Source organism: Amphiura filiformis, chromosome 19 (genome assembly GCF_039555335.1).
Source record: "Amphiura filiformis chromosome 19, Afil_fr2py, whole genome shotgun sequence".
NCBI lineage: Eukaryota > Metazoa > Echinodermata > Ophiuroidea > Amphilepidida > Amphiuridae > Amphiura > Amphiura filiformis.
In genome coordinates, this window is record NC_092646.1 from 39,457,747 (window position 1) to 39,719,614 (window position 261,868).

At 35.9% G+C, this 261,868-nt stretch overlaps 11 protein-coding genes across 25 annotated transcripts in view; 7 read left to right on the forward strand and 4 right to left on the reverse strand.

Moving 5' to 3' along the window:
- LOC140141281 (uncharacterized) overlaps positions 1–24,578 on the forward strand; it is a 106,979-nt gene extending 82,401 nt beyond the window's left edge. The window contains exons 2-17 of one of the 2 annotated variants that reach the window (XM_072163095.1): positions 6,059–6,211; positions 6,685–7,059; positions 7,260–7,370; positions 8,206–8,454; positions 8,772–8,888; positions 11,569–11,808; positions 12,099–12,206; positions 13,188–13,424; positions 13,936–14,037; positions 19,405–19,653; positions 19,921–20,022; positions 20,774–20,968; positions 21,309–21,422; positions 21,822–22,025; positions 22,455–22,675; positions 24,387–24,578. In XM_072163095.1, coding sequence (XP_072019196.1) covers positions 6,059–6,211; positions 6,685–7,059; positions 7,260–7,370; positions 8,206–8,454; positions 8,772–8,888; positions 11,569–11,808; positions 12,099–12,206; positions 13,188–13,424; positions 13,936–14,037; positions 19,405–19,653; positions 19,921–20,022; positions 20,774–20,968; positions 21,309–21,422; positions 21,822–22,025; positions 22,455–22,675; positions 24,387–24,410 — 2,801 coding nt within the window. In that variant the 3' untranslated portion in view covers positions 24,411–24,578. Of the gene's footprint in view, positions 1–6,058; positions 6,212–6,684; positions 7,060–7,259; positions 7,371–8,205; positions 8,455–8,771; positions 8,889–11,568; positions 11,809–12,098; positions 12,207–13,187; positions 13,425–13,935; positions 14,038–19,404; positions 19,654–19,920; positions 20,023–20,773; positions 20,969–21,305; positions 21,423–21,821; positions 22,026–22,454; positions 22,676–24,386 lie in introns of both variants that reach the window. The other variant, XM_072163094.1, reaches the window with a different exon arrangement.
- Positions 24,579–35,204: 10,626 nt separating this feature from the next.
- On the forward strand, positions 35,205–54,462 carry LOC140141282 (uncharacterized). Its single transcript, XM_072163096.1, has 8 exons — positions 35,205–35,588; positions 36,320–36,389; positions 40,463–40,515; positions 48,948–49,076; positions 50,733–50,929; positions 51,948–52,025; positions 52,480–52,693; positions 53,603–54,462. The coding sequence occupies exons 1-8, from the start codon at positions 35,402–35,404 to the stop codon at positions 53,647–53,649; spliced, it is 975 nt and encodes a 324-aa protein (XP_072019197.1). The 5' UTR covers positions 35,205–35,401; the 3' UTR covers positions 53,650–54,462.
- Positions 54,463–58,569: 4,107 nt separating this feature from the next.
- Positions 58,570–125,705, forward strand: LOC140141284 (uncharacterized). 12 transcript variants are annotated; one of them, XM_072163105.1, is made up of 8 exons: positions 58,570–58,975; positions 59,971–60,040; positions 61,234–61,286; positions 64,175–64,303; positions 91,721–91,917; positions 93,310–93,387; positions 94,795–95,008; positions 95,950–96,160. In XM_072163105.1, the coding sequence occupies exons 1-8, from the start codon at positions 58,789–58,791 to the stop codon at positions 95,994–95,996; spliced, it is 975 nt and encodes a 324-aa protein (XP_072019206.1). In that variant the 5' UTR covers positions 58,570–58,788; the 3' UTR covers positions 95,997–96,160. The 12 variants fall into 12 exon arrangements, with proteins under 12 accessions (XP_072019206.1, XP_072019209.1, XP_072019205.1 ...); XM_072163104.1 differs by lacking the exon at positions 91,721–91,917 and adding an exon at positions 64,621–64,817 and having other exon boundaries at positions 58,582–58,975; positions 95,950–96,149; XM_072163103.1 differs by lacking the exons at positions 64,175–64,303; positions 91,721–91,917; positions 93,310–93,387 and adding exons at positions 74,650–74,778; positions 75,017–75,213; positions 76,560–76,637 and having other exon boundaries at positions 58,588–58,975; positions 95,950–96,148.
- LOC140141624 (uncharacterized) lies at positions 114,816–123,833 on the forward strand. The gene is made up of 7 exons (XM_072163535.1): positions 114,816–115,072; positions 115,308–115,377; positions 116,286–116,338; positions 119,210–119,338; positions 120,986–121,182; positions 122,892–122,974; positions 123,584–123,833. The coding sequence occupies exons 1-7, from the start codon at positions 114,889–114,891 to the stop codon at positions 123,831–123,833; spliced, it is 966 nt and encodes a 321-aa protein (XP_072019636.1). The 5' UTR covers positions 114,816–114,888.
- Positions 125,706–129,138: 3,433 nt separating the features above from the next.
- Positions 129,139–134,407, forward strand: LOC140140577 (uncharacterized). The gene is made up of 7 exons (XM_072162334.1): positions 129,139–129,392; positions 130,118–130,187; positions 130,840–130,892; positions 132,175–132,303; positions 132,899–133,095; positions 133,386–133,463; positions 134,288–134,407. The coding sequence occupies exons 1-7, from the start codon at positions 129,191–129,193 to the stop codon at positions 134,405–134,407; spliced, it is 849 nt and encodes a 282-aa protein (XP_072018435.1). The 5' UTR covers positions 129,139–129,190.
- A 12,743-nt stretch (positions 134,408–147,150) lies between these two features.
- LOC140140578 (uncharacterized) lies at positions 147,151–156,106 on the forward strand. The gene is made up of 8 exons (XM_072162335.1): positions 147,151–147,343; positions 147,579–147,648; positions 148,251–148,303; positions 148,742–148,870; positions 149,124–149,320; positions 153,782–153,859; positions 154,330–154,549; positions 155,988–156,106. The coding sequence occupies exons 1-8, from the start codon at positions 147,151–147,153 to the stop codon at positions 156,032–156,034; spliced, it is 987 nt and encodes a 328-aa protein (XP_072018436.1). The 3' UTR covers positions 156,035–156,106.
- A 4,289-nt stretch (positions 156,107–160,395) lies between these two features.
- LOC140141283 (uncharacterized) lies at positions 160,396–186,810 on the forward strand. 3 transcript variants are annotated; one of them, XR_011857391.1, is made up of 8 exons: positions 160,396–160,717; positions 161,351–161,420; positions 162,555–162,607; positions 179,692–179,820; positions 181,137–181,333; positions 182,345–182,422; positions 183,424–183,638; positions 185,491–186,810. XR_011857391.1 is itself a non-coding variant. In XM_072163097.1 (8 exons), the coding sequence occupies exons 1-8, from the start codon at positions 160,522–160,524 to the stop codon at positions 168,925–168,927; spliced, it is 984 nt and encodes a 327-aa protein (XP_072019198.1). In that variant the 5' UTR covers positions 160,398–160,521; the 3' UTR covers positions 168,928–170,180. The 3 variants fall into 3 exon arrangements, 1 of the variants encoding a protein (XP_072019198.1); XR_011857390.1 differs by lacking the exons at positions 179,692–179,820; positions 181,137–181,333; positions 182,345–182,422 and adding exons at positions 163,403–163,531; positions 164,049–164,245; positions 166,769–166,846 and having other exon boundaries at positions 160,397–160,717; XM_072163097.1 differs by lacking the exons at positions 179,692–179,820; positions 181,137–181,333; positions 182,345–182,422; positions 183,424–183,638; positions 185,491–186,810 and adding exons at positions 163,403–163,531; positions 164,049–164,245; positions 166,769–166,846; positions 167,676–167,889; positions 168,881–170,180 and having other exon boundaries at positions 160,398–160,717.
- On the reverse strand, positions 186,809–191,585 carry LOC140140579 (uncharacterized). The gene is made up of 4 exons (XM_072162336.1): positions 191,506–191,585; positions 190,674–191,458; positions 188,835–189,050; positions 186,809–187,899 (listed from the first exon to the last, which is right to left on the reverse strand). Exons 1-4 carry the CDS (start codon positions 191,583–191,585, stop codon positions 187,493–187,495), a joined length of 1,488 nt encoding a protein of 495 aa, XP_072018437.1. The 3' UTR covers positions 186,809–187,492.
- Positions 191,441–204,298, reverse strand: LOC140140580 (monocarboxylate transporter 13-like). Its single transcript, XM_072162337.1, has 4 exons — positions 203,842–204,298; positions 194,914–195,057; positions 192,981–193,222; positions 191,441–191,675 (listed from the first exon to the last, which is right to left on the reverse strand). Exons 1-4 carry the CDS (start codon positions 204,296–204,298, stop codon positions 191,631–191,633), a joined length of 888 nt encoding a protein of 295 aa, XP_072018438.1. The 3' UTR covers positions 191,441–191,630.
- A 6,489-nt stretch (positions 204,299–210,787) lies between these two features.
- On the reverse strand, positions 210,788–219,855 carry LOC140140582 (histamine N-methyltransferase-like). Its single transcript, XM_072162338.1, has 3 exons — positions 219,741–219,855; positions 214,082–214,411; positions 210,788–212,402 (listed from the first exon to the last, which is right to left on the reverse strand). The coding sequence occupies exons 1-3, from the start codon at positions 219,853–219,855 to the stop codon at positions 212,038–212,040; spliced, it is 810 nt and encodes a 269-aa protein (XP_072018439.1). The 3' UTR covers positions 210,788–212,037.
- Positions 219,856–252,914: 33,059 nt separating this feature from the next.
- Positions 252,915–257,710, reverse strand: LOC140140583 (uncharacterized). Its single transcript, XM_072162339.1, has 4 exons — positions 257,692–257,710; positions 254,770–255,873; positions 253,703–254,394; positions 252,915–252,932 (listed from the first exon to the last, which is right to left on the reverse strand). Exons 1-4 carry the CDS (start codon positions 257,708–257,710, stop codon positions 252,915–252,917), a joined length of 1,833 nt encoding a protein of 610 aa, XP_072018440.1.
- Between the last annotated feature and the right edge of the window lie 4,158 nt (positions 257,711–261,868).

Genomic DNA, 261,868 nt, shown 5'->3' on the forward strand with positions numbered 1-261,868 from the left:
AATTATAAGTGTTCAATTATATGGCCTATTAGTGAAATCTTAAGTCTACCCCCCCATAAGCTTACCTGATCCATGTACACATTTTATAAGCTCCAACCAGTGCCCTAGCCCATGTGCCACCATATACTGATGTCTTCTACATCTGGCACTGAGTCATTGCATACCATCATGATTGTAAACATTACCTGGGTTACCAGTAGTGAAATCATAAGCTTAGCCTACCCCCCCACCAACACACAAACCGTAAGCTTACCTGATCCAGGCGCCTATTTCATGAGTTCCGACCAGTACCCTAGCACCATACTGCAATGTCTTCTCTATCTGGCACTGAGTCATTGCATGCCATTGATGATGTAAGCTTACAAAATATTATGGTTACATTGCATGGGCCTAAGTCACTCTACGAAATGGAATCTTTCACTCAAACACACATTTTGGGTCATAAACTCACCTTAGCACTGGTATTAGTAGCAAATGTTGCAGTTCTCTTCAATTTTAGCTTTTAATTACATAAATTCAGTCAATGCACTTCTTCGGTGAATCCAAACACGAATTAGGAACAGGGCTAACTTGCTCAATCAAAAGTTGAGACTCACACACACAGCTCCATGAATGATGCAACATGTTTCTGATTATCCTTAATTTCAGACTATTTTAATCTAATTAACTTATTTTTAGCATAATTTGAGCAAGAAGCTGGTTAAAAATTTTTTCAAGCAGAATCATTGTGTCTGTGACATCTGCTATCTACTGAAGATAGCATTGTGATTACCATGTTAAAAATTCACCAAGGCTTAGGCTTTCAGCAATTTACAGTCAAGAGGGACAAGTGACCAGGCAGACACACAAAAACAAAGAAGAACATGACCACAATGTCTGAATTATAAGTGTTCAATTATATGGCCTATTAGTGAAATCTTAAGTCTACCCCCCCCATAAGCTTACCTGATCCATGTACACATTTTATAAGCTCCAACCAGTGCCCTAGCCCATGTGCCACCATATACTGATGTCTTCTACATCTGGCACTGAGTCATTGCATACCATCATGATTGTAAACATTACCTGGGTTACCAGTAGTGAAATCATAAGCTTAGCCTACCCCCCCCCCCACCAACACACAAACCGTAAGCTTACCTGATCCAGGCGCCTATTTCATGAGTTCCGACCAGTACCCTAGCACCATACTGCAATGTCTTCTCTATCTGGCACTGAGTCATTGCATGCCATTGATGATGTAAGCTTACAAAATATTATGGTTACATTGCATGGGCCTAAGTCACTCTACGAAATGGAATCTTTCACTCAAACACACATTTTGGGTCATAAACTCACCTTAGCACTGGTATTAGTAGCAAATGTTGCAGTTCTCTTCAATTTTAGCTTTTAATTACATAAATTCAGTCAATGCACTTCTTCGGTGAATCCAAACACGAATTAGGAACAGGGCTAACTTGCTCAATCAAAAGTTGAGACTCACACACACAGCTCCATGAATGATGCAACATGTTTCTGATTATCCTTAATTTCAGACTATTTTAATCTAATTAACTTATTTTTAGCATAATTTGAGCAAGAAGCTGGTTAAAAATTTTTTCAAGCAGAATCATTGTGTTCTGTGACATCTGCTATCTACTGAAGATAGCATTGTGATTACCATGTTAAAAATTCACCAAGGCTTAGGCTTTCAGCAATTTACAGTCAAGAGGGACAAGTGACCAGGCAGACACACAAAAACAAAGAAGAACATGACCACAATGTCTGAATTATAAGTGTTCAATTATATGGCCTATTAGTGAAATCTTAAGTCTACCCCCCCCATAAGCTTACCTGATCCATGTACACATTTTATAAGCTCCAACCAGTGCCCTAGCCCATGTGCCACCATATACTGATGTCTTCTACATCTGGCACTGAGTCATTGCATACCATCATGATTGTAAACATTACCTGGGTTACCAGTAGTGAAATCATAAGCTTAGCCTACCCCCCCCACCAACACACAAAACGTAAGCTTACCTGATCCAGGCGCCTATTTCATGAGTTCCGACCAGTACCCTAGCACCATACTGCAATGTCTTCTCTATCTGGCACTGAGTCATTGCATGCCATTGATGATGTAAGCTTACAAAATATTATGGTTACATTGCATGGGCCTAAGTCACTCTACGAAATGGAATCTTTCACTCAAACACACATTTTGGGTCATAAACTCACCTTAGCACTGGTATTAGTAGCAAATGTTGCAGTTCTCTTCAATTTTAGCTTTTAATTACATAAATTCAGTCAATGCACTTCTTCGGTGAATCCAAACACGAATTAGGAACAGGGCTAACTTGCTCAATCAAAAGTTGAGACTCACACACACAGCTCCATGAATGATGCAACATGTTTCTGATTATCCTTAATTTCAGACTATTTTAATCTAATTAACTTATTTTTAGCATAATTTGAGCAAGAAGCTGGTTAAAAATTTTTTCAAGCAGAATCATTGTGTTCTGTGACATCTGCTATCTACTGAAGATAGCATTGTGATTACCATGTTAAAAATTCACCAAGGCTTAGGCTTTCAGCAATTTACAGTCAAGAGGGACAAGTGACCAGGCAGACACACAAAAACAAAGAAGAACATGACCACAATGTCTGAATTATAAGTGTTCAATTATATGGCCTATTAGTGAAATCTTAAGTCTACCCCCCCCCATAAGCTTACCTGATCCATGTACACATTTTATAAGCTCCAACCAGTGCCCTAGCCCATGTGCCACCATATACTGATGTCTTCTACATCTGGCACTGAGTCATTGCATACCATCATGATTGTAAACATTACCTGGGTTACCAGTAGTGAAATCATAAGCTTAGCCTACCCCCCCACCAACACACAAACCGTAAGCTTACCTGATCCAGGCGCCTATTTCATGAGTTCCGACCAGTACCCTAGCACCATACTGCAATGTCTTCTCTATCTGGCACTGAGTCATTGCATGCCATTGATGATGTAAGCTTACAAAATATTATGGTTACATTGCATGGGCCTAAGTCACTCTACGAAATGGAATCTTTCACTCAAACACACATTTTGGGTCATAAACTCACCTTAGCACTGGTATTAGTAGCAAATGTTGCAGTTCTCTTCAATTTTAGCTTTTAATTACATAAATTCAGTCAATGCACTTCTTCGGTGAATCCAAACACGAATTAGGAACAGGGCTAACTTGCTCAATCAAAAGTTGAGACTCACACACACAGCTCCATTCAGATCTCACACCACCAAATCAGAGTCCCATAGAGATATGTGCTAAATTTGCCTTAAGAAAACGTCATTTTTTTCTTCACAGGAGCGACTCAGTTTTAAGCGACAGCTATGATGGTTGAAATCAGCCCTTGCCTGATCCCTCTGGCTGGGAAAAAATATAGGTTGACCGTCATTATTTTTTACGACTGGCCCTCAAAGTCTACGATGTCTGGGAATTTCCTATTTTTCAGGCAAAACCATGCCGGTGTTTCTGTAAAGAAAAGGCTGCTTAAAATCATTAAAAGTTATTCGATCTCTCCCATCTGTGGTACACTTGCAGGAATTAATATTACTAATCATGACCAATCCAAATTTGGCTAAAATTATGCAAATTTCTGCTCATTTTAATGCTTAAATTCAGAATCAATGGGTTTTTCTGAGAAGTGAAATTCAAGGGCGCACAACCATATATACTATTTGGTGGTGTGAAATCTGAACACTAGAATTTGAAAAAAAAATACAGTATCAAGCACTACAATTTTTCCTGACATTTACTGAAAAAATGAAAATGATTGCTTTTCATTTGGCCGAGAAAATTAATTTTACATCGAAAAGGTGTAACTAAAAATTTAGCTCATTTCAACACCAAATTCGATCGTTTGTATTGCCTCATTAAATGACTGAGTGAGCCTTGCCAAACAAAAGAATCGGTTGTGCAGGCTGCTAACTGCTAAAGCAATGATCGGGCAACAGAACACAACAGTACTTTGTCGCACTTTCCAGTCTGATGGAATTTAAAAATATTTCAATAGATTTCAATGGGTATTAACACTTGTTAGTGACGCCATTGAGCTCTAACTTGTTTTCTTTACCAATACAATGAAATAGGGTCATGATCGTCCATCCATGCATGATGGAAATTTAAAAGAAGCAATCAAGCTCTATAAACATGTTTTCGTTAGCACTTGCCAGTGACGCCATTGAGCTCTAAGAGACCGTTCACAAACACTTGTTAAGGGGGGCCTGATGCAAAAAGGGTTTTTTTACCATCCTGAGTGGGGCCTTGAAAAAAATACCACAAATTTTTCTGGGAAAATTAAGTTTATATGATTTTCTATGGGGTTGGCCCATGATTTTTATGGCAAATGGGGGGGTCTGAAAGTTCTGAGATCTGAAAAGGGGGATCATCAGCCCTCCCTAACAAGTGTTTGTGAACGATCCCTAACTTGTTTTCTTTACCAATACAATGATATAGGGTCATGATAGTCGAATTATACATGATGGAAATTAAAGAGAATCAATATATCCTGACAGGTAAAAACGTAATATATATTTTGATATTTACTTGTAGATATATATTTATTTTTGCTCTTTAATAGGGCAATATTAAATATAAATTCCTACTTCTGATATCATGAAGGACATAACACATCATGAACATCTATTAGATTCACATTTCAGCAAATTGGAGGTGCTGTAATTTTTTTTATTTACACGGTCATTAATGTCATTAAGGGTATACGATGTATTGTTGGTCGAAGTAGCCCAAACAAAAAGTAGTTCGCAGCATCTTGTGAATGGAAGTGAGCTTTAGCAAAAATTACATTGCTCAATTCGTAGCGAGTGTGTAGAAGAATTTAAATATCACAGATATACTTTTGTAGGTCCTGAGGTTCTTGAGTTATGTTGTAAAGAGGGCTGAAACAACAACACTTTTGTAAAACGTACGTAACTCATTAAGAACAATAAATTAAACAAGTTTTCAAAGTATATGATTTGTAGAATGAACTTTTGCAAAACACCAAAGTGTTATTTTTTCAATAATATATTGATTCAGATAATGAAAATCTATTTTTTGGCTGCTTCGACCAACAAAGCACTTGTTTACTTTTATACTGACTAATATACTTGATTTATCGCTTATAGACAATCATGCTTCGTCCAAATGAAACATTTTTTGGACACTTTGAAATATAACCAGAATTTATATATAGTTCCAAAAACTAATTATTTCGACATTGGGTGCACAAATACTGTTTCAAGAGTTCTTTAAGGGATCTGGAATGAGCGTTTTGAGCGTTTCGACAGTATTTTTGTGGGACATGAGAGCACATCAGACATATCGAATTGCATATCTTTCTGTTATCAAATAATATTCATTTTTTTAAATTCACGATATAATACAAATTTTATGACTAATTATTATGTGACATTTTTCACATTTTTAATAACAGTCCTCGAAGTAAATCTAATTTTGACCTTTCATATTGAAGATGAAAAAAATCCATATCTTTAATACGAATGGCCAAAATTTTCAATTGATCGTCGGCTTTTCATCCCACCTACATACACTCTAAGTACATATTATCAGATTCATAAAGTTTACTTCGAGTACTGTTAAATATTAAAAATATCAATTTTTAATCATTTGCCACAAAATGTGTATTACATTGCGAATTTCAAAAAATCAAAATTATTTGATATCAGAAGGACATTCTTCGTATCCAGAATGCAATTCGACACGTCTGATGTGCTCTAATGTCCCATAATAAATACTATCCAAAGGTTAATACCCCACCCCTTAACATCAAAGAAAGTAGCAGGTAATCCTCAAATGTGGCATGGTATCTTTATTTTGTCCCCTGACAAAGAAGGTTGATCACACCCCTACTATACCGCTAGTTCCAAATCTCATCTTCCAAATGAGCAAATAGCATAATCATAATTTTGATGTTTTAAGAAACACTTTATAATTACGTTCTATTATTTTGTTTTAAAATTCTAATCATATACACGTTTACCAATTTCTCACCTCTATAGCTCAGTTGACATGTGATGGTGCAGCCCCATTTACTGGAGTTTACCAACCAGCTTGTTCTTATACTGAAGGGGAGACGGTATGGATTCATGCGACAACTGATACCGTGGATTTCGTTGTCTATTCTTCTATTTTTCTTGATGCGTCCACTGGATGTAAGAATTTAACAAATGCTTGCCACAAGTAAATTATTTTCTGGGTTGTGTTCTGTGTGGAGTGGGTTGGTGTGTGTTGTTTATCGAGTGCTGAATTATGTTTATAGATGTTAAATTCCATGAAGAAAAATGTCGATGTACAATAAGAGGGAATCTGAGAGTGCTAGTGTCAATAAGCAGATGTTCGAAGGGGTCATGTATGAGCAGGGTAGTGGGTATGAAAGTATGTTTAAAATGCATGTGTAGGGTCTATGGGGGTTATTATATTGAATACGTAAAATCTCATTCCCAAAATAATATCTATTGCGGGCTAGTGATCTCTTCATACATTTTGGTTGGTGTCATATTTGGTCGCATCATAGGTGTGGAGGCCTACCGGTAATTTGAATATAAAATAATATAATTATTCCCATTATACGCAAACTGTATACATTATTATTATTGTTGTTACTAATAATACAAATTTTCTGCAGTGTTCTACACCAAGGATGGTTGTCTGATAGATGAAGGGCTATTGTTTGGAGACCCAAATCTTGTCTGCTCCGAAAAAGCAACCTCTAGTAAAGATTACGGTCAATTTGTGATAGAACACGATGGCCAAAGACTGCCTTCGGCTCTGCAGGACGCAGGGCACCATTACCTTGATATTTATCAAGAGGTTTATTCCGCCAGCCGTCAAGGCGATTTAGATTACATCCCGATTGACACCGTTGATGACTGTGACGTGGAAGGCGGGGTGGACGGTTACGAGGTATTTTCAGTCTTATCAAGGCCTCAAAATAACCTGGGTTTCCTGGATACTCCAGACCCGCAAGATGGTTTTGAAGTTCGCATCGTGGATAATGATGGTAAGTTAATTAATGTTGTAATAATTATGTATATAATGCAAGCTGCATGAATTATGGAACCACGTGGAGAATATATGCCAAATTATACATGCATATTTCATGTATGTAAGTTGTACGTACAGTACTTGTGTGGGTTTGGTGTTGATGTGCTTACCATGTTTGCAAAAATGTTTAGCTTATTATGCTCAATTACCTTTCAGATGAATTTTGCTTTGAATCTGAAAATATTGAAGTCGTAGAGGGCGCTGACGCTGACATATTGCTGTCATTGACTGTTAAACGAACTGGTGTTCTTGCAGCTAAAACCATAGGTAAGACAACTAGCAAATTGTATAAGTATATCGAGGGCTTTTGTATTGGATAACAGTACTGTAAAACTGTTTTTATATTATACCAAATTGGTTTTTTTGGGTGGTTGCTCCAGTTGAGCCGGGCAGTTGACTAGCCAGGGATTTTATGTGGGCAAGTTTTCCTGCCATTTAATGTTATTTAAACGTTGTGATCAAATATTATGCCGGGTGGCACACATTCTCGACGGGGAGAGTAACCTGTGATTAAAAAGGACGAGTTAAGAAAAGGCGGCGAGTTATCCCGCCGCCTTTTAGGTGTTACCCCGCGGAGATTGGTGTCATGTACCAGAGACGAGTTAAAAACGAGTCAGAAAGTGCGGTTTTTGCAGACCGCTTCCAAACCAGTCTTGGCATTTTGCGAAAAAACAAATCAACCTAAATGTCAAGTCTGTATAACGCTTACGGGGCACTGACGTTGTAAACGTGCTTTTTCCAACTGAATCATCCAAATAACTTTTGGTTAGATTTTGTACCCTGATAACGAAAACAAGCTGTTAAATGAGACGATCATATTGGATGTTTTGGGTAATTTTTTTTGTTCAACTCTGTAGACTCGTTTAATTCAGTATTGAATCGCAAATAATCACTTGGCTATTTGCATTAATAAAAGAAAACAGCACAATTGTCTTTAGCAAAATAGCTTTAATAACCAGTTTAACTACAAACCTTTTGATTTTGTAGACTCTGTCACCTTAATTTACCCTGTCACACTATTAAGATGAATTTGATTTATGTATTTCTAAAACTTTTGATAAATAAATTTGCATCTTTTTCACAACATCATTTTAACTTTCAGAATATTCAACAACTTCGTTAACGGCAAATTTGGATGATTTCGATTCCGTAACTCTCGGTAACATCGTCTTTGGTCTGGGATCCACAGAGGAAACTGTGGACATTACCATCAAGTGTGACGGTGAAGTAGAAGGACCGGAGATGTTTGCTGTCGATCTCTACCATCCTACTGATCCTGATCCATCTGTATGCACTGGAAAAATTTGTCGTCCTGGAAGAGCCTTTGTAACAATACACGATCATCAAAAGTGTGAGTTGAGTACTTGCTATGGTGATAATTATGTTTTAATTAACAGTGTCGTAATAAGATGACATGTATCCTCTATCAACTACTATTTCGACTCATTAATTCCTGATGCAAAAACTAAGACCATTACAGTAAAAGAATATAATGATGGCAAAATGCTTTTATAAAATGACGCTTTGCATAGAGATGATAATAAATAAACGAATGGATGAACACAAAGCAATTCTGGTGTTAACATGGCTATGGCACTGTTTATTATTGCTCCAGTTACATAACCTACCTTCTAACTTTCGGTTGATAATGGTTTCGATTTTTTAAAGCTCTGTTCTCTTTCGAATATCACGATTATGCTGTATGTGAGCCGCTTCAAGGGGATTCGGAAAAGTTTACTTTAAATGTTGTGAGACGTGGAAACATTGATGGAGAATCAACAATCGGTAATTATCAAACTTTTTAGCTTTAATGAGCTTTTAAAAACATTAAGGGGGTAATACACCCATTGATTTTTTTTTGCATTTTTTTGCATTTTGTGAAGAAATTACAAAAAAAAATTGGACAAAGTGGTATGCAAAATGAAGGGCAAATCTTCTCGTTTTATTGGTGGCATCGGTATCAACGTAGCTTACATGCTTTTAAAAGTAGAAGCCAAAAGGTGGTACATCACTGATGATTTAAATTCACTTCATTTTGGAAAGCTTAATATCAACGGATTTCGTTAAAATTTTGGATATGTGTTGCTAACACGTTAGGGAAATAAAGTTGATATGTAAAATGGGAATAAGTGGTTCCTGATTTCTTTTATGACTTCATGAACTTGGTGCTCCACAACTATCAAAAAAGGAACTGGTTAAAATGCTTCTATTTTCAATGTTGAGCTATATTTTGTATTTTTAACTTGCGACATTATTTCACTGAAACTTAATTAAGCCATAGGTAACAGGTTACCACAACCATACTACAGCAATGTTGAAAAAAATTGTATTTCTTGTCACCTATACCACCATATTTGGTAGTTTTCCGTAAGCTTAGCTTTTGTGATTTTGGTAACTATTTTATATTTATTTGTGAAATCCATCTCAACTAGGCATTCTAAATTGTACTCACCATTTACATCCCAAGGTATATTAGTATATCCACCTTGCACTTCTCGATATATATCTAGTTAAAGACAGAATATCAAAATTATTCCTCATTATGATACATTTTGTATCACAGACTCTCACATGTGTATTCAAAATTGATGCTTAAATTTGACCTGAACCAATTGACCTATAACCTGACATAATAGCCTTTTCTTCTCCTAACAACACATCAATAACAACATCAATATCAAATTGACTAATGACTATGCATCTATTGTGTAAGTGTTTATTTAATTTATTCAGTGTTATATATTTTGCAAGCACCACTAGATTTTCTATAGAGAGTATAACAAAGGATTTAATGTATTCTATACATGTACCCTACTTGAACATGTTGAAAAGAATAAATTATGGTTTGTTATGAAACACGCATCTGAGTTACCAGGATACGGTAAACAAAAAATATATAGGGCTAAAATGACTTACTATACAATGGTTTAAAAACACCTTTTTTATTTATTAAAAAAAAAAATTTATTTCACATGATCCGTGCATATATCGCCTCGCTATAAATGAAAAAATATTTTTTTAGACCAATCAAACCAATATATGGGTGTAGTACGCCCTTAAGCCACCTGTAAATGTACCCCAATGGGGGTACCAAGATAGTAAACTGAGTTTCGATTTCCACTTTGCCATTGTTTCTATACCGTATATAAAGGCATATAAATGTACATTTGCGTGTATTCACGAATATGTAGGTGACGAGAGTCAATTTTTGTGTCCCCTTATCGCGGGTGGATTTCGTTAATGACCCTTCTATATCAGGTTGATAACTTTTATGAACCCTTTTAAAAAATATTCGAAAATGGTCACAGAAATGTTGCAATTACAAAGAATGCGCGAAAAGTTTGAAAGTCACATGCCCTTGATAATTGTATGACCTCTTCTATTTTGGTGTAAAAATATGACTCCCCGTTTTTTGGTGTGACCCTTCCCCTTCCTTGGAAATACATGTAGGCTGTATAATACATATAGGCTTATCTATCGCTAAATATATGACGGGAAATTGGAAAGTAGGCCAAATGCCCGCAAAAGCACCACGGGTCCGACAAAACGCTATCGTACGTTCACGTAGTTTAATTGGAAGTTTGTTAAAAAAACATTGCTGATGCTTTTAGATTTCACACCACCAAATAGTATTATATGCTTGTGCGCCCTGAATGCATTTCTAAGAAAAACTCATAGATGGCCTAAAGTAAACATAAAAATGAGCAGAAATGTGCATAACTTTGGCTAAATTTGGATTGGTCATGATTAGTAATATCAAATCCGGCAAGTGTATCACAGATGGAAGAGATCGGGTATTTTTTAATGATTTTAAGCAGCCTTTTCTATACAGAAACACTGGCACGATTTTGCATGTAAATTAGGTAATTCCCAGACATCCTAGACTTTGAAGGCCAGTCGTAAAAAATAATGACGGTCAACCTATATTTGTTCCCGGTCAGAGGGATCAGTCTAGGGCTAATTTCATCCATCATAGCTGTGGCTATTAAAGAACTGAGTCGCTCCTGCGAAGAAAAAATGACGTTTTCTTGAGGAAGATTTAGTATATATCTTTATGGGGATTTATGTGCTGGTGTGAGATCTGCAACTTACAATGATTCTGAAGCGATGTGAAACTAATTTCTGACTTTGTTACATAATTTCTGACTTTGTTACATTGTCAGAGCTTCACTAAATATATGATTGTATTGCACCCTTCATAGCCCTCGTCTCCCCATGTGTGTAATGTTGGAACTATTGGCCCAGTTTCGCTGAGATTCATAAAGATGTTTATGAATTTATAATGATTGAAATGAAAAGAGATATATTTCCAAATTACTCATTTTACTTGATAAGGCCAGCCTCAAATTGACTAACCCAGGCAACTTGCTAATCAACATTTTAATAGAATGTCCTTCTTTTCAGCAGTTTGCCCTTACACTATCCGCTTTTTCTTTGAATTATTTACATCTGTTCTTTCCTTTAGAACTTCGCTTACGAGACATTAGTGCTGAAGGTGGTCTTGATTATACATCTCCAGCATCGTTGTCGATCACTTTTGAAATGGACGAAACCAGTAAAGAAGTTTGTATTGATATCAACTCTGATGCTTCCAAAGAAGACCCTGAAACGTTTGAATTATTTATTAAAGACGTATCTGGCAAGAACGACGTTATCAGTAAACCCTGCACGACTGTTGTCACCATACACGATAGTAGTACGAAAAGTGAGTTGTCAATATTTTTGTGAATAGCCTTGTGGCATTTGAGCAAATATTAAATGACGTCACTTTAAATCCACTACATGTAACACCAGATGTATATAGAAATGGGGGTCTCAGACACCATTATTTATGTACGGCGAACACCGATGTCAATTAGTGGTCTTTTAAGACACATAAATAAATATTGTGTAATCATGTTATTTTTTATTTATGTGACTACACGACCTAAAGGCAGAATATATATATATAGCTGGTGTGAAACAACAATGTTTATGTCCTTTGACTGCTATTAGGAAGTTGTGTCGAGTTTGCAGCACCAGCCGCATCTGTCCTCGAGTCATCATCAGTAGTGAGGGTCACACTATTGCGATCGGGAAATGTAGAAGAAGCTGTTCAGATTGGTAAACGTGTTTTGTTTCTATTTATTTATTTTCCTTGCTTATTTGACCAAACTGACAGGATATATGAGGTTAAAAAGTCACTTTTAAGAAAATAAAAACACATTGATATTATTATCAAACACCGTTAAGGGATCTGCAATGAGCGTTTTGAGCGTTTCGACAGTATTTTTTGTGAGACATGAGAGCACATCAGACATATCGAATTGCATTCTGAATACGAAGAATGTCTTTCTGATATCAAATAATTTTAATTTTTGAAATTCACGATATAATAAAAAATTTATGACAAATTATTAAAATTTGATATTTTTCACATTTTTGATATATAACAGTCCTCGAAGTAAATTTAATAAATTAAAGCCGGCGATTAGTTGAAAATTTTGACCTTTCGTATTGAAGATATGGATTTTCCCCCAAAAAGACCTAATTTGTTTTGGTGTTTTGGGGTTAAATATTAAAATATCAATCCTTAAGCATTTGCCATAAAATGTGTATTACATTGCGAATTTCAACAAATCAAAATTATTTGATATCAGAAGGACATTCTTCGTATTCAGAATGCAATTCAATATGTTTGATGTGCTCTAATGTCCCACAATAAATATACTGTCTAAACGTTCATATCCCATCCCTTAAGGAGTTGTGCAATTATGAGCTGGGGTATTTGCCAAACGGCGTATCAAAACATATTCGTCCCCCCTGCCTTGTCCATGTCAAATATTTAGGATCCCAATTTCCAAACATTAAATGTTCTAGATATATATTGCGAGCGCAGCGAGTAGGACAATTTGCATGCTAAAGAGTTTCCGCACTGTTTGCCTTTTAAAGCGTTTTATGTAAAAGGTGCCCCATAAATGTATGCCAAAAGTCACTTCCCCCTCTCATCTCGCCAACAAATTGTTGCCAGACCCCACATCAACTCTACCCTCCCGGGGTTTGTAATAATTACACGAGATTTTATAAATAACTTTATTTGCACAGGTCTTACCACAGCTGATATAGATGCTAAATCAGTGCAGGATTACAATGGGTTACAAAGCTCGCCAATTTCATTTGGACCAGGTCAGACCTCTGTCACAGAAACCATTACGATTGTCAACGACCAAATAAAAGAGACCGACGAATGCTTCCAATTGAGTCTTCACAAGCTTACGAATGCTGTTGATAATGTGGATATCTGTTCAACGGATGCAACTGTGGTTATTAAAGATGATGACGGTAAGAGATGGTTTAAATTACTAAAATGTATAATAACAAACCGCTCTTGCAACGCCTATACACGATCAATACAAACGTGTGAACAGCGTAATGCATACTTTTTGTAACAACACAGGGTTTAGTCATAACATTTGAAAAATCAAAACTTAGTGTATTGCTAACAAGATTTAGTTAAGATGACGTCATAAAAATCATGCGGACCTCATGAATAATTTATGGCAGAAAAATGACGAAGCCGCCAGCGTCGACACATAGTCAACTATGAATGATTCACTTTTTAAGGTCTTGTGAATCATTTTATTATCATTAATCATTATTATTCACAATGGAGACGCCCACTGTACAAAATGCGCGGTCTCGACTTACTATATATGAATCAGCACTAGGAGTGCGAGCATACAATACGCACCTAGTATAAGCAATACAAGGAAACATTTGATGTTTTGCGTTAAAATTGCTTTATAAATTATTATTTATTGTTTGTTTTGTTTTTGTTTTGCATTACTTACAGATCAGTTCTATTTTGAAGGAATATTTGCCATGGTGGAAGAGGGTCAATGCACTGAAGTAAAAATCCTGAGATCGGGTTATCTAGATCAAATGTCATCAGTTCGTAAGTAATCACTATATTCACGAGGGACTTTGGTCGCGCGCAATATTCCGACATATTTACAGTCGACCTTTGAACACGAGGAGATGTCCTGGAAGGCCATATTACTACTTTGATGTGTATGATAGCATGATTGATATGATTCTCGAATTCTGTATGGAAGTATTCGCAACGCTGACACCGCCACGTCAATGGGTTACGAATGTAATTATTCCTCTACCAAAGAAAGGTGACCTCTCTCATGACAAACTACCATGGTATTTCGCTTATGTCCATTGCCGCAAAAGTGTACAACAATATCCTTCTGAACAGGATCCGACCCCTACATTGATCCTTTGCTGAGAAGCAACCAGACTGGCTTTAGATCGGGTCGCAGCTGTGCTCAGCAAATACACATTTTGAGGAGGATCATGGAAGGCTTCAAGGAGTACCAACTTCCCTTAACAGTCACTTTTGTGGACTTGAAGTCTATGGTAGTACCATCAACCATGTCACAGACTTCAAGTATTTGGGTTCTAGTGTTGGAGACCTAAAAAGAAGAAAAGCACTAGCCTGGGCAGCTTTCTGGAAACTGGAACGCCTTTGGAGAAGCCCGTCCCTGCCAATCGAAACAAAAATCAAGCTGTTTCAGACAACGTGTGTTACTGTCTTTCTGTACGGGTGCGAGTCATGGCCCAGCTAGCCAAAATACGTTTTTAAAACGTTAAAAAATCGTTTCACTTTGGTTTAAGAAACGTTTCAATATTGCGTTTTAAAAACGTAAATGTGTGGAGTTTTGAATACGTTTCAATAACGTTTGCATGAAACGTTTTGATTACGTTTTTTTCACGTTAATATTACGTTTCACTTTTGTTTAAAAACCGTTTCAATATTGCGTTTTTAAAACGTAGTTCTAAATACGTTTCAATAACGTTTGCATGACACGTTTTGAAAACGTTATCAGACCGTTTTCCAAATGCTAATAAACCGCATCACTTTGGTAGTCCAAGTTATCATGGTTATGACGTTAACACTTCGATCTCTTGTGTAGTATATAAGACATGAAACCATGAAGAAATACATTAACCATGAAAGTAAAAGATGTACACCATGAGATAATGTATAACTCCATGTCACCAATGTCTTCGACATCAAGACATGTTCAGCGTCCCAGTCCAGTCCTGTTGCATCGATTATTCTTGCCGGCAGCTGGCAGCATGATTCGGATAACCAAAACAACCTTAGCTAGGATATTAAATGTGATATTAAAATACATTAATGTAAATGTATTCTGCGCTAAAATTATAAAAGTATCCTTACACTTGGAAAAATCAATTCTACAACTCACTGAACTGAACTGAACATGTGAATTAAAACTAAACCATATTTGGGTAAATTTATTTATTTAATAGATGCGCTATCTATTTTTCTTCCAAGTGTAAGGATACTTTTTGGAGCAGTATATAAACCAACAAGAGACTTGCAATGGGCAACTAGCGTGAATATTATATATGATTATAATCAGAAACAAATGGCACATTTATACCATGTCATGCTATTAAAATTTACAGAATTAAGAAATAAAAGGGCCTCAATTAAAACTGAAAATGAAAACTTACCTAAATGAGTAGACCTAATGCTGTTATACTTTACTCTTGGAGCCGGAACACTTATCATTAAATACAACAAAAATACATGTAGAATTGTATCGCTTTCTCCACACCAGAATCAAATTTGAACAGCTAATATACATGTATAGTAGTTGAGCAGTAACCACGTATAGGCTAGTCAAGTATAAGGTCACTGAGATCAAGGATACTAGTACTATAGTACTGTGTAGTAGTCACCATTGCTCGCCATCAGTGCAGACTAAAATCATATGTCAGTAATTCCATTAAAAACGCAAATGTTTCGCCCAAAACATAGCTGCAACTTGTCTACAAAATCAAAGGCCTATACACGTTTATCTTTTGATCTATAAACATGATTAAAGGTTAGCTAGGCCTATTAAATTCCACCGTAAACAGTTAGCAATCAGCAATTGAGATTCACAGATATATCCGTTGATGCATGGTCAAAACGGTTACAATTTGTTACTAGTATTTCGAAACACACAAACCGCACTAACCGGTGGGTAGTCTTAGTCCCAGCCGGCTTGTGCTCCTTGAGTAACGAGGAGCACAAGCCGTCTGGGGACTTCGAGACTAACTGCCGGTTCATTATTTTACGAAATCGAGACCGTGCGTTACCATGGTTACATCTTTTGAAAGTTGATATATAAAATAAAGCAATGTAAATTTACCGGTACTTTTTACTTTAATTTGCTTACGTTTTTTATTCATATCTGTCATCATTCATGCAAATAACGTACAGTAGGCCTAAATAAATTACAGAAAAATAAAATGCAAGTCTCTTGTTGATTCGATAGCCTACTTATTATAATAAATATTAAATAATTATTTAAGGGCTGGGGTATGAACGTTTGGACAGTATTTATTTTGGGACATTAGAGCACATCAGACATATCGAATTGCATTCTGAATACGAAGAATGTCATTCTGATATCAAATAATTTTGATTTTTTAAATTCGCAATTTAACACACATTTTATGGCAAATCATTAAAAATTGATATTTTTGATATTTAACAGTACTTGAAGTAAACTTTAGAAATCTGATGATTTATACTTAAAGTGTATGTAGGTGGGATGAAAAGCCGACGATCAATTGAAAATTTTGACCTTTCGTATTGAAGATATGGATTTTTTTCCCAAAACACTAAAAAAAATTAGGTCTGTTTGGGAAAAAAATCCATATCTTCAATATGGAAGGTCAAAATTTTCAATTGACCGTCGGCTTTTCCTCCCTGCTACATACACTTTAAGAATATAACATTAGATTTATATAATTTACTTTGAGGACTGTTATATATCAAAATTTGAAAAATATCAAATTTTTATAATTTGTCATAAAATTTGTATTATATTGTGATTTTCAAAAATGAAAATTATTTGATATCAGAAAGACATGCTTCGTATTCAGAATGCAATTCGATAGGTCTGAGGTGCTCTCATGTCCGACAAAAAATACTGTCGAAACGCAATAAACGCTCATTTTAGATCCCTTAATATCCAGCTAATTGGTTATATAGTGGAACCCCAGTCGAATGGAATGATCTATGAACATTGTGATTTGAATTGCTTTTTTCGTGAGTATTTTGTCTACAATGGGTCTACGTTATTAGAACGTTTTTATAACGTTTTGGTCGAACTATTCTGCCATCAGATAACTCGATGTTTATCAAAACGTTTTGGAAACGTGTATTTAACGTTTTAAAAACCAAAACCAAATAAAACCAATTCAAAACGTTTTGGAAACGTTTTGTGTTTGCTGGGGGGTAATTACCAAGGACATGGAAAACAAGATCAATGCATTTCGTCGGGTGTATTACATAGTGACGGATGTTAAACTTCGCCAGAAAAAAAAGTTTTTGAGTTAGACGCGATCAAAGAGTACGCCGATTTGTGATCAACCATAGCAGAACACTATCAAGTAAAATCCTCCAAAAGTTGCTGTATTTTAAAAAACTAGTATCTTAAAACATCTATCACATGAAGAATTATTCGCTATTAAATCAGTAAAATGATTACAAAATTATACGTCAGTATGTAAAAACGTGAAAACGTTGCACCCTAACATCAGTCACACATCCGTCACTATGTCTTGTGCCAATATCGCGCACGCTAATCTGGTCTCTCGTGTTGATCTATGGACATCCGTCACATATCCGTCACTATGTCTTGCGCATAAAAGTCGGATCAAGGAAGGACTTCGAAGCATCCGTCGGTTCTTTACGCTTATTATTAAACGCTTTTTTCACGATAAAACCGACTCGTCACGAGTGCCCACGACATACATGGCATTATTGTATTTGAGTATTTACTCCTGATCTTACTAGTACTCACTCTCATGATATAGCTAATCACACAAGCTGTAACTTCTTTTTACAAAACACCAATGATTGTATTCAGTTTTTACCAATTTACACTGTATTATCTGTAAATTTGGAGCCGCCTCTAAACGCCTCTGAACATATTTTGATCATCTTTCAATAACCTACTCATTAAAAAAGGATCATAATATTTTCATTTTTTATTACTTAATCATCCCTTTTATATTGTAAAGCTTTGAAATAATGTCTCTAAATAATTGTCGAATCAACTCGAACCATTAAAAATTTATTAAAAGTGATATTTTAATAAAATAATGATCCATTGAATATCTGCTCTACGTAAAGTTTTTGGTTTATACCCAGTTATCAACATCCGTCAAGAAATCATGTAGGTTTCAATGAACAATATTGAATTACGTACGTTCAAATTGAAAAATAATGTTTTTACATAGTGACGGATGTGACAGATACGCCATACAATTTAGTTGTTTTTCCGAGTAAACGGCGTTTTACATAGTGACGTATGTTTAGATACGCCACTATGTAAAACGTCGGGTAATGTAATATATCAACATCCGTCATTTGCATAATTAATTAACTAATTAATTATGCAAACTTGAGCTTCAAATCTTGGTAATATTATACTACTCACTATTTAAAATACATTGGCCAATTTTCATAAAAATGACAAAAATCAACATACGTCACTATGTAATACACCCGACGATTTGCAACATCTTGCTACAGAGTCATGTTAAACATCAAGCATGTGGATCGGATTCCAAATGAAACCATCTATACAACCTGACCAACACCACTCCACTGGTTGCCAGAGTCAATATTCCACCGCATGGGAAGAGGAAACCGGGACGGCCGCGCGCACTGTACTTACAGTATGTCCAGCACCTCCTGGGAGATACTGAAGGGATGCTGCAGCCAAACAAAATTGTTTCGCTTGCCCAAGATCGCATTAGTTGGAGAAAGCTTGTAGTCGCCTGCTCCGCAGCCGACTGATGATGATAATGATGTGTAAATTGTATTTTGTAAATCCGTCCTATGATAACTGCCGGGTATTTGCATACTGTGAATAAACAAATGAATGAATAAATAAATAATATAGCGTAGCCAGGACTTTCAGAGTGGGAAGGGATGAGCAATACAACTATCAAGGAGGTAAACGTTTACGGAAATGGTCGAAAATGTGCTGAATAGTACAAACAGGTATAATTAATAATGAAATATCAAACATCAAGCGGCCAGAATCCCTGTCTAAATCACCCTCGCATTACAGAAAATCTTTCTTCTGAAAATTCAATTACGCATTTCATGTGTACGCGTGTACGTATTTGGAGATGGAAAATGTATTTGCTCCCACTAGAGCCATCCTTTTATCATATTCACAAAAGCAAACTAGAACTTGTTTTGTCTTGATTTTCACAGGTGTCACTGCTGTTAGTGCTGTACCATTAAGTGCCGAAACCAGCGACTATGAGATTCAGGACATTTCTTCCGCCATACAGTTTGGAAACAATCAAGATTCACACACACTTCGAGTCTGTGCAACCGATGACAGCTTGTATGAAAAGGATGAGAAATTCTTACTGGTTCTGCAACCGAATGACGGAATCAACAATAATGGCCAAATTCAATTTCCTGATCGAGTAACTGTTGTTATTGTATCTAATGATCGTAAGTCATTATATATATTACATTCTAATAATATGATCCGTGATGACAATAAATAAAGACACTTGTTAAGTCTTTCTTGTCAACCAGAGGGACGTGCTAAAATACAGAAAACTGTCTGTTTTAGTGTATCTGACGATCTCGTTTGAATTATATTGTATTATTGTAATTATGAGGAAAAAAATTGATTTTAAAAACGATATATGTTGTATATAGTATGTAATAATATTTAAAATATAACCTACTTAATTATGATATCAATTCAAACAGAGGAACCTATATCGTGCGATCCGGTTTGTGTTAATGGTGAATGCGTTGAAGGCAACAATTGTGATTGTGATAGAGAATATGCTGGAGAACGTTGTGAAATTCGTAAGTATAGCTTTATTTCATTATTTGCGTGTTTGTTTTTTATTCAAATCTTTCTCACTTTGAAATCTACAATTGTGTAGTGATGTAAATCGTAAGGGGTACTACACCCTCGATAAAATGTTTGTCTATTTTTGCATTTTTCTCAAAAACTAATAACACAGTGGTAACAAAAGTTACGTATATCATAGGGGCAAGGAATCCAATTTCTACACTGGAATTTCAGTGACTCAAGACAGCGGTTCGTGATTTATGATAAGAAAAGAGGTACCGCTAGAATGTACCTCATTTTCTATCATATAAACTGAACCGCTTGTCTTTAGTCACTGAAATTTCAGTGTAGTAATTGGATTCCTTGCCCCAATAATATACATAACTTTTGTTACCAGTGTGTTATTATTTTTGAGAAAATGCAAAAATAGTCACGAATTACCACAGGGGTGTAGTACCCCCTTAATGCTCATATGTGCTGGTAATAAGATATGCATAACATTTAAAATAAATTATGAAAAAATATGCGTCCTTTTCAGAAGGGATCATTTAATGTTTAATGTTGGGTTTCGATTCCATTTTCACGTTTGGGACAAATACGACTATGTTTATGATCTATCATATGATGCCAAAATGTCATCAACAATGAGGTAAATCTGGGGTTGAGGTTGTCGACTGGATTACTTGTCTTTAAATATAAGAAATCTGACAATGTAAAATGATTAGAAAATGAGATGTCAGGATCGGGTTTTTTTTAAAATAGAAATCACGTGTTCCCTGGAATTACCCAACGGCAGCGTGGAACCACTCCAAGACGCCTACGACGTGGGTTCAGAGGTAACCTGCAGCTGTGATACTGGCTATCGATTAGTTGCTGGGATATCAACATTGACATGCATCCTTGTCCCTCCGAATGCTGCTAAATGGTCTCCTCAAACACCGATTTGCACAGAAGAAGGTTCGTTGTCCTATTATTTATTTCGCCAGTATGTTACTTTTTATGAATATTATTTTATTTTATTATATGTTCTGTTTGTTGATGTGAAGGCATATTATTTTATATGCCTAAAAATCATACATCATTATTTGATGTGCATAGGGTGTCTCATAAAAAGCAGGTTCCAACAAAGGTGGTAGTCATTTAAAGTGTTTTAGCTATAATTTGCAGAAAACCAGAGGGAGTCTGTGCTACAGAGTCAAATATCAATCAATGACAATAGACACCTCATGAGCAGTATTGAATACATATTATTGATTAATATTTGAATTAATATATATAAATGATTTCGTTCCAGTAGAGGGAAGACCACCTATAATATCCTGTGATCCGGATTGTGGTGATAATGGTGAATGTGCTGAAGGTAACAATTGTGTTTGTGAAACAGGATATACTGGTTACCGTTGTCAAACTCGTAAGTAACGTTATTTTGTTATCATCTTTTGTTTTTAAATTCAAAACTTTTTCACTTTGAAATGAACAATAGTGTACTGATGTATCACAAATGTAAGTTTAGACGTGCTGATGTGATTTAAACAAACCGAGCAGATCACTCCTTTCAACTCGCATTGAGATTTTGACCTTAAACACACACCGTCTTCAACAGGAGTATTTTGATGTTGTTTTCCTATCCATTGTCATCTGAGAGACAAATAGCCTGAAGAGCAAAAATGCAAATTCAGTTACCTTTTTGAGAGCATAATGGCATTTGAAATTAAAATAAATAGTTTTTACAGTCCCATAATTATACATGGTAAATTTTTTAAAAGATTATGTTAATATGTGAAGATCCGTTTGTTTTTTGTTTTTGCAGAAGTCACGTGTTCCCCGCTGCTATTAGCCAACGGTAAATTGGAATCACTCCAAAACGACTATGACGTGGGTACACAGGTAACCTGCAGATGCGATACTGGCTATCAATTAGCTGGAACATCAACATTGACGTGCAGCCATATCGCTGCAAATGTTGCTATCTGGTCTCCCCAACCTCCGATTTGCATAGAAGAACGTGAAGAAGGTACGTGGGCCTGTTGTATGATTTCAAAATGATCAAATGTTACTTTTTATTAATACTTGTAGTACTTGAAGACTTGTAGTCGTGTCACCAAAGTGACTCGACAAGAATCTTAAATCTCAGATGAAATGGACTCGAGTCTCATATCTCAAAAGACTCGCCTCAACACTTCAATGACTCGACTCGGTTTGAGTCACAAATCTTAAAATGCCAAGTCTAGTTCGAGTCAATAATTTGAGTGGAGTCGTCACAGTCGAAATAAGCATAATTATAAAATCCATCCAATTCAAAAAATTAATCATCTACCTTTATATGTATATTATTTTGCTTACCATTCACATATCGGAGAAGAGTCTTAAGATTAAAAGGTGTCCATACGTTTAAAAAGATGCCCATATGATTCACTAAGACATTGTCTACTTTTTACAATAGATATCATCTCAGGACTTATCGGAGCCATTCTTGGAGGAATTGCCCTACTGGGTGTGCTCGTGGGGTTGCCCCTCGTTGCATTCCTCTGTTGTCGCAATGTTATAAATCCCCTGAAGGGCCCACTACAGCAACAGCCACTACAGCAACAGCCACAACCACTGCTCCAACTCATGCCCTACGAAGGTGTCAATCAGTATCCGTTCACTGGCAATGCGCAGACGGTAATTGATATTACATAATAACATAAATAGACAAATGTAATACATGAAGATGAATAAATTAATAGGCAGTTAGATACATTGGAAGAATAAATAAATACATAAATAAATAAATAAATAAATAAGTAAGTAAGTAAGTAAGTAAGTAAGTAAGTAAGTAAGTAAGTAAGTAAGTAAGTAAGTAAGTAAGTAAGTAAATAAATAAATAAATAAATAAATAAATAAATAAATAAATAAATAAATAAATGAATAAAACTTGAAATGACTTCCATTTTGTTTTGAATCATATCAATTATATACCAATTTTCATTTAAATTGGACAAACTTAAGAATTTGCCCTTTGGTTGACCCCTGGTGACCTTGAAATGACCACCATCACATATTGATTCATATTTGGGTTACATATTCTACTTTTCATTCAAATTGGACACACATTAGAATTTTACCCCTTTTGACCCCAAAACAGCATTTTCGGGATTATTCTGATGGTCACAACACTTAATACCCAGCAAATAGTTAATTTTAAGGTGATATTTAGTAATCAACCCCATTTGACTCCTACATGACCTTGAACTCAAAATCTGTGTACACCCCTCTACTGTCAATGCATATGTGTCAGTCGCATCTCTATACCATGTAATCTGCAGGAAAACAAGCACTTTGAAAGTATTTAATTATGTACCGGAAATACCCCCATAATGACATTTGCCCTCAAATCTGTGTACACCATATAGGCCCCGGCTGTAGCCAAGGTCAATGTCATTGCTGTACCATGTAATCTGTAGGAGAAGAAGCATTCTTGGTAAAAAACACATTTTAGCCGAAGTACCCATCCGTGACGTTTGGCCCCAAATGGATCATACCATAAGTAAAGGCTGGCGTAGTGGAGCTATTGCCCTATTTTGGTTATAATCGGTAAACTGAAGAGAGCTAGAGCAAATTGTGACAAGGTTGAAGAAAGAAGAAACTACTGAAATACAAGAGTCCAGCCGTAGATCGGCTTGACTAAATAAATAAATATGTTTACAGGCTACATTAACCCTAGAACTACTGAGCCATATTTTGTAACACGAACTTGTTGCGACCCCCCCCCTTAATTTTCAATTATAAACGTCATATATCATTATATTTGGTACTGATATATAGCTATGGGTCACTTTTATTCAGTGATACCAAAATATAAGTGCAAACATTCCCCATAATTAATGTCACTTTGACGTCGTAATGTGAGGGCGCCCATGCAAATTGGGGAAATTCTGGCTATGTACAAAGGTATAGGCCAAAATGATTTCCGGCTAACAATTCTACCAAAATGCGATTTTCACAGAATTTTCTCCTAAAATATAAAGGGGAATAACTATTTTCACCTAACTAACAAGTAAAAAGTTAGTAGGTCTTGGAATAATTTCACAAGAGCGAAATGAAAATCATTGGGGCCTCAAAAGAGTCACTCCCCCTCCCCCCTCCCCCCTATGGTAATCGTTGATGGCCGATCCTACCTTGGTGTTATGTGCTGGGGTAAAAATGTTATCACTAAAATGAGCGCAAAAGATGGATCTACGACTAGCAGCTTACGTCGTTTGGGCGTAACAAATCTTAGGGGGTGATATAACCCCCTCCTCTTCGTATTTCTAGGGTTACGTAAATAAACAGAGAACATCATCAGCATGTATATGCTTTAATCAATCAATTGATCCTTTTTAATACCTTACAGGTAGCACAGCCACTTATGTTCTGAATGCGAACACACCACCAGTCCACCATCGATGAATATTATACATTATCATTTATTTGGTGGAGGATTGTAGAAAATAAAGAGGGAGAGAGAAAGATAGAAAGATTGAGAGAGTTAAGAATGAATATTAGGACCTGAGCTATAGAAAGTAATAGGAAGGTTAGTTTTGATGTACATATTAGTTATCCTAGGAATAACTTAAAGGGTAGGTCTATTGCAAAAACAAGTTTATCTCTATTCGAAGAGAATAATTATTACATTACAAGTTAACACTCGTTGCAATTTTTTATGCGTATTTCTCCTGAAAAAGATAAATTGTGTGGGTAAAGTTACCCCGTTTGAACCGAAATTAATTTTTCTGATGACGTAAGTAAATGAAGCGGACACTATAAATTATCATGCTCTCATTTACTTGTGTGTTACAATCACAATCACTTTGACAAGTTTGACATTAGCAACAAAGAGTTGTACTGTTATTTACCATAACAATGCTGCATAACAATATGCAGACTATTATTCTCATTTGGGAAACAACAAAGTATTGCTACTATTCGTTTGCTTTGTAATATTTCATCCAACTGAAACTGTAATAACTATAGCATTGCAACATCGCACAGGGAAATCAGATACATGAGTGTGAGTTAACTCAGATTGATCACGCTGAAATTCTAAGCTCAAAGTATTTTTTTTTTTTCATTTTTTAGTCCAAATATTTCTCATGATATTGATATACATATGAATTGTAATATCACAATTTACTAATATATAAAAAAGAATTTTTAAAGTCCCTTCTCGCAAAGCAGGCACAGTCATTTCATGACGTCAACTTTTTTCTAGGTCAAATCTGTCTCGTTCGAAGGAACTCATCGCTTAAGTTGGTTTTTGCGGAATATCAATTTTAAACGTCTTATTTTCTCAAAGAAGAGTCATTTTCATTGTCCTTATAATATTAGCTTGCCAATGATATGATGTTGTCCGAGCAATAGACCTGCACTTTAACACAATAAGGGTATAAAAACCCAAACAAACAAAACAAAGCAAATGAATATTTGCTGTAGTGCGCCCGCATTTCGTTTTTCCAAGCAATTTTACCCTATTTACATAACTGCTTGAGAAATTGAGGGGAAAAGCTGTATAAATTGGCTAAGAATGATATCTTTAATAAAATATGTTTTTCTCATGGGGTTTCCTTATAAGTGAGATGGAATTAATAACGCTTTTTGAACGTCATATCACAATTAATAAATAATTTTATTCTGACTAATGAAAGAAACAAATAATATTGCATCATGGGTTTTAGAGCAGGAGAAACTTTTGCAATATTTTAGCCCAATAACTGTTGCAAAAAAATATACAGTATGTCCAGGAAAACCTGCAACATTTTAAAATTTTAATTAGAATCATATGTTACAAAACGTTTCTTGAAAATCTTGGAATTGTATATCTTACTAGTATCTACACTCTAAATTTTGCAACGGTTAATGTAGTTGTGAACAAATGGTTGAACCGTTTGTTGTATTCTATTGATGCTACGTACTTTGAATAAACATGTGTACATTATGATATAATTACCATTAAATGGCCATATGTGTCAAAATCAGTCTTTTGGTAAAGGGCTCGTGATTGTTAGAAAACAATTTCTTTGCTCTTTATACAAATTATACCATGTATTTTACACTAACACATAGTTGTCCCGAAAGTATGTGTTTGTATTTTCGGGACAATTATGTGTTAGTGTATATATAAATAGCCAAGAAATTACTTTTACCAATTACGAGCCCTTTTCCGAAAGACAATAGACACATATGGCTGTTTTATTGGATTTATATTTTCATATGCACTGCATGTACACAGGTTTATTCGAGGTACGTAGCATCAAGACTGTGCAACAAACGATTCAACCATTTGTTCACAAATACATTATCCGTTGCAAATTTAGAGTGTACTGAATATCCTTTTTAAATTAGCGGATGTTTTGAAATTATTGTGATTAGACAAATGACGGAAACCAATTCAACTCATTTTTGGTGAATAAGACAAATGATTCACTGCAGATTAAGCTTAACGCTATTTGGCCCTGTTGCATTCTGAAATGAAAGTATGCTTGTTATGTTACTAAAGTATCTTTTTCTCCCTCTCGTCTATGCAACATTGTTTTCACCAATTCAAATGAAAATTGTGACATGATCAAGGGGAATGAGTCACGTGTTGGCAATTAGAAGTTTTTTACATCATTTTCTGGTAGTTTATGAATGCTACATTTTGATGCAAACCCAATCAAAATCGAATCGGACATCTGGTTACCAAGTTATGAACAATTTATCAATGGCTGAAAACAATATTGAATATAAAACAAAACAAAATTGAAGAAGTTGCCAATATCTCAAAAACAATAATATTAGCGACATCCGACTCATTCCCGTTGATCATGTCACAATTAGCTTTGAGTGAATAACAGCGACAGCGTTTGAAATTGCATTATTTTGATTGGTACTTATTTGAATTTCAAGTGAAAGCATTCATTCGCTTCAAAAGCGCGACAAGGTCAATCCAGTAGTGTTAAGAATGATTATGAGTCATTGTTTTATCGAATTAGGTCCCTTTCTCTAATCACAAATAATTTCAGAACTACTCAACATTGTAAATACATATCAGATAGTTTAACAAGATTCCAAGCAAATTTAATTCGAAGCTCTGCCAAAATTGGTGCGGAGTTTCTGTGACGCACTCATGTGGGGCCATTTGAGCTACATAGGCGACTTACATACCGTAAAACCTTGTCTACAAGCATATAGAGTGCTTCTGATGAAAGCTAAATTATTCCAGGCACCATTATGGAGTTTGAGCAAATAACTTACAGATCCAAGCATATACAAACAAGTATTATTGTAAGACCAATCTATTGTATTGGTATATTTACGCTTGTTTCTTATTAATTAAGCTTTCATCAAAAACACTATATATGCTTGTAGACGAGGTTCTGCGGTATATACCTGTTTAAATTTAAAATATATCTAGCTAAAAATATTAGAGCAATACTCAGAAAATACTTTTATTTTAATTATAGTTAGCTAGTGTGGAGTGTGTGTGAGTGATGTGGGTATATTTGCATGTGGTTAAGGTATACTATTTAGCAGGTGTTGATTCATATACTATGTTTAAAGTCTTCACAAAAGGTAACGCAGCCGTTATAAATACGCCTCCCTATAACCTCATAACTATTTATTGTATTCACAACATATGAACATAGAAAGAACGAAGGTTTATTCACGCGACACCCCAAACATGCTATGTCGTGCAGTATTAACAACACAGTAGTGTTTTTAAAGAAAAGAAAAACGCCGCCGTTTACAGCGATCAATGGATATTACCAGGGATAATTGATTTGAGCGAAAAAAATTGCGCGGAAAAATAACAAATTGCGCGGAAATGCGCGGAAAACAGCCAATTATACATAAACATACCTATCAAAATAAAAACATGTCAAAATATGAAATTATTCACCGTGTCATGTAGGGTATACGTATTTTTAGTATTATGATATCTCAATCACACAATTTGTGTCCATTTTAGGCATTTGGGCGGCCATTTTGAAAGGCGCCCTCTATCTGGAGTTTCCCACCATTTGACCATTTCATTCTTTTGACATGCTTCAAAGTACAAAATGTGATCCCACAGAACTAGAGAAGTACCCCAAATACGCGAAAGTAAGCAACACTGGTACAAGACAAATTAGCAAATGGTTACAGTAATGTGTTTATTTATCTATGGTTGAATTACTGTGACGCTTCAAACAAGGCTGATATTTCAATACAGACAAACAAAAGACCAATTTTGTTCACATTTCATAGTGAATTGCGCGCAAAATATAAATTTCGCGGAGCAAATGAAGTTGCGCGGAGAAAGGAAAATTTCGCTGCGCGTCGCGCGATTTCGCGCCGCGAAAATTGCTTGACCCTGGTTATTACGCTAGCACTGTGGCATATAAAACGTGCCATTGCGTTGAATTCAAATCAATACAAATAGCTGCGCCTTTTAAATTCGCTAAAAAATTACTGTGTTGTTAATATTGAACAACCTTGGACTAATGGGGGCATCAAAATACGCGTAAATATACCATCATTCTTTCTTTGTTAAAATATTGTGAATATGATTAATTCCAAGCTGAATTCCAACGAAAAACCAAATGACCTGTCGGCCGCCGAACAAAACCAACGTGGCTGGCGCAAATCCAGAAAGAAGTAGACGAACAAACTCTGACACAGACCAAAGACAGAATGGCCTGCAGAGCAGTAGTAGCGGGCACAATGGCAAACATAGCCGGAAAGCGAAGACGATGATATGAAGCTATAGCGTATTTATAAAGGCTGCAGTACCTTTTGTAAAGTTTTTAGAAATTATGTTAATATCCAGAAAACCTTGTAGGGGGGTACAGGGGTGCGTGTGTAAGGGGGATGAATGTGAAGGGGTGTTTGTGTAGGGGTGCGTATGATGACGGTATGCATGTTTGTGGAGGGGTTGGGTGTTTATGTATGGGATGTACAGGTGTGGGATGTACAGGTATATTTCGCTGCGCGTCGCGCGATTTCGCGCCGCGAAAATTGCTTGACCCTGGTTATTACGCTAGCACTGTGGCATATAAAACGGGCCATTGCGTTGAATTCAAATCAATACAAATAGCTGCGCCTTTTAAATTCGCTAAAAAATTACTGTGTTGTTAATATTGAACAACCTTGGACTAATGGGGGCATCAAAATACGCGTAAATATACCATCATTCTTTCTTTGTTAAAATATTGTGAATATGATTAATTCCAAGCTGAATTCCAACGAAAACCAAATGACCTGTCGGCCGCCGAACAAAACCAACGTGGCTGGCGCAAATCCAGAAAGAAGTAGACGAACAAACTCTGACACAGACCAAAGACAGAATGGCCTGCAGAGCAGTAGTAGCGGGCACAATGGCAAACATAGCCGGAAAGCGAAGACGATGATATGAAGCTATAGCGTATTTATAAAGGCTGCAGTACCTTTTGTAAAGTTTTTAGAAATTATGTTAATATCCAGAAAACCTTGTAGGGGGGTACAGGGGTGCGTGTGTAAGGGGGATGAATGTGAAGGGGTGTTTGTGTAGGGGTGCGTATGATGACGGTATGCATGTTTGTGGAGGGGTTGGGTGTTTATGTATGGGATGTACAGGTGTGGGATGTACAGGTATGTGGAGTGTGAGTATGTGTCCTATTTTTTTAGAATAATTATCATAGCAAATAAAAAAATAAAAAAATAAAACAAAATTATATATTCATTTATTTTATTTCCTTTTTATTTATTTATTTTATTATTTTATTTCCAAGGCAATTTTGTATTATTTTATTTTAAAAATATATATACTTGTATTAAATAGTTGATTAAATAAAAGTTGTTAAGGGCTAAACGGGAAAATCTGAAAGCTTCATAATTGATTTTTATTTATGCAAAATTGTGTGTGTTATTGCTGTGCAGATATTGAATATTTCATATATTTACATAAAAGAATTACTGTGTGCCTTTTTGGAACAAAAGTACAAGAACAAAACCAAACAAAAGAAGCAAACCAAAACAGGTGCACCAATACAATACCATAAAAAGCAGAACACAGATACAACTAGAGCTACTGTGGCTCAAAAGCCAATTCAATTCAATTCAATTTTATTTTTTTCCATCTCATATAACAGGTTATATTATAAAGCAAGATAATACATATAAGGATAAATAAATACAGTTTATCAAATACAAGAAATTGTAAATATCTTAAGTTTAGCAAAAACATATTAAATACATGAGATGTGGATGCCATCAAGAACGCTAGGCGTGTGGCTGATGGCACCCAAAGTTGCAACGAATATAATAACACTAGAAAAAAAAAACTATTAATGAATAAATAATTTAACTAGAATAAGTGAACTAGTGTATCAATGAAACAATAATAACATGAAGAGGATGTCATATTAGGTACATACGTGTATCTCATGAATAATATGAAACAAATATTGATTTGAATAAAACTAGAACATCCAGAAAAACGAGGGTGCAGGGGGATAAGGGAATTTACATGATTGATGCGTACTCGTTATTGATTTGTTCAGAGTGATATTGATCTAAAATGTGATTTGTCATTCTTTTTTTAAAGGAAGAGAGGGAATGCGAGTTTTTTATTTCGTCTTTCAGTGAATTCCAAATTGTAGGTCCCTGGGTTTTGATTGTATTTTTTGCAAGTTGGGTATTTGTTGTCGCGATGTAAAGGTCAAGGGCCTGTCTGGTCGCGTAATTATGGACATCAGAATTGGTTATAAACTGATTATTTGGTAAGTCGTGTGGGAGGAGGTCATGGTGGTAACGATACATATGAGTTGCAAGCTGAAAAGTGTAGATATCACGGATTTTTAATTTTTTTAAGGAAATGAAAAGAGGAGTTGTATGATCCAGCCAAAGTGAATAAGTACAAGTTCTGATGATTTTTTTTTGCATGATGAAGAGGGTTTCTAGATTACTATTATTTTTGTCACCCCATACCAGTGTACAGTAGGATAAGTATGGTAGGACCAAAGTGTTATACAATGTTTGGAGGGAATCCTGGTTTAAGAAGGGCCTGACTTTTCTAATTATACCATTATACTTTGAGACTATTTTAGAAATATGGGAGGTATGGGTCTTCCATGAAAGGTTGTTGTCAATTAAGATTCCTAGAAATTTAGTTACTTCAACTTTTTCAATGTGTTTATTGTCAATATCAATGTTAAAATTTTGGTCAGGTTTATTGCTATATTTATTTTTAAAGATCATGAAGTTAGTTTTATCTATATTTAATGAAAGTTTATTTAGTTTAAACCAGTTCGAAATTTTCTTAAGCTCTATATTAATTATTTTTTCTAATTGTTCAGGGTCTTTGTGGGAAAAAAGAATATTAGTGTCGTCAGCAAAAATAATAAAATGGGATGAAGGTGATGAGAGTGGGAGGTCGTTAATATATAAAAGGAATAAAAGTGGTCCAAGGATTGATCCCTGGGGGACACCGCAAATTATATCACCTTCAGCAGATTTTTGATGGTTATAAACTACATATTGTTTTCTTTCTGAAAGATAGTTTTTTATCCAGAGATTGGCAAGACCTCTGATACCGTAACTATTTAGTTTGTGGAGAAGGATATCATGGTTGAGGGTATCAAATGCCTTGCTTAGGTCTAGGAATATTCCAAGACTATGGAGTTTTTCATCTAGTACACTGGTAATTTTGCAATAAAGATCATTGATTGCCATATACGTGGACCTGTTTGGTCTGAAACCATATTGGTGGGAGCTCAAAATATTATTTTTATCAATGAAGTCAAAAAGCCGGGTGTAAATTATTTTTTCAAGTATTTTCGAGACAGCGGGTAATATTGAAATTGGCCTATAGTTACTACAAATCTGATTATCACCCGATTTAAAAATTGGAATTACTTTGGCGATTTTAAGTAGGGATGGGACAATGCCCGTTATTAGGGATCCATTAAATATATGTGTGATAACGGGGGCTATTTCATTGATTATTATTTTGAGTAATTTAGTACTTATATTATCAAAGCCACTGCTGTTGCTATCCTTAAGTTTTTTAGTAATATTAATTATTTCCTCGGGAGATGTTGGGTTTAAGAAAATACTGTTATGTTGATTTTTTGAATTTAGTGGAGAAATGTAGTCATCGTCGGGAGTAGTTATTTTATGAGCTAATTTGGTGCCTATGTTGGTAAAAAAGGTATTGAAGTTATCGGCTATTTCAGTTGAATCGGTAATTTTCTTGCCATCTTTATCTTTAAAGAAATCAGGTAATTTGGAACGCTTGTTTCTACCTAAAAGATTATTTAATGTTTTCCAAGTTTCCTTCATGTTAAATTTATTTGATTCAATTTGGGCGGTAATGTGGGATTTTTTGGCTGTACGAAGTAAGTTATTTAGTATATTTCTATATTTAGTATATTTTAGTTTATTTTCATCTGTAGGTTTAGTGATGTACTTTTTATATAATTTATCTTTGGTTCTAATTGATTTAACAAGGCCTATGGTGATCCAGGGCTTACGTGGTGATTTACGTTTAGACATTTTAGTTGTTTTTATTGGGCAGTGGATATCTAATAAGCTAGTGGTTTTATTAATGAATTTCGTGTAAGAGTTTTCGGGATTATCATCGTGGAGTACAAAATCCCAATTCACGAGTGATAAGGAGTTTTTAAAGCCTTTAATATTATTAGGTCTTAATTGCCTGGTTTGTTTTGTGGTGGGTTGAGAACTAGTATCAAAACGAGGGCCTTTAACAGAAACAAAATTTGGGAAATGGTCGGAGAGGTCAGTAACCAAGTTACCAGAAGTTATTTTGTTATCGCCATCATTTGTGAAAATGTTATCGATTAGCGATATTGTGGTACCGTTCTTGGTTGTGTAAACTCGGGTGGGTCGATCAATGCAGGGAAAAAACGAATATCAGGCAGTGACTTCTGACCTCATTTCATCTTTAACCTCATGTTAATGTTCCCCTGATATTAAGGATGCTTTGCACCAAGTTTCAGCCCAATCGAGCACATTTTAACATGTGACCTCATTTGACATTTGACCATGAGTAAGCTCAGGTTGATTTGTTCATGCTTGAAGGTTGATTTGCACCAAATTGAAGCCCGTTATGGTCCATTTCAACATTTGACCTCATTTGACCTTTGACCAAGGATGACCTCAGGTTAACATTTTCATGATCATATATATCAAGGATTCTTTACACAAAGTTAAAGCCCAGTTTAACATTTTTCCTCGTTTGACCTTTGACCTCGGGTGACATTAGGTTGACACCAATGTTCTCCCCTCATATCATAGATGCTTTGCACCAAGTTTAAGCCCAATCTGATAAAGTTATCATGTGACCTCATTTGACCTTTGACCTTGGGTTAATCCCAAGCTGAGGTATAATTTACATTAAGCTTAGGCCAGTGGTTCTTCTGACCAAGTTTGGTAGTCGTAACATGCAATTTAAAGGAGGAGTAGCATTTAAAGATTTTCAAATAATGACCAACACAGTGTATCTTCATTTTGGAATAATTAAGTCCATTTTGTTTTAAAACTAGAAAGTAAATTCACATTGTGTGGCAAATACGATTTTGAATGTCCAAACCATTATCCATTCAAAAGGAGCACCCCCTTAGGATATATGATTAGGGTTTGGACTAAGGTTAGGAATTGATTTAGGATTAGGGTTTGTCTGTAAAGGGTATGTTAGGGTTAGGGTTGGGATTAGGGTTAGGTTAGGGTTAGGATTTAAGTTAGGATTAGGGTAAGAATTACGGTTAGTGGTATGGCCCAGGTCTAGGGTTTAGAATTATAGGGTACCGTATGGGAGGAATGGGGTCTGCAATTACCTCGAATAAAATACAGTTGTTTTTTAACAAAAATTGTTATCATTGGGGTGTGTGTGGGGGGGTGTGTCTGTACAGGTACATGTTCGTATGTAAATATAAGCCTGTGATGAAGAATGTGGTCTTTATAGTACAAGAACAAATTAGCTTAATGCCACAGGCTTATATGCATACCAATATATTATAAATCTACATTATGGTACTTCAAAGCTAACAATGAAGTCAGATTACAGTACCCTTACTTAATCCCTTGCGTCTTCGTATCTGAATAATATACTTACGAAAACTGAAAAGATAAAACGACCCTAAGTTTACCTTTTTGTTTTCTACTTTTCTTTCCTCCGAAGAAAAAAAACCGGAATAAGCATATCCGCGGCTTTATTTGTAGATGTGGATTATCATCCAGAATTGCCGCATGATAACGAAAATGCACGGCGCTTATAACAAAATTCCACGTTAGTGACGTAGCCCGTAAAATAGTTTATTTATTGAATGACATGTGACCAACAATCAACCAATCAAATGACAAGGATCTACGTAAGGGTGCAAGCATTCTATATAGCTGTATCACTCAAATCTAAAGTTTTCATATTCATTATCGTAATATTGACCAGTCAAGTCCCGAGGATCAAGTCCTGGGCTTGATCTGAATGTGCTAGTAGCAACATGGATGGGTGGTTTTGAAGCAGTGCAAACTTATAAAATACAATTGAGTACTTTTTTTCGTTTCAGCTTCGTATTAAAATACACAATTTGATAAATGTTTAGATATTTACATAAATACATAAATACATAAATACATAAATACATAAATACATAAATACATAAATACATAAATACATAAATACATAAATACATAAAATAATACATAAATACATAAATACACAAAATATAACAAAAGACATAACAAGTTGAAAGTACTATACTTATTTCAGCGAATGGCGACTCGATCTAAACATAAGGCAAATCGAGACAGACTTTATCATGTCATTATCAGTCAGTTGTAATAACAGTATTCATTTACTTTGTGAATAATTTTGTGAATAAATACTTGTTTATAAATCTGTGTATAAGGAATGGAAATAGTTGTCTTGAGTATATAGGGAATGTAAACTAGACTTTCAAAATAGAAATTATAAAAGCGAACCTGAGTAGACAATGGTGCTGTACTTTCCGCAGGCTTCTGTGGTTTAAAGCCTTACAATAGTTATCTCCCCTAGGGCAAAAAGAGGGCGAATGGCAATTTGTGGCAGGTCGACAGGTTTTTTTTTGAGATTTTTGGCTTTATATATTATTTGGCAAAACCACCAATTCATGCATTAATGCAAGTATGTATCAACAACTCGATTACTATACCACATTCAGAGAAGCACATGACTTGATCCCCGGGACTTGACTGGTCAATTACGATACCAGTAGGGCCTAGTTATAATATCTTTTGCAGTTATGCTGAAACTCACAAGCGTCCACGAATAACTATAGGCCTATCTCAGACATAATACGTACAATGTAGGTATAATATTATGCAAAGCCGTAAACAGTATATTATTTCTACAACTAGTCTCTCTACAAACTAAATATGGAATCTCTAGATTCGAGTGATAGTGGTAGAATTCTCGCACAGAAGCGCGATGCTGGTGTAAATAAGCTCCTTCTAATGTTGGTGGTTGTTGGAGTACTATTGTCGTCAGTTGCTTTGGTTGTGGCGTTAATAAGCTTCACGCAGAATGGGGGTACATCTTTGGTTACCATTACTGGACAAGAAGGTGTGTTTGTTTTCTGTGGACTATTATTTAGACAATAATAACTGCGCACCATCTATTTTGAGGTCATTGTGTGAAATCGGAGGGTTTTGTTTTGGGCTGAGGTATTTTTCCGAGGGAGCGGTAGCTCCCGAGGAAAAATACCGAGGCCCAAAACAAAACCCGACAATTTCACATAATGAACTCAAAATAGATGGTGCAAAGTTATTATTGTCATTCATTACCGTCGTATTTAATAATTTGATCAAATCAAAATAGCATTTTATGTTATTTTATGCCATAAAGCGTTGTTAAAATATATTAACCAGTTTTAATTATTGTTGTAACCTACCCTACAAAATATCGACCAGGCGAATTTAATATTTGCGCCGATAACAAGAGCTACCAATCACAGAAACGCGGCGGCATCGCGTAGGCGCGTGCGTTGCAATAACGCTTAGCTTACGCACGCGCGGGCAGAAGTCATTGTAGCGCGTCAGGAGTCATTGTGAGTTACTAATGACCTCGCAATTAGTGCGCGGTCAGGCAATCAATTTCTTTTGATTGGATCACAGGTTTCGCGTATATTAATGAGGTTATGAATATTATTTATAAACGCATAATTCGGAACAACATACACCAAACATGAATCTTAACGCTAACTGCGCTTGTATTAGTGTAACACACTTACCAAATGGATTAATTCATTGCGTAATATTACGTAGGATAAAAATTGTTTTCTTTTCATTCTGCAGGTTCCAATGCGAAGAATGACAGAATATGGAATATTGCAATAGGACATGGAACATCTAATACCCTTTACACGTAAGAAAATACTACATACATTGAAACAAAGTGCGTTTTTTTTTACTCAGCGTGAAGATGTTGTGTCAAGGAATAATATATTCGTCATCAATCACATCAAATTTCTTTCCCAAATGGGAGTAATGGTTCTGCCCCACTGCTGTTATATATTAAGCACAATAATGTGCCAGTTATGTTCACCCCTGTATATCCTAAAGAAAGACAGATATGTCATAAAGTCAAGGAATAAAGACACGACGATCCAAAAACCCAAGGAAGATGCTAATTAAAAAGTTGCAATTTGCTCCATTGCATGTCCTATTGATGTGTACACAAGGTTCTCGAATAAAGATAACTAGCGCCGTGCTTCCATTGATGAGCACGTTAAAACTAGCATCGTGCTTCCATGATTGATTAGACAGGAGGATGACACTGTACTGGGTTAAATGTTGTGACCCAGGTCACAGTTAAGAAGAGATGATATACCGCCAACCGCCATTTGCAGAAGTAAAAGCCTCGCTGGTGACCGGTACCACGGTCTGGCTATTCAGGAATGTGATTAATATCCCTGCCATTATGCCTCATCAGTTACTTGGTATAACCGATTTACAATAGAATAGTTCTTATATCAATGTTTACGGTATTAATGTTTTATCATATTGATAGAATGTGACCAAATGTTTATTAAATATCTTCCAGTGTCTATGGTGAAACGGATGTGCCTACTAAGCACGCCGGGAAATATACTGACCTATTTCAATTCAGGCCATAACTATGATATACCACTTGTGACCTCGTGACCTTTTCAGTCGCCCATCCCTTTATCATGTTTATATAGATCCCTGACTAGAGCACAAATGTGCAACGTTCTTTAATTCTCAACAAATTTCAACAAATGAGGTCTAAAATAACAGGTATCGGGTGCATGTTTTAATTTTGACATATCTGCCTTTGATTAGGATAGAAATAGGGGTGAACATACCAGGTACCTTCCCAGATAACAATACAACATTGGCCAAACGTTGGAAACATCGCGGTTGGCACGCCAACATTGGCCCCATATTGGTTTGCCACTCCTTTGACTGACAGTTGGCATTCCAACATTGGCCCAAGGTGTTTTTGTTGCCATCTTTTCAGCAGCCTTTGGGATTCCATTATTGGCCTAATGTTGAAATGCCAATATTGTATCAACAGTTGGCATTGCAACATTGGGCCATTATTGATATGCCATTCATGAGTCAATATAGTTGGCATTGCAACATTGACCCAATATTGGAATGCCATTCCTGTTTCGATAGTTGGCAATGCAACATTTGGGCCAATGTTAGAATGCCATTCCTGTTTCGATAGTTGGCATTTCAACATTGGGCCAATGTTGGCATATCATTCCTGTTTCAATAGTTGGCATTGCAACATTGGGGCCAATGTTGGAATGCCATTCCTGTTTCGATAGTTTGTATTGCAACATTGGCTTAATATTGGAATGTCATTCCTGTTTTGATAGTTGGCATTGCATCATTGAGCCAATGTTGGAATACCATTCCTGTTTCGATAGTTGGCATTGTACAACATTGGGCCAATGTTGGAATGCTATTCCTGTTTTGATAGTTTGCAGTGCAACATTGGGCCAATGTTAGAATGTCATTCCTGTATGTTCTCGATAGTTGACATTGCAACATTGGGCCAATGTTGCAATTCCATTCCTGTTTCGATAGTAGGCATTGCATCATTGCCCCAATGTTGAAATGCAATTCCTGTTTCGATAGTTGGCATTGCAACTTTGGTCCAATGTTGGTATGCCATTTCCTGTTTCGATAGTTGGCATTGAAACATTGGGTCCATGTTGTAATGTCATTCCTGTTTCGATAGTTGATATCATTGGGCCGATGTTGGAATGCCATTTCTGTTTCCATAGTTTGTATTGCAACATTGGCCCAATATTGGAATGTCATTCCTGTTTTGATAGTTTGCAGTACAACATTGGGCCAATGTTGGAATGCCATTCCTGTTCTCGATAGTTGACATTGCAACACTGGGCCAATGTTGCATTTCCATTCCTGTTTCGATAGTAGGCATTGCATCATTGGCCCAATGTTGGAATGAAATTCCTGTTTCGATAGTTGGCATTGCATCATTAAGTGAATGTTGGTATGCCATACATGAATCAACAGTTGGCACTGCAAAATATTCAAAACAAAATTCAACATTTATAGTAAATGTTATCAATATTTACAGTAAATTTGATCAATATTCATAAAACGATGCACTTTGGCCAATTTAGTCATCAAAATATTGCTTATATTAACTTAAAACACTTCATCAAATGTGTACATCCCTGTTAGCTTAATTGGTAAGGCATCAGACTCCCATGCAGAAGGTCCTCTGTTCAAAATCAGGTAGGTAAAAGTAAGGTAAGTGACTTGTATGAATTTAAGCTAGGCAATTTTGATTCGTTGTAAAACAGATAGCCAGGTAATTTTCATTGTTTTGCAATGGGCTTATTTGCCTTGGTTGGCATCTAGACATTGGCCCAATGTTGCAAGCCAATGTTGGTCCAATGTTTGGATTTAACATTGGACCAATGTTGGACTTTTGTTGGCATATGGACATTGAGGCAACCTAGGCATGATGGCAAAAAAGACATTGGCCCAATGTTGCAAGCCAATGTTGGTCCAATGTTTGAACTTACATTGGGCCAACGTTGGGCCAATGTTGTATTGCTATCTGGGTTAATTATTTGGCTTACTGTATCTTCTTACTTAACGATGATTACCAAATATTGTAAGATCACACTCACACTACCGTGTGCAATCATTGAGTGATATTGCTCCAGTATCACTGAATAATAGAGGGAGAAGTTGAGTATGGAACTTTTACTTTGGAATTTATCCCATATAGTAGTGTGTGTTATCAATACATATCTCAGTGGATAGATTTGTTATTTGACAGGGTGTTCTAAAACAATGGGTCCGGACAAATTAGTCTTTGTCAAAGACGACTCACGGTCCTTGCCAACGAAGCGGCAACCGGCCCATGCTATACTCCTACACATGTTGATTGCTCGCGGTTAGTAATCAGTTTCGTAGTCTGTAACACAGACTAGGACAAATATAATGCTCTCTTAAAATCTGTTTTAAACAGACATTCATTGTTTGCTTATGTATGCCACATCGTTTAACTATCGTTTGCAAAAACTGGAGATCATGAATATTTACCAGTTCAACACTAGATCTCGATATAAAAATGGGTGCAGCATCGAGTTTGAAACTTTCATTTTGTGGGTACATGCTACAGCTGACATAATGTGGCCTTCACATAATGGACCGTACAGCACGAATGAGCCGTAAATTCCCTAAATTGTATTCTGAGTTACAGTGTAAAATGTGCATGAAGGTCGTATTCATCGGATCCTCTAGCTGGCGCGACATCTATCTCATTTTTATAATCAAATACCAATCAATAATCCTATTGTTGAAGAGGATAATAAGCTTTTACCTTAGATGGCTATATAATTTTTAATAGCTCTGGTCTTTGTTTGCTTTGGCTAAATCCTGTTCAAGTGATGGGTTACCAGGCATTGTATTTTGTATAGGTATGTATAACCAACAATTAACAATGAGGGAACTATCTTGAGCCTCGTTGACTTGGGGATGATTTGAAATGACCGCCAATTATGACTGCTTGGTATTTATTGCCAGCAATGTGGAAAAAGAGACACATGTAGAAACGAAAAAAGCTACCATTTTGTTGAAGGAGCAAACTTCAGCAAAGTTCAACAAACCATAAAGTATAGTTTGAAGTCAAATACTATACCATTTTAAAGCTTATTATGTATATTTTCTAAACACGAAATAAAACAAAATTGACCGGGGGAGGAATTTACGGCTCATTCGCCGTGTACGGCCACATAATTATGTAAACATTGAACTTTTGTTGAACAAAAAAATTGAATGAGAAACGTGGGTATTCAAACAGCACAATAATACAATAGACCAATGTAAGATTAGCAATAACAATAATTAACCAGATCATTCTTGGTACTGGATAATCAGTCGATAAAGATAGACTTCTACAATGTATTTTCTAATTTGCAGAGATCAGACATCTGGCCAGTTTAAGGGATTTATGGTCGACTTAATAAACGCTGGTATGTGTTTTCTTAATTTTATTAGTTGAATTCGTAATGATATAATAATAATAATATTATTAAATATTTATTTGAATTACCAAAATACAAAACAAACAATATTGCTATTGGTCTCAAAAAGAAACATATCATTTTTCACAAGGTCATATCTTAAAATCATGTCCATAAAAATGAACAAAAATTACACACAGGATTACTTCAATACTCTACTCTAAACACATGTCAGTAACCACAAATTGTCCAACTGACACCACAGCAAAATGCACTGACACGAAACAGCTTCCTGGACTACATAATTGGCACCCAGCAAAATAAATCTGTGAGAATGCGTACAAAATACTTACACAGGTGATTATTTCCAAAGAGGAAGTGGAATAGTGTGGAACGGGGCTTCTGCTTTTCACACACTTTCTTCAAGAAACAGGTCTTGTTCCTGGTATTTGTAATTTCATACAACTAGTCCAAAAATTTCCACTTACTTGCAGACGTTTCGGAAACTCACAGTTTCCTTTATCGATGCTATTGTTGCAGTGACGATCTGTGTACAGCAGATGATTTTTGCTGCTTAGCAACCGAGTTGCCAGTTGATTTGTCAGCTATCAGATCGTCAAAGACGTGACTCAAGTTGTATTGCCCCTCGTCTCGGTTCATGGTTTTCCCCGCTTTCTGATGGTGATTGCTGCTCCTTGATCCATCTCTTATATCTATCGCTCTCTTTGCCTACGATTCTAGCCTCCTCCCAATTGATGACGTGGTTGTTGTCTACTACGTGGTCGGTGATGGCTGATTTATGAACTACCGATTGGGATGCCTTTCTGGTGGCTCTTGTTTTTATATTGTCACCAATTTTTTCAGCCTCAGTTATATGCTCATCCAAACGTTTACCAAACTTTCTTCCTGTCTCCCCAATGTATGACACGTCACAATTTTTACATGGGATTGAATATATCACGTCCGAGGAATGATGGGGATCTCGCTTGTCCTTGGGATGAACCAGGAGGTTCCGCAGCGTACAATTGGGTTTCATGGCGGTTGAGATATTGTAAGATTTAAAAACTCTCGAGATGCGCTCTGAAACACCCTCCACGTACGGTATAACAACTAAGCCTTTAGACTTGGTGGAATCGTCTTTCTTTGGTCTGTCTTTCTTGGGTTTAGGCTTAGCCATCTGGTCTTTCACTTTTACAATGCTCCATTCTGGATAACCACAATTTTGGAGAGCCCCTCCTCTACATTGTCTTGCTCTTCCGTGACTATTTTGTTCTTTCTGTCAAGGAGGGTACGCACGACGCCAAGTTTCTTGTGCAGAGGGTGGTGTGACCTAAAGTTCAAGTATTGGTCGGTGTGTGCCTTCCGATATACCATTAAATTAACTAACCCATCATCACGGCGAACAATCAATGTGTCCAAAAATGGGATCTTACCATCCGCTTCCTTCTCAAAGGTGAATTTAATGGAGTCAGTGTCGTCAGCTTGATTCAGGTGGTCGGTGAGATTATTAACTTCATCCTTGCAAACAATTTCTAAGATATCATCCACATATCTCTTCCATAGCTTATGTTTACATTCCAATGGAGCAGTGGCGATAGCAATGTCTTCCAGGTGTTCCATGAAAATATTAACGGCCAAAGGTGAAACGGGGCTGCTCATCGCTGCGCCGAAAAGCTGCCTGTAAATCTTCCCACGGAACGTAAAATAAGTGGTAGAGAGGATGAAATCAAGCAATTCCACTACATCTTCTGTTGTTAAGTTGAAGCCGTGAGATTTATTATACTCTTTCAACCAACCCTCCTTCTGTAGCAATGTCCAGAACTTTATTGATGGGCGTGCACGTAAACAAGGAAACCGCATCATGGGAGTTTAATATATCCCCTTCCTCTATCACTACATCCACTAACTCCTCAGCTAACACATGGTGAGTGGAATTTCCTACCATGGGGGCCAGGATGTCAGCGAGCCACCTGGAAGTTTCATATCCTATGGCGGAGGTGTAATCAACTATGGGTCTAAGCGGCGCGTTAGGTTTGTGTATCTTCGGTGTACAGTAAAGTCTAGGGACATTCTCCGCTGTCGGACACAACTGTTTATACTTTGTCTTACTGATTTTCTCCTCATTGGTCAACCTAGTCAAGATAGCCACCAGTTTCCTCTTGTATTTTTGCGTGGGGTCAGACGGTAACTCTTCGTACGTTTTCTTATCGCTTAACAAGATTTCAGCCTTCTCATTGTATTCCTGTTTATCCAGGACTACCGTAGCCTTCCCCTTATCCGCAGGTAAGATGACAATACTGTCTTCTTTTTTGAGAACATTAATAGCTTTTCTTTCATGGCTACTCACATTAGACTTCGGAGGTTTCGATGACCTAAGAGTACTGGCAACTTTTGATCTCAGTTGAACGGCTTCAGGATACGGTAAGTTCCTACATGCTAATTCAGTAGCGAGCACAAATTCGTCAGGGCACACATCCACGGGAGACACGGCATAATTCAAACCTTTCGCAAGCACCTTGGTCTGAGTGTCATTGAGCTTGTATTTTGACAAATTCATTTCCCATTTTTTCAACTGTGTACCGGTGAGATCTGGTTCCGATTCAGCGATCGGTTTTCTGTGCAAATGACCTTTGTTTTGATTCTTGTCTGCCAAATTCTGCAGCTTCCACACTTGACGACTTTTCGTTTTCACAAACGTGTTCTCGCGAACTCTCGCAAGATGGGACGAGATTTCACTTTCCAGAGGGGAGTCCGCGGTATTACCGATTTTAGTTCACGTTCGAGAGATGATTTGTTATTCTTTAAACAATCCAATTTATTATTAATAACTCTTACTCGTTCCGGGAAAAGTCCACGATGTGCTTGATTTATAATATCCCTGGCTTTCTTGGTGTTGATCGGACACTTTTTGAGGCTAGGAGGCGTGAGGTTTAAATCGCGGCATCTGAGAGTGTAGACAAGATGGTTCCGGTGACGGGCAATTTTCTTTTCACAGTTCTCTAAGTCACGAAGATGTTTCACTGTGTTTTACCATAATCATCACGTAAATTCTTGAAGATGTTCACCAGGACTGTTCATGGTAAACTGGTATTTGTAATTTCATACAACTAGTCCAAAAATTTCCACTTACTTGCAGACGTTTCGGAAACTCACAGTTTCCTTTATCGATGCTATTGTTGCAGTGACGATCTGTGTACAGCAGATGATTTTTGCTGCTTAGCAACCGAGTTGCCAGTTGATTTTTCAGCTATCAGATCGTCAAAGACGTGACTCAAGTTGACGTGACTTAACTTGAGTCACGTCTTTGACGCTATCATGTTTTGTTAGCTATCATGAGCCCCGGGGTAAAATCTCCAAACGGCATCTCTAACACTGCTTGCACCCCGTCCTCTCGACCTGCCAACAAATACCCGCACACCCTTTACACATGCCTAATATCATTCCCAATTTAATTTTGCCAATTGTAAATGGTCTCAATATACAAAAAAAATGTGCAAGTGAAAAGCGCCCTCTTTGGCAATTAGAAAATACCGTTATGATATGATGCTTACATCAACGTCAAGGGCGTAGTCGTAGCTCTCAAAAGCCGTTTGTTCTGTTAAATTTGCTTAATCTCAAGATATGTTTAGTTAACAATGAGAGGGTAAAATCACAATTGTGCCACTTTTGCTAGGGAAGAGGGATGTGCTAAATCAGTGATAGCATCAAGTTTATCAAGAGTTCCTTCGTGATACAGGTATAATGATTCTCTTTTTTTTCACTTAAAACAGATTTAAAGATAAATAAATATTTCACATTCTGCTGTAAAATGTAATACATGTTATGTTAATGATTAATCATGGTAAATACTGTCACTCAAGGCATGTTAAAAGACATTATTGCACACTTATAGGTTAATGAACGCGTATTACTTGTTGGGAGAAAAAAGTATTAGACAAAATAATGCACGCGCGCTGATGTTGATGCACGAGCCCCGAAGACACATCAACATCAGCATCATTGATGTACATGTATAGCCCCCTTCCCTAGTAAAAGTGGCACAACTGTGATTTTAGCCTTCTGTTGTTAGAAAGATTCGAGCCAGGTATACCAACTTGGTGTTGGGAACAAAGACAAAGACAAGATAAAAACTAATGCAGTATGTAAACCAGAATGGTGTACATGCACTGTTACGTCTGCACTAGAAAAAAATCCAAAACCACAGGGATGGTAGACGAAGTTTACAACGAAAACTACATACTGTAGTATTCAAGTCAAAAACTGAAGGCAAGTTCAAATATAACTCAGTAGCAAACAAAGCTCAGAGCCAAATAAGCACGTCTTACCTTTATGAAAGACGGTTCACTACAGTTAGAAACAGGAAAGCAATATAATTATGTAAACATATATAAATCGTGAATATTATATATTTTGTTATCTTTGTAAACATTATAATTCAATTGGTGTTAGCCATAAGTACAAGAAAAGCCATCTTGTTACTCTGACTGTCATACGACTGTTTAAATTATATATGATGGAAAACAGAGCGCTACATTATAGAAACTACCAGAAGGCATGCAGAGACATACTGGTGCGTGCCTGTCACCGTCAGGGCCTGTCTGGTCACCGTGACAAAGATGACAGCGACCTGTACGCCCTCTTCATTCTTGTCAGCTCCCTTTTGTACATTTGGGCTTTGTAGTAGGCCTAACTATTTTGTGTGGTGCTCTGTCTTGAAATCATTAATTCTACTTTTTATGTTTCAAATATTTAACCTACATCATGTGGGGGGGGGTGTATGGTATGCGTTTGGGGTGGGGTGGGGAAGGGGATGTATGTGCGCGTGAATATGGGTAGTTACTTGAGTAATGTGAGCTGTAGGGGGTATAATATTAAAGCGCGGGTAATATGAGAATGGTGGGCGTTTTAAGCGGTGTATTCAATGTTTGATAGGGTTAAAGTAAGGGTTTTTTCTTATGTATATTTTTGTGTATTCATGTCAATTTTGCTTATTCTATGTTTTGTATGAACGCACCGTCGGGTAGGCGTGTGCCGCTGATGTAAAAGCGTATGTTCGAATAAATAAATAAATAAATAAATAAAATAAGCAACACCACAGGACAATAGGGTATTGTCCTAATTGACAGGATGTAAATGTCTAGAGGGTCGCAGTCAATAGAAGAGGAAGAGAATGAATAGAGAGAGATAAGTGGACCAATGTCACTCACACTTAAAAGAGAGAAGAGTCATATGCATATTACAACCCAATTATTGTAAGCCTACAAAATACATGTGTTAATTTTTTTTTAAATTAAAAATAATAAATAATAAATTTAAAAGAATTTAAAATAAAAATAAATAATAAAAAATAAAAATGTTTGTCTTAGTTAAAAAATGCTGAAAAAAAAAAAACAAAGCGAGGAAGTTCTCAAATATTAAAGTGTAGTATGCATACATAAAAAGAGTGGGCGGGGAATAGAAAAACAGAGAAAAAGTAAAAATGCAAATTGTCCACGCATGATTAAAATTAACTTCAGAGCATGTAGATAGGCCTGCGGATGAAAGTGGTAAAACAAAAAATCACAAAACCAAAGCACAGTAAAATACCGTTACTAATTGGCATGAAATATACCAAAATAGATAGTGATACAAGTTCTACCGAATGATGGAAACGTAGGCCTACAGTAAGAAAGCCAAATGTGAATTGACACATCAAGCATGAACAATACATGTAGATCCAATAGTAAATGCTCAATATGATCATGATGATCAACGCTTGTGTGTTTACATGATCTGCATTGGCCACAAGTATATGAGCCTCTGGGAGGAGGTTGTACAGGCGGGAGAGTAGAACGTACAACCATATCTTTTATGTTGGCACTTCTTCTGTAGGCCACCATGGGAACATTGGGTATAGCCTTCTTACATCTGCTGGAAGAGTGAAGGATAGGTAAGTGTTTGTTCAGGATTTGAGATAATAGGTAGAGACGGGTGGAAGGTAACCACAAGAGGTTCCCGTTCAGGACTGGAGTCAGAGTCAGAGCCTCTTGTCTTCAGAGCTTCAGATCTGGGTATAGTAAGGGCTCTGCTAACTTGTCTGTCAATTCAAGAAGTCCTTAAGTTCTGCAGTTCTAGTGGTAAGGGTCTCAGGAGAAGAGCAGATCCTGTTAAGACGGAAGGCCAGGCTGTATGGAAGACTTGACTTTGTGTGTTTAGGATGACATGAGGTCCAGTGAAGAAACTGATGGGTATCAGTGGGCTTCGAGTATAGATCAGTGTGAAGTTTGCCATCCTTGAAAGAAACAAGAACATCGAGAAAGGGAATTTTGTCTGTGGAAGATTCCGAAGTGAATTTGATTGTGCGATGAAATGAGTTGCAAAGTTCGATGAAGCGCTGGAGTTCGTCTTGACCATGAGTCCATATGAGAAATATGTCATCGATGTACCTGATCCATAAGAGCGGCTTAAAAGAAGCAGATGCCAGAAGTCGTTTCTCCAAGAGACCCATGAAGAGGCAAGCCATAGAAGGGGCTAGCTTCGTGCCCATCAAGGTCCCAAATATTTGATTGTAGTGCGTACCATTGAAAGTAAAGTTGTTATCCGTGAGAACAATTTCCATGAGTTCACAAAAAGAGTCAAGCTGTTCAGGAGGAAAATCTGGTTCTAAGAATGAGCGACAGGAATTGATGCCTTCCTCGGTGGGAATATTGGTATAGAGAGAAGAAACATCCAAAGTGGCTAAGATCAGGAGGAAGGGGACCATCTTCGTTAATGGCCTCAATTTTGCGAAGAAAGTCCATATCATCTTGGACATAGGAATCAAGAGTAGAAACATGAGGTTTAAGGCGGTGGTCTATAAAAAGAGAAACTCTTTCAGTGACAGTACCGTTAGCACCAACAATAGGACGACCAGGTGGAATGTTCTCGCATTGTTTGTGTATTTTTGGCAGAGTGTAAAACGTACCTGGCTTTGGATTATTTGGTTTCAGAGCACTTTTTAACTCATTGCCAATAAGGCCTACTTGATAGGCCTTGTCAAGAGCTTTACAAGTGGTTTTGTCAAAGTCAGTAGTAGGGTCGTGTTCAAGTTGTTTGTAATGTGTGGCGTTGTTGAGATGTCTATTGCATTCTTCAATGTACTGAAGTCTGTCTTGTTAACTAAACATTTTTAACAGAACAAGCGGCATTTTCAGAGTGCTAAGACTACACCCTTGACGTTGATGATGTAAGCATCATGCCATCATGGTATTTTCTAATTACCAAAGAGGGCGTTTTTTAGGCTGTATGTTTATGCAAGCAAAGCGAGCAGGACATTTTGCTGGGGGGGGGGGGGGTTAAGTGCGCTAATGAATTTTAGACATAAGTCCTTGAATATGGCAAAAGTTTCAAGTCAGTGGTGATGATGACCTCAGATTTAGAATGTTTTAGCTGACTTGGAACCTTTTGCCATGTTCAAAGACTTCGGCGTTAGGGCCTATACTTCGTAGGCCTCAAGGTCATTCGGCACGTATCCGACAGTTTACTTGGTACCCCACCTATTACTAACCCCGTCAATGCAGGTTGTACACACAGCTTGAATATTCCAATTAAAACGAAATGTTCTTAATAGGATATTAAAGCAGCCTTGCATATCGGTATTCTGGATTCACGTCTACATCTTTTAGATGCCAACTTGAGTAGATAATCTAACACATTTCGTGATCATTGTTAGAGTCAGTTACACCGCGCAGCATGCGAAAAAAATGATGCTCGCCATTATTGGAGTTTAAAAAACGAGAGATTAAAAGTTTGAACAACCTTCCTTAAAGGTATTTTAATGCACTTACACTATACGGTTTCAGACAAACAATCGATTTGCTCTTACAATCATAATATTTTCCATGTCGTTTTTTGCAACAGATGGCGGCGTAGAGTGATTTTCCAAATTTTCCGTTTCACATATTGACATATGAGTTTAGAGCTAGCTATATCCTTATAGAAGATACAGTTTACATTGGTTTATGAAGATTTTCAACATTGGAAGGGCAGACCAAACATAAAACTTCAATTTCGAATGGAATCTGGTCACTGAGTGATAACTGTCGAGGAGTATCTAATGGGTTATTAGTAACATATCCTTCAAACACTTTTTTCTGGGAACGTTTATTTGTCTTTCACGTACGCCACTATATTTGGTTCATCTCAAGTTTGGTAGTGACGTATGTGCGTTTTTCCCGTGCCGCAGTATCGAATCGCGCGCGTAAAGTTAAACGCCCTAAGTGTGCACGCACGCGTACATGAGCGTTTTGTTGGCACGCTTGCAGCGCAACCGCGAAGAAGCATTGACGTCACTACCAAACTTGAGGTGAACCAAAGTATATGTGTTGCGACCGACTCAAAATAAGAACGTAATGTACATCCATTCAGCATACATCTTTCCTGCGTGTATCAATTCAAATCGTTATGTCTTTTGCATTATGCAGTTTGTCGATTGGCAAATAAGGACTGCCGTTTGGTGTATGATGTCTGGCAACACTGTTGGGAATCAGAAAAAGGCCAAGTACCACAGGGAGGTGTAGGTCTAATGAGTGAATGGTATGACGCATGCGCAGGTAATTAATCTTTAAAATCATTATGTATTACATTAACTTTGCTTGCATTGTATGCTATAGGATCCCGGGTATAGGATCCACAACTTATAAGTTCCCCGTTAATACTTTTTAAATAAGTTAAAAATATTTTACAAAATGTAAAAATGTAAAAAGATACGCATATCCCTATTTGTTTTACCCATGTGGACTAATTTATAGCGTCACATATCATTGCGTTCAGTCACAATGGTTAATTGTGTAACAAAAGAGGCCGTTTTAAAAGTTGCACCTGAGTCCATAGCAGTCAGGTTTTCTTTAACAAATACATAAACAGGCTTGGCCTACTGTATTGTTTGAGAGTTCACTCAGAACGTTACTCACCAGCACCTTTTGTTATGCATAGTCGCGTTAAAAGTCGATCGATACATGTTGAAATCAGCACAATTTAGAGATACACTTTTTTGCTATGAAATTAATTTTCTCGGTCAAATATAAAGCAATATTTTTCTCCTTCAGAAATGTCAGTTAAAAACATAGTGCTTGGATACATTTTTTAAAATCCAGGTGTTAAAATTAGGCATTTTTAGATTAAGATTTTTGATTTTTATAGGCCTTAACTTAGCTCCCGAGCTTTTTTCGGAATTCATTTGTTAGCATTTCAAACTAACATAGTTCGCTAAAGAAAGATATTCCCCACCTCTGTAAGGCATATCGTTTAGGACTATATATTATAGTTTAGTCTGAATATCCGTTTTGATTTCACCCTTTTTCACTTGCGACTGCCAAAATGTCCAACCAGTACTTCATTTCTAATATAACCAGCAGAAATAATCGATATTTCTATTGTGGCTTGCAAAATCATCCATCCATGGGTACATTCGCGAGTTGATTTTGACAAAATTGGTAGTCGGAATTGAAAAGTGGTGCAAATCAAAACCGAAATTCTGACAAAACTATAGCTCACGGTGATGTGCGTTTGAAAGTTGGGAAAACTCCTTCATTAGTGAACTATAATACTTGAGGTTGATCAAAACAAAAGCTCGCGGGCCAAGTTGAAGTTTATCAAAATCGAAATTCTCACACTAATTGACTGAATTTCACGCCTAAGTTTAACACCAGGATTTGAACAAAAGTATCAAGCATTATAGTTTTTAATGACATTTTATAATTTTACATTGAAAAGGTGCGACTCAAAATATTGCTCATTTCAACACCAAATTCGATCTTTTGTATTGCCTCATTAAATGACTGAGTGAGCCTTGTACAACTACAGCCATCGGTTGACTAGAGTTCTGAGTGAGTTGACTCCTATGGATTCAAATGTCACTTTTAACACTGTTTAAAACGGCCTCTTTTTTACATAATGGACCATTGTGACTGAACGCAATGACGTACGTGTGAGGCTATAACTTGGTCATATGGGTCAAACAAATACGGCTACACATATCAGTTTACACGTTTACACTTCGTCCTATACATATCCATTAAAAAACCATACCTTGTATGAATATGGATAAAGTGACCTTAAAGAAATATCCCCCTCTTTTCCGTAGTCTGCTATTAAAGTAAAGATTTATGGTAAAGTGACAAATAATGTTTACGTTTTGTTCGTCTGTTTATTATGGTTTTTGCTGTCGTTGCTATGGACCCTCTTATGTTGGAACGTATAATTTATAGGTTGGATCCCAGGTCACACCAGGGTTCGGACTTTCAAATTCAGCAAGTCATGGATTAAAGCTACAGACTTCTATTTTGCAATCAAGACTGGAAACCCACGTGGATTCAATCCTACGGATGTAACTAATATGAAGTTTGGTTTTGTAGATGGATTTATCAATGATGAATTCTGTTTAGCTCGTCAAACTTCTATAAAGGTATGCTTCACGGCCTAATAAATTATGTTGCATTTATTTGTACTTATTTCCCTTACATCTAACAAACGTGAGTGCGCTGTTATACGTAGTCCTGACCCAGCAAACATAAAACGTTTTTAAAACGTTTTAAACTGGTCTATTTTTTAAACGTTAAATGTCGGGATAATTATTAAGGTTATAAATCATTTTGTGTAAAAACACCACACCAACATTTTAATATGTTGTCAAAATGTGATTGTAAAATATTTCGTCAATAATTTAACAACATTTATATGTTAGAATACGATTATGAAGATTATCATTCATCGAGGTAATAACAACTATGAACTTGAGATCAGATCTACTGGACTTACATTTTGATGAGTCGCAATATTCTGAGGGATCTTCTTGATCGCTGAAAGTCACAACTTGGCAGGGCCTATTGTTCAGCGATCAAGAAGGTCCCTATAGAGGTTTGGCTCATCTTGAACAGAAAGTTCAAGCCAGGAAGCACGGGGGTGACGGGTATATTGTGTGGTTAAGATCCCTATTTATTTCAACATCGCTGTCGCCTAAGGACCCACATTGAACCAACACTTGCATTGTCACTCAAAAACTCTTACTTGTGCACTCAACATTTCACCCAAATTCCCGTATTTTTCCATTTGAATAACAACCTCTAATTTCCATTGATTTCTAGTTACTTTATCACACAATTTGAAGCCATTTAGAATTATGCAAGTAGTGAATCCTTAATTAATATAACCACCAATAAATGAAAAATATCTCTTTACCATGTTTTAGGTCTTAGGATATGCCCTCTTTGATGTTATTGATCGAGTTGCCGGGCGTTTGTGTCAAATATCCAGTACTAATGTAGCAATCTTGCAATTGAGTCGCTTTGCTTTGTCTTACGCCCTACTTCTTTAAATCAAAATTGTCCGCGCTTCGTTTTGTAAATGTATTATGCCTCTTTCTTACTTTCATTGCGGTGCCTCGGTACGGGTTTGCTAACTTACGATTCCGGGCTTCTTTTCAGGGATCTACACTGCCGGTCTCGCAAATGCAACACTACAATACGTATACTGACATGCTAAACGCTGTTCTTTCTGGTGAGGTAGGTTATCTCAATGCTGTTCTGAACCCCTCCAGTGTATATATAGGCCTATATAGCACGTCGACCGATCCAGTGCCCTCAAGATTACCAACCGCGACAGCTCCGAACGCATTCCACTTGTTCTTCCGTTTCATCCCTCTATCCATCCTATTCGCAGAATCATCTTCAAGAACTTTAAATCTCATTTCTGACCCTTCCACCAAAGGCATTTTCACCAACACGCCTGTGTTACCGCTTACAAAAGAGACCGTAACATTTCCAAACACTTAGTGCGGAGTTCCCATCCTCGCTCCTCTTCAACTGATGAGCCTGGTACTTTTCAATGTGAGCGTCCTAGATGCACTACTTGCAAAGTTGTTACCAATGCCAAAAAAATAATCGGGACAAACGAACCCAAAAAGTTACCAATATTCAAAACTATCCTTATGTTCAACGTTCATTTTAATTGTGCTAGGTGGATGTGTGTATTTCGTATGGCTCATCCGCTCTACCGCCTGGCTTAACTAGAGTAGAAGACCCGGTAATGGACTGCTCCTTGGGCTATTCAGGTGGCGCTCTTATGATGCGAATGGATAATCCTCTATTGGAATGGTGGGATCCTGCACTGGAACGACTTATGCAAACATCAGAATATCGAGAGATATGCCAGGATGTAAAAGACAAACATGGTATTGTATATTTTTGAGGATATTGTGGTGTTGCAAATATTCCTACTTTATTATTGACAACATTACGGTGACAATACCAAATTAAAAAAACAAAAAACAAAAAACAATAAAAGAAAATTAATTAACTAATTGTATATTAAAATTTATTCCAATGCACGCGCCTTCTGGATTTTATTATATTTTCCGGATTTGCTTGTGTGTTATGTTTTTTTATTTAAATGCTAGTGTATATTTTATTATACTCCTTGTAATGCAAGTTGTATTTAGTTATTCGTGATTATACACTAATTTTGGTCTACCATTATTGTACTTTTCATTATTTGGCTTACCTAGTGTTTATCCAAGAATGTCGAAAAGGCCTTTGTCGCCGTAACATTGGCAACAATAAAGTAGGACTACTTTATCATCGCCGCGCCCTCCTCTTCCTTTTCTATTTAATGAGTTTTTACTACCTTCATTTATGACTTGCTTTTTTGGTTATGACAAATTAGTGGCGTAGCTGAATATTTGTGGGTGGTGGTGTGTGAGGGGAGAGGGAACGTCAAATCCATATTGTGGGGCGGGCCCAACTTGGTCCTCTAAGCTGACAAGCCAAAAAAAGTTCACTGTTTTTTATGTCACAATATCGGATGTTTTTGTTCTACAGTTTCTATTCGTAAAGACGTAATAGTTTCACATTTCACAAAACTGCATATGGAGAGGGTCTAGGCCATAATTACCTGTGTAATGGGAGATTGCCCTACCCGCAGCTAGACCGCTACGGCAAACACCTTTTTTTTCCTTGGATTGACAAAATCTTGCCGCTGCATTTTTCCTGTTTTGATACTAGCAATAACACTTCAAAGTAGACAACATGTTCAAGTGCCAGTTGTTTAACAGTTCGCAAAATATTTTATTCTCATTCTACAGGTCATATGCCCGGAAGAGATCCAGAGGAAATATGCATTGGATATTAAATAATTAATGTACTTTGATATACGGAATTTGGCAAGCTATTATTCCATCGAACGTTTTCATTGTGTTAATGCTTACCAGCTGGTGTATTACCTGGTGCTTCAATCAATTTGGTGTATTGAATTGTAAAAGTATTTCTTTTCAAGTGACTTATGCTAAAAGGAATGACGAATAAACACAGCCAATACATTGGCGTGCTCAGGATTTTGTGAAGAAAGGGCATCGGGGGCAGATGCCGCATCACTTTAATAATCTTAGAATTCCTCTTGCTCACACAATTGTATAATCATATAGTGCTGGATACCAGGGAACTTAGATCTCCGGGAATTGCGACTGAAAAAGGTCACGATTCACACAAGTCGGACCTCATCTCTACGGTCTAAATTGACATAGGTCAATTTCTTTCCCGGCATACTTAATAGGCACATCGGTCTTACCCGGGAAGATATTTAATAAATATTTGCTCCACAATTTATCAATACATGTATATTAAAATATTAAAACACCGTATAAGAACTATTCTATAGTAAATCAGTTATACCAAGTAACTGATAAGGCATTAAATATGCAGGATATTAATCATCTTCCTAATAGGCAGACTATGGTACATGTCATAGACGTGACTTTTTACTTCCGCAAATGGCCGTTGGTCTGACCTCATCTCTTCTCAAATTGTGACCTAGGTCCTAACATTTAACTCTATGCAGTCTCATCCCCCTGTGGATACTGTAAACATTCCCTGGCAAAAGTTAATTGGAAAATACGAAAAATACTTTTATGAATTTCGATTAAAACATCTACTGCAGAATTTTGAACTTTGATGTCAAACAACTAATTTTGCTTGTGCACCCAGAATTATTTTCTCTTTGGTCGTACTTGAGCAGACAGCCCTTCCAAATCTGCTAAAAAATCTCTGTGGCTATTTGTCCTGTAAAGCCAGTGTAGCCACTTTTTCTACATTATTTACTCGTGTAACTTTTTAAATATACGACCAACTTAAAGCCATATTATAACATTTTCAAACAAAATAGATTAGCATTTCTTTGCCATAAAATGTTAGCTTTTACTGTCAGATATATCCCCTTTTATTTTTGAGCCGAACAACAACGGCAAAGCAAAGACAATTGGAATTTACTACCAGCGCACATGTCGCCAATACGTACCACTCCTTCGGTCATGTTATAGTACGACCTTTTGTTGTGTATATCACCGTCCCGCACGCCGTCACGTACTGTGTGTTATGAACATCGTGTATGCGTTCGACTAATAATTCCATCGTAATAATAAAGCGCTGAATCCGGCGTTTTATTCAAAATCTCGGATTTTGACAAAACTACAGCACCTAGAGTCTTGATTTTTGCAGGCTATATTGGTTTAATAAAGTACAATTTAATCGTGTAAAAAAATGAATTAAAAAAATTCAGTGAGGGCGTCCTCCTCAGCAAATGTTATAATATGGCTTTAATTGAAATATTTATCCTTTGCATACATGATTTGACAAACAACAACTGCAACCGGAAGCATGCACTTAAAGGCTGCAGAATAGTCGTGTTCTGCAAAAACCAATAATGCCAGAAAATCTGACTTTTTAAATCAATATTTCCAATTAGTGCATTTTACATAATGTAATTTATTTAGTTATTTTTTGAACTGTCAATGTTATATTATCTAGCTTTATCTCATACATCTCATACAGGGTTCGAAACTTGGGCTATGATGGTGTTGCCAGATAGTATGACAAATATTTACCCATAATATTTGAGGGCGTCAAAACATGCATGCATTATTTTGTTTGTTTAGAAAATGTAGCCTTGTAAAACGAATGGAGAAAAGATACACACAGTATAAACTTCATACTCCCACTGGGGCACCAATATTGAGGTTTGCATTTATATTTGCCACACTTGTTAACTTCCCTGAAGACAAAAAAGTTCCCAGTAATGTTTGAAGTAATGCCCTACCAATGCCCTTTTGATAGGCCTGATGATTTACATTTGCCCTGAAAAACTTCATGAAAGACTCCAATTCTTGGCTCCTTTTTTATTGGATCATCTGTGTAAGAATGTGATCAAATAAGATAATATTCGATGATCTATACTCACAATAAATCATCAAGGATCTGCAATAAATAAGATTGACCAACTCCTGTATACAAGAAAAATATGTATGTATATTATGGCCTAGAATTTGGCCACATGGAATTTTCGGGCGAAAGAAATAATGCATGTAGACAAGATGGCCACAAGCACGACAAACTGAACCGCCAACCAAATTCATTCACCATGGTGACATGGCACCTGTCAATTGCTACCCCGGTCCCCTTGGAATCCGTGGATTGTCCGGGATTTGACACCATGTGACCCGGGAATTGATTCAAAATTTGTCCCGTGGGGAGCCGAGTGTTAGCCGGGACTGGTATAACAATTGACGCCGGCCAATATCCCGGGAAATTGGGCGGGAACTTGACCCGGGTTACAACGGGATTGCTTCGTAACTTATCAAACCCCCTGTAAACTTGATAATAACAGATCCGTTTTGAATAATAAAGTCCGAAATTGTGCCCCCCCACAAAGCTCAAATTCAGCCTCCCTAAATCCGCCATTTTAGGCAAATTCGCTATATTATGAGCACCATAATGTAAACTTATGGAAAGCGCATTTTCTATTAAACAATTATGTTGCACCATCTCCTGACACACCCCCAATTAATATTTTGCATGCGCGATTTATGCAGACTCCTTCCAAACCAGTCTTGGAATATTGCGAAAAAATATTCCATACTAAATGTCGAGTCTGCACGTAAAATATTTTTATGAAGTTCGATAAATGGCACTCTAATAACAATAAAATGTTTTTATATTAAACAAGTTTTATTTTATGCCAAAAAAAATTGGCAAAAAGATCAAACATAATGTCAATGTTATTGTAGATCATGTTAAAGGCAAATATATGTAGCTTAGTATTAAAACTGGACCTTTGTCTATTTGTAACTTTACTTTTTGAGGTCACATTTGATTCAATGTGGTGTCATAATGTGCAGGATTAGATATTGCATCTATTGCAAAAACAAATTTACCCCAAAATGTTTTGACATTTTGATTATTTTTCCAAGTGTAAGGATACTTTTTGTGCGCAGTATATAATCTAAATGATCAAAATAATTTCCCCACCGGAGGTGACACTCAATATAAGACATGGATCAATATGTATATTGTGGGTCCTTTTCATATCTTGAAATGCCAAAAAGACTCCCCCGAGTGGTGTCAAATGAAAGAGAAAGAAGTAAAGAATGTATTAACATTATTTTCCCCACCAGGGGTGACACTCCTCACAAGACCTGGGTCAATATTACTATTTTGGGTCCTTTTCATATCTCGAAACCCAAGAAGGTATGACCCCCATAAGTGGTGTCAAATGAAATAGAAAAAAGTAAAGAATATAATCAACATAATCAAAAAAAAAACATTCCCAACTGGGGGTTCACTCCTTATACGACGTATGCCAAGACGGAACCCCCACCACCAGTGGTGTCAAATGAAAGATAAAAAAGTAAAGGATATAATAAATATAATAACTCCTCATCGTGTTGATATTCCTATTTTATCTCGAAATTCGAAATCCCTAGGTATGACCCTCGGGTGACAGAGGTATACCACACACCGACATCGCCTGGCTAATAATTATTTGGTGCAGCAGAGACATTAAAATGAATACACGGGATCGATACACGTGAATTGCTATGCACGATTTTGATATCAGACGAAAATCTTCGGATACTGGGTTCGAAAATGATGAATATCTCCCGTAAATGAATTTTTTCTCAAGAATTATAAATTAGCCCCCGATAGAAGGCAGGACTTGAAGAATAAGGGAAATTATAACCACGAACCGCGAAAGACCGCCAACAACCGCCGGTCAATAGAGATATCCAACTAGATTGTCTGCAGAGCTGCAAAGAACCACAAACGGCGAAAATTGGATATCCAACTAGATTGCCCCGCAGGGCTACAAAGAACCACACACCGCGAAATATGGATATCCAACAAGTTTAAACTATAAATTAGCCCCCGATAGAGGGAAGAATAAGGGCATAACCACGAACCGCGAAAGACCGTCATCAACCGCCGCTTAATAGAGATATCCAACTAGATTGCCTGCAGGGTTACAAAGAACCACAAACGGCGAAATTTGGATATCCAGCTAGATTGGCCCAGGGCTACAAACAACCATTTTACATTTTAGTTATAGGCACAGCTACGTATACTCGCATTTCCCAGTTCCGGACTGACTCTGTGTCTCGCTGGCATTGTCAATAATTGGGTAGGCCCTATGTGTTGTTCATAATTACATTTTCTTAGTTGCCTTGACACATTAAAGTATTAAGATGTATATTGATCATGTGTACGCCTATTGACATTACAGTCACGCGGTAGCTGTGACCAACAAGTTTTAAAAATGGACGACAGATAGGTTTTATTAAATATAATAAGATATAACGTTTTAACAAAAGCATCACTGGCATTACATGCCTACTTGTTATTCATTTAATTCAATCATTAATCATGGAATTAATATTATAAAACAAAACCTATATAGGATGTTGGCTTACCATGCAAGTGCAAGATCATAACCTTTCTGGTCGTCCCAGAATTCTTACAAATTAATATCGCATCGGCACATTAAAGATACAGAACACATCTGGAAATGTTTTAAGTTGATAATATGATAAAGTTTAAATCATTCCCGGGAAATCAGTACGTTTTACAAATGGGACCAAGTTTCAAAAAGTGAGCCGAGGTGGGGCTTTTCAAACTTGCTGCTTTCTTTACGTTGTCAACGTTTTGTTGGTAGATTTATACTTGAACGAAGCTGAAACGAAAAGTAAACTTTGCTTGATTATTTACAACTCGATTACTATACCACATTCAGACGAGCCCAGGACTTGATCCCCGGGACGTGACAGGTCAATTACGATACCAGTAGGGGCCTAGTTATAATATCATTTGCAGTTATGATGAAACGAGTTATGATGTTCGCGAATAACTATATCTCAGACATAATGCGTACAATATAGGTATATTATTATGCAAAGCTGTATACAGTATATCATTTCTACAACTAGTCTCTCAACATGCACTAAATATGGCAACTTTAGAATCGAGTGATACTGGTAGAATTCTTGCACAGGGACGCGGTTCTGGTGTAAATAAGTTGCTTCAAATGTTGGTGGTTGTTGCAATACTATTGTCGTCAGTTGCTTTGGTTGTGGCGTTAATAAGCTTGACGCAGAATGGAGATACAACTATGGTTACCCTTACTAAACAAGAAGGTGTGTATGTTCTCTATGGATTATTATTATTTTTATTATTATTATTGTTATTATTATTCATAAACGCATAATTCGGAACAACATAGAACAAACATGAATCTTAAAGCTACCCAGCAAACACAAAAACGTGTTATATTTTGGGTTTGGTTTAGGTAAAAACGTTTTAATAACATTAAAATGTCGGGTTATATAAAGGTCATGAAATCGTTTTAAAACGTTTTATATGAAAACACACTACAACAATATTTTTAAAATGTTTTCGAAATGTCATTGTAAACTATTTTTGCAAACATTTTTGGCCAAATATTTTGTCAACACTTAAATAACATTATGTTAAAATATTTGCACCCAGCAAACACAGAAATGTTCTTAAAATGTTTTTTACAAAACGTTTTAATAACATTTAAATGTCGGGTTATATAAAGGTCGTGAAAACATTTTAAAAACGTTATTGTAAATATTTTGGGCAAACATTTTTACAAAATATTTTTTCAACCCCAAAATAACATTCTGTTTAGAATGATTTGTACCAAGTTTTCAAAAATGTTTTTGGAATGTTATAAAAAACGTTTTTATACCCTTTATATAACCCGACATTTAAATGTTTTCTGTAAAACATTTGTGTTTGCTGTGCAGTAAATTACCAACAAATGTTATTTAATGTTATGAAAACGTTTTATACCATTAATGTACCCTTTATATAACCCGACATTTAAACGTTTTCTGACAACCTTTTATAACCTTTTGCGAATGATGTCGAAAACGTTTTGTGTTTGCTGGTTAACTATACGCTTGTATCAGTGTGAAACACTTTTAATTATGGCATTAGAATGGCATTAGAATTTGTGATACCAAACAGGACACATTTGATTATTTTATTACATAATAATTGACACGAAGGATAACATATTGTTTTCTTCTCATTTTAAAGGTTCCAGTGGTAAAAATTGCGTGATTTTATCAAGGATAAATATTGTTTGCTTCTCATCCTGTAGGTTCCAATGTGAAGAATGATAGAATATGGAATATTAGAATGGGAAATGGACGATCTAATTACATTTACATGTAAGAAAATAGTATACATAAATTGAAAAAAAAACCGCCTTGTTTTTTACAATTTGCCCTTTCTCAGCGTGAAGATTTGGTGTGAAGAAATAATATATTCGTCATAAATCATATTAAGTTTCTTTCCCAAATGGGTTTAATGGTTCTGGTCGTCATATACAGTAAGCAAAAGAATTAAGGTACCAGTTATGATAGCCTCTTGTAGCCTATATCCTAAGACAGATGTGTTAGGCCCCATCCATAGAGGCTGTTCCCTTGTGGCGTGTGCCCTTGTTCCGTGTTCACTTGTTCCCATGTGACCTGCCACACAGACAACGAACCTTTGTTTTGCTCAGTGGCCGTATCCATAGCCTATGGATACGGGGCGTTATAATCATGATAATCAATAGCTGCATCCATTAACTCGCATTTAAGACCCCATTCGTTGAAATTGTAAGAAATAATTGCAAAACGATCCTAAAACCCAAGGAAGATGCTAGTTTGCTCCATTGCAAGTACGAGCCGATCTCAACGAAGAGGCGACCGGCCCATGCTATACTCCTACACATGTTGGTTGCTCGGGATTAGTAATCAGTTTCTTAGTATGTAACACAGACTAGGACAAATATATTGCTCTCTTAAACTATGTTTTTAACATACATTTATCGTTTGCTTACGTACAGGGTAACCAAAAAAACCAAAAAAAACCCCCCAAAAAACCCAAAAAACACAGAACCCTCATTGTGCCCTCTTTTTCCTCCTATTTCTGAAAAAATAATCAAATATATTTTGGTATGTAAAGAAACCCTTTTTTGTTAGCTTTAATAAACCGAAAGAAATATTTCAATCGGCTCACAACTTTTGAAGATATGCTCTTTAAAAGAAATGTACCCGTTTTCACGGAGGAGGTTTGGCTACTTAACTTAGTAACAAAGTAACAAACACTATTTAGGGAATGGGCTTAACCGGTGGGCCTATGGGCTATGGGTTGTGTTAAGTGTCATTAACTTGTCGCCAAATGGACGTGGGATTGGGACATCTCTTGCTTGGTTATTTATACCTTTTAGTTTTATTATGTTTCTTACTTTCTTACTTTGTTGTTTCTTGCTTTCTTTTTATTTATAACATGCCGATGTAAGATTAACAATAACAATAATTGACCAGATTATTCTCGGTACTAGATAGACTTCTACAATATATTTTCTAATTTGCAGAGATCAGACATCTGGTCAGTTAAAGGGATTTATAGTCGACATAGTAAACGCTGGTACGTGTGTTTTCTTTTTTTTTCCATTGAATTCGTAATGGTATTGTTATCCATCTTTTATATTTCTATCCCAATTTAGATGCCTCAAATTTAGATACTAATTATTGGTAAAACCATTATACTGTAAATTATTGATCAAACTACACTCTTACTTTACAATAGAAAATCAAGGGATTTGCTTTAACCTTGAGCATCATATATAAAATTTTCAAACTGCGTGCCAAACATTTCTTGCACCTAGCCCTCTCGGCCAAGAATATCCCCACCCCTTTGCACATACTTCGTCGGCCGTATCACATAGTGACACATTCGACATTTTTAACGTTTTTGAGAAAATTGGTACATTAGTTTGTCATGTTCTGCTCTATATATTTACCAAAAACATGCCTCAAATTGGCATAATTAGTTAGATATTAATTAATTTAATTATGTCGTATCTGCAAAACCTTGCAATGTCTGTATCACATAACGACGTATTTGCCGATCGTCGTATGTCGTATCTGCAATTTGAAGAATTTGCCGTTTCACATAGTGACGTATTTGCGCGACGTATTTGCGCAACTTTGTCATAGCACGGTAAAATTGCTGTTTTGTCCTTTTCACATAGTGACGTATTTGCGCAACTGTTTCACATAGTGACGTATTTGCACGACGTATTTGTCATTTGAACGGCGAAATTGCCATTAGTCCTGTTCACATAGTGACCTTTTTGATTTAATCTTGATTTTTTTGTCGAATAAGTTATGCTCTGAGAGTGATAAGTGAATTACAATGAAAATATGGTATTATTGGCATTACTTTTAACCAGGTTTTAATCGACAATAATGTTTTAATCACGAGTATGCAGCAAATGAATATCGCTAAACTTTCAAACTCGCTTTTCTTGAAATGCGTATTTTGCAAGTACGTAAATGGTCTGGATATATATTTATGCGAGCGTGTAGCAAGCAGGAAATTTTGCAGATTTGAACGTTTCTCTAATGTTTTCCTAAACCTTTTATAGCGTGTTATTTAAAAGGTGATCCATAAATTCGTAACAAACATTCTTGCCCCAATCCTTCGACCTGTCAACCCCCCTGCTTTTGGGATACCCCCTGCTTTTGGGATATGTGTACATCCATATCAAAACGATGCACTTGTCGGCTGCTACATGTGTCTCATTTCACATAATGTATAGTTAGGAATAAAAACCAGACTCATCTTCAAAGTGGAGGTCACTTCAAATCATCCCAAGTCACATTGTGTAGGAATACAGAGAACATTCCTTATACAATTTGACTTGGGGATTTGAAGTGACCTAGCTACACTTTATGAGTCTGGTATTTATTCCTAGCTATTATGTGAAATGAGACACATGTAGCAGCCGACAAGTGCATCGTTTTGATATGGATGTACACATATGTGCGCTAATACATTCCTAGCAAACACAAAACGTTTTTAAAACGTTTTTAACAGGTTATATTTTAGATTTTTGGTTTTGGTAAAATGTTTTAATAACATTAAATGTCGGGTTATAAAGGTCAAGAAAACGTTTTAAAACGTTTTGTATGAAAACACACTACAAAAATATTTTTTAAATGTTTTCAAAATGTCATTGTACAATATTTTTTGCAAACATGTTTTGCCAAATATTTTGTCAACAATTAAAAAACATGTTAGAATATTTTGCAGAAAACGTTTTTGAATGTTATGAAAACGTTTTATACCCTTTTGTAACCTTTTGCGAATGATGTCGAAAATGTCTTGTGTTTGCTGGGTTATAGACATAATTCCTTGAATATTACAAATATTCCAAATCCCTGCCCCCACACTACTACCTGCCCCCCCCCTCCCTTAGGAAGATTTTCAACATTGGAGGGGCTGACCAAATGGAATCGGGCCACTGAGTGATAACAAGAGTATCGACTCGGTTATTAGTAACATATCCTTCAAACTCGGAAACCAGTGGCGTAACGGCGGGGTTGGGGCAAAGGGTGGCACGTGCCCTGGGTGCCTCCTGGGGGATTGACCAATTCAGTATCGATTTTTCGCGCCTCCAAGTGATGAAAGTCAAATTTTTCAGTGCAAGACAGTAGTCAATTGAAATATCAATTTAAGGCGGAAATTCAACTTCATCTATAATAAATTACCGACTTGGAAAACTTTCGTGATAAAAACTCGGTGGTGTTGCATTTGCAAATTGCATTTTTGCAAAGCAACTCATACACTTTGCGAACATGGCAGAAATAAAATATTATAGCCGTTAGTACCTACTTATACTGAAACTAAAAAGAAATGTACTGTTTTCACATTCACCTAATTGAAATTGAAATAATTGTTAGCAGTTGATTGGGAAGAAGTACTAGAACTATACAGAGCCAGATAAAAGAGGGAAAGGGGACACGAGGAAAGAAGGGTGTGAGCTAAAGGAGGAACAGAAAAAAGAGAGGATATAAGGGACAACGAAGAAGAAGTTGATTAACATGAATTAAATGAAACGACTGGTCAATCGTTAATAAATTAGACAGTTGGTAAAATTGTTCCCAATAAAAACTCGCATTTGCTTATTGCATTTCTTTACGAACAGACTGGTGACCGTTAGTAAACACAATTAATTAGTGGTAGGCCTATTTGTACAAATGCTCGCAATATTTTCAAGAATGGGGGAGGGGGCGTCATTATGTATCCTTATCTCCGGGCGCCACAACCCCTAGCTACGGCACTGTCGGAAACGTATATTTGTCTTTCACGTACGGCACTATGACTTGCAACCGATCCTCAAAATAGGAACGATCCTCAAAATAAGAACGTAATGTACATCCATTCAGCATAACTCTGTGTGTATCAATTCAAATCGTTATGATTTTTTTATAATAAAAGTAACATAAAATGTCTTTTACATTATGCAGTTTGTCAATTAGCAAATAAGGATTGCCGTTTGGTGTATGACATCTCTCAACACTGTTGGGAATCAGAAAAGGGCCAAATACCACGGGGAGGTATAGGTCTAATGAGTGAATGGTATGACGCATGCGCAGGTACTTAATCTTTAAAATAATTATCATAAATGTATTACATTAACTTTGCTTGTATTGTATGCTACACATCCATTGTGCATGTGATCTCGTTGGAGGAAGCCATACGATATGCAATACCTTACGATTATTATCAATAAGCCTGGCAAAAATTGTCTATTTGGGCCCCCCCCCCCGCCAAGTGCAGGGAAATTTGGTGGATTTGGGCCCCCGCCCCATATAGGCTTGACCCTACCCCCCCCCTGGAAAACAACCCAACTACGCCGCTTACATCTTACAAACGTGACCTTCTTATGTTGAAACATTTAACTTTAATACAGCTTGGATCCCAGCTCACAGCAGAGCTCGGACTTTCAAATTTAGCAAGTCATTTTCAAAACCTGTAGACTTCCGTTTTGCCATCAAGACTGGAAACCCACGTGGATTCAATCCTACAGATGTAACTAATATGAAGTTTGGCTTTGTTGATGGATGGATCAATGATGAATTCTGCTTAGCTCGTCAAACTTCCATAAAGGTATGTTTTATCGCTAAATAAATTAGGTTGCATTTACGTGTACGTAACAAAATTTCCCTTATATCTTACAAACGTGACCCTCTACCAATTATAGACGAGGTCCAATATTTTTTATCGTAGTGGATACCGGCTGCGCCGACATCCACTACTCAAAATATTGGACCTGCCTCCTTACCAGGTTTTAGGATAGGCCCTCTATGATGTTATCGCCAGCCCATAGGGCTGGTACCTAATTCTGAGATGGGATTTGTGTACACTAAAGATTAGCTAAGATTATAGCCTTCTTCTATTGGTATGAATTTTTTTTTTACTTCTTGTGGTGGAAATGTTTTTGTCTGCTAATTCGATTTGCAAGGAAAAGAAGGTATGTTTTGCCGTTTCAACGAACGAAAACGATTGAGTATTGCCAAAGTTATGTTAGAATTAATTATGACTTAAAAAGTTATCATAGGTTAGGCCTACACATATAAACATAAACTTGTTCAGCAATCAGCATATCAAACATATGACATGGTCAACAATTAGTAATTAGCGGGGAATGATCACTGGAACAAGGTCATATCAGTGGACTACTGAGCATAGCATGATGTTTGGTTGCCTGTGAGTGCATAATTGATGTTGATAACAGATCTAATAATGCTGTAGAATCAAAATCTTCATTTATGGACCACATTGAAGTCAAAGTAATTATCTATCCTATCCTGTATCGTTTTATGGATAACATTGACTCAAAATGTTATTGATGATATTATTGCTATCTTTAACATTAGTTTTGTCTTTTCAACGGGAAAAATCCGATGGAAAATAAGTTTTTAGGGGTTAGCTATAATATTGAACAATAAATCCCATATTTTGGCATGCACTTATAGAAAATAAATAAATTATTGTCTTACTTTATAAATTATAAATACTGTAAAATGACACATAACTAAAGTGAGGCCACTTTCTATCTTTTTTATTTGATTCATAAAATTACATTCAACAAAATGATTGAAGACTGAGAAAACACACAATGCAGACTATTACAGAATGGAGTAGGTAAGATGCCATGTCCATAGCTTTGCAGGAGTTTCGGACTAACAATCAACACATTAAAAAATACAGTTTAAAAGTGAAGATTGTAGTGAATGATCAGTCCTTTTATCATGTGCTTGCCACTATCTACTTTAGGCCGTATAAAATTAATGTTTTGGTTCTCGTCCCTCCTCCTCAATTTCTGGGATTTGTCAGTTTTTTTGTTTTTTTAGATTTTTCAATTATTTTAGACTTTGGAATGATTTATGAATTTTTCATACATATAAATAAGTTTATTAGAGAACAAGGACCACTTCCAAGTCTTTTTGTGGTACTCTAGGGGGTTTATCCCTCAGAATCTCACATTTGAAAAAAAAAAGTGCCTCATCGTTTCCTCGAGCACTGTTGGAAAAGACAGAAAACTACAGACAATGCTGATTTTACACTTAAAAAAACCTAAATTACGATTCCGGGCTTCTTTGCAGGGATCTACACTGCCGGTCTCGCAAATGCAACACTATAATACGTATCCAGACATGTTAAACGCTGTTCTTTCTGGTGAGGTAGGTATCTCAATGCTGTTCTGGCCCCTCCCGTTTATATATCGTGTTTATCTTAAGGGCTCTGACAGGGGTAAACTTAAAGTACAGGTAACTGGAGAGGGAAAGTGTCGGTGACCGGGTCGCCGAGTGCGAATGTGTATTTATTTTGGAAGACTCATGTTTGTTTTAAAATTTGGGGAGTTTTTCCCAAGTTTGATATTTTTGGTGATATTTAATATATAGTGTGTGATGTTGGGGTTTTCAATGCGTTTTTAGCTTACCATGAAATTAGCGCTGATATCTGGACATGCTTCTTTTAGAATATCTGTCTGATGGCTATTGCAAACAATATAAAGCAGATTGGCTCGGAATAAATGTCGTATTCCTCTCGATGGGTAGTTTCATAATATAATTACTTTGAATTCATTGTAACAACATCAAAATGTACCTGTACTCTGGCTGCGTTCGGAAAAGCTGTAGTCTTTGGTGCTGTGTTAATATCTGAAAAAAGCTTACGTCTACGCATATACTATACTTATCCGTTGACCGTTACCGTTGGTAAAACAAACTTGTACTTTAAATATTATAGGTAATAAAGCATTGCTTGAATTCTTATGTTAGTATATGGTCTAGCATTGATACGGATAGAAGACCCTATTATTTGGACTGTTCTTTGGACGCATCAGGTGGCACGCTTATACTGCGTATGGAAAATCCTAGATCCTCTACTAGAAACAAGTCATATTGTTTTCATTTTCAAAAGACTTTTGAAATGTTGTGTCGATGTGTTATTTAGTAGGAGTTCTCGGAAGTAATTCAAGCTGACAAACTCAACTACCCCATCACTCACACACCCCCACCCACACCCCAAACACCCATCCACAAACCCACACCTTCCACCACCACCACCCCATACACCCCATGCCCATACACACACGGCCCCATCCGACCCAACAAACCAACCCCAACACCACCCCTATACACACACATACACCCACACCCCAAAAAATGAACTCAAAATGTCACCAATATTCAAAACTATTAAGATATATTCGACGTTCAATTCATTTGTGTTAGGTGGATGTGTGTATTTCGTATGGCAGTGCCAGTGCGGCTCTGCCACCTGGCTTAACTGAACTAGAAGACCCGGTGTTGGACTGCTCCATGGACTATTCAGGTGGCGCTCTTATGATGCGTATGGATAATCCCCTATTAGAATGGTGGGATCCTGCACTGAAACGACTTATGCAAACATCGGAATATTGGAAGATATGCCAAGATGTTAAAGACGAACATGGTATTGTTTATTTTTTGAGGATATGTTGCAAATACTCCTACTTTATTATTGTCAACGTTACAAACACAATAAAAGGTTCTGTTTTCCTGTTTTGATTGTTATGTTTTTTTATATTTAAATGCTAATATATATTTTATTATACTCCTTGTAATGCAAGTTGTATTTAGCAATCAATAATTTTAAATTACTTTTGGTTTATCATTATAATTATATGTAGTATTAATTTTTTAGCTTCCCCAGTGTCTTTGCAAAAAAGTCGGAAAGGCCTTTGTCGCCGTAACGTGGTAGGACTATCATGACTACTTTATTATAATCGCCGGGCTCCCTTTCTTTCCTCTATTTAATTAGTTGTTTACTACCTTCGTGTGACTTGCGTTTTCGATTATGACAAACCAGTGCCGCAACGATTTTTTTTTGTGAGGCGCACGACGTAAGAGTTCCAGATAAAGAGCTCTATAGGGGGTCGCGGAATTAACCATTTTTGTACTTTGCGGTCCACCATTCGCAGCTAGACCAGTACGGCAAAGACGTTTGTTCCTTGGATTAGTTATTCGACATCGCAAAGCTTTGATACTGAAATAACCCTTCAACAACTTCATAGTAGACAACAGGTTCAAATGGCAGTTGTTTAAGGGTCGGTTCATAGTGGATATTCGAAGGCGAATATTCGTTGTCGAATACTTTTTGTGACGTCAAAATATATACGGCAACGAATAAAATATGATGACACGCCGAGTTGAATCGGATTAAATATCGTGCAACTGATAGCGAGATACTATTGATTTATATGAAAGGCTCGAGGTCTCCTGAATATCGTTCGACGAACGATGATTTCAAAAATCCCCAATGAAAATTAACCTGCACAGTTGTGCATTTTGGAACAGCCAGGCGTATTTTGCACAAGTTGTGCAAACGGGACATTGTCAGATTGTGTGAACATTACAAATACAAACAATAAGGTTGAAAAAGAAAAAGCCATTTAAAATGAATTTAAAAGATCGTCTATTTGTTTATGACACTGAATAGACCAAATATCTGCCTCTGACGAAAAAATGTTTTCCATGCTAATTTGTTTTTTTAACGAGAAAATAAAATATGCAAAATTGCTTCTCAAAGCAAATTAAATTACCTGGAATATGATTGTATGGTGTTAAAGTATGCAGTTTAAAGTGAATTGTAAACAAAATGTAAAAAAAGAAATGGACCTTTTGCATTATATGACCACTGGGGGTCACTTATATTTAATTTGCTCCTCCAGATCATCCTCCACCCCGCAAATTATGCTAATTATATACCAATTATTCAAATGTTAATAATTTTTACAACATTTATTATGCTTACTGTATTGGTCTCATCACAAGCTTTAGTTCTTTAGTTGACACCAAATTTAACTACATAGGCTGTAGGCCTCCCCGGGGTAGGCCTATATTATGAACCCCAAATGTTACATCTCCACTTAAAACGCATGGCCACTTATTGACTTATTTATTGAATTATTTATTTATTTATTAACTTATTGATTTATTTATTCATTTTTATTTTACAGACATTAAATCATGACAGTAATTCAATAATGAGTTTACCTATTATTGTATTGACTACGTTAAAGAAATTCTCTAAATTTTGCTTACCTAGGTCAACGGGCAATACTTGTTAACAGTCGGGCAACGATGTGAATTGTAGAAATATATCTTTCTCCGGTTCATAGTTTTATATTCGAAGCCGCATATATTTTGACGACCAAAAAGTATTCGAAGCCGAATATTCGCCTTCGAATATACACTTTGAACCGGCCTTAACAGTTCACATAATACTTTATTTTCATTTTACAGGTCATATGCCCGGCAGAGATCCAAAGGACGTATGCATTGGATATTAAAGAATTAGACTCCGTACTTTGATATACAGAATTTGGCAAGCTATATTTCATTGGACATTTTCATCGTGTTTTCAGCTGGTGTAATACCTGGTGCTTCAGCCAATCTTGTGTATTTGAATTGTGAAATGAATGACGATTATTACACATACTGATACATTGGCGTGCTCAGGGTCAAGTGAAGGGGGGGGGGCAGACGATGCGCTAACTTGAATGATCTTTACTCATAATTTTATGAACTTCGATTAAAACATGTACTATCAGCCATCCAATAGCATAAAAATTTTTTTTTTTTATAAAACAATATCTATTTTTATGGCAAGAAATTATCAACATAATGTAAAATTTTAAAAGAAATAATATACTACTCGAATGTAACATCTCACTATAGTATAGTTGCTATTTGCTTCTGACTCCTACCCCTTGGGTCCGTATGTACAAAACAAGTCAGACCAGATTTAATGTAAGACGTGGTCTTACTCTACTATGGAGATAAGTTGTATAGAGGAGGAACTTGTTGGTAATTACATATCCGTATTCTATAATACTGTTGTTCCTGTTTGGATATACAATTTAATAGTGCAAAATTGTTTGAATGATGTGACGATAATGTATCCATGCAGTGATATTTACAAGAGGAAAAATGCTGTAACTTTAATATGGCAACGTATTGGGTGGGAAAAAAACATCCGAGTTGTTATGGTATATGGTAGAACAACCATACCTTTGCTCTTGGTTTAACACTTTGCATTTGGTCCTTAACTTTTTCAAATGTCCAATTAGACGGAAGAAAACAGCAAGAGCAAAGGCATGGTTGTTCTACCATATGTCAAGGGCATCACTGAAAGAGTCTCCAGAGTAATGAAGAACTATAGCATCTCTACGGCTATGAGACCGCGCAACACACTCCGAAAACAACTTGTCCATCCAACAGATAAGCGCGACTCGCACAACACCACTCAGGCAGTGTACAAAATCCCCTGCGTGAACTGTAACTTATCGTATATTGGAGAAACAGGTCTAAAATTCGGTACGCGATTAGAAGAGCACAAAAGTGAAGTGGAGAAAGTCAGCAGCACCGTAGTCACTAGAGCAGGGAGAAATCCTTAACTGCTACGCACAAGTCGGCCATAACAGATCATGTTGTTGACAAGAACCATGTCATTATTAAAAGAATAACGGGTCCTTGGTCAGAACCTTAATCCAGTCCAAAATCAAAACCATAAAGGGGTAAAAATATAAAAGAAAATATCCGAAATATGTCTCACCTTGTGAAACTTATAAAAACGAAACATTTTTATGATACATATATTATATATATCAAAACACTTTCTTCAACGTGTCTAAGGAAACTATACGTGTTTCCCAAAATATACTACTTTTATCTTCTGAATTAGAATAGTAGTATAGCTTTATATGGTCATGTTGAAGAGATCTAATACTACTCATATCTCTCGAAACTTAGTAGTATTACTTCAGACATGCATATAAAATTGTCTTTATTTAAATAAACCATCTAAATAATTCAGGCTTTAAAGCCTATTTTGTTTCGAAATCTTTCAAAACATTCAAATTCTTTCCAAATTTCCAAAACAATCTTCTACTCAACCAATTGAACACTTCACTGTCTTTTAGTAAAAATGTCTGCGTCAGCAGACTAAAATTGTAAATTAACACTAAAACAGCAAGGCCGCAGGGCCGGCAGGCCCGAGGCCGGTGACTCCCATACGACGACTAAACACTCCAAGTGAGTTTATTTTATTTAGGCCCCGCAGGGCTAGAAAGATCGTTAAACCGCTAAAGCCCTAATGCAATTTCTCGCCTCTAGAGCTATTACAAAATTCCCACTCATAACGGTAATCAACTTGATTTTATCCAGTGGGGGGAAGCTGAGGTCATTGGCACAGAGCAAGATAGATACAAGCGCTGGATCCAAGAAGCTATGGAAATAAGAAATAGGGGGCGTACAACTATGAACAGAGACAAGGGGCAGTATCAGCTTACTCACGTTTTTGAGAGATCCAAAAAATCCCCAGAAGGAAAACCAACTGGCAACCCAAAAAATCACGCTGGAAATCCCTCTAGCGTTGGTTGTCAGTTGAAACATACACATAAAGTCCATTTACTTGGTTCAGATACAACGAACGTTGGTTACTAGTGTTTTCTACCGATCCTGGTGAATTTGTTTAATCATATATCTCATATTATTTGGCTAATTTTAATTTCAAATATTATGTAAATAGCGCCCTCTATTTGCACACAAATGTACAGTTTATAGAATTATAATTACCACAAAAAAGCAGAAAAAGATAAATAATTTGATGTAGAAACGAAAATCTATGTCAAAATTGCTACAAAATATATGTGTATAGTTTATTAGTGTGATAGTTGTTGGTATTATTCATGTCTAGAATTGAACATTATGTTTTGTTAGAAATTAGAATAACGTATAACAATGTTGTCCCGCACAGTGTCATCGCCCCGATATCTTCATGGCAGAAATCGCCATGGTAGATTGAATATAATAGCATCTCAACATTATTTCATCAATCCAAGCTTCTCCTAATTATTAAAGTAAATTGCATTATAAAGTCTGCACAAAAAGTAACTCAGCTGTTATAAATACGCCTACAGCTTCAGAACTAACAATTGAATACATGAATACAAAAGCCACCTAAGTCCATGCGAAGTCTTTTTGAGAGAAAAACCCGTGTATCATTTTAATTCCTTCAGTTAGATTTACCTGGTCAATATGGTAAGTTTTACGTGCAAATGAGTGGATTAACCTGTATTAGGTATGACGATTAGCATTTCAGGGACTTCGTGGGGTTCATTTTAAATTTTGGACTTAGGTGGTTTTTTGAATCATATACAAAGACAACAATGTTAGAATGAGATTACCACTAGTAAGATAATACAAAATAAAGCACACAGGTATGTATTGATATATTGATAAGCATTCTGCCATGTAATATAAACCACACACTTTCCTTTATTAAACCCATTCTTTGTTCAAAAGTCATTCTCTAGCAATGAATGTGTTACAAGTGGACTTTTATACATACTGGATTTCAATCAATGTGTTACAAGACTCAAATCATGGAATTGGGTGATTCTTTCATACATGCTATTTTTCACATGCCCAATATACACAGAGAATGAATTTGAGTTGTTCTTTCATGCATATGACATGCCTATGTATAGCAACAATTTCCCATGCTTAACTCAATTTGGCCAAAGTATGGACTTAGGTGGCTTTTGTATTCATATATTCAATTGTTTCCACAATATTTCTACATAGAAAGAAGGATAATTTATTTACGCGCATTTTGATACCCCATTTGTCAAATGTCGCTCAATATTAACAACACAGTAGTGCTTTTAAAGAATTATACCCGAATTTAAAAGTTGCAGTTTACAGCGATCAATGGTTTTTACACAAGCATTGTGGCATGTAACACCCTCCATTTATCTTCGCGCTCACTTCAAATCAATACAAATAGCTGCAACTATTAAATTTAGATGTCTCAAATTGAGATACTAATTATTGGTAAAACCATTATAAACTGGCCTCAAAAAGAAACTTATAATTTTTCACAAGGTCATATCTTAAAATCCTCTCCATAAAAATGAACAAAAATTGCACACAGGATTACTTCAATACTCTACTCTAAGCACTGGTCAATAACCAAACAGTTGTCCAACTGACACAACAGCAAAATGCACTGACATGGAACACCTTCCTGGACCAAATTCACAGTCCAACAGATTTCTATTGCTGGGTTCCAATTATTCGCCTGTACATGAACAAAATTATACACAGGATTACTTCAATACTCTACTCTAAACACATTTCAACAAAACAGTAAAATGCACTGACACGCAACAGCTGCCGGGACCACATTCACAGGCGGAATAATTGGAACCCAACAATAGAAATCTGTTGGGTTGTGAATTTGGTCCAGGAAGGTGTTCCATGTCAGTACATTTTGCTGTTGTGTCAGTTGGACAACTGTTTGGTTACTGACCAGGGTTTAGAGTAGAGTATTGAAGTAATCCTGTGTGCAATTTTTGTTCATTTTTATGGAGAGGATTTTAAGCTATGACCTTGTGAAAAAATTCTTTTTGGGGCCAGTTTACAATTATTCCTCAGCTCGTGTGTCTCCACATTTTATATTTCCAATACATCACTGTAAATTCGCGACAAAAGTCAAATTTTCAGCACAAGCCGCCGGCCGCGCCGTATCACATACTGACGTATTTGCAAAATACGCATTTCGAGAAAATCGAACTTGAAAATCTAGCGATTTTCATTTGCTGCATAATCTTGATTAAAATATTATTGTCGATTAAAACCAGGTTAACAGTAATGCAAATATACCATAATAATTTTCAATATAATTCACTTATCACTATCAGAGGAAAAAACACTTATCACTATCAGAGCAAAAAATCAATCAAAATACGTCACTATGTAAACATTACTAATTTCATTTTCGCAGTTCAATTAAGTGACAAATTCGTCGCTCAAATACGTCAGTATGTGAAAAAGACAAAACAGAAATTTTGCCGTGCATTGTTAGAGTCGCGCAAATACGTATCGCAAATACGTCAGTATGTGAAACGGCAAATTATTCAAATTGCAGATACGATATACTGGGCTTGCGCAGTATAGGCGATCGGCAAATACTCGTTATGTGATGCAGACATTTCAAGGTTTTTTTTAAATAAGACATAATTAAATTAATTAATATCTTTTTGAGGCATGATGTTTGGTGATATAAAGTAGAAAATAATAAACTAATATACCTATTTTCTCCATTAGATTAAAAAAATTAAATTCGAGGACTGTTATATATCAAAAATGTCATCATATATTCTTATCCCCGGGCGCCCTAGCTAGGCTATGCCACTGTCGGAAACGTATACTTGTCTTTCAAGTACGCCACTATGAGTTGCAACCGATGATTTTAATCACCGCAATCCTCAAAATAAGAACGTAATGTACATCCATTCAGCATACATCTTTCCTGTGTGTATCAATTCAAATCGTTATGATTTTTTATCATAAAAGTAAAATAAAATGTCTTTTGCATTATGCAGTTTGTCAATTGGCAAATAAGGATTGCCGTCTGGTATATGACGTCTATCAACGCTGTTGGGTATCAGAAAAGGGTCAAGTACCACGAGGAGGTATAGGTCTATTGAGTGGATGGTATGACGCATGCGCAGGTAATTAATCTTTAAAATAATGATCATAAATGTATTACATTAACTTTATTTACACTATATGCTTTTTTTTATATGCTACACATCCAATGTGCGTGGGATCTCGTTGGAAAAATGCATACCGTGTATAAATGTGGATAAAGTTACCTTAAAGAAATAGTCCCCCTCTTTACTTTAAACGTCTGTTTATTATGTTTTTTTGTTGTCGTTACTCTGTGCCTTCTTATATTGGAATATATAGGTTGGATCCCAGCTCACAGCAGGGCTCGGACTTTCAAATTCGGCAAGTCATGGTCCAAACCTATAGACTTCCATTTTGCCACCAAGACTGGAAACCCACGTGGATTCAATCCTACCGATGTAACTAATATGACGTTTGGTTTTGTAGATGGATTCGTCAATGATGAATTCTGTTTAGCTCGTCAAACTTCTATAAAGGTATGTTTTACGGCCTAATAAATTAGATTGCATTTACTTGTACGTGACAAAATTTACAAAATTACAAACGTGAATGCGCCATAGTCCTTACCCAGCAAACTAAAACGTTTTTAAAACGTTTTATACTGGGTTTTGGGGGGGGGGTATAAATGTTTTTAACATTAAATGTCATGTTAATTATTGAAGTTATAAAAAGTTTTGTGTAAAAAACACTACAACAACATTTTAATATGTTGTCCAAATGTTATTGTAGAATATTTCGTCAACAATTTAATATCATTATATGTTAGACTATTATACGAAAAGCTTTCACCATGTTCACAAACCACCCGATTTGAGTAGCAGAACATGCAAAAATACATTGAATACTGTTCAGCATATCATGTTTAGAATCATGCAAGAGTATCCTCTCTTCATCTGGAGGACAGCATCTCATGTATCAAATTTAGTGGATATGATACTTTAAAACAGTAATTGCGCCCTATAAGTTGCATTTCAAGGTTTAACATTAAGGTCTTTTTAGAGACACCCCGTCACTCTTACGGTTACTCTTGCCTTCTTGCACTGCCTGGGCCCTTATATTGGTGTCCCACTTGGAGTGTTTTGTCGTCATATTGGAGTCACTAGCCTTGATGTTTTTTTGTTGATACTGGAAAATATCAAGGCCGCGGGGCCGGCATGCTCGAGGCTGGCGACTCCCATACGACGACTAAACACTCCAAGTGAGACCCCAATATAAGGGCCCCGCAGGTGAAGAAAGCAAGAGCAACCTTAAGGGCGACGGCCCCATAATTTCCCTCATGCTTCAGGTCCATTCTTTCTTTGTAAGCCTTCGGCGCAACCTTGAACAATGTTGTCTTTAAGTAATACTGTGTTTGAGCTATTTTAACCCTAATAACAGAGCGCGTCCGAGCCAGGAAGCAATAAGGTGACGCGTATATTGTGTGGTTAAGATCCCCCTTTTTTTCAACATCGCTGTCGCCCAAGGACCCACATTAATGTTGTTTCCAACACTTGCATTGTCATTCAAAGACCCTTATTTTTCCACTCAACATATCACCCAAGGACCTTATTTTTCCATTTGAATAACAACTTCTATTTACCACTGATTCTAGTTTATCACACCATTTGTCACTTTGAAGTAGAGGTTCAATGTGTCAAATATCCGGTAAAATCTTGTAGCAATCTTGCAATTGAATATCAATTTGCTTTGTCTTACGCCCTTCTACTTCAAATCATAATTGTCGCCGCTCCGTTTTGTAAATGTGTATGCTGAACTTTCTTACTATGATTATTGTGTCCGGGTTACGGTGTTTGCTAAACTACGATTCCGGGCTTCTTTGCAGGGATCTACACTGTCGGTCTCGCAAATGCAACACTATGATACGTATGCTGACATGTTAAACGCTGTTCTTTCCGGTGAGGTGAGTTATCTCAATGCTGTTCTGACCATCCCGTTTATATATATTGTTTATATTAAGGGCTCTGATAGGGGCAAACTTGAAGTACGGGTAACTGGAAAGGGGAAGCGACGAGTTACCCCAAATCACACGCCAGGTAATGACCGGGCCCCCGAGTGCGAATGTGTATTTATTTTGGAAGATTCATGTTTGTTTAAAGTTTTGGGGCGTTTTTCCCAAGTTTGGCACATTGTTATTATTAATATACATTACTCGGTGGTCACTCGATAGTTGGCCCAACACTAACTTAAAATATTCTTGATCCTTCACACAGCTCAAAAGAGTTTGCCATGATTTACCATGGGTAAGTTCTGTAAATTTAGTCCATTGACTAAGGTCAGTGACCATTGTTGATGATTTAAGAAGATAAAGAAATGCCAGAAGCTATTCTATGGAGAAGGACCATGGAGTACATTGTATAATCAATATTTTTGACAAAAGGAGTTAATTTGTACATTTGATTATTTAAATAGCTTCTCCAAATCACTGTGTAAACATCCACTCCAAAATCTGATTGCTATTATTATAATTATGGGTGTGTGGACAACAACAGAATTAGTTTCTCCATAGGGCCTGTACTTAAAGCAATTTTTGGAACTGGCCGGTGATTAAGTCTTAAGCAATAATAGGGACAATGAATGCAAATTGCAAATCAATAACTATACAAAACTATTATATGTTTAAATTTGCGTATGGTAAGAAAATGGTAAAAATATAAACGGTGTACCATAATACGTACGCCACTTTGTAATGCCCTTTTCCCGTAAACATATGGTACAGTTTTATCACACTGTGTAAGATACACTACTTTGCGACACTCTTTCCTCTATTAACGACATTCTTCTGTTTCATATACCGACGTAACTTTGCAATATTATTGTTTTTACCCATTTAAAAGCTAAAATTCCAAGAAACACACGCACAGGAATGTACGTTGAACACTGGAACAGTTTTCATACAGACTACAGTAAATTTTAAATTAGTGCAAATACACCACACCACACCCCTATTACAAATAGGCATTTATTCAAGCTCAATTTTCTCCGAAATGCCCTTTACAGTAGGCCCCCTGTCACTTGATCGATAACGCAAAACGGAAGTAATTAAAGCTGACAAACGCAACTACCCCATAATCCACACAAAAACACCACACACAAACACCAACATCCCAAACACCCATCCAAAAACATCTCCACCACCCCCACGCCCCTACACACACGCCCGCACCCCATAACCAACAACCCAACCACAACACCACCCTTATACACACACACCAACAAGTACACTAATATTAAAAATAATCGGGACAAACGAACCCCAAATGTCACCAATGTTCAAAACTATTAAAATATGTTCAACGTTCAATTTCATTGTCTTAGGTGGATGTGTGTATTTCGTATGGCAGTGCCGGTGCCGCTCTCCCACCTGGCTTAACTATATTAGAAGATCCGGTGTTGGACTGCTCCTTGAACCATTCAGGTGGCGCTGTTATGATGCGTATGGATAATCCGTTATTAGAATGGTGGGATCCTGCACTGACACGACTTATACAAACATCGGAATATTGGAAGATATGCCAGGATGTTAAAGACGAACATGGTATTGTTTATTTTTGAGGATATTGTGATGTTGCAAATAATTCCTACTTTATTATTGTCAACGTTCCGGTGACAATACCTTATTCAAAGCAAGCATAATAAAAGGACAATTCATTTATTGAAATGTACGCACCTTCTGGATTTTATTATGTTTTCCTGCTTTCCTTGTGTATTATAATATTTTTTCTATTTAGATGATAATGTGTATTTTTATATACTCCTTGTAATGGAAGTTGTATTTATTAATCCATGATTGTACACTAGTTTTGGTTTATCTTCATTATCCTATATATTATTTATTAGTTAGCTCCCTAGTGTCTATCCAAGAGTGTCGAAAAGCCCTTTGTCGCCGTAACGTGGTAGGACTACTTAATTATCATCGCCGCGATCTTCATAACCTCTAATCACATTGGTCATTTGCGGAACTTGCAACGAGTGGAATAAAATAATTTTATTATGTGCGGACTGAAATTGAGGTCAACCAAGGTCAAAGGTCATCACGGAGGCTTCAAATTTCAAACTTTGCCCTATCAAACTCAATTTTGGTGAGCGGAATCCTTGATACAAGCGAAATAAAATACAGGTCAACCGAGGTCAACGGTCAACATGGGTTCAAATATCAAACTTCGCCGATCAGGCTTAGACTTGATGGGTGGAATCCTGCATATGAGGGAACGCGAAAAATATAATCAAGGTCATCCGAGGTCAAAGGTCACCAGTGGCTAAATTTTTAACTTCTCCCGATTGACTTAAACTTAGTGAAAGTAATTTTCCATATTACGGGAGCATGAACAAAATCAAACCTAGGTCACTTGAGGTCAAAGGTCACATGGGGTCAAATGTTAGAGTATGCTTAATCGGGTTTAAAAGTGGTAAAAATATTGCTCAATGTAACGTCAACATGTCAAAAAGTCAAAAGAGTCATCAGGGGTAAAACAGCATCGCTATCAGTTACTCTCACAGCTACCCAGGGACAGCTACGGGTATATTAGTATACGTCCAACACCAACCTTCCAAATTCAATTATTTCAATCAAAATGTCATTCCTCTCCTAATAATAACAAATGAAAATCGAAGTAACACTGTACTACATCTTTATCTTGACAGTTCCTCATTTGCTCGCCTTATTCCTTTTAAAATGAATTTGCATTTCGTCTATTTAATGAGTTGTTTACTACCTTCATATAAATTCTACGTTTTAGGTTATGACAAACTAGTGGCGTAGCTGGGTTTTTGTTTGGGGGGGGGGGGGGGGATCCATATTGAGGGGCGGGACACCACTGGGTCCTCAAACCTGAAAAGAAAAAAATAGGTCACTTATATTTAATATCACACTATCACATGTTTCTTATTCCACTGTTTCAATTCGTAAAGACTGTTAGTTCCACATAAACAACTCTACAACTGCATGGAGAGGGCCGGGCCGATACTAACCATTTTGTAAGGGGCGATCGCCCCAACCGAAGCTAAACCGCTATGGCAAACACGTTTTTTTTTCTTCCTTGGATTAGCGATTCGACAAAATATCGGCGCTGCACTTTTCGCAACCGCAAACCTTTGATACTGACAATAACACTTCAACAACTTCAAAGTAGACAACATGTGCAAATTCCAGTTATTTAACAGTTTACATAATATTTTATTTTCATTTTACAGGTCATATGCCCGGAAGTGATCCAAAGGATTTATGCATTGGATATTAAAATATTAGATTCTGTACTTTGATATACGGAATTTGGCAAGCTATATTAATTGAACGTTTTCATCGAGTTAAAGCTAAGGAGCTGTGCGATAAACATTGATTCTGGGCCCCAGTATCAACAAAAAACATCAGGGCCACAGGGCCGGCAGGGCCGAGGCCGACGACTCCCATACGGCGACTAAACACTCCAAGTGGGACGCCAATGTAGGGGCCCCGCAGGGCATGAAATCAATGAGTACCCTTAAGGGTGACGGGCTGTCTCTAAAAATAACTTAATGTTAAAACCTTCAGTAACCTTAATGTAACGGCCTTGAAATGTAATGTAACTTATAAAAATACTACTTTTTATATTCTATGGTGTTAAATATGTATTCACAACGTTTAAAATTATCGATAGCTATCGGTTACTGCCATATAGTGCTATATATATGTGCTATATTGGATCGATAAGCTATCGGTTACTGGTGCACACCAGTGGGTAAATTAAACAGGGCACCTGTCTCAGGCACCTGAGGTACTAGGTATCATTGAAGTTGGAACAGATAATAAAACAAAATAAAGAAAAGGGGTGAAATAAAAATCATGAGCTATCTTGTCAAATATATAACAGAGCATGCCCTGTAAGGCTATAAACATGAATCAATTAAGAATCAATTAGAAATTAAATAATGAAAAAATCATATGCATAATGTAAAATGTGCCTACCGGTAGTCGGGCGACATCCCATTTGTTTTTAAATATTTTCTTTCAAATGTTTGATTGCACAAAATGCACATATTTTTACAACGCGCACAAAGTGGAGGCATTGTGATCGACGCTCTAATTACAACCCACAAAAACATTTTTATTCCATGCTCTAGCTACACACAAATCTTCTCTACCATTAGTGTCGTCTTAGGACAAACTGTATGTTATTTCTTGAATAGCATTGGTTATTCCAATGGCACAGGCAGACAAGTAACATTCATTTAAAACACAAAATACCACAAAGAAAAAATAATACACATTAGGATCACACAAGGTTCTGAAAAGAAACGACACATACCGGCCAAAACTGCACAAAATACCTAAACAAAACACACCATCAAGGATCACACAAGATTTCCCTACCACCAACCCACATGTACCGAGAACCGCGAATGCCGAGAGCTGCGAAAGCCGAGAACCGCTCTTGCCCGGCGCTCTTGTTATACAATCCTTGTAGTTACGATGAAACTCACGTCCACGAATAACAATATCACATACATAACTGCATACAATATAGGTATGTTATTATGATGTTTATCACTTCTACAACTAGTATCTCTACAAAATGAATCTGGAAACTTTAGATTCGAGTAGTACTAGTAGAATTTTTGTACAGGAGCGCAGTTCTGGTGTAAATAAGCTGCTTCTAATGTTGTTGGTTGTTGCAATACTATTGTCGTCAGTTGCTTTGGTTGTGGCGTTAATAAGTTTGACGCAGAATGGAGGTACAACTATGGTTGCCCTCACTGGACTAGAAGGTTTGTGAGTTCTTTATGGATTATTATCATTATTCATAAATGCACAATTCGTAACAACATGGAACAAAATTGAACTTGATGGGGGTGTTTTTTTTGTATGTATGTTTGTTTGTTTGTTTGTTTGTTTGTTGTTGTTTTGTTTTTACATTTTTTCATAATACTCGCAAAACCTTCCATTGAGTAATACACTGTGCGTGTGTAATCAACCATAATTGAACCGACTTGAACCGACTTGAAGTGAAGAAAATTGCCAAAATATATTATTAAGGGTATACGAGGTATTGTTGGTCGAAGCAGCCAAAAATCGATTCTCATTATCCGAATCAATATATTATGATAAGGATAATGAACTGAGTGCAATGCATTCGTCAAGATAATCGCACGCGCCTTGGAGTTATTGCATTTAGCTCGAGAGCCGATAGGCTCAAGAGCTAAATGCAATAACTCCATGGCAAGTGCAATTATCTTGACGAATGTATTTGCACGAGTACATTATCCGTCATACACTTTGAGTGTAGGCCTATTAAAACAATAGGCAATATTAATTGCTGCATTCTTTATATTAGTTTTAATATTAGGGAAAATATCTTACATTTTAAAAACACCGTCAGGACATTGACCAGCTACGTAGCATTTAACTGGTAAAGAAAATCAATCCCGTATAAGTTAGCTATCAATGGTATCGATTGCGCCATATGTCATACTTTAGTAACTTATTCACGCATGGTTTGTAACCAATTGACTTTATGTTGTGATCATTTAATATCGTGGTTTCGAACACAGAGAGCACTGAACCAGTTGGAAACGATCGATTTAGATGTCCGACTAGTACTGCGGTGAATATCAGCTGGACTTTATAGCTCTATAATTTGAACTTTAAAATCTACTTATATTAAAACACACGACATTGGGATTTAACAATTTGTTCAGTATTATCATAGGCCTTCAAACACATGTGGTTGAAGGCCTATGGTATCATAAAGCATGATCATGATATTATGCGCTAGTGTGTGTTTCCCGGGCCCGGCTATGTTATTTTAGATATAGGCCTACATGTATTTCATTTGTAAAATGCTGAATATTTTGCAATGGTGTCATCTTGTATAATTATGATCCACCTGTTTTTGGCCCTTTTTAATTAATAGAAGCTCGATTATTCTCATTTGATGTTTGATTTATTTGAGGTCATTAATCATAATTTATGACAATGATCTGCCCTTTGCACGAGCGATTGCCGAATAGGGTGCAACTCTACTAGTCTTATCAAGACTGCCCTACCCCAACCCTAAACCCTAACCCTAAACTCCGTAAACGAGGACTGGACTCAAGTCTAACGAGTTGCACCCTATTCGGTAATTGTACCCTATTATAGAACACCGTTTGTAACTATACCATTTTAACACCACAGAATGTATATTCGTACTTTTTTGATGGTATATATATATCGAACAGACAATTATATAGTTATGTGACCTCTGTGTCGAAAGCGTCACCTAACTCTACTATATGGTTATGTGAAAGTAGTATTTCTAGTATTTGAGCGTGCACGTATTATCTAGAATCTATTGTTTAGCGTGCAGGTTTTAGATAATGCATTGTTTAGCGTGCAGGTTTATATAATTTGGGCTGTGAAGGGTAGTTCGCGAAAATAATGCACGGGAGAAGAATACATAACGATGAATAGAAACGGGCACTAGAAGTGTATTGAAAAATAACACTTTGGTGTCTTGCAAAAGTTCATTCTACAAATCATGTTGTTTCAGCCCTCTTTACAACATAACTCAAGAACCACAGGACCTACACAAGTATATCTGTGATATTTGAATTCTTCTACACGCTCGCTATGAATTTAGCAATGCAATTTTTGCTAAAGCTCACTACCATTTGCAAGATGCTGCGAACTACTTTATTTTTTCTTCGACCAACAATACATCGTATACCCTTAAACCATAATTTTATCAGGATCACATCTTCAAAACAAATTATCACTGAGCCCTGCTTTGTTGCCAAATACACTAGACGAAGTTTTGAATGAGAAAACGGACATTTTAGTGAGAAACGGCCAAAATGGAAAGAATTTAAATTTTCTCATTCTTTTGGATGAGAAACTTCGTGGTGTGTGTGTCAATCATTATTGTCTTATTAAAACTGGTGACAATTGGTAATCCCCGCTGAGCTCAAAAGAAACATGATTATTTTCTCATCCAAAAGAATGAGAAAATTTAAATTCTTTCCATTTTGGCCGTTTCTCATCAAAATGTCCGTTTTCTCATCCAAAATTTCATCTTGTGATCTAGGTCGCTAGAGGGAGCTATGTGGAGATATTTGAGTGAGCATGTTGTCATGCTACATTATCCCTAACACCCAACCCTACTTTTTGCTATCGGAAGTTAAAGAAGAAACGAAAAAGGAGAGAAGATTAATAGAGAAGTCACTTGACACACCCGGCATTCGAACCTTAGACCACCTCCCCCTAATCAATTTTTTTATCCATTCAGGTTTAAGGATGCCAAAAACATCCCAAACCCATAGCGCCCTGCACTAATAGCCTTCCATTAACTTCTAAAACATGTTTTCTAATTTGCAGCGATCCGATATCTGGCCAGTTAAAGGGAATTGTGGTCGACATAGTAAACGCGGGTACGTGTTTCATCTTAGTTTTTTTCGTTGAATTCGTAATGATATTTCTATCCACTTTTTGAGCCATTTTTTTAGTATTAATTTTCAAAAACTAGATAACAATATCTAGGAACCGTTTTTTTTTTAAAATTTTGACCAACTTTGAGAAATTTGCACCAAAATGGTCCAAAAATGCTTAATTAAAAAAAATTCAAATATTTTTGGTGAACTTGGTAAAAAAAAACCGCTCCTAAATATTTTTATCTAGTTGTACTTAAAGTGTATGTAGCTGGAATGAAAAGCCGACGATCAATTGAAAATGTTATCCTTTCATACTAAAGAAATACATTTTTTTTACAAAAAGACCTTAATTGTTTTGATGTTTTGAGGAAAAAGCCACATCTTCCATGCAAAATGTTAGAGTTTTTAGTTGATCGTCGGCTTTGCATATATAATTTTTAATCATTTGCTATAAAATATATATTATATCGCGAATTTCAAAAAATGAACATTATTTGATATCAGAAAGACATTCTTTATATTCAGAATACAATTCGATATGTCTGATGTGCTCTCATGTCCCACAAAAAATACTGTCGAAACGCTCAAAACGCTCATTCCAGATCCCTTAATGTTTTGAAGTTTTGAGGAAAAAGCCATATCTTCCATGCAAAATGTCAGAGTTTTCAATTGATCGTCGGCTTTTCATATGTAATTTTGAATCATTTGCTATAAAAAAATGTATATTATATCGCGAATTTCAAAAAATCATTTATTTGAAAAAAAAAAGTGATATCAGAAAGACATTCTTCGTATTCAGAATGCAACTCGATATGTCTCATGTGCTCTCGTGTCCCACAAAAATACTGTGTAAACGTACACACCTCAGCCCTTAACATAAGAGCTATCAATTTTGGTGCAATTTGTATAATTGTCATTTTCCTCTTCAGAGTTAATGCAGCTTTGCGTACTCTTTGACCTATAATTTCATCCGATTCCGAGGTTATACCTTTCTCAAACAAATTGTTTTCCTATTACGTTTGTCGAGGGGAGTATTTTGAGACAAAACGCGATTGAATCGGTGCGCATTTAGAAAATTGTTGAAATACGTTGGCCTCATGCATATGAGATATCTGACATTTGACCTGATTTACACTATAGCTCTTGAACTAAGGACCCTGGTACAATATGACTTCATACAAGCGTTGGCAAACGAACAATTAACGCTCACGTCACTATCGTTGAAATGAAAAACAAAGATATGATATATGCATGTAGTGGTCCTTAAACTACAGAAATATTAGATTTTTGTAATAATAATATTCGGGAAGCACTGAAAAACACACAGTTTAAAGGGGCGTGTTAATTAAGCATATTCTAAAATCAAACTTTTCGTTATATAGGTCTCCGTTAAAAACATGTAATCGCCCTGCAGAGTATACCTGATTTATATTTCAATCAGTTGGCCACAAGAGGGCCCATTGCTGTATCCATAAATAATCGTTGGTTGATTACATACAGCCAATAAATGTTAAACGTGTGTATAAACGTGCGTACGGTACACGTGCTGGGTATGAAACATCGCAATCTCTCTCATTTTCATTAGCAAAAATATTTGAAATTTTAAGAAACCGATGCATCCCCTCTCGGCCTGTCAAAAACAAATTCTCACCCAATTTGCAAACCTTATATCATTTTCTTCGGAAGAGGGGTCATGAATATGTCGGTGACCAGGGTCAATTTTTATGACTCCCCTATCGCAGACTCACGACAAATTATTCATTGCCGGAAGTTAGGCGCGGAGCCCGCCAAAACTCTATAGCGAAGAAAATGCGTGGAGCGCCTTTAATCGTAAGTGTTGATCGTAAGTGTTCTGAGTTTGCATTATATAACTAAAGATTGTGTGTTAAGTTAAAGAATGCGCTAAAATTTTGAGGCACCAGCCCTTAATTATTCTATAACCCCTAAATTTTATAACCCCAGTATATTCATACCCCCCCCCCCCCGTTTCGAAGAAAATGACAGCCCCCCTAAATGGTCTAGATAATTTTCATATATAATGCGAGTGAATTTTCCATATTACAACAGTTTCCATTAACGCTCTAATTAAGGGCTGGGGTATGAACGTTTGGACAGTATTTATTGTGGGACATTAGAGCACATCAGACATATCGAATTGCATTCTGAATACGAAGAATGTCATTCTGATATCAAATAATTTTGATTTTTTGAAATTCGCAATTTAATACACATTTTATGGCAAATCATTAAATATTGATATTTTTGATATTTAACAGTACTTGAAGTAAACTTTATAAATCTGATGATTTATACTTAAAGTGTATGTAGGTGGGATGAAAAGCCGACGATCAATTGAAAATTTTGACCTTTCGTATTGAAGATATGGATTTTTTTCCCAAAACAAATAGGTCTTTTGGGAAAAAATCCATATCTTCAATATGAAAGGTCAAAATTTTCAATTGACCGTCGGCTTTTCCTCCCTGCTACATACACTTTAAGAATATGTCATTAGATTTATATAATTTACTTCGAGGACTGTTATATATCAAAAATTGAAAAATATCAAATTTTTATAATTTGTCATAAAATTTGTATTATATTGTGATTTTCAAAAAATGAAAATTATTTGATATCAGAAAGACATGCTTCGTATTCAGAATGCAATTCGATAGGTCTGAGGTGCTCTCATGTCCCACAAAAATTACTGTCGAAACGCAATAAATGCTCATTTTAGATCCCTTAAGCCTTTTCATTTAAAAGGTACCCACATGAATGGCTGCCTGAAATCTTTTGCCTACCACCACCCCCCCTCGACCTGCCAACAATTGCTTTCCCACTCTTTTTTTTCTGGGGAGATAACTATTGGAGGGCCCTAAACCATAAGCCTGTGGAAAGTATAGCACTATTTGGCTACTCAGCTAGATTAGCTTTATGAAGTTCTGTTTTGAAATTGTCCAAATTTAAAAGTCTAGTTACCATTCCCTTAATATAATGTACTTCTAGTCTGTCAAGAAAAATGTTTCCATTCCCTGAGTACAAATTTGATAAATAAGTATTTATTCGCAAAATCCACTTCATCTATCCCAGCTTCTTCAAATTACTAACCTACTCAATTGTATTATATAACTTGGCACTACTACAAAACCACCAATTTATGCATATACAAGTATGTATCAACAAGTAGGTTACCGGGGGAACAAGTCCCCGGGACTTGACTGGTTAATTAAGATACCAGTAGGGGCCTAGTTATAAAAATCGTTCGCGAATAAATATATCTCAGACATGATCCATGATGTCAATATAGGTATATTATTATGAAGTGTACCATTTCCACGACTAGTTTGTCTAAAAAATGGAAACCTTAGAATCGAGTGATAATGGTAGAATTTTTGTACAGGAGCGTGATTCTGGTGTAAATAAGCTGCTTGTAATGCTGGTGGTTGTTGCAATACTATCGTCCTCAGTTGCTTTGGTTGTGGCGTTAATAAGCTTGACACAGAATGGGGGTACAACTATGGTTGCCCTCACTAGACAAGAAGGTTTGTATGTTCTTCATAGATTATTATCTTTATTTATAAATGCATAATTCGGAATATCACGGACAAAACATGAATCTTACGCTGACAATACTTGTATTTATAGTATGAAACATATTTATGACAAAATAAGCCATACTCCTAAAATAATGAGCGAGGGGGTAAGGTGTGGGGGGGGGGTCTGTCTGTTCGGCTTAAAACGTTTCGCCGCGCTTCGACGCATCAAAGCGATATTTCGGATATAGATATAGCTACCGGGAAAAGCATGTCCTTCAGGTGGCTTGAAAGGTCATTGGCGGTCAAGGTCAAAAGCCATAAATTTCAAACTTTGACCGATAGGGTTCAAACTTAGTGGGCGGAATACTTGATACCCCGGGTTCAAATTTCAAACTTTGCCCGATCGGGCTCAAATTTGGTGGGTTGAATACTTGACACAAGGGAAACATATGTGCGAAATATAATCAAGGTCATCCGAGGTCAAAAGTTATCCTGGAGGGTTTTTAAAATTTTTCAAACATCGTCCGATTAGGCTAGAACTTCGTGGGTGGAATCCTGCATATGTGGGGAACATGTACAAAATATAATTCAGGTCATCCGAGGTCAAATGTCATTCAGTGGCTTGATTTTAAACTTCGCCTTCGGCAGATTGACTTTAACTTGGTGAAAGTAATTCTCCATATTACAAGAACATGATCAAATCAAACCGAGGTCACTTGAGGTCAAAGGTCATCCAGGGGTCAAATGTTAGAGTATGCCTTATCAAGCTTTAAAGTGGTAAAAAATCCCCAATATAACGTGAACATGTCAAAAAGTCAAAAGGGTCATCAGTGGTGAAACAGCATCGCTATTAATTGCTCTTACAGCTACGGGTGAACTCACAGCAGCTAAAAGGAGGAGTATTATATTCAGAGCTATTGATAGATTCACAATAGTCTAGGGGTGTTATTTTTTTTAAACAAAAGTCTAAGCTCCCCTGATATGAGCGAGTAATTGCAAGTTAGGGATTTTGTGTACATTCGCTGTGGTATGTTCAGTTCTATTATGGTACTGCAAAGCATAACGGGATACTCCCTTCAGCTGATTTGGGGTGAACTAGTGATAAAAAATATTATCACATTAGAATTTGAAATACCAAAAGGACACATTTTGGATTATTTCATTGCGTAATGTTACGAAGGATAAATATTGTTTTCTTCTCATTCTGCAGGTTCCAATGCGAAGAACGACAGAATATGGAATATCACAATAGGGCATGGACAATCTAATTACCTTTACATGTAAGAAATAGTATATAGTTTTCTTATTTGACAGGGTGTCCCAACAAAGTGTCTCCGGATTAATTAGTCTTTGTTAAAGACGCCTCAAGAACCTTGCCGACGAAGCGAGCAGGTCGACACCCGGCCTACATGCTGGTAGCTCGCGGGTATAGTAATCAGCTTCCTAGTCTGCAACACAGACTAGGATAAATATATATATAATGCTATCTTAAGTTTTAAAAAGACATTAATTGTTTGCTTATATATGTGTCACCTATTTTAGCTATCGTTTGCAAAAACTGGAGTTCATTTAGTTAACTAGTTAACACTAGATATCGATATAAAAATGGGTGCAGCATCACGTTTGCAATTTCAATAATAATAATAATAATAGGTAGGTGCACAATCTTCAAAAGAACTCAAAGCGCATAAACAATAAAGACAAACAAGTTACATCTATGAATCCGGAAAAGCATGAAGAAAAAGATGAGTTTTAAGTTGCTTTTTGAACTGAGTATTAAAGCGAATGTGTATTACGGATGCTGTTTGGAAGCGAATTCCAAACAGCCGGATCAGCAAAATGAAAGGAGCGTTCACCGGTACCGGCTGATTTAATATTAACACGGGGAGATGTCAATAATCTTTCAGTAGAAGATCGAAGTGACCGAGCTGGTTTGTACGTGCAGAGTGTAGCAGACAGGTAAGTTGGTAACGTATCTTCAAAGTGCCGAAAGGCAAGAACAGTTAACTATAAATACCGAATCTGAAATTTTGAAGGCAGCCATATATGACGGGGGTGATATGCTCATACTTCCTTTTCTTCATGAATAAACGGGCCGCGCAAATTGTATTCTTTGAAGTCTGTTAAGTTGGGCAGTGGTGATGCCAGTCAATGACGATTTAATTGACAAGACGTGATGTAGCTCTATCAGACAGGTAAGTCCGAATACACCCAATACGTCTTGAAGACAGAAATGATGAACGGCAAACATCATTGATGTGACTGGACATGGATAGCGTTTGGTCCAATCTCACCCCAAGGAACTTATCAGACTACTGTATTTTAATATCAGAATTCAAAATTGTGATATAATTACTAGCGACTTGCTTAACACGAGAGGTGGCACCCGCAATCATAACCTTGTTCTTATCTGTGTTTAGCATTAGCTTATTGCTGTCCATCCAATATAGAATGTCGCTGATACATTCCTGAATTGCGATCTTAGATTTCTTATGGCACATATGTTACAGGTGCTCATCTCGGGATCGATTTTTCTATCCGTGATCAAATATCACAACATTTCTGAGAATTTCAAACATTGCATTCAAAGTTGATAGTTCTGTTATTAACTTGAAAGCCCGGGGGGGGGGGGGGACTCAGTACAAATGACCATACGGGGACGTGCCGCAAACATGGGTAGCATTTTCGGCCTTCTGGTATATCAATGACCCCTTTTTCAAAGCCTATTTTGGTATATGAATGGGTCCTTTTTTCTCAATTTTTTTCGAAAAACAGCCCATTTTTTCCTTAATCTAGCAAAAATTTTCCTTAATCTAGCAAAAATTTTTCCTTAATCTAGCAAAAATTTTCCTTAATCTAGCAAAAATTTGTAAAAACTAAGACAATTTTGGTTAAATTCGGTCGAACATTTTGACTTTTGGTATATCAATGGGTCCAAATTTCTTGAAAAATTGGTATATTTATGGGTCCACTTCCAAAATCTCAGCGGCACGTCCCTACCAAAACCAAACTTGAGTACCCCCCCGGGCTTGAAAGTTATTATAAAGTTCTCCTGAAACTCATTGAATGATACATTGTGTATGTGTAATCAAACATAATTTAAAAAGTGGCTTGAAGTGACCAATAAATGCAAAAATATAATCATTATTATCTTCAAATCCGTTTTATCAAATGAGCTCTGCTTTGTTGCCAAATATAGCTGACAAATATAGCTTTCACATATGTACACTTTTAAACATGTTTTCTACTTCGCAGCGATCAGCCATCTGGTCAGTTAAGGGGATTTACGGTCGACATGATAAACGCAGGTACGTGGGGGTCAAAGCTCATAAATAGTCACATTGTGTTGTAATGTATCTCAAATTGTTACTGTGTTTGTTGTGCTGCATTAGTGAAACCAATGTTTTTGCATTCAGAAACCTGAAAGAGGAACAATATTAATATATTGCAGCACGATAGATGACATTTTACATTTTGGCCCCAATTATGACCTTCGACTCATCGTGGGAAGAAGAGGGGCACAGAAATTCTAATTTTATCATTTGAGGTGTAAGGTTGCCAAAAATCATTGGTTCCACTAAATGTAGCAAGACAAAATGCTAACTCAAATATCACCCTATAGCGGCCTGTAGGTACTATCATTTGCATTTTGTTTGCTATGGTGTTCTTTTACAGTTTGTCGATTGGCAAATAAGGATTGCCGTTTGGTGTATGACGTCTGGCAGCGCTGTTGGGAATCAGAAAAAGGCCAAGTACCACGAGGAGGTATAGGGTTAATGAGTGAGTGGTATGACGCATGCGCAGGTAATTAATCTTTAAAAATATTATTATCATAATGTATTACATTAACTTTGCTTGCATTGTATGCTGGGGGTCCATTGTGTACGGGATTCCCTTGGGGAAAAAGCATACCGTGTATAAATGTGGACCGTAGTCTGCTATTAAAGTAAAAGATTTACTGTAAAAGTGACAAATAATGTTTACGTTTTGTTCGTCTGTTACTGTGTTTTTTGTTGTCGCTGCTGTGGACCTTTTTTTTCATATATATTATGGAACGTTTAACTTACAGGTTGGGTCAAAGGTCACGACAGAGTTCGGACTTTCACATTCAGCAAATCATGGGTTAAACCTGCAGACTTCTATTTTGCCATCAAGACTGGAAACCCACGTGGATTCAATCCTACGGATGTAACTAACATGACGTTTGGTTTTGTAGATGGATTCATCAATGATGAATTCTGTTTAGCTCGTCAAACTTCTATAAAGGTATGTTTCACGGCCTAATTGAATACATTATGTACCGTTTACTTGTACATAACAAAAAAAGTCCAACATTTAAAATGAACCCCACGAAGTCCCTGAAATGCTAATCGTCATACCTAATACAGGTTAATCCACTCATTTGCACGTAAAACTTACCATATTGACCAGGTAAATCTAACTGAAGGAATTAAAAATGATACACGGGTTTTTCTCTCAAAATAACTTCGCATGTACTTAGGTGGCTTTTGCATTCATGTATTCAATTGATTTCTCAGCGGCGCGTCCCTACCAAAATCAAACTTGAGTACCCCCCCCCCCCGGAGCGCCTTGTACTAAGACATTTGATGATCAAAAATCATAACAATTTTTTCCACTAATGAAGGAAACGAAAATCCCAAATTCATAGCATCCTGCACCATCAAAACCGTGACAACAGAGCGTCCTAGCTAGGAAACACGGAGGTGATCCGTACATTATGTGGTTACGACCCCTCCCTTTTTTGAACATCATTATCGTCCAAGGACCCACATTTGTTTCGAACCCTTATTTTTCCACTGAACACTCACTAATTTCTAGTTAGTTTAACACACCATTTGGAGCCATTTAAAAGGAAGAAATTCGATGTTCAGGATTATGCAATTAGTGTATCCTCGATTAAAGCCATATTATAACATTTCTGTAAAAATAGATTAGTATTTATTTTCCATAAAATGTTAGCCTTTACTGTCAGATATGTCCCATTTTAATTTTGAGCAGAACAAATGCGGTAAAGTATAGAAAATTTGAATTTACTACTAGCGCCCATGCATGTTACTCCCGCGGTTGTAATACGGTACGATCCTCGGTGTGGGGGTGTGGGGGGTGTATGTGTATCCCACACGCCGTGTACGTACTGTACATACGTGTTCGACTAATATTTCCATCGTAATAATAAAAAGTCGGTTCTATCGTTTTATTCAAAGTCTCGGATTTTGACAAAACTACAGCACCCAAAGTCTTGATTTTTGCAGATTATCCTTATTGACTAAGGTACATTAAAATCGTGTAAAAGCCATAATTTAACAATTTTTTAAGGGCGTTATCCTCAGCAAATGTTATAACATGGCTTTAATGTAACAACCAATAAATGAAAAATACTTCTCTACCATTTTTTTAGGTTTTTAGGATAGACCCTCTATGATGTTATTGAATGAGTTGCCGGACGTCTGTGTCAAATATCCGGTACTAATGCAGCAATCTTGCAATTGAATATCGCTTTGCTTTGTCTTACGCCCTACTACTTCAAATCATAATTGAGGCCGCTCTGTTTTGTAAATGTGTATGCCTCTTTCTTACTATGATTACGGTGCCCGGGTTACGGTGTTTGCTAAATTACGATTCCGGGCTTCTTTGCAGGGATCTACACTGCCGGTCTCGCAAATACAACACTATGATACGTATGATGACATGTTAAATGCTGTTCTTTCTGGTGAGGTAGGTCACATTAATGGGTATATTTTCACGGGAAAATTTTCTGGACACGTGACCAATGCGCATCAATATGAGTGTAACCTCGAGCCTGATCTCTGACCCCGGCGGTGACTTCGCTATTGAAGTCTTAGTAATTGTGAATTGGAATAGTATTTTGGCCGCAATTTCAATATTAATTTCCTCACAATGTCATCAAAATGTGATTTCAAAAATATCTACCTGCGGGAAAAAATATTTATCTACGGAAACTCTTTAGTTACCATATATTATTAACTTGAGAAAAGTTACTTATTTTGCATCAAAGGAGAAATTCTTTCTATTCAAATACATAGACCACAGCTGTGCTCGAGGTCACTTCCATAATGCTAATAATTATGTCTGCGTCCATGGATGCCACGTGTCCAGAAAATTTCCCCGTGAAAATGTACCTATTAATTTTGATATCAATGCTGTTTTGACTTAAAGGTAAACTTAAACTACAGGTAACTGGAAAGAGGAAGCGACGTCGGGTATATAATTACCAGGGCGGAGAGTGCGAATATGTATTTATTTTAGAAGATTCATGTTTGTTTAATTTTAGAAAATTTTAATTTTCCCCCAAATTTAATATTTTTGGGTATAGTTCAAGAAAGCGACATGCCAAAGACAAATTGTTTGGCACATACTTTGTTATTATTAACACAGCTCTTTTCCGCATACCCACGTTACTATTCGTTTTGGTGATATTTATATATTTTGTGTTTAATCTCACCATTCAGCAAAGCGGCCAATGACTGACCTTAAATCACTAAATAGATTCATCAGGTTTGTTGATATACAGTAAACTAAATTTATTTTAAACACAAGCTAATATTTTACACACTATTGACTGTTTCGCATATCGTGGTCGATAGGCATCATCACAATGATTTTGGTTGATCCTTGCGTTTTTGTGTTTGCTAAGTACCACCAGCGTTGACGCGAACAGGAGACCGTAATTGGACTGCTCTTTGGATGCATCAGGTGGTCCAACTGCGTATGGGTAATCCCAGATCCTCTACCAGAATCAAGTCATATCTTTTTCATTTCCAAAAGACTTGTTTTGAGGACACGTATTCGTCGTTCATGAGGGCCTTGTTGTATCGATGTATTCAGTTGGAGTTCTCGGAAGTAATTCAAGCTGACAAACGCAACTACCCCATCACTCATACACAACCACCCACATCCCAAACACCCATCCAAAAAACCCACACCCCCCCCCCGACCCAATAAACCAACCCCGACACAACATCTATACACACACACACACACACACACACACACCCCACACCCCGTGTACATTAATTAAATTTAATCGTGACAAACAACCCCAAATGTCACCAATATTCAAAACTATTCAGATATTTTCAATGTTTATTTTAATCGTGTTAGGTGGATGCGTGCATTTCGTATGGCACTAGAGATATACTACCTGGCTTAACTGAACTAGAAGACCCAGTGTTGGACTGCTCTATGGACGCATCGGGTCCCGGGCTTATGATGCGTATGGATAATCCCCTATTAGAATGGTGGGACCCTGCACTGACACGACTTATACAAACATCGGAATATTGGGAGATATGCCAGAATGTTAAAGACAAACATGGTATTGTATATTTATGAGGATATTGTAATGTTGCAAACACTCCTAATTTATTATTGTCAACGTTACGGCGACGATACCTTATTCAAAACAAGCACAATAAATAAAATAATAATTACTTCGTTTATTTATTATATATTAAAATGTATTCCAATATACGTGCCTTCTAGATTTTGTTCTGTTTTTCTGCTTTGCTTGTGTATTATAATAATTATGTGGGTTTTTTTTTAATTTTCTTTAAATGCTAATGTATATTTTAGTATATTCCTTGTAATGCAAGTTGTATTTAGTAATCCATGATTGTACACGTACACTAGTTTTTGTTTATCATTATTTTTATATGTATTATTCATTATTGAGCTTCCCTAGTGTCTTTCCAAAAAGGTCGCAAAGTCCTTTGTCGCCGTAAGGTGGTAGGACTACTTTGTTACAGCTCCCTTTTCTTTCCTCTATTTAATTAGTTGTTTACTACCTTCATGCGACTTGCGACTTCGGTTATGACAAACTAGTAGTGTAGTAGATGGGGGGGGGGGGGGGGAATTAAGGGACGGGACCCCACTGGGTCTTCAAAGCTCCCAAGAAAAGAAAAAAAAAAAAGAAAGAAAGGGAAAAGAAAAACGTGACGCATATTTTAAATCACAATATCGCATGGTTTTGGTTCTACAGTTTCTATTCGTAAAGACGTTAGAGTTCCAGATAAAGAGCTCTATAACTGCATATGGAGAGGGCCGTGGATTAACCATTTTTGTAAGGGGAGGTGCCCCCATCCGCAGCTAGACCAGTACGGCAAACACGTTGTTTTTTTCCTTGGATTAGCTATTCGAAATGGTGCCGCTGCATTTTTCGCAACCCAAAGCTTTGATACTGGAATAACACTTCAACAACTTCAAAGTAGACAACATGTTGTATAATAGTTCGCATGATGTTTTATTCTTATTTTACAGGTCATATGCCCGGAAGAGATCCAAAGGAATTATGCATAGGATATTAAAGAATTAGATTCTGTACTTTGATATCAGAATAGCTATATTTTGTTGAACGTTTTCATCGTGTTAAAGCTTACCAGCTGGTGTAATACATGGTGCTTCCATCAATCGTGTGTATTGGATATTTTCAAGTGACTTATGCGAAATAAATGACGAATAAACACAAACTAATACATCGGCGTGCTCAGAATCAAGTGACTCTTAAAAGTACATCATGTTCCGAAGACCGTTCTGGTATTCTCAATATTCATAAGTTAAATATGCGAATTGAATGAGGAATAACGACATACTGATACATTGGTGTGCTTAGAATTTCGTGAAGGGGTGGGGGTCGAATGACCTTAGAATTCCCCTTACTCATGTCATTGTACCGATATAGGACCGGTTCCATATTGGATGCAGCAAACATTATCTGGCAATAAGCAATTGAAAAAATCATTGAGCAATAGAAATATAGTCAAAATGGTTTAAATTTGACCAATGCCATGAAAATAAAGATTTATTTTTATGGCAGCAAATTAGCAAAAAGATCCCAAAATGATGTAATTAATAAAAAAAAAAAAGAATGCAGTCAGCACAAAACAAGTCAGACCAGGTCTAAGTTAAGACCTTTTTAATTTACTTTTTAATTCTAAGGTGGAGGAACTTTTTCGCAAACTGCACAAGATGGCGGCGCCCAGTGCAAATAAAATGCCCTCTCTATTGTTATTACTGAAACTTCGCAATTAAAAGTCCCTCTCTATTCAAAATTGAAAAATCCCTTTTTGTCATTGGCAGCACCACAGTTATTGTCTGTGCGGTTTTGATGAAATCGCAAACCGTACATGATGGCGGCGCCCAGTGCAAACAAAACGCCCTCTCTATTCTTATTACTGAAACTTGTCAATTAAAAGGCCCTCTATATTTATAATTGAAAATCCCTTCTTTTCATTGGCAGCACCACAATTATAAAATAATGTGCGGTTTTGCAGAAATCGCAAACCGCACAAGATGGCGACGCCCAGTGCAAACCAAACTCCCTCTCTATTCTTATTACTGAAACTTGACACTTATGTTTAGATTTAGATCCAACATCATGCTACGATGCCAACGAAGCTACGGACTGGCTAGATTGTGTTCAACAAGCCAAAGGTCTTCGAATTGCTCACCTCAACATTGTGACCGTTCTTGGAGAATTGAACTGTAAAATTGATATGCTTAGAATGGCACTTGCCAAAAAACCTATTGACATTTTATGTTTAAGTGAAACTAGACTCTCAGTAAAAATAGATTGTAATGAGATTGCTATTAATGGGTATACCATCTACCGTAATGATAGAACACGTAGAGGTGGTGGAGTGGCAATCTATGTTTCTAATGATCTCCAAAGTGTATATAAACCTGATTTTGAAAGTGACAGTATTGAAAGTGTGTGGACTGAAATTCAGTTGCCAAAAACAAAGTCTGTTATTATTGGGTCTGTATACAGACCACCATCATCTAAAGTGGGTTATATGGTGTCATTAAAAAGTCACTTATCTCATGTTGTTGATAATTCTGGCAATAGTGACCTGGTTGTAACAGGAGATTTTAATTTAGATCTTTTGAAACCTGAGAAAGCAAAAGTGGCCAATCAACTTTGTCAGCAGTTTGGATGGCATAATGTCATTAACACCCCTACCCGGATTACTGAAAAAGTGTTTCGTGCCTAGATTTAATAATGGTTTCTAACCAAAATAAGTTGTTTACATTTGGTAATATTGCAACTGGTCTCAGCGACCACAACTTGGTTTATATGTCATACAAAGCATGTCCCATTAAGAATAAACCAAAGATAATTAAGACTAGGACATACCGTAAATTTGATATTGATTCTTTCCAACAAGATCTGGACAAAATTAACTGGAGGAATTTGTATTCAAGCAGAGATCCAGAAGTGGCTTGGTCAATCTTCAAGGATAATTTCATTCAGGTGGCAGATAGACATGCCCCAAAAGTGGAAATTCGTATTAAAGGTAACCTTCCACCATGGTTTAACAAAGATATTTTGTCTTTATCCAATGATCGTGATTTTTCTAAACGAATTGCTCAAAGAAGTGGTAAATCTAGTGACTGGGATGTGTATCGTAATAAGAAAAATGAAACTAATAATGTTATCAAGAATGCTAAGAAATCGTATTACACAGATACAATTGAACAGAGCAAACATGATGGTAAAAAGTTATGGAAAACAATTAAATCTATTCTTCCATCAAAGACCCGTGAAAGTGTTAATGAAGTTGTTGTAAATGGTAAAAATATTAATGATCCCAAAACAGTTGCTAATGCGTTTAATGTTTTCTTTACTGAAATTGGTAATAAGCTTGCTCAAAACTTTGAGAATGGAGATGGTGATGATGTTTGCAAATCTGTTGATTACTCCACCGTTCCTTTCAAATTTAAGGAAATTGATGAGGATTTCATTCTGAAACAACTTTCCTCACTCCAAACAGGCAAAGCCACCGGCATTGATGACATTAGCTCCCGGCTTCTAAAAGCAGGTGCCAACAAGATCTCTAAACCTCTTGCCTACATTTTAAATCTTACCATCCTCACCACCTCCATTCCCAAGGAGTGGAAAAAGGCAATTGTTTCACCCATATTTAAAGCGGGGAAGAAGTCAGATTGCAGCAATTACAGACCTATTTCGGTCCTTCCTGTCATCTCTAAAATTCTTGAGCGTGCTGTCCACACCCAAGTGTACGAATATCTTCAACATAATGGGCTCTTAACAACTGCGCAATCTGGCTTCAGACCCAAACATTCTACACTTACTGCAATAACTGATGTTACTGATTATATTTTTAACAACATGGATAAAGGTGAAGTTACTGGGGCTGTATTTTTAGATTTAAAAAAAGCATTCGATACGGTGTCTCATACTGTTCTCCTTCGCAAACTCTCCTGGTATGGAATCAAAGACACTGAGTTGGGATGGTTTTCAAATTATTTGAAAGGTCGTGAGCAAACAACTCTAATTGATGGTGTGCAATCTGATCCGCAACCAGTAACAGTCGGTGTGCCTCAAGGCTCAATATTGGGGCCCCTTCTTTTTATTTTATTCATAAATGATCTTCCCAACGCAATCAACAAAAGTAAGGTTGTCTTATATGCTGACGACACTGCAGTTTTGTTTAGTTCAAACAATAAGTCTGAAATTGAGCATGGTTTAAACCAAGATCTAGACCATATTTCTAAATGGATGAACACCAACAAATTAACACTTAATGCCTCTAAAACAAAGGTTATGACTTTTGGAACACACCAAAGAACTAGAAAAATGGGTGACTTGGAAATAAAAATCAATAATGAAACTCTTGAGAATGTGAATGAATTTAAATATCTTGGTATGTGGTTTGACCCGCAACTTAAATGGGATAAGCATATTGAAAAAATGGCTGGCAAAATATCACAAAAACTTGGTGTTTTAAAAAGGTTAAGTTGGTATATTGATCAATACACTCGTAATATTTTATGTAATGCTATCATCTTGCCTCACATCGACTACTGTTGTACAATTTGGTCAACTGCCGCAAGTAAATATATTAATCAGATTCAAGTCTTACAGAACAGAGCAGCCAGACTGACTATTGGGTGTAAAGTTAGGGATTTACATGTGAAGGATTTGTACAAACTACTCAATTGGATGAAGGTAAATCAGCGGGCTGATTATTTTAGAATTATTCTCATGTATAAGTGTATTAATAATGTGGCTCCTGAGTACCTGAGGGACAACATTCACTCACAAATAAACATTCACTCATACAACACTAGATTTGTTGCAAATAAAAATGTTTTTCATTCTTCTGTTCATACTGAAACTGGTAAACGTTCCTTCAGGTACTCTGGAACAACAGCATGGAATAACCTCCCGGACAATTTAAAACAAATAAGCAATATTATTAACTTTAAAAAGTCGCTCAAGGAGCACATTTTACAAACCTAACTAGTCTATCCTGTTTATAGTCTCATGTGTTTTAATCTTTTAAATATTTTATGGTATTACTCTGTATATATTATGTAGTTTGTAATTTTATAATATTTATTTGTTTTATATCTTGTATTATTGGTGCAATGACTTTCTAAGTGTATTTTACATTTATTTCCTTGTAAATCATTTGTTTATGTTTTATTGTATCGAGGGCCCTGTGGAAAGCAGTGCTTGCACTGATCAGGGTTTACCCTCGTTAAAGATGTCATTAAATAAATAAATAAATAAATAAAATAAATGTTATGACGCTATTTGCTTTCCATAGCTAATTTATATATATCGCTCCGCCACAGCCGGAGGATGAACTAAGAATATTTCACTCATCTATTATATTATTGTGATCACTTTGTTGATGAGAAATTAAAGTTTATTTGTGAAGTTATATTTTGCTCTCCGTTTGTTTCTGTTGAGTCTTTCCCCGTCTCAGATGGAAGATCTACTAGCCATGTATTTGGTTTAATTTCTAGTAATCAGATAACTGGCGAGTGGATCTTCACATCAATTCTGAGTCATATTAAATGGTGCAGAATCCGGTCTTTTCCGGTACCAAGCAAGCTGTGACTGGCTGTGAGCTACCCCTGGTGGGAAAAACCAACCCCCAGGTAAGTTAATTTGGTATTATTATTTTTAGCAATTTTGGATTGATTCATTGTGTATATATATTATGTGATATTTTTGATAGATTAAGTGAAATACGCTTCTAGTGATTTCCCGCCAAAGTTGAATTGTGGCGCGAAGAATTTTGTTGCGTGTTTTCTGTTTTCGGCCATTTTGTGAATAATATTGCAGCGTGATATTCTTTTATTGATACAGTGTATATTAATGGTGAAAAGTAAATGTGATTATGGCTCCTATAGGCATACAAGTAGCCCTAGGCATGCACCGAGGCATACCAATTGCTGACTCAGAGCAGCCAGAGAAGGTAATCCATAGTACAGAATATAATGATCTTCTCCGACTCAGTCATGAAATAATGAAATTAGTGGATACAAGTACTAGTGCAATAGGGATTTCAGTGAAAGTAGTACACGAACACGTAGGACGTGCAAACAATTGTTTTGGCGAGGTCAATGAAAGGATATTGTCCATTGAGAGGTACATTGAATCTATTGAACAAAATGTAAATGATCGATGTCATGCACCTGTAAACAGTAATAGCTGTATACGCTGGCGAAGTTACGTAATTAATCGGATTAATTACCATAGCAATAGGTGAAAACAATTTTGAACATATCGCGCTGCACTACAAGCAGGTTACACTCATCACCTGTGTATGTCTGCAATCATAGATTGAATACAATACTGGTCTTTTCAAAGATACTAATCTTACAGGTGCAAGTAATCAGCATGATATGGTTCAATGAAGAGGAACCGCGTGAACGTATCAGTGTAGCGCGGTATATTCAAAAATTGTTTTCACCTATTGCTATGGTAGTTCATCCGATTATTACGTAACTTCGCCAGCGTATTGAGTCCGTATACGTGTAGAGAGGTTAATGACCGTAATATGAAATGTTACAGATGTAATACACTAGGTCATAGCTACAGACAGTGTCCTGAAAAGGAAGATGTGTATAATCGGAGTCATACTTTGTATCCAACTGATGAACAGGTAATACATGCACAAACTGTACAGAAATTTATTTCGAATGATTGTAATGTAAACAAGAGCAGTAATTCTCCGTGTAATTCAGCCCAAGTTCCGTGCAATGGAAAATTTGATTCAAATTTTGCCGCGTCTGAATGCGATAGTGATAACGTTGAAACAGATTTTGATGAAGAAGTTTATATTTCTGTCACTATTGGTAGCCAAAACATTGACTGTTTAATTGACACTGGTTGTACAATGAATCTAATCGACCATGAGTACTGGCATTCTTTGGAATTGTCACACCAAATTGCAGTGTCAAACCCGCGATTAACAAAAGCCCGTACCGCTAACAAATCTGTGTTGCAAATCAGTGGTTTTGTTGTTGTTCCGTTGTTTATTGAAGGTGCAAAATTTCTCGTGCCAATGTATATTGCTCGAAATCTTAGTCAGGAAATCATGTTGGGAAAAAGATTCCTAAAACAGCATAAGGCCAGATTAGATTTTAACACACAGAAATTGCGATTGTTTAAGGGATCTAAAATGAGCGTTTACTGCCTTTCGACAGTATTTTTTGTGGGACATGAGAGCACCTCAGACCTATCGAATTGCATTCTGAATACGAAGCATGTCTTTCTGATATCAAATAATTTTCATTTTTGAAAATCACAATAGAATACAAATTTTATGACAAATTATAAAAATTGATATTTTCAAATTTTTGATATATAACAGTCGTCGAAGTAAATTATATAAATCTAATGATATATTCTTAAAGTCTATGTAGCAGGGAGGAAAAGCCGACGGTCAATTGAAAATTTTGACATTTCTTATTGAAGATATGGATTTTTTTCCCAAAAAGACCTAATTTTTTTGGGTGTTTTGTGTAAAAAAATCCATATCTTCAATACGTAAGGTGAAAATTTTCAATTGATCTTCGGCTTTTCATCCCATCTACATACACTTTAAGTATAAATCAACAGATTTATAAAGTTTACTTCAAGTACTGTTAAATATCAAAAATATCAATTTTTAATGATTTGCCATAAAATGTGTATTAAATTGCGAATCTCAAAAAATCAAAATTATTTGATATCAGAATGACTATTTTCGTATTCAGAATGCAATTCGATATGTCTGATGTGCTCTAATGTCCCAAAATAAATACTGTCCAAACGTTCATACCCCAGCCCTTAAGAGGAGTAATTTACGTGTAATTGAAAGGCAAGAAATTCCGCCTCATTCACAATCAGTGGTGCGTGCGAGGTTATCGAATAAACTTCCAAAAGGCACAATAGTATTATGTCAGGGAGGACGGAGAGTCACTGCTTTAGGAGTATTGATTGCCAATACAGTATCAAGTGTTCAACATATTGCTAACAAATCTAGTTGTAGTACTCAATTACTTGTGTTAAACACTAGCAATGAACCAATTGTGTTGTATCCTAGAACAAAACTTGGTACATTTACACTTGTAAATAACAGTGAAATCATTCATTTTACCGATATAGATGACTCTGTAGTAGATGAAGTACCTGTATCATCAGTCCATGTAAAAGCACAGAATTCGCCAGATCCTAAGGTACGTGAAGTTCTTTCTCAGGTCAATTTCAATTATTCTCATTTAACTGATACCGATTCTGATTTGTTATCTGATCTTATATCTGAGTATGTAGACGTTTTTCAAACCAAAGATAGTCCTAGAGGAAGATATACGAAAATTGAGCATGTCATAAGAACTGGTAATCATCCGCCAATCAAATGTCGTCCTTATAGACAACCTCCTCATGTGCAAGCTGAAATACGTAAACAGGTCAATCAGATGTTAGAAGATGGTTTAATCAGAGAATCCACCAGTAGTTGGAGTTTTCCTGTTGTAATGATTCCTAAACCTGATGGTACACTAAGATTCTGTTGTGATATGAGATTATGTAACCAAATTGTGGAAAAGAATAATTTTCCTCTACCTCACATAGATGATGCATTAGATAGTTTAGGCGCAGGAACACCAAAATATTTTTCCACACTAGATTTAGCGTCAGGTTATTACCAAATTGGACTTGAAGAAAGCTCAAAACAAAAGAGTGCTTTCATTACACAAGATGGTTTGTATGAGTTTAATGTAATGCCAATGGGGTGTACAAATTCTCCAGCCACGTTTCAAAGAGTTATGCAAGAAGTGTTCAGAGGTTTAAATTGGAAATTTGTACTAATATATCTTGATGATGTAATAGTGTTTTCCAATTCTTTTAATGAACATGTAGATCATTTGAGACAAGTATTTCAGAGGTTGAGAGAAGCCAATTTAAAGCTCAAGCTTAAAAAGTGTACTTTTGCTCAAGAACAGATACGTTATTTAGGACACATTGTAAGTAAAGATGGGATAGCTACTGATCCAGAGAAAACCAAAGTAGTCCAAGAGTATCCAGTTCCAACGAAGGTATCGGAAGTAAGATCATTTCTAGGTTTTGTAGGCTATTACAGGAAGTACATTAGAGATTACAGTAAAATAGCCGCACCTTTAACATATCTCACTCGGAAAGATGTTCAATTTATTTGGTCAAAAGAGTGTGCAGAAGCGTTTGAAATCCTGAAACAAAAGCTAGTAGAACCTCCAATTCTTGCCTACCCTCGTTTTGATGGTACTCAATTTATGTTGCAAACAGACGCCAGTATAAGAGGTCCTGGTTTCATTTTAGCACAGGTACAAGATGGTGAAGAGAAGGTAATTTGTTATGGAGATAGAGCTTTGCATGATTCCGAAAAGACGTATACAACTACTGAACTTGAAGCTTTGGCTGTGGTTGAAGGGATTAAGAAATATTCCCCATACATTCAACATACTGTAAAGTTCATAATTCAGACTGATCACTGTGCATTGAAATGGTTGTTTGGTCAAAAGCGTACAACAGGTCGCCTCGCAAGATGGGTACTGAAGTTACAATCATATACTTATGAAGTAGTCCATAAAAGAGGATGTAAGAATGGTAATGTAGATGCACTAAGTAGAATACCAACTCAAGTGTCAGAATCTTGTAATTCATGTAACTCATATCATGTTGACTCCCCTACTTCCTCAGCAACAGATTCAAACTGGACAGAATGTGGCTTGGAGACAATGACTGATGATGTTATCAATGATTCTCCTACGTCAGAGACAAAGCCAGATCCAGAAGTGAATACTGTTCGAAATCTGAGATTTCAGAGGAATAGACGACTGGATGGAGACAAAAAGTATGTAGATATTCAAAAAGTTCCTTCTTTACCAACTGATGTTAATGTGGACCATTTCAAAAATGCTGAATTAGCTGATCCTTTTGCTGGTCCCATGATAAGATTTTTGGATGAAGACATATTGCCTGATAATCAAAGACAAGCACGTGCTATTTTATTGCAGTCAGATCAATACTATGTCCATGAAGGTATTTTGTATCATATATGGCACACACCCGCCAAACGTCACATGCCAGAAAGAAATACTGTGCAATTTTATGTACCTGTAACCATGATTGATATCATACTTAACAACTGTCATGATAATGTTTTAGCAGCTCATTTTGGTTTTCAGAGAACATATCACAAAATCCGCCAAAGATATTTCTGGAAACGTATGTATAGAGATGTTGACAATTGGGTAAGATCGTGTATATCTTGTGCTCAGAGAAAAACACATAGACACAAAGTTAGAGCTCCCATGATGACCATGAAGGTCCCCCGTGCATTTGAACGTGTAAGTGTGGATATCTTGGGTCCTCTACCTATTACAACCAATGGTAATCGGTATGTATTGTGTTTTACAGATCACTGTACCAGATGGCCTATCTTAGTTCCAATTAAGACTATTGATGCAGCCACAGTAGCTAGAGCATTCTTTGATCATATTATATGTCAACATGGTTGTCCGCAATATTTGCTTAGTGATCGAGGTACAAATTTTCTCAGTAAACTGGTGCTTGAAGTGTGTAGAATTATGCGTACATCAAAGTTGAATACACGTAGTTATCATCCACAGTGTAATGCTATTCAGGAACGTTTTAACTCTGTTATCTTAGATACCTTGTCACACTATGCTAATGAGTATCAGACAAACTGGGATGAGTATATTCCAGCCATTCAATTTGCATATAGGTCTACACCAGCAGACAATTCTGTAGGATTTAGCCCTTTCTTTTTATTATATGGCAGGGAAGCAAGACTACCCCTGGATGTGACATTGATGGCTAAGAGTGAATACCCAGAGAAGACAGTGAGAGAACATATCCATCATTTGGTATCTCAATTAGAAGTGTTCCGTGCAATATCTAAGCAACATCTTGAACTTAATCAAGCTAGCATGAAAGACCGTTATGATGAACATGCAAGTGATGTACAGTTTCAGGTGGGTGATACAATTTGGTTATATATTCCAGCCACTCAACCAGGCTTGTCCAAGAAGCTCATGAAATTTTGGTCAGGACCATACTTACTCGTAGAGCAAACGGGGCCCGTGAATTTCCGTGTTCGAAATCTGACAAACAATAAGTTGATGTCAGCCCCAGTGCATGTTAATCGAATGAAGTTTGCCTATGATCGATATGCCAGACCAGAAAATCATGTCATGCCCAAAGATTTTGTGCAAAGGGATCCTCTAGAAGATGTTGTAGATGCTGATTGTCCAGATGACTCGTTTGCCCCACTTATGGCATCCCAAGAATTGGATAAGCGCACATCTTTTATACCGGGTCTACCTTTGACTCCTGTTACCACAAGTAGTGAGTATGAAGTAGAGAAGATTTTACGTGGTAGGTACAGGGACAACAAGCTTCGGTATCTTATCAAGTGGCGTGATTTCCCAAGTTCTAGAAATACTTGGGAGCCTGCTGATAATTTAAACTCAGCTGCTTTGGACTTTTTGAAAAGTAATCCTGTGAAGATATCTGGCAAAAGCAGATGAATGTGTTGCAATTAAATTTTGTAATACTAATGTTGTGCATAGAGCAGATTGTAATTTATGAATTTTTGAAAACTGTGTATTTATGGAATTTTGGATAAATTCATTTTCCAAATTATGTGGAGAATAAAGCAGATTGTAATTTCAATTATGAATTTTTGAATTGAAAATTGCGTGTTTATGGAATTTTGGCTGTGTTAATTTTTCAAAATTTGTGAAGAATTTAAGGCAGCGTGTGTTATGTTATGATGAAATACTGTATTTCATGTTATATTATATTAGTACAGGAGCAGCAACCTCAAAAAAATGACTTCGTTCATCCCCCACTACATACAAGGTTTGACACCATAGGTAGTTAGTATGGACCCTCTAGATCACTGCTAGGTAGGTAGTGGACTCAAATTGTGGTATCACTTTTTTTTTACAGGTCATTTTATGTATGGACGTATAATCGCATAAAATCACAAAAAATAGGACAAAATTAAGGGGTAGGGGAGATATAAACTCCAAGAACTCAACTTTTACTCATGATTTTGAATTCATTTTGGTATCAATATGTAGCTAAATGATTTTCCTAACTTTCTAGTATTATTTTTAAACAAAAACAGGTTTCATTTGAGCATATTTGGAAGTATATAGTCCTTAAATGAGTGGTAATCTGATTTTTTTAAACCATATGTGTAAAGTTTGACATTGGCCTCAAATCTCACAACTTATAGCACTTTATATTTTCAAAATTGATTCAGTTTCCATTTTTAATTTTTTAATTTAAATTTTAATGTTTTATTTTGTTTTTAATGTTAAGCATATCAAGGGAAACATTATTGTAACAGTTCCAATCATTATAATATGTATGAGTTCGTTGGGGTGTCTGTGGGACGAGGTGTGTGTGGGGTGCTGGGTGTATATAGGGTATGTGTGGGGGTGAGTGGAGGAGTGTGTGTGTACATGTCTTAATATGTCAATACACTGCACCAACTTCCATTTACAAAATCCGTTAAGTTTCCATTGATGTAATATTTTGAATATTTATGTGTAGGACGTGAGTAACCACTGGGAAAAAGACAAAAAAATGTTTTAAAAAACCCCAAAAACCCAACAAAATGTTGATTTCCCTCGTATATCAGCATAACATAAACAAATATTAAGGGGTAGGGGAAAATAAATCATCAGAACTCAATATTTTACTCATGATATTGACTTCATCTTGGTATTAATTCTATTTAATTCAATTCAATATGCATATCTAATTGATTGTTCTAACTTTTTAGTATTATTTTAAAGCAAAGCGACCATTAGTTGTCAGGTAGATACACAGAAACTGTGAGAAAAGGGTACGTTTTCTATGTCTAACAGCGTAAATATGACAATATTAAGGGGACGGGGAAATATAGACTGCCATAACTCAACTTTTACTCATGAAAATGAATTCATCTTGGTATCAAAATGTATCTAAGTGATTGTTCTAACTTTCTAGTATCATTTTAAAGCAAAGCAACCATTAGTTGTCAGACAGATATACAGAAACTGTGAGGAAAAGGTAACTTTTCTATGTCTAACAGCGTGAAGATGACAATATTACGGGGTAGGGGAAATGTAAACTGTCATAACTCAACTTTTACTCATGAAATTGAATTCATCTTGGTATCAAAATAAATCCAAGTTATTGGTCTAGCTTTCTAGTATTATTTTAAAGCAAAGCGACCATTATTTGTCAGGCAGATATACAGAAACTGTGAGGAAAGGGTACGTTTTCTATGTCTAACAGCGTAAATATGACAATATTAAGGGGTAGGGGAAATATAAACTGCCATAACTCAACTTTTACTCATGAAAATGAATTCATCTTGGTATCAAAATGTATCTAAGTGATTGTTCTAACTTTCTAGTATCATTTTAAAGCAAAGCAACCATTAGTTGTCAGACAGATATACAGAAACTGTGAGGAAAAGGTAACTTTTCTATGTCTAACAGCGTGAAGATGACAATATTACGGGGTAGGGGGAATGTAAACTGTCATAACTCAACTTTTACTCATGAAATTGAATTCATCTTGGTATCAAAATAAATCCAAGTTATTGGTCTAGCTTTCTAGTATTATTTTAAAGCAAAGCGACCATTATTTGTCAGGCAGATATACAGAAACTGTGAGGAAGAGTTAAATTTTCTATGTCTAACAGCGTAAAATGACAATATTAAGGAGTAGGGGAAATTTGTAACTGCCATAACTCAACTTTTACTCATGAAAATGAATTCATCTTGGTATCAAAATGTATCTAAGTGATTGTTCTAACTTTCTAGTATTATTTTAAAGCAAAGCGACCATTATTTGTCAGGTAGATACACAGTATTTGTGAGGAAAAGGTAACTATTCTATGTCTAACAGCATAAATAAATATGACAATATTAAGGGGTAGGGGAAATATAAACTGCCACAACTCAACTTTTACTCATGAAAATGAATTCAACTTGGTATCAAAATGTATTTAGGTGATTGTTCTAACTTTCTAGTATCATTTTAAAGCAAAGCGACCATTAGTTGTCAGGTAGATACACAGAAATTGTGAGAAAAGGGTACGTTTTCTATGTCTAACAGCTTAAATATGACAATATTAAGGGGTAGAGGACATATAAACTGCCATTACTCAACATTTACTCATGAGAATGAATTCATCTTGGTATCAAAATGTATTTAAGTGATTGTTCTAACTTTCTAGTATTATTTCAAAGCAAAGCAATCATTAGTTGTCAGGTAGATACACAGTAACTGTGAGGAAAAGGTAAATATTCTATGTCTAACAGCTTAAATATGACAATATTAAGGGGTAGAAGACATATAAACTGCCATAACTCAACATATACTCATGAGAATGAATTCATCTTGGTATCAAAATGTATCTAATTGGTTGTTCTAACTTTCTAGTATGATTATAAAGCAAAGCGACCATTATTTGTCAGGCAGATATACAGAAACTGTGAGGAAAAGGTAAATTTTCTATGTCTAACAGCGTAAAATGACAACTTTAAGGGGTAGGGGAAATTTATAACTGCCATAACTCAACTTTTACTCATGAAAATGAATTCATCTTGGTATCAGAATGTATCTGATTGGCTTTCTATAAACAAAGCGATCATTAGTTGTCAGGTAGATACACAGAAACTGTCAGAAGGGACCGTTCACAAACACTTGTAAGGGGGAGGGGCCTGATGCAAAAAAATTTCATCGCAAACATTTTTCGGGCCCCCCCCCCCCTTTACAGACCTCAAAAATTGTAGGGTCCCCTTTTTGACATGAAAATTATGGGTCAACCCCATAGAAAATCATATAAACTCAATTTTTCCAGGAAAATTGTTGGTCATTTTTTTCAGCCCCGCCCCCTTAGGAGGACCAACAATTTTCAGACCCCCCTTTTTGCATCAGTCCCCCCCCTTACAAGTGTTTGTGAACGGTCCCTAAATATGACAATATCAAGGGGTAGGGGAAATATAAACTCCCATAACTCAACTTTTACTCGTGATAATGAATTCATCTAACGTTCTAGTATCATTAGTTGTTATGTAGATACAAAGGAAATGTGAGAAAAACTTCCATGTGTAACAGTGTCAAAATATGGTAATATTAAGGGTAGGGAAATATTACTATAACTCAACTTTGGCTGCATTAACTGTGAAGGGGAACACGGGAATACAAATCGTTGCACCAAAATTTGAATGTAGTATACGATTGAGGTTTCTTACGTTAATTGGACCATTTTAAAATTTGACCTTTATTTATGATATTTTTGATATATTCGACGTTATAACCCCTGAACTAAGCTTCGTAGAACTATGACAATTGTCTTCTTTTAAATTCTTAGCGATGAGAGGAACAATTTGAGATTACAACATTACAACATGATAGGATCATTTTTAGTATTGGCCCCATTATGACCTTCAACCCCTCGTGGGAAACTGAATTGCTTTTAAAATAATGCCAGAAAATGAGAACAATCAAATAGCTACATATTGATACCAAAATGAATTAATTTTCATCAGTAAAACTTGAGTTTGGGTGGTTTGTATGTCCCTTACCCCTTAATATTGTCATATTTTACGCTGTTAGACATGGAATATCAACATTTTTCTCATATTTTATGTTTAACTACCTGACAACTAATGGTTTAATTGCTTTTAAAATAATGCCTGAAAATGAGAACAATCAAATAGCTACATATTGATATCAAAATGGAATTCATTTTCGTCAGTGAAACCTATGTTTTGGTGATGTGTATGTCCCCTTACCCCTTAATATTGTCATATTTTACGCTGTTAGACATGGAATATTAACATGTTCGTACATTTTATGTCTATCTATCTCACAACTAATGGTTTAATTGCTTTTAAATAATACATATTGTTACCAAAATGAATTCATTTTCATCAGTAAAACTTGAGTTTTGGTGATTTGAATGTCCCCTACACCTTAATATTGTCATATTTTACGGTACTACACATGAAAAATTGACATTTTTAAACATTTTGTGTCTTTCCAGCTAACAATTAATTGTTATTTTGCTTTAAAAGATTACAACAACCAAATAGCTATATATTAATGCCAAAATGAATGAATTATAATGAATAAATGTCGAGTTACGTTGGTTTTAACCTTTAATATTGTCAAATTTTACGCTGTTACACATTGGAAAATTAACATTTTTATCATATTTTATGTCTATCTTATGGTTTTTCTGTTAAAAATAATACTGGAAAGTTAGAGCAATCAATTAGCTACATGTTGATACCAAAATGAATTCATTATTATGAGTAAAGGTTGAGTTATGGCGGTTTTTATTTCCCCTACCCTTAATAATGCCATATTTGACATGGTTATACATAGAAAAGTAACCTTTTCTCACATTTTATGGCTATTTACCTGACAATTAATGTTTGCTTTGCTTTAAAATAATACTAACACGTTTGAACAATCAATTAGCTACATATTAATTCCAAAATGAATTCATTATCATGAGTTGAAGTTGAGTTATGATGGTTTATATTTCCCCTACCCCTTAATATTGTTATATACACACGCTGCTACATGTGGAAAAGTAACTATTTTTTTACATTTTCAGTCTATTTTCCTGACAAACAGCGGTTGATCTCACCCCACACATATAAATATTCAAAATATTACATGAATGGCAACTTACCAAACAAATTTTGTTAATAGAACTTATATAGTTCAGCCGAGTGACATATTAAGACATGTAAAACACCCCAACCCTGAACCCTATACACACCCCGCACCCACCCCCACATACCCACCCACACCTACCCCAAACCCACACAACACAAACCAACATGCAATCAAACATGCACATACATAAATATTTGAACCAGAACATCAAAGTTTGCCTAGATATGCTTGATATTAAAAACAAAATTAAAAAATGGAAACTTAATTAATTTTGAAAATAGAAATTGACACAATAGTAAAATTTGAAGCCAATGTCACAAAAACACCCACCCTACGCATTGTTGTGAAAAATCTGATTTTTCACTAGTGTATGGACTGGCCACTTTAAATCATGATCAAATGAAACCTAGGTTTGCTTTCAAATAATAATAGGCAGTTAGAACAATCAATTAGCTACATATTCATACCAAAATAAATTCATTATTATGAGTAAAAGTTGAGTTCTTGGAGTTTATATTTCCCCTACCCCTTAATTTTGTCCTATTGTCCTGATACCACAATTTGAGTCCACTACCTACCTAGCAGTGATCTAGAGGGTCCATACTAACTACCTATGGTGTCAAACCTTGTATGTAGTGGGGGATGAACCAAGTCCTTATTTAGGCCCCCTGTGGGATCTTGCTCCTGGACTATATATGGTATACGGTATTCTTATGATTATGGAATTAAGAAATATGCTAAATTAGATAGTATGTATGTGTTATACTTATACTGTGTATTTTGCTTGAGTTTATATTTCAGAGAATTCGAGTCGTGCTGAATGGATTATGGAGTTCTTCGGTCATTTTCGTGGTCAATCATCTAAACAATAGGTGTATTTGGATTTGAACTTGACACAGATGAATTTTGTTCCAGTTGGTATGCAATATGTGTGATTCTGAAATGATTGTGAATTTTCGTCAGTACAATATTCGTGATTCCAGAATAAGATTTGATTCAGAAATAAAGAAATATTATACGGGTTAATTAACTGTGACCTGATACATGACATCATTTCATGCAAAGAATGTTGCAACTTTAAAACCTTTTCTATAGAACTTTGCATACGATTTTCATGTAAGCCCGTTATATTCTGAATCAAATATTATCCAGCTATTTGTCTTCAGATCTGAATGTCTAAGTGCAATTTCGTCGTGTGGAATTGTTTCGTCGTGTTCGTCAAGTACTGTATCTACGGGAGGAACTGCGTCTTATTTCACAATGTTGGTGCATTGAAAACTGCAGTTGTATGAAGAAATTAATTCGTCTGTTATTTATATTAACATCCGTCATCAGTTATCGTCTAATTGGAAAACAAAAGCAATTCTTATTACGTCATGTTAAAAATTTTATGGAAAACATGATCTGAATCACACCGACAAATTAAATGTCGAGTTCATCACGCAAGTGTCAAGTTCAACGTCAAGATCAGCGTCAAGTACAGTGCAGCGAATGGGTTCAAGTCGACAGCGGTGGATCTACTGGCCAGGGATTCAGCGATTCAAGATTATGAACTCTAGGGTTAATTTTAAGGTGTAGAGTAAGATCTTCGCACTTTCTGAAACACATGGAACTTGACATTGTAAATGCCCAGTTTGGGGATTGTGCAAGGTCTTGGTCGATGTCTTTCAGAATTGTGTTAGTTTGTCATCCCCTTTCCCCTTTTTCCTTGTCTGCTGTACGAGCTTCAGAGTTTTAAAAGATGCAGTTAATTATTAATCATGCAGTTACTTGAGGAATGTTATGTCTGATGTTAAAGTTTATGTTAAAAAGATATAATTAGTTTTAAATCATATGTTGAATCAATTCAAATTGCTATTTTAAAAAGTTATATCATTAAATTAGAATTGTCAGGCGCCAATTCAAGAAAGGCAGGGCGTGTGTTATGACGCTATTTGCTTTCCATAGCTAATTTATATATATCGCTCCGCCACAGCCGGAGGATGAACTAAGAATATTTCACTCATCTATTATATTATTGTGATCACTTTGTTGATGAGAAATTAAAGTTTATTTGTGAAGTTATATTTTGCTCTCCGTTTGTTTCTGTTGAGTCTTTCCCCGTCTCAGATGGAAGATCTACTAGCCATGTATTTGGTTTAATTTCTAGTAATCAGATAACTGGCGAGTGGATCTTCACATCAATTCTGAGTCATATTACTTATAAGGCCTTCTCTATTTATAATTGAAAATCCCTTCTTTTCATTGGCAGCACCAAGGTTATAAAATATTTGTCTGTTCGTTTTTGAAGAAATCGCAAACCGCACAAGATGGCTGCTCCCAGTGCAAACAAAACGCCCTCTCTATTCATATTACTGAAACTTGTCACTTAAAAGGCCTTCTCTATTTATAATTGAAAATCCCCTCTTTTCATTGGCAGCACCACAGTTATAAAATATTTGTCTGTGCGTTTTTGAAGAAATCGCAAACCGCACAAGATGGCTGCGCCCAGTGCAAACAAAACGCCCTCTCTATTCATATTACTGAAACTTGTCAATTAAAAGGCCTTCTCTATTTATAATTGAAAATCCCTTCTTTTCATTGGCAGCACCACAGTTATAAAATAATTGTCTGTGCAGACCGGACAAGATGGCTGAAGATTCTGCGCACACTTTGATTGTTAAATTAAAATTCTACTAATTAATTCTATAACCCCCCCCCCCTATTGTGGATGTTAAAATTTATAACCTCCCTATATTTGGTCTAAAAATTCTATGACCCCCCCCCCCTATATTTATGACCCCCACCCCTTCCGAACAAAATAACAGCCCCCTAAATGTTAAGTCTGTAAAAGAAAAATAATACCAAAACAAAAACAAGCTCACACATAGACATCGGCAAATTGATTATCAGAGTTAGATTTCATAAATCCAAGCTCCTTCAAAATATTAACTTAGGCCTCAATCTAAGGAAATACATGTTAAATATTAGTACTAAGTTAACATGTACAACAACAACAACAATTTGTATCACATTGACATGAACACTGGCAAAGAGTTTATCCCCGGGCTTAACTTACTTGACTAGGTCAAGTACGATACCAGTTTATAAAATCCTTTACATGAAACTCACAACAGTTCAATAGTGCGCAATAAAACTGTATTTAAGAGATAACTGTATTTAAGAGATACAGATAGTCTCTCTACACAAAAAATATGGACACTTTAGATTCGAGTGATACAGGTAAAATTCTTGCACAGGAACGCGGTTCTGGTGTAAATAAGCTGCTTCTATTGCAGGGGGTTGTTGCAATACTATTGTCCTCCGTTGCTCTGGTTGTGGCGTTAATAAGCTCGACGCAGAATGGAGATACTATACTCGCCTTCACTGGACAAGAAGGTTTGTAACTTCTATTGAGTATTATTAGTGTTTTTCTTAAACGCATAATTCGGAACAAGATTGACCAAACATGAATCTTAATACGCTGATAATGCTTGTATTAGTGCGAAACATTTTTCTGACAAATTAATGATGATGAAAATAATGACATTAGAATGTTTTGTGATACTAAACAGGACACATTTTGGATTATTTCATTGCGTAATAATACGAAGGTTTTCTTCTCAATTTGCAGGTTCCAATGCAAAGAATGACAGAATATGGAATATTGCGATTGGACATGGACAATCTAATTACATTTACATGTAAGAAAAAGTACATCAATTGAAACAAACGCGTTCCTTTTTTTTTTTTATCCAATTTGCATTTTCTCAACGTGAAGCTTTTGTGTTCGGGAATAATATAACAGATGGAACGCAGTTTAAAATATCCGCCTAAGCCGCGTCATTTCACATTTCAGGTGTGATGGAACCGACGCGATGGGGACCCAGCTATGGCAGCCATCGAGGTGTAGAAACGGTGACATTGGATTTGTCTATATATACGGTGTGGAAAGTAAATACCCCCTGGTGGTGTATGGCAAATACACTACTGGAGGCAAGATGTATGTATACCAAAACCACACAATCTAAGATGGTAACTGAAATGTTTTAGCATAACTCAGCATTTACAGCATCAAATTTGATTTGAATTTTCGCAATTTTACAGCAATTTTCCCGAGGAGGTGAAATGTAAATGTCCTTGGAGCTCAGCAGACCATAAAAAATGATGCCCAAGATGAAGTTCAAAATGGCTGACAAAATATGTTTTCTCAAACAAATATGGGTTAGAGCAGCATTAAGACAGCATTAACTATGCCATTCATATGTTTCAAATTCAAAATGGCGTCCAAAATGAGGTTCAAAATGGCCAAGAATATGCATTTTTCCGACAAAAATGGTCTAGAGCGGCATTAAGACAGCATTAATATATTAGAGGGTACAAAAGAAACAGTTGTATTTGAACATCAAGTTTCTATGATTTTCCATCGCTTTTTAACCTTAAATCTATAGGGGGGTATTTACTTTCCGTACACGGTATATGATTCAGAGTTTAACTTTACTTGAACACTAAACTATTTTCGTAATTGCGTCTTCAGCAATCATTTAATCATTTTATCACCACTTAACGAATGAATATCCACTCGTATTTGATTTTTTTCTATAATTTACAGAGATCCGATATCTGGCCAGTTAAAGGGGTTTTTGGTCGATATGGTGAACGCGGGTACGTGTTTCTTCTTAGTCCTTTAGTGCTAGCCATTATAGGTGCAGGCTTCAACATAAAACTTTTTGAGATATTTTATCCTGAGATATCTTAAGAGCCACTGAACCAATATTAGGCTTGATTTTACTCATTTCAATGCATTCTACTTCCACATATAGAAGAACTTGAACAATTGAATTATTCTGTCGTCTGCAGTCGACACCCGCTTGGAGAGAGTTAAGTTAAATTCATAATTGTTATTTCTATCCCCTATATTTCTTTACAACTTTAGACTAATTGCTAAAGCTACATGTACATTACTCCTCTTTCTAGAATGCTGCTAAAATAAGAAAATTTTAATGCTAATTTATTGCACTTTTGATATAGCCGAGTAGGACATTATGCAGTCATGTCTACAGCAGAATTCACCACGACCTTTGCAGGACTTAAACCCCATTAAACCAAGACAAACCTCATTTAACTATGTTAAATCAAGGATGGGTCTCATAGCCCTGGTTAAATTCATAAACACATGTTTCAGATTTACCTGTGCGATATTCAATGTGCTGTGATGAAATAGGTATTATAATTTCAGTTGGATGCACCATTACAAAGCAAACGCACAGTTAACAATACTGAGCGTGGCCTTTGTTTCCGAAACGAGAACAATAGTCTGCGTATTGTTCTCCAGCCATGTGGATGGTACAACTCATGTCAAACTTGTCACAGTCATTGTGATCGTATCACACAAGTAAATGAGAAACATGTGATTTTAGACTTAACACGGTTTGGAAAAAGTTTTTCCATTTTTAGCTCCCTATCATGCAGTCAGAACTCCATATTTGGGAGGGCTCGACAACAATCTTTCCAAAATCGCATTTTAATCATTTTTAGATGACCATAGAGGGAAAGAATTGAAGTTTATTTACAGCTTCTATGGCGGAAATTGATCAAACCGATCACACGATGGTGCTCGTTCGAAGTTGGAGCTATCGCGAGTCAGCTGTTGAGCACAATTTGCCATTGAAATTACATCACAACATCATTGCTCGACAACAGCTTTCCCGTGACATTTTTTACTTCAAATTGTAGTATGTTAAGGACGAACATTATAATTCACATGTGAGCTTCTTCTATGGCTATTATTGGGTGAAGGGTTTTCCCACCAGCCCACTAACTAGTCCATTGCCTATGCCTACAGTACAGTGAGTGAGCTAGAGGTCAATCATCAATTGGAGCGCTGTGTGTGCACTGAATAGGAAAAACGGACAGTAACTGCATAATGAGGGTTTCCAATGAAATATTTTTTGTGACAAAACTGAATCATCCTATGTATAAAATAACATATAATATTAACTGCACATTATATATAACGATTCGTGATACCCAAGGAGACAGATAATTTTATTTCAATTTTATATACGCCAAAATATTTTCTGAATTTAGTAAAAATTAACATTGAATTGATGGTGAATTTTTTATATAAATTTTACATAGGTCCCAACTAAAGATTACTGTTTCGTCTTTATGGGAATCTAATCTTTTAATATCTGAAAGAAACTTTGGTGACCTACATGGACTTTTACAAGAAAATGGGATGCTGACTAGGCTCCTTACCTTGCAACAGAGCACGTGGCACGAATTCAAAATCGATGTATGTATTGTGTATTAGCCTATAGGCCCCTCGTATTGTCTGTATGCGCTTGAGAATTCAACAATATTAATAATGGTAACTCTATTATAATACACATTAATGTTTTTAAGCAAATGAAATTCCAAAATATGGTACGTTTTCTGTCTTTGCTTTTCACGTGGTAAGTAATGAAGTTGCGATTATATGTTCAAATTTTCAAGATGGCCCTTTCACCTTTGTGTATGAAATTTTTGACATTGACCTATTCGACTTTATAATTCCTAACTAAGCACCGTAGAAAAATATGACGATTGGCTTTTTTTTTTAAATTTCAGATGGAAATATTAGGGTCGGTCTAGGTCTTTGGGTGACAAATCTACAGGAAAAATATGGGGTCTTTGGGTGACAGATCATTTGCTGGTAATGGGGTCTTTTGGTGACAACGATGGTTTAAAAGGGGGTCTTAATAGCCTGGTCTGTCTTTGGGCGACAGAGCACGTGCTGGTAATGGGGTCTTTGGTTGACAGCGATGGTGAAAAGGGGGTTCTTAATAGCCCTACATACGTGGGAACCACAGGGGGCATCATCAAATTGTTATCAATTCTCCTTCACTATCTATGGTTTAAGGATTCCAAAAAACAATTGGTTCGACTGTACTAATGTAGGTATATAACATCCGAAACCCACAGCGCCCTGTACTATACGGTCCACAACTTATAAGTTCCCCCTAATACTTTTTAGAATCCGTCAAAAATATTTTATTAAATGTAAAAATGTAAAAATATATGTATAGCCCTATTTGTTTTATACAGGCTGGGCCAATTTATAGCGCCACACGTCATTGCGTTCAGTCAAAATGGTTAATTGTGTTAGTAAAGAGGCCGTTTTAAAAGTTGCATCTGAGTCCATAGCAGTCGGGTTTTATCAAAAGCATGAATACTGACTAGACCTGGCCTACTGTATTGTTTGAAAGCTTACTCCTATGGACTCAGGTACAACTTTTAACACTGTTTAAAACGGCCTGTTTTTTACATGAACCATTGTGACGGAACGCAATGACCTAGTGACCCTAAAATTTGATCCATTGTGTAAAAAAATACGGCTACCCGTACATTTTACACGTTTGCATTTTGTTAAATATTTGTTGATTTATTTAAAAAAGTGTTTAGGGGGGGGGGGGAACTTATAAGTTGTGGACCCTATATATTATACATTTTTAAATGTTTCTTAACATGATATTGGGTGATGTTCTTTAAAAGTTTGTCGAATGGGAAATAAGAACTGTAACTTGGTGTATGATGTCTGGCAACACTGTTGGGATTCAGAAAAAGGTCAAGTACCACGAGGAGGCGTAGGTCTAATGAGTGGATGGTACGACGCATGCGCAGGTAATTAAACTTTGAAATGATTATCATATTAATGCATTATTTTGCGTGTACTGTTTGCTTTACATATCTCTACATTTACCAAAATACTCGACCCGCAATAACGTTGCTAAAAGTAATATGTAATTGAGATAGGAATGATGGATTTGGATGAACAAAACACATAAAAAAATGGGTTACTTCATGATGTGATCAGAAATAGCTGCTTTGAAGCTTTAAGTGCTAGTTATGTTGAAGATATTTGAAGGGAGGTCGTTCCAGTTCTGTATTGTACGACGATAAAAACTGTATTTATATACGTTGCTGTTGTTTTTGAGAACTCTGAATTTGGTAGGATGGTATTGTCTTGTAATTTTTATTGATTGACGATTAATATATTAGTTCGGCATGGCTATGGCAATGGTTTTATTTTGTATCTTAAACATGGTGGTTAAACGAGATTGCTTTCTACGTTGTTCCAGTGTTGGCCATTTTATTTTTTTGAGAATTTTAGTTTTTGGTGACAAACCGAGCTGCCCTGTGCAGTGCTGTATCATTTCCAATCTTTGGACGTCTGTTGTTTTACGTGGGTCCCACACAGCACAGGCAAACTCTAAATGAGGGCGAATAGGTGTGAATAGGGATCTCGTTTGATCAAGACCTGTTATAACAGAAATAATCACATCATATAAAGTGAAGTAAAAAAAAAGGTTTAGGCCTAATTTTTGTTCGTCTGTTTCTTGGTTTTGTTGTTGTTGCTTTGGACATTGTTTTGGTTTTTTTTTTGGTTTTTTTGGCTTGTCAATTTTTTTTTTTTTGTCATTGTGTTTTTATTTAAAAAAGCAAACAACAAACACATGATTGGAAAAAATTAGAACAAGTATACATAAATCATTAAACATCAATCAAATCACAGATTGACATCAAACATACACAAACGTTCTGTGACCAAACATTATCAGATTGAACCATGCGAACATACAAGATTTACCTGCCCCCACAAAAGTGGGCATACTTAAATTACATGTACAGAAATAGCATGTAAAAGGTGATAAACAGTACATTTACAACCAAAAAGTGAAATCAAAAATCAACACTCTATTTACGGAAGTGTTGAGATAGTTTCCCTTTTTTCAGAGCAATTTGATACTCAATCTTACGTTTGATAATGATAAAGGATTTAAGACCACTAAACGAGGGAGAGACATTTGGAATTTACTTTTGTAAATAAAAAATTGTAGCATAGAAATAAGAATGTCAAAAGGGTTCATCAGGTACACCAAACATTACATCAATCTGGCTGAAATTGTACTCAGAATGCAGTTTCATGTTAATATAATTTTGAAGAGCCTGCCAAATGGGATTTACTTTTTCACAATCTCAAAATCTATGTAAAATAGTCTCAGGATAGTTATCACATAAGGAACATAGAGGTGAATACTTTCTCCCAATTTTATGAAGGAACTTATTAAGGGCAATAGCCCGATGAAAAACTTTGAAATAAAATGCTCTTAATTGTGTCTCAATGGTACAAGAAAAATTACGAGAGTGAATATTTTCACACCCCAATCCATAGCCTCCTCATTACTATTATCATTAAGCAATTCATCCCAATACAGTTGAGCTTTATCAGTGCTTTGGACATTGTTGTGTTGGTACTTAAACTTACAGGTTGGATAAAAAGTCATACCAGAGCTCGGACTTTCAAATTCAGCAAGTCATTGGAGAAACCTGTAGATTATAATTTCGTCATCAAGACTGGAAACCCACGTGGATTCAAACCTACTGATGTAACTAATATGACGTTTGGATTTATAGACGGGCTCGTCAATGATGAATTCTGTTTAGCTCGTCAAACTTCTATAAAGGTATGTTTCGTGACAAATAGCCTAGCCGTAACAGCCGTAAGCTATAGGGTTAAGGTACTATCAAATACTTGCATAAACTTATACTAAAATTCCCCTCATTCCTTACATCGTAAATGCACTAGTTCTGAAACTCAAAGCGGGCACATGTTAGTATTGGGCCATTGTTGGGGTTTTTGGGCGACCCAATTCATTGGGTCGGCCAGTATTCCATGATGATAATTTTGATACATGATGGTGACGTCACCAACAAGCTCCAACAAAAATCTCATACTCCACAACTTGAGGTCATATTTGAAGCTAGATGGTTTAATGAGGGATATTGAACATATGCTACACCGTTCCAACTGTAGCAAAAGTAACATCATTCCCTATGGCACCAGTTCTTTAACCCAATATGTTTGTATCATAATTGATTGACCGTTGAATGTGTTAAAAAACTCATACTCCAAAGCTTGAGGTCAAATTATTTTGAACAATGATTGGTATATGCGGGTGAACGATAGCTTCACCGAGATGGGGAATACCATGAGTCATGTCATAAAGGTTTTGTTTACGCGGATGCCTGCATGCTCTTATGCGTTTAATGCGATAAAGCAGTGAATGAGAGTAAATGGTAGTAAATGAGCAATTATGTCACTGAGTACCATAAACTCATCCTCTATAACACCCGAGGTCATATATTTCAACTATGAGTATTAAATGAGGGTTATTGGAAAATGCCTCAGACCATTAAGCTCATGCGAGGTCATATTGGGATACCAAAGTATAGCATTTGCTAGATCAATCTGCAATGATATTTGAACTTGACCGGCATGAAAGTGACTGTTTCTGTTTCAGTGAGAAAGAGGAAATATCTGAACAAAATGATCATAGTGCATAGTCTGCATGATGGGAGACATTCCCTTTAGGGGGTATGTTATTCATGTTTGTGTTCACGTTGGACTCTTTTTAGTTTATCAATAATTACAAAAAAATAATGTATATACAAAATATCCACAGGACTTTCTCTACATTACAGAGCGTGCTACATTACAGTTGGTTTGTGAGAAGTAAAAACCCAAAAGCATGAAGTCTGTTATACTTTTCTGAGTACATGGAGCTGTTAAAACCCCATGAGAACTACCAGCCGATTGGTAAAAATGAATATTGTGTCAAATTTTGAACCAATCAAGGAGGGTATTAATAAGATCATTCGCAAATGCAAGTTTGACCATAAATAGTTTAAAGCCTTGTCATAATTGGCAATTAAAATGAGCATTCAAGTTATCAACCAATCAGAAATGCTGTTTATAGATGGCCAGTTGTGTCCAGGGGGTTAACTTACTGTTAGCCTACAATCAACCGAAGCTTCCCAAGAGTTGTGAATGGGGGTTTCGGCTCCTGGCTACATGGGTATAGGCCTATTTGAAATGTAACATACTGCTACTGCTTTTGACCAAATATAGCGAAGGTGTCTTCTATTAAGTTAAGAGCCAATTCTTTGCCCATGAATCTTTGGGGTAAGGGGGTTCAACCCACTACCACTGTAAGCATATACGTACAGACCTGTGTGTTTTGTATTGTTCTAACAATCTACGTGCGAGTTCGGTCGTGTTATAATCAGAGAGTATAAAAAACACAATTAATACAAATAATAAGTGTTCACCTCTTTTGTTGATATTTATAAACCAGTTTTGACACAATTATGAAGTTGCTTTCTCTCTTTTCAGGGCTCTACTCTGTCTGTCTCACAAATACAACACTATCCTTTGTTTGATGCCATGTTAAACGCTGTTCTTTCTGGAGAGGTAGGGTATCCCATTTGTAATGCTGCTCTGACTCCCCTCTCCCTTATGACATGTCGACTTTGATGCAAACCAACTATTAGGACCTGAAAATGACGAAAAATCAGAAAGTCTCTGTTTGTTGATGTCTATCATTCCAAATCCTCAGTAAATCGGCATTACCAAATAAGTCAAATGTTTCGTTTTCAGAGGACTTTACTACACTTTGAGGGTGCGTGTCTAGGTCTTCCTCGTTGCGTCGATATGTTATTCAGTTGAAGTCCTCGGAAGTAATGCAGACATATGCACCTCGCCTACCCCACCATCAACTCCTACTCATACCCCAAACACCATCCAAACACACACCATGCACCCACACATTTCACCCTATCCATCCCACACCCTAGACACACCCCACCCCAAACACCCTTCCCCACATACACATCCACACACCCACCCATATACACGGTAACACGTACGAGTTTTAAAATAAGGGGGACAAACAAACCGAGAATGACTCCAAAACTCAAAACCATGTTAAACATGTTAATAAACATGGTTGTTTATGATTATGTCCAACGTTAATTTTCGTTTTTGTTTTGTTTGCTTTTTTCGGTGGATGTGTGTATTGCGTACAGCAATATCGATCTACCTCCTGGCTTGCAGATACTAGAAGATCCTGTAATGGACTGCTCTTTGGACGCATCAGGTGGCGCTATTATGATGCGTATGGATAATCCTCTACTAGAATGGTGGGATCCTCTACTGGAACGACTTATGCAAACATCGGAATATTGGGAGATATGTCAGGATGTTAAAGATGAACATGGTATTGTTTATTTTGTAGGACACAATGAAGTTGCAAATATACTGCCACTTTATTATTGATAACGGTTCGGCGACAATACCTTATTCTCAAGAAACATAAGAACAAGAAAATTAAGCGTTAAATTTATTTCAATGTACGTACCTTCTGGAGTTTGGTATCTGTTGCAGTCTTTTGATATCCTGTTTGCATATGTATTTTAATTTAAATAATGTTTATCTTGTTTTAATGTTCATTGACTTATTTATTGATAATAGTTTTTTTTTTCTTTAATTTACTACTTAGTGTTTAACTTCCCTTTGCCGAAAAAAGACACAGTCCGTCGAAACCATAGCTTGATTTCGCCTATTTAAATTTGGTTAAAAATTAATATATTGCAGGAGTCGAGTACTACATTTTTTGGTACTCTGCTGAGATTTTCCAAGTCTCCGTGCTGCATAGCTTTGTTCCGAACTGTGTTCTTTTTTCACCTTAGCTAACATGTCGGTAAAAGGCTTAAACATTTTCGATACTAACCACTTCAAGACGTTCCAAATCTGTCAATTGTTTAATGTCATATGTTTATTCTCGTTTTTCAGGTCATATGCCAGGAACAGACCCCGAGGAACTATGCATTGGATACTAAAGTATTATGACATTTGGAATTTGTTATCTTCAATCAACATATCGAACATTTTCTTTGTTATCTGCTAATAACAAATTAGCTGAGGCTGTAGGACTACTGTAAATTATACTACGCGCACACAAGAAGTATTTTATATACTTGGAAATGATCCCATAATTTTCAAACTAAACACTATTTGGCAATATTTTTCAATAGTTCAATCGTATCCTGCGCATTATGACACCTCATTCGAACCATTGTGACCTCTAAGAACGAAGGTCCGATTTTAAAAGTTGCATACTGTTTTCCGTTTAAAAATACACGGACTAGACGTCTGGTTGAAGAATACAATAAGCGGATCGTCGGCCGTATCACTTTGTGAAATATATTAGACATTTTGATATTTTTATTGAATTTTGGAATAGTTATTATATAGACAAACAACACAACAAAATTATCAAATTCTGGCTATGGAAGCTGCTTAATTAATGAGATAAGAAAATTAATTACCATTCTCGTATGTGCTTTATTTCAAATAATCCGTTTCACATAACGGCGTATTTCGTTTTCGTATTCGTTTTCGTAAGTCATTGTTATTAGCCTCATAGGTTTGACCAATCTTTTATTCTAGCATTTTGTTACTTACTAATAATTTGAAGCAAGTAAATCACTGTTTTCGTTTTGGTAAATTATGTTAATTTCTGACATGAAAACCTGAGATGAGAGAGTTGCTGCTAAGCTAGACAAACGAAGAGTCTATATAAATTGTACGGTCGTAAATTCGCGGTAAGTTGTACGGCTTCAATTGACTTGCGTTTGGTGTATATGCACTTACGCCTAGGCGTGAGTGGCTCGTAAAAAAGTAGTCTAGCATTGAAATATATACTAACCATGTTGCCAAGTTATCAGCAAAAGTCTTTCATATTTGCGAAGAAACGGGCGTCTGAAATAGCCAAATAGAGAGATTGCGATGTTCCAAACGCAGCACATGGACCGTACGTTTTCACGTACGTTTTTACGTATGTTAATACGGTGTTAAATATTACTAGTCTCGGCTCCAAACTGGATTGTGCTCATTCGTTAAGAAGGAGAACAAGTCGGCTGGAATAAAGACTATAATAATTTCTGATCTCATCTAATCTAGGTCGATAGAGGGCATAGTGATTGAAAAATTAATAGTAAGCGCAGGCTACTGAGTCTCTGTTTAATTCCAAATCAAAAGCCCGCTTTTGATTTTGACTTAAATTTTGGCTTATATTTTTGTACTCCCCAAATATTATAGTTGCCCAAAAACATATATTTTGGTAGATTAAAGATCACTACATCCATATATCATGACTTTACTTTCAGACCGTTTCGTCCTGAAAATTGGGCGCGTTGCATGAACTTCGACATGAGGTAAAATCAGCATATTTCAACGTAGCATCTGCGTTTTATACTACGTTGGAATCCAAAATGGGAAATCGCAATGTAACTTTTCTTGTACGCAAAGTATCACACACATTTCAGTGGGCAATCTCTGCGTATGGACTTCGCGTATACATTTCCAAAACTTCTTCTAGTGTCATGATTAGGCGCTTTGTAATTGAGCCGAGCGTACCGGCTATGGGAAAATGAAAGATAAAGTTTATTTTTTAATGATAATATTATACAGATGGACTAAGAAAAACTGAAAAGTGACCTACAGCGTCCTTTCATAGTTCTCGCTGAATTAAATAGAAAGCATTACTTTCAATTTAGGGCCCGTTCACAAACACTTCTTATGAGTAGTCATATCACATCAAAAATAATCGCAGCAGAAACACGTTATTTAATGTTCCTGCATTATTGAGCTTTATTAAAGCATCAAAAATCAAAAAACAGAATTGAAATCGGTCAATGCATTGTGATGTAGTGTCCATTTAAAGATGCTCGTAGATGGAATGAAATCCTGCCACAAATGGCTGTAATGACAAAATTGGCACATTTCGAGATTGTGAAGGTATATTTGGACGCTTGCTTGAAAAAGCAGCGTTAATTTAAATATCACATGTTAAATGCCTATCTTTCCTGACTTCGTTACAGAAAACAAAATTAAAAATCTATCATTGAATAATCATAATAAATTAACCAAATATACTATTTTAGCAATTTCGGCCAATCTGCAGACAAATTAAATCTCAAAAAATGACTAAGTTCAGCTAATTAATATGCAAAATTGATGCCAATAGAAAACCGTACATGATATAAAGGTGCGGATTTTTTTGCACACATATGTATACAACGTTCTTTCAATTGATAACAAAAAATACACAAAAAGTAATTAATTATGCAAATTAGGCATGAGTAATTTTAGGTTTTTTCAATATTTAATGAACGTCTGTTCATTCATCATAATTTTTTTAAGTATGATCCTGTTATGAGGTTGAATAAATGAACTGCAGTTAATTATTTTAAAACAATACAAAAAAAATAAAAAGTTTGACATTTTGACGGTGTCTAGAATATAATTTTCATTTTTACTGTAAACATGGTATGTGTCACCATTACTCAAAGCCAAGTCCGAAAAGTAAAAATTAAAATTCAGTTGCAATGAGACTTTAAATTAACATTTTGTCATCTGGATTAACATGGGAGGACAATCGGTAAAGTGAACAGCAATTTTACTGTACCGCGTATACAAAAATAGTATGGCCTTGGACACACACAATGGCTTAGAGCTATTGAGGTTTGGAAATTTTTTTCCTAAAAAAAACATTGATTAATGTTTTGCTTCAACTGGTTTTAGGGAAGTGTTTCATTTGTTGTCAACGGAATTAATTTACATGCTAAGAAAGATTAGTATTTCAGCTAAATGGTCTTGAATAGGCCTATATTTACTGATTTATGAGCGATCTTCAAAAATCCTTAAAAACAGGCAGTAGCTCTTAAACAAAACAATTTTTAATTTTTGAGGACCCGATGTTAGCCTCGGAAAGGCTTCACACATCATATATTAAAAATGTAAAAATTTGGATAAATGAAGCATATGAAGAAATTCATTTATCGACATGGATGTTTTCTAAAATTGGCCAAATTTGAAGCGTGCCCTTTTCAATTCACTGTTATGCTTGCATGCACAGTGTAGCAGAATTATTGTGCAGCCACTGTGACATACCTATTATGAGGGGACCTGAAAATTTGTTGACCCTCCTAGGGGGAGGGGCTGAAAAAAATTACCACAAATTTTCCTGGAAAAATTAAGTTTATATGATTTCTATGGGTTGACCCATACTTTTCATGTCAAAAAAAGGGGGGGCTGAAATTTTTGAGGTCTGTAAAGGGGGGGCTGAAAATTTTTAGCGATGAAATTTTTGGCATCAGTCCCCCCTTACAAGTGTTTGTGAACGGTCCTTTATAAAAGACTACCGTCAGGAAACACGCAGTGTTCAGAAATACTTTAAAGCGCTCAAAAATGGGGAATTAGTTTTACGTTCATTTACCTTAGTTACTTGTCAGTACAATAGCACCAGAGCAGTTGAAAACTGCTTCCCTCCTCCCCGTTCAAAAAAAAATTGCCCCCTCTCCATCCGTAATATGACCCCTAACCACCAAGGAATTTCTGAACTCCCTTATATTAAATGGAAAACAAATGAAAAAAAGCATCGACCCTTATTTATTCCGTGCAAAATTTTCATTAGCAATATGCCAGAAATAAAGAAACAAACTACCAATCAATGGACAGAGATTCGGGTGTAGCCCTGCACCTTGGCTCGCTCACTGTCGTTGGCATTTTGTGTATTTACCTAGCAAGATTAACCTTGCTCGATCTTTCACTATGGGCCACACAAGCCTCATCCCAATGGCATAGTTCAACAACCTAAATTAAACACTCATAGTGCAAAATTTGACCTCAAGTTTCAGAGTATGAGTTTGTGTACCCAAATTTCCAAAGGTCATTCAATGAATGTGCAACTGTATTGGGGTTAAAGAAATGTGCCCCGATAGATGAGGGTGTTGTGGATCCTAGTGTTTGGATAAACCTACGGAATGTGGAGCATTATTTCCTTACTCATGTTATTATAGTTTTAGAGGTCCATGCTACTTGAGCTTATTTTGAAATTATTCGATGAGTCTAGTTAGGAGTCCCTTAATTTAGTCTATAAAAGCAAGAAAAATGTTTATATTTTTTGAGTACGATTTTGATAAACAAATATTTATTCGTAAAATCCATCCAAACTGACTGTCATTTAATAATGACATGGCAATTTTGTTTCAAAGTTTTCTAGCTCATGTTTAGATTCAACAATCGCATAAATAATTATAGCGCTGCCAGCTTTTCCAGCCTTTTATTTTATTTATATATCTAAAAAATAATGCAGGGCTTATTCATGATTTAACCGTAAAGATTTGCCTAATGGACGTAGGCACAAATAATTTTTTCTTTAATTATTATTTGTTTTTTAATTTATTTTACTGGTTAAATTATTTATTTTAATTATTTAAACGAATGAAAGCAAAAAAATAATAATAATAATAAAATAAAATAAACCGATTTCACATCGACATCGCTAAAGCTTATTAGTGTTACATTTCATCAATCCAAGCTCCTTAAAAATGGTTAAAAATACTAGTCTTAAATATTGTAGAATAATTTGACACTATTTCAAATGTACATCAACAACTCGATCGTTGCTACCACATTGACATGAACACCGGCCGAGACTTTATCCCCGGGACTTGACCTAGTCAAGTACACTACCAGTTAGAATCCTTTACATGATGATGACACTCCGGATCAAAACAGTCCAACCATATTATGTCCATTTTCGTTAATACAAATAGTCTCGCTTCAACATGAATATGGAAACTTTAGATTCGAGTGATACTGGTAGAATTCTTGCACAGGAACGCGGTTCTGGTGTAAATAAGTTGCTACTATTGCTGGTGGTTGTTGCAATACTATTGTCCTCCGTTGCTCTGGTTGTGGCGTTAATAAGCTTGACACAGAATGGGGGTGATACTAAGGTTACATTTACTGGACATGCTGAACAAGAAGGTATGTGATTATCTTAAATAATGGGTAATATTATTTATAAACGCAAAATTCGGAACAACATGAAACAAACATGAATTATACTCTAACAATATATGAACTCGTGAAAATAATGACAGGTAATATTGAATTGAACAAATTTTAACTCATTGTGATTACCCAGCAAACACAAAAACGTTTTAAAAACGTTTTAAATAAGTTATAATTTCGCTGTTGGTTTAGGTTAAAACGTTTTAATAACATTAAAATGTCGGGTTATATAAAGGTCATGATAACGTTTTTAAAACGTTTTGTATGAAAAACACACTACAACAATATTTTTAAATGTTTTCAAAAAATGTTATTGTAAACTATTTTTGCAAACATTTTGGCCAAATATTGTGTCAATACTTTATACATTATGTTAAAATATTTGAACCCAAAACCTTTTAATAACATTTAAATGTCGGGTTATATAAAGGTCATGAAAACGTTTTTAAAACGTTATTGAAAATATTTTGGGCAAATATTTTTCTCAAAATATTTTTTCAACCCCAAAATAACATTCTGTTTAGAATGTTTTGTATCAAGTTTTCAAAAATGTTTTTGGAATGTTATGAAAACGTTTTTATACCCTTTATATAACCCGACATTTAAACGTTTTCTGACAACCTTTTATAACCTTTTGCGAATGATGTCGAAAACGTTTTGTGTTTGCTGGGTAATTCATTGTTCTTCTCATTCTACAGGCTCCTATGCGAAGAATGATAGGATATGGAATATCGCAATTGGGCATTACCAAACTAATTTCATTTACATGTAAGAAATTGTAATAACAATTAAAACAAACGCGTCTTTTTTAATGTTTATTTTTAGTTATTTTGCTGATTTGCATTTGTAGTATTCCTATGCTCTGACATTTACATTATTTTCTTCCTTCACAAATTAGTCTGTGGTTTTGCTTATTACATTTATGATCATTGAATGTGGTTTTTCAAAATATTGAAAGTCTACTTTGAAAATTACCTTTTGTACTGCGTCACGACGTTTCATCCAACGCACACAAAGAAAAAGTCATGATATATGGATGTAGTGGTCCTTAATTTACCGAAGTATTTGTTTTTTAGTAACCAGTATATTTGGGAAGCACTGGCATACTTAAGCAGTGGTTTTTATTCAACCATGCTGTATTCAGGTAGGCATCAGGCATAAAAAAGAAATGTTTGATTGGCGTAATCCGACTGACCTTAAAATGGCGCCGACCCTAGACTTTTTTTCCTTTTAACCGAATTGTTATTGTCAAATTGGGCCACAAATGGACGCACGTATTAAGCTATATGCTCCTAAAATTATCTATCGAGTAATACATTGTGCAGGTGCAAACAAACATTACGGCGCGACTTAAGTCAACGGAAAACATTAATGATTGTTGAAAAAACATTTTAAAATTTCTATGTTTTCTAATTTGCAGAGATCCAACATCTGGCCAGTTGAAGGGATTTGTAGTCGACATAGTAAACGCGGGTAGGTGTTCATTATAGTTATGTTTGTTAAGTTTAATTCGTAACTGATATGATATGTTTATCCACCATTTATATTTCCATCCGACGTTATTATACGTCACATTATTGGAAATTACTGGAAAACTATACACTTAGGCGAAGCGTCCAAACAAGTCCCGTTTGCATAAGGGAAATCCCTTTGTCAAATCCCTTAGGCGTAACAGACATGAAAAAATCTAAGGGATTTGATAAGAAGATTTTGCTGTACGACTTGATACGAATCCTCAAGACGTTTGCGGACTCGATCGAGAAATTCGTTATCGGAACCAATTATGACCACTTGAGAGTTTCTTTCATGTCGGGAATTGATTATCTACGACCACTTGAGAGATCACAATGGGCGACTCATATAGTGCAGGAGGAAGATCGATATCACTGTTATACCACACATTTTACTCTGATTTTTTACCCAGTGACCAAAAATTAATCATTATTTGCAACACATAAGCATGTTTTGGGCTCTTTAGTAGCTATTTTTCATGCAGATTTCGATTATGATAATAAAAACACGCACAATTTAATATTTTTGATTAGTCTGTTTAACTATTTCATACACGCAATGAAAATAACCGATTATCGATTGCATAGATAGGCCCCTATAGCACTGCTCCCCGGGAGCTATTTTTACAGCCACGTGATAACAATAGCTCTAATTAGGGGTATCTAACCATCTGAAATGTCGTGTAACTTAAACTAAGAGATAAGAGATTCGAAGCCTTCCAGCTACCACCCATACCCATATCAACAAATACAAATGTTGAGGATTCCTCTAAAAATATTAAGGGATTTCTCTTTCGGGATTTGCTAGGGATTTCCCTTGCACAAAGGGGATTTGTTTGAACGCTTCACCTTACTTTTACGATTCCAAATATTTTTAGTAAATACCTATAAATATTATGCAACGAGTCTACTGCATGGCATACTGTGACTCGTGTGTTGGTTAAGCTAAGAAAAATAACGAATTGATAGGTCTTCTAATGTATCTGTCAACAATATCGGAGCATTTTCCAATTTGTGACCCTGTGCGACCTCTCCTGACCTCTAGAGGTCATCAGGGGTCAAATCTGAAATGCTTTCACATCTTAAAATAAACTTTGAATCATATACTTAAAAAACACTCTCATGTTTTTATCACAAAGTGCACAATGATTCTGCTTAGCAGCTGTACTAGAAGAATCCAATACATGTACGTAATTCTGTGTTATGTGAGTTATCATTATGTTGTGTGATATATTCTTTAACAGTTTGTCAATTGGCAAATAAGGATTGCCGTTTGGTGTATGACGTCTGGCAACGCTGTTGGGAATCGGAAAAGGGCCAAGTACCTCGAGGAGGTATAGGTCTAATGAGTGAATGGTATGACGCATGCGCAGGTAATACTCTTTAGAATTATTCTCATCAAACGTATTACATTAAGTTTGCGTGTATGTTTTACCATAGTAGTGGGGATCTCAGTCGAAAACATATATGAATATGGCTATTTTTGGATAATGGTGTTAAACCAATATTCCCTTCCGCAGTTTCATATAATGATTAAGGTACAAAATATAAGGTACAAATATTTGTTCATCTCTTTGCTCTGTTTTTTTCTGTTGTCGTAACATTTTTGAATCAACTAATCAGATATTATGTCCGCACCCTATAGTCGTGCGGCAGACTCTTTCATCCATCTGTACAGAAATGTCCTTTAGCATGTGGAATAAGGAAATAACAAAAAGCAAACCTCCTAATCTCAGTGTGAAAGCCCCGGGGGGGGGGGGCACTTCAATATAAAATGGATATAGGTGTAGGGCTGGCACTTTCGCACTAAGGGGTATTCGGTGAGAGCAAAATCTAAAAAATATGGGGTCATTGGGTGAGAGCATGATTTTTTGCATTCGGTGAGAAACGCCTTTAATATCAATTTAGTTGATCGCCGGTTTTTCATGGTTGCTTTTGACCTTGATATGTTTGTGCTTAAACTTACAGATTGGGTCAAAGGGCACACCAGAGCTCGGACTTTCAAATTCAGCAAGTCATGGGAGAAACCTGTAGATTATAATTTCGTCATCAAGACGGGAAACCCACGTGGATTCAATCCTACAGATGTGTCTAATATGACGTTTGGATTTATAGACGGGTTTATCAATGATGAATTCTGTTTAGCTCGTCAAACTTCTATAAAGGTATGTGTTGCTATGATGATCTAGAAAGACCAATTCCATATTAATTTTTATCCAAGTCACACACGAAGACACGGTAGTATTTTTCAAAACAACAACATTATGACGTACAGCATGATTAATTGCAAAGTGCTTTAATTAACATGTTCCCCCTGAAAGACTCCTACCCGCCTTTTTAAAGTATTAAACACCGTACGAAAACATTTACATCTCTCTACTAAGTGGTAATGGCGACGGTTGATGGTAAAAAATATAGAAAAAAATATATATGAGGTTATTTTGTTTCTCTGCAGGGATCTACACTATCAGTATCACAAATACATCATTATCCTTTGCCGTCGGACATGTTAAACGCTGTTCTTTCTGGTGAGGTAGGTAATCCGATTCTGATCTGACCCCTCCCCGTTTTATATTTAATCATCACTCATTAAAGAAAAGCACATTAATAACACATTAAAAGTCCCCGAAAATCCACGTTGTAGCTAAGCTTTCAAAATTTGTAGCATAGGCTATAAGTTTGCTCAAAATTATTTATTGTTAATTTTGATAACTCAGTTAATAGAACGTGTGTTTCCAAAAATTAGAATGCATCAACCTGAATTCAGTCTAAGTTCAAGTTTTGGGGCTTATTTGTCGCAGAATACGAACAGCACATTTAATAACACATTAAAAGTCCCTGAAAATTCACGTTGTGGCACAAGTCAAAAATGTGTAGCATAGGCTATAAGTTTGCTCAAAATTTATATATTTTTTTTCCGTAATGGAAAACCCAAATAAAGAGTTTATGTTTCGGGTCAAATTATTTTGCCCTTTGCAATAAATGCCACTATTTTGCAAGAACAATTTTCCTTGCAACCTGTCATTTTCGCCTATACTTTTGGGTGTGGAGTTTGTGTACATCCGGGTACCTTACATGGTTGAACACGGTATGGCGACTTGCAGATGTCACGTGTGCATTTATAAAAGCGCATTTATATATATTCCCGAAGTCCACTGTATACTCTACAAAACTTGCTTCTGCTTTACGTTCATTTTACATGTTAAAGGAAACTTTTAATGTAAATGTTCTATAATGTATATTTTATTGTTTACAAGTATTGAAGACTTTGTTGACTTTGTTTTAAAGTCAAACCTTAACAAAGACTTGGGTTTAGTGTCATCAATAAAACATATTACCCCCACCCTTTTTTTGTAGGTCGATGCATGTATAGCACCAGCTGGCGATTTATCAATGGTACCTGAGGGTTTGACGTGGCTAGAAGACCCTGCAATGGACTGCTCTTTGGACGCATCAGGTGGCGCGCTTCCCAGCTAGCCATTTCACGTTTTTTTAACGTTAATAATACGTTTCAGTTTTGTTTTAAAAACGTTTCACTATTACGTTTAAAAACCGCAATTGTGTGGAGTTTTGATTACGCTTAAATAACGTTTGCATGAAACGTTTTAAAAACGTTATCATAACGTTTTTCTCACCTTCATAAACCGTTTCGTAACCGTTTTAATAACGTTTCCATAGAATCATTATGACGTTAAAACTTCTCGATCTCTTGTGTAGTACAAGACATGGCCGATAAAGAGATACATTAACTATGATTGATTAAGCTCACATCATGAGATAATGCATATCTCAAAGGCTTCCATGCTTCATGCTCTTGACAGTTCTTCTTGCCGGCAGGAATGATTCGGATCAACCAAAATATAGCTTTTAGCCGTTGTGTTAGTTTCCATGTTTCTTCTTACTGGCTGCAGTATCAAACATCTAGGCCTACCTGTTTGGATTATGCGACCGCATAGAATACCATCCATATCCATACACTCGCATTTTGTAAAGACACCGTTCAATATAATCCTATAGCAAATTACCGATGGAAGAAAACTCAACCGCAAATGTCACCTTTTGGAAAATATTGAAGTAATATCCCAACAGCTATCCTACAGTCATGAGAGTATATACATAAATTATATTCCAAAACGATATACTTGGCCGATGTGTAGGTCCCATGGTGTAGGTCTGCATAGTCATTTCTCCATATACCTGCATTGGATTGTAATTTATATGACATGACTAAAATTGTAACCATTTTGCTACCTGATAATATAATAAATGCACTTATCACCGCAGCGTTGTGATAACGTGGAAATGGTAATTGATCTTTTGTGCACACTGATCTATCCAGCTTTTTGTCTTTAGATGCATTTCACTCGCATTCATTCCATGATATGCTCACTTTAAAATCTGTGTACAAGGGGTCGATTCATCCCACATATTTCCTCTCAATTTATTCATTTGTCTTTGCTATAAACTATGTTTATTATCACTTATTGCATATAATAATTAAACCATCAATAAACTGTTATTGAATGACTCTAGGTGTTTTATATCCAACATCTCATCAGTGTTATAAGTATACTTTACGTACGGTATTTTAATCAACATTATTACTTTATTATAATTTACATGAAATGTCTAAATTTGTTATCATTTTGCTACCTGATTATATAATAAATGCACTTATCACCGCAGCGTTGTGATAACGTGGAAATGGTAATTGATCTTTTGTACACACACTGATCTATCCATCTTTTGCCAACAGGTGAATCTCACTCACATTCATTCTCTGATACGGTCAGTCTAAAATTTGTGTGCAAGGGGTCAATTCGTCCCACATATTCCCCCTCATTTTATTTTTTTTTAAATTACTAAAGCTATGTTTGTTATCGCGTAAGGTATATTTGATGTGATTTATATTATCCAAGTGTTTTGCTCACCCTGATATAAATGTTCATAACAGTCTGTTATATAACATTGTCATGTTCAATATGTTTTAAATACTACTGGTTTTTCTTGTTACCAATGATGCATAATAACTCGTGATGTATTAGATTGCGTGCTCTTGATACATTGTAATATGGTAATCATCTCATTACCATGAGACTTATTTTTGTCCATCTATTACCATTATATTATCTTACAATACTGGGGTAATGGTCATCTCATTGATTTAATCTGATTTAATCATCCATACAAGTCAACAGTCATCCGATACATGTAGGTTTTTCGCAATTTAACAACTTGCAATTGTTCCTCTCCACAATTCATTCTGTTTGCCGTCCATGCGTGCTATCCCACAAGATAATTAGGCTTCATCTGGGGTTGTTTTTTTTTCTTCAAAAAAAATCCAGGTGTTCGCTCATTTCTCTTGATCAAGGATACTGTTTAATCCTTGAATTTCGATTTCTTGGCTTTGTGAACTCCATGAATTGCATTGTAGTTATATGTGAATGACCTGCATGTATTTCAATAATCAGTAAACCACAGACAGCTGATCTAGTATTGCGAGTACTTTTCATAGACTTTTACTATTGTGTTACAAACATAATCCATCAAAACACAGCTGAAATTGCATTGTATTTATCTCATGTATTGTACATCAATCATCAGTTATTCTTTGATAATATTCACCAGTCAACCGAGGCATGTAGGTTTTTCACAATTGACTCTGTTAGCCGTCCATGCATGCTATCCCACATTATAATAGGATTCATCTGCTTTTTTTACAATCCAGGTGTTCCTCATTATTCTTGATCAAGGATACTATTTTACCCTTGCAATCGGTTTCTTGGCTTTGTGAACTCCATGAATGGCATTGTAGTCATATGTGAATGACCTGCATGTATCAATAATCAGTAAAATACAGACAGCTGATCCAGTACTGAAAGAGTTTTTCAACTAGTATTGTGCCCCAAACGAAATCATTCAAAACACAGCTGGAATTACAATGTATTTACTTCTTGTATTGTATTTATTATCAAAGGGGACTATGAGTCCCTTATATTTGTTCTAAACCACATATTGATTGTTAACTTAACCATGAATTTATTTTATCTTCATGGTTTCAACTTGTTCTCGTAAAATGGCTTCTTTCCTCTTTTCCCTCAGACCAAATCCAACCTTATTTGCTTTTTTTTTTTTTTTTCCACTTTAATTTAGTTTCTCTCCTGCACCCTTTGTCCCGTTCGCACCATGCCCGATTTGTCAACTTTCATGTCAGAGCACAAATTCACTCCGTCTAAATTTAGTAGCGTACTCAATTCACATTCCCAAACGTCAGATAATTCATGTAACATTGACCTAAACCTGTGCTGCAAATGCAAATATTACGACACTAATTCAATTATTAATGAAAATGCCCTCCGCCAAAATAAATTTTCTTTATTCCACCACAACACCAGAAGTATTAATAAAAAGGCTAGTACTATTGTGGATTACATTTCGATTCTAAATCATGATTTTGACATTATAGGTTTTACAGAAACCTGGTTCAATTCAACCGATGAATCCAATTTAATTGACCTTGACAACTATGACAGAATAGACTGTATACGCCCCGATAGATCTGGTGGAGGTGCGTCCTTATTCATCAACTCTAAACATAATTTCATTCAAAGACCTGACCTTAAAATAAAAGCCACTCACTGCGACTCTGTTTTCATCGAAATCCCTGATAAAAATATAATCGTTGGCGTCATTTATAAACCAGAATATGTCGATTACCATCAGTTCATTTCTGACCTGGAATCAGCCCTGAATACCATCTCTAAAGAAAGGAAAAAATGTTTTGTCTTAGGCGACTTCAATATCGATCTCCTAAAATTTGACCATAACCATCAAGTCAATACATTCGTTAATCTGATGTACGCCTATTCATTTTTCCCCTGTATTGATCGACCCACCCGAGTCTACACAACCAAGACCGGTACTACAATCTCGCTAATTGACAATATTTTTACAAATGATACTGATAACCAAATAACTTCTGGCAACTTGGTTACAGACCTCTCAGATCATTTCCCAAATTTTATTTCTGTTAAAGGCTCTCGTTTTGATAACATTTCTCAACCTATAACTAAACAAACAAGGCAATTCAAACCAAATAATATTAAAGGTTTCAAAAACTCCCTGTCTATTGTCAATTGGGATTTTATACTCCACGACGATAATCCTGAAAACTCATACACGAAATTCATTAATAAAACCACTGGCCTATTAGACATCCACTGCCCTATAAGAACAACTAAAATGTCCAAACGTAAATCACCACGTAAGCCCTGGATCACTACAGGCCTTGTTAAATCAATTAGAACTAAAGATAAACTATATAAAAAGTACATCTCTAAGCCTACATCAGAAAATAAACTTAAATATACTAAATATAGAAATATATTAAATAATTTACTACGTACAGCCAAAAATCCCATATTACCGCCCAAATTGAATCAAATAAATTTAACATGAAAGAAACTTGGAAAACATTGAATAATCTTCTAGGTAGAAACAGACGTACCAAATTACCCGACTTCTTTAAAGATAAAAAAAAAAAAAAAATTACCAATTCAACTGAAATAGCCGATAACTTCAATATTTTTTTTACCAACATAGGCACTAAGCTAGCTGAGAAAATAACTACTCCTGACGATGACTACATCTCTCCACTAAATTCATTAAATCAGCATAGCAGTATGTTCTTAAACCCAACATCCCCTGACGAAATAATTAAAATAACTAAAAAACCTAAGGCTAGCAACAGTAGTGGCTTTGACAATATAAGCACTAAACTACTCAAAACAATAATCAATGAAATAGCCCCTGTTCTCTCACATATTTTCAATAGGTCCCTACTCACAGGCATTGTCCCATCTTTACTCAAGATCGCAAAAGTAATACCAATTTTTAAATCTGGTGATAATCAAATTTGTAGTAATTATAGGCCGATTTCAATATTACCTTCTGTCTCGAAAATACTTGAAAAAATAATATACACCCGGCTTTCTGATTTCATTGCTAAAAATAATATCTTAAGTTCCCACCAATATGGTTTTAGACCAAACCGGTCCACATACATGGCAATAAATGACCTTTACTGCAAAATTACAGGTGCGTTAGACGAAAAATTGCATAGTCTTGGGATATTCTTAGACTTAAGCAAGGCCTTTGATACCCTCAACCATGATATACTTCTCCACAAACTAAATAGCTACGGTATCAGAGGTCTTGCCAATCTATGGATAAAAAATTATCTTTGTGAAAGAAAACAGTATGTCGTTTATAACCACCAGAAATCTGCAGAAGGTGACATAATATGCGGTGTCCCCCAGGGATCAATCCTTGGGCCACTTTTATTCCTTTTATATATAAATGACCTCCCACTTTCATCTCCTTCCTCCCATTTTATTATTTTTGCTGACGACACCAACATTCTTTTTTCCCACAAAGACCCAGAACAACTTGAAGAATTAATAAATAAAGAACTCAAGAAAATTTCGAACTGGTTTAAATTCAATAAGCTTTCATTAAATATAGATAAAACTAACTTCATGATCTTTAAAAATAAATACAACAATAAACCTGACCATAATTTTAACATTGAAATTGATAATAAAGATATCGAAAAAGTAGAAGTAACTAAATTCCTAGGTATTTTAATTGATAACAACCTTTCATGGAAGACCCATACATCCCATATATCAAAAATTGTTTCAAAATATAACGGCATAATTAGGAAAGTCAGACCATTTTTAAACCAGGATTCCCTCCAAACACTTTACAACACTCTGGTGCTACCATACCTATCCTATTGTACAATGGTATGGGGTGATAAAAATAATAGTAACTTGGAATCCCTTTTCATTATGCAAAAGAAAATCATCAGAACATGCACTTATTCACTTTGGCTGGATCATTCAACCCCTCTTTTCATTTCCTTAAAAAACTAAAAATTCGTGATATTTACACGTTTCAACTAGCAACTCATATGTATCGTTACCACCATGACCTCCTCCCACAGGACTTACCAAATAATCATTTCATGACAAATTCTGAAATTCATAATTATGAGACCAGACAGGCCCTTGACCTTAACATCGCGACGACAAACACACTGCTAGCCAAAAACACAATTAAAACCCAGGGACCTACCACTTGGAATTCACTGAACGACGACATTAAAAACTCTTGCTCCCTATCCTCCTTTAAAAACGAATGAAAAATTATATCCTGGATCAATACCACTCTGAAACCGTCAATAACGAGTACGCATCAATCATGTAAATTTCCTTACCCCCCCCCTTGATGCTTTTTTTTTCTTCACCCTCATTTTCATGGATGTTCTAGTTCATATCAAATTTTTGTCAAATATATTCATGTGGTATATGTATATGTACCTAATATGACATCCATTTACTGTTTTTCTTTTCTTTGTAAAAATGTTATTTTCATATTTAATAAATTATTAAATTCTATGTTTTTCATTGTAATATTTTCATGTAACCTTGGGTGCCATCAGCCACACGCTCAGCGTTCTTGATGGCATCCACATCTCATATAATTTATAATGCATTTGATTATCTGTATTTAATAATAATTTGTATATATGTGAGAAGAAACCAAATAAACTTGAATTGAATTGAATTGGTGGCTTGTTGATTTTAAAAATGCTATATTCATGTATTGATACTAAAATCAACATTGTCCGGCTCGGCAAAAACATGTACATGATGTATAATGACCGTTAAAATAATAACTGCCCTGGCATACCACAGGTCAAGTACGCAGTCTCATTTCCAGTACGCTAACTGTCTGCATACTATAGTATCACCTTGCACTGCGCAGTCATAGGCAGAGGTCAAAGCAGCATGGTATGAGGCTGAATATTTTGAATTTATGTTCGTTTACGCCAAAGGTTCAAAAGTTCATTTTGCATGGAGTACAATATAATGCAGTATGTTTTCCTAATAAAAGAGCTAAAAGAAAGTCTTTTCAAGATAGGCCTACATGTGATGTAAATATTTACGCAACATTAAAAATAGTGGTTGAGGAAATAACTTTCAATTGTACATTTTACAAATTACCAAAAATATCATCAGAAATTAATTTTAACATGAACCATTTCACCCGAACTTTTATAAAACATGTTATGAAAATGTGTTCTTTGATATGATGGAATGATGATGCTGATAATGATGCATGATGATGATGATGTTGATATGAAGATGATGATGTTAAAGAAGACGACACACGATTTAATGATGACAAATTATGCTTTATACTAATTGGTTATATTAGAACGTTTTATAAACGCTATGATTGCGTTCCATCATGATTGTCTTAAGAGCCGTTGTATACGTTATTATTTCGTTATTAAAACGTTTTGGTGCAAACATTCAGCAATCAAGAATTGAACTGTTACATCATGTCACATGGCAGCGTTTTTAAAACGTTTTATAAACGTTTCACAAAACCGAAACCAAACTAAAACCAATTTAAAACGTTTTGAAAACGTTTTGTGTTTGCTGGGTTATGCTGCGTAAGGATAATCCTCTGCTAGAATGGTGGGAACCTGCATGGGAACGACTTATACAAACATCGAAATATTGGGAGATATGCCAGGATGCTAAAGAAGAACATGGTATAGTTTAATTTTAGGACATGATGCTACAAACACACTGCTTACAGGGTGTCCCCCCAAAAAAGCCCCTCATTGCGCCCTCTTTTTCTCCTATTTCTGACAAGTTGATCAAATATAACTTTGGTATGTAAAGAAACCTTGAGTCGTTAGCTTTAATAAACCAAAACAATTTTACAATCGGCTCACAACTTTTGAAGATATGCTCTTATAAAGAAATGTGCCAGTTTTTCACTCTGTCCACGGAGAAGGTTTGCTACTTCAAAGTTTGAAAAGAAGTACACATACCATGCATGAATATTAAACATTCCTCAATGATAACTTTATAAAATAACTTTATTTATGGATTGGGCTTTACCAGTGGGTTCATGGGCAATGGATTTTGTTAATAGTGTCATTAATTTGTGGGTAAAATGAATGCCAAATGGGACATCTTTTGCTTTACTTGCAATTACCTATTTTCTTGGTTATTTATGCCTTTTTGTTTTATTATATGTATGTTTCTTACCTTTTTTTTTATTTACAACATAAGTCATTTCACTTTTTAGGTAGTCCAAAAAGGCTGTTTGGTTTGTCTTTGGTTCTTCTGAAGTGAGTTTACTGTGCTTCTATGCCCTCTACCTGGTTGCCTCCTTGGCGAATACAGATTTCAGCCCTGGTCCTCATTGCATCAATTGCGTTGCGTACCATCCTTGTGCGCCGGATACTTGCGAATGCATTCAGTAATACGTTTGCGATTATCTTGGATTTTTCCACAAAGGAAAAAAATCAATTGGTGTGAGGTCTGGTGATCGTGCAGGCCACTCCACAGCATGAACCATCCCAACCACTCTGTTTGCTATCCGTGGACGGGTACTTTTATTCAAAAGGGCATATCTTCAAAACGTGTGAGCCGATTGAAATAATTGTTTTGCTATATTAAAGCTAACGATTAAAGGTTTCTTTACATACCAAACGATATTTAATCAACTTTTCAGAAATAGGAGAAAAAGAGGGCGTAATGAGGGGCCTCTTTTTTGGGACACCCTGCATATCAGTAGACTGATTTACTGCTAAGCCGTCGAATCTGCTTAATCTGATTCTTAACATCCCTTGCATAAAATGCTACTAATACCGGACTTTTATGCCGAATTAACAAAAAACTTGGTTGACTGGAGCTTAAAATTCATGTGTATAGGGATTATTAGACGTAAATTTGTGAAAATCTTTGCTGCATTAAACACCCAACTTGGTCAAAAGAACTGCTGGCCAAGGCACAGGTACGAGGGTCTTACTTAAATACTCTAAATTAAATGACATTAACACCGAACGGTGGTCAGACGAATCACTGGCCCAAGTTTAATTATGAGTGACATGTATGGGTCAAATTTCATGAAGGAAAAATCAGGCTTTAATCTGTAAAAATTGCATAAAAACTATTCTTACTCGAAATTAAATGGTTTGATACACAAGCAACATGCAAATGCTAGTCAATTTGGTTCGAAGAACTGCTGGAACGAGTGGAATGCATTGTTTAATTTCACGTCTTGGTAAAAAAAACCTTATTAAGAGTTTAAATTCTGTAATGGGTGAGGTGCAGATGTCATCAAATTCAGAAGCCATCGTCTAGTAATAGCAGTTCTAGTAGTCTGTGATTTTATTCAAAATGTTATGTTTATCTCATTATACTCCTTGTAATAAATGTTTTATGTATTTATTCATGAATTTGTTTATTTACTTACAATTCATTATTTAACTTACATGTATCCAATAGTGTCGAAAAAGGCCTTTGTCGCCGTAACTTTAGCAATAATGATTATATTACATTATCGCATTTTTCTCCATTGTAATGATTCAATAGTTTAACATTCAACATTTCAACACATTCAACACTTTAACAGCTACACAACTTCATTGAGGGACGGATGCCCATATGACTAATTTCCGTCGGGGCGGCTGTTGCACCCACCCTACCCCTAAGCACCCCCTCCGCAGATATATCACTGCGACAAACACGGCATTACGATATTCGGGAAGATTAACGTTGTTCTTTCCCATGGATTAATGGTTGGGCAAAATGTTGCCGCTGCATTTTCGCAACTGCTAAACAAACGTAAAACGTTGATACTGGCAATTTCACTTCAAAAAGTTTCAAGTCGAGAAAACTCCCGGGGGTACTCAACTTTTGGAGGTGACGCGAATGTAGGGCTGTTAAGACCCACTTTTTCAGCATCGCTGTCACCCAAAGACCCCATATTTTTTACGAACACATGCTCTGTCACCCGAAGACACCATATTTTTCCATTTGATCTGTCACCCATATACAAGTTCAATTTGAACAGCAACTTTCATTTATCCCCGGCCCCCGACTCAACACAAAAATTGACAACCATGAGAGTTACCAAATAGCGCGGAAAAGGGGTAATCTTTTTTACCAGTAGCAAGGACTGCGCGAAATTGGCGCATTTATCACAGATTTTGTTACTTATTTGGTAAAAACAAAGATATTTGAAGCCATTTAGAACTAGACATTCGATTTTCGAGGTTTCTGTGGTGCTGTTGGGCTCTCACCCAAAGATTCTATTTAAACAAAGATGTTCTCACCCAAATACCCCATATTTTTCACATTTTGCTCTCACCGAATGCCAAAAATCATGCTCTCACCCAATGACCCCATATTTTTTACCATTTTGTTCTCACCGAATGCCCCTTAGTGCGAAAGTGCCAGCCCTACACCTATATCCATTTCATATTGAAGTGCCCCCCGGGAGAAAACTCTTACGAAGTCGGTTGTTTAACGGCACTATTCGCATTTATTCTCATTTTACAGGTCATATGCCCGGCGAACATCCCAACTGCGTTGGATATTGAATAATCATTCCTGTACGGAATTGGGCAATCTATATTTTCTTGACCGATTTCATCGTGCTAAAGCTTAACTGCTGATGTGATACCTAGTGCTTCTATAAATCACCTGTAATTCCAGTGTGTTCATGATTCATTTGACAATTTGACGCCCTATTTACATAGCCTTGCCGGCGTTTATCGATGTCCCTTCGAGGGGGACGTCCGCCTCTCTTGGCTTCACTACTGGTATGCATTCAAGTGTCTCCTTTTCGGAGGGGAAGGTTTGGACTATGTGCCATGGGATTACTATAAGGTACCTCGAACTTTGGATAACCTCAGGAATGTTTAGGAGGGCTATAGATACACAAGATAGCTATCGAACTTAGAAAGTCAATTTTAAGTTGAATACAAATGACTTTTATTGGCTCATGATGTCTAATTACTCCTTAGTTAAGTTACCTTTCCCTTGTAGCTACGAAAGAGTGAGAGGGCGGTTGTACCACCCTAGCATTTCACATCCATAAAAATTCGAGTCTTTAGGTCCTACACCCCAACGACTTAAGCTAATCGTAGATTCATCATCTGTGCTCATTTTAGTGATACAAATTCTACCTCAGCACCTTGCCCTTGGTTATAAGACCGACCATCAAAAATTACCAGGGGGATCAGGCCCATCATTGATAGGTTTCTACAGTAAAATCCATGATTTTGTAAAAATCGTTCCTCGTTGTAAAATTGTTGAAATATTGACTTTTCCCTTTTTAGTTGTTTGAAATAGTTATTACCTAGCTGGGGGGGGGGGGTTACAACCCCCGAGCTAGGTACTGTTTTACTACATCCGATTGTTCTTTCTTTCTATCTATCTTTCTTCATCTTCTTCTGGTAACAAACTTTAAAATGTTTCTCCTCCTACATGATACACCCTACAATTACGTAACTTGCGCATATGTATTGGGGTCAAAGGTCATTATGATATTGTCGGAAATCTGGCCTACTAAAATTGGCCATGATGTAATGCATCTTTAAATGGATCTAGCTTGTGATTGGTCGCCCAGATCTCGTTATGGTTTAAATCCTCCGGGTACCTGTCATTACCATTAATAACTACATGGTACACAAGTATGCCGGGCCTGTGTGTTGTGTAATTGCATAAACGCGTCAGTAAGTGCATGAGCGCGTCTTGTATTTGCTTGCGGTTAAATTTGATTGATAAACAAGTATGATTGACAGTGTGAGTGTTAGGGACATTGCCCGTTCAAAATCCCGTTTAAAATTGAAAGTCCATAGTCGATTTTTAACCTGGAATATCGCGATTAATAAACTGGCAGATTCTAAAATCAGAATTGTTCAGTATTGAAGTGCCAATACAATTATGACATTACGATATGTTGCATTCAATAATATAAGCCTACGTACACTTTACTTTTACTGTCACTAATATAATTATATAAACTTTTTCATAACAATTTTATACTAGTATTTTGATGTAATAAATATCAGTATAATTTCGAGTTCTACTGAATGCTTTCATCATGATTAACATTAATAACATGCTTTTATTTATCAAAAATCGACAATGCCATAGTCTATATGGCCAATTGCCACGCCCATTTAGCACGGACATAATGAAATATAAGTTTTTTAAATCAGCTATATCTAGCTTTTCCGTCGTTAATGTTTTTTCCGTAATGGATAACCCAAATAAATGCGACTATTTTGCAAGAACAATTTCCCTTGCAACCTGTCATTTTCGCCTATACTTTTGCATGTGGAGTTTGTGTACATCCGGGTACCTTACATCGTTGAACACGGTATGGCGAGTTGTAGATGTCACGTGCGCATTTATAAAAGCGCATTTTTATATATATATACCCGAAGTCCACTGATTATGTTTAGATCGACTCGCCATTGCTTAAATAAATAAAGTACTGTAAGCTTAAAAGTCTTTTTCTTAGTTCTATATTTAAAGAGCTTAGTTAATTGCTTTGATCCACCTTTTTATTATTTTAATTATTACTTGATCGATTTGATTCATTCTGATTTTGGATAAAGTGTTGATGAATAGAAACTATAGGAATAGGTTTGATACAACTTTTAATCTTAATTTTTAATTTTTTTCCAGCATAGTAATCCAAAAACAGTACCTTTTGGTTTTAATAGTTAAGGACCATTCGAGGCTACAATTATACCTAAAAAAATTAAAACAATACTGTTTTATTTTGAGCAAGTTCATAATAATAATAATATTAATAATAATAATAATAATAATAATAATAATAATAATAATAATAATAATAACAACAACAACAACAACAACAACAACAACAACAACAACAACAACAACAACAACAACAACAACAACAACAACAACAACAACAACAATAATAATAATTATAATAAAATCCCTATATCGACCTGCCGTACTTGAAAATTCAACAACAACAACAACAACAACAATAATAATAATAATAATAATAATTATAATAAAATCCCTATATCGACCTGCCGTACTTGAAAATTTCATCTGCCCGTGAAAGTAAAACAGTTATTTGTTCGTGGCCTAAATACATGCATTCATGTACATCAACAACTTGATCGTTGCTACCCAATTCATTCACATGAACTAAGGCCAAAACTTTATCCCCAGGACTTGACCTGGTCAAGTACGATATCCCAGTTGATAAAATCCTTTACTAATGCATGCACTGTATTACACCTGTACAAAGCCGCATTTTCTTTTCTACAAATATATAGTCTTTAGAGCTACAAAATGAATATGGAAACTTTAGATTCAAGTGATACAGGTAGAATTCTTGCACAGGAACGTGGTTCTGGTGTAAATAAGTTGCTTCTAATGTTGGTAGTTGTTGCAGTACTTCTATCATCCGTTGCTCTGGTTGTGGCGTTAATAAGCTTGACACAGAATGGAGGTGAAGCCAGGGTTACCATCACTGGACAAGAAGGTATGTAGGTTCTCTACGTTTATGTATAAACACATAATTCGGAACAACATGAAACAAACAGGACTCTAATACAACAATGTTAACAATGCTAGTATCGAACTTTGACAAATTAATGGAAATAATAACATTTAGACATGTTAGAAGTGACAGTAAACTGAATGGGGCTAATAATTTTTGAATAATTCGTTATGTAAAATAATGAACTTTAAAAACTTGTTTTCGTCTCATTTTACAGGCTCCAATGCGAAGAATGATAGGATATGGAATATTGCAATGGGGCATTACCAAACTAATAACATTTACATGTAAGAAATTGTAACAACAATAAAAAAAACGCGTCCTTTTCAATGGTTTCTTTTTAGTTATTTTGCTGCTTTAAAGCCATATTATAACATTTGCTGAAGAGAACGCCCTCAATTATTTTTTTTTTTTTTTTGAATTCTGGTTTTTACACGATTGTAATGTACTTTAGTCAATAAAGATACTCTGCAAAAATCAAGACTTTGGGTGCTGTAGTTTTGTCAAAATCCGAGATTTTGAATAAAACGCTGGAACCGGCGTTTTATTATTACAATGGAAATATTATAGTCAACACGTATGCACAGTACGTACATGGCGTGCGGGATACACATACACACACACCCAGAGGATCGTACCATATTACAACCGCGGGAGTAACATGCATGGGCGCTAGTATAACATTCCAATGATCTATGCTTTACCTCACTTGTTCGGCTCATATCTGACAGTAAAAGCTAACATTTTATGGAAAATAAATACGAATCTATTTTTACAGAAATGTTATATATTTATTTATTTATGTGTTTGTTTACCCTGCAAACGATAGAACGACGTTTGATACTTGTTTAAAAAACATTTGAAAATGTCTATTTTTTCTAATTTGCAGCGATCCGATATCTGGCCAGTTAAAGGGATTTGTTGTCGACATAGTAAACGCGGGTATGTGTTTCCTCTTAGCAAGTGAATTTGTATTTCATAATTATGATATTGTTTATCTAAATTTACATTCAATGTTATTATACGTCACATTATTGGAAAACTGCCACAATTTTGATTGTACACTTTCGTTGTTAACTAAAAAGCAAATTGAACAGAAGAAACAGTATTTGAGAGCTAAGACTGTACCCTTGACGTTGATATAAGCAGAGGGCGCAATTTTTTTTGAGACAGGCTGTATATGTCGGCGTTATAAGCTGAAAATGAACAAAGATGTTCTCACATGACCATTGTAAATTCATTTGCAACTTAGCAAAGGTCAAAGTTCATTTGAGGTAAACTTGTTTGGCATTGTAATCGTATGGTAAGAAAGTAGCATCCAAGGCCTGTATTTTGCATCATGCTTGTTATCATTATGTTGCGTGATATGTTCTTTAACAGTTTGTCAATTGGCAAATAAGGATTGCCGTTTGGTGTATGACGTCTGGCAACACTGTTGGGATTCAGAAAAGGGACAAGTACCTCGAGGAGGTGTAGGTCTAATGAGTGAATGGTATGACGCATGCGCAGGTAATTAATCTTAAAATATTTATCATCAAACGTGTTGCATTTTAACGGGGATCCCCGGGCGGGGATCTCAGTTTAAAATTTATAATGAATAGTGATATTTATTCAGTAGTTTCATAAAATGATGATTACAGTAAAAAAAAAAAGACATAACATATAGTGACAAATAATGTTTACATTTTATTTATCTCTTTGCTCTGTATTTTCCTGTTGTTGCTTTTGACCTTAATTGCTATTTCGGTGCTTAAACTTGCAGATTGGGTCAAAGGTCACAGCAGAGCTCGGACTTTCAAATTCAGCAAGTCATGGTCTAAACCTATAGACTTTTATTTCGTCATCAAAACTGGAAACCCACGTGGATTTAATCCTAACGATGTAACAAATATGACGTTTGGATTTACAGATGGTTTCATCAGTGATGAATTCTGTTTAGCTCGTCAAACTTCTATAAAGGTATGTTTCACGGACAAACACAGAAGGACACAAATACAAAGGCCATATAAAACCCCGGGCCCAAAACACATTTTAATTATAGACACCAGGATCGGGGGCAGTCAACACAAAAGACCAATATTTTTGTACATTTCCCAAAGACCAAAACAGAGCATGAAAGACCCTTGATTTTGATAATTTCAGCTTTAAAACACCACGAAAATTTCTCATTCCTCACATTTCTGGGTTTTTTTATTTTATTTATTTATTATCCTATAATTCAGCTTGACTGTAGGCCAACATATCAAGATATATAAAATTATACCTCACAGATGGATTTATCAAGTTTTTGCCATTCTAAATATGGGCAATTCCAAGCAAAAGTGGACATGACTCAAAAAAATAAAATTGCCTCTATGTATTTCTTTTAACTTTCATATTATTCCAAACAGATGTAATGTTCAAGTTCTAAATTTTTTTCTGCATTTTTCTAACATTTTGTTCAAAAAAAAAAATTTCTTCGGAGAGTGTATTTTAGTGGAAAAATCCTGTTCAACTTAGATATTTTTCTAAGTGGGCCTATTTTATTAAACAGGGCACTTTTCTTTTTAATTTGATACATTTATATCTATGAAATATGGTCTTCAAGAAATATCCATCACATTTTAAATAACCCCCGCTAATTTTTTCCTTTCATTGTGTTTTCATAACACTAAATATGGTGTATCACGAGTTACCGAGAGATGCATTTTTTTTTTTTTTTTCAAAATGTTGGCAATTTAATTGATGCCACTTATTTTTTCCTTCTACTAGTAGTACCTTGAATAATAATACAGAAATTGAAATACAAAACTCTATCCACCATCTTGCCTAAAACTGTAGCACGAGTTACCAGTAGCACGAGTTACCGATGTAGCACGAGTTACCATATAGCCCACTTCCCCCTGTACCAGCAAAGGTAATGCAAAATACCACTTGGCAGCAATAGAGGTATCTCCCAACTGCATGAATATGCATTTATGTAACCATGGTAACAACTTTCTAGCAGTAGTGTAGCCAGTGGGGGGAGGGGCAGGTGGGGGCAGACTTCCCCCTGGCAAACTAGAATTACGTGGTTCGTAATTAAGGTGGCACTCACTCAAAAGTGTGTAAATAACAATGTTTTGTAAATACAAATGATATGCAATATGCAAATAAGCTCATTAATATTCATAAATATGCAAATAACATGACAAACATCAGGTCACAATATCCATCCAATCACCAAACCAAGTTTGAAGTTGATTGGTTATTAATGCATTTAAGCTGCAGAGTGGATTATTGAAAATGTAGGTAAAATATGCAAATAAGCTCATTAATATTCATAAATATGCAAATAACATAACACAAAACTATACAGCACATCAAGCCACCATATCCTATCACCATACCTATCTATCTGGCATAGTACCGGTATACCAAGTATGTAGTTGATCGATTATTGCGTTAAAGCTGCACAGTGGATTAATCAATTTGCTTCCGCTCGGGCAGCCGAACAAAGAAACAAACAAAGAAACAACCAGGCAAACACACATGTGTGGGGGCCCAAAATTAAAGATAAAAGTGCCCTTCTGACAGAAAAATGAAAGTAAAAATATGGAAGGCAAAGATAGAGAATTTAAGGTTCAAGGAGCCAGTTCCACCTGATCATGCGCCAAAATAGTGTACATGTATATACCAAATTTTTACCAAAATAAAGTCCCTTTTTTGAAGCTTGAAAACTTGTACAGTCTCTCCAAAAAAATGCTCTAGTAAAATTATATCCCATTACTAATGATGCAACCAAAATTTTAGTTCCCCCCCCCCCCAAATCTAGTCCAAGAAATATAGATACTGGAAATCCTGAGACTAGCTAACAGCCACATCAGTGACATTTCAAGTTGATACTGAGATTTGTATGATTGATACAAAATTTGTTCATGTTGTTGAGTATATGGGTCTCATTTTCCAGGTGAAGTGATTGAAATCGTGCAAACTGTATTCAGTAATGCACCAAGCAGGAAATCACAGGAAATGATCTCAACCAAAAGATGACCAAACATTCTAACATTCTATACCGGTACCTCAGAAAGCAATTTTTAAATTTAAAGAAACTTACAGAGCCGATCATTGTAAAGAACCACAAACATTACAAGTTTTGTGAACTAATTTAGGGTGAAATAACCTATCAATCTATCAATTGTTGACTGTTCAATTTAACTGGTGAAATTTAAGCCCTACATATGTACAATGTATGAAATATCCAAACAGGATGGAGCAAGGGATTAAGTACATATATACATATGTAATGCTGGGATGTAATGTGTGTGGTACATTGTATGCTGATACATGCATTGTATTGGTGTTATTTGTACATAAATTGGGTTATTTTTGGGGTTATCATGGTTATATCAAAGTATACTTTGGTTATATGCACATAGATTGGGTTATTTGATCATATACCAGTCATTGAGGAATTTTTATCAAGAAACTTTGACATTTAAAAGAACATTAACCATTTTGTATATGGCCGGACAAACTGTAGCACGAGTTACCGTAGCACGAGTTACCATGTTTTTTGCCAGTCAATGTAAAACTATGAGGGACAAAATTTTTTAAGTTATACCAAGATAAACCTTAGCATAGTAGTTACTTATTATATAATCAATTAGGCTTTAATGTTTTTTGTTTTAGGACACGATCAAAATAAAAATGAGTGATTTTTTAGCATGTCCTCTGCTCGTAGCACGAGTTACCGTTTTTCGCAGCTGTCCCATACATACAAAAGTTGATATATTCATTTAGCAATACTATGAGGATCTAGCCTTGAATGTTGGGTATTAAAATACAAAAATACAGATTCCAATCAAATGATTTTAAAAAGCTGGAGCACAAAGTATGTAAAAGGACGCCATAAAGTGTAGCACGAGTTACCGTGGAATTGCCCATATGTATAATGGTCAATTCCAGCCAAAGCGGGACAAAATTCTCTCTGAGGGCCATTTTAAAAATGTTTTCCTTTTCTATTCTAGACTTATCAAATGAGAAGATCATATCTAGTGAATTATCAGGTGGAAGTGCCATCGGATTGAAAATAACTTTTCTTGCTACAATCTACGAAAAAAGTCCTTGGAACGCTTGGTACACTCTGTCGAAATTCCGTGCAGAATTTCATATGATCATGGAAATGACGTATATTTTGCCTGGGAACAAGCATGACATCTACAATAATGATTTACCCTTCCCCTCTCCCCATCAATAAATGTTGGAACACATTGGGAAGCCGCTGAAGACATTGGCATTTCTCAACATTGGACGGGGGAGAGGGGATGAGAGTTTTCCGTTATTTACACGTAAGCGTTCCAAGACTTTTTTCGTTGATTGTAGACCAAATACAGTGTTAAATGCGCATATGCATGTTACCCACGAATTTAAGCCTTTTTCAAATTTGATTTTGTGGAGTTTTATGGGTAAAATGTTTTTGTATAAAATAATCACTTAGACCTCACAATTATAGTACGAAACTTCGTTTCATGATATAGTCATTTATGGCATATTCACTTAACATTTTCAGAACGATCATTTTATTTTTTGATACGCGGGTAACAAAATTATTAGCCAAATTGACTTAATGGCCTCTAGAGTCCACAAACTTTGGTGGAATTCAATCGTTTTACATATGATGAGAGATCATGCAAACTTCTTTCTAACGGTAATAATTTCATTTTGATTGAAGGACATTAAATGACATATATGGTGCTTTATCTTTGAATTCGTGGGTAACGCCAATTCATTTAAGCCATCATAACTTTTCCCCTGGTATGACTTGCTAGTAAAGGCATATATGCTCAGAGAGAGCACATTGGACATGACATGGTATGCTCCATCAATAACGTGATTTCCGTTATTAATGACATTTTAAAGTGGAAAGTTAACATAGAGAATTTTGTCCCGCTTTCGCTGGAATTGACCGTATACTTTTGACTACTTAGATCAACAATTTGAGTTATGAGGCCCGGAAGTTTCCATAATAATTCCATAAAACTTACATTTTATGGCTTTTGTTTTGTGAGAGATCATAGTTAAAAACCGTTGGTCTCAAAAAATGACATATTTTTTGCTGCACATATTCCAGCCGATGTGGCGGTAAAATGTTCTATCAAATACCTTAATGTTTGACAGAATTTAATTTCCATGCCATATAATATTTAAAATTTATTAGTCAAAATTGCCAAAATATTTTACCCCAAATTTTAAAAAGGTAGAAATTCAAACACAACCCATATAATGTATATACATGTTAACGCCATTGGATGCTATGTTAAAAAAATGTTACGAAACCATTACAATCACTAAGTGGCCTTTCTGTCAGATGGTACCATGCAACGTTGACGGGCTATACGTATAAGTGATACAAGTTCTTACGTTGATTGCTGAAGTATGAGTTGTTTTCTTTCTGTTCAGGGATCTACACTCTCAGTTTCACAAATACATCACTATCCTCTGGATAATGACATGTTAAACGCGGTTCTTTCTGGTGAGGTAGGTTACCCCGTTCCCAATGCTGATCCGGCCCCACCCCACCCCGTTTATAACGAATATGTTTATAACACAGACAAGTGTACAGTAGTCGCCTCCAAAAGTGGACCCCTTTTAGAACTATGCAAACATGGTCGTTTGAATCCGTACTCAATCGACATACCGAGGACATTTTGTTAGTGTATTCTTGTGTGTATGGAATATAAGCTTCGGACGTTATATCTCACGTACGATAGAGGACGTAATAGTAAGTACACATACCTCATCTTACACCACTCACGCCTATATCTATGAAACCAATTTACTGTACAAAACTATGTTTCTGCTGTACGTGTATTTAACATGTTTAAAGAAACTTATAATGTAAATGTTCCAGGCTTTATATTTTACAGTTTACAGGTATTAAAGACCGTAACAAATACTTGGCTTTAATGTCATTATTAAAACAATATTGACGATTATTTTGTGTGTAGGTGGATGTGTGTATAGCGGCAGCTAGCAATTTATCTCTGCTGCCTGAGGGCTTGACGCGACTGGAAGACCCTGTAATGGACTGCTCTTTGGACGCATCAGGTGGCGCTATGATGCTGCGTATGGATAATCCTCTGCTAGAATGGTGGGAACCTGCATGGGAACGACTTATGCAAACATCGCAATATTGGGAGATATGCAAGGATGTTAAAGACGAGCATGGTATAGCCTTATATATTTTTTATAATATTTTGGAGGACATCATCATGTTGCAAATCGGCAGCCTGGTTCAATAATTGAATACATGAATACAAAACCCACCCAAGTCCATCGAAAGTGATTTTGAGAAAACTAAAAAACAGTGTGTATCATACATGGTGGGTATAGGCCATGTTGGATTTCACATGCTCAATAGACGCACGTAAAGGGTGGATTTGGTTTCAACTATTATACATAATACATGATAAGCCGCTGTTAGCATTAAAAATATTTCTCATGCTTAACTCAATTTGGCCAAAGTATGGACTTATGTGGGTTTTGTATTACAGTATTCGATATCTTAACTCACCAAAAAGAACATACTCAAAATATGGCTCAAGCATGCACCAATTACGTAATCTTAATTTGACTCATTACCATTTTCTTTCTTGTACAAAGATTGGGTGAATAAGTATGTTTAAATGCATGCTTGAAATATATTTTGTACTTGTTCTCAAAATTACAAATAGCCAATTATCGTAACAGGGTGACGATCGAAAAACTCTTACTTATCAGGCGGCTTTTAAGTTAGTCTCGTTCCGAGCCGATTTGTGCTCCTTCGTCACTAAACAGACCGTCTGACGACAACCTCATAGTACGTCTTTTCTGATTGGCTGAACCTCACCTCACGAAAAAGTTAAGACCGTCAAAATTGGCTGTCAATCAGCGCCGGGCTTTAGTACATGCAGTGGTCGCGGTTACATGCATAAATCCACACAATGTACGTGAGTTGTCGCCGTAACCATAGCGATAATATAATGTAATATAACGTTAGCAAAGATTCATCTAATGGCACACATGTGTTCCTTTTCGACTGCTCAGTTCTGGAAGTGGATAAGTGTATGAATAGCTGCCATGTGTAGATGAGTACAATATATACTGTGTGTACATTACCATGTTTACAGGGCAGCTATTTCACTTACCTACTTCTGGCACTAATCAGTCGAAATAGAGAAGCTCCCTCTTCACAAAATCCCTACAAGAATTAAGGGTCAATACCCTTATTAGCTGGTAGGATTTATACGAATGGGCAAGTTAATTTTATGCCTAAAAAGTAATGTCAATGGAGCCCATTTCAGCCATTAGGCAAATCTTAACGGTATTACATTATCACATTATTTGAAAAAAAATTCTCCTTCGTAAAGATGCGGCAGCTACACATAAACAGTTTTGCAAATGCAGGTAGGGCGGATTTTCGTCGGGCGTCTACCGCGCGCCCCACTTCCAACCCACAGCTACGCCACTGCGACGCATGCATGGTTAGCTTTGTTCTTTCCCTTGCTGCTACTGCATTTTTCGTAACCGTAAAACGAACGCAGCTCGTTTATACTGGCAGCTTCGCTTCAAACTCGTAAAATTCAGTTGTTTAACATTATTCTCGTTATTTATTCTCGTTTTACAGGTCATATGCCAGGAAGAGATCCCAAGGAAATGTGCGTTGGATATTGAATAATTATTCTCGGTACTATGACATACGGAATGTGACAATCTATATTTTCTTGAATAATTTCATCATGCTAAAACTTACGTTTAAAACTTAAGCTTATGTGATACCTACTGCTTCAATAAATCGCTTGTAGTTGAAATGTAAAGTATTTCTTTTCAAGAGCATATGCTCTACAGGGTGTTTCAGGCGCCGCAGCGCGCCGTTCTACTTTTTTTCAATATTAATAATTTGAATATGCAAAATGTATGGATGAATTCGTCGGCCTAATATTTCACCTGTTTTAACTAGTCATTGGACAGGTTGCGATTACCAAACGTACGATTCAAACGCCCGTGCATCTATTCAAAATCACTCTCCTTTGGCGGGATTTTAAATTGATGCACGGGCGTTTGAAACCTACGTTTGGAAATCGCAAGCACTCTAATATCACAAGCGCACCAACCCCTAAGTATAAAATGTGTAATGTTTTTGATGAATAGAAAAATCCAGATTTCAAACCCAAATTGCATTTGTTGATGGATTTTATTGGACTATTTAACTCGTGTTCGCAATTTAAAAGGAAAGAAACTCTTTGTTGTCGGGGTATACACGCGCAACGAAGCACTGATCTAGAACCTGATCGTGGTCGAATGGCTCCACGTTACCGGATAAACTGTGGGTTTTTTTAAAGTTCTCTCGTCCTATTTTAATTTCAAATTATTAATGGATTTCGATCAAAACTCTCAAGGTATTGTGGATTTACCCGATGTTCACGTAATGTGAAAGGAGAAAATCGAGAGTCGTTGCATTCTACTGTGGGTTTCGATCAAAGTGCAAAATGTGACCACTTTTAACTTTTAAGAGAATATACCATATAATTACTCGTCTGGGCATAAGGAATCCAAAAAAAATGTTTAGTTTGCCCTATCTGTGACCTTTAGTAATGACGCTATGGGCAGAAATATGACAAAGGTCAACGTATTTTCATTTTTATTTTAGATAATTTGGCACTACTACAAAACCACCAACTAAAGTCTTATTCAGATTTCCTTTGACAGCTTAACCATCGCGTATACGTGCGCGACGTCAAGCGTGTGCATTGGACCTTGTGCAAATAATACGCGCTGGACGGCTAGCAGTACGCTTAATTTGTAAAAGGAAATCTGAATAAAACTTTATAAGTCATGTACAAGTACAAGTATACATCAACTAGTGCTGCAAAATGGTGAATCATAGCAACAATTTTTTTAATTTTTTTGTGAAAAGCCCCAAAATTGGCACAGATGTAGCTCTTGAAATGCTTAACAAATTTGGATCCAGGGCCAAATTAAATTCATTCCAAGATGGTGGGTAAAGGTCATCGAACTTTATACAGGGAAAAAACATTCCAAGTTGTTATAAGGCAGCCAGTTGTATTCTGAGTTACAGTGTAAAATGCACATGAAGGTCGTATTCATAGGTACCTCAATTTGGTTATACATGTATCTCATTTTGATAGCGCCAGTCAAACACCTTTTAAACCAATCAATAATCCTATTGTTGAAGAGGATAATAAGCTTCTTCCTATGTCTAAAGAATTGTTAAATAACTCTAGTCGAATCGTTTGCTTTTACTAAATCCTGTTCAAGTGATGGATTACTAAGCATTGTATTTTGTCTAGGTGTGTATAACCAACAATTAACAATGAGAGGACATTCCTGAACCTCGTTGACTTAGAGGAGGCAAGCATTTTTGGCAGGCCGGGGGATGGGGGGGGGGCAGTTGTACCCCCGGGAGCTCATTTTATTGCACAGCCCTTACAATGGTAGTACATGCAATTTTAACACTAGTAAGCATTCAAAATATTAAGTACTAGCTAAGGGTTTTAATAATTTAATAATAATTATGAAAAAGATTAAAAAATGTGTTAACAAAACTAAAATGGGGATCATATTGACCAAATATTCAAATTTAACTTCCATTGCCAATTATAACTAGCTAAAGGATTAGGATTTTGCTATGTTTCATTTGGCAAAATAAGATAATGTTTGTTGTTTTTTATCCAATTAATTTAGTGATGTATTTTTCTAGAATCAGGAATTAGGCCCTAAAGACTCGTGTTAGAAGTCCCACATTACTTTAGCTTATTCCGAACTTATCCAATGAGTATAGTTTCCCAGCTAGCCAAAATACGTTTTTAAAACGTTAAAAAATCGTTTCACTTTGGTTTAAGAAACGTTTCAATATTGCGTTTTAAAAACGTAAATGTGTGAGTTTTGAATACGTTTCAATAACGTTTGCATGAAACGTTTTGATTACGTTTTTTCACGTTAATATTACGTTTCACTTTTGTTTAAAAACCGTTTCAATATTGCGTTTTTAAAACGTAGTTCTAAATACGTTTCAATAACGTTTGCATGACACGTTTTGAAAACGTTATCAGACCGTTTTCCAAATGCTAATAAACCGCATCACTTTGGTAGTCCAAGTTATCATGGTTATGACGTTAACACTTCGATCTCTTGTGTAGTATATAAGACATGAAACCATGAAGAAATACATTAACCATGAAAGTAAAAGATGTACACCATGAGATAATGTATAACTCCATGTCCCCAATGTCTTCGACATCAAGACATGTTCAGCGTCCCAGTCCAGTCCTGTTGCATCGATTATTCTTGCCGGCAGCTGGCAGCATGATTCGGATAACCAAAATATTAAAGCCAACCTTAGCTAGGATATTAAATGTGATATTAAAATACATTAATGTAAATGTATTCTGCGCTAAAATTATAAAAGTATCCTTACACTTGGAAAAAATCAATTCTACAACTCACTGAACTGAACTGAACATGTGAATTAAAACTAAACCATATTTGGGTAAATTTATTTATTTAATAGATGCGCTATCTATTTTTCTTCCAAGTGTAAGGATACTTTTTGGCGCAGTATATAAACCAACAAGAGACTTGCAATGGGCAACTAGCGTGAATATTATATATGATTATAATCAGAAACAAATGGCACATTTATACCATGTCATGCTATTAAAATTTACAGAATTAAGAAATAAAAGGGCCTCAATTAAAACTGAAAATGAAAACTTACCTAAATGAGTAGACCTAATGCTGTTATACTTTACTCTTGGAGCTGGAACACTTATCATTAAATACAACAAAAATACATGTAGAATTGTATCGCTTTCTCCACACCAGAATCAAATTTGAACAGCTAATATATAGTAGTTGAGCAGTAACCACGTATAGGCTAGTCAAGTATAAGGTCACTGAGATCAAGGATACTAGTACTATAGTACTGTGTAGTAGTCACCATTGCTCGCCATCAGTGCAGACTAAAATCATATGTCAGTAATTCCATTAAAACGCAAATGTTTCGCCCAAAACATAGCTGCAACTTGTCTACAAAATCAAAGGCCTGTACACGTTTATCTTTTGATCTATAAACATGATTAAAGGTTAGCTAGGCCTATTAAATTCCACCGTAAACAGTCAGCAATTGAGATTCACAGATATATCCGTTGATGCATGGTCAAAACGGTTACAATTTGTTTCGAAATTTCGAAACACACAAACCGCACTAACCGGTGGGTAGTCTTAGTCCCAGCCGGCTTGTGCTCCTTGAGTAACGAGGAGCACAAGCCGTCTGGGACCGAGACTAACCGCCGGTTCATTATTTTACGAAATCGAGACCGTGCGTTACCATGGTTACATCTTTTGAAAGTTGATTTATAAAATAAAGCAATGTAAATTTACCGGTACTTTTTACTTTAATTTGCTTACGTTTTTTATTCATATCTGTCATCATTCATGCAAATAACGTACAGTAGGCCTAAATAAATTACAGAAAAATAAAATGCAAGTCTCTTGTTGATTCGATAGCCTACTTATTATAATAAATATTAAATAATTATTTAATATCCAGCTAATTGGTTATATAGTGGAACCCCAGTCGAATGGAACGATCTATGAACATTGTGATTTTATTTGCTTTTTTCGTGAGTATTTTGTCTACAATGGGTCTACGTTATTAGAACGTTTTTATAACGTTTTGGTCGAACTATTCTGCCATCAGATAACTCGATGTTTATCAAAACGTTTTGGAAACGTGTATTTAACGTTTTAAAAAACCAAAACCAAATAAAATCCAATTCAAAACGTTTTGGAAACGTTTTGTGTTTGCTGGGTTATACGATTATTTTAATTTAGTCTATAAAAACAAGACAAATGTTTATATTTCTTTCTCTTTTTTATATATAAATATATATAAATATATAAAGAAATGTTTATTCGCTAAATCACGTACCAAAGTCATGCATATACATATACATCAGCAACTTGATCCCCGGGACTTATCTGGCGGGTCAAGTACGATACCAGTTTATAAAATCCTTTACCATGTTTACACGATGAAACGCACAACAGAATGCGATAAAACTGTATCTAGGACATCATGCGTATACTATAATGATATTAGAGCCGTATTTTAAATTTACAAATAGTCTCTCTATAAAATGAATATGGAAACTTTAGATTCAGGTGATACTGGTAGAATTCTTGCAGAGGAGCGCGGTTCTGGTATAAATAAGCTGTTCCTACTGCTCTTAGTTGTTGGAATACTATTGTCGTCAGTCTCCTTGGTTGTGGCGTTGATAAGCTTGACGCAGAATGGAGTCTCAACTAGTAATATGGTTGCCCTCACTGGACAAGGTCTGTATACTGTCTATGGATTATTATTATTATTTATAAACAGTGTATTTCGGTTATATTTATAAATGCGCTTTTATAAATACGCACGTGACCACCTCCGCGCTACCATAACAGCTTGTAGATAGTAAGTCTCGAAGTGACCCTCTACATAATGGTCTTCCTATACATTTGAATGCCAAGGTGGAACAACACGAGACTACAATGCAGCAACATTGTCTATTTGTTTTCTTTTGTGATTATACTGTAAACGTTTCCGGAGTTGAATATTATTTTCCGTCGTCAAATACTTTCAATACCCCCCCGCGTGTATTTTGCTGTTCATTCAATACTTAAATGTGGTCAATGCATGATGATTTGGTCACGCTTGCTGGTCTTAGTGTGTCGTGCCCACGTTTTATAAAAGTGCATATTTATAAATATATAACCGAAGCACAGTGATAAATGATGCAGATAAATACAGATATGAATCTTACGCTGACAATGCTTGTATTAGTGTGAAACATTTTTATGACAACGTAATGATAATGAAAACGATGATATTATAATTTATGATACCAAACGGAACATAAAATTTGGATTATTTCATTGCGGAAGATTACGAAAGATTAAAATTGTTTTCTTCTCATTCTACAGGCTCCAGTACGAAGAATGATAGAATATGGAATATTGCAGTTGGACATACAACATCTAATTACATTTACATGTAAGAAACTGTATACTAATTGGAATAAACGCGTTTTTTAACCAAAGTTTGAAAGAGCATATTCCCACTATCATGTGCAATAATTGAGTGATATTGCTAGTATGGCATATCACTGAATAATGGAGAGACATATTGGGATATTCCAGAAAATAATTGCACATCCCCTAATAGAGAACAACATTGAATAAAGGCAATGTATGGACCTGTAGGTTTGCTTCCTGAAAACAACTGAATTTCGCACAGCATAATGGAGTTTTAGCCATTATGTAGTACGTGCATGTGGTTGTCAAGTTATAAACAGTTTTGGCGGAAGGATCTGGGAAAATGCAACGCCGCCACCCTTTTTGGGTGGCGAGCTCAAATCATATAGCACTATTTTAAATAAAAGACATGTTTGAACTTTCAGGTTTGCTTGCTGAAAACAACTGGAATTCCAGTTGCCAAGGTTGACCCGAAAAGGCTTTGAAATGCAATAAAATGTATTACAAAATTATGAAATTTTCCAAAATGAGCCCTTGAAATTATTTTTGCAGGATATTTTTGTATTTAAACACTTTTAAAGTCTGGATTTTTCCAGCAATCACAACTGGTCAACAGGTACGGAAATCCGAACTCCTCCATAGGGTGTGTGTATCTATATTCTAGAATAGCTCATTGAGTATGGAACTTGATTAACTTTGGGATTTACCCCGGGGCACTCACTAAAAATGGGTGACGGGGATGTGCGACCACATTGACCCCTATTTTTTTTAACTCCCTCTCACCCAATGACCCCTTTTTGTTTTACTTAATCCCTCTCACTCGATGACCCCTTTTTCGTTTTCCTGTCACCAAAAGAACACATTTTTTCAAGAATTTAGGACAAATTTCTGATAATCCCTCACCGAATGACTCGATCCGTTTTTTCATTATTTGTCTTTCAAGTGTTGATGACTTTTTGAAAATTTTGTATAAACTTTTATACTTTGACCCTTAATTGTCCCAGTCTCACGGAAAGACCCCTTTTTTGGGTAAAATATTCCCCAGTCTCGCGGAAAGACCACCGAATTACTCGGCCAGAAAAATTGGCCAGAAAATGCTTGGTTCTAGATATCAGTATATATAGTATATATAGTATGTTTTCTAATTTTGCAGCGAACCGACATCTGGCCAGTTAAAGGGGTTTATGGTCGACATAGTAAACGCGGGTACGTGTTTCTTCATAGTGTCTTTTTTTCCTTCTTCTTCTTTTGAGTTGAATTTATAATGATATTTCTATCAACCTTTTATATTGCTATCCAAATTTAGAGCAAATTTCCCTGTAAAATTGACAAAAAATGTGTGTAAATGGTCGTTGCCATGAGAACTGTCTTCTGTATATTGAAATATTAATAATTACGATTAAGCATCATTGATTTGATCTCGTGCGCTAGTTGGTAATGTTTTAATGTTTGCATGTTCTAGTGCATGATGCGCGGGCCTCTTCCCTTGTTTGTAATTAAAACTTCACAGATGCAAGAAATTGTTTGAAATGGTTAAAAGGAGTCCATTTTGGTAAAAATGAGCAAAACCACTAAAAACGCGCGTTTTTTATAGTAATTGTTTTAAGAGGTCATAGGCCAAACCCCAAAGGTCACAGAAAAACATAGATATTAAATATCCTTCTGCACCTCAAATGAAGTTTCTATTCCATTTAGTTTAGAAATAGCTAGTTAAAATGTGACATATATTTGGTTAAACAATGACAAAAATCCGTAAATAGCGTAACCGTTACAAATTTGCCAACATGGCAGACTCTCCGGACTCTGTTGAACAATTTGATATATGAGTTAAATTGTTCATTCGAAACATCTGTCCAGCGACATGAATATTTCATGGGACTGACCCCTATATACTCTCACATTTTTTTACATTTAATCAGCAAAGTATAAATCGTTATGATTTTTCTATTATCAAATTTCTTTTACATTGTGTTTGTTATTATGATTTTGCGTGATGTTCAGTTTGTCAATTGGCAAATAAGGATTGCCGTTTGGTGTATGACGTCTGGCAACGCTGTTGGGATTCAGAAAAGGGCCAAGAACCACGAGGAGGTATAGGTCTAATGAGCGAGTGGTATGACGCATGCGCAGGTAATTAATTTTATAATTTATTATCATTAATGTATTATATTAACTGTGCTTGCATTGTATATTGCATATCCGTTGTGCATGATATCTCGTTGAAAAAAAAAGCAAAAAATATTGATAAAAAAACAAAAACAAAAAACCGCAGTGATTTATAGTGCGCTACGCACAGGCACAACGCATAGACATTGATCCACAAGCCTCAGCACACTTTACAGGTTGTCGCTGACCACTACGGCCCACATCATTCCATAAACCATTTAACAACAAATCAGGGACTTTGCTGCTTCAAGAGCGCACACCCTAGACAATCCATAAATAACCTATCATAAATGATATTGTGATGTAAGTGAACTAACTGATCTTGAATTCTCCTTTCGTCCGTAGTCTGCTATTATTAAAAGTAAAGATGTATTGTAACAAAGACACAATATAGTAAATGTTTTGTTCGTCTGTTTGTTCTGTTTTTTGTTGTTGTTGTTGTTGTTGTTGTTACTCTGAACCTTGGAACGTTAACTTACAGGTTGGATCAAAGGTCACACCAGAGCTCGGACATTCAAATTCAGCAAGTCGTTTTCAAAACCTATAGATTTCTCTTTCGTCATCAAGACTGGAAACCCACGTGGATTCAATCCTACAGATGTAACAAATATGACGTTTGGTTTTATAGATGGATTTATCAATGATGAATTCTGTTTAGCTCGTCAAACTTCTATAAAGGTATGTTTTAAATTCACGGCCAAATAGCGGTCTTATTTTAAATAATGGTTAACTATCAAAAAGGTAGTATTGCCCTTTTCGACCGACCCTAAAATCTGACAAAAATATGGTCGCGTTCTTTACTTAATTTTTCGTGTTTTGTTTAAATTTGTTTGTTTGTTTGTGTGTGTGTTTGTTTTGTTTTTCATATTTGAATTTTCATATTTAGTTAAAAATGCACATACAAATTTAATGTTATTAAAATATTTTGTAATTGGTACTGCACAACTAAACTCATCCCAAAAAGAAAGTATCCATTTTGATTTTGGTCCATAAGTCAAAGATGGGGTCTTAAATCAAGACCTACCCAAAGTATGTTACAGATAAACTTATTGCGTACATTTTGATACCTCATTTGTCCAAATCAATGCAGAATTGATGACACAATGACCTTTTGAATGTACCTACCCAGGATATTAAAGTTGCAGTAATTCCTATTGATGTCGCTTTCCTGCCTCTCCTGATTCTTCATTAAGGTACACCATATCAGAGACGGACTAAGACTGTTCGACTTCACTTCATGTGTTTTATTGAATACAGATACTCTTTTACTCCTTCCTCAATGTTTTACCCTTCACACTTCACTGTCAATATCTGGTATGTCCTCCTGCTGTCCATCAATGACTGCCAGACATCTGCGGCACATGCTCTCTGTAAAACAAAATGAATATTGAGTAGCAGGACCAAATCAATAGCAATTACTGCAACTTTTATAATTGAGGTGATTGTATTCAAATAGTCATTGTGTCATTAATCTCTCCATCGATTTTGACAAATGAGGTATCAAACTGTGCGGCATAAATTTATCAGTAACATACTTTTGGTAGGTCTTGATTTAACACCCCTTCTTTGACTTATGGACCAAAATTAAACTGGATACTTTCTTTTCGGGATGAGTTTATATTAAAAACAAGCCTAAGAAATCCTATAAATCATTGTTTACCATGGTATTTTATGGTGAACATTTCTTGATATTGTGTGCGGCAACAAAAAAACCCGGGGGGAATCCGCAGTCCCTGATTAAGCTCTTGGGTTTGAGGTGTGGTAAAAACGTTTTTATAACATTAAATGTCGGGCTTGTGAAGGTCATGACAACGTTATAAAACGTTTTTGTGGGAAAACACTACAACATTTTAAAATGTTGTCAAAATATTATTGTAAAATATTTTTGCAAACATTTTGACCAAAATATTTACTCAACAATTAAATAACATCATGTTAGACTTGTTTACAACAACCTTTCACTAACCGTGTTTAAATGTTTTGAAACGTTTTATACCATTAAGGGATCTAAAATTAGCGTTTATTGGGTTTCGATAGTATTTTTTGTGGCACATGAGAGCACCTTAGACCTATCGAATTGTATTCTGAATACGAAGCATGTCTTTCTGATATCAAATAATTTTCATTTTTTGAAAATCACAATATAATACAAATTTTATGACAAATTATAAAAATTTGATATTTTTCGAATTTTTATATATAACAGTCCTCGAAGTAAATTATATAAATCTAATGATATATTCTTAAAGTGTATGTAGCAGGGAGGAAAAGCCGACGGTCAATTGAAAATTTTGACCTTTCATATTGAAGATATGGATTTTTTCCCAAAAGACCTAATTTTTTTTGGTGTTTTGGGGAAAAAATCCATATCTTCAATACGAAAGGTCAAAATTTTCAATTGATCGTCGGCTTTTCAACCCACCTACATACACTTTAAGTATAAATCATCAGATTTATAAAGTTTACTTCAAGTACTGTTAAATATCAAAAATATCAATTTTTAATGATTTGCCATAAAATGTGTACTAAATTGCGAATTTCAAAATTCAAAATTATTTGATATCAGAATGACATTCTTCGTATTCAGAATGCAATTCGATATGTCTGATGTGCTCTAATGTCCCAAAATAAATACTGTCCAAACGTTCATACCCCAGCCCTTAATATAATCCGACTTTCAAACGATTTCTTTCAATCTTTCCTAACCTTATGCGAATAATGTCGAAAACGATTTGTGTTTGCTGGGGACATTCGTGTGGCCTTTTGTTTTAAGGGGCTGTGCAATAATTAAGAGCCTTGGGGAGGTTTAAATTGGAGGGGGGCAAGAAAATTTTGGCGACCCGAAAGGGGGGAGGGCAAGCGATTTTTGGCAAGTCGAGGGAGGAGCGATTTTTGGTACACATTCATGGGGCGCCTTTTAAATAAAACGCTCTAAAAACGCTCCGTACTGTTTTCCTACGCCTTTTTAGAGCGTTATAATTTAAAGCGTTTTATAGGATAAGCACCTTACATATGTTGTTATTGATAGATTTGCCGAGCGTCCGACCTCATATCCGGCACTAGTGTAGCAAACACAATTAATCTGCAATTATTTGTCTTAGGCCCTACTACTTCAAATCATAACTGTCGCTGCTCCGTTCTGTGCTTCTTTCTTACTATGTTTACCATGTTTACGGCATTTGCTATCCTTTTTCTTTGCAGGGATCTACACTGTCGGTCTCGCAAATACAACACTATGATACGAGTGCTGACATGTTAAACGCTGTTCTTTCTGGTGAGGTAGGTTCCCGGGTAGGTTAGCTCAATGCTGGTCTGACCCCTCCGATTAATGTTACCATCTTATTATAAAAATGCAGAATGAAAACACATACCAATTTACACCTCTATCCACTACTGACACACATATTACTCATTATATCAGTAGACTATGCCATAGTCAAATTTTGATAAATAAAAATATGTTATTATTAATCATGATGAACGCATCCTGTTGAACTCAAATTTATACTGATGTGTATTATAATTTATGGTAAAATGGTCATACATAGTTTATATAATTAGTGACAGTAAAAGTAAAGTATACTTATGTTATTGAATGCAGCATATCTTGCATAATGGCACACTTTAATACTGAACAATTCTGATTTTGGAATCTACCAGTTTAATGATCGCAAAAGCCCGAGTAAAAAATCCACTTTGGAAGCTAACAAACAGAGGGAGTACGGTTTCTGAAAAGATCAGATGTGAAAATCTATCAATTGCACAAAAATTAATACAAATCAGAGTTTTATGCTTAAATGTAATAGCCAGAGTATGCAAAATGGGCAAGTGGACTACGGAGAAGTCTAATCAGAGGATCTGAAAAATGAGGAACACCTATGAAGTCAATAAATCCTCCAAAATAGCAGGGGTAGTAGGTTGTCATGTCCAAATAATCAAAGTAAATGCAAAACAAACACCCCGCCCAACACCCCCCACCCCACCCCTATATACATATACACGCCAACACGTACACACACGGGGAAAAACTCACAATGTCTCCAATTATTTAAACCTATTCTTATATGTTCAACTTTATTTTAATATTTTGTGTTTCATTTTGTGCTAGGTGGATGCGTGTATTGTAGAAAGCCGTGTCGTCTTACCACCTGGCTTGACTAAACTAGACAATCCTGTAATGGACTGCTCCTTGGGCTATTCAGGTTTCGCTCTTATGATGCGTATGGATATGCCTCTATTGGAATGGTGGGATCCTGCATTTGAACGACTTATGCAAACATCGCAATATTGGGAGATATGCCAGGATGTTAAAGACAAACATGGTATTGTATATTTTGGAGGATAATGCCCGATGATAATGTTGCAAATATGCTCATATATATACCGTATTATTGGGAAACTTTCTGCGACAGTACCTTAATCTCAACCACCCCCCCCCCACACACACACACACAATTAAGCGTTTAGTAAGTCTGCACAAAAAGTAACGCAGCTGTTATAAATACGCCTATAGACTCAGAAGTAATAATTGTTTTCACAATATCTCAACATAGAGAGAATGGTGAATTTATTTTGCCCGCATTTTGATCCCGGGATTTTGATACCTCATTAATTTGTCAAATGTCGTTCAATATTAACAACACAGTAGTGCTTTTAAAGAAAAATACCCGAATTTAAAAGTTGCAGTTTACAAGGATCAAAGGTTATTATGCTAGAATTGTAGCACGTAAGGCCCGTCATTATCTTCGCGCTTATACTTCAAATCAATACAAATAGCTGCAACTTTTAAATTCGGGTATTTTTCTTTTAAAACACTGATGCATTGTTACTATATATTAAACAAAATTGGACACATTGGGTATCAATATGCGAGTGAATAAAGCATACTTCTTTTTATGTTGAAATATTGTGAAAATAATTATTCTGAAGCTATAGGAGTATTTATAACAGCTGCGTTACTATTTATGCATACTTATTATGTCAATGTTCGCATCTTCTGGATTTTGGACTCTGTTTTCTTGTTTTAATATCCTGTTTGTGTATTATAACAATATAATAAAACAAGTAATATCATATCTTTAACTTTTATATAAATGATTAATTTCACGCCTATTTTATATCATAATATGGCATGATTTTTGTACTACAGTTTTTCTTAGTATCCATGGTAAAGAGGTTTTCGTTCCACTAAATGTTGATGTGTTTTCGTAACCGCAAAACTGGCAATAACACTTCTTCAATTTCAAAGTAGAGAACAAATTTCAATGGTTAGCAGTTTAACAGTTCGCACCGTATTTTATTCTTATTTTACAGGTCATATGCCCGGAAGAGATCCAAAGGAAATATGCATAGGATATTAAATAAATAGTCTCTGTACTATGACATACGGAATTTGACGAGCTACTACCCAGCAAACACAAAAACGTTTTAAAAATGTTTTGAATAAGTTTTATTTTGGCTTTTGGTTTAGGTAAAAACGTTTTGTCGGGTTATATAAAGATCATGAAAACGCTTAAAACGTTTTGTATGAAAACACACTACAACGATATTTTTAAAATGTTTTCAAAATGCTATTGTAAACTAGTTTTGCAAACATATTTTGCAAATATTTTGTCAACACTTAAATAACATTATGTTAAACTATTTGCACCCAGCAAACACAGAAATGTTAAGATGTTATTTTAAAAACGTTTTAATAACATTTAAATGTCGGGTTATATAAAGGTCATGAAAACGTTTTTAAAACGTTATTGCAAATATTTTAGGCAAATATTTTTCGCAAAATATATTTTTAACCCCAACATAACATTCTGTTTAGAATGTTTTGTATCAAATTTTCAAAAATGTTTTTGGAATGTTATTAACACGTTTTTATACCCTTTATATAACCCGACATTAATACGTTTTCTGTAAAACATTTTGTGTTTGCTGGGCAGTAGATTATCAAAAAATGTTTTTTAATGTTATGAAAACGTTTTATACCCTTAATATACCCTTTATGTAACACGATATTTAAACGTTTTCTGACAACCTTTTGCGAATGATGTCGAAAACTTTTTGCGTTTGCTGGGTAGTATAAACATCTTATATTATCGAACGTTTTTATAACGTATAAGCTTACCCGCTGATGTTAATATACATGGTGTTTCAAAAAATATCGTGTAGTTGAAGTGTAAACGTATTTCTTTATAAGTGAATGTTATTCACTTTGAAGAATGTTCCAAAGGTCAGTATGCTTCGACTAATTAATAAATAAGTATTTATAAATACGCACGTGACCACCTCCGTGCTGCCATAACAGCTTGTAGACAGTAAGTCTCGAAGTGACCTTCTACATAGCGGGTGATCTTCCTATACACTTGAATGCAAAGACGATAAACAAGGCGAGGATGTGCAGCAAAATTGTCTATTTTGTCCAACTTTTCCGTTGGTAATTTTTTTCTGTCGGCAAATACTTTCAAAATGTTGTTTTTAACATATGCAAATTCGGAATTCCCTCTGTGTAATAATTTTGCTATTCAATTAATTAGGAGTTGGTCACGTTTGTTGGTCTTGGTATGTCGTGCCCATGGGTCACGTGCGTATTTATAAATACGACTCTGTTCTACACGTATATTCTACGTTTTCTGCTGTATAAATAATTGCACATCACAATATTATAGTATATAGGAACACACACACACACCCCCACACGACACACACTTTTAAATACCATTATATGGCACAAGTACTATAAATGAGATGATTCACTCTCAGTGATTCTTCACAGACCCACAACGGCGGACATAGATTTAAGTTTCTTATAATAACACATCTCATTGCATTAATATAGTAGATTATATAGGAATATAAAGTACATATACACACAACTACTTGAACATGAACAATGGTTTAAATCAAAATATATAACAACTTAAGGGCTGGGGTATGAACGTTTGGACAGTATTTATTTTGGGACATCAGAGCACATCAGACATATCGAATTGCATTCTGAATACGAAGAATTTTGACCTTTCGTATTGAAGATATGGATTTTTTTTCCCAAAACACCAAAAAACAAATAGGTCTTTTTGGGAAAAAAATCCATATCTTCAATATGAAAGGTCAAAATTTCAATTGACCGTCGGCTTTTCCTCCCTGCTACATACACTTTAAGAATATATCATTAGATTTATATAATTTACTTCGAGGACTGTTATATATCAAAATTTGAAAAATATCAAATTTTTATAATTTGTCATAAAATTTGTATTATATTGTGATTTTCAAAAATGAAAATTACTTGATATCAGAAAGACATGCTTCGTATTCAGAATGCAATTCGATAGGTCTGAGGTGCTATCATGTCCTACAAAAAATACTGTCGAAACGCAATAAACGCTCATTTTAGATCCCTTAATGAAAAAGCAACACTTAACAAAGGTCACTGTGTTGTTTCTTGAGTATACGTCCACCATTCATTAGTAGGCATTTTTTGACAACAAAAGCGCTAATCACAGGTATAAACCCACAAGCCTCAGCACACTTTACAGAGCTACAGTGATGTAGAAAGTGATTTATTCTGAGCAAAGGATTGCTATCCTTTTTTTTTGTTATCCCACATGACATCATTTCCTCAATTTTGTATAGTCACTTCCTAAGACCCCCAACCTTCTGCATATCCCTGCAACGATGAAACCTTTAGTATACTAGTTTCAGGATCACAGCAGACAGTTTTCGGCAAGAGTAATAAAAGCATGAGTAATAACACACACTTACCATTATATGGCACAAGTATACATGGTAAATGAGAAGATTCACTCTCAGCGAGTCTTCACATAACCCCAACGGCGGACAGAGGTATACGTTTCTTATAATTATTGCGAAATGCCACTTTCTTTGGTGTAGAAAGTCTATTGTTAATTATTGGCCTATTTCTTAGTATCCGAAATTGTGGGTATAGGCTTACTACTAGTACACTATTAACAAGGCCCATGTGAGCAACATGTAATATTCTGTTTTCAATATTGAACGAAAGAATTAGGGCCCAGTTGACAAAAATGCTAAATACTAAAAGTACTATCTGAAATCGTCTTTTTCACACACTTGTTTCTTTCAAACGACTCACGGTACCACAAGAGTCATGTATTTCAAAATGGTAAAATACGTGACCGATATTTTTTGCGGCAATCCCGTCGTCTGCCGGGGCGACGCTACTTTGTGACGCTGTCTCTTCCTCCTTCACACCTGCGCTGTTGTCCTCCATTTTGAAAACTCCGGGAATATCATACTCTTCAATATGTTCGTTTATCGTTGTTATTTCGTCGAATCTATCCATGCTGTTCCCGCCTTTCTCGAGTTGACCTTGTTGATATTGTTCATATAGGTTGAGGATAATGCGATTTTTTAAGACACAGGTAACGTAAAAGAGGATGGTGGCGAAGGCGATAGCAGAACCAGCGAAGTAAAATGCCACATTGTAGTCCCCGGTTGCATCATATAGATATCTTGTAATTCAAATTTAAAGAATAGAATTAAATCGAAGAAAGCGGACTTCATTCCTCGTCTGCGAACTGCGCATGATTATTGTGTAATGTGTGTTGATCCGTTGCCGTACAGGCAAAAACCGCCATTCCGGAATTTGATTTGTCACCACATTACGGGGAAGCTAAAGTAATGTAGGGCTGGTAATTCGCTGAAATAGTGTGATGTCATAATACAGCCTGTATGCCTACTTTGGTTCAAGGACATGTTCCCAGTCATGCATGGTTCCTATTGACTTTGTGTTGAACAGAAGAAGTTTACCCAGGGAAGTTTACATCCACATAAATTGCATTATCTCAAAAACTACACAATTTTAAGAGCTAAATAAATCATAATATTCTGCAATCATGTCTTAAAAATATGAAGCTTTGTCAGAATTTATCATGTTCTTTTTACCAATTGGTTGGTTTCCAAAAATCCAATTAGTCATACTGTGTGCACATTGTAAACAGGGGACTGTCCGCTGCACTACCTCGGGCAATCATCTTACTTATCCCCAGAGTGGGTACCAATATTATCAACCGGGATGATGGAGCTTATTCACTCACTAAGTCATGTATACGAAATTTTTAGTTCTAAATGGCTTCAAATGGCTTGCTATTTCCAAAGAAGTAACACAATCAGTGATAGAAGACACGTTGCTGTTCAGATGGAAATAATAAGGGTCTTGGGTGACAGATCGAAAGAAAAAATATGGGGTCTTTGGGTTACAGAGCATGAGCTCATAAAAATATGGGGTCTTTGGTTGACAGCGATGCTGAAAAAGGTGTTCTTAACAGCCCTACATACGCGTCACCCCCAAAGTTGGAGTGCCTCCGGGACAGGATTGCTAGTGGTGGTGCAGCAAATGAATTGGCACATTGTCCGATTAAAAAAAACACACAAACACGTAACCGTGAGTAAAATATTGGACTTGCAAAACATAATATACATGATATATGAGTTACCAATTTTTCAATGACATAGTTCATCAATGAAAGCTCCAAAGGTTGAAAGTGCAAGTATATTGGGTGTCAAAGACCTGTTTCCTGACATATGGCGTTGTTCAAGTTCCAAGTGTTACTATAAATTACTATAAATACTAGGATCTTTAGCATGCTCATGCGTCACGGCACAGTTCTTTTAACCCCTATATGGCTGTACACTGATAAAATGACCTTTAAACTCATACTCCACAACTTGTGGTGGTCAGATTTTGGGATGTGATTGTTAAATGATGGATATATCGAACTATAGGTAACTATGCTAAATGGTAAGGCACCACATCTTATTTGGTCGTATAGCACTATGGGTGCCCTGATAGGTACCGATGATTCTTTTCATCATACCCTGAATATTTGCAAAGTGCTTTCGTTTTTTATTTGAATGAAAAACGAATAATGTAAATTATAATTCTTAACCCTAACAGGACCAAGTACTACAAAATACTACTTGATATATGCGCTGTTCGTGCGTGCATCCCACGTGGCGTGATGACGCAATCGCCCTAAGTGATATATAGGCACGGTTTCGCTGGCCAGTGAAGCCCAAGACCCGTGGGAAGGTGTCGCCGACCCAGTGCTTGGCATGCGAAGGGTCTCGGGTTCGAATCCCACCCAGAGCAAACAACTTCTTTCTTTGTTTTCTCTCTTTATTCCTTTCTTTTTTCCCTTCCCGTCACGAAAAAGCCCTGAGGTACCGAACTGGACACCGATAGCGCTATAGGATCAAAATACTCGTAAGATGCGGTGCCTAAGAGACTATGACGAAACCTCGCCTGCAACTACGCCTCCATTAAGATCACCAATTCCCCAAATGAGATACAACATTCCCATGATTCCAAATAGTTTGGTTTGGCGAAGGTCTTGATGATAACAACAGAGAGAGTAGTGGTAATTCCTGCAGTCATTCCTTGGATGGTCGCTAAGATGGCTACTATTGGGAATAGGGTCACGGAGCAGATCAGGAAGGTGCACGCTGAAGGTCGTATTCATAGGTACCTCAATTTGGTTATACATGTATCTCATTTTGATAGCTCCAGTCAAACACCTTTTAAACAAATCAATAATCCTATTGTTGAAGAAGATAATAAGCTTCTTCCTATGTCTAAAGAATTGTTAAATAACTCTAGTTGAATCATTTGCTTTTACTAAATCCTGTTCAAGTGATGGGTTACAAAGGATTGTATTTTGTCTAGGTATGTATAACCAACAATTAACCATAAGACATTCTTAGTCAGTGGGAGTGGTCTATACGTAGACACATAATCTGATTGGACAATCGCATGATTTTGGGTGTCGTCTATCAGGCGGTAGACGACCCCACGTCATCATGAGTGTTGATAACGCGTAACACGCTCATAGAGGTGCGCGTATGTATCGCGTTGTATGCGTAGATGCAGTGCGGAATACTCGCACGCGCTAGCAGTACGCACAACAAAAGATGTGAAGTTGTAAACAAGTTTCGTTCATTTTAGAAAAAAGGGGAGTTTTTATGACGGTAACTTAATTTTTGCTTTAAAAAATAGTTTACAGTTATTAAAATAATATTTGACTGACTAAGAATGAGAATAAACGATAGGAATTTTTATTTTGCCTATCCTCTACCTATGATAGACGACAGGTAGGTCCAATATTTTTATCGTAGTGGATACCGGCTGCGCCGGCATCCACTACTCAAAATATTGGACCTGCCTGTCGTCTATCACACGGTAGAGGATAGGCAAAATAAAAATTCCTATCGTTTATTCTCTAATTACTGAACCTCGGTCACTTGGAGGAGGAGGCAAGCATTTTTGGCAGGCTGTGGGATGGGGGCAGTTGTACCCCCCTGAGCTAATATTTATTGCACATCCCTTACAATGGTAGTACATGCAATTTTAACACTAGTAAGCATTCAAAATATGAAGTACTGGCTAAGGGTTTTTTATAATTTAATAATAAGTGGATATGAAAAAGATTAAAAAATGTGTTAACAAAAATTTTATTGGGGATCATATATTGACCAAATATTCAAATTTAACTTCCATTGCCAATTATAACTAGCTAAAGGATTAGGTGCTATGTTTCATTTGGCAAAATATATATATAGGATGATGTTTTTTTATCCAATCAATTTAGTGATGTATTTTTCTAGAATCAGGAATTAGGTCCTAAAGTACCCTTTGATAGTTATTTATTTCCTTACTCCCATAGCTTATTCCGAACTTATCCAATGAGTATAGTTTATACGATTATTTTAATTTAGTCTATAAAAAGAAGACAAATGTGAATATTTCTTTCTCTTTTTATATAAAGAAATATTTATTCGCTAAATCGCAAAAAGAGCTCTCTATCTGTAGGCCTACGTGAAATTTACCCTTAAGGCGAACGCGCACCATAGGCAAGTCTTTACGGTATTTATTTATTTATTTATTTATTTATTTATTCATTTATTTATTTATTCATTTATTATTTATTTATTTATTTATTTATTTATTTATTTATTTATTTATGTTACTTATTTATTAAGACTTTAATTATTCAAACCATCCTAAATTCTTAAAATGTTTAAAGCACTTATTTTTATTTTACATAATTTGGCACTACTGCAACGTCACGTACCAAAGTCGTGCATATATCAGCAACTTTATCCCCGGGACTTAATAGGCTATGGTGGGTCAAGTACGATACCAGTTTTTAAAATCATTTACCATGTTTACAGGATGAAACGCACAACATGAACAGAATGCGATAAAACTGTATCTAGGACATCATGCGTACACTATAATGATATTAGAGCCGTATTTTAAATTTACAAATAGTCTCTCTATAAAATGAATATGGAAACTTTAGATTCAGGTGATGCTGGTAGAATTCTTGCAGAGGAGCGCGGTTCTGGTATAAATAGGCTGTTCCTACTGCTCTTAGTTGTTGCAATACTATTGTCGTCAGTCTCCTTGGTTGTGGCGTTGATAAGCTTGACGCAGAATGGAGTCTCAACTAGTAATATGGTTGCCCTCACTGGACAAGGTCTGCATAATGTCTATGGATTATTATTATTATTTATAAACAGTGTACTTCGGTTATATTTATAAATGCGCTTTTATAAATACGCACGTGACCACCTCCGCGCTACCATAACAGCTTGTAGATAGTAAGTCTCGAAGTGACCCTCTACATAATGGTCTTCCTATACATTTGAATGCCAAGGCGGAACAACACGATACTACAATGCAGCAACATTGTCCATTTGTTCACTTTTGTGATTATACTGTAAACGTTTCCGGAGTTGAATATTATTTTCCGTCGTCAAATACTTTCAAAATGTTGTTTTTGATAACATATTACAAATTCGGACCCCCCCCCCCCCGCGTGTATTTTGCTGTTCATTCAATACTTAAATTTGATGATATTTACCTACATAGGTTCCTATGCTTTTCTGTATAATATGTGGTCAATGCATGAGGATTTGGTCACGCTTGCTGGTCTTAGTGTGTCGTGCCCACGAGTCACCTGTTTTATCAAAGTACATATTTATAAATATATAACCGAAGCACAGTGATAAATGATGCAGATAAATACAGATATGAATCTTACGCTGACAATGATTGTATTAGTGTGAAACATTTTTATGACAACGTAATGATAATGAAAACGATGACATTATAATTTATGATACCAAACGGAACATAAAATTTGGATTATTTCATTGCGGAAGATTACGAAAGATTAAAATTGTTTTCTTCTCATTCTACAGGCTCCAGTACAAAGAATGATAGAATATGGAATATTGCAGTTGGACATGGAACATCTAATTACATTTACATGTAAGAAACTGTATACGAACTGGAAAAACGCGATTTTGTAAAATCAAATTTTGAACGAGCATACTCCCACTATCATGTACTATAATCGAGTGATATTGCTAGTAGGGCCTATCACTGAATAATGGAGAGACACATTGTGTTATTATAGATAATAGTTGCACACTAATAGAGGAGAATATTAAATAAAGGAATTGTATGGACTTGCAGGTTTGCTTTCAGAAAACAACTGAATGTTGCACCCTTTTGGGGGGGGGCGAACTCAAATCATATAGCACTATTTTAAATAAAAGACATGTGTGAACTCCAGGTTTGCTTGCTGAAAACAACTGGAATTCCAGTTACCAATGTTGACTCGAAAAAGCTTTGAAATGCAATAAAATGTAACTATACAACATTATGAAATTTTCCAAAATGAGCCCTTAAAATTACTGCAGGTGTTTCGATTATAAACTATTTTTGCAGGATATTTTTGTATTTAGACACTTTTAAAGTCTGGATTTTCCAGCAATCATAACAAGTCAACAATACGGAAATCCGAACTCCTCTATATGAAAGGGGTGCATCTATTTTCTAGAATAGAAATATGTCATTGAGTATGGCACTTGATTAACTTTAGTATTTACCCCCGGTGAACTCACTGAAATGGGTGACGGGGATGTGTGACCACATTGGCACCATTTATCAACTCCCTCTAACCCAATGACCCCTTTTTGTTTTACTTAATCCCTCTCACCCGATGACCCCCTTTTCGTTTTCCTGTCACCAAAAGAACCCATTTTTCAAGAATTTAGGACGAATTTCTGATAATCTCTCACCGAATGACTCGATCCGTTTTTTTTCATTATTTGTCTTCAATTGTTGATGACTTTTTGAAAATTTTGTATAAACCTTTGTATGACCCTTAATTTTCCCAGTCTCACGGAAAGACCCCCTTTTTGGTAAAATAATCCCCAGTCTCATGGAAAGACCACCGCCCCACCCCTGTGGGGACCTTCTCACCTAATAACTCGGCCAGGAAAATTAGCCAGAAAATTCTTTGTTCTAGATATCAGATATATATAGTATGTTGTTTAAATTTGCAGCGAACCGACATCTGGCCAGTTAAGGGGTTTGTGGTCGACATAGTAAACGCGGGTACGTATTTCTTCTTAGTGTCATTTTTCCTTTTTCTTCTTTTGAGTTGAATTCGTAATGATATTTCTATCAATTTTTTATATTGCTATCCAAATTTAGAGGAAATTTCACTGTAAAATTGACAAAAAATGTGTGTAAATGGTCGTTGCCATGAAAACTGTCTTCTGTATATTTAAATATTATTAATAATTACGATTAAGCATCATTAATTTGATCTCATGCGCTAGTTGGTAATGTTTGAATGTTTGCATGTTCCCAGGTGGTGGTCGCCGTGCATTCTCTAAATTCAGTTAATTGCCATCGTCAACCGTGTAATTGAATGGGATTATTTAGAAATTTTAAAACGCTTGAAACATCACAAACAAATAGGCGTATGTTAATAAATAATATAAATACAAACTAAAACCGTTGGGGTTCGATAATGAACCCCACAAAACTAACTGAATACATGGAAAATGCCATACGGTCGGGCGGTTTCACAAGTTGCCGGCTCTATCATGCCACTCGCCGCCGGCATGTTCCAGTGTATGAGGCCTCTTCCTTTTTTTGTAATTAAAACTTTGCAAGACATTGTTTTAAATGGTTAAAATGAGTCCATTTTGGTAAAAATGAGCAAAACCACTAAAAACGCACATTTTTTTATAGTAATTGTTTTAAGAGGTCATAGGTCAAACCCCAAAGGTCACAGAAAATCATAGATATTGAATATCCTTGTGTCATATGCTCTGCACCTCAAGTGAAGTTTCTACTCCATTTAGTTTAGAAAAAGCTAGTTAAAATGTGACATATATTTGGTTAAACAATGACAAAAATCCGTAAATAGCGTAACCAGATTCTCCGGACTCTGTTGAACAATTTGATATATGAGTTGTGCAGCGACACGAATATTTCATTGGGCTGAACCCTATATACTGTCACATCAAACATCAAATAACATCAATAAAAGTAACATCAAATTTCTTCTATTATCAAGTAACATCAAATTTCTTTTACATTAAGGGAAGGGGTATGAACGTTTGGACAGTATTTATTGTGGGACATTAGAGCACATCAGACATATCGAATTGCATTCTGAATACGAAGAATGACCTTCTGATATCAAATAATTTTGATTTTTTGAAATTCGCAATGTAATACACATTTTATGGCAAATCATTAAAAATTGATATTTTTGATATTTAACAGTACTCGAAGTAAAATTTATAAATCTATTGTATGTAGGTGGGATGAAAAACCGACGATCAATTGAAAATTTTGACCTTTCTTATTGAAGATATGGATTTTTTTCCCCAAAATACCAAAAAAATTAGGTCTTTTTTGGAAAAAAATCCATATCTTCAATATAAAAGGTTCAAATTTTCAATTGATCGTCGGCTTTTCCTCCCAGCTACATACACTTTAAGAATATATCATTAGATATATAAAATTTAGCTCGAGGACTGTTATATAAAAAAAATTGAAAAATATCAAATTTTGATAATTTGTCATAAAATTTGTATTATATCGTGAATTTCAAAAAATGAAAATTATTTGATATCAAAAAGACATGCTTCGTATTCAGAATGCCATTCGATACGTCTGAGGTGCTCTCATGTCCCACAAAAAATACTGTCGAAACGCTATAAACGCTCATTCTAGATCCCTTATTGTGTTTGTTGTCATGATTTTGCGTGATATTCAGTTTGTCAATTGGCGAATAAGGATTGCCGTTTGGTGTATGACGTCTGGCAACACTGTTGGGAATCAGAAAAGGGCCAAGCACCACGAGGAGGTGTAGGTCTAATGAGCAAGTGGTATGACGCATGCGCAGGTAATTAATCTTAGAATTTATTATCATTAATGTATAATATTAACTTTGCTTGCATTGTACAGCAAGCCAAAAAATTAAGGTACCAGGTACGTTCACCCCCTGTATATCCTCAACAAAGGCAGATATGTCATAATTGGAACCAACAGCCAATAGCTGCATCTTTTAGCTCGAATTTAAGACATCATTCGTTGAAATTGTTCAAGAAATAATGACACAACGATCCAAAAACCCAAGGAAGATGCATGATTGCATGCCCTATTGATTTGTACACAAAGTGTCGTTCGCGAACAAGATAACTAGCGCCGTGCTTTCATTGATTAGCACGGGAAAACTAGCGTCGTGCATTCATTGATAAGAACACAAAAGTGCAACTTTTTATTTCGTATCTTCATTAGGTTTTGGATTACCGTTTCTTTAATTCTCAACCAATTTCAACACATAATGTCTTAAATCAGAGCTAAAGAGTACAGACATTGGTTGCTTGTTTTAATTTTGACACATTTGTCTTTATTTAGGATATACTGGGGTGAACACAACTACTACCTTAATTCTTTTTTACTTACTGTATATTGCATATCCGTTGTGCATGATATCTCGTTGAAAAAAAAAAGCAAAAAAGCAAAAAAATATGAATAGTGTGATGTAAGTGATCTTAATGTCTCCTTTCGTTCGTAGTCTGCTATTGTTAAAAGTAAAGATTGTAACAAAGATACAATGTGCGATTGGACACCACGAATCAGCCGTAAAATCGGCCCCAGGTCAATTTTGTTTTATTTCGTGTTTAGAAAATATATATCATAAGCTTTAAAATGGTATATCATTTGACTTCAAACGACTTCATGTGTCCACATTTCTGGTAATAAATATCAAACAGTCATAAGTGGCGGTCATTACAAATCATCCCCAAGTCAACGAGGTTCAGGAATGTCATCTCATTGTTAATTGCTGGTTATACATACCAAAATACAATGCTTTGTTATCCACCAGTTGAACAGGATTTAGCCAAAGCAAACAAAGCCAAGAACTATTTTTAAGGATTCTATAGAAATATGTAGAAGTTTATCATCCTCTTCAGCAATAGAATTGCTTGGTTGATTGGTTTAAGCAGTGTTAGATGAGATACTTGTCGCATCGAATTGAGATACCTATGAATACGACCTTCCCGCACATTTTACACAGTAACTCAGAATACAATTTGACGAGTTTACGGCTCATCCGTAGTGTCCAGTCACATAATAGTAAATGTTTTGTTCGTCTGTTTGTTCTTTTTTGACGTTTCACGTTGTTACTCTGAACCTTGGAACTTTAACTTACAGGTTGGGTCAAAGGTCACACAAGAGCTCGGACATTCAAATTCAGCAAGTCGTTTTCAAAACCTCTAGATTTCTATTTCGTCATCAAGACTGGAAACCCACGTGGATTCAATCCTACAGATGTAACTAATATGAAGTTTGGTTTTATAGACGGATTTATCAATGATGAATTCTGTTTAGCTCGTCAAACCTCTATAAAGGTATGTTTTAAATTTACTTGCTGTAAATATGGTACCCTTTTCGACCGACCCTAAAATTTGAAGAAAAAAAAATAGGATCGCGTTCTTTACTTAATTGTCCTGTTTTGTTTTTGTTTGATTATTTGTTTGTTTTTTGTTGTTTTTTGTTTTGTTTTTCATATTTGAATTTTCATAATTAGTAAAAAATACATAAAAAATGTAATGTTATTAAAATATTTTGCCTGTTTGTAATTGGTACTGCACAACTATATTATAATAAACAAGCCTAAGAAACCATATAAATCATTGTTTACCATGGTATTTTGTGGTGAACTTGCATTTCTTAATATTGTATACGTAAACAAAACCAAAAAAGGGGGAATCAGTTTTTTAGGCCTTACAATCGTTAAAGCGATAGTCCTGACCCACGAAACATAACAAATTATGCATATTATACAAATATTGACTGCTATGAGGGGCACAGTTAAAATTATAGGCCCGAGGTGATGTCAAAACCATGACTATGCCCGAAGCGAATATTAAGCAGTCAATATTTGTTTTATATACCAAATCTTAAGATTCTTGTCATCTGTTTGGTTAAAAGCATCGATTTTGGTAAGAGAAATTAATAGTTTCAAGGCGAACGGCACAGATCATTACTATCTGCGATATCCGCGTAATTATAGCGCGCGAAAACATTAACACGTGCGTAATATCATGTTACGCTGGGAACAACCATGACAACGCACACGCAGAACTATGCCCGGGGAATAGTTACTTCTTTTAACCAATCAGATGACGGGAATCTTTAGATGCGGTATATAATTAAAACTATAGGATAGGCCCATTATATGATGTTGTAATTGATCGAATTGCCGAGCGTCCGACCTTATATTCGGCACTAGTGTAGCAAACACAATTCTGCAATTATTTGTCTTAGGTCCTACTACTTCGAATCATAACTGTCGCCGCTCCGTTTTGTGCTTCTTTCTTACTATGTTTACGGCATTTGCTATTCCTTTTTCTTTTCAGGGATCTACACTGTCGATCTCACAAATACAACACTATAATACGAGTGCTGACGTGTTAAACGCGGTTCTTTCTGGTGAGGTAAGTTGTCTCAATGCTGATCTAACCCCTCCTGTTTAGTGTTTATGTTGCCATCTTATCTTAACATAAAAATGCAGAATTAATACACACACCAATGTACACCTCTATCCACCGACCTTTACTGACACACATATTTAGGTCTGCAACTAATTTGTGAAAAAAGTGGAAAATGCTATAAAAAAAAAGAGGAACAAGCGCAAAATCATGGTTAAAAAGCTCAAATTGGGCTGAAAATTAAAAAAAAAAATGCGTAAATTTCATAAATAAAAAAGAGGAAATCAGCAAAAAAGAGGAAAAGTTTCCGCTCTGCATATTACGCACATATATCAGTATATTGTGCCATAGTCGAATCTTGATAAATAAAAATGTGTTATTATTAATCATGATGAACACATCCTGTTGGAACTCAAAATTATACTGAGTTTATATAATTAGTGACAGTAAACATAAGTTAAAAGTAAAAGTATACTTATGTTATTGCATGCACCATATCTTGCATAATGGCCCACTTTAATACTGAACAATTCTGATTTTGGAATCTACCAGTTTATTGATCGCGAAAGCCCGAGTAAAAAATCCACTTGGGAAGCTAACAAACAGAGGGAGCACGGTGACTGAAAAGATCAGATGTGAAAATCTATCAATCATGTCCATTGCACACAAATTAATACAAATCAGAGTTTTATGCTTAAATGTAATAGCGAGTATGCAAAATGGGCAAGTGGACTACGGAGAAGTCTAATAATCAGATGATATGAGAAATGAGGCACATTTATGAAGTCCAAAATCCTCCAAAATAGCAATAGTTGTCATGCCAAAATAATCAAAGTAAATGCAAAACAAACACCCCGCCCCAAACACCCACCCCCTGCCGACCACCACCCTATATACACATACGTACGCATACGGAGGAAAACCCCCAAATGTCGATCTCATTATTCAAAACTATAATTATGTTCAACTTTATTTTATTATTTTGTTTTCGCTTCATTTTGTGTTAGGTGGATGCGTGTATTGCATATAGCCGTGCCGTCTTACCATCTGGTTTGACGAAATTAGACAATCCTGTAATTGATCTGCTCTATGGACGCATCAGGTGCCGCTATGATGCTGCGTATGGCTAATCCTCTACTAGAATGGTGGGATCCTGCACTGAAACGACTTATACAAACATCGAAATATTGGGAGATATGCCAGGATGTTAAAGACGAACATGGTAAAGTTTATTTTGGATGATAATGCCCGGGGATAATGTTGCAAATACTCATTAAAGTCTTATTCAGATTTCATTTGACAGCTTAACCATCGCGTATACGCGCGCGACGTCAAGCGTGTGCATTGGACCTTGTGCAAAGAATACGCGCTGGACGGCTAGCAGTACGCTTAATTTGTAAAAGGGAATCCGAATAAGACTTTATACTGTATTATTGTCAAAGTTTCTGCGACAGTACCTTAATCTCAACAAACACACACACACACACACGCCCCAACAAATAAGTTTAGTAACTAAAGTCTGCACAAAAACTAACACAGCTGTTATAAATACGCTTACTTCAAATCAATATAAATAGCTGCAAGTTTTAAATTCAGGGTATTTTTCTTTCAAAACACTGATGTATTGTTAATATTGAACAAAATTGGACAAAATCAAAATGCGAGTAAACAAAACATCCTTCTTTTTATATTTAAATACTGTAAAAGAAATTATTAGTTCTGAAGAAATCAAAATGCGAGTAAACAAAACATCCTTCTATTTATGTTTAAATACTGTAAAACCAATTATTAGTTCTGAAGAAATCAAAATGCGAGTAATCAAAACATCCTTCTTTTTATGTTTAAATACTGTAAAAGCAATTATTAGTTCTGAAGAAATCAAAATGCGAGTAAACAAAACATCCTTCTATTTATGTTGAAATACTGTAAAAGCAATTATTAGTTCTGAAGAAATCAAAATGCGAGTAAACAAAACATCCTTCTATTTATGTTGAAATACTGTAAAAGCAATTATTAGTTCTGAAGAAATCAAAATGCGAGTAAACAAAACATCCTTCTATTTATGTTGAAATACTGTAAAAGCAATTATTAGTTCTGAAGAAATCAAAATGCGAGTAAACAAAACATCCTTCTATTTATGTTGAAATACTGTAAAAGCAATTATTAGTTCTGAAGAAATCAAAATGCGAGTAAACAAAACATCCTTCTATTTATGTTGAAATACTGTAAAAGCAATTATTAGTTCTGAAGAAATCAAAATGCGAGTAAACAAAACATCCTTCTATTTATGTTGAAATACTGTAAAAGCAATTATTAGTTCTGAAGAAATCAAAATGCGAGTAAACAAAACATCCTTCTATTTATGTTGAAATACTGTAAAAGCAATTATTAGTTCTGAAGAAATCAAAATGCGAGTAAACAAAACATCCTTCTTTTTATGTTGAAATACTGTAAAAGCAATTATTAGTTCTGAAGAAATCAAAATGCGAGTAAACAAAACATCCTTCTTTTTATGTTGAAATACTGTAAAAGCAATTATTAGTTCTGAAGAAATCAAAATGCGAGTAAACAAAACATCCTTCTTTTTATGTTGAAATACTGTAAAAGCAATTATTAGTTCTGAAGAAATCAAAATGCGAGTAAACAAAACATCCTTCTTTTTATGTTGAAATACTGTAAAAGCAATTATTAGTTCTGAAGCTATAGGCGTATTTATAACAGCTGCGTTACTATTTATGCATACTTTATATGCCAATGTTCGCATCTTCTGGATTTTGGACTCTGTTTTCTTGTTTTATTATCCTGTTTGTGTATTATAATAATATAATAATATCATATCTTTCACGTTTATATTTATAAATGGCACACCTATTTATATCACAAAATGGCATTTTTTGTACTATAGTTTTTCTTACTAACGACACTTTCGTTCCACAAAATGTTACTGTATTTTTCGTAACCGCAAAACTTTGATACGGGCAATAACACATCTTCAATTTCAAAGTAGAAAACAAAATAATCTTAATAGTAAGTTGTTTAACAGTTCACACCGTATTTTTTTTCTCATTTTACAGGTCATATGTCCGGAAGAGATCCAAAGGAAATATGCATTGGCTATTAAATAAATGGTCTCTCTACTATGATATACCGAATTTAGCAAGCTACCAATATAAATATTATATTATCGAACGTTTTTATGGCGTATAAGATTACCCGCTGATGTTATACATGGTGGTTTAATGAATATCGTGTAGTTGAAGTGTAAACATATTTCTTTGTCAGTGAACTTTATTCACCTTGAAATAGCCCGACTCTATACAGAATGTCCCAAAGGCGAGTATGCTTCGATTAATTAATAAATACGTATTTATAAATACGCGCGTGACCACCTCCGCGCTGCCACAACAGCTTGTAGACAGTAAGTCTCGAAGTGACCTTCTACATAGCGGGTGGTCTTCCTGAACATTTGAATGCAAAGGCGGTAAACAACGCAAGACTGTGCAGCAAAATTGTTTATTTTGTTCAATTTGTATGTTGATAAATATTTTTGGTCACCCTTGCTGGTCTTGGTATGTCGATCGTGCCAATGGGCCACGTGGGTATTAATAAATACGATTCTGATCTTTTGTGTATACACTTTCTGCTTAATAATTGCACATCTCAATATTATTGAATATAGGAACACACACACACCCACCCCCGACACACACTTTTAAATACCATTATATGGAACAAGTTAATGAGAAGATTCACTCTCAGCGATTCTTCACAGACCCACAACCAGTAGCTACCATGACAACGGTGGAGCTGTTTGATGTATATAGAATTAGCTTCATTATTAACTAAATGCAAACTATAGATGCCGCTATTTATCCTAAATCATATTTCTTTATTTGCAAGGGTTAGGTGATTAAAACCGCCATTAAAACAGCTGGAATAGGTAAAACAAGCAACAAGGAAATTTTATAAACATATTTTATCAAACAATAAAAGGAATTATTTGTATTAAAAGCTTGAAAGGGTAATTTCAAGTAACAAAATAGCGCCACCAATTTTGTTATTAATAGATACATTTTATATCCGAAAAAGCTTTAAAAATACTATAAAAGTGTATAATTTTGTAACAGAGGGGAAATTAAAGTTGAGAACGACTCAAAAGCATCTGCATACATTAGCACGAGATCACTATTAGCTGTTTAAGCCTAAAATTTGGTTATACATGATGATATTTTGTTTGAAAACTAATAAATGACCCCATCAAACAACCGTGGGACAGAGGTTTATGTTTCCTGTAATAACACATCTCATTACATTATTAAATTTATAATAGATTAGGAATATATACACACCTACTTAAACATAAACAATGGTTTAAATCAAAATATGCAACAACTTAATGAAAAAGCCACACTTAACAAAAGTCACTGTGTTATTTCTTGAGTACACGTCCGCCCTTCATTATTAGGCATTTTCGACAACAAAAAGCGCTATTCACAGGCATAAACGCAGAAGCCTCAGCACACTTTACAGAGCTACAGGGATGTAGAAGGTGATTTATTCCGAGCAATGGTTTGCTATCTCTTTTTATCCCACATGACATCATTTCCTCAATTTGGTATAGTCACTTCCTAAGACCCCCCTCTTCTACATCCCTGCAACGATGAAATCAATTATATGGCACAAGTAAACATGGTAAATGAGAAGATTCACTCTCAGCGATTCTTCACATAACCACAACGGCGGACAGTGGTATAAGTTTCTTATATTTATTGCGAAATGCCACTTTGTCTTGTTGGTGTAAGAAGTCTATTATTAATAACTAGCCTATAAGCATGATAAGCTAGCTCATTCTTATAGTATCCGAAATTGTGGGTATAGGCCTACTACTATTAAAAAGGCCCATGTGAGCAGCATGTAATATTTTGTTTTCAATATTGAAAAAAATGCTAAATACTAGAAGTACTATCTGAAATCGTCTTTGTCACACACTTGTTTCTTTCAAACGACTCACGGTACCACAAGAGTCATGTATTTCAAAATGCTAAATACTAGAAGTACTATCTGAAATCGTCTTTGTCACACACTTGTTTCTTTCAAACGACTCACGGTACCACAAGAGTCATGTATTTCAAAATGGTAAAACACGTGACCGACATTTTTTGCGGCAATTTCGTCGTCTGCCGGGGCGACGCTACTTTGTGACGCTGTCTCTTCCTCCTTCACACCTGCGCTGTTGTCCTCCATTTTGAAAACTGGAATATCATACTCTTCAATATGTTCGTTTATCGTTGTTATTTCGTCGAATCTATCCATGCTGTTCCCGCCTTTCTCGAGTTGACCTTGTTGATATTGTTCATATAAGTTGAGAATAATGCGATTTTTAAAGACACATGTTACGTAGAAGAGGATGGTGGCGAAGGCGATAGCAGAGCCAGCGAAGTAAAATGCCATATTGTAGTCCCCGGTTGCGTCATATAGATACCCTGTAGTGAAATAATTCAAATTTAAAAAATTTAATCGAAGAAAGCGGAGTTCATTGAAATAGCCGCATCTGTTGCTAGACTGAATCCCTCGTATGAACTGTACATGATTATTGTTGAATGTTTGGTAATGACTGAGGGGGTCTGTCTAATCCGTTGCCCTACAGGTAAAATCGCCATTTCCGGCGGAAGATAAAGTAATATAGGGCTGGTAATATTTCATCAGTAATGCGGCGACCCTGCCGCTGCACCACCACTGGCAATCCTCTTACTCTCATCCCCAGAGCGGGTGCCAATGTTATCAACCGGGATGATGGAGCATATATAAGATCTACAGTGGAACCGAGGAATATCCTGAGGGGAGTAGCCCCTCGGGATACCTGAGGTCCAAAGCAAAATGTTCAGATTTTTCACAATGCCCGACATATTACCGATGCAAAGTTATTAACCTCATTCATAACCGTCACTTTAATCTCTTCACCTTACAAAATAACATAACAATTTTGCTCAAAAGTTTAACAAAAAATCGATCAGGCTAAAACAGGACGGCCAATAACAAAAGTGCGTATCACAAGCTGTGCAAATATGGTAGCGGGCAATCCAAATACGGCAGCCAGCGCGCGCGCAGTTTGTTCGACGCACAACCACACGCAAACGCCGGTCAATTGTGTGCGCCATACGCATTTTGCGGTCCATTGTGAGATATTAATGACCACGATTTGCGTTCGCGTTTTCACAATATGATTGAATCGCATGCATCGCGTTTATTAATGAGGTTATGAATAAATGATGGTTATCGAACTATAGGTAACTATGCTAAACATCTTATTTGATCCTATAGCACTATCGGTGCCCTGATAGGTACAGATGGCTCTTGCTATCGTACCCTGAACAACCGTGTAAGATGTGGTGCCCAAGAGACTATGACGAAACCTCACCTGCAACTACGCCTCCATTAAGATCACCAATTCCCCAAATGAGATACAACATTCCCATAGCTGATTCCTCATAGTTTGGTTTGGCGAAGGTCTTGATGATAACAACAGAGAGAGTAGTGGTAATTCCTGCAGTCATTCCTTGGATGGTCGCTAAGATGGCTACTATTGGGAATAGAGTCACGGAGCAGATCAGGAAGGTGCACGCTGAACACGTACCTGAAAATATGGAAAGAGTGAAGCACAGCGATCAGTAAGGTTACATGTCTGACATGACGCATTTCTATTGCGAAGGGTATGATGGTATATTTGTGGGCAAAAACGGTACAGACCGCCGCCGTTACAGCTCCGCTACCAGAAGTTGCTTTGCTTCCGGAAGCAGGTCTATGGGCTGTACTGCGCAGTGGCGTAGATTTCTTTTTTGACCGGGGGGGTCTTGAATTATAGTGAATCCAGTACCTTTTAGAGAAGTAAATGCATACAATTTCGCGAAGCACGTGAACATTTTGCATTTTGGGGCTAAACTGGTGAAATATGGTACATAAATTTGGCACTTTTTAGGCTAAAATAGGTTAAGTTGGTCTGAAACGCACATACAGGCGTCCGCATTGGGGGATGATTGTATGGATCATCCCCCTATCAAAATATAGGGGTTGCTTTTTGTGGTAGGTTGCCTTAAATGTCCTGCCTCCTTAGTCATTATTTTGTGGTGTCACAAATTGTTATATTTAACTTTACTATCATGCCCTGCGGGGCTCTAATATATTGGATGTTGGTTTTTTTGCCCTGAGTTTATAACATTCCCCCCCAGTTGAGACTACTCCTCTATTCGCCAAACGACATGTGTTTCTGGAATGCTGCTAACATATTAAGAACACTTTTACTGCTAATTTATTGTACATTCTAGGGAAGCGTGGATACCTTTTTTAAATAGCCGAGTGAAAGAGTTTTTAATGAAACATTTTTTGTGTCAAAATTGAAGCATCCTATGTATAAAAGAATATATGAATATTTACTGCTCATCATATATAACGATTCGTGATACCCAATTGGCACATTTGATGTCGTTTAAAAAGCAGAGAATTTTATTTCAATTTTATATACGCCAACATATTTTTGTATTTGAGCAAGAATAAGGATAGAAAAAACGTTGAAAATTCTATGTAAAAATTATATTAGACCCCGCCAAAGATAACTGTTTCGTTTTTATGGTAATCGAATCTTGTATTTCCTGAAAAAAAAATTGAGGTCTAATGTGGAATTTTTACATAAATGATAAAAACATCGAACGTGTATACAAGAAAAATGGTAGGATCCACTATAGTATTATACTGTCACACAGCGCACGTGTCCGGCGATAAAATCGATATAATGTATTGTCCATATAGAGGCCCATTTATCATGTTTATTGTCGGATTTCGGTATGTAGAACACGCAGTTAACAACAATTAAGCGCTATTAATACACATTAATGTTTTTAGGCAAATAAAATTCCAAAATATGGTACGTTTTCTGCCTTTGCTTGTCACGTGGTAGGCCTATGTTAAAGTTGCGATTATATGTTCAAATAAAGTTTTAAATGGATATCAACAAGATAAGTGGCTCATAGAGTATCCAAAGCGGTGCGCCGTGAGTTCGAACCCCACCTCTGCCAAACTTAATTTTACTTTTTTTAAATTTCATATTTGGGAAATGTGACTGGGAGAATGTATGTATGGCGTGATTTGAGACATTCAAATTTTCTGAGTAGGCCTACGTACCACTTTTAAGAGCCGTATTTTATTTTTTACACTTTCGCTGGGATCACTGAATGGGCCTTTAATATTGAACGTAAAAACTTACCTAAACAGAGCACATAAAGTATATCAATTGTGATGTATCCCTTGTCGACAAACCAACCATGTCCTACGCGTCCCACCAGCGAGCCGATACCCATCAATGAGAGTAGAAAAGACGCGTTAGCTTCAGAGATTCCTGTAGAAATAGCACGGGCAGCCTGGTAGGTAATAACGGCATACCAACCGATACCCAAGCTCAAAATTGCCGGAATCATCATGACAAACAGAGGACTAAGAAAAACACCGGGTATTCCGTAGCATTTGGCCACAAATGAAGGAATCTTCATCGCAGTATGTTTGATTTTCTCCCAAAGTTTCTTGATTGGAAAGTGTTCTTTGGTAAGAGTGTCAATCATCTTTGGGGTTGCTCCATCCATGATGGAAAGTCTTGTTGCATCACATACTAACAGATTTAGGATTGGGTCATTTGGAAGGTTTGACAGTTTGTTGATTTCTGGAAATGGCTTAAGAGTAGCATCATTATTGTTGCTACTATTGATTGCGCTTTCTTCACATGTTCGTTCATTGAATTCTGTAGAAATTAACAGACTATTGCTGGCACTTTGATTATGTTCATTGACTTCGTTTAATGAATCATTGACATGCGTGGAAGCAGTAAACATAATGGGACTGTCGTCTTCTGAATCTTCTTCAAAAACTGAATCCTCTAAAGAATCTGTTGGAGTAATTGTAACAGCTTCACATCCTGCAAACGAGATACTCTTCTGAATAAAGCATTTGCTTGCAGCACCCGAGTCGGTACGTTCCGGTGCAATTGTGGTGCAGTAGCTGTTAGAGTTAAATTGCGGATTTCCAAATGATGTTGAAGAAGCTACCTCCTTAAATTGTTCTTCGTAATGATCATTACTATGATAGCAAGGTGTGGAAGAGGAAGAGTAGTTGTAGCTGAGACCATTATCAGAATCAAGTGTCAAGAAGGATGTGTTCGTCGTTGTAGCAGTCAATGTGGTTGTTGATTTTCTTCTGTCTTACTCCTCCACCGGACCTTACATTATGGGAGATAAAAATAATACTTAACGTTAAATATCATTGTTAAATTGTACAGAAGGCCTTACAACAAAATTAAAGGGGGTCTCCGGCAATCATAACATTATGCCTTATATTAGCAAGCACGAATCACGTGGTTTTATTTAAAACAAACTCAAATTTAACATGAAAACGAATAAAAACAGTCGGCTCTCAACACTTCATGAGTATGAAACCACAAAGGTCATCCGAGGTCAAAGGTCAAGTCAAATTTATAGTTGGTCTGATCGGGCTGTAACTTGCAGAAAATGATCTCTGACACTTATGGAGTATGAAACCGTTAAGGTCATCCGAGGTCAAAGGTCAATTCAAATTTTTAAGTTACTCAAATCAGGCTGTAACTTGCGGAGAATGATCCTTGATACTTGGGGATAAGAAACCATAAAGGTCATCTGAGGTCACAGGTCAGGAAAGGTCAAATAAGGTCAGATGTTAAAATAGGCCAAATTGAGCTTAAATGTGATGCAAACTATATCCTTGATTTGAGGGAGCATGAGTAGTCTACCCGAATTTACCCGAGGTCAAAGGTCATATTCGTGGCTCGTGAGCCACGGTAGCTCTAGTTGCACTTTGTAACTTTTACAGAATGTTATTGAAATGCAAGTTCAAACGTGCTGATAACAAACAATTCCACTAAACCGACTATTAATACTCAAAATTCAACTATATAGTTTGATCAGCTCGTAATAGGCGATATATATTAGGCTTTTACCACTACGCCGAAAAGTAAACCCACGTTAAGATTGCTATTATTTGACCTGTCTGGTCTATATTTTGTGTGTTAACTAAAGAAAGTAGACGTAGTATAAGACTTGAATTAATCATTCGTGATGGTTCTAGCGAGTTATCGCAAGAAATTGCTCAAAATAAAATAGTTTAATATTAATCCGCGGTGCTATAAGGCCCGCCGATTACGAGCTGATCAATGTTAAACTGGTGTGACACATACTTTACTGAGAAGTAGGATTTGTCCTCTTGGTGACCTTGAATGAGTGCGTATATAAATGCTAGAGATCATCTAAAACAAGGACTGGAGTTGCCTCCCTTATATAACGCCATCATTCGACCAAAGGTCACCAAGAGGGTAAGTTCATCACAGCATCTTAGGACTACTTCTGAGAAAGGTTTGTGTTACACACCGAAATTCAAGCTTAGTTTAGTTTTTTGTAGGTCTACTAAAAGTCAGTTTAAACGTTAATAATATTTTATTGTAACGAAATCTACGTTTTTATGACAGCTTTTATATATTTTTTAATACCCTCACCTTCTTCACTGGGCGTAGAAGAGCTCCACACACAGCCATGTTGAGGCTCAGGGCACTGATGACAAACATGGCCCCACGCCAGCCACCAAACCAGTCAATGAATTCGACAGACATTGGCGGATATATCAATTGTCCTATGCTGGCCCCTGAGAACGCAATTCCATTGGCTAACGCGAAATTCCCATCGAAATAATCGACGATTGCAAGAATAGATGAACTTGAAATCATTCCGTATCCAAATGCTGGAAGAAAGAATGTGCAAACGTAACATTAGGTAGACTCTTCCGCTGTTTTGTTCTTACTATAATCATGGGCAGAATTAAAGACTATGATGGTGATGTTTCTGAATGTGGCGGTAAAACAACGTGTTGTAATATTATGGTCCGGGAATTGTACCTTCAAATATACAAACCATCTTAAATGTTAGGTCTCAGTAACTGTAAAACTTCTAAAACGTTGTTTTTGCCTTACTATTGAATTTATGTTAATGATATTGTGTTTACCGAGTGATACACGTCTATTTTTTTCAGTGAACTGTCCACGTTTAACGAGTGATATTCGCAGGCCAGGGACCTAGGGCTCGTCGATCTGCTGAGTGTGGGCTGTTTGGAGGGTATATGCCTATAACATACATACTGCAGTTACTGTCCGTTTTCCTATACACAATACACAGTGCTCTCACCATTGACGCGTGACCCCTACAAATGATGTATGTTGGGAGAATGGACACTTGCCTAGTTAACATCACTGTGTGAAAAATAACCAGCCAATATTTTATTTATTCTCCAAAACTTCTAGCAAATATATTTCTCTAACATGACCTAAAATTACAGCTAGGTTAGATGTTCAGAAATGGTCGCACTTTTGTAAAATATGAGTGAGGGCAAGGCATAGCTAGCCAACTCCCCGTGTTATTTGAATGGAGATTTGACCGAAAATATTGGTATCGGACCGCTCACTTCTGAAGGATGCCACAAAAAAAACCGGTAAAAGCTACATTTAAATTATTCTAAATAGGTTCTAGAAAATAAAGTTTTGTAACATGTCCTAAATTTTAGCTAATTTAGGTGTTTGGAGAGGTCGTACTTTTGTGTTTTAGGAAGGACATGTAAACGACAGATAACACCAAAAATATGAAGAAATTATTTCTAAACCGTGTTAAGTCAAAAATCATTATGTTGCTCATTTTCAAGAATGCTGGTTTACAAAAGCACGACATTGTCTGATTTCGTGAACAAAGCCACACATAACATTGTTTCCTTTCGTTTCCTTTATAATCGGTTACCCAACTGAAGCTATGAATACCAGCTTTATTGCGATATCGCACATGAAAACAGTCACTTGTGCACAACCAGAGAAGATCCGATTTAATCAGTTGAGCTGTTTCAATGAGTGTTATCTTGGTTTAATAGCTTTTAATGGGGTTAAGTCCTGCAAAGGTCGAGATGAATTCTACTGTAGACATGACTGCATCATGATGGGGCTACATTAAAATGCTGTCTTCATACTGCCATGCCACTTGTCGCATTGCCGCTAGTGACACTGACGTTTTGTTTTTATACACTATCAGCCAACGCCAGCGGCAAGCCGATAATCGATCACTCCACCGCGTTGCTCAAATCGGCAAATTGTTAAGAGGTGAATTCCAGTCAACTATTAAGGGTTACCGCTCGGTGAAAAGTGGTGTGATTTTGGCCAATAAGCAAAGAGCGGCAATTGTAATTTGGCTTTCAGAATAATGCCGCTGCCGCTGGGCGGCATGCAGCTGATGACTGCCGCTTGAAATGCAAGCGGTATGATAAACTTGATTATGCGTCGCAGCTCATCGGCAAGCAGTATAAAACCAGCAGCATAATCATGATAATGTAGCCTATTATTAGAGAGGATGTAACGATCGAAATCAAATTACATCTTCTCTGGTAATGGAATTTACCTGATATGACACCAACAGTGAAGGTCAGTTGCGTAATACTGGTAGCGTAGGAGGTAGCTAAGAGCCCTACAAACACTACCAGTGTTCCTGACATCACAAGTGGTCGTGATCCAATTATCCCAGTAATCCCAACTGCCAATGGACCTGAAAGAAAAACACTAATTAGTGACTTTTTATTGGTATTTAGCTCGGCAGCATATGACCTTAGTAAATATACATTATAATTAGGACTAACGTTCACCTGTTTGCCACTGTAAGTGCGGTGCTTTCGGACGGACAACGCTTGCGAACATCGTCCGTGTAGCTATCACATCCGGTCTATATTATGATTTTGCGGGGTTCTTTTGTTACTTAGTTAGCCCGACCCGGACCGTCGATATATCTGATTGTGACAGCAACTGCATGGAACTTCCTGTTTTCTGATGTCAGTCAGCAGTCAGTGACGATTAGGGAGGACAGCCAAAATGGTTCACCGAGCTCAGCCAAGCTTTGCTGCCTTCGGTAACGCATTCTAGCGAAGAGGTGCCCGGTTTTTAAAGCCCAAACTCCGATACCACCGTTGACAAAAAATCGATCTAATCAAATTTACGACCATGCTTGAATTGACAACCCGTCGTCTCCTAATTGACTTTCTATTGACCGCAGACAATGACCCCAGGCATGGTGATGAGTGGGTCGTTATGTACTTACTAACACAAAGGATATTGGTTATGGTTGTGGCATCGACCAGTGTTTATAATCATGCTGCTTTGCTAACTTTCTATATACTGTTCGCTTGTTTGTATCAAAGCCCGGGTATCGAAGGCTCTAGCAAAGCTGAACTGACAGTGAAGGCAGCAAAGCTTAGCTGAGCTCAGCAAACCATTTTAGCTGTACTTCCTTAAGGGAACTGGAATGAGCGTTTTGAGCGTTTCGACAGCATTTTTTGTGGGACATGAGAGCACATCAGACCTATCGAATTGCATTCTGAAGAATGTCTTTCTGATATCAAATAATTTTAATTTTATGAAATTTACGATATAATACAAATTTTATGACAAATTATTAAAATTTGATATTTTTCACATTTTGGAGATATAACAGTCCTCGAAGTAAATTTTATAAATTTAATGATATAGTCTTGAAGTGTATGTAGCTGGGAGGAAAAGCCGACGATCAATTGAAAATTTTGACCTTTCATATTAAAGATATGGATTTTTTTTCCCAAAAAGACCTAATTTTTTTTTGGTGTTTTGGGAAAAAATCCATATCTTCAATACGAAAGGTCAAAATTTTCAATTGATCGTCGGCTTTTCATCCCACCTACATACAATTTAGGTAGAAATCATCAGATTTATAAAGTTTACTTCGAGTACTGTTAAATATCAAAAATATCAATTTTTAATGATTTGCCATAAAATATGTATTACATTGTGAATTTCAAAAAATCAAAATTATTTGATATCAGAAGGACATTCTTCGTATTCAGAATGCAATTCGATATGTCTGATGTGCTCTAATGTCCCACAATAATACTGTCCAAACGTTCATACCCCAGCCCTTAATGATGTTCACAAAACTATATAGTAGATGTGGTGAGTTCTTATTTCAATCCCCTGGCTCCGACTGGGATATTTTGTTAGTGGCTTTTTGTTGTTGTTGATGTTGAGGGGAACAAACCGCTGCACAGGATTCTATGGTTTGGTTTGTTGAAAGAACGTTGATGACTGCAGGTGCGAAGCCATGCCGTTGACGGATGCAAATCCCTGTTGTTGTCGTGCGATGAGTCCTAGATGTTATTGAGCGGAGGTTCGATCTTCATTTTCTTGATGCTCGATGACGTCACGAACGTTGAACCAAGTCATCTCTATGGAACTGTGTCCTCATCCTCCTCCTTGAACTTTCAAGCTGAATATAATAACATAAATGAAAGTTTGATCCGACAAATACCACAAACAACTAACATTGAGATTATGCCAATGATGTAGATGTTTGCGGGTATCTACGAATTATTTCGCAATGCGTTCGACAAACTTCGATTCAAAGGGGGTGGTTATTGTTTGCGTTTGCACGTAACGCGAGAGGCTGCCAAAAACTCGCGCTAAGCACTTCATGCCCAAACCGTTTGCTTTTGTCTTTTGCCGACAAATGCCAGAGATGCATTATCTGTCCATGAGCGACAAACCAGGATGGCGGATTTGCTATGGTTACGTATGGTACAATTGTGAGTCAGTAATCGAAATCTTTAGGCATAACTACTTTGGATTATGCACCTGGAAAGCGTTTAATCGTCTTTATCAACATGCATAATGACGAATAGTAGACAACTACAAAATCACGTTCTCGCTCCCTTTGTATTATATTAACTACATAGGACAGTATTTTTGCAATTTCGGCCCGGGGTTTTGAATATCGCGTGTTTAGAGCTTAATTCGTTTTTATGGTCGATATGAGTTTGTTTTAATAAAACCATGTGATTCGTGCTTGATAATTGTTTATAAGGCATATTGTTGTGATTGCCGGAGATTTCATTTAAGTGAGTGAGTGGGTCTTGTTTAACAATAGCCATGCATCGACTGACTGGCGTCATGTCTAGTTGCATATTTTCATAATCAAGATAACTGGTTTACTCCAGACTATTCTAAGTAAATCAAGTCAGTTCACTTCCCTCAGTTAAGTTAATACGTGTTGGAGGTCACGAGCATAACCTTGCCGTGTTTGCACTCAAATATTGAAAAAAATAAAGCTGACATGTACACAAGAGCTATATGGTATATACAAGGCATCTGAAACGAACCGAAAAAAAGGCTTTCGTTTTTATATAACTTTTATTTGCCTTAACATAGGAACCGGAGCCTATAAATGCAATTATTATAATTTTGCTGACCGAAGTATCAAATCGCGCACGTAAAGTTAATTGACGGTACGATTGCGGCGCAACCGCGAAAAATACCGAACTTGAAGCGAACCAATGTATAGCTTATTTCCTATAAGATCTTTAAGAGAAATCACATTGTACTTATAGTTTTTGTAGTTAAATAGCTAAAACTGGAGAGATATGCTGCCTTGCCATCCCAATTGCTAATAGTAATTCGATTATCAATAACCGGTTTTAATATTCCAAATTCGTCCAATAGATAAGCTACACTGTAACTTGTGGTGTTAATATTTAAACGCTAAATTAGCTTATTTTAACATGTTTAGGATAACACTTAATTCACCAGTCCGATCCAGGCAGATCAGCTCGCTTAAAGACAAATCTCAAAATGGCGATTCCTTTATGAACGGGTTTCCCGTACCACATTCAAGGGTTTATTAACACTATATCGTGTTTAAAATTGTCATTTTATTAACACTGTGTTTATATGATGTGAAATATCGGCAAACCTTGCGAATTATTTCTTAGTTTTAATACATCAACGCTCGTATTAACACTACGTTGTGTTAATAATAATTAATAATGGTAGTGTAAATGCTAGTTTAGCACCATCGTGTTAAATTAGCTTATTTTTAAAATGTTTAGGATAACACTTAATTCAGCAGTCCGATCCAGGCAGATCAGCTCGCTTAAAGACAAATCTCAAAATGGCGATCCCTTTATGAACGGGTTTCCCGTACCACATAGAAGGGTTTATTAACACTATAGTGTTTAAAATGTTCATTTTATTAACACTGTGTTTATATAACGTGAAATATCGACAAACCTTGAGAATTCTTTCTTAGTTTTAACACATCAACGCTTGTATTAACACTACGTTGTGTTAATAATAATTAATAATGGTAGTGTAAATGCTAGTTTAGCACCATCGTGTTGAATTGGCTTATTTTTAAAATGTTTAGGATAACACTTAATTCACCAGTCCGATCCAGGCAGATCAGCTCGCGTAAAGACAAATCTAAAAATGGAGATTCCTTTATGAACGGGTTGCCCGTACCACATTCAAGGGTTTATTAACACTATATAGTGTTTAAAATTTTCATTTTATTAACACTGTGTTTATATGACGTGAAATATTGGCAAACCTTTCTTAGTTTTAACACATCAACGCTCGTATTACCACTACGTTGTGTTAATAATATGTAATAATGCTGGTGTAAATGCTAGTTTTAGCACCATCGTGCCAAAAACACTAGTAAATAACACTATACAACGCGTTGCAACATATATAGCGTTGATTTTTACAGTGTAGCTCCTCCGGTTGGTTAATTTTAGTATACCGAAGGTATAAACACCCTTCCCTTCCCTCCCCCGTTGACCTCCTGAAAAATGTGTGCTTTCAGATTATTCTTTTTTTTTTTTTAGAATCCCTACTCATTACATTTTGAACCCGTAACTATTCCTTCAGATGTGATTAGGTATATTACTTTGAACCGTCAAATCGATAGGTCTATAATTTCCGTTTTATTTTAACAACTACCTATTCTAATTGATAAGATCTCAAACTCATGATTTGACCAAGTTACCCAATTCGTTTTGAATTATATATCCCTTGTTATATCCCCTTCTAACAAGACGAACTATAGTAATAAGATTTTTTGGTCATTTTTGAGAAGATTCTATTCGCGTTTTTTTTTAACGACTATCTTATCAAATTTGATGAGTCTCTTGTCATTTTGATCAGAATATCCGATTAATAGAATAAACATAATTTTTCAGACAAGTATAGAAAAAGTGATCCGGCCGGAAATCCAACCCACGTTTTGTGTTTGCTGGTTCATTGCAAGGGCAATGGGGGCTGACCAAACTAACATTTGTTGAAAATGAGAGCGGGCATGAGGGCTGACAAAACTAAATTTTGTTGACCCGTATTAAATTTTATCGCATTTATAATTTTAATTTGAAATAATGCCCATGTCACCCGATCCCAGTTTCCAAGCCTAGACAGTGGCCTACCGTTGCCGATCCTACCCCCGAGGGGTGGGGTGGGGCTAAAGAAAATGTATTTTTTGTAGCCTTTGCAGCAACAGCACGAAAAGGTTGATCCAATTTCTTTCCAGCCAGGATGGCCCTCGAAAGTCTAAAAAGTGTGGGAGTGGAGCAAAATACCCCCCCCCCATTACCCACACCGCTTTGAGCTGTTGCCTTGCTGATGGTCAAAAAGGTATAGTTTCAGTTAATTTTCCATAACCTTTCGCCCCTTTTCCTTGATAACTCTTCTTGTCGCCCCATCAGCCCCCCCCCCCCACCCGTTTTTTCTTGAATTATTCTTCTTGCCGTCCCCAAAGCCCCTCTCAAAATACGCGCATGCTACTTGTATATCTCTGTTCCTAATTCATGTAGTTTGAGAGAGACAGAGAGTAACCCAGCAGAGTAACAGCTAGAGTCCCAGCAAACACAAAAACGTTTTTAAAACGTTTTAAATAAGTTATATTTTGGGTTTTGGTTTCGGTAAAAACGTTTTAATAACATTAAAATGTCGGGTTGTATAAAGGTCATGAAATCGTTTTAAAACGTTTTGTATGAAAACACACTACAACAATATTTTTAAAATGTTTTCGAAATGTCATTGTAAACTATTTTTGCAAACATTTTTGGCAAAATATTTTGTCAACACTTATATAACATTATGTTAAAACATTTGCACCAGCAAACACAGAAATGTTCTTAAAATGTTTTTTACAAAACGTTTTAATAACATTTAAATGTTGGGTTATACTAAAGGTCGTGAAAACATTTTAATAAAAATTCCCTTTAAAAGGGAAAGCCAGCCTCAATGTAGAAGAGGTCTTGTAATTAGTTTTGGTCAATGTGAAAGGCATTTTTAGGATCACGCTTACATCTACATGACAGTCCACCAAACCATCAACGATGAGAACATGCACACTGAAACAGCAGAAAACATTAATTCCTAATCTCATGTCAACTCTTTTAATTCATTACATGTACTCCAAATTGTTCTGGTCTGTTTGTTTTGTTGTTGTTGTTGTTGTCGTTGGGTTTTTTTGTCTTTTCAGCTTTTTACCCACGATATCTCAATTTCCAATTTTGTAATACCAGAACTTACGAACTCAATATCTTCGCTTAGGAATGTCCGATTTCACTGCTTTCGATATATACACTGCCGGTTTGAGTTAACTTACATGTACATTTTATTTTAAAATAACTTAATTAATTCGCAATGTATAGTTTAAGCCTACTATATTATAATAGATAGTGGCCAGCACATTTATAAAGGACTGGTTACTCACTACAATCTTCACTCTTAAACTGTGTTTTTCTGAATGTGCTGATCATGTTGATTGCTAGTCGGAAACTCCTGCGAAGCTATGGACATGGCATCTTACATACTCCATTCTATAACAGTCTGCCTAGTGCCTTGTGTGTTTTCTCTTCAATCATTTTGTTGAATGTAATTTTATGAATCAAATAGTTATGTGTCATTTTATTTATAATAAAGAAGTTATTAAATTAATAAAGTAAGACAATTTATTTATCTATAAGTGCATGTCAAATGGGGTACATTGTTCAATACTATATGCATAAATTATGCCCATATTATAGCTAGGCCCTAAAAACTTTATTTTGCATCGGATTTTTCCCGTTGAAAAGACAAAACTGATGTTTATGATAGCAACCATTTCATCAATAACATTTTGAGTCATTTTTATCCATAAAACGACACAGGATATGATAGATAACTACTTTCACATCAATATGGTCCATATGATCACAGATTGTTGAGAATCTGTGATATGATCCGGGGATATGATGAAGATTTTGATTCTATAGATCTGTTATCAACATGATATCACGCTGTTCAGTGGTCAAGGAGTAAGGACCCCCGGTCAAGGACACTGATATGACATCATAGGTGATGTCAGATTTTCTTCTGCTGACCATATGATGCTATATATATTAACTATTATTGTTACATTTAGGCCTTTAAACTTTTAAAGTCATAATTAATTAGTTCAAACATAACTTTAGTAATACTCACTCGTTTTCGTTCGTTGAAACGGCAAAACATACTTACTTTTCCTAACAAATCGAATTAAAATATTTAAAAAAAAATTTAACCACAAAAAGTAAAAAAAAAAAATCATTCCAATACTACTAAAATATAATCTCTTGAGTAAACTGACCCCAAACCTGAAACAGGTACCAGCCCCGAATGGGCTGGCGAAAACGTTATTGTAAATATTTTGGGCAAACATTTTTGGCAAAATATTTGTTCAACCCCCAAAATAACATTCTGTTTACAATGATTTGTACCAAGTTTTCAAAAATGTTTTTGGAATGTTATTAAAACGTTTCTATACCCTTTATAGCCTATAACCCGACATTTAAATGTTTTCTGTAAAACATTTGTGTTTGCTGTGCAGTAAATTATCAAAAAATGTTATTTAATGTTATGAAAACGTTTTATACCATTAATGTACCCTTTATATAGCCCGACATTTAAACGTTTTCTGACAACCTTTTATAACCTTTTGCGAATGATGTCGAAAACGTTTTGTGTTTGCTGGGGTGTTACAGACTAAGAAAACAAAACTTCGGACAGCCAGCCAGCATAGATAGGGAGCAAAAAGCACGGGGGGCACTCCAACTTTGGAGGTGAGGCGTATGTAGGGCTGTTAGGACCCCCTTTTTCAGCATAGCTGTCACCCGAAGACCCCCTATTTTCCCATTTGATCTGTCACCCAAAGACACTTACAAGTTCAATTTGAACAGCAACTTTCATTTATCACTGATTTTGTTACTTATTTTGAAAAAAAACAAAGAAATTTGAAGCCATTTAGAACTAAAAATTCGATTTTAGAGGTTTCTGTGGCGCTGTTTCGAATTTCACCCAAAGATTCCATTTAAAAAAAAGTCATGTTCTCACCCAATGACCCCATATTTTTTACATCTTGCTCTCACCGAATGCCAAAAATCATGCTCTCACCCAATGACCCCATTTTTTTACATTTTGCTCTCACCGAATGGCCCTTAGTGCGAAAGTGCCAGCCCTACACATATCCATTTTATATTGAAGTGCCCCCCGGAGGGGGCAAAAAGAGACGATAATACGGACAGAAAGATAAGACTCCTATTCTAGTCTCGGCCTTTTTCTTAATAAAAATAATATAACCAAACAAAAACCTAAACATTTTATACAAACAGTTTAATTGTATGGTTATGAATGATATATAACGTTTTAATAACATTAAAAAAAACCCATTTTTTTTGCCCAAAATGTTTTACAATAACGTTTTAAAAACGTTTTCATGACCTTTATATAACCCGACATTTAAATATTATTAAAATATTTTGCATAAACGTTTTAAGGACATTTTGTGTGTTTCCTGGGAAGACACTATATATACACTAGGATCCACAACAGAGGATGATTTAAGGAAGCCCCATCATGCACTGTAAATGTGTTATCACTAGAGTTTCAACTGCCACTTTACTTTTCAAATCCCATTGAACTCTGTGCAAAAGATGTTGTTTTAGAATTGCCCGTGTGTCGTCATTATTTGGTCGATTTCAGATCTAAAGTGATGTATGCATGAATGATAATTCACACCTTCTGTAGATAACATAAAATGTGAAATCGACCAACTATTTGAAGGTGTATTTATTGTAAATATATCTGTCCAAATTCAAATTTAACCATGCACGTGTGTATGCAGTGGGCGGGCAGTGGTGTCATGTTTACGCACACAGCTGTGCTAACCGCAAGACTTGCTTAAATCATCCTCTGGATCCACAACATGCTCATCTATCAGGATACAGTTCTTAAACCCCAATTCATTTGTACATTCATTGAATGACCTTTGAAGATGTGGGTACAAAAACTCATATTCTGCAACTTGAGGTCAAATTTTACACTATGATTATGTAATTGAGGTTATTGGACTATGCCATTGGGATGAGGCTATTGTGGTCCATAGTGATATTTTGCACAATGATTAAAACTATTATAGGCAAAACAAACCACAGAACAGGTCATTTATAATACTTACTTGTGATCCCTAGCACTAGCGACGACATGGACACTGCCAGACCAACTCTCGTTGCACTTGCATCGAAATATTCCCGCCATTCGATAAAAAATATTCCCAAAGATGTCAAGAACCCTATACTAAGAGCCTGTATAATATGCACTGCTATGACGACAACCCATCCATACCCGCCATCCGGGGATGGGTAATGTTTGGCGCTTGGTGTGGTGTCGGAGGTAGAATCATCTTTTTGTAGCTTCTCAATGTCAAAGTCAATGGAATATATAGATCTTCTATGTGAGCTACTTCTTCTTTGAAGTTCTGCTGGTAAGTTGGATCTGCTCACAACCCGCGGTAGGCTTGCTGCAGACATTGTTTCGACGCCTGGTGAAGAACTTTGTTGCTGATGTTGAAAGTTTGAAGTTGATGACATGCTTTTAGTGAGAGTACCAGCTTGTCGATGTTGTCCATAACCCATGTCTCAAAATTTAGTGTTCACTATTTCATGTAAAATCACATCAATCAACATACAGGCCTATGCTGACGCCGCGGCTGATCTTATAGACGAAACATGTTTGAATGGCACCAACATCAAAAAGATTCTTCGCCGGGATTCTTCAGTAAAAATCGAAGTAAAGTTCATGAAGCGCGCTGTAGTCATGGTAGTCTGATATGCAATTGTCGTCGCACAAGACTTCACAACAATATCATATGATGATGCAAATTTCCTGCTTGCTCAAGTTCAATTGTTCTTCAACGAATTGGATAATAATGTCAAAATTACCTTGACATTAGGATAATATCGCCATCATGCCGAGCGATAAAGAAATATTGCAAAACAATTGAAGAATATAATAGCACGAGGATACTGCGACTATAAAGTTTCTGAAAGCAAAACTTATTTTTGTGTCTAGACTTGGGACCTTCGGGCTGTCGTCCTCTCAGCTTCCTCTTCAACAATGCCGGGCAAAAACGCATTGAACATGTTGAAGTAGGTAGTGAACGAAAATCGCCCAAAAATATCAAAATATCACATAAGTGACCCGTATACTGTTAACCTAGAACTACGAACAGAGGGTTGTACCAACTCCCCTAATGTTCTTTAAAAAAAAAAATCTTGACCAGGCGCGATATGAGGCCCACCGTTGGTTTCTATAGTAAACATGTGGTAAAAGCCATCATTTTCATTTTGCTCTTGTAAACTTATTGCAAGAGAGATTATCCTTTTACTTAGAAATAGATAGTAATTTTCTTTTATATTTATAGTGAAAATATTTAGAATCTTAAGCCGAAAATCAGTTTGCCTATCCTTTTGTATGGACCTATATCGAATTTTGCAAGGATGTGCATGCGCTTTATATTCCACCACATGGGAAGAGGAAACCGGGACGGCCACGCACACTGTACTTCACCTCCTGGGAGATACTGAAGGGATGCTGCAGCCAAACAAAATTGTTTCGCTTGCCCAAGATCGCATTAGTTGGAGAAAGCCTGACCCATTTTATTATTTGTTGTTGTTGATGGTTTGAAAAGAGAAGAGAGGGAGAAAAAAAGGGATAATCGGCGCTCCCAACCAGTCGGCGTTCCAACCTGCACAGCGTCAAAATATTTACATGATCGTCAGTACCGGGGAAAAACTCCCAGAATGTACTTTAATTTGATCTTGAACTTGCTTATACAAAGTGTACTAAAATTATCTTGACGTGTATACCGCGGACCGGAGGAACAATAAGGACCAGACACAAATTATACAAAAGCCTGACAATATTGGGGCCATACATTACTACACAATGTAGGCCTAATATACAAGCCGGACTATTAGGCGCTGCTGTGTGCTATTATTTTCGTCTTGTTTGCTACTGGTCAAAGAAATAATAGTTATAGGCTAATCCTTATAAAAGCTGAAGTTTAATATATCGGGTATAATGCTCCTCCGGAAAGACCATTGTTTTGGGCTTCGCATCTCAGAAAGACTCTTTAAGTTTACCAAAGCAGTCACTGAAAAACCCTTGGTTTTGGTCATTTCAGTTTTAAAAGACCCTTAAATTGCTCAATTCCCCCTTTTTCAGGAGATTTTCAACCAGAACATTTTACAAAAATGTTGTTAAAATGCTATTGCAAAACTGTACAGTTTTTGCAGAATAATTTGTCAACACAATAAAATTATGCTACAATGTTTTGTATGATGTTTTCAAAAATTAATGTTTTCCGAATGTTATTTTGAACGTTTTATACCCTATAAGACGATATTAATACGTATTATGTTTGTTAGTATATAGGCCTATAGCTATGTTAGTACACCTACAATTCTTACAAATATAAAATTATTTCATGAGGAATTTGTTTAGCTTTTCTGATTCAACGGTTCACTGGTAACAAGATCGACATTAAGGAATTCTCTATAAGTTAAATGTTTCCTGAATTGCCTGATTTATCACCGCTGTTGATTATAATCTGTCTAAAAATATTACTTCCGCGCAAAAAAAAAAAAAAAAAAAAACTAGAGCGGTTACCACACCATAGCTTAACAATGTGGCTTCAGCCGGGTTAGAGGAGACTTTGTTCTCTATCATTTGACACCTTAAGGGGTGGGGTATGAACGTTTGGACAGTATTTTTTGTGGGAAATGAGAGCACATCAGACATATTGAATTGCATTCTAAATACGAAGAATGTCCTTCTGATATCAAATAATTTTGAATTTGTGAAATTTCCGATATAATACACATTTTATGGCAAATGATTAAAAATTGACATTTTTGATATTTAACAGTCCTCGAAGTAAACTTTATAAATCTAATGATGTGTACTTAAAGTGTATGTAGCTGGGATGAAAAGCCGACGATCAATTGAAAATGTTGACCTTTTGTATTAAAGATATGGATTTTGTTCCCCAAAACACCCAAAATTTAGGTCTTGTTGGGAAAAAAATGTATATCTCCAATATGAAAGGTCAAAATTTTCAATTGACCGTCGGCTTTTCATCCCAGCTACATACACTTTAAGTACATATCATTAGATTTATAAAGTTTACTTCGAGGACTGTTAAATATCAAAATTAAAAAATATCAAATTTGAATAAGTTGTCATAAAATTTGTATTATATCGCGAATCTCACAAAATCAAAATTATTTGATATCAGAAGGACATTCCTCGTGATCGTATTCAGAATGCAATTCGATAGTTCTGGTGTACTCTCAGCTCCCACAAAAAATACGTGAAAACGTCGCTAAACGTTAATATCAGATCCCTTAAGGGGTCATGCCCTCTTGGCATTTTGATATATAAAGCTATATGAAAAGGAAATAATTTTTAATATAATCTTATAAGGGGAGGGCACTTTTACACATATTTGCGGACATGATTTATTACGGGCGTGAGTATTTTTTTATAGGGGTGTGATTGATTGATTAATTTATTATTTATTGATTTATTGATTTATTGATTGATTGATTATTTAATTAATTCTTAGTTACTTAGTTAGTAAGCAAGTAACACACACCAATATAGGCTGATACCATGTCATGGTTCAGCAAAAAAACATACATTTTTGTCACCCTCATAGGAAAAGTGCCCAAATCGTTTTTCTGGTTTTAAGATTTTTAGCATAACTCACTTTTTAACAATGGTCCAGCTCGCGGGCTTCAATTTTTAATCATTTGCCATGAAATGTGTATTATATCACGAATTTCAAAAATTGAAAATTATTTTATATCGGAATGAATTTTTATCGTATTCCAAATGCGATTCCATATGTCTGATGTACTCTCAGATCCCACAGAAAATACGTGAAAATGTCGCTCTCCCAGCCCTTAAACAATGTAAGTTTATTGTACTTTTCTTCCTTCTGTGTTTGTTTTACTTCACATCTATATATGTGTGTACGAAGTAATTAAGGAAGGAAGCACTCACGGTCAACCGATTTGTCAACTTTTCATGGATAGTTGAACCATGATTGAACCAAGTTTTTAGTTTATAAGTGGAAGATATTGATGTTTTAGTTCAACCATAAATTCTCGGGGGATGGGGGGTTTCACTCCCACTTTGGAGGTGACGCGTATATAGGGCTGTTAAGACCCCTTTAGCAGCGTCGCTGTCACCCAAAGACACCATATTTGTTTACGAACTCATGCTCTGTCACCCGAAGACCCCTTATTTTTCCATTTTGATCTGTCACCCAGATCTGATTTTTTTTTTCAATTTGAACAGCAATTTTCATTTATCACTGATTTTGTTACTTATTTTGAAAAAACAAAGAAATTTGAAGCCATTTGGAAGTAGAAATTCAATGTTAGAGGTTTCTGTGTTCTGTGTTTCGGCTCTCACCCAAAGGTTCCATTAAAAAAATAGGTCATGCTCTCACCCAAAGACCCAATATTTTTTACATTTTGCTCTCACCAATACTCACCGAATGCCCCTTACTGTGATAGTGTCAGCCCTACACCTATATCCATTTCATATTGAAGTGCCCCCCCCGGCAAAAACGAAAATTTTGCCGTCATCACAAAACTTGGTACTAGTACTTCGTTGTCATTTTGGTTCACTGCGATGTGACACTTTTGTGATCGTGATCATTCTACAGAATCGTGACCAAAAACGCAGAAACAATAATTTCGAATATGAATTAAAGCACCTATTTTATTTTGTTCAATATACGAATACATATAAGTTTCTAGAACATGGCGTAATAAGTTTCGCCTCTAACCCCGGGGAAATTACAATTGAATACCTGAGTGGAAGAAGGGCCCAACTCCAATTTTTTGAGTTACACCCAACATTTTATTGCCAGCAGACTGTTTTTCCTTGTGTGTGAAAGATATGCCAAAATCCACTCTCTAAATAGTCTTCCACGTAAACTTAATCATGGTTTTCATGGAAGAAAGGCCCAACTCCATGGAGTTGGGCCCTTCTTCCACAACTATTGGATTAAAGAGGAATTTTGTTCATCCATGAAATCTGCTTTTCACAACAATAAACATTCTTGCTAGCATATTACATGCTTCTACTTGTGCAATTAATGGATAATTATCAATTTTCTGTAGCTATTTATAACACATCTGCTTACGGAACTGGTATTCGCAGTATATTAGAGGAAGAAGGGCCCAACTCCAGCTGGTATTAAGACCTGTGCCGTTGCCATGGAAACATCATATAATTTCGAATGTATGTATATTGTATGTTCATGTATTAAAGGTCCCTTTAAACATTCTTGCTAGCATATTACATGCTTCTAGTTGTGCAATTAATGGATAATTATCAATTTTCTGTAGCTATTTATAACACATCTGCTTACGGAACTGGTATTCGCAGTATATTAGAGGAAGAAGGGCCCAACTCCAGCTGGTATTAAGACCTGTGCCGTTGCCATGGAAACATCATATAATTTCGAATGTATGTAATATTGTATGTTCATGTATTAAAGGTCCCCTGAAGATGAAAACATTCTGTCTATAAAACTTTTTCCAAATATTAATTTTTTTGATGGAGTTGGGCCCTTCTTCCACTCAGGTATTCAATTGAGAAGGTCAGTGGTTTGATTACAAGCTGCCCCCCCCCCCAAAAAAAAAAACCCCCAAATTCCGAGTCTACTAATAATTGATTGTAAGATCAAACTTATTGAAAGAAAGTTCTATTTCTTTGCCAATCTGCATCTCGAAAATTGTGACGTGATTGACCATTGTTTTTATTTGAAGACGGATACAAATTGTATTTTGTTAGGTCTAAGTATTTATTATTCAAACAAGGTGAATCAATGGAGGTCAGAGGCGTACCGATAGGGGGAGGGCTTGGCAAGTTACCCCATCCTCTCAAATGCCGAGACCAATGATTGCCCAATTGTAGTCCTTATGAGTATTTTCCTTTGGCCAGGTTTGAGACTACGATTGTCATAATTTTGACCTATTGTAACCTTTAAGGGATGTGAAAAGAGCGAACCGTGGTTTGAATTCCAGAGGGAGGGTGTCTGTAAGAGGCACATCCATCAGAAAATGAATAACTGAGGTCGCGCGCCAAGTAAACTTACTGCAGTAATATTCCTAGTCTTTAAAAAAATTAGGCATGGGCAGTTCTCGGTTCTGAAGCCCGGATAATACCACTAAACCAACTTCCTATCTGCACTACAACCTGTGATATTAATCCTTGATAATGCTTGACAGAATAAATCAATATGCCTACTTATGTATGATGTCATTTCAAATACAAGTCCAACAAATATATTAGCAATCGAGCAATCTGCCCATTGAATTATCACGTCGTTCAAATAATCAATCGAAAATTAAAATAGATAAATAAATAGATAGATAAATAAGTAGGCATAAATAAATAAATAAATAGGCATAAATAAATAAATAAATAAATAAATAAATAATAAATAAATAAATAAATAAATAAATAAATAAATAAATAAATAAATAAATAAATAAATAAATGAATAAATGAATAAATAAATAAATAAATAAATAAATAAATAAATAAATAAATAAATAAATAAATAAATAAATAAATATCATTGACATGTATTCTATTTCCAGCAATGTTTGATGACGTAAAATCTATAATATATTTCTACTAGATATTATATGTAACATATTATCGATTTTTCGTCATCAAACATTCGTTAGAACTTAAACATTACTGGAAATAGAATGGCAATAGATTAAATAACGTAGATATGTTGCATACAATATTGTACGTCTAATACTCGGAGTCTGTGGAGCGCTTTAGACGTACAATATTGTATGTAACATATCTACGTTATTTAATCTATTGCCATTCTATTTCCAGTAATGTTTAAGTTCTAACGAATGTTTGATGACGTAAAATCGATAATATGTTACGTATAAATATCTGGTAGAAATATATTATCGATTTTACGTCATCAAACATTCGTTAGAACTTAAACATTACTTGGAATAAAATGGCAATAGATTAAATAACGTAGATATATTACATACAATATTGTACGTCTAATAAAAAGTCTACAGACTGCTTTAGGATTGAAAATGAGGTAGTCTCGTAAGTTCCTTTATTTCAAAAACGGAGCGGTCAATTGATTGTCAAAATTCCAAAAATATGGGATATCTGATAATATTCCTCAACCACGTCGGTTATGTTTGGTTTATGCGTTAATATACCAAAAAAAAAGCTTGATTTAAAGCCATATTGTAACATTTGCTGAGTAGGACGCCCTCGATATTTATTTTAATTCCCTTACACGATTGTAATGTACGGTAGTAAACTAATATACCCTGCAAAAATCAAGACCTTAGGTGCTGCAGTTTTGTGAAAATCCGAGATTTTGAATAAACCTGTCTGAAAAAGACGTGTTTAATAATATTATTACAATGGAAATATTAGTCGAACACGTACGCGATGTCTATAATACAGTATGTTAACGGCGTGCGGGACGGTGACACACACACACCAAAGGATCGTACCGTAGCGTGGACGACGTATTAACACGCATTGGCGATGGTAGTAAATTCCAATTTTCTTTGCTTTACCTCAGTTGTTCGGGTCAAAATTTAAAAGGAACATATGTATATTACAAGCTAACATTTTATGAAAAAGAAATACTAATCCATTTTTATAGATTTATTACAATATGGCTTTGAGAGAGAAATCACAGAAATCCTAGCAATATAATCACTTAAAAATAACATTAACACCCCAATCACCTTTATAAAACAGTTGCCCATCAGCGCGTTTCTCTGTACATTAATCGCCTCAAAGAAATTTAAGGAAACTGTTTCTGAGCTCGTCGTTACTTGTCTTCCGAATTAACCCTAGCAATATTATACAAAATATTGAATGTTTTGAGTACAATGGTAAAATATTTTCATGAGGTGAAATATGGACTGTTCCATTCAACGAGACTTTGCCGAGTTGAATGGAACAGTTCATATTTCACCTCATGAAAATATTCTTTCCATTGAACGAATAAAAACAATCAATATTATTTGTTTTATGTAACTCATATAAAGATTCTTTTTCTTCTACTTAAAATCACCAGAAAAAACAAAATAGAAGCGACACCCATATACCTATAGGCCTAATTGGAGAGTCGGGGTAGTCTCCGTGAGCGATAAACGCTCGCGTCTGCCAGCGTTGCCATGGTAGCTGCGAGTGAGTGCAATGGAAAAGGGACTATTGCATGGGCGCGGAGTGCAATAATATTTTTATATAAATAGATGATAAGAATCTTTAATGAATAATATAATCACTTAACAATCACTGTAACACCCCAATCACCTTTATAAAACAGTCTCCCACCAGCCCGTTTCTCTGTACATTTATCGCTTCCAAGAAACTTAAGGAAACTGTTCCTGAGCTCGTCGTCACTTGTCTTCCTAAAGTTAATGCAGTGTGATGCGAAATCTAAGAGCAAATCTGATTCAGGCGAAGGATTCTCAGCAAAGCAATCGGTTATCTCAATACGGATTGGGACATCGTAGTCGTAGTGGTGTATACCTGCGTTATCAAAATGACGTCGAACGTGGCTAGCATTAACATCGGAGTACTCAAAACTCGCCTTGGAACCCAGTATAGGAAACTCTTTCATAAGGTTGCCACCGGCACTTGTATCTGAGATGAAAAAGTGTAGTAAAATAAAATCGAAAATAAAGATCAATATTAAAGCCGTCGGTCCCGTGTATATAGAAGCTTAAAGAGAGCCATAAAACCGGGGGAGGCACTTGCAAAATGCAAAATGTAACAAAATATGGGGTCATTGGCGGAGAACCTGACTTTTTTTTTTAAATTGAACCTTTAGGTGAGTGTCGAAACAGCGCCACAGAAACCTCAAGCATCAATTTCTAAATTTTCTAGTTCTGAATGGCTTGAAATTTCTTTGTTTTTCAAAATAAGTAACATAATCAGTGATTAATGAAAGTTGCTGTTCAAAGTGAACTTGTAAGGGTCTTTTGATGACAGTCAGACTAAATGGAAAAATAGGGGTCTTCAGGACTGAGACAGAGCATGTGTTCGTAAAAAAAATATGGGGTCTTTGGGTGACAGCGACGCTGAAAAGGGGCGTCTTAATAGCCCCTCCAAATTGGGAGTGTCCCCAGGCCAAAACCTGAACATGAATCCCAAGCATGTAACTCGCAGTCAGTTTCTATAAGAGTATAGACACTGTTTTGTTTTTTTTTTTTTGTTTTTTTGTGTGTGTTTTTTGCTTTTTGCTTTTTTTTTTTAGCAATACAACTTAATATTCGGAAACTTACGGTATTGCTTTAGACCTCAATATAAGATAGAAAACAGAAAAGAACAATGAATCATGCTCCTTTAAACGTTACCAGAAAACAAGGGGACATGGGTATGGGATGATATTTACATTTGAAAGGGCCTTTGAAATAATTTTGAAATTTGTTTATAAAAGTCCACAGGACCACCCGTATTCCACCTCCACATAACAGGCCATACTATTACAGTTATCCAACCAGTGATCAGGGTCGTTAACCTGGATATGTGAATGACATTTCCTTCCCATGCATAACTTATCTGTCCCTGGTTTACCATTACAATAAGTTGTAATAGACCGAGTGACAAACTCTAATGAGCTGTAACATCATCACGTCACCCGATTTACATCTCGCCGTGATTTAATAGTGTATTTACAATGCAAACAACCACTTTCCTTGCTCCATAGTGTATCGGAAACTAACCCTATGCTAAATAGCCTTCCCAATTTTACGTGTTGAAGTCCACACTCTCCATACCTCAGTAAACATCAAAAGAGAAGCTAACTGTTTTCCGTGTCAAAAAATGTGTACTTGTGTATAATATTTGTGTAATGGTTTGCCAAATATGGGCATTATATTGGTATATTTATGAATATTGCATGGTACTGGTACATGAAGGCAAAATACCCGGGTGGTGTCCAAATTTGGCTCGAATACGGTCGATACTATCGAGTGAGTTTGATATGTTTATGAATGAACTGTAGTATGAATGGTAGCACGCCGCCATCCATAGCCTTGATTCACTACGAAACAGTAACATGGTTGGTTGGAATTACATTGGTACCCCGTCGTATTTATTTATTTTTTTAATAAATTTTTTGCATGAAATATGAAGATAACATAATTATTCAAATCAATATTAATTGTCATATTTTGACCTAAATACATTTATTTAGCAAGATACGGCTTTCGAAATGAGTGGATACGTGTAGTTGGACTATACCCTTGAGTGTGGGATTATTACGTAGTCAATTCACCACGCACGGGTGAATGGGAGATGTCCGACAAGTCCGGTCTTACCTGTCGTTAACACAATCATCAGCATTCCGCCTTCATGCAGCAATCCATATAGGTCATCCAAACACTTGCCAAGATCGTCGAAGTAATACAAAGATTGGATGGCACTGATCAAATGAAACTTAGACGAATCTCCATCTTTCTCTCGCTTCTGTTGATAGTCTTCGAGCAGTAATTCATACCAGTGACAGTCAATTCCTTTCAAATCTGCAGCGTTCGCTGACACATAGTTTTTATACTTGGCGGAAAGCTCAACCGATGGTTCAACTATGTCATTATCGATGCACGGGTACTTTTGCAGTAGTTGTTTCAGAATATGACACTCCAATTCGCCTGCAATGGATTTAAAAAAAAGCATAATATGTGACCGTTCACGGTGAATGAGCCGTAAATTCTCCCCCCGGTCAATTTTGTTTCATTTCGTGTTTAAAAATAAACATCATAAACTTAAATATGGTATATCATTTGACTTCAAACGATATCCAGAAGCGGGGTTATGGTTTGTTAAACTTTGCTCCTTCAACAAAATTATAGCTTTTACGTTTTTACATGTGTCTCTTTTTCCACATTGCTGGCAATAAATATCAAACAGTCATAATTGGCGGTCATTTCAAATCATCCCCAAGTCAACGAGGTTTAAGAAAGTTCTCTCATTGTTAATTGTTGGTTATGCATACCTGTACAAAATACAATGCCTGGTAACCCACCACTTGGACAGGATTTAGCAAAAGCAAACAAAGACCAGAGCTATTAAAAGTTCTATAGCCATCTAAGGTAGAAGCTTATTATCCATTTCAACAATAGGATTATTGATTAGTTTTTGACTATTAAAATGAGACAGATGTCGGGCCAGATTAAGTTACCGATGAATACGACCTTCGTACACATTTTACACTGTAACTCAGAATACAATTTAGGGAATTTAGTCATTTGTGCTGCCAGGTCACATATAGGAAGCAAACGTGCTTAACCCCTATTTCACACGATTCTAGTTACCATATCAGCAAGTGTCATAGTTTGAATTTTTTATTTATTGTGAAAATTATTGTGTACTTATTTTGGTATCACATTTGATAGAAGATACCCATATCTATATATTGGTCGCAAATATTATAGTATATGACGCAGCTATATTTGCAACTTTTAAAAACGCACTAACTTTCATATACTTGTATCAATCTTTGTCAATTTTAGGGTTCGGCTTCAAATGTGGTATCAGATTATAGCTCAATGGCTGCATGCGTAGGTTAAGATGTATGGCGGATTAGACTAGTACCTACATAAGCGAGGGCTCTCTTTTTGTGTTGGGTTATATGTAGTTTAGAAGCAGAAATGGTATGTCATTGGTTATATGCTTTAAGGTTGGTCTGAACCCTGGAATTATGGAAACTTTCGGGCCTTATAACTTCTAAATTGTTGGTCTAAAGTATATAAAAGTATACATATTTAGAATGGCAAAGACTGAATGATAAGTTATTATTTATTAATTTTTAAAACCAAATCAAAATATCTAGGACCCGTTTTTTTTTTTTTTTTTGAATTTCGACCAACTTTGAGAAATTTGCAACAAAAATGGTCAAAAATGCAGATTTTTCAAAAAATCATAAAAAAGCCCGATTAAATTTCAAATATTTTTGGTGAAATTGGTCAAAATTCAAAAAAATGAAAAAAGCGGGTCCTAGATATTTTGATCTAGTTTTTTAAAATTAATATAAAAAAAATTGGCCCAAGAATTTTTTTGTTAGGATGCACGAAAAAGAAGTGGGCCAAAAACCGTTATTTTTGGGATTTTGGGCCAGAAATGGCATTTTGGCCCAAATTTGACCTCACAGATGAACTTATCAAGTCTTTGCCATTCTAAATATGTATACTTTTATATACTTTAGACCAACAATTTAGAAGTTATGAGGCCCGAAAGTTTCCATAATTCCAGGGTTCAGACCAACCGTAGCAGTCAAGTTAGCTCAATCGATAAGGCGTTCGACTATGGTGCGAGAGGTTGCGGGTTCGAACCCTGGCGGTGCCTATTACGCTCTCGTGGAAAAATTGAGTTAGCTTGAAATTCCCTTGGACAAGGAACTTACTGCTAATTGTCTCGTTGTAACCCGTACGAAACTCGGGGAGCTGATCCTGGTTGCGATGGCTATTGGTGGAATGTCTAGGGTGTGCGCTCTTGAAGCAGCAAAGTCCCTGAATAGTTGTTAAATGGTTTATGGAGTGATGTGGGGCCGTAGTGGTCAGCGACAACCTGTAAAGTGTGCTGAGGCTTGTGGATCAACGTGTAGGCGTTGTGCCTGTGCGTAGCGCACTATAAATCACTGCGCTTTTTTTTTTTTTTCGTATAGTCACCAGAGGCGGTTCCCATGCACCGAGTGCTTTTTTTTTCTAACTTACATTTTTGTAATCCTGAAGGTGTCTAGTAAATGAATTTTGATGTTCCCAAAATTAAATATTGTCCCATGGGGTTCATTTGGCGGCCATCTTGGATTCCGACAAAATTCAATTAAATTGACATAACTTTTGAACTAGACATCATAGAAAGACAAATGACCCCATTTTTCGGGACAATGTGGACATGAGCAATCAATTAAAAGGGTTATTTTCATGATTTAAACATGTTGGATACATTAAAATGCAAATATTATGTCCCATGGCGTTCATTTGGCGGCCATCTTGGATTCCGACAAAATTCAATGAAATTGACATAACTTTTGAACTAGACATCATATAAAGACAAATGACGCCATTTTTCGGGATAATGTGGACATGAGCAATCAATTAAAAGGGTTATTTTCATGATTTAAACATGTTGGATACATTAAAATGCAAAATATTACTAAAAATAGTATCTTCAAGGCATACTCGTCTGTATATAATAGGAGCTCTTTTTGGTACATTGAGAAGGATATTTTGATGTTATTGATTAATTTACTATTTTCTCTTCTAGCTGTCACTAGAACTAGGACTACATCGTCTACATAGCATGGTGCTAGGTGAGGACCTCTTTGCAAGAGAGGCGAATGAGAAGCTGAAGGTCCTACTTGAGAACCACATTCGATCGCCTATGCCCAATTTCATCTAGGTGACAAAGGGTATATCACCAACAACCTGGTCTACAGCGGCAGCATCTCTGTCGCAGACGCGGTGACTGGAAACTACCAAAGCACATACTGCTCTGCACTATCATCCGGCACCTCTACAGAAGCAAACAACTCGCCACTATTCTCAGTAAGCTGGATATAACTGTGACACTGAGACATATAACTTCGCCTTGGAACTTGAGACAGTGCTGGCCAAGGATCTTGATGAGGTCTCCACATCCCTAACTCCGCAGATCATTACCGACGAGGGAAAGGATGCGTTTCATCTCGAATGGGACAATCTAAACAAAACAATGACAAATATTCATGGGCCAGACGTGGTGAACAGCACTGGTGGGATAATGATACAAGATGTGAAACCCGGGTTTGATACCACTACTAACTAGGATCGGACTCTCCCTCTCTACGAGCGTAGATATACCCGAGACCATGGCTGCTGTTCATATCTGTAGTCAAGTCGGGCCCAAATTTCCTGAGGGAATCGTGTTCACTCCGCCCATGATAAATAGCGAAATGTACTCAACATGCATCTCAAAGAATATCGTGTCTGGTCATTTACACGGGAAGCAGTGGGGAGAAGCAGCCTGTCCCAGGGTTTGGTGGTGATGGCGCCGTAGACCAGGTTGTAGGTGATATAGCCTTTGTCACCCAGGTAAAACTTGGCAAAGGTGATCGAGTCATGAATATCATGGTTCTCAAGTCGGTCACTTCTGTACTCTGGATTGGGGAAGCCACTTATTTAAAACTCTTGTATGATTGTACAGAAGACTCAGCGATGTAAGTAACATAACCTCCTTCTGCCCAACAACTCGGTCTTGAATGGAATCAAGGACAACAGTGAATGCCAGCAGATGTGCAGCAGCTTTACGATCCTGCTCTGTTTCAATTGTCGCTTTCGCTTCATCACGCAGGTAAGTTGTGTACTTCGTGTTGAAAGAATCGCGACAGGAATAGTGGAAATTCGCCTCTCTTGCAAACAGGTCCTCACCTTGCACCATGCTATGAAGGCGGTGTAGTCCTAGTTCTAGTGCCCGAGGCTCAATCTGTTTCCAATTAGGCTCCTTAAATGCTCCGTCTTTGTCCTTGAATGCTGGGAATTTGATGCATCTCTCAGTCTTTCCAGACACTTTCATTTCCAGTCTTTCACAAAAGATACATTCTGGAGGGAACAGTCGCATATGACAGTTGATAATTGTAATTTACGGTTACGAGAGGATTGTGATGTTGAAGCTTAGTTCCTGCACTACATTTCAAACGATATTGATTTTCAGTAAAGTTGTGGTAGCAGCCTCGATGATATCCAATTGTTTCTATATAAATCTACACCAGCAAGACTCTCCGGAATGTGATTACAGACATCATCCATGCGATAGGGTGAATCATGAGGTTCAATGTGTCTTTTATCGCAAATGTCATGTAGCTGAGCCAGCTTGTCAGTGGCGGAGCCACTTACTTTACTGAGCGGCGTCTAATCTAGATGCTCAATACCACTCACATGTAAAATACAATTTACAGGTGGACATTTCTGCAGTGAGTCTGACTCGGTACCTTTATCACCCTTGCGTTTTGGCATGATTATCCACCACTTCACTATAACTATGCTACGATTTTTAGTTCACTAACACCAGTTCTAGCTAATAATAAGTTAAGTCATGCACCTAGAAGAGAAAATAGTAAATAAATCAATAACATCAAAATATCCTTCTCAATGTACCAAAAAGGCTCCTATTATATACAGACGAGTATGCCTTGAAGATACTATTTTTAGTAATATTTTGCATTTTAATGTATCCAACATGTTTAAATCATGAAAATAACCCTTTTAATTGATTGCTCATGTCCACATTATCCCGAAAAATGGCGTCACTTGGTCTTTCTATGATGTCTAGTTCAAAAGTTATGTCAATTTCATTGAATTTTGTTGGAATCCAAGATGGCCGCCAAATGAACGCCATGGGACATAATATTTTGCATTTTAATGTATCCAACATGTTTAAATCATGAAAATAACCCTTTTAATTGATTGCTCATGTCCATATTATCCCGAAAAATGGGGGTCATTGGTCTTCCTATGATGTCTAGTTCAAAAGTTATGTCAATTTAATTGAATTTTGTCGGAATCTAAGATGGCCGCCAAATGAACCCCATGGGACAATATTTAATTTTGGGAACATCAAAATTCATTTACTAGACACCTTCAGGATTACAAAAATGTAAGTTAGAAAAAAAAAAGCACTCGGTGCATGGGAACCCCCTCTGGTGACTATACTATAAGGGTATACGATGTATTTGTTAGATTGATCCCCTTTGACAATGAGGTAATAGACTACCGTAAAACCTCGTCTACAAGCATATGAAGTGCTTCTGATAAAAGCTAAATTTATCCAGGCGCCATTATGGATGTTGAGCAAATAAATAACAGATCCCAGCATATACAAACAAGTATTATTGTAAGACCACTCTATTATATTGGCATGTTTACGCCTGTTTGGTATTAATTTAGCTTTTATCAAAATAACTAAATATGCTTGTAGACGAGGTTTTACGGTATTATAATTCACCTGAGCCGCTTCCAACACCCAGAGTACGCAGCTGCCGTCCCCGGGCTGCCGTCCCTCTGCAATCTTGACATTGAGCTTTGGCATGATGTCTTTGGTGAATACAGATTGACACCATCTCTGCATCGTACCGATCCTGTCACCAACCTTGTCATTATACAGGAATGCTTTGTTGTAGTGATCAATGTCTTCAAATATATTACGGAGTGATCCACCGTTCAGTGTCATGATGACTTCTGTTTTAGAGATTATTTGAAAGTGATTAATTAAACTAAGTGGATAGAATTAACAGATTCAGTTTTAGTCGATACACAAAGGTCCCCAGTTTCAGTCCTTCATAAGGTCCTTTCCAGTCATAGACTTTAAGCATCATATTCCGAGGCGCGGAAGTACACCAAAATGGTGTCTTATGACCTTTGACATTCTTTTGTGGCGAGTGACATGGTCTTTGAATTCACGCTGAGTGTCCTTGACAGGTGTGACTATGCTTTAGTGGTCATGAATGAATTCAAAAGATAACCTCTGCCCCTATAATCCCGAGCTATTGTCTGAAACTGCTCCTCGGAAGATGTATCATAAGAACTCAGTCTTCAAATGATAGTCATGTAACGACCAAAAGTTTAATTACTGACTATCATTGAAGACTGAGTTCCGCAGTCTAGGTCCGTTCATAGTACGCCGCAATTGCTCAAGTTCAAGTTTATTTCACCATCATCATATCATATAGGTAACAAAATATAGAGAAAAGGATGGTAGGACAATCACAAGAGCAAAGCTCGAAAGACGCGATTGCCCTCAGTGCAAAAACGAAAAGACGCCTACAAACAACAGACAAAGACGGGGGTGAAAAACGGCAGACTGACAGTACTAGTGCAGACAGACAAAGACGTTGGCAATGGCATTTAAGGAAAATGGAGAGGGATAGAATTATGTATATTATGTTAACTTAAGTACAACTTACAATATTATGATACAATTCTGAATACAATATATCTATGAGTATGAAGAAATTAAGTAATCTTTATAGTTGCGTTTAAAAGAATTAGGAGACAAAGCCAATTTGATTACGTCGGGGATAGAATTCCAAAGCAATGGACCCTGCCTCCTAATAGTGTTTCTAGCCAAATCATATTTGAATATTGCAGGACGAAAACAATGGGATGAACGAGTGGAATAACTATGGATGGCCATATTTTTAACGAAGTAATTTGAAAAATTAGACGGCATGTTGTTAATACTGAAATTATACATAAATAAAGCTTTGATGAGTTTATGAATGTCAAAAATATTCAAAGTATTTAGCTGAGAAAATAAAAGGCGATGTGTGGGCCAACCATGTTGAATTAGTACATAACCTGATAATCCTCTTTTGTTTAACAAAAATAGAATTCAAATTACAATTGTTGGGATCTGCCCAAATTATATTACAGTAGTATAAATGGGGTAGAACAAGTGTATTGTACAAGGTAAATAACGTATTACACGAAAGAATATGCTTAAGACGATACAGAATTCCACTATACCTTGAAACAATATTGGTAACATAAAATTATGAGCATACCATGTAAGAGATTCATCAAGAATAACACCCAAAAATTTTGTATGAGTTACTTTAACAAGTTCAATGCCATCAATAAAAATGCGTGTATTGTGATAAGTGCGATTACTATGGCGGTTTTTAAAAATGATATAATTTGTTTTTTTAACATTAAGGGACAACCTATTAGCTTTGAACCAAACAGAAATATTAATTAATTCATTGTTAACAGAACTAATAAGTTCATCGAGGTCCGAATTGGACAAAATAGCATTGGTATCATCTGCATAAATAAAAAAGACAAATCTTTTGAAGAATACACAATATCATTAAGAAAAATAATAAAAAGAAGGGGACCCAATACCGAACCTTGAGGAACACCGCATTGAACAGTACTTTGATAAGATTTACAATTATTGAACACAACATATTGTTTTCTGTTTGAAAGGTAGCTCCTGAACCACTCCAAGGCCTTTCCACGGACTCCATAATGGTGAAGCTTCTCAATGAGAATATCGTGATTGATCGTATCGAAAGCCTTGGAGAGGTCCAGGAAAATACCCAATGTATGGTGGCCTTTATCAAGATGAGAAACGATCTTATTGTATGCCTCTAAAACAGCCATGTAGGATGAAAAATTTGTTCTGAAACCAAATTGACTTTGATGAAGTAATGAATGATATGTAAGAAAATTATAAAGTCTCTTATGAATTATACGCTCAAAAATTTTTGAAAACACAGGTAGGATAGAGATTGGGCGATAATTATTACATAAATTGGAGTCTCCAGCTTTAAAAATAAGAACAACTTTGGCGTGCTTTAGCTCATCTGGAAAAATTCCATTTGAAATAGACAAATTAAATATGTGAACCAACGGAGCAGCAATCAGGTGTTTGACAGATTTTACAATATCAGGTCTAATTTCATCATGGCCAGGACTAGCACTAGATCTAAGAGAAGCACAGATTTTTATAACTTCATTTGTGTCCGTTGGTGTAAGAAAAAGTGAATTTTGGGGCGAAGAAACATTATTCAAAAAGTGATCAAAAGGAATGTGTGCAGATGGAATATTTTAGCTAACTTAGGACCAATGTTGGTGAAAAAATCATTAAACCCATCAGCAATTATTTTAGGATCGGTAGTTGGAGAGTTGTTTATATCAAAACAATCAGGAAATGGTTGTTTACGATTCCTTCCTAAAAGATCATTAAGGATCTTCCAGGTTTGTTTGAGATTGTGCTTTTGTTCACTGAGTAAATTACAATAATACATTTTCTTAGAATTACGAATTAGACTGGTAAGAGTATTTCTATAATTTACAAGTAAACGCTTATTGGCATCAGTTGGACAAGATTTGAATTTACGATATAACTTATCCTTACGACTAATAGATGTTAAAATAGCAGTTGTGATCCATGGTTTATGAGGAATACGATTAGAACTTTGATTCACACGTTTTGCCTTAATGGGAAAACAACGATTATATAAAACAGTCAGTTTATCAATAAATAACTTATACGCTTGGCTAACAGATTCCTCATTTAGAACATGATTCCAATTTGTTAATTCAAGGTGATTTGTAAAATAATGAATATTACGTTGAGTAAATGAACGACCGTGTGTGGATCCAACAAAATTATATTTCAATGAAATGGAATCAGTAAATTGAAAAATAGGGTAATGATCCGTGATATCAGAGACACATATACCAGACTTAATTTTCGTATCAAAGACATTAGTGAAGATATTATCAAGAATTGTAGCAGAATGTGACGTGATCCTGGTGGGGCGATCTATAAGCGGAAACATATTATGATCGAAAAAGTTTGTAAGGAAATTCTGAATTTTGGAATCAGCTTCGTGCTGTAAAAGGTCTAAATTAAAATCACCCGAAATATAACAATGTTTGTTTTCATTCGAAATAACATCAAGACAATGACTTAAATCAGAGTTAAATAAATCAACATCAGTTCTATGAGCACGATAAACATTACCAATAATAATATTCTTACACTTGGAATTCATGATTTCAATAAAATAGACTCAGAATGATCAATAACATTAACAGTAGAGTCATGTTGAGCTAGATCAAGATCCTTTCTTAATTTAAAAGAAACCGAATTATGAATATACAGAGCAGCACCGCCACTTTTTCTGTTTTTCCGTGGTACACTAATTAAATTATAATTTGCAATATCAACTAAATTAGACTGATCCTCCTTAAACCAAGTTTCGGAAATTGAAATAACAAAAAAATTGTGTTTTAAATTGGAAAGGAAAATTTCTATGTTGTCACGGTTTTTATTAAAACTGCGAGAATTTAAATGTAAAATTGAAAAACTGTCACTGAACGATACATCAATATCAAGAGAATTATCAAAGTAATAGTTACAAGAGTTAACACAGTTGGGTTTAAACAGATTCTTTGGCATAGCATTATCAACAATATCATCATACAAGAACGGATTCAATTTCAAACTTAGCAATCTATTGTATTCAATGGAGTTATTAAAATAAAAAAAATTAAATTTAAATTCATTATCATCAAGAATATGATTGAATGGAAATAAAGTACCAGTACAACTAAAACACATCCAATGATCATCATCAATATTGCCATATACACATTTTTTATGATAGAAACTATTACAGTATTTACAAGTTAACTTAACGCAATCATGAACAATGTTCTTCAAACATTTATTACAATTTGCCATAAAGAGCCAACGTCATACAAAACAACAAACAAACAAAAACAAACACAAAGTTACACTAAAACACACAAAGGAATTGGGAAACAATTTAGGCCAGAGAAAAATGAAGAGCAATTGTGAGCTGTGAGAACCATCACAATATAGAATACTAAAATACAGAAAGGACAAACAAAGATATATGATAGAAAATACCAGAAAGCGAAGAGATAGTATAAGAAGAGAAGATATAGATAAGAAAACTTAAATAGTCAGACAAAATAAAATGAAAATAAAATAAAATGATAAGAAGATGAAAAATAGAAAAAAAAAAAAAAAAAAAGAAAGAAACATAAAATAGCATAAGCAGAACAAATTTTTAGAAAGAGAGCAGAGAGTGAGATATGAGAACTAACAAACAGAAATCAAAAGTTGACAAACATAACAATGTGTAGGCCTAGCCAGCATTTGACATCGTAGTGTGAGAAAATCGAACAAACGCAAGTCAACTGGTTCACAAAAATGAATTGGATTAAAAGCAAGATGAACACAATTCAATGGGTTGCTGACGGGAGTGCAAGCCAGAAACACTACGATGCCTCATTTCAAATATATAGTTTTAGTTTTGGTTTTGGTTTTGGTCACGTGGTTTCCTATTATCCTGCCTAACCACTTGAATCACAAGATATCGATCTCTTTGTTTCTACCTTTTGTTTAAAACTAAACATTTGTGACAGGTTGTTTCGGTTTTGGTTTCAGTTTCTTATAAGTGGTGTGACGAATAAAATTACAGGATTTTCGAGTTACCTGATCTAAGTATACAAAAGAAATGTTTAAATTTCGCAGTGCAATATTCACGAGCAGAGAAGTCAAGCAAAACAGTCTACATTTGAAAGCATTGATTTAGTTTGAAAGCATTGGCTTGAGACTACGAAATAGCCTAAGCTGATTTCACCGTGAAAATATATAGACCATCGAAATATTTGCATTCGACATTACAAAAGGGCCACTACTGTAATTGTATAGGTGCTATAAACAAAATCGATCCATGTCCTTAATCCCATGTACCAGAATCGATGGAAGGCCATTATATGACCTCTAATAACCTAATGACTTTTACTGAAGCAATTTTTACTGCAAAAAGTAGAAGATAGAGGGGTGAAGATTGGGGTGTGTGTGTGTGGGGGGGGGTTGAAGGGCAAGGGGATATGGGCCGGGAGAGAGAAACATATGAGAGAGAGCATTGGAAGTGAAAGAGAAGGGGAGGAGAGCTCGAGATGAAGATATCGAATGTAGGGGAGGAGGAGGGAAAGGGGTATTTAGGAAAGAGGTGGTTATATAGGGAGGAGCCCCCTCTTAAAGAGGTATGGGTTGTGCTTCCTGGGATAATAAACTAATTCATAATCAAATCATCTCCATGCATCGTTTATGTTTCATACAAACAAACAAATTCCCCACCCCACCCCATCCTTCAGTATACGCGCATGTATATGATTTCTAGGCCTAGAACTCGTGAGTGTAATATGCCACCTACCTTCGACAGAGAGCATCAACTGTCGTCCGCGGGATAGATTTCCGATATCAATCATGATAATAATTATGTTAGCACAATAGGCTATTGTATACTTCTCGTTATATACCCTATACTGTGTCCTCCCAGCATAATAGTGTTATGATTGCAGATCAGATCAGCTCTACTTTTTAATCCCTTGATTTTTGGTTTCTGAACAAAAGAGAAACCAAAACTATATATTTGAAATGAGGGGATGTCAAAAAAGGCATAGGCAACCAAACAAATCAATATTATAAATAAACGAAGCTAACGAGATGAAAATGAAATAAAATCAAGTCATCGAGGTGATCCAAAGATAACAGGTGCGTCGGAGGAGGCTATAACAAGCGATGCATGAAGAATGGCCCTTCTTATTCAAGAAGATCGAAAAATGGGAGTGAGCCGTGACCAAGAGACAAAACAAAATGCACCATCATGCAAACCAGCCAACCAACCAACCGAATGAATGGAAACGGATTCAATGGATCACCTGTATGACATGAAAACATTTGAATTAAATACGATGTGAATGCATTATACAAATCAATGAGAGCAAAATAGCAAAGTAAAGGGCCTATATTTTTACTTACAAACTAAAGTAAATTAACATTGTATATCAATGAGACAAATAACAGCGATATGGTAAAGTTCATTAGCAAAATGCAAATAATCGTAAAAGTTCCTGTGTTGTTTACAGTAGAAGAGTCTGAAAGTTGTGCAGTTTACCGACATGCACTATGAAAAGTTCATGCGAGAGCAAAAGTTTAAGATTCAATTTTTAAAAATAGCGAAATCAGATGATTATACACGAACATTAAAGTTACTGAAACGCAGTCAGTGCGTGTTCATTTGTGATGAAAAGTTACTTCTCTTTCCAAACTGCACTGCCAACATATAGTAGAACCTTAGTTCCCTGTACCTTGATCTTGGCCTGCTTGCCCTCTGCTTTGAGTTGGTCTCGGATGGGCATCAGTCTCTTCCGTTCTTGCTGCATATCTGACGGGAGATGGGGGGCTGCCATTATCTTCTTTCCGTCGATCTTAAACTCTGCCTTGGTAACAGCATCTAGTACATCATTCCGTTCTTTCATTCTGAGGAATTTGGCTATTATTGGTTGTGCGATGGTCGAATTCTTGGTCGGAATACGATGTACATTTGCGAACAGAAAACCAGATTGGTTCGGGATGAAGTTATTCAATACGCTGCGTAACACAAGCTCAGAGTCCTCAGCTTTGTTGGTTTGGGGCACATTAAAAAACAGAAGATTTGACTTCTTGCTATAAAGCTCTGCTGAAAGTCTACTTTGGTTAAGTTCCTCTATTTGTGACCGTCCACGGCGAATGAGCCGTAAATTCCTCCCCAGTCAATTTTGTTTTATTTCGTGTTTAAAAATAAACATCATAAACTTAAAAATGGTATATCATTTGACTTCAAACGACATCCAGAAGCGGAGTTATGGTTAGTTAAACTTTGCTCCTTCAACAAAATTATAGCTTTTTTCGTTTCTATGTGTGTCTCTTTTTCACATTGCTGGCAATAAATATCAAACAGTCATAATTGGCGGTCATTTCAAATCATCCCCAAGTCAACGAGGTTTAAGAAGGTTTTCTCATTGTTAATTGTTGGTTATGCATACCTATACAAATAACCCACCACTTGAAAAGGATTTAGCAAAAGCAAACAAAGACCAGAGTTATTAAAAGTTCTATAGCCATCTAAGGTAGAAGCTTATTATCCACTTCAATAATAGGATTATTGATTGGTGTTGTGACTATCAAAATAAGACAGATGTCGCCGCCAGCTTTAGTGACCGATGAATACGACCTTCGTACACATTTTACACCATAACTCAGAATACAATTTAGGGAATTTACGGCTCGTTTGTGCTGCCGGGTCACATTTTTTGAGAAAGTTTTTTCTCAAGTTGTGGTATCATTTCTTCCTTGATTTCATGCATCTCAGTATCAATATGTTTCAATCCGCTGTCAAGATCAGAAACATCAGATTTTATTGATGTGATTTCCTCATTTACCTTGATAAGTTGGCGTTCAAGTCCGTCAAATCTAGTCTGCATATTACTATCTAACTTCAGTAACATGTCATAAAGAGTAGTCATGCTTACTTGGGTTGGTGCCGATGATTGTGGTACCGAGTCAAACAGTGCACTGGTACTACGTGTAGAACTGTCGTTGCTACCTGTACAGCCTGTAGTGTGCGACATCGCTGTGGCGCGAGGTTCAAATATAGTCCAAAAACACGTGAAATAAGTATATATAATCCAAGTTATATTATCCAAAAACTGCTAGAAAAATGTCCGAAGAAGATTAGTACACTGATGATACGAAACTGGTGTAGTATAGTCCAAGATTGGATGAAATAATTGACGGTTCGTCACAACTCAAAATTTAAACGTCCTCACAGAACGACGGCCATGTTTTTTATGCTTTGCGGAGTGGTGCGTTGTCGCACTGCACTCGTACTGCAAGATATTGCATTGCGGTATCGCAATAAAGTTAAATACATTTTAACTTGGAAATGCGACGAGTTGCGTTGAGTTGCGTGAACAGTGTATATATAACTAAATTATCATACAGCTGCATGCCTAGCATTAAATCATCCATAGACGCTCATAACAAAAATATAACTAAATTATCATACAGCTGCATGCCTAGCATTAAATCATCCATAGACGCTCATAACAAAAATATAACTAAAGTGCCAGAAACCGACGACAACAAGCCTTGCAACTGCCGAATAAAGAACGAGTGCCCGCTGGACGGGAAATGTAGAACACCAAATATCATATATCAGGCAACCGTAAAGACCAATCACAGTGAAGAAACCTACGTGGGACTAAGCACCGAATTCAAACTCAGATATGCAAACCATAATCAATCTTTCAAAAAACCGGCACATCAAACTGAACTGTCTAAGCATATCTGGAATCTAAAGGACAAAAACACAAACTTCACTATTAAATGGAAACTACTGCGACAAGCCCGGCCATATTCTAACATCACCAAACGATGCAACCTATGTATCATAGAAAAGTACTTTATCATATGCCGACCAGAAATGGCAACACTTAACATTAAGCGTTCCGAACTACTCAACGCATGCCGGCACAAAACAAAATTTAAGTTAAAAAATTTAAGTTAAAAAACCACACCGGCCGGAGTTGCTTAAAACGCGCAACGCTCGGACCGCGCGCGCAAACATTATAAATAGACGCCGACGCTCACAGGAATGAACTTTATCTTGAGAAATTTGTTATTGATCACTCCCTGATGAGAGGTGGTGTAAAAACCTCCTCGAAACAATGTTGTAGGAGACATAATAAATGTGTGTAAAAAATACCATGAACTTGTATTAGCATCGTTTACTTCTTGATCGCTCCTATTTATTATTATATAGTTGAGCACTATTTTTGAAAAGGTATAACGTTGTGGAGATAGGAACATGTACCAAACATCCGGGCCCTACACTGCCATGTTTGGCTGAGTAACGGTACTGAACACGGTCTTTTGTGCCATGTAAATTAGTCATTGTGTAAAGCTGTGTTTATACCCATGGGTTACTCATCATCAGACTGAATCATTGTCGTAACTGCACAAGTTATGTGTGCAATTTTAGAGAACGTTGACCGACAGAGGGTGTCAATATAGGCCTAGGTGTCGCTTTTGAAAAACAGCGAATCATGCGCATGCTCAGCAGGCAAATACGACGGCAGTTTAGTACACTGATCATGCGTGCGATTCAGGTGTCTGCAAAAGCGATTGAGTATAAATGCATTTTTAGAAATGACCGGCGATTGTGTGTTCTCAAGTGGGTTTTATCATGTTAATTAGTTGGTTCGATCAAGCATTGAAATGCTTTCATTTTTTGTACTGGATCGTTCAAGCATGCTCAACAAATGTTACAATTATAAGCAAATAGGTTATATATAAAAAGGAGAGGAAATTGATTGCGTAACGCCTATTGATTTTCCGAAACGCTATTCATCGAGAGGTAACTGACCTGACAGCGTATTAACGCTATAATAGACAGGCTACTGTCAATAAGTGATCAAACGAAAGTCACGTGAAAGAGCCTACACGAGCGAGAGGTACCTTTTGTCCCCAACGCACTGAAGGGTTAATTGTTCTATTGTGTCCGATTTGAGGGCTGACATATTGGAAAATGTTGCCAATCAATATTCATGAAGTCGTGCGATCGACACCTACAGCTGTTCAATTGGGCGACTTCATTGTTAGGTGCTTTTATTCATACATTGGGCGTATCGAGCTGCATCGACTGGCTTGCAAATTACTATTTACTATAGTAGCATACGCCTACAAGTATGATTTGCTTTACTTTATTGATTGATCGACTGACTGGCGGCTGACTGAATAATTGATTGATATGTTAATAGATCGATATACCCCCCCAGCGACGGACCTATTGGTGGCAATGAGCTATATTTTGACGTATAATTTGATATGTTTAACAATTGTTTAAATCTTTTCCATAATTTCTAAGCCCTTTATTCATTAATAATATGAGGTTGATTTCAACAGGAACCCATACACATGTGTCAACATGGCGGGGGGGTGATTGTGTGACCATCCCCTGGCAAAATATTGGGGATTTCCCCCCCCGATCTATACGCCTATGCACTTTAGGGACCTGTCAATCCATCGCTCTCCTTCTCCCTCTCTCTCTCTCCTTTTCCCCCTCTTCCTTTTTTTTTTTTCTTCCTCCCATCCAATGGCGTAACTAGAATAATCAATTCTGCGCCCCTCCAAGCGGTGAAACTCAAAATTTTCACGCGCTTCGCCCGCATTTCAGCACAAAATCAATTGAAGGAACATTTTAAGACCGATATTCAACTTCTAGTAACCAAAAATAATTAGTGGTAAGCCTCATTTGTCCAAACATTCACGCGCTCTGCGCGCAATTGTTTCAAGAATTGTCCGCGTCTAATATATAGACTCGGGGAGAGGGGGGTAGGGGCGACGCCAATTTTGTTTCTTGCCCCTGGCGCTACCAACCCTAGTTACGCCACTGCTCCCCTCCCTACAATCGCGATCAGCCATCCGCTTCACTTCTTTTCACCCCTCGAGCCCTCCTTCACAACCTCAATTGCCCCTACTGGCTTTTAAAATGGATATTCGATATATTTAAAATGGCAACCCATTTGACTTTATTGAACAGGCCTATAACCATGATAACAACATATAGGCCTACTAGTTAATTATAGAAAGTGACACAGATATACCTATATTATATACATAGCAGCCATGGCACGTTGCTATGGATAATCGATCAGCAACTCTATTGAATTGATTTAAATGAGGCACCTAAATAAAGGTGGGTGGTAAATAATTGTACTTCGACGGTAAAGTGTGATTTTGTGTGCTGGCGAACACTCAGTCACACCCTTGGGTTGTATGAAGACAATAGGTACCTCTCACTCAAGTGGGCGCTTTCACATGACATTCTTTTGATCACTTTATTGACAGTAGCCTGCCTATTATAGCGTTAATACGCTGTCAGGTCAGTTACCGATTTAATGGCGGGAGCCCTTTGGGTCGAACAAAAGGTACCTCTCGATGAATAGCGTTTCGGAAACTCAAATGGGCACAAAGGAACAATAGCCGTTACGTAATCTATTTTCGATCCTTTCTATATAACCTCCTTGGGTAATACTAGCTACGTATACATAGCCTATATAAAAGTTGTTTCACAAATTGACATTTAATTTTATTTTAAGAATGAGATTGGCATAAACAGTGCGTTACCCATGGGGGGGGGTCAGCTCTTCTGTGAGAGGTCTTGGGAGGGGATGAGGGAGGAAGAGGTTGGGGAGGAGATATGGAGAATAAGAGGGGGACTGGAGGAAGAGAGAAAGAGAAAGAAATGAAGAAAAATAAATAAATAGAAGTAAATAAATAGAAAGATAAGGAAAATGATAGGAATGAGAGGGGACAAAAAGTAAGAGGGGATGGAGAAGGGAAGGGAGAAAAGGACAGGAAGTGATACTTTAGCAAGGAAATAATAAGTACAGAGAAAGGAAAAGAAAGGAATGGTAAATAAAATAAATGTAAGCCTAAGGCGACGAAAAAAAAGAAACCCTGTTCTACGGGCGGACGGACCTTTTAAGTAGGGTCGGTCGGTCGGCCTTTTTTTTTTCTTTTAACCCAAAAAAATCAACATAATCTGTATAATTTGCAATTTGAGAAAATACAAAAAAAATTGTTCATGAAATTTCCGAAATTTGGGTCGGCATTCATTTGTACAGGAATTTTTCCCCCAATTTGTTCAAAATCTGGGTCGGTCGGCCCCGTAGAACAGGGTTTTCTTTTTTCGACAATAGACCTTGCAGTGCGTTGATTATAAGTGCCTCTGACCCTAGTAGAAGTAAAAACGGATAATATGGCCAGAGTTCTACTGTCTGTTCAATTAGCTTAGATTCTTGTATTATAAGTTATTTGAAAAAATAAAAAAATTTGGTCAAAGTCATTAAAGAAGAGTGTTAGTTCGATTTAGTTAATTTTATTAAGTTTACATTCTAATTATATCATAAAAGAATAAAACAAATTGTGTGTTTTTAGTTTTTACTCTAAGTAAAAATAGACAGGAAAACGAACGAACGGTTAGTACCTGGATTTAGCACAGCCTTAGATCCAATGTTATTTTAACTTTTCAAATTCCAAAGTTCAATTTAGAATCCAATTTCTGTTCAATATTGCCTCATTTTAGGCAGTTACTTGGGTCCACCAAAAGGGTTCGCGACCTTTTCACAAATCGAGTGGGACGGTCCATTCTCATCTTAGGGCATAGATCTCCCTATTCAATTTATCAAAACAATCTGTCCACCAATCTGTCCTGCCATTTCAATTGTAATACCGTTCCGGTTATTGGATAAGTTAAATGGTCCACCCCACCGGTTTTTGTTGCACGAAATTATATGCGCGATTACGTTTTATGCATAACATTATGCTGAGCATTATTTGTTTCCTAAACAATTACATAAAAATTATGGATTTCGTTCTTGTTTCAACTGGTTTACAATGTAAATTGAGTTTTGTTTAAGGGGTACTACACCCTGTGGTAATTTAGACTATTTTTGCATTTTTCTCAAAATAATAACACACTGGTAATACAAATTATGTATATTATTGGGGCAAGGAATCCAATTACTACACTGAAATTTCAGTGACTCAAGACAAGACAAGCGGTTCAGTATATATGATAGGAAACGACGTACATGCTAGCGGTACCTTATTTCTTATCATAAATAACAAAGCACATGTCTTGGGTCACTGAAATTCCAGTGTAGTAATTGGATTCCTTGCCCCTATAATATACATAACTTTTTTTACCCCTGTGTTATTAGTTTGTGAGAAAAATGCAAAAATAGACACACATTTATCGAGGGGTGTAGTACCCCTTAACATGTTTAATACCATCATTCCTTTCAATTCGCTACTTAGCACGGTTCCGCCATTATGCACTATGTGCGGGAGAGCCTCGAACTGGCAGCATACATGAATGGGAATTGAACTAGTCATAACGTTCTGTGTGGGGTTACATAATTCTTCCTTTCATGTATGCTGCCAGTTCGAGGCTCTCCCCGCACATAGTGCATAATGGCGGAACCGTGCAAGTAGCGAATGAATATCTGCATTCGCTTGTTTCCAAATGTCCTTCACATAGTTACTTTGTATTCAACAAACAAAACGAAATAACAAATTGAAAATAAATGTGTAATTTTATCATAGGCCTAGCCTTATACCTTCACAGCCCCATTCATACAATAAATAAATAAATAAGTAAATACATAAATAAATAAATGAATAAATGAATGAATGAATGAATGAATAAATAAATAAATAAATAAATAAATAAATAAATAAATAAATAAATAAATAAATAAATGAATAAATAAATAAATGAATGAATGAATGAATGAATGAATGAATGAATAAATAAATAAATAAATAAATAAATAAATAAATAAATAAATAAATAAATACGCACAGAATGTATTTATATAAGCTGGGCCTATTCTGGAAAACCTTAGTTCATCTTCACTTTGTATAAAAACGTATTAAATGGGTTTCAATACAAATAATAGGCCTACTGGCAAATAGCTATTTAGCTGGACAATACTTCCTGATGCGGATGGTCGAATAAATACTATCTTGGCGCATCTAATTATTATGACATTCGTCCCCATTGCACTAAATGGAATGATTCAAAAAAGTTTAAATTGACCTTTGGAATTTGAAAATTATAAATCACGTTGGGTCTAAGACTGTGCTAACACTTTTTTTTGATAACTTTGACCACAATGTTTTATTTTATCAAATAATCTTTAAAATACAAGAATCTAACCTCCTATATGGTCTACTTTCGGATATTGATATGGCTATCAGTTTCCAATTAAGTCCCCTTAATTGTTTCCGGTCAAACATGTCAAAGAGCAGACAGAATACATATGATTGTTTTGTTTGTGAAATCAGTGCTACAGCTATTTTCACAATAACCAATTTTAAGTCTGTCAGTCTGCATACTGTGGGAACCGCAAATATTATACTTTTATCTTCTCTACGTTGTTACTTAAATTTGGAATATGACAAACTGAATGTCCAAATATTTAGCGCCAAATGTCCTGCATTCTTAAAAACTTCAAATTCATCAGCAATTTTGCCCAATAAATATGTTACACCATTCTCTACCCATATTTTGTCATTCGTCGCAGTAGCAATGTTTTTTTGTTTTTTTGTTTTGGGGTTTTTGTGGTATTTGTTGTTGTTGTTGTATTAATTTCATGGAAACGTGCGCTTTTAAGCCAGTTTCAAAGGACCCAAAAAATTTTGTAAAACGTAACCCAAATAGGTTACCAAATAATAAACTTGTTAAAATACACCCCTCCCCTGGGTACCAATAAAAGAAATCTTCGTGTTGGCTTCTGTTTTGAACACCATGCAGTAGGCCTACTCTATTTGGTAAAAATCGTCCACATTGGGCTTTATTTGGGGGGTAGATACGGCACGATTTAGGGTCGAAAAAAAACCGGATATGTTTTGAAAAGAAACCCTAATACCTCATACTCATTTGAGACACTAAACAATATACCGTATAATGCGGGATAAAGTAAAAGACAAAATACAAAACTTAATATAAAGATTCTAACTTTTCAATAAATTTTTAATTCTCATAATTTTTTTTAGATTTACAAACCCTAATAAAACAAAGTCAAACATAAGAATTTCTAGATGCTTCTTTTCAATGCTTATTTTTAATTCTCATAATTTTCCTCATAATATAATGAAAAACAAAAGAAATATATTTACAGATCCTAATAAAACAAAGTCAAACATAAGAATTACTTTTTTAGATGCTTATTTTCAATTCTAATAATTTTACTCATAATACAACGTAAAACAAAAGAAATAGATTTTCAAACCCTAATAAAACAAAGTCAAACATAAGAATAACTTTTTCTAGATGCTCATTTTCAATTCTTATAATTTCCCTCATAATACAATGAAAAACAAAAGAAATGTATTTACACATTCTTATAAAACAAAGTCAAACATAAGAATGACTTTTTAGATGCTTTTTTTTAATTCTAATAGTTTTCCTCATAATACAATGTAAAACAAAAGAAATAGTTTTTCAAACCCTAATAAAACAAAGTCAAAAATAAGAAGAACTTTTTCTAGATGCTCATTTTCAATTCTCATAATTTTCCTCATAATACAATGAAAAACAAAAGAAATATATTTACATATCCTAATAAAACAAAGTCAAACATAAGGATGACTTTTTTAGATGCTTATTTTCAACTCTAATAATTTTCCTCATAATACAATTAAAAACAAAAGAAATATATTTACAAATCCTAATAAAATAAAGTTAAACACAAGGATGACTTTTTAGATGCTTATTTTCAATTCTCATAATTTTTCTCATAATACAATGAAAAACAAAAGAAATATTTTTATTCTTTTTTAATTATTCTTATGTTTGACTTTGTTTTATTAGGGTTTGTAAAGCTATTGCTTTTGTTTTTTCATTGTATTATGAGGAAAATATGAGAATTGAAAATAAGCATCTAGAAAGAAGTTATTCGTATGTTTGACTTTCTTTTATAAGGAGTTGTAAATCTAAATTCTCATAATTTTCCTCATAGTACAATGAAAAACAAAAGAAATATATTTACATTTTCTAATATAATAAAACAAAGTCAAACATAAGAATGACTTTTTTCTAGATGCTTATTTTCAATTCTTATAATTTTCCTCATAATACAATGAAAAACAAAAGAAATATATTTACATATCCTAATAAAACAAAGTCAAACATAAGAATGACTTTTTTCTAGATACATATATTCAATTCTCATAATTTTCCTCATAATACAATAAAAAAACAAAAGAAATGGATTTACAGATCCTAATAAAACAAAGTGAAACATAAGAATGACTTTTTTCTAGATGCTTATTTTTAATTCTCATAATTTTCCTCATAATATAATGAACAATAAAAGAAATATATTTACAGATCCTAATAAAACAAAGTCAACCATAAGAATGACTTTTTTCTAGATGCTTATTTTCAATTCTCATAATTTTCCTCATAATACAATGAAAAACAAAAGAAATATATTTACATATCCTAATAAAACAAAGTCAAACATAAGAATGACTTTTTTCTAGATACATATATTCAATTCTCATAATTTTCCTCATAATACAATAAAAAACAAAAGAAATGGATTTACAGATCCTAATAAAACAAAGTGAAACATAAGAATGACTTTTTTCTAGATGCTTATTTTCAATTCTCATAATTTTCCTCATAATATAATGAACAATAAAAGAAATATATTTACAGATCCTAATAAAACAAAGTCAACCATAAGAATGACTTTTTTCTAGATGCTTATTTTCAATTCTCATAATTTTCCTCATAATACAATTAAAAACAAAAGAAATATATTTACAAATCCTAATAAAATAAAGTTAAACACAAGAATGACTTTTTTAGATGCTTATTTTCAATTCTCATAATTTTTCTCATAATACAATGAAAAACAAAAGAAATATTTTTTATTCTTTTTTTTATTATTCTTATGTTTGACTTTGTTTTATTAGGGTTTGTAAAGCTATTGCTTTTGTTTTTCATTGTATTATGAGGAAAATTGTGAGAATTGAAAATAAGCATCTAGAAAGAAGTTATTCGTATGTTTGACTTTGTTTTATAAGGAGTTGTAAATCTAAATTCTCATAATTTTCCTCATAGTACAATGAAAAACAAAAGAAATATATTTACATTTTCTAATATAATAAAACAAAGTCAAACATAAGAATGACTTTTTTTCTAGATGCTTATTTTCAATTCATATAATTTTCCTCATAATACAATGAAAAACAAAAGAAATATATTTACATATCCTAATAAAACAAAGTCAAACATAAGAATGACTTTTGTCTAGATACATATATTCAATTCTCATAATTTTCCTCATAATACAATAAAAAACAAAAGAAATGGATTTACAGACAGGGGCGGCGCCCAGGGGGGGCAGGGGGGGGGGGGCAATTGCCCCCTATGATTTGCAAAAAAAGAGGTAAAAGGAAGGAAAAAGAGAAAGAAAAGAAGGAGAGAGAAAAGGGAGGGGAGAGAATGGGAGGAGGGAGAAGAAGAAAAGGAGCCATTCCCTTTCCTGGCCATAAACTCCCCTTCGGACACCTTGCCCTTGCGGAATGCTGACCTACGCGGTTTTAAAGTTGTTGGTTTTATATTTTGGGCCCATTTTCGGCAAATGTTCCCCCATAAAAGTTACATGGTCTCTCTTGCCTTTTCTCCCAAATATTTTGGAAAAATCCTGGCTACATCACTGTCCTGACGCGACACACGCAAGTCGTGTGTCATCAGTGCCAGCAATTAGGCCTAATCATTATAAATAAGTTTACTTTCAGTCCGATATCACACATTTTTACGGGCTTTCATCACATTGTGTATCCAAACCCTATACTTGAACGCCTCTCTGAGATAGTGTAAAAATTATGCACCAATATAAATAAGCAATTGGCTTCTTAATACGGCCAGGGGAGTAGCCAGGATTCATTGGGGCTGATTTTGAAAAGGTGGACCTGTTTTGGACTTTTCCCTAAAATTTTGACCAAGAAAGCATAAAGAACCCACATTTTTTCGATCGCTACGCTCGCGAGTGGGCATATTTTGGCCTTTTCTGACTAAAAAAGCATAAAAAACTTGCTTTTTTTTCGCTCGCAACGCTCGCAAAGTGGACCTTTTCGCGCGACTTTATTTAACTTTTCCGTGCACCATATTTCACCAGTATAATCTTCAATATCGCAAATTTTCGCGCACTTTGTGTACATTTGTACCATGAACTTATTCTGTTGCCAAAAGGTGTTGGATTTACTACGTAATTGAGTAGGTCCATGTCTAAAACCAGCGGGCCAAAAGTCGGGCCAGTGAATGAAATCGATAAAAATATGCGGTTGGAAAATAAATAAATAACCCCCAAAAGGGTGAAAATGTTGCATCAAATGGCTTTATTTGTGCTTTCATTTTGAAAATTTTTCAAATTCTGAGGGGGGCACATCCCCCTCAGACACCCCCTCTGCGTCGCGCAGCAAGCGACGGGCAGCGCTGTCGCGCCGCATAACAAGTTTCACAAAATGTTTGCCCCCCCTATCAAAATACCCTGGCGCCGCCCCTGTTTACAGATCCTAATAAAACAAAGTGAAACATAAGAATGACTTTTTTCTAGATGCTTATTTTTAATTCTCATAATTTTCCTCATAATATAATGAAAAATGAAAGAAATATATTTACAGATCCTAATAAAACAAAGTCAAACATAAGAATGACTTTTTTCTTGATGCTTATTTTCAATTCTCATAATTTTCTTCATAATACAATAAAAAACAAAAGAAATGGATTTACAGATCCTAATAAAACAAAGACAAACATAAGAATGACTTTTTTCTAGATGCTTATTTTCAATTCTCATAATTTTCCTCATAATATAATGAAAAACAAAAGAAATATATTTACAGATCCTAATAAAACAAAGTCAAACATAAGAATGACTTTTTAGATGCTTATTTTCAATTCTAATCATTTTCCTCATAATACAATGTAAAACAAAAGAAATAGATTTTCAAACCCTAATAAAACAAAGTCAAACATAAGAATAACTTTTTCTAGATCCTCATTTTCAATTCTCATAATTTTCCTTATAATACAATGAAAAACAAAAGAAATATATTTATATATCCTAATAAAACAAAGTCAAACATAAGGATGACTTTTTTAGATGCTTATTTTCAATTCTAATAATTTTCCTCATAATACAATTAATAACAAAAGAAATATATTTACAAATCCTAATAAAATAAAGTCAAACATAACAATAACTTTTTTCTAGATGCTTATTTTCAATTCTTATAATTTTCCTCATAATACAATGAAAAACAAAAGAAATATATTTTTATTCTTTTTTAATTATTCTTATGTTTGACTTTGTTTTATTAGGGTTTGTAATGCTATTGCTTTTGTTTTTCATTGTATTATGAGGAAAAATATTAGAAATGAAAACCTCATACTAAATTCCCCCTAAATTGTGGCATAGCTGTTGGGGGGTCCAATTCTTAGCGGGGCAAACCCCCCTCAAACACCCGCCCAGTTGCGCAAGCGCGACATGATAAAGGTACTGGTGGCACAGTTTCGAGTGTACCCTTCCCCTTTCCCAAATTCCATCCACCACTGCTGCATACCCTGGGAGCCATGCCCTTTGACCTAATACGGCGTGTTATAAAAGGTTGGCCTAGATATATAGGCGTTTCCTATACGTTTCCTTAATTAACATGATCAAGGAATCGAATATGAATTATTCATATCCGATCGATAACTGGCCTCATTTTCTAGCTAGCAAAATTGAGCATGCTAAAGTATTAATCTAAAAAAGATTCCCTCTTTCATGTCCACCATCAATTTTGTACCTATGGTCAATATTTCTAGGCAAAAATTGACCACAAACTTCTCCCATTTCTGAGACATTATTTTTTCAAAAAATTCCATCTTCCCTTAAATTTGTATGTATTCATTCAAGAAATGGATCTAAAATCTACTAAAATAATAGGCTATAAAACACTAATATTCAAAATACAAATTCAAAGCATGTTTAACCACGGGAAAAATAACTACAATTGAAAAAAAACAAGTTGTATAATTACTAAATGATTGAAAATTGTTGATTGGCATTTAAAGCAATAATGTGTGATTTGCATGAAGAATAGATTCGTATTTTTAAACTGATCACATTATCCCCTTTTAATTTCGAGCCAAACAAATGAGGTATAACGAAGAAAATTGCGATTTCATTCCAGCGCCTACAATGCGTGTACTACGCTCGCCGATCGTAACCTGTAATACTACACAGGGCATCGCGCTCGACGTGTGTACACATGAGCTGACATCCACGAGAGATGTTAGCAAGCAGTTGATCGATGAACTCTGAATAAATCCGGGTCGACCCGGTTTTAATATAAAACGTTAAATTTTGCTGTTATTAAAGTACTTCAGGCTTAGTCTTTTACGTGGTATTTTAGTACACCGCTGGGCATTTTAATTATGCAAAAAGTAGAAATCCGAGTAAAATTGAGGGCGTCGCTGTGAAGCAAATCACACATTATGGCTTTAACTAAAGAGTTCAGAAATCGGCATATCTTTGCATGTACATATGCTTGCATAAGTTGGGGTAAAAACATTCAGTAATAATTCTGCTTTGACTGGCATATGGGAAACAGAGAGTAGGCCCTACCTTAAAATGTTATCAATATTTATTTGTTTGCAACATTTCTTGAGAGAAGACCTCACAAACCTTACCTCGTCCGTTGTAATATCACTGTAAATTAAGGGACGCACCATTAGATTCTCAGGGTGGGGGTAGGAAGTTTTTGTAAAAAAAAACACCCCACTACATGAGCAAAACAACCTTTCCTCACCAACACTAAAAAAAACTTCCGCCACCTAACTGTGTATAAATGCATGAAATTAAAAATTAAAAAAAATGTCTTTCCCCGACCCCAACTTACTACCCCCCCCCCGAGTATCAAATGGTGCGTCCCTAAAGTCTACAGGTTTAACGTACGACTGAGTTTGCTGGAATTGTATCTTTAGTTATGTATTATGTTTATGAGATAACAATACAGTTATGCTCCGATTACGCTATAAAATTGTCTATTCAAACTATGACCTTTGCTGATATGGTCAGAAACACCAAACGTTTCTTTGTCTTTTTTTTGTAGCGTGTAGAGTAAAGTAACAAAGGCTATCATATGAAAATAAGTACAAAGTGCAACAAATTCTCATGCAGGATTAAGCAATAAACACACATAACATGACAATTTAACAAACAACTAAATTCCGCTTTTTTAACCATCCTCAAATAAAACTACCTAACCTTTAATTTGCAAATCTTATTGAATTAAGCATGGTCAAATGAGTTTCAATAGAAAGTGAAAATCATCATCACTATGCATAAAACAATAAACATTAGACTTAATTCCACCTTAAGTAAGCAACGAGTTACCCCCAAATCACAGCGGCAGGTAGTGACTGGGCCGCCCAATGCGAATATGTATTTATTTTGGAAGTTTATAAATTTTTGGGGCGTTTTTTCAAAATTTGATATTTTGGTGATATTTCATAAAAGCAATATGCCAAAGACAAATCTTTGGGCACATGTATACTTTGTTATTGTTAATGCAGTTCGTTTCCACATACCTACGTTACCATTCGCTTTGGTGATTTAGGGCCTACTGTACTACTAATATTATGTATTTTGTGACTACAATTCGGCGTTTTCAATGCGTTTTAAGCTAATTACCAAGAAATTAAGAAAAAGTATCTGGTCATGGTCCTTTCAGAATTTCATTCTGATTATCGGCTTTTGCAGGCTACAGCAAAATGCAGATTGGCTCATGATCGATGTCGTATTCCTCTATGTGGGTCCCTTGATGATAAAAATTACTTTGAATTCCTTGTAACAACATAATTGTTCAGTGAACATAGGCCTACTCGTTTATCTCACTCTGCAGCCCCTACGCGGGTATTTCGGATTATTCCAATTTTTTCAAAATTAATGTATTTTTTAATCAGGATTTTTAGTTACACATGTACATACCTTTCCAAGTAGACAACGAGGTATAATTCCACCATTTGAGAGTGAATAGGCGTGCACGCAGATAATTATATTAAAAAGGCCAAATCATTATGAGAGTCTCTCACTTAAATTAATTTTACCTTGAACTGTTGACGGTCAAGGGGTGTCGTTTTGAACGTCCAGTAGGGCCAAAACTTACGCTAGAGTGAACATGGTCATGCGATTGATTTTCTTACAGTTACATGTACACGACTGTTAAGACCCCCGAAAATTCAATTTTCGAGGCTTCTTTAGGCTATAACACAAAGACCTCATTAAACATGTTTTAAAAAAGTCCAAGAAATTAATATATTGTTTTAATCAAGAATTTTCAGTTACGCGTGTACATGTAGCCAACGAGATATAATTCCACCATTTGAGAGTAAAAAAGGCGTGCACGCAGATATAAGGCCAAATCATTAGAATCTCTCACTTAAAGTCATAATGTACGTACGATCTTATAATATGAATTTGGTTAATTTTTTTAAAACCTGATTTTTTGGCATATTTGTAATGTTTACACATGTCACAACTTGCACCTAAATGGAATCAGCCAAATTTGTTGTGTTTGTAGGTAAACAGAGCAAAGTTCGACATAAAGTCATAATTCAAGAAATTATGACTTTATGTCCGCCCATAGAACTGCGTGTTAAACGGCCAAAATAACAAGAAGTGTTTCTTTCACGTTACCTCGTTATTTCAGCTCAAAATGGACAGAAACCATTCCCGATCATTATTACTAGTATTATTTCAGCATTTTGAGTATATAATGACAAATTTAAAATTTGAAGGAAATCGTACATTAAGCCTTTAAATTCATTTTACCTTGACAGTCGCGGGTGTCGGTTAGGTACGCACCATTAGATATAGGTTTTCCCAGAGTATTTCGCGCTTATATCATTCATATTCATAAAAAGGACAGTTTAAATTCGTCCTAAAAAATCGAAGTCGCACAAACTCAAAACCAATTTAATATTTGTATCATTATATTTCACATTTGTATCATTGATATTCGTCAAATCTGTGTTGAATTTCGTCTCGTGGGGCGATGGCTACTGAATCGTAAAAGCAATTTAGTCTTTTGTCATTCATTTTAAGACATTTGTCATTTATATTCGTCAGGTGTTAAATGGATGTATAATTATGACTATTTAAAAGGACAGTGTTTGTTTTAGTTTATGTTGAAGATCTTATTCTTATAATTCTTATGATCATAAAATTGTTTAAGAAAATGAAAGAAAACACACACAGATCATAAGAAATTTATAAAGAAAAGAGTAACGTTAAAGAATAACAAAACAAATATAAATTTACAATTCATCTGAAGGAATATATTTCCAAGCAAACACATGTCACATGACCCAACATCAAAAATATACATAACTTTATAAAACTTTATAAAGTGCTACAATACAATAAATTAACATGCTGTTTAAATTAAGTCGTCTTACATGTTTACCATGAATTTTCTTACCGGGGGTTCGCCTTTGCACATCTTCATTAAGGTTTTGTTTAATGTGTTTTTGTTATTTGGGATATTGAAATTCTATGATGGTTTCATGTTTTTATTTATTTTTTGTCATTACTTTATTCGTTTCCATATCGGACAAACTGTAGCACGAGTTATCATGTTGTTGGCGAGTTAGTGTGAAACTATGAAGGACAAATCTTTATTATTTATGTCTTTTTGTTGTTGTTGTTGTTGTTGTTGTTGTTGTTTTAGGACACTATCAAAAAAAAACTTTTTAGCATGTCCTCTGCTCGTAACACGAGATACCGTTTTACATAGCTGTCCCATAGGTACAAAAAATGAGTTTTTAATGGAGCATAAAGTATGTAAAAGGATACCCAAAATTATAACACGAGTTACCATGGAATTGCCTATATAGCCCTTGTAATGTATGATATCAAATAAAGAAAGAACGACAGAATTGCATACAATAAAAGCAATCCAGAATAATCCCCCAACAAAACGTTGCTCAAATATGTTTTGGACTTATATCAATTTCAAGAATAATCTTTAACATGTTTAATCTTTGTAACAATTTATTGGATCAAAAATTAAAAAGAAATTAAAGCCTACATTATGAGCTCATAAGCATAAGTAAAAGATACAATATATATATAAATGTTTGAAACAAAAGCAGATCAAAAATAAGCACCCTAAAATGAACGCACAATTAATACATATTGTATATAGGCCTATGAGACGAAATTAAATAAAACGATAATGAATATCAATGACAAATGACGAATTTGCTTTTGCGAAAGGGATCCTTACGTATTTTCAGACGAATTCGAACTGCATGACGAAAATCAATGACACAAACACGAAATTGAATGCTACAATATTGAAATCTAATGGCACAATAGTGAAATTGAAGTGGAGTTTCTCGCTCAAAGATTTTTCGGGACGAAATTGAAATGTCTTTTATACGAAAATCAATGACACAAGTGCGAAATACTCTGGGAAAACCTATATTATCAGGGGGCTATAGGGAGTTTGGGTCAGGCAGCGGAGTTGTCGGCGAAGTTGTCTTTTTTCAATTTTAATGTATACCTTTACACAGAGCTGGGTAGGGGAAAAAAAATTTTTTGCCCATCAGTGAGGCAAATTTTTTTTTTACTCATCGGTGAGGCAAAATTAATTTTTTTCAAAAACTCCCTAGCCCCCCCCCCCCGATAATATCTAATGGTGCGTCCCTTAGAACGTTCCAATGAGTCCAGTAGGGCCAAAACGTACGCTAGAGTGAGTGTGCAATTTTACTTTTAATTGGAAAGTCCTTTTAATTATTTCCGCGATCCGGTCAAAGAGCAGCCAGAATACATAAGGCCAAGTAAAAAATAAAACATGTTTCACGTCCGGGTTTTCGAAAAAAGGAGGAGGAGGGGGCTTTTTATTTTCTATTTTTTATCGCATACTTAGAGCTGTTTTAGCGTTTACAATAATGCCTGGAAAAAGAAGGAGGCCCTTTTTTATTTGATGTTATGAGAGTTACACCCCCTCCAATGATCACAAAATCTTCCTAAAATGTTTCTTGTATCTTAACAAGGCTATAGAAAGCATTCCAACTTCCTAGACATATTTTTTGAAAAGTTATAACTGAAATTTCAAAAAATAAAAAAATATTTTCACAATAAATAAAAATACAAAAAACCAAAAAAAACCTCATGACAGATTAGCAGACTGGCAGACTGATTTTGTTGCATATTCATGACATTTGGTAAGAACGACCCCCCCCCCAATGAGACAAAAAGTGATAAGATAATTTTAGGGTCATCAATAGATCGCCATAAATTGTTGCAGGTTCACGCAAATTGTCTACAATTATTATGTGTGACTACAAAAAGAGTCATCACTAGTTGATGAACTTTTTATTAGTAGGGTAAATTGGGGTAAATGGAACGGTGGGGTAAATGGAACACTAAGAATACAATTCCCTCAATCAAGAAAAAATTGGGCAACATCATACCGAGTGTTCCATTTACCCCAACGCCATACGTTCTGCTTTCGTTTCATACCCCAAGCGTGGGTTTACTCGGTATTTGAGTGGAAGAAAATCTCAAATGTTGTCACTGACCATGAAGTGGTGCTACGGTTCAGTGAACATTACTAATTTAAGGGTATTGATTCCTAAATATTTGAATGTTGTGCTGCATTGTCTTACAATATTGGCAATATGTTTGTTATCTACAATAACATAAATGTTTTAAACAATAAAATAGCAGATTTTAATGATGAAATTATGCAAATTAATATGCTAATTAGCTAATGAATTAGTTTGGTGTTCCATTTACCCCACAACAGATCCACTTGAGGTAAATGGAACACGGTTGACTGACTTCAAATATATATAACATGTTATTTTTGTTAATCTTTTGTTTAGTCACAAAATATATGTTAAATAAAATATTCTGATGTCTTTTCAATGTAAATATAGCTATGAATTTAGACTCCTTACAAGTAATGCCCCTTGTTCCAATTACCCATCCCACTGTTCCATTTACCCCAATTTGTTGGGGTGACTGGAACACTATGACCATGCATGACCGATACAAGAAACAAAGCCATAAAATGGGAGTTTATCTGTTAAAACAAGTTGTAAAAACATATTATCTACTTATTTAAACAAACAAAAATCATATATGGATACCCTCCTGACCAAGTGATTTATTGCTTAAGCGTTCCATTTACCCCAACTTACCCTATTACATAATATTATTTGATTTGACTGGCACAACTTCCTGTTTTTCTATTCTAAATTTGATTTCAGCACACGATACGGCATCGGTATATGTATGTCTCAAGTTGTATATTCAGAAATAAACAAGAAATGTCTTTAAAAAAGACAATGCCTCCCAGATACCAGTGAGCACCTTTTGTTATTATAGTTAAGGAGACACTTATAATGCTAGCTTTAAGGTAACGTTATTGGATATGAATTTTTGTCTGATTGAAATATGTGAGTCCATTCTCTCCTGATTACAAGACTGAAAATTTTATTTTAATCGGATATTCAGTTACCAAAATATGGCCTGTCAAAATGGAGCGAAACCAAGAAGTTGGCAACAACTTTCTTTTATTTTTGTTATGCAATGTTGTCAGGTAGGCCTTATTTTCTAATTATATATGCAAGAATTATACAAAGTAAAATGTTCAGATCGGCTACAAAATAAGATATAACCCCCATGGATGCCTTTGGCAAATTTCCATTTGCATAATTAATTAGGGCCCTAATCAACTTTTCTAATAAGTGGCCCTAATTAATTATGCAAATTGAAATTTGCCAAAACGCAACCGTAATTTTGTAGTATAGTGTGTGTTCTACCCATGTACCATGCCTCAGTACCATAACTCTTTTAATTGTATCTGAAATCTTTACTTTGCATAATTCATTAGAAAATCATATGGCAACTGGACTTGTCAAAATATAGAAAATAAAAAAGAAAGTTGTTGCCAATTTTTTGTTTTGGTTTCGCGCCATTTTGACAGGCCATATCTCAAGAACCGAATGTAATCTACATACAGGGCATAAGCTTTAACATATTATTTAAATAGAAAGAAAATCTAAATTTGTGCATTAGCCAATAGGGCCACACGGTCACCTAAAGCCATCTTGCAATCTTGCAGATAATTCTGATATGAAGAGTTCCAGATGCAGGCAGCCGTTTCTGTTATAGGCCTAAGTTGTAGCCTATCAAGAGTCATTTCTCGTGGATTTTTTGACTGAAAATTACGATTGTAACGTTTCAGAGTAACAAATTTTCGTATCAGATTCTTTTATGCTTGTTTATTATATTTTGTATTCAGGACTAAAATAATATTAGTATTATTATATTTAAGGGGTCTTTTCATAGGCCATTACTTTTTTGTATGTGTAATTGAATAAAAAATCAAAAACATTATTGTTTTGTTTTGTTTCCTTCATTTGTGCTTTGTCTTGCATCGAAAGGGCCAATATCAACACCTTGTTTGTAAGAAGTATTGTGTGGGGAAAGATGATTCTTGCATTTTATTTTTATTTTTATCTTAACAAACAAAAAGCAAATTTCTCAGTTATAGTCATGAAACGGTCATGGGTATGCATGCAAAAATATTGCAACAGTACTCAGTAGAATGTAAAAAACTGACATACATACCACCAACATGACCAACCATGCATGGGAATTGGGGAAGCAAATACTTTAAAACAAATTATTCCGAATTATATCAACGCAATAAAATTGCAATACTTTAGTACATGTATTTGAACAGCAATGAAGCCGGCCAAAGGCGTGGCTAGGCGTATCATACCATACATTGCAGTTCAAATGCATCATGATCATGACATTATTATGATGTAGACACGATGATTGTGGCCTAGTCGAGCTAGGCCTGCATGCATGCCAGTCGGTCTCAGTGATGACTCACCGCGGCACAAAAATACCTCCAATTTTGCACAAAACAATCCATGATGTCAAATTATCACATCCAAAGTGTCGCCATGAACGTCAGCTTCAACTTCTCCAGCCAAAGTTTTTGCATTGATAATCAGGTTTCATGTAATCATGAAATTAAACCTTGTTTGATGTGTATTCCCTTGCCACAGCATAACGGTTTTCCAACTTGTCTTCTACGATAAAGCTGCTGATGAGCGCTGAGGCTACAACCTATAATTAAAGACCGAATTAAAAAAAAGACTAGTTTGCGTCTGACATCATGACAAAGGCGCGCCGTGATTGGTTGCTGACCTGCGCAGTATGGCATTTTTGGTCTGGTTGACAGGACGGCATACGCAAGCTAGTCTTTTTAATTCGGTCTTCAATTATACAACATATGAGCTTGAAAATATTCTAATGCATAATTCATGAACTTGATAGACCCACGCCATTGGCGCCACGTGCTAGGTGTTTCTAGAATCATGATAGAATAAGACTAATTTTAATGCTAATTTATTGCACATGCTGAGGAAGCGTGATTACCTTTTTGAACATTCGGAAATGCCGATAGGCGAATTTATGTATGGCGCAGAGAGGTGGGGGATATATATTGGGCTCTCAATATTGGGCGGAAATTAGAGTACTTGTGAGAATATAAATTTGTACAATCGGCCTACATGCCGCGCAATGTGCGGCATTTTGGGTGTCAATTTCAAAGCAAACTACCTCCTGCGGAGGCAAAAATGGCCAAAATCACGGTACCGGTTTTTCATGCGGCCACTGCAACCGCGCCGAAACCAGAAATGTATAGTCGACCATGGAAATAGTAGATAATCGACCGACTAGCCCGTAATTCCATACTGTCTCTTTTACTACACCATGGGTAACAAGAATATCCACGGGACACGGGTCAAATCCTCATTCGCCACCACGTAGGGCCTACAGGCCCATCAATTCTTTCACTCCGATTCATGTCCACGCCCCGAACTAAAAAATAAACCTGCTTTTCGCCGACCGCCGCGCCGCGGCCATGTCCAAAATCGCGGTCTTAAAAAACTTGTATCAAAATTACCAGACTGTTTTACCCTACACCCAGAGGATGATTTAAGGAAGCCCCATCATGCACTGTAAAAGTGTTATCACTAGAGTTTCAACTGCCACTTTACTTTTCAAATCCCATTGAACTCTGTGCAAAAGATGTTGTTTTAGAATTACCCGTGTGTCGTCATTACTTGGTCGATTTTAGATCTAAAGTGATGTATGCATGAAGGATAATTCACACCTTCTGTAGATAACATAAAATGTGAAATCGACCAACCTTTTGAAGGCGTTTTTATTGTAAATATATCTGTCCAAATTCAAATTTAACCATGCATGTGTGTATGCAGTGGGCGGACAGTGGTGTCATGTTCACTCACACAGCTGTGCTAACCGCAAGACTTCTGGGAAGTGCTTAAATCATCCTCTGCCCTACACCCTACTATATATATTACTCAAGAATTTTTTAGTAAAGCATGTATACATACCTTTCCAAGTAGCCACCGAGGTCGGAATTCCACGATTTGAGAGTAAAAATGCGTGCACGCAGATACAGGGGGTGGGGGGGGTGGGGGGGGGGGGGCTTCCTGTCAACAAATTGAGGCAAGTTATCGATCGGTTATGAATAATTCACACCAACTCTTAAGGTCGGTTCATAGTGAATATTCGAAGGCGAATATTCGGCTTCGAATACTTTTTGGTCGTCAAAATATAGGCGGCTTCGAATATAAAACTATGAACCGGAGAAAGATATATTTCTTCAATTCACAGCGTTGCCCGACTGTTAACAAGTATTGCCCGTTGACCTAGGCTAGGTAAGCAAAATTTAGAGAATTTATTTAACGTAGTCAAAACAATAATAGGTAAACTCAATATTGAACTACTGTCATGATTTAATGTCTGTAAAATAAAAATGAATAAATTAATTAATAAGTTAATAAAGAAATAAATAAGTCAATAAATAAGTCAATAAGTGGCCATGCGTTTTAAGTTGGGCCAGTATAGGTGGAGATGTAACATGCGCGCGACATTTTGGGGCTCATAATATAGGCCTACAGCCTATGTAGTTAAATTTGGTGTCAAATTAAAGCTTGTGATGAGACCAATACAGTAAGCAGGGTTGTAGCCAGGTGTTCGGTGCTGGTCGGCAGTAAACAGTACTCTGACCGACCGACACTCAAGGGAATTATGGGTTTTGCCGACCAGCACTAATGACAAAGTGTCCTCAAAACAGCTGTCAAATGCCATTACTGTCAAGTAATTGGCATTCTGAATGAATTTTCTCGTAATTTTAGCCGGTGCTAAAATTTGACTAGCTACAACCCTGACAGTAAGCATAATAAATGTTGTACAAAATTATTAATATTTGAATAATTAGCATAATTTGCGGGGTGGAGGATGATCAGGAGGAGCAAATTTAATAAAAGTGACCCAGGGGTCAAATAATGCAAGAGGTCCATTTCTTTTTTCACATTTCTTTTTACAATTCACTTTAAACTGCATACTTTAGCTTACTTTAACACCATACAATCATATTCCAGGTAATTTAATTTGCTTTGAGAAGCAATTTTGCATGTTTTATTTTCTGTAATTATCAAACACATGGCTAATTGTTATCTAATCAAGTATAACATTATAATTATAATTATAGGCCTATTAATATAGGTTTTCCCGGTCAATTTCGCAACTTGTGCGTTTGATTTAATAAAATTGTCATTCGTTTTCGTGCAAGATTGAATGATCGCAACGAATCCCGATTTCTTTTTCGCATTATGAGCAATCGATTTCATTTTAGTTCAATCAAATTAATGTATGATCAGAACAATTCATTATTGTGAATTCAATTTCGTTCTTCAATGTTTCAATTTCACCATTGGACGTCGAATTAAAAGAAATAGACAATCAATTTCGCCATAGATACACGATGGACTGCGAAACGTTGTTAATCCGATTTTCAATTCCATGCATTGACAATCTAATTAGCGAAAAGGAATTCAATTTGAAATTATGCGCATTTTGTATACTGACATAGGCCTATAATAGGTCTACGTTGCAAGAGGAAAAAAAGTGAGTATTCCTATGTAACACAGAATAAACACACAAATGTTTTAATGGGTAATTCTTGTAATGAGAAATATACTTTAGGTATAGTGTTCAACTATAAACACATAATGCTTGCAAGTACGAATACGAATGTAACATGTTAATATTGTTTTAAACACAAGAACGTATTAAAATATGTTGACATACTGACATAGGCCTATAGGTTTACGTTGCTGCAGGAAAAAAGATGAGTAGTAGTCCTATGTAACACAGAATAAATACACAAATGTTTTAATGGGTAATGCTTGTAATGAGAAATATACTTTAGGTACGGTGTTCAATTATAAACACATAATGCTTGCAAATTCGAATACGAATGTAACATGTTAATATTGTTTTAAACACAAGAACGTATATATGTTTAAACATCGCTTAACACGTTCGCGTGTTAACACTATTAACACTTAAACATGTTAATCTTAAGTTCACGTTTCCAGCACGTTTCCAGGATTTCATGTATTTATAATTGAACACTCACTATTCACCTTCACTGCATAAATTATATTAATATTAACATGTTCAAATGTTTTTGCATACACCGAATAAAAATTCATAAAATGTTACTATAGGCCTACAATTGTATTATCCAGATTTTCACACAATGAAATGGACACGAAATGGGTCTATATTAATTAATTGTGAAGTATATGTTTACAAGTTGACTGCAAAATATGCTTAGCTACCGTATTTAATGTTGTTTTGACTGTGTTCATTCAGTTTTTATTCTTATACGGTACATATACAATTAAAAAATACGAAGATTTAAAAAGACCTATCGTAAGAAGAAGCAGATATATTTTTGTATGATTAACTACACTGAGCTTGATTGAACTATGGGACATAAATCACTTTATGGTTTCTGAACTAAACCGGTGAAATGCTTTTAAATATATATATAATTAGTTATAATTCATTTCATTTTTACTAGGCCTATGCAATTAGGCAATTTTAACACAATGTTTTCCTTCACATTTAATATAGCAACGTGCTTGTTTGAACAATGTCGATGATACATGTATCTAATGCTTAATATAAACACGATAAATAGCATTTTCATATTTGAATCATTGTAAAATATTAAAGAACTTCTGGATTTGATTCTGCACTTCGCAAATTCAATTGAACATTTTTCCATTTTGAATTCGCATATATGAATTTGTATTTCCAAATAGGCTCTGAATTCAAGGCTACGTGAATTTGGCTGCACAATTTGCGAAATTTGCTGCACAATGTGCGAAATTGGGTGCATTATTTAGAATTTTGAATGCGTATTAAATGAAATAGATTGCACATTCACTAAATTGAAATCGAGAATGTAGCGTTCATTCAATTTCGCGCGAAAAGGAATGATTATACTAAACTGAACGACCAAAGTTTGAAATTGGATGGGAAAACCTATAGTAATGCGTTGAGTGTTTAAAAAGTAATATCCGCCTTTTTTTCTTTCTTTTTGAAATGACATACTCGTTACAAAAACAAATCAGCATGGAAAACATTTTTTTCGTCAGAGGTAGATATTTGGTCTATTCAGTGTCATAAAGCTACAAATAGACGATCTTTTAAAATCATTTTTAAATTGCTATTTCTTTTTCAACCTTATTGTTTGTATTTGTAATGTTCACACAATGTGACAAAATGTCCCAACTTATACCTAATGTGAATCGAGCCATTTAACATGTGCTTGTAGGACAACGATTTTGAATTAAACATGTTAATTGTGATATTTTAATTCCCCTAGAACACCACAGTTAAGCGTAAGTGTAAGCGGATTTTCTTTTATTTTACCTCATTATTACGTTAAAATTACTCGAAAACCCTCCTAAGAGTTGTTACTAATATAGGCCTACATTTCATAAATTTGGGCAAAGAATAGCCAAATAGTTGACCGAAATCGTATATTTGCACCAATATTTGACTGAAATCGTATTAGCATAACCGCCCCTTCGTGGCTTTATTGCAAGCCAAAGTGCTGCTAAATGTGAAACGAGATTACTTGAAATATATATTTCAGAGTTGAAAGAGTTTCAACTATACGAAAATATTTCTGAAATATGTCTATCTGATTGGTTGATGGTCAAGAGGATTGGGTGTTCAAGTGGGTGTTCAATTATAAACACATGAAATCCTGGACACGTGAAGATTAACATATTTAAGTGTTAGTATTGTTAACACCCGAACGTGTTAAGCGATGTTTTAAACATATTTTAATACGTTCTTGTGTTTAAAACAATATTAACATGTTACATTCGTATTCGTACTTGCAAGCATTATGTGTTTATAGTTGAACACTATACCTATATTTCTCATTACAAGAATTACCCATTAAAACATTTGTGTGTTTATTCTGTGTTACATAGGAATACTCACTTTTTTTCCTGTTGCAACGTAGACCTATTATAGGCCTATGTCAGTATACAAAATGCGCATAATTTCAAATTGAATTCCTTTTCGCTAATTAGATTGTCAATGCATGAAATTGCAAATCGGATTAACAACGTTTCGCAGTCCATCATGCATCTATGGCGAAATTGATTGTCTATTTCTTTAAATTCGACGTCCAATGGTGAAATTGAAACATTCAAGAACGAAATTGAATTCACAATAATGAATTGTTCTGATCTTACATTAATTTGATTGAACTAAAATGAAATCTACGAGTGGATATACATACGTAGTGGTAGATAACATGAATTAAAGTTTTAACTTCAACACTACACTATTTTTCGCTCACCTGGAACGTTTTTACTAGTCCGACTAGCGTCTTCAGCAGATGGTGATGCTGTGTTGATATCTTGTCTACAATCGGGATATCTCTCACTGATGACGTCATATGATTGACAGAGTGACGTCATAGGATGTTACGATGTGGCGCCGCCCCCGCCCCCCCCTGGGCACCAGTAAGTTATCCCAAATAGGATCTATTTCTAGTCCTTGGTCACGATTTAGTCTTGGTTTTTGAGTCCTTATTTGTATGGCTTCAAGAACTCTCAGGGAAAATTCTTTTTGCTCCCGTTCAAGCACCTTGACGTTTTCCCAATTAATCTGGTGACCTTTGGATCTCACTACATGTTCTCTGACCGCTGATTTAGAGCTGCCGGCAGTGGATTTGTGTTCACTAAGCCTTTTCTCTAGCTTCCTGGCAGATTCGCCGATATAACTCGCGTCACAATCAGCACAGTCAATTTGATACACAATCCCAGATTGTTTAACGGGTTCTGTCTTGTCTTTAGGGGCTACAAGCGCACTCCTCAGTGTATTTTGAGGTTTGAAGGTGGTTGAAACTCCCGCAGTCCTGAACGCTCTGCGTAGCTTCTCAGAAAGACCTTCTATGTAAGGTAGGGTGACAAATCCTTTGTTAGCTGTTTCCGTGTCTCGGTTCTGAGAAGAACTGTCTTTTTCTTTGGGCTGACCACGAAAAAAAGTCCAGTCTTGGTAACCGCAGTTCTTTAACGCGTTCTTCACATGAGCTATTTCCTCTGCTTTATCTGCCGGGTCTGTGACGACGGTTTCCGCACGGTGGAGTAGCGTTCTAACAACACTGAGCTTATGCTCCAGTGGATGATGAGAGGAAAAGTTCAGATATTGCTCTGTGTGGTTGGTTTTCTATAAACCTTGACTTTAAGAGTTCCGTCCGGCTGGCGACAAACCAAAGCGTCAAGGAAAGGAGGTTTACCGTCTTCCTCTTCCTCCCGCGTAAATTTGATGTTAGGATCAATGTTATTGATATGATCGGTAAATTCCTCGATATGCACAGTTTTTATGACCACGAATGTATCATCCACATATCTCTTCCAAACACGCGGCGGGTGGGGGGGCAGATGTTAGTGCCTGGCTTTCAAAATATCCCATGTCACATCCATAGCGCTGAAGATAAAAAGTCTCACGAAACACGCAATACGAGGTGTCAAGACAAAAGCTTAGACAGTCAAGCACCTGCTCGGGCTCAAGGTTTTCAGCCTCACCTTTCTTCCAGCTGGTATCACTCCTTAAAAGTTCACCGACAACTTCAAGTGTCTTGTCAACAGGGATGGAAGTGAAAAGCGTTGACACATCAAATGATACAAGGGATTCATCCGATTCCAACTTCAAATCGCGAATATTTTCCACAAACGATTGAGTGTTGGTAATATGGTGATCAGTGTTGCCAATGAGAGGAGAGATGATCCCAGACACAAACCGCGCAAGTTCGTAAGTGACCGAACCAATGCTAGAAATGATCGGTCTAAGCGGGGCACCGGCTTTATGGATTTTAATTAAACCATAAAATTTCGGTACATCACACATGGTGAGATACAACTTCCAATAAGTTCTAGAGTCAATGGCACCTTTCTCCTTGAGATCTTTCAATAATTTGATGAGTTTGGTTTGATATTTCTGTGTGGGATCTTTCTTTAGCTTTTCATAAACATTCTCATCTTGCAGAAGAGCGTTGGCTTTCTCCTCATACACTGTTGCATCAATAACACAAGTGGCCCTGCCTTTGTCACCAGGCACAATAATAATATCAGTGTCCTTTTTAAGCTTATCTAGAGCAAGTCTTTCTTCTTTTGTGATGTTACTAGTCGGGGGTTTAGTAGTCTTGATTGCATTAACTACACGACCACGAAGTTCGGCTGCTTTATCACCGGGTATGTCCTTACACGCTGTTTCAGTAGCAACCACGATGTCTTTAAGTGGGAATTTATTGCTACTTACAGAGTAATTCAGTCCACGTTGCAACAGCGAAACTTCCGCTTCAGTCAGAGAACGCAAGGACAAATTCACTACCCACTTATCGCGAGCACCACCATCCGATTTATCACACTTTCCAGCCGAAATATCAGCTTTTTCCTTCTCCGATACCAACTGTTTATGCTTCCGAATATGACGCGTTTTCACCTCCTCATGTTCGCGACCTTCGACCTGATTGATGAACTCGGTCACTCTCCTCCACGCTACTTCCGGTAATTCCCCGCGTAGTTTACCTTCAACAATACGACGTTTTTCCTTCAAAATATCCAATGTAAAATTGGTCTGACGAATACGCTCATTAAGTAATGATCTTTCTGCCCGTTTTATGATATTATCTGCACGATATCATTTCACTACAGATGATGGTAAACGTAGATATTTAGGTGTTACGTGGCTATTAAAACAAGTCAGATTAAAACGCAGATGATTTCTAAATCGCGTTAATTTGAGTGATGTTTTCTCAAGTTCTCGTAGTAGACGAAGGCACTCACTGCCAAATTCGTGTAAAATATACGAGTGGATATTCATACGTAGTGGTAGATAAAATGAATTAAAGTTTTAACTTCAACACTACACTATTTTTCGCTCACCTGGAACGTTTTCACTAGTCCGACTAGCGTCTTCAGCAGATGCTGATGCGGCGAATCTGCCAGGAAGCTTGAGAAAAGGCTTAGTGAACACAAGTCCACTGCCGGCAGCTCTAAATCAGCGGTCAGAGAACATGTAGTGAGATCTAAAGGTCACCAGATTAATTGGGAGAACGTCAAGGTGCTTGAAAAAAAGAATTTTCCCGGAGAGTTCTTGAAGCCATACAAAATAATAAGGACTCAAAAACCAAGACTAAATCGTGACCAAGGACTAGAAATAGATCCTATTTGGGATAACTTGCTGATGCCCAGGGGGCGGCGCTACATCGTAACATCCTATGACGTCACTCTGTCAATCATAAATCATCAGTGAGAGATATCCCGATTGTAGACAAGATATCAACACAGCATCACCATCTGCTGAAGACGCTAGGTATGACTTTTAAAAATGGTGGTCATCGGGTATATTCGACTTCAAAAAAGGGGGTATATTGACAAGACTCATACCGTCACTTTCAAAGTTGAGTGCCCCTCGGATCATACATAGTGCAGTTATGTCCACGACAAACTCACCGTGACCTTTCCAGCCATAAACCCGGTTAGTGAAGATTAAACCGAGATATGTAGTACTAAACCATTATAGTAATCGATTGTCCAATACAAATTTATTACCACGTGATAATATTAATCCAATGAGCGATCGAATTATCCGCTACGGTCGACTAATCCAATCGATAATGACGCTATTGACATGTACGGGCGGAGCTCCACTGACCGAGTTTTGGGGCATTTTTCAATGGTTTGCTGACATTTACTCATCAAGGCGGTCTCCCGTTATTATAAGGACTATGCTAATGATTTAAAGATTGACATATAGAGAATAAACCATACTTGATTGACAGAAAGTACTAAATTTGTACCTATTACGGTTTCGTGACAACCCTCTTCCAAATGCGACCAAGCCAGGGCGGCCCTGTGAGGCAAAATGTGCATTTGAATAACACGGGAGTTTGGATATAACGGTAGGATTTCTTTCTCATACAAATGTTGGTCCCCCGTTATTAAAGCTTGTACCGGGTTGAAAATTCGGATATTTTGAAAAGAATAAGTAATTGAAACATAGAGCAAGTACTAAAAACACAACTTTTATACTTTTTGATATATGACGCTAACTAAACATCTCCAAAAAAAGTAACTAACCCCCCTTAAATAATGGCCATTATTCAAAAACTGGCCTTTGTATTACAAATATGTAAAATGTGTTGGAAGCATAATCTATTTCTACGCATTTTGACACATCATTTGATACGATAGCTCAGAAAACAATAAAACACCGGTCAATTTAATGTAATGAGGTCCAGATTTGAAGGTTGCACTTACAACAATACAAAAATACTTAGATATCATTACACACATTGTCATTTTCAGTTTTAAACTCATGTGATTTAATGGTTTTTACAAATTTCTCTTGTAACTGTTTTGTAATGTTCACTTTCATATCAGTTAATATCGGGTGTGGCTTCCTTCTGCCTGAATAACTGCCAAGCACCTCCGCCTCATACTCACCTTTGTTTCCAATGGACATTTATTGTGAAATTTCATTGTACAAGGAATACATTTAAACAAATTCCACATAGCCCCCGCATGAAAAGTGTTTAATTATCTTTGTAATCACTCAAAAAGCATTTTGTGCTAATTTTACATCCGAACTAGGTGCTATTAAATTTTATGAGCCTTTTTATTTTACATGTAAAGCATATGGGGGTGACGATTAGAAATGGACGGCAATATTGAAAAATCCCTATTTGGGCCATTCTAGACACTAAAATGCCCATAAAAAAAATTAGCACTTAGTTCGGATGTAAAATTCACACACAATGCTACCTGAGTGAGTACAAACATAATTAAATACATTTCAATCGGGGGCTATAGCAAAAACAAAAAAATGCCCTATACCTTAATGGTTATGGAACAAAGAGGTACTGTTTACAAGACGTCGGATGCGTACCTGTACACACACCCCAACACACACCCCCACACCCCCACCCACACACCCCATTTCAATTATTTCCAAGATGAAAGAAAAACAAACGAGTTTTCACTATCGTGTTTAACTTTTCTTATTTCTCACAAACTTGAAATTGCTTACCGAGAGGAAGCTTTCATCCAGTGTTCTCTTGAACGTCTTCGGCCCCAATATTTGGCACGTGGGGGCGCTGTTGGCTATTCTGAGCCTCTGACACAAGAAGAGAGTTTTACACGGCGGGCAGGTATACCCGGCATCCCTGTTGAGGTCGCTCTTATGAATTCTGATGTGGCAGGCTTCGCGAACTCCACGACCAAACCATGACTCATCCTGGTCGATGATTTTGACCTGTTCGGTGGGAATGTTTTGTCCTGTGTTCCTGGCAAGTAGCGCTACAGGAGAGGGTTCACGTTTATGCTAGCGACTTCTAACCCCTAGAGGGCGTTTAGTTTCACCACGGTTGTTTGATGGGATCAATTATTAGTCATGTACAACTAAATTTCAGGCTTAAACAGTTTAAAAAAGTGATATCATGCTAATGTATACAGATGCTTTTGAGTCATTCTTAACTTTAATTTACAAAATTTTACAAAATTATTCACTTTTATAGTATGTATCTATTAATGACAAAATCGGTGGCGCTATTTAGTTACTGGAAATTACTCTTTCAAGCTTTTATACAATTAATTCCTTTTAACACCGAATTCTTTCATTTCGGATGTAATTAAATCCACTTTTTTTAAATTTCAAAGAAATTCACTTTGTGTTGGAAATATGATTTTGAATTTCCAAATCATTATCTAAAACAAATTTGTTTTTAAATGGACTGTAAATAGTTCACTTTATTTTTATTTGAGCCTTATCTGGTAGTTGATATTTTTTGGTGGCAAACTAGGCTCGAAGTTTAAAAACGTGATTTAAGAAATGTATTCCTTTGACAATGGTAGTGATGATGATGATTATGGTGATGATGGTGATGATAATGATGATGATGATGGTGATAATGTTAATGATGACGACGAATCACTGTCAATTTTTTTTTTTTTTTTAAATGTCATTACCATAGGAAAGGAAATTGTAAACAAAACGCAAAGTACGGAAACTAGTCTTGGGGCACTTGAGGACCACGCACCATATTCGACCCCTCCTCCCCCGTAACAATGTTGATTTGGGTCTTATGAATAGCCTCCGTGTTCGGACTCTGCAATTTTGAATCCTAATTTGTTTGGTCACGGGAGCCTAATAGAACCCAACATTGATTGGTGGGGAAGGGGAGGGGGAGGATGGGGTGTTAGGAAAATGTTTAGGTTTGAGCACTTCATTTGCATTCTTTATAAACAAGTAGTAACCTTCAAATTAAATGACGTTTAGTCAAGTGTTTGCTTAAACATTGATATGGAGGGGGAAGGAATGTGAAAGCATTACTGTTACATTATTGTTTTGCCTGTCTTGCCCGCGTGTTATGTACAACCAGACGCACGTTTTTCTCGCTTCATAATATTTTGCAATGGTAGCCTGTTTTAACACACAGATGCATAGCGAAGCATATAATAATAATAATAATAATAATAAAAGAGATTTATATAGCGCATCATACAGAAGTCTCGATGCGCTTTACAGAGCACACATACATAAAAGTAAAAACTAAATAAATGTACAAAAATCCTTAAATAATACACCTTAAAATACAAACTACAATAACAAGATTAATTAGGCTACACCAAGCATCCCTCACAAGGAAAGGAGAAAATAAGAACGAGCAAAGGGTCCCAACCAAGTGAAAGACGCATGGTAGCACAGCATATACATACAGAGTAAGCAATAAAACAATGACCATATTATATTTACAGGCCATTATACACATTATAGCAAAACCAAGTTCAACATGATCAATATAAAAACATAATAATTATTAAATGGCGAATAAGATCAAATCAGACAGAAGCGAGAAATATTTCAGCTTGGAAAAACAGCAATATGATGGTGGCACAGCACCCTGCTGAGGGGAGAGGTTGCCAGCACGTCACCCTCAGCTAGAAACATAATAAATAAAACGCGAAATATGGGGTGGCACAACACCCTGCTGAGGGGAGAGGTTACCAGCACGTCACCCTCAGCGAGAACAAACATGATAATACAATTAAAATTAAGGCGTATGCGAGACCAGCGGCGAGAACAACATTATGCCGATTATTAAAACGCAATATGGGGTGACACAGCACCCTGCTGAGGGGAGAGGTTACCAGCACGTCACCCTCAGCAAGAACAACACAGAAGTATTTTTACAAGATATATTTGACGAAAAACAGCGATAACTATCTGGCGAAAAATAAAACACGAAATGGGGTGGCACAACACCCTGCTGAGGGGAGAGGTTTCTAGCACATCACCCTCAGCAAATTGAAACATAATAAATTATATAACAACAAAATCACAGATGAATCAAACAATGAAAAGATGCGTCTTCAGAAGTCGCTTGAAAGAGTGCAGTGAGTCAGCAGAACGAATGTTATGTGGCAGGTTGTTCCAAAGAAAAGGTGCAGCGAACGCGAATGATCTTTCCCCATAATACTTGGTAGATGGACGACATGTGACTGAGAGAAGTGATTTAGAAGACGAACGAAGTTTGCGACTAGGATTGTAGTGCGAGATGAACTGTGAGATGTACAGAGGAGAAAGTTGATTTTGAGCCTTGAAGGTCATGAGAAGAATCTTATAGATTATCCGCTGTTGTACAGGGAGCCAGTGAAGTGCCTGAAGAATAGGAGTGATGTGTTGATACTTGGAGGTGCGAGTGACGAGCCGGGCTGCAGTGTTTTGAACTCGCTGCAACTTGGAGATATAGCTATCCGGTAGGCCGTATAACAAAGAGTTGCAGGAATCAATCCTTGAAGTAACAAATGCGTGAACTAATCTCGCTGTGTTGACCTCGTCAAGATAATATCTGATTTGACCAATTCTACGAATTGCAACTAGGGCAGATTTACAGATGCTGTCGATGTGCTCTTTCATACAAAAGTGAGAATCCATTACAGCGCCTAGATTGCGCGCACCACTTGAAGAATTGATCACGGAATCCCCGATTACAAGCGATATGTTTGTAGCAGGTCTGTTCGAGAAGCGGGAAGTGACATGGATGAGCACGGTCTTGGCATCGTTAAGGACCAATTTATTTGCAACGGCCCATGATCTCACATCCGCAATGCAGTTTTCCATCACTTCAATAGCCTGAGCTCGATCATCAGGGTGGAAACACATATATAGTTGTGTATCGTCTGCGTACACCATAGTATGCACACCATGTGCTGTTATAAGATCTTGCATAGGGGCACTGTACATGGTGAAAAGTAACGGCCCAGCGACCGATCCCTGTGGTACTCCGCAGCTGAGAGAAACACTGGTTGAAACTGCATCTTTCACGACGACAGATTGTGTTCTATTCTCAAGATATGATTTAATCCACATATGGGCAGTACCAGACACGCCATATCTGTCAGCTAATCTCTGAAGCAATAACTGATGGTCTATTGTGTCGAAAGCCGACGAAAAATCAAGGAGGACAAGAATGGCCTCATTACCTTTATCAAGTGCACAAAGAATGTCTGACTGAACACGGAGCAATGCAGACTCAGTACTGTGATGTGCACGATACGCTGATTGTTTGGAGGCGTTGAGGTCATTATCATGCAGATAGGACTGAAGTTGAGAAATTGCGAC

What these genes read in the sequence shown, in the direction of transcription:
- LOC140141283 (XM_072163097.1), top strand. Translation starts at nt 160,522, where the DNA reads ATGAATATGGAAACTTTAGATTCAGGTGATACTGGTAGAATTCTTGCA. An exon ending in GGTCGACATAGTAAACGCGG is followed by an intron (nt 162,608 to 163,402) that starts GTACGTGTTTCT and finishes CGTGATGTTCAG; the next exon opens with TTTGTCAATTGGCAAATAAG. An exon ending in GTGGTATGACGCATGCGCAG is followed by an intron (nt 163,532 to 164,048) that starts GTAATTAATTTT and finishes GTTAACTTACAG; the next exon opens with GTTGGATCAAAGGTCACACC.
- LOC140140580 (XM_072162337.1), bottom strand. Translation starts at nt 204,298, where the DNA reads ATGGGTTATGGACAACATCGACAAGCTGGTACTCTCACTAAAAGCATG. An exon ending in GCTAGTGCTAGGGATCACAA is followed by an intron (nt 195,058 to 203,841) that starts GTAAGTATTATA and finishes TTTTTCTTTCAG; the next exon opens with GTCCATTGGCAGTTGGGATT. An exon ending in TTCTACGCCCAGTGAAGAAG is followed by an intron (nt 191,676 to 192,980) that starts GTGAGGGTATTA and finishes CCATAATGTAAG; the next exon opens with GTCCGGTGGAGGAGTAAGAC.
- LOC140140583 (XM_072162339.1), bottom strand. An exon ending in TGATACCAGCTGGAAGAAAG is followed by an intron (nt 254,395 to 254,769) that starts GTGAGGCTGAAA and finishes CCAACCACACAG; the next exon opens with AGCAATATCTGAACTTTTCC.
- LOC140141624 (XM_072163535.1), top strand. Translation starts at nt 114,889, where the DNA reads ATGGACACTTTAGATTCGAGTGATACAGGTAAAATTCTTGCACAGGAA. An exon ending in CAATCTAATTACATTTACAT is followed by an intron (nt 115,378 to 116,285) that starts GTAAGAAAAAGT and finishes TATAATTTACAG; the next exon opens with AGATCCGATATCTGGCCAGT. An exon ending in GTTCTTTCTGGAGAGGTAGG is followed by an intron (nt 122,975 to 123,583) that starts GTATCCCATTTG and finishes TATTGCGTACAG; the next exon opens with CAATATCGATCTACCTCCTG.
- LOC140140577 (XM_072162334.1), top strand. Translation starts at nt 129,191, where the DNA reads ATGAATATGGAAACTTTAGATTCGAGTGATACTGGTAGAATTCTTGCA. An exon ending in TGGACATGCTGAACAAGAAG is followed by an intron (nt 129,393 to 130,117) that starts GTATGTGATTAT and finishes CTCATTCTACAG; the next exon opens with GCTCCTATGCGAAGAATGAT. An exon ending in ACGCTGTTCTTTCTGGTGAG is followed by an intron (nt 133,464 to 134,287) that starts GTAGGTAATCCG and finishes CTTTTTTTGTAG; the next exon opens with GTCGATGCATGTATAGCACC.
- LOC140140578 (XM_072162335.1), top strand. Translation starts at nt 147,151, where the DNA reads ATGAATATGGAAACTTTAGATTCAAGTGATACAGGTAGAATTCTTGCA. An exon ending in TACCATCACTGGACAAGAAG is followed by an intron (nt 147,344 to 147,578) that starts GTATGTAGGTTC and finishes CTCATTTTACAG; the next exon opens with GCTCCAATGCGAAGAATGAT. An exon ending in TGTCGACATAGTAAACGCGG is followed by an intron (nt 148,304 to 148,741) that starts GTATGTGTTTCC and finishes GTTCTTTAACAG; the next exon opens with TTTGTCAATTGGCAAATAAG.
- LOC140140582 (XM_072162338.1), bottom strand. Translation starts at nt 219,855, where the DNA reads ATGGTGTCAATCTGTATTCACCAAAGACATCATGCCAAAGCTCAATGT. An exon ending in GGGTGTTGGAAGCGGCTCAG is followed by an intron (nt 214,412 to 219,740) that starts GTGAATTATAAT and finishes AATCCATTGCAG; the next exon opens with GCGAATTGGAGTGTCATATT. An exon ending in GATGATTGTGTTAACGACAG is followed by an intron (nt 212,403 to 214,081) that starts GTAAGACCGGAC and finishes TTTTCATCTCAG; the next exon opens with ATACAAGTGCCGGTGGCAAC.
- LOC140140579 (XM_072162336.1), bottom strand. Translation starts at nt 191,585, where the DNA reads ATGGTCTCAGCTACAACTACTCTTCCTCTTCCACACCTTGCTATCATA. An exon ending in ACGAAGAACAATTTAAGGAG is followed by an intron (nt 191,459 to 191,505) that starts GTAGCTTCTTCA and finishes TAACTCTAACAG; the next exon opens with CTACTGCACCACAATTGCAC. An exon ending in TAATGGAGGCGTAGTTGCAG is followed by an intron (nt 187,900 to 188,834) that starts GTGAGGTTTCGT and finishes ATTTCACTACAG; the next exon opens with GGTATCTATATGACGCAACC.
- LOC140141282 (XM_072163096.1), top strand. Translation starts at nt 35,402, where the DNA reads ATGGAATCTCTAGATTCGAGTGATAGTGGTAGAATTCTCGCACAGAAG. An exon ending in ACGCTGTTCTTTCTGGTGAG is followed by an intron (nt 52,026 to 52,479) that starts GTAGGTTATCTC and finishes TAATTGTGCTAG; the next exon opens with GTGGATGTGTGTATTTCGTA. An exon ending in GGATGTAAAAGACAAACATG is followed by an intron (nt 52,694 to 53,602) that starts GTATTGTATATT and finishes CTCATTCTACAG; the next exon opens with GTCATATGCCCGGAAGAGAT.
- LOC140141284 (XM_072163100.1), top strand. Translation starts at nt 58,789, where the DNA reads ATGGCAACTTTAGAATCGAGTGATACTGGTAGAATTCTTGCACAGGGA. An exon ending in AGTCGACATAGTAAACGCTG is followed by an intron (nt 61,287 to 74,649) that starts GTACGTGTGTTT and finishes TGCATTATGCAG; the next exon opens with TTTGTCAATTGGCAAATAAG. An exon ending in ACGCTGTTCTTTCCGGTGAG is followed by an intron (nt 76,638 to 78,052) that starts GTGAGTTATCTC and finishes TCATTGTCTTAG; the next exon opens with GTGGATGTGTGTATTTCGTA.